Source organism: Heterodontus francisci, unplaced genomic scaffold (assembly GCF_036365525.1).
Source record: "Heterodontus francisci isolate sHetFra1 unplaced genomic scaffold, sHetFra1.hap1 HAP1_SCAFFOLD_894, whole genome shotgun sequence".
NCBI lineage: Eukaryota > Metazoa > Chordata > Chondrichthyes > Heterodontiformes > Heterodontidae > Heterodontus > Heterodontus francisci.
The window spans coordinates 88,919-300,301 of NW_027140446.1; the positions used below are offsets into that span (position 1 = coordinate 88,919).

General features: G+C 51.1%; 1 protein-coding gene across 7 annotated transcripts; it reads right to left on the reverse strand.

The window, feature by feature from the left end:
• Nucleotides 1-48,055: 48,055 nt before the first annotated feature.
• egfl7 (EGF-like-domain, multiple 7) lies at nt 48,056-206,078 on the reverse strand. 7 transcript variants are annotated; one of them, XM_068025526.1, is made up of 10 exons: nt 205,994-206,078; nt 188,213-188,427; nt 93,011-93,162; nt 90,615-90,737; nt 86,992-87,104; nt 84,720-84,815; nt 66,140-66,316; nt 56,983-57,059; nt 49,752-49,932; nt 48,056-48,387 (listed from the first exon to the last, which is right to left on the reverse strand). In XM_068025526.1, the coding sequence occupies exons 3-10, from the start codon at nt 93,085-93,087 to the stop codon at nt 48,365-48,367; spliced, it is 867 nt and encodes a 288-aa protein (XP_067881627.1). In that variant the 5' UTR covers nt 93,088-93,162; nt 188,213-188,427; nt 205,994-206,078; the 3' UTR covers nt 48,056-48,364. The 7 variants fall into 7 exon arrangements, with proteins under 7 accessions (XP_067881627.1, XP_067881628.1, XP_067881622.1 ...); XM_068025527.1 differs by lacking the exons at nt 188,213-188,427; nt 205,994-206,078 and adding an exon at nt 129,826-129,926; XM_068025521.1 differs by lacking the exons at nt 188,213-188,427; nt 205,994-206,078 and adding an exon at nt 114,761-114,995.
• Nucleotides 206,079-211,383: the final 5,305 nt, after the last annotated feature.

Consider the following 211,383-nt stretch of genomic DNA (forward strand, 5'->3'; position numbering starts at 1 on the left):
AGAGAAGTGTAGGGAACAGACTCTACCCCTTTACCTTACTTTCCTTGATCTCACTCAGGCATTCGACACCGTCAGCAGAGCAGGGCTCCACAAGATTTTGGGAAAAATTGCTTGTCCACCAAAGCTCCTCAGCCTGATCTGCTCCTTCCATGACAACAGGCACTGCACTGTACAGTTTGATGTCTGCGTTTCCGACGGTATCAGAGTGAAGAACAGAGTGAAACAGGGTTGTGTTCTAACCCCCACTCTGTTTGGCAGCTTCTTCCCCATGATCCTGACCTTTGCCTTCCCTGCAGATATGGAAGGAGTCTACTTGCACACTAGGTCAGACAGCAAGCTCTACAATCTATCCAGGTTGAAAGCCAAGACAAAAACACATCACATCCTGACCAGAGAGCTCCTCTATGCTGATGCTGTGCTAGTCACTCAAACGGAAACTCAGCTACAAAGACTCATGGACTGTCTCTCCCATGCCTGTAACTTGTTCTCCTTGGCTATAAGCATCAGGAAAACTGGTTATGGGACAAGGTGTTGCCTTGCTGCCCCTGATCACACTAAATAACACCCACTGGAAGAGGTTAACAAATTCTGCTACATTGGCCCACGGTGACAGATAAGCTGTCCCTTGATGCAGAGCTCGATATGCACGTAGGGAAAGCAGCTGTCATGTTTGGCCAACCTGCAAAACACACCTGAGTTAACACCAAGCTGACCCTTAGCACCAAGCTGATGGTTTATAAGGCCTGTGTTCTAAACACCTTGCTGTATGGCTGTGAAACATGGGTGACTTACAGCTACCAGGAAAAGAAGCTGAATAATTTCCATCTTCTCTGTCTGAGGTGCATATTGGGTATAACCTGGAAGGACAAAATCACAAATGTGGCAGCCCTCTCAAAGGCAGAGCTCCCAAGTGTGTTGGCAATAATCAAGCAGAGGCGGCTTTGGTGGATCAGACATGTCCACAGGATGGAAGATGGTCGCATTCCCAAGGATCTTCTTTCTGTATGGTGAGGTAGCCAGGGCCAGATAACCATTGGTGTGCCCAAAGCTCTGCAAGCATGACATGAGGGCCCTAAATGTCGCTGATCACATTTGGGAGTCACTGGATGGTGCAAGAGGGAAATGGCAACACATCCAGTGGACTTGGTTATGGGACAAGGTGTTGCCTTGCTGTGTGCACTACTATGATGACCAGTTGCTACAGCAGCTTGGCAACAGGCACCAACATCAAAAACAACAATTCTCAATGTCACTTGGCAGCTTCACAAACAACATTTGTGGCAGAACCTGCATCTTACGGATTGGCATTCGTAGCCGACAAAGGTGAACCAAGAGAAGACACCCCACCTAAATGGGTTGTTTATTGCATGTCCATCATCTATCATAGATGGAAAGATACTAACCAATCCTACATCTCGCTCCCAAACACAGAAAAACATGCCGTGTCCACAAAGGAGCAACATTTATTTATTTATATTCATTCATGGAATGTGGGCATCACTGGCCAGGCCAGCATTTATTGCCCATCCCTAATTGCCCTTGAGAAGGTGGTGAGCTGCCTTGTTGAACCGCTGCAGTCCATGTGGGGTAGGTACACCCACAGTGCTGTTAGGAAGGGAGTTCCAGGATTTTGACCCAGCGACAGTGAAGGAACGGCAATATAGTTCCGAGTCAGGATGGTGTGTGACTTGGAGGGGAACTTGCAGGTGGTGGTGTTCCCATGTATTTGCTGCCCTTGTCCTTCGAGGTGATGGAGGTCGTGGGTTTGGAAGGTGCTGTCTAAGGAGCCATGGTGCATTGCTGCAGTGCATCTTGTAGATGGTACACACTGCTGCCACTGTGCGTCAGTGGTGGATGCGGTGCCAATCAAGCGGGCTGCTTTGTCCTGGATGGTGTCGAGCTTCCTGAGTGTTGTTGGAGCTGCACCCATCCAGGCAAGTGGAGAGTATTCCATCACACTCCTGACTTGTGCCTTGTATTTGGTGGACAGGCTTTCGGGAGTCAGGAGGTGAGTTACTCGCTGCAGAATTCCTAACCACTGACCTGCTCTTGTAGCCACAGCTTTTATATGGTTCAGTTTCTGGTCAATGGTAGCCCCTCGGATGTCGATACTGAGAGATTCAGCAAAGGTAATGCCATTGAATGCCAAGGGGAGACAGTTAGATTTTCTCTTGTTGGAGATGGTCATTGCCTGGCACTTGTATGTCGCAAATGTTACTTGCCACTTATCAGCCCAAGCCTGGATATTGTCCAGGTCTTGCTGCATTTCTACACAGACTTCAGTATCTGAGGAGTCACGAATGGTGCTGTACATTGTGCAATCATCAGCGAACATCCCCACTTCTGACCTTATGATTGAAGGATGGTCATTGATGAAGCAGCTGAAGATGGTTGGGCCTAGGACACTACCCTGAGGTACTCCTGCAGTGATGTCCTGGAGCTCAGATGATTGACCTCCAACGACCACAACCATCTTCCTTTGCACTATATGTGACTGTAACCAGCAGAGAGTTTTCCCCCTGATTCCCATTGACTCCAGTTTTACTAGGGCTCCTTGATGCCATACTCGGTCAAATGCTGCCTTGATGTCAAGGGCAGTCACTCTCACCTCACCTCTTGAGTTCAGCTCTTTTGTCCATGTTTGAACCAAGGCTGTAATGAGGTCAGGAGCTGAGTGGCCCTGGCAGAACCCAAACTGAGTGTCACTGAGCAGGTTGTTGCTAAGCAAGTGCTGCTTGATGGCACTGTTGATGACACCTTCCATCACTTTACTGATGATTGAGGGTAGACCGATGGGGTGGTAATTGGCCGGGTTGGACTTGTCCTGCTTTTTGTGTACAGGACATACCTGGGCAATTTTCCACATTGCAGGGTAGATGCCAGTGTTGTAGCTGCACTGGAACAGCTTGGCTAGGGGCACGGCAAGTTCTGGAGCACAGGTCTTCAGTACTATTGCCGGAATATTGTCAGGCCCCATAGCTTTTGCAGTATCCAGTGCCTTCAGTCGTTTCTTGATATCACGTGGAGTGAATCGAATTGGTTGAAGTTTGGCATCTGTGATGCTGGGGACTTCAGGAGGAGGCCGAGATGGATCATCAACTTGGCACTTCTGGCTGAAGATTGTTGCAAATGCTTCAGCCTTATCTTTCACACTGATGTGCTGGGCTCCCCCATCATTGAGGATGGGGATATTTGTGGAGCCACCTCCTCCAGTTAGTTGTTTAATTGTCCACCACCATTCACGGCTGGAAGTGGAAGGACTGTGGAGTTGCTAGATCTGTTTGAAACCTATCCCATTCAGCACAGTGATAGTGCCACACAACACAATGGATGGTATCCTCAATGTGAAGACGGGATTTCATCTCCACAAGGACTGTGTGGTGGTCACTCCTACCAATACTGTCATGGACAGATGCATCTTTTTTTTAGAGATACAGCACTGAAACAGGCCCTTCGGCCCACCGACTCTGTGCTGACCAACAACCACCCATTTATACTTATCCTACATTAACCCCATATTCTCTACCACATCCCCACCATTCTCCTACCACCTTCCTATACGAGGGGCAATTTATAATGGCCAATTTACCGATCAACCTGCAAGTTCTTTTGGCTGTGGGAGGAAACCGGAACACCCGGAGGAAACCCACGCAGACACAGGGAGAAGTTGCAAACTCCACACAGGCAGTACCCAGAATTGAACCCGGGTCACTGGAGCTGTGAGGCTGCGGTGCTAATCACTGCGCCACTGTGCCGCCCATGAGGGGTTTTCCCCTCACCGCCTGCAGCTATGTCCTTTAGGACTTGGCCAGCATGGTCAGTAATTGTGCTAACGATTCCCCCCTATCCACTACCCCATCCCGCCCTCCTGCGGGGGAAAGGGGGAATGAGGGGCGGGGGTAAGGGGGAATTGGGGATTGCGGGGTAAGGGGGAATGAGGGATGAGGGTAAGGAGAAATGGGGGATGGGGGTAAGGAGGAATGAGGGATGGGGCAAGGGGTAATGGGGACAGGGGGTAAGGGGAATGGGAACTGGGAGTAAGGGGGAATGAGGGAGGGGGGTAAAGGGGGAATGAAGGATGGGGGTAAGGGAGAATGAGGGATGGGGGTAAGGGAGAATGGGGGACGGGGGTAAGGGGTAATGGGGAATGGGGGTAAGGGGTAATGGGGGACAGGGGGTAAGGGGGAAACTGGAGAATGAGGGGTAATTGGAAAAGAAGGGTTGGAAATATCCTGGTGAAGGAAGGAACCAGCTTTGTCCAGTGGTCGGGAATGTGGTGGAATTCCATTCCCATTCTCGGCTACAGTGTGTGTAAGAACACAGCCTGGTGCTGTTTTACTGCACTCTCTCACTGCCTCACAAACACCACCAAGCTAACACAAAGCAGCTCGCTACAGGCTCGCTACAACTCCCAGTGGCCCAATCTAACTTTTATATTTTGAACTAATGATCTAAAAGATTCATTCAGCCCCAGTGAACTCCCTGACATTTCTCTAATTCTCCCAGGGACAGGGGTCCATGTTAAAGGCAGTCACTGGCTTCTGGCACTCGGAGGGTTAATTACACACACATCTTTGGGAATTTGACCCCCCCCTCCTCCGTGCTGACTCTAAAGGTTGAGAACATGTAGAATTCCACAAAGCGATGCCGGCACAGCTCAAACATTGAAAGATTCCCATTGTTCCCCCCAGAACACAACAACACTTTCAGACGTCAATCCCAAACATCTGAGCCAACCTACAGGTCAGTCCCCTTGGCAGCCGGGAGACCTTTCCCCCCCTTCAGTCAGATACTGTCAGCTGAAGCCAGAGAAATTAAAGTAATGATGAAGAGGTTTACTGTGCAGAGCTGGTATTAGGAAGGCATTAGAATTGGCTAAAGGTTGAGGTCACTGAAATACAGAGCAGTGAGAGTAATGTGTGTGTGGGTGCACCACTCTGAAAAAAAACTCAACCCTTGACCCCGCAGTCTTTGCAGACGACTGTCCCATTGCCAACCTCCCTTTCCTCTGCACAATCCTTGAATGTGTTGTCGCCTCCCAAATCCATTCCCGTCTTTCCCGGAACTCCATGTTTGAATCCTTGCAGTCAGGTTTCCGTCCCTGCCACCGTACCGGAACAACTCTTATCCAAGTCACAAATGACATCCTACGTGACTGTGACAAGGGTAAACTTTCCCTCCCCGTCCTCCTCGACCTATCTGCACCCTTTGACAGGGTTGACCACACCATCCTCCTCCAATGCCTCTCCACTGTCGTCCAGCTGGGTGGGACTGCTCTCACCTGGGGTTCCATTCTGATCTAACCGTAGTCAGAGAATCACCTGCAATGGCTTCTCTTCCTGCTCCCGCACCGTTACCTCTCGTGTCCCCCATTGATCTAGATTGGAGAAGCTGGGACTGTTCTCCCTGGAGAAGAGAAGATTAAGAGGAGATTTGATGGAGCTCATGGGGGTTCTGGACAGAGCAGATAGAGAGAAACTGTTCCCATTGGCTGAAGGGTTGAGAACCAGAGGGAATTGATTTAAGGTGATTACAAAAGGGGCAATGGTGACATGGGGGAAAACATTTTCACACAGTGAGTGGTTAGAATCTGGAATTTTTAAAAATCTTTCATGAGATGTGGGTGTTGCTGGCAAGGCCAGCATTTATTGCCCATCCCGAATTGCCCTTGACAACTGAATTTCAGAGGGCATGTAAGAGTTAACCACATTGCTGTGGGTCTGGAGTCACATGTAGGCCAGACCAGGTAAGGACAGCAGATTTCCTTCCCTAAAGGACATTCGTGAACCAGATGGGTTTTTACAACAATCGATGATAGTTTCATGGTCACCGTTACTGAGACTAGCTTTCAATTCCAGATTTTTTTGAAAAAATAATGATTTGGATTTATCAATGAAGTGAATTTACATTCCACGAGCTGCCATGGTGGGATTTGAACCTGCGATAGCAGGGCATTAGCCTGGGCCTCTGGATTACTCATTCAGTGACATTACCACGACGCCCCGCAGTGCACAGCCTGCCAATGCGGTGGAAGCAGGTTCAATCGGGGCCTTCAAAAGGGAACTGGGTAATTATCTGAAGAGTAAAAATTTGCAGGGCTGCGGGGAAAAGGCGGGGGAGTGGGACTAGCTGAGTTGCTCTTGCAGAGAGCTAGCACAGACATGACGGGCCGAATGGCCTCCTCCTGTGCTATAACCATGGTGTGTTTCATGACTTTGGGACATGTCGAGTGCTACAGCCAATGAAGAACCGTTTGTCGAAGTACTCCCTGTTGTAAGTTAGGAAACGCAGTATTGATGGCTTTATTCCCACCCACATCTGGACGGGTCCATCTTCACATCTGGCTGGTTCCTCTCGGTCATGTCATGGCCCGTAATCACCACTTTAAATGTCTCAGAACAGCAGCTTCAGATGGCGGAGCTCGTGGTAGAGAAGGCCAAGTTACTGGGGTAGATTTTTGACTTTAACACCAGGGCTTGAAAGATTCCCTGGGGGGATCCGAGAGAGGACGGAATGTCTTGTGAGGGGAATCATCTTCCCCACTACAGGCCCTGACTGGTTTTCCTTTGGTTTAAGTAACCGGGAGGGGAACAGGGCCGATTCTGAGACCCTCCCAGTGGGAATACCCTGTGTGCTCCACACAGGAGATGCTCAATGACTCATTATAAAGACGTAAAGTTAACACTCTGTCTTTGACAGCTCAATCATCGAGGCAGTCTCTCACCATCGCTGTGTCAATAGATACTGTGGTAATCCGAATGTCTCAATGAGACAAGACAACGGGTAGGCAAAGTTCTGCGGTCATGGTCTAGATACTTGGCACTAGAACATTTCAGTCACCTGGCTTTTCAAGGAAGGACCTCTTCAAACTTATATATTGACGTCCCATCCTTAGATGACAAGGAGAATGATGTCTATATCAATGATTTGCATTGAATGTAGAGGGGGGAGGGTTTTGTGACTGGAAGACTGTTTCCAGAGGGGTTCTGCAGGGCTCAGTACCAGGTCCCTTGCTTTTTGTGGTATATATCAATGATTTGGATCGAATGTAGGGGGTATGATGAAGAAGTTTTCAGATGGTACAAACATTGTCCATGTAGTTGATAATGGAAATAGCTGCAGATGGCAGGAAGATATCAATGGACTGGTCAGGTGACAGAACAGTGGCAAAGAAAGTTCAAACTGGAGAAATGTGAGGTAATGTATTTGGGGGAGGCTAACAAGGCAAGAGAATACACAATAAATAGTCGGATACTGAGAAGTGTAGAGGAACAGGGTCTCAGCGTGCATGTCCACAGATCCCTGAATGTGGTTAGACAGGTAGATAAGGTGATCAAGAAGGCTTACCAGATACTTGCTTTTATTAGCCGAGGCATAGAATATAAGAGGTGGGGGGTTATGCTGGAACTGTATAAAACACTGGTCGGCCACAGCTGGACTGTGTGCAGTTCTGGTCGCCGCAATATTTGAAAGATGTGATTGCACTGGAGAGGGTACAGAGGAGATTTGCAAGGATGTTGCCTGGACTGGAGAATTTTATGAGGAAAGATGTGTTCTTGTTAATAAAAACATCAAGGGTTACGGAGATATTGCAGGAAAATGGTGTTGATGTAGAAGATCAGCCATGATCTGAATGAATGGCAGAGCAGGCTCGAAGGGCCGAATGGCCTGCTCCTACTTCTTGTGTTCTTGATATGATGAGCGAGGGTTGTTTTCTTTGGAACAGAGGACGCTTAGGGGAGGCCTAACTGAAATGTATAAAATTATGAAGGGCTCAGATAGAGTGGATTGGAAGGCCATATTCCCCTTGGTTGAGGGATCCACAACCATGGTGCATAAATTTAGGGTAAGAGGTAGGAGGTTTAGAGGTGATCTGAGGGGAAATTTTTTCTCCCAGTGGGTGGTGAGAATCTGGAACTCGCTGCCTCAAAGGGTGGTTGAGGCAAAAAATCCTCATAATATTTAAAAGGTACTTTGATAGGCATTTGAAGTACTGGAACCTACAAGGAGACAGACCAAGAGCTGGAAAGTGGGATTAGGCTGGATTGTCGACCAGCTACTTGTCGACCAGCGTGGTCATGATGGGCAGAATGGCCTCGTTCTGTGTTGTAAATTATTCTATATTTTTATCTTTCTACGTGATGACTGTTTCCCTGTTTGGATGGCCGATTACACTCTGAGCACCATTCGTGACTCCTCAGATACTGAAGCAGTCCGTGTAAAAATGCAGCAAGACCTGGACAATATCCAGGTTTGGGCTGATAAGTGGCAAGTAACATTCGCGCCACACAAGTGCCAGGCAATGACCATCTCCAACAAGGGAGAATCTAACCATCTCCCCTTGACATTCAACAGCATTACCATCGCTGAATCCCCCTACTATCAACATCCTAGTGGTTACCATTGACCAGAAACTGAACTGGAGTAGCCATATAAATACCGTGGCGACAAGAGCAGGTCAGAGACTAGGAATCCTGAGGTGAGTAACTCACCTCCTGACTCCCCAAAGCCTGTCCACCATCTACAAGGCACAAGTCAGGAGTGTGATGGAATACCCTCCACTTGCCTGGATGGGTGCAGCTCCAACAACACTCAAGAAGCTCGACACCATCCAGGACAAAGCAGCCTGCTTGATTGGCACCCCATCTACAAACATTCACTCCCTCCACCACCGACGCACAGTGGCAGCAGTGTGTCCCATCTACAAGATGCACTGCAGCAATGCACCAAGGCTCCTTAGACAGCACCTTCCAAACCCGCGACCTCTACCAACTAGAAGGACAAAGGCAGCAAATACATGGGAACACCACCACCTGCAAGTTCCCCTCCAAGCCACACCCCATCCTGACTTGGATCTATATCGCCGTTCCTTCACTGTCACTGGGTCAAAATCCTGGAACTCCCTTCCTAACAGCACTGTGGGTGTACCTACCCCACATGGACTGCAGCGGTTCAAGAAGGCAGCTCACCATCACCTTCTCAAGGGCAGTTAGGGATGGGCAATAAATGCTGCCCGAGCCAGTGACGCCCACAACCCAAGAATGAATTTTAAAAAAAGGTGACACGGTAGTGTTTAGCTATTAACTTCGGAAGGAGTGCCAGCCAACAGTGCAGGCCGCTGGCACAAACATCCGTGTCACGTGTAAGAGAACACTTCAGATCGGGGGAGACACGGGTGTCTTATTGAGGATACAGCCCCGTGCTCTGTGTTTTTTGAGTGTCTGGAGGGAACAATGATAACTGTGAGCATTTTGATAACAGCTTTATGTAATAAAACATCCACAGATGTGTCTCAGGAGTGATATCAAACAGGATTTAACAAGAGGGGTCCAAATACTTGGCCAAAGAGGTAGCTTGTAAGGAGGATAGAGAGATAGAGAGGCGGAGAGGGTCAGGGAGGGAATTCCAGAGCTCGGGGCCCCGGGCAGCTGAAGGCACGGCCGCCAATGATGGAGCGATTAAAATAAGGGATGTTCAAGAGGCCGGAATTAGAGCAGCGCAGAGATCTCAGAGGGTTGTGGGGCTGGAGGAGATTACAGAGACAGGGAGGGGGCGAGGACGGGGAGGAGATTACAGAGACAGGGAGGGGGCGAGGACGGGGAGGAGATTACAGAGACAGGGAGGGGGCGAGGACGGGGAGGAGATTACAGAGATAGGGAGGGGGCGAGGACGGGGAAGAGATTACAGAGATAGGGAGGGGGCGAGGACGGGGAGGAGATTACAGAGACAGGGAGGGGGTGAGGACGGGGAGGAGATTACAGAGATAGGGAGGGGGCGAGGACGGGGAGGAGATTACAGAGACAGGGAGGGGTGAGGACATGGAGGAGATTACAGAGATAGGGAGGGGGTGAGGACATGGAGGAGATTACAGAGATAGGGAGGGGGCGAGGACGGGGAGGAGATTACAGAGACAGGGAGGGGGCGAGGACGGGGAGGAGATTACAGAGATAGGGAGGGGGCGAGGACGGGGAGGAGATTACAGAGACAGGGAGGGGGTGAGGACGGGGAGGAGATTACAGAGATAGGGAGGGGGCGAGGACGGGGAGGAGATTACAGAGATAGGGAGGGGGTGAGGACATGGAGGAGATTACAGAGATAGGGAGGGGGTGAGGACATGGAGGAGATTACAGAGATAGGGAGGGGTGAGGACATGGAGGAGATTACAGAGATAGGGAGGGGTGAGGACACGGAGGAGATTACAGAGATAGGGAGGGGTGAGGACATGGAGGAGATTACAGAGATAGGGAGGGGTGAGGATGGACATCAGTAAGGCGTTTGATAAGGTAGGCTGATGGAGAAAGTGAAGTCGCATGGGGTCCAGGGTGTACTAGCTAGATGGATAAAGAACTGGCTGGGCAACAGGAGACAGAGAGTAGTAGTGGAAGGGAGTTTCTCAAAATGGAGACGTGTGACCAGTGGTGTTCCACAGGGAACCGTGCTGGGACAACTGTTGTTTGTGATATACATAAATGATTTGGAGGAAAGTATAGGTGGTCTGATTAGCAAGTTAGCAGACGACACTAAGATTGGTGGAGTAGCAGATAGTGAAGGGGACTGTCAGAGAATACAGCAGAATATAGATAGATTGGAGAGTTGGGCAGAGAAATGGCAGATGGAGTTCAATCAGGGCAAATGCGAGATGATGCATTTTGGAAGATCCAATTCAAGAGTGAACTATACAGTAAATGGAAAAGTCCTGGGGAAAATTGATGTACAGAGAGATTTGGGTGTTCAGGTCCATTGTTCCCTGAAGGTGGCAACGCAGGTCAATAGAGTGGTCAAGAAGGCATACGGCATGCTTTCCTTCATCGGACGGGGTATTGAGTACAAGAGTTGGCAGGTCATGTTACAGTTGTATAGGACTTTGGTTCGGCCACATTTGGAATACTGCGTGCAGTTCTGGTCGCCACATTACCAAAAGGATGTGGATGCTTTGGAGAGGGTGCAGAGGAGGTTCACCAGGATGTTGCCTGGTATGGAGGGCTCTGGCTATGAAGAGAGGTTGAGTAGATTAGGATTATTTTCATTAGAAAGACGGAGGTTGAGGGGGGACCTGATTGAGGTGTACAAAATCATGAGAGGTCTAGACAGGGTGGATAGCAAGAAGCTTTTTCCCAGAGTGGGGGATTCAAATACTAAGGGTCACGAGTTTAAAGTGAGAGGGGAAAAGTTTAGGGGGGATATGCGTGGAAAGTTCTTTACGCAGAGGGTGGTGGGTGCCTGGAATGCGTTGCCAGCGGAGGTGGTAGACGCGGGCACGATAGCGTCTTTTAAGATGTATCTAGACAGATACATGAATGGGCAGGAAGTAAAGAGATACAGACCCTTAGAAAATAGGCGACATGTTTAGCTAGAGGATCTGGATCGGCGCAGGCTTGGAGGGCCGAAGGGCCTGTTCCTGTGCTGTAATTTTCTTTGTTCTTTTGTTCTTTGACACGGAGGAGATTACAGAGATAGGGAGGGGTGAGGACATGGAGGAAATTACAGAGATAGGGAGGGGGCGAGGACGGGGAGGAGATTTGAAAACAAGAATGAGAATTTTAAGATCGACACATTGCGCAACTGGAAGCCAATGTAGGTCAGTGAGTACAGGGGGTGATAGGGGAACGTAACTTGGTGTGTGTTAATGTAGGTCAGTGAGTACAGGGGGTGATAGGGGAACGTAACTTGGTGTGTGTTAATGTAGATCAGTGAGTACAGGGGGTGATAGGGGAACGTAACTTGGTGTGTGTTAATGTAGGTCAGTGAGTACAGGGGGTGATAGGGGAACGTAACTTGATGTGTGTTAATGTAGGTCAGTGAGTACAGGGGGTGATAGGGGAACAGGACTTGGTGTGTGTTAATGTAGGTCAGTGAGTACAGGGGGTGATAGAGGAACGGGACTTGGTGTGTGTTAATGTAGGTCAGTGAGTACAGGGGGTGATAGGGGAACAGGACTTGGTGTGTGTTAATGTAGGTCAGTGAGTACAGGGGGTGATAGAGGAACGGGACTTGGTGTGTGTTAATGTAGGTCAGTGAGTACAGGGGGTGATAGGGGAACGAGACTTGGTGTGTGTTAATGTAGGTCAGTGAGTACAGGGGGTGATAGGGGAACGTAACTTGGTGTGTGTTAATGTAGATCAGTGAGTACAGGGGGTGATAGGGGAACGTAACTTGGTGTGTGTTAATGTAGGTCAGTGAGTACAGGGGGTGATAGGGGAACGGGACTTGGTGTGTGTTAATGTAAGTCAGTGAGTACAGGGGTGAGAGGGGAATGGGACTTGGTGTGTGATAATGTAAGTCAGTGAGTACAGGGGTGATAGGGGAACGGGACTTGGTGTGTGTTAATGTAGGTCAGTGAGTACAGGGGTGATAGAGGAACGGGACTTGGTGTGTGTTAATGTAAGTCAGTGAGTACAGGGGTGAGAGGGGAATGGGACTTGGTGTGTGATAATGTAAGTCAGTGAGTACAGGGGTGATAGGGGAACGGGACTTGGTGTGTGTTAATGTAGGTCAGTGAGTACAGGGGTGATAGAGGAACGGGACTTGGTGTGTGTTAATGTAGATCAGTGAGTACAGGGGGTGATAGAGGACCGGGACTTGGTGTGTGTTAATGTAGGTCAGTGAGTACAGGGGGTGATAGGGGAACGGGACTTGGTGTGTGTTCATGTAGGTCAGTGAGTACAGGGGCTGATAGAGGAACGGGACTTGGTGTGTGTTAATGTAGGTCAGTGAGTACAGGGGTGATAGAGGAACGGGACTTGGTGTGTGTGAATGTAGATCAGTGAGTACAGGGGGTGATAGAGGAACGGGACTTGGTGTGTGTTAATGTAGGTCAGTGAGTACAGGGGTGATAGAGGAACGGGACTTGGTGTGTGTTAATGTAGGTCAGTGAGTACAGGGGGTGATAGAGGAACGGGACTTGGTGTGTGTTAATGTAGGTCAGTGAGTACAGGGGTGATAGAGGAACGGGACTTGGTGTGTGTGAATGTAGATCAGTGAGTACAGGGGGTGATAGAGGAACGGGACTTGGTGTGTGTTAATGTAGGTCAGTGAGTACAGGGGGTGATAGGGGAACGGGACTTGGTGTGTGTTAATGTAGGTCAGTGAGTACAGGGGTGATAGAGGAACGGGACTTGGTGTGTGTTAATGTAGATCAGTGAGTACAGGGGTGATAGAGGAACGGGACTTGGTGTGTGTTAATGTAGGTCAGTGAGTACAGGGGGTGATAGGGGAACGGGACTTGGTGTGTGTTAATGTAAGTCAGTGAGTACAGGGGGTGATAGAGGAACGGGACTTGGTGTGTGTTAATGTAAGTCAGTGAGTACAGGGGTGATAGGGGAACGGGACTTGGTGTGTGTTAATGTAGGTCAGTGAGTACAGGGGTGATAGGGGAACGGGACTTGGTGTGTGTTCATGTAGGTCAGTGAGTACAGGGGGTGATCGGGGAACAGGACTTGGGGTGTGTTAATGTAGGTCAGTGAGTACAGGGGGTGATCGGGGAACAGGACTTGGGGTGTGTTAATGTAGGTCAGTGAGTACAGGGGTGATAGAGGAACGGGACTTGGTGTGTGTTAATGTAGGTCAGTGAGTACAGGGGGTGATAGGGGAACAGGACTTGGTGTGTGTTAATGTAGGTCAGTGAGTACAGGGGTGATAGGGGAACGGGACTTGGTGTGTGTTAATGTAGGTCAGTGAGTACAGGGGTGATAGGGGAACGGGACTTGGTGTGTGTTAATGTAGGTCAGTGAGTACAGGGGGTGATAGGGGAACGGGACTTGGTGTGTGTTAATGTAGGTCAGTGAGTACAGGGGGTGATAGGGGAATGGGACTTGGTGTGTGTTCATGTAGGTCAGTGAGTACAGGGGCTGATAGAGGAACGGGACTTGGTGTGTGTTAATGTAGGTCAGTGAGTACAGGGGTGATAGGGGAACGGGACTTGGTGTGTGTTAATGTAGGTCAGTGAGTACAGGGGTGATAGAGGAACGGGACTTGGTGTGTGTTAATGTAGATCAGTGAGTACAGGGGTGATAGAGGAACGGGACTTGGTCTGTGTTAATGTAGATCAGTGAGTACAGGGGGTGATAGGGGAACGGGACTTGGTGTGTGTTAATGTAGGTCAGTGAGTACAGGGGGTGATAGGGGAATGGGACTTGGTGTGTGTTAATGTAGGTCAGTGAGTACAGGGGCTGATAGGGGAACGGGACTTGGTGTGTGTTAATGTAGGTCTGTGAATACAGGGATGATAGGGGAACGGGACTTGGTGTGTGTTAATGTAGGTCAGTGAGTACAGGGGGTGATAGGGGAACGGGACTTGGTCTGTGTTAATGTAGGTCAGTGAGTACAGGGGGTGATAGGGGAACGGGACTTGGTGTGTGTTAATGTAGGTCAGTGAGTACAGGGGGTGATAGGGGAATGGGACTTGGTGTGTGTTAATGTAGGTCAGTGAGTACAGGGGCTGATAGGGGAACGGGACTTGGTGTGTGTTAATGTAGGTCTGTGAATACAGGGATGATAGGGGAACGGGACTTGGTGTGTGTTAATGTAGGTCAGTGAGTACAGGGGGTGATAGCGGAATGGGACTTGGTGTGTGTTAATGTAGGTCAGTGAGTACAGGGGCTGATAGAGGAACGGGACTTGGTGTGTGTTAATGTAGATCAGTGAGTACAGGGGTGATAGAGGAACGGGACTTGATGTGTGTTAATGTAGGTCAGTGAGCACAGTGGGTGATAGGGGAAAGGGACTTGGTGTGTGTTCATGTAGGTCAGTGAGTACAGGGGTGATAGAGGAACGGGACTTGATGTGTGTTAATGTAGGTCAGTGAGTACAGGGGTGATAGGGGAACGGGACTTATTGTGTGTTAATGTAGGTCAGTGAGTACTGGGGTGATAAGGGAACAGGACTTGGTGTGTGTTAATGTAGGTCAGTGAGTACAGGGGTGATAGGGTAACGGGACTTGGTGTGTGTTAATGTAGGTCAGTGAGTACAGGGGTGATAGGGTAACGGGACTTGGTGTGTGTTAATGTAGGTCAGTGAGTACAGGGGGTGATAGGGGAATGGGACATGGTGTGTGTTAATGTAGGTCAGTGAGTACAGGGGGTGATAGGGGAATGGGACTTGGTGTGTGTTAATGTAGGTCAGTGAGTACAGGGGTGACAGAGGAACGGGACTTGGTGTGTGTTAATGTAGGTCAGTGAGTACAGGGGTGATAGGGTAACGGGACTTGGTGTGTGTTAATGTAGGTCAGTGAGTACAGGGGGTGATAGCGGAATGGGACTTGGTGTGTGTTAATGTAGGTCAGTGAGTACAGGGGGTGATAGCGGAATGGGACTTGGTGTGTGTTAATGTAGGTCAGTGAGTACAGGGGTGACAGAGGAACGGGACTTGGTGTGTGTTAATGTAGGTCAGTGAGTACAGGGGGTGATAGGGGAATGGGACATGGTGTGTGTTAATGTAGGTCAGTGAGTACAGGGGGTGATAGGGGAATGGGACATGGTGTGTGTTAATGTAGGTCAGTGAGTACAGGGGGTGATAGGGGAATGGGACTTGGTGTGTGTTAATGTAGGTCAGTGAGTACAGGGGTGATAGGGGAACGGGACTTGGTGTGTGTTAATGTAGGTCAGTGAGTACAGGGGGTGATAGGGGAATGGGACTTGGTGTGTGTTAATGTAGGTCAGTGAGTACAGGGGGTGATAGGGGAATGGGACATGGTGTGTGTTAATGTAGGTCAGTGAGTACAGGGGTGATAGGGGAATGGGACTTGGTGTGTGTTAATGTAGGTCAGTGAGTACAGGGGGTGATAGGGGAATGGGACTTGGTGTGTGTTAATGTAGGTCAGTGAGTACAGGGGTGATAGTGGAAGGGGAGTTGGTGTCCCACTGACCCCTCCCCCCACTACACTCCCTCCGACTCCTCCCATCCCCCCCTCCCACTGCCATCCATCCTGAAAATACATCTTTTTTTAAATTCTTTTGTGAGATGTTGGTGTCACTGGCCAGGCCAGCATTTATTGCCCATCCCTAATTGCCCTTGAAATGAGTGGCTTGCTCGGGCATGGAAGAGTTAACCACATTGCTGTGGGTCTGGAGTCACATGTAGGCCAGACCAGGTAAGGGCAGCAGATTTCCTTCCCTAAAGGACATTAGTGAACCTGATGGGTTTTTACATCAATCGACAATGGTTTCATGGCCATCATTAGACTAGTTTTTAATTCCAGATTTTTTAAAATTAAGTTCAAATTCCACCTACTGCTGTGGTGGGATTCGAACCCATGTCCCCAGAGAAATACCCTGGGTCTCTGGGTTACCAGTCCAGTGATAATACCACTACCCCACCGCCTACCCAATCTCTCCTGCACTTGAAGATTGAGTCGGCAATTTGTTGATTTCCGGAATCCTGTGAAGGAACTTGGAAGCTGCTCCCTATTTTCCAGGAATTGTGGCATTCCCAGAAAGGAATTGTCAGGAGTTGAAGTTGGATTCACTTGGGAAGGCTGTTGCCAGGGTTGTGTTTGGAACTGAGGCTGTACCGTGTTGAAATGCAGCGGTTTGATCAGATCTGGGATGTGAGAGGACTCAGTTCTCTTTCTGAAGAACTTGCCGATAGTTTGCCAGAATTACCGAAAGGAGCCAGATATCAGTTTTGCCTTTTTCTGACATTAGATTGATTGGTTGTGTGAGCTTCAGGCTACTTCGGCATTCTGTTCATTTTTCCTGACTGGTGTTGAGTTCACATCTGTCTGACAGTCTTGAGGCTCGATTGCACAGATGTTTAGAGAAAGCCTCATGAGGAGAAAGAGGGGAAGGGGTAGGGAGGGGAAGGAGGGAGGGGAAGAGGAGGAGAGGGTGAGTGGGGAGAGTCTCCGGTCTGTAGTGTGTCAGCCTCACTGCTCCTCCGAGACTTTCTGTGTGTGATTTGTGTGAAATGTGGAGCCAGTCGGACAGGTAATCTGCCTGGAGCGATGTTTCAGTTGGATTTGGGTTTCGATAAATTAGGGATGAAAGAAATTAAACTGGGAATTGAGTGGAGGGTGAAAAGGACCTGAGGTTTAGGGAGAACTGCCTGGGGGAACTTCCATCCCTCACAATGCATTTAATGTGGGTTTGCCTCCCCTACTGACAGTCTAATTCACAGCTTTGTTACCTCCAGACTCAACTATTCCAACACACTCCTGGCTGCTTTCGCACATTCCACAAACACCTGATCATTCCAAAACTCCGAAATCTCTACCCTCAATCGCAACAAGCCCGTTAACTGACTCGCTGACCTACACTGACTTCAAGATCCACAAGATATGGATTCAAAAACCCTCATCCTTCTGTAAAAATCCCTCCGTGTCCTCAGCCCTCCCTATCTCTGTAATCTCCTCCGTGTCCTCACCCCTCCCTATCTCTGTAATCTCCTCCGTGTCCTCACCCCTCCCTATCTCTGTAATCTCCTCCATGTCCTCACCCCTCCCTATCTCTGTAATCTCCTCCCTGTCCTCACCCCTCCCTATCTCTGTAATCTCCTCCCTGTCCTCACCCCTCCCTATCTCTGTAATCTCCTCCCCGTCCTCACCCCTCCCTATCTCTGTAATCTCCTCCCCGTCCTCACCCCTCCCTATCTCTGTAATCTCCTCCATGTCCTCTCCCCTCCCTATCTCTGTAATCTCCTCCCGTCCTCACCCCTCCCTATCTCTGTAATCTCCTCCCCGTCCTCACCCCTCCCTATCTCTGTAATCTCCTCCCCGTCCTCACCCCTCCCTATCTCTGTAATCTCCTCCATGTCCTCTCCCCTCCCTATCTCTGTAATCTCCTACCCGTCCTCACCCCTCCCTATCTTTTTAATCTCCTCCATGTCCTCACCCCTCCCTATCTCTGTAATCTCCTCCCCGTCCTCACCCCTCCCTATCTTTTTAATCTCCTCCATGTCCTCACCCCTCCCTATCTCTGTAATCTCCTCTTTGAGGAAGTGACAAAGTTGATTGATGAGGGAAGGGCTGTCGATGTCATATACATGGACTTCAGTAAGGCGTTTGATAAGGTTCCCCATGGCAGGCTGATGGAGAAAGTGAAGGCGCTTGGGATCCAAGGTGTACTAGCTAGATGGATAAAGAACTGGCTGGGCAACAGGAGACAGAGAGTAGCAGTAGAAGGGAGTTTCTCAAAATGGAGACGTGTGACCAGTGGTGTTCCACAGGGATCCGTGCTGGGACCACTGTTGTTTGTGATATACATTAATGATTTGGAGGAAAGTATAGGTGGACTGATTAGCAAGTTTGCAGACGACACTAAGATTGGTGGAGTAGCAGATAGTGAAGGGGACTGTCAGAGATTACAGCAGAATATAGATAGATTGGAGAGTTGGGCAGAGAAATGGCAGATGGAGTTCAATCAGGGCAAATGCGAGGTGATGCATTTTGGAAGATCCAATTCAAGAGTGAACTATACAGTAAATGGAAAAGTCCTGGGGAAAATTGATGTCCAGAGAGATTTGGGTGTTCAGGTCCATTGTTCCCTGAAGGTGGCAACGCAGGTAAATAGAGTGGTCAAGAAGGCATACGGCATGCTTTCCTTCATCGGACGGGGCATTGAGTACAAGAGTTGGCAGGTCATGTTACAGTTGTATAGGACTTTGGTTCGGCCACATTTGGAATACTGCGTACAGTTCTGGTCGCCACATTATCAAAAGGATGTGGATGCTTTGGAGAGGGTGCAGAGGAGGTTCACCAGGATGTTGCCTGGTATGGAGGGCGCTAGCTATGAAGAGAGGTTGAGCAGATTAGGATTATTTTCATTAGAAAGACGGAGGTTGAGGGGGGACCTGATTGAGGTGTACAAAATCATGAGAGGTCTAGACAGGGTGGATAGCAAGAAGCTTTTTCCCAGAATGGGGGATTCAATTACTAGAGGACACGAGTTCAAAGTGAAAGGGGAAAAGTTTAGGGGGGATATGCGTGGAAAGTTCTTTACGCAGAGGGTGGTGGGCACCTGGAACGCATTGCCAGCGGAGGTGGTAGATGCGGGCACGATGGAGTCTTTTAAGATGTATCTAGACAGATACATGAATGGGCAGGAAGAAAAGAGATACAGAACCTTAGAAAATAGGCGACATGTTTAGAGAGAGGATCTGGATCGGCGCAGGCTTGGAGGGCCGAAGGGCCTGTTCCTGTGCTGTAATTATCTTTGTTCTTTGTTCTTTGTTCTATCTCTGTAATCTCCTCCCTGTCCTCACACCTCCCTATCTCAGTAATCTCCTCCCTGTCCTCACCCCTCCCTATCTCTGTAATCTCCTCCCTGTCCTCACCCCTCCCTATCTCAGTAATCTCCTCCCTGTCCTCACCCCTCCCTATCTCAGTAATCTCCTCCCTGTCCTCACCCCTCCCTATCTCTGTAATCTCCTCCATGTCCTCACCCCTCCCTATCTCAGTAATCTCCTCCATGTCCTCACCCCTCCCTATCTCTGTAATCTCCTACATGTCCTCACCCCTCCCTATCTCTGTAATCTCCTCCCTGTCCTCACCCCTCCCTATCTCTGTAATCTCCTCCATGTCCTCACCCCTCCCTATCTCTGTAATCTCCTCCATGTCCTCACCCCTCCCTATCTCTGTAATCTCCTCCCTGTCCTCACCCCTCCCTATCTCAGTAATCTCCTCCCTGTCCTCACCCCTCCCTATCTCAGTAATCTCCTCCCTGTCCTCACCCCTCCCTATCTCTGTAATCTCCTCCCTGTCCTCACCCCTCCCTATCTCAGTAATCTCCTCCCTGTCCTCACCCCTCCCTATCTCTGTAATCTCCTCCCCGCCCTCACCCCTCCCTATCTCTGTAATCTCCTCCCCGTCCTCGCCCCTCCCTATCTCTGTAATCTCCTCCCTGTCCTCACCCCTCCCTATCTCAGTAATCTCCTCCCTGTCCTCACCCCTCCCTATCTCTGTAATCTCCTCCCTGTCCTCACCCCTCCCTATCTCTGTAATCTCCTCCCCGTCCTCACCCCTCCCTATCTCTGTAATCTCCTCCCCGTCCTCACCCCCTCCCTATCTCAGCAATCTCCTCCCTGTCCTCACCCCTCCCTATCTCTGTAATCTCCTCCCTGTCCTCACCCCTCCCTATCACTGTAATCACCTCCATGTCCTCACCCCTCCCTATCTCTGTAATCTCCTCCCTGTCCTCACCCCTCCCTATCTCAGTAATCTCCTCCCTGTCCTCACCCCTCCCTATCTCTGTAATCTCCTCCCCGTCCTCACCCCTCCCTATCTCTGTAATCTCCTCCCTGTCCTCACCCCCTCCCTATCTCAGCAATCTCCTCCCTGTCCTCGCCCCTCCCTATCTCTGTAATCTCCTCCCTGTCCTCACCCCTCCCTATCTCAGTAATCTCCTCCCTGTCCTCACCCCTCCCTATCTCTGTAATCTCCTCCCTGTCCTCACCCCTCCCTATCTCTGTAATCTCCTCCCTGTCCTCACCCCTCCCTATCTCAGTAATCTCCTCCCTGTCCTCACCCCTCCCTATCTCTGTAATCTCCTCCCCGTCCTCACCCCTCCCGATCTCTGTAATCTCCATGTCCTCACCCCTCCCTATCTCTGTAATCTCCTCCCTGTCCTCACCCCTCCCTATCTCTGTAATCTCCATGTCCTCACCCCTCCCTATCTCTGTAATCTCCATGTCCTTTCCCCTCCCTATCTCTGTAATCTCCTCCCTGTCCTCACCCCTCCCTATCTCTGTAATCTCCTCCATGTCCTCACCCCTCCCTATCTCTGTAATCTCCATGTCCTTTCCCCTCCCTATCTCTGTAATCTCCTCCATGTCCTCAACCCTCCCTATCTCTGTAATCTCCATGTCCTTTCCCCTCCCTATCTCTGTAATCTCCTCCCTGTCCTCACCCCTCCCTATCTCTGTAATCTCCTCCATGTCCTCACCCCTCCCTATCTCTGTAATCTCCATGTCCTCACCCCTCCCTATCTCTGTAATCTCCATGTCCTTTCCCCTCCCTATCTCTGTAATCTCCTCCCTGTCCTCACCCCTCCCTATCTCTGTAATCTCCTCCATGTCCTTTCCCCTCCCTATCTCTGTAATCTCCTCCATGTCCTCACCCCTCCCTTTCTCTGTAATCTCCTCCCCGTCCTCACCCCTCCCTATCTCTGTCATCTCCTCCCTGTCCTCACCCCTCCCTATCTCTGTCATCTCCTCCCTGTCCTCACCCCTCCCTATCTCTGTAATCTCCTCCCTGTCCTCGCCCCCTCCCTATCTCTGTAATCTCCTCCCCGTCCTCACCCCTCCCTATCTCTGTCATCTCCTCCCTGTCCTCACCCCTCCCTATCTCTGTAATCTCCTCCCCGTCCTCACCCCTCCCTTTCTCTATAATCTCCTCCCCGTCCTCACCCCTCCCTATCTCTGTAATCTCCTCCATGTCCTCACCCCTCCCTATCTCTGTAATCTCCATGTCCTTTCCCCTCCCTATCTCTGTAATCTCCTCCCTGTCCTCACCCCTCCCTATCTCTGTAATCTCCGTGTCCTCTCCCCTCCCTATCGCTGTAATCTCCTCCCCGTCCTCACCCCTCCCTTTCTCTATAATCTCCTCCCCGTCCTCACCCCTCCCTATCTCTGTCATCTCCTCCCTGTCCTCACCCCTCCCTATCTCGGTAATCTCCTCCCCGTCCTCACCCCTCCCTATCTCTGTCATCTCCTCCCTGTCCTCACCCCTCCCTATCTCTGTAATCTCCTCCCCGTCCTCACCCCTCCCTATCTCTGTCATCTCCTCCCTGTCCTCACCCCTCCCTATCTCTGTAATCTCCTCCATGTCCTCACCCCTCCCTATCTCTGTAATCTCCTCCATGTCCTCACCCCTCCCTATCTCTGTAATCTCCTCCATGTCCTCACCCCTCCGTATCTCTGTAATCTCCTCCATGTCCTCACCCCTCCCTATCTCTGTAATCTCCTCCATGTCCTCACCCCTCCGTATCTCTGTAATCTCCTCCATGTCCTCACCCCTCCCTATCTCTGTAATCTCCTCCATGTCCTCACCCCTCCCTATCTCTGTAATCTCCTCCCCGTCCTCACCCCTCCCTTTCTCTGTAATCTCCTCCATGTCCTCACCCCTCCCTATCTCTGTAATCTCCATGTCCTTTCCCCTCCCTATCTCTGTAATCTCCTCCCTGTCCTCACCCCTCCCTATCTCTGTAATCTCCGTGTCATCTCCCCTCCCTATCTCTGTAATCTCCTCCCCGTCCTCACCCCTCCCTTTCTCTATAATCTCCTCCCCGTCCTCACCCCTCCCTATCTCTGTCATCTCCTCCCTGTCCTCACCCCTCCCTATCTCTGTAATCTCCTCCCCGTCCTCACCCCTCCCTATCTCTGTAATCTCCTCCCCGTCCTCACCCCTCCCTATCTCTGTCATCTCCTCCCTGTCCTCACCCCTCCCTATCTCTGTAATCTCCTCCCCGTCCTCACCCCTCCCTATCTCTGTCATCTCCTCCCTGTCCTCACCCCTCCCTATCTCTGTAATCTCCTCCCTGTCCTCACCCCTCCCTATCTCTGTAATCTCCTCCCTGTCATCACCCCTCCCTATCTCTGTAATCTCCTCCCTGTCCTCACCCCTCCCTATCTCTGTAATCTCCTCCCTGTCCTCACCCCTCCCTATCTCTGTAATCTCCTCCATGTCCTCACCCCTCCGTATCTCTGTAATCTCCATGTCCTTTCCCCTCCCTATCTCTGTAATCTCCTCCATGTCCTTTCCCCTCCCTATCTCTGTAATCTCCTCCCCGTCCTCAGGGTCTATTGCTTTATCTTTTACTACAACTATTACCACTCCCTTTGCCTTTTTTCCATGACATCTTTGTCAGTTAATCTCTCTGGCCCTCTGTCCTATCACACACCTTCCCTTTTGTTCTCTTCCTCTCCCCCAACCCCACCCCAGCCCCTCTTTACTTGCTGAAAACCTATTACCTTTCTCAGCATTGCCAGTTCTGGTGAAAGGTCACACATAGCTGTAACGTTAACTCTGCTTCTCTCTCCACTGATGCTGCCAGACCTGCTGAGTATTTCCAGCACTTTCTGCTATTACCTCACCTCACTGAATGCCGGGTGTATTTTCCTGATTGACACTTTGGTCCATGAGGGATGGCTGCAGGTGCCAGAATGAGCAAAGCAGAAACTGGCAGAACCAGGACGGCAGCACCTCGAGTGAAAGAATTTGGGAGCCGACTTCGTCATGCCCGCTGGTGGTATCTTGTTTTGTACCAGCTGCCGTGTTTTGCTGGTTCACGCACTCTGGTCAACAGTTCAGTGCCACTTTGAGTCTGAAAAGCATCTCAGCAGAAAGAGAGGATCCGACACTGCACTGCAGGAAAAATGAATGTGTAAAAATACAAGGAACTCTTTCACCTCTTTTTAAGAGGTTGACAGAGATCTGAGAAAATTCATCAGTTGGTTACAGTGGAACTTGTGGATACTTTTGCAAGCAGCAAAATACCATTGGAAAAACGTCATCACCCAAAACTGCAGGTAATCATTCAATGTAATGTGCAAAATGGTGATTGCTTGTCTGGTGCAAATTAACTAAAATAGGACGACCGACTGAAAGTTTTTGCTTAGATTAACACGTGAGTCTCCGTATTCACATTTAAACAGTAACGGCAGTGAGCAAAGGTGATCTGTTTACTGTCAGCTCTTTACAATAGGTTTTTGAGTATAAAATAAATACCGTTTGAAAGCACAAACCTCCCTCGTCGTTTTTGTTTGTTTTAAATAAACCATTTCCATGGTTTGTTTCGGCACCGTGACATTTACGATTTAAATGCGCGATATTGTGAAATTCACGATTTTTCAAATGTCGTGGCCGTGAAATTTGTATCATTTGCCAGGAATTTGGCAGAGCCCTAGTTATCACCCGAAAGAGCTGAGATATTTACTCCGCAATGGCCCTGTTCACTGACACAGCTGGCCGATCAAACTGCCACTACTTCCCCACATCTGGAGGCCAGATGTTTCATTGCATCCATCTCTGATTGGTAATAGATTGTCCACCTCCGGTTTCACTGTGTCTCCTGTTTGGAAAGGTTAATCTTCACGCTTCAGTTCAGTAAATGTTCCAATCAGCCATCTCCTATCCTGCTAACAGGCCTGACCTATTGTAACAATAAACCATGATAGTCATGCTGATACCTGATCACTTTGTCTATTTATTTAATCAGCTCTGACAGACAGACTGGCCATAAGTGAAGTCTCAGGCATGTGAACTCACAACAGGCACAACAGTCATCTGTCCTTTCCTTATCATCACAAGATTCCTCTCTTCACTCTCTCTCTCTCTCTCTCTCTCTCCCTTCTTCTGCCTCCTTTATCTTCCCTCTATCTTCTCTGTTTCGCCTCCTATCCCTCCTCTCACCGTTCTCCATCTCTCTCTCTCGTTCACACTCCACTGTCTCTCTGTCTCTTTCTTTGTCCCTGTCTCTCTCTCTCTCTCTCTCTCTCTCTCTGTTTCTCACTATCTCTTTCTCTGTCTCTCTGCCTATCTCTCTCTCTCTCTCCCGCTCCCCCTCCCTGTCTCTCTCCCTGTCTCTCTCTGTCTCTCTGTCTGTCTCTCTCTGTCCCCCTCTCTCTCTGTCTCTCTCTCTTTCTCTGTCTCCCTCTGTCTCTGCCTCAATCTCCCTGTCTCCCTCTCTATGTCTCTGTCTCTCTCTCTCTTTGTGTCTCTGTCTCCCTCTATCTCTATCTCTGTCTCTCTCTTTGTCTCCCTCTCTCCCTGTGTGTCTATCTTTCTGACTCTCTATCTCTGTGTTTCTCTCTCTGCCTCTCAGTCTCTCTCACTATCTCTATGCCCCTCTCTCTCACTCTCTGTGTCTCCCTCTATCTCTCTCTCTCACTGCCTCTCCGTGTCTCACTGACTCTGTCTCTCTGTCTCTCTCTCTCTCACTGTCTCGCTGGCTCTCTCTCACTGTCTCGCTGGCTCTCTCTGACTGTCTCTCTTTCTCTCTCACTGTCTCACTGGCTCTCTCTCACTGTCTCTCTGTCTCTCACTGTCTCGCTGGCTCTCACTCACTGTCTCTCTGTCTGTCTCTCACTGTCTCTCTGTCTCTCTCACTGTCTCGCTGGCTCTCTCTCACTGTCTCACTGTCTGTCTCTCACTGTCTCTCTGTCTCTCTCACTGTCTCGCTGGCTCTCTCTCACTGTCTCTCTGTCTGTCTCTCACTGTCTCTCTGTCTCTCTCACTGTCTCTCTGTCTCTCTTACTGTCTCGCTGGCTCTCTCTCACTGTCTCTCTGTCTGTCTCTCACTGTCTCTCTGTCTCTCTCACTGGCTCTCTCTCACTGTCTCTCACTGTCTCTCTGTTTCGCTCTGTCTCTCTATCTCTCGCTCTGTCTCGCTGTCTCTCTCTCACTGTCTCTCTGTCTGTCTCTAACTGTCTCTCTGTCTGTCTCTCACTGTCTGTCTCTCTCTCACTGTCTCTCTGTCTCTCTCTGACTGTCTCGCTGGCTCTCTCTCACTGTCTCTCTGTCTGTCTCTAACTGTCTCTCTGTCTGTCTCTCACTGTCTGTCTCTCTCTCACTGTCTCTCTGTCTCTCTCTGACTGTCTCGCTGGCTCTCTCTCACTGTCTCTCTGTCTGTCTCTAACTGTCTCTCTGTCTCTCTCACTGTCACTCTGTCTCTCACTGTCTCTCACTGTCTCTCTGTCTCTCTGTCTCTCTCTGTCTCTCTCTCACTGTCTCTCTGTCTGTCTCTCTGTCTCTCTTTCTCTCTGGCTCTCTCTCACTGTCTCTCTGTCTCTCTCTCTCACTGTCTCTCTGTCTGTCTCTCACTGTCTCTCTGTCTCTCTCTCACTGTCTCTCTGTCTCTCTCTGTCTGTCTCGCTGGCTCTCTCTCACTGTCTCTCTGTCTGTCTCTCACTGTCTCTCTGTCTCTCTCTTTCACTGTCTCTCTGTCTCGCTCTGTCTCGCTGTCTCTCTCTCACTGTCTCTCTGTCTCTCTCTCACTGTCTCTCTGTCTGTCTCTGACTGTCTCGCTGGCTCTCTCTCACTGTCTCTCTGTCTGTCTCTAACTGTCTCTCTGTCTGTCTCTCACTGTCTCTCTCTCACTGTCTCTCTGTCTGTCTCTCACTGTCTCTCTGTCTCTCTCTCACTGTCTCGCTGGCTCTCTCTCACTGTCTCTCTGTCTCTCTCTGACTGTCTCGCTGGCTCTCTCTCACTGTCTCTCTGTCTGTCTCTCACTGTCTCTCTGTCTCTCTCTCACTGTCTCGCTGGATCTCTCTCACTGTCTCTCTGTCTCTCTCTGACTGTCTCGCTGGCTCTCTCACTGTCTCTCTGTCTGTCTCTAACTGTCTCTCTGTCTCTCTCACTGTCTCTCTGTCTGTCTCTCACTGTCTCTCTGTCTCTCTCTCTCACTGTCTCTCTGTCTGTCTCTCACTGTCTCTCTGTCTCTCTCTCACTGTCTCTCTGTCTCGCTCTGTCTCACTGTCTCTCTCTCACTGTCTCTCTGTCTCTCTCTCACTGTCTCTCTGTCTGTCTCTGACTGTCTCGCTGGCTCTCTCTCACTGTCTCTCTCTCTCTCTGTCTCTCTCACTGTCTCTCTGTTTGTCTCTCACTGTCTCTCTGTCTCTCTCTCTCTCACTGTCTCTCTGTCTGTCTCTCACTGTCTCTCTCTCACTGTCTCTCTGTCTGTCTCTCACTGTCTCTCTGTCTCTCTCTCACTGTCTCGCTGGCTCTCTCTCACTGTCTCTCTGTCTCTCTCTGACTGTCTCGCTGGCTCTCTCTCACTGTCTCTCTCTCTGTCTCTCTCTCGGTCTCTCTCTCTCTCTGTCTCTCTCTCTCACTGTCTCTCTGTCTGTCTCTCACTGTCTCTCTGTCTCTCTCTCTGTCTCTCTTTCTCTCTGGCTCTCTCTCACTGTCTCTCTGTCTCTCTCTGACTGTCTCGCTGGCTCTCTCTCACTGTCTCTCTCTCTGTCTCTCTCTCTGTCTCTCTTTCTCTCTGGCTCTCTCTCACTGTCTCTCTGTCTCTCTCTGACTGTCTCGCTGGCTCTCTCTCACTGTCTCTCTCACTGTCTCTCTGTCTGTCTCTCACTGTCTCTCTGTCTCTCTCTGACTGTCTCGCTGGCTCTCTCTCACTGTCTCTCTGTCTCTCTCTCGGTCTCTCTCTCTCTCTGTCTCTCTCTCTCACTGTCTCTCTGTCTCTCTCTCTGTCTCTCTTTATCTCTGGCTCTCTCTCACTGTCTCTCTGTCTCTCTCTGACTGTCTCGCTGGCTCTCTCTCACTGTCTCTCTGTCTCTCTCTCTCACTGTCTCTCTGTCTCTCTCTCTGTCTCTCTTTCTCTCTGGCTCTCTCTCACTGTCTCTCTGTCTCTCTCTGACTGTCTCGCTGGCTCTCTCTCACTGTCTCTCTCACTGTCTGTCTGTCTCTCACTGTCTCTCTGTCTCTCTCTGACTGTCTCGCTGGCTCTCTCTCACTGTCTCTCTCTCTGTCTCTCTCTCTCTCTGTCTCTCTCTCACTGTCTCTCTGTCTCTCTCTCTCACTGTCTCTCTGTCTCTCTCTTTCACTGTCTCTCTGTCTCTCTCTCACTGTCTCTCTGTCTCTCTCTCACTGTCTCTCTGTCCCTCTCTGTGTCATGGAGATTTCCTCTGTGGGCTGTGCAGTCTTGTGTGTGTTAGTCTCTATTGTAAGTGTATATTGGTTTATCATTGACTGTGTGTGTACAATGGGAGGATAGTTTTTTTGCTGCTTTTCCGATCTCCATGCTGCTTAATAATGAGACACATTGATTCAAAGAGGCAAAACAAGGATTGAGGACATGAAAGTAGACTGATGTTCTGAGGAAACAGTTCTAGATTGCAAGGTGACAGTAGGTTCAGTGTTGAGCAGTGTGTAGGTTATGAATGAAGGAAGATGGGTAACTGTAATTGCTTTGATTGGACAAGATGGGTAACTGTCATTGCTTTGATTGGACAAGATGGGTAACTGTAATTGCTTTGATTGGACGAGATGGGTAACTGTCATTGCTCTGATTGGACGAGCAGATAAGCTAGAAAATTGGGAGCCTGGCTTTGTAGTTAAATCCTCGGAATACAAAGAGGAGGAGGAGACGGTGAACCAGTGTTGATGGAAATTATCTCCAGTCAGAGTCTTGGGAAACCTGTTACCAGAAGGTGCAGTGTAGATAGACAGGGAATGGGAAACTCCCTGAATGTTTAGACACGGTATATATCCAGTCCAGCATCCAAATGACCCACACTGGCCTCAGGACCCTTCATTACTCTCTTCCCTCACCTCCCTCCCTCACCTCCTCTATCTCCCTCTCTTCCTCTCTATTCCGCTCTCCCCCATCCCCTCTCCCTCATCCCCTCGCTATCCCCCCTCCCTCACCTCCTCTATCTCCCTCTCTTCCTCTCTATTCCGCTCTCCCCTTCCCTCATCCCCCTCGCTATCCCCCCTCCCTCACCTCCTCTATCTCCCTCTTTATTCCGCTCTCCCCCATCCCCTCTCCCTCATCCCCTCGCTATCCCCCCTTCCTCACCTCCTCTATCTCCCTCTCTATTCCGCTCTCCCCCATCCCCCCTCCCTCATTCCCCTCACTATCCTTCCTCCCTCACCCCCCTCTCTATCTCCCTCTCTATTCCGCTCTCCCCATCCCCCCTCCCTCATCCCCCTCACTATCCTCCCTCCCTCACCCCCCTCTCCATCTCCCTCTCTATTCCGCTCTCCCCATCCCCCCTCCCTCATCCCCCTCACTATCCTCCCTCCCTCACCCCCCTCTCTATCTCCCTCTCTATTCCGCTCTCCCCCATCCCCCCTCCCTCATCCCCCTCACTATCCTCCCTCCCTCACCCCCCTCTCTATCTCCCTCTCTATTCTGCTCTCTCCCATCCCCTCTCCCTCATCCCCCTTGCTATCCTCCCTCCCTCTCCCCCCTCTCTATCTTCCTCTCTATTCCGCTCTAACCCATTCCCCCCTCCCTCACCCCCTCTCAATTCTCCTCCCTCACTCCCCTCACTCATTCGACTTCCCTCACTCCCTCTCTGTCTCCACTCTATCAAAACCTTTCCAAATTTTAAACAGCTGTGTAGATTCCCCCTCAGTCTTTACTTCTGCCAATCCTTTCCTGATATACACACCCACACTATCATCCTTGTAAATCTCCTCTGCACCCTCTGCAGTCTCTGAGTGTGGTGTAACCAAAGCTCGATACAAGTTTAACGTCTCCGCTTTTCAATTCTACCCCTCGAGGGACAAACCCGAGTAATTTTGTTTTATCAACCAGTGTTGCTACATTTAGTGATTTGTCAGTTTGTTCTCCCTTTGCTCCTGGACCCTGTTTAGATTCTTCTTTTCCATTTAATATACAATCTCCTTGTTCACTTTCCAATGATTCTGCAGGTTTATTAATGTCCTCCTGTAATGTGTTGCAGCCCTCCCCGGTATTAACTACCAACCCCCACAATTTGATGTCAGCCTCAACTTTAGAAATTGTGTTTTTGATTCCAAAGTCCAAATCATTCATCTAAATTGTGGACGGCAGTGGACCCAGCACTGATCCTTGTGCAACTCCATATCTCCCAGCTTCTGCCGCTCGTGAGCTCTGCTTGTTACTGATCTCAATGGCAGCCATAGTGGGCAGTCAAACCTTGCTGAGGATTGGGGAGGGAGAAATTATCATTTAGACCAGCGAACTCGCTCTAGACTGTTCAATACTAGGCTGATGACACAAAACTAGGAGGGAATGTGAGTTGTGAGGAAAATGCAAGGAAGCTTCAAGTGGATTTGGACAGGTTAAGTGAATGGGCAAGAACATGGCAGGTGGAATATAATGTGAATAAGTGTGAAGTGATCCACTTTGGTAGAAAAAACAGAAAGACAGAGTTTTTCTTAAATGGTGAGAGGTTGGGAAGTGTTGGTGTACAAAGGGAGCTGGGTGTCCTTGTTCATGAGTCACTATAAGCTAATATTCAGGTGCAGCAAGTAATTAGGAAGGCAAATTATTTTTTATTCGTTCGTACGATGTGGGTGTCACGGGCCAGGCCAGCATTTATTACCCATCCCTAATTGCCCTTGAGAAGGCGGTGGTGAGCTGCCTTCTTGAACCGCTGCAGTCCATGTGGGGTAGGTACACCCACAGTGCTGTTAGGAAGGGAGTTCCAGGATTTTGACTCAGTGACAGTGAAGGAACGGCGATATAGTTCCAAGTCAGGATGGTGTGTGACGTGGAGGGGAACTAGCAGGTGGTGGTGTTCCCATGTATGTTGGCCTTCATTGCAATGGGATTTGAGTACAGGAGTAAAGATGTCTTGTTACAATTGTGTAAAGCCTTGGTGAGACTGCACCTGGAGTATTGTGTAAGTTTTGGTCTCCTTATCTAAGGAAGGATATACTTGCCGTAGAGGGAGTTCAATGGAAGTTCATCAGACTGATCTCTGGGATTGCGGGATTGTTTTATGAGGAGAGATTGAGGAAACTGGGTCTGTATTCTCTCGAGTTTCGAAGAATGAGAGGTGATCTCATTGAAACTTACAAAATTCTTACGTGACATGACAGGATGGATGTGGATGGGATGTTTCCTCTGGCTGCTGAGTCTAGAACCAGGAGACACAGTCTGAGAATAAGGGACAGGTCATTAAGACTGAGAAGAGGAGGAATTTCTTCACTCGGAGGGTGGTAGATCTTTGGAATTCTCTACCCAGAGGCTGTGGAAGCTCAATCATTGAGTGTGTTCAAGACAGAAATTGATAGATATCTGAATACTAATGACATGAAGGAATATGGAGATAGTGGGGAAAGTGGCTTGGAGGTAGATGATCAGTCATGATCTAGAATGTCAGAGCAGACTCGATGGGCTGAATGGCCTACTCCTGCTGCTATATTCCTAATAAATACCTGACTGACGCTGCCACGCAACCTCCTCACGCTCCCAGCCGAGACTCCGAGCGATGACCGGATAATCTGTTTTGAGTGATGCTGCTTCAGGGGCTATTGCTGACCAGGAGATCGGGGGAGAGCCCCCTGCTCTAGTTCATGCAGTGCCCGGGGTCTTGTACACCCACCTGAGTGGGCACTGGCTTTAACATCCCATCAAACCTCCGATCCACACACTGCCTCTGCGCTCGGCCGACCCTACCCAGGGTATAGAGTGGAGTTTGAACCCTCCGACGTTCTGATTTCCAGCTGAGCTATGAACAAACTGAGAATCTCCATTCAGAATCCCTGCACCTGGCCTCCAACCAATGATGGTCCTAGTGACAGCATTGCCTGGAAGAACACAGAATGTGGCCTGGTCAGACAACAAAGTGGGTTATAAATAAACTCCATAGCTGCCAATCAAAGGCTAATTCGTTAGGGTTGGAAAACCAAGCTTAAAATCTCCTGGTAATGTACAAGATTGTGAAGGGTAAACACTGAGAGATTGTTTCCCCTGGTCAGGGAATCTGAAACCCAAGATCAGCCATGATCGCATTCAATGGCAGAGCAGGCTTGAGGGGCCGAATGTCCTCCTTCTGTTCCTATTTCTGATGGTCTTCTGAAAACAAGCTGTTACACATTTTGTTTGTAATCTTTACACAACTCAGGGTTTGTGATGGTGGGGTGTGGTTGAAGATTTAGATTGCTGGGTCCCTCTGCTGTTTTACAAACCCAGAGCCAACCGCAGTTACAAACACTTCAAAGGAAAAGACGAGAGACAGTTTGGTAAGATATGTTAAAAGATCTTTCTCTCCCAGTTCAGTCCAATAAGAGACTTCGGAAGGAGGGAATGGAGATTGGGGCGAGATTAGAAAGATATGATTAAAGCCAGGGGGCTTCAGGGTGAACTGCAAACACGTGTTTTTTCAATCCTTTCTAAACGTGATGTTCCCCTGGTAATTAAATAAACTTTCCAATTGAGCCAGTGGAAAGCTTCAGATTAGATTGGAAACTTTTCACTGCATATGTATGAGAGAAACCACAATGAACATCCCAACCTCATGTGTCTGTGTGTGTGTGCGTCTCTCTGTGTGTGCGTACGTCTGTGTGTGTGTGTGTGTGCGTCTGTGTGTGTGTGTGTCTCTGTGTGTGTGTGTGTCTGTGTGTGTGCGTGTGCGTCTCTGTGTGTGTGTGTCAGTGTGTGTGTCTGTCTGTGTGGGTACGTCTCTCTGTGCGTGCGTACGTCTGTGTGTGTGTGTGCACGTGTGTTTATCTGTGTGTGTGTGTCTGTGTGTGTTTGTGTCTGTGTGTGTGCGTCTCTCTGTGTGTGCGTACGTCTGTGTGTGTGTGTATCTGTGTGTGCGTACGTCTGTGTGTGTGTATCTGTGTGTGTGTGTGTCTGTGTGTGTGTGCGTCTCTCTGTGCATGCGTACGTCTGTGTGTGTGTGTGTGTATCTGTGTGTGTGTATCTGTGTGTGTGTGCGTCTGTGTGTGTGTGTGTGTATCTGTGTGTGTGTATCTGTGTGTGTGTCTGTGTGGGTGCGTCTCTCTGTGCGTGCGTACGTCTGTGTCTGTGTGTGTGTGTGTGTGTGTGTGTGTGTGTGTGTGTGTGTGCGTGTGTTTATCTGTGTGTTTATCTGTGTGTGTGTATCTGTGTGTGTGTATCTGTGTGTGTGTACGTGTGTGCGTCTCTCTGTCTGCATCTGTGTGTGAAAGTGACAGTCCAGACTGCTGCTCTTTTCCACACTGTACTGGTCACTGGTATCTCTTCACTCGTGTGTCCTTTCCGAGGCAGCAGATGCCCCTGCAGCTCGGAATGCTGTGGACCGTGACAGCGAATTCCAATGTGCTCGGGTGGGGCAACCTCGAGTTTCCAAAGGCCTGGAAATGTGCTTTTCCTGAGTACTCCTGAGCTTCCGGCATCGGTCCAGATCTTGGATAAGGAGGACTGACTGAGGCTGGACATCAGCCAAGTTGTCTTTGACATCCACACGATCGAGAGCTCATTGACATTTTCCAGCCTGTGATCGCACTGTGATGTTGTTTTAAAGCAGACTGCAGTGTGTGAGATGTTAACAGACAACAGAGAACCCACTCAACGTCTGAGTACCACTTACCCTACTGAGCAGTGAGTTGCTGAGCTCCCTGCCTCGGCTGTTTAGATGACAGATTCACGGAATGTCGAGCAAAACAAACAGCTTTCTTTAAAATTCCTGCTCTATCAGTGCCTCAGTGCCGGTTGTTGATTGACTCACCCTCTCGATGAGCTTTTCCCCAGGATTTCCCCCATCAACAGGCACAGCACAATCCCACACAACACACTCCCCACACTGTGCCATTAATCACACCCGGTATTCTCCGGGGAAAACTGCTTTCCTGCTGTTTTACTGGGAACACATTCCACTGCTTTGTGTGTTATTTCAGGCAAAACTAAACACCCAGTAATCACTTCCTGAAAGAGCAAGGAGATATATCAGATTCCAGCTCTCTGCTCCGGCCATCAGGAAACCATAGAGAGTCATAGAGTCATTTACAGCACAGAATGAGGCCATTCGGCCCATCGAGTACATGCTGACTCTCCACGGATCTATCCAGCCAGTCTCATTCCCTGGCTCTATTTCCAGTGACCCTGCCAGTTTATTTCTCTCAGCTGTCCATCCAATTCCCTTTTGAAATCATTGATTCTTTCCACTTCCACCACCCTGGTGGGCAGTGAGTTCCAGGTCATTACCACCCACTGTGTAAAAAAGTTCTTCCTCACATTCCCCCCTGCATCTCTCACCTAAAACCTTCAATCTGTGTCTCCTAGTCCTTGTACCATTAGTTAATGGGAAAAGTATTTCCTTGTCTATCTTATCTAAACCTGTCATAATCTTGTACACTTGTATCAAATCTCCCCTCAATCTCCTTTGCTCCAGGGAGAACAACCCCAGCTTTTCCAACCTAACCTTGTAACTAAAATCCCTCATCCCTGGAACCATTCTGGTAAATCTCCTCTGCACCCTTCTCAAGGACCCTCACATCCTTCCTAAAGTGTGGTGACCAGAACTGGACCCAATACTCCAGTTGGGGGCCTAACCAGAGCTTTATAAAGGTTCAGTATATCTTCCCTGCTTTTGGACTCAATGTCTCTATTTATAAAAGCCAAGATCCCATCTGCTTTACTAACCACTCTCTCAATATGTCCTGTCACCCTCGAAGATCGATACACATTCACCCCCAGGTCCCTCTGTTCCTGTACACTCTTTAGAACTGTACCACTTAGTATATATTGCCTCTCCCTATCCCTTCTGCATCACCTCACACAAATTCCATCTGCCACCTCTCTGCCCATTCTGTTAGCCTATCACAGTCCTGTTGCAGGCAGTTCATATCATCCTCTCTGTTTGCCTCACCTCCAAATTTGGTGTCATCGGCACATTTTGTGATTTTACTCTGTAAATCGAGATCAAAGTCATTTATATGCAGCAAAAAAAGCAGTGGTCACAGGACTGACCCTTGGGGAACACAAATATCTACCATCCTCCAGTCTGAAAAACAACCATTTACCATAATTCACTGTTTTGTGTCCTTAGGCCAAGTGCAGCAATCCCTCAGTACTGACTCTCCGACAGTGCAGCACTCCCTCAGTACTGACCCTCTGACAGTGCAGCACTCCCTCAGTACTGACCCTCCGACAGTGCAGCACTCCCTCAGTACTGACCCTCTGACAGTGCTGCACTCCCTCAGTACTGACCCTCCGACAGTGCAGCACTCCCTCAGTACTGACCTTCTGACAGTGCTGCACTCCCTCAGTACTGACCCTCCGACAGTGCAGCACTCCCTCAGTACTGACCCTCTGACAGTGCAGCACTCCCTCAGTACTGACAATCCGACAGTGCAGCACTCCCTCAGTACTGACCCTCTGACAGTGCAGCACTCCCTCAGTACTGACCCTCTGACAGTGCAGCAATCCCTCAGTACTGACCCTCCGACAGTGCAGCACTCCCTCAGTACTGACCCTCTGACAGTGCAGCACTCCCTCAGTACTGACCCTCTGACAGTGCAGCTCTCCCTTAGTACTGACTCTCTGACAGTGCAGCACTCCCTCAGTACTGACCCTCTGAAAGTGCAGCTCTCCCTCAGTACTGACTCTCTGATAGTGCAGCACTCCCTCAGTACTGACCCTCTGACAGTGCAGCACTCCCTCAGTACTGACCCTCTGACAGTGCAGCACTCCCTCAGTACTGACCCTCCGACAGTGCAGCACTCCCTCAGGACTGACCCTCTGACCGTGCAGCTCTCCCTCAGTACTGACTCTCTGACAGTGCAGCACTCCCTCAGTACTGACCCTCTGACAGTGCAGCACTCCCTCAGTACTGACCCTCTGACAGTGCAGCACTCCATCAGTACTGACCCTCTGACAGTGCAGCTCTCCCTCAGTACTGACTCTCTGACAGTGCAGCACTCCCTCAGTACTGACCCTCTGACAGTGCAGCACTCCCTCAGTACTGACCCTCTGACAGTGCAGCACTCCCTCAGTACTGACCCTCTGACAGTGCTGCACTCCCTCAGTGCTGACCCTCTGACAGTGCAGCACTCCCTCAATACTGACCCTCTGACAGTGCAGCACTCCCTCAGTAGTGACAATCCACCAGTGCAGCACTCCCTCAGTACTGACCCTCTGACAGTGCAGCACTCCCTCAGTACTGACCCTCTGACAGTGCAGCACCCCTCAGTACTGACCCTCCGACAGTGCAGCACTCCCTCAGTACTGACCCTCTGACAGTGCAGCACTCCCTCAGTACTGACCATCCGACAGTGCAGCACTCCCTCAGTACTGACCCTCCGACAGTGCAGCACTCCCTCAGTACTGACCCTCTGACAGTGCGGCACTCCCTAAGTACTGACCCTCCAGCAGTGCAGCACTCCCTCAGTACTGACCCTCTGACAGTGCAGCACTCCCTCAGTACTGACCCTCTGACAGTGCAGCACTCCCTCAGTACTCTCCCTCCGACTGTGCAGCACTCCCTCATTACTGTCCCTCCGACTGTGCGGCACTCCCTCAGTACTGACCGTCCGACAGTGCAGCACTCCGTCAGTACTGACCCTCCGACAGTGCAGCTGTCCCTCAGTACTGAGCCTCTGACAGTGCAGCACTCCCTCAGTACTGACCCTCTGACAGTGCAGCTCTCCCTTAGTACTGACTCTCTGACAGTGCAGCACTCCCTCAGTACTGACCCTCTGACAGTGCAGCTCTCCCTCAGTACTGACTCTCTGATAGTGCAGCACTCCCTCAGTACTGACCCTCTGACAGTGCAGCACTCCCTCAGTACTGACCCTCTGACAGTGCAGCACTCCCTCAGTACTGACCCTCCGACAGTGCAGCACTCCCTCAGTACTGACCCTCAGACAGTGCAGCTCTCTCTCAGTACTGACTCTCTGACAGTGCAGCACTCCCTCAGTACTGACCCTCTGACAGTGCAGCACTCCAGTAATCTCGGGATTACTCCCTGTGCCACGTGCCAGTGAGGTGAGAAATAGGAAGATAGTGCAGCTAAACACGTGGCTGAACAGCTGGTGTAGAAGGGAGGGTTTCAGATATCTGGACCATGGGCTCTCTTCAGGGACAGATGGGACCTGTACAAGAAGGACGGGTTGCATCTAAACTGGAGGGGCACAAATATCCTTGCTGCGAGGTTTGCTAGCGTCACTCGGGAGGGTTTAAACTAGTGTGGCAGGGGGGTGGGAACCAGAGCAGTAGGACAGCAAGTGAAGTAAATGAGGAGGACATAGTAAATAAGGCCAGTAAGACTAGGAGGAAGGGCAGGCAGGGAGATGTTGCTGAGCACAGTGGGACTGGTGGTCTGAAGTGCATTTGTTTCAATGTGAGAAGTATAACAGGTAAGGCAGATGAACTTAGAGCTTGGATTAGTACTTGGAACTATGATGTTGTTGCTATTCCAGAGACTTGGTTGAGGGAAGGGCAGGATTGGCAGCTAAATGTTCCAGGATTTAGAAGCTTCAGGCGGGATAGAGGGGGGTGTAAAAGGGGTGGGGGAGTTGCATTACTGGTTAAGGAGAATATCACAGCTGTACTGCGGGAGGACACCTCAGAGGGGTCACGCAGCGAGGCAATATGGGTGGAGGTCCGGAATAGGAAGGGTGCAGTCACGATGTTGGGGGTTTACTACAGGCCTCCCAACAGCCAGCGGGATGTAGAGGAGCAGATATGTAGACAGATTTTGGAAAGATGTAAATGTAACAGGGTTGTAGTGGTGGGTGATTTTAACTTCCCCTATATTGACTGGGACTCACTTAGTGCGAGGGGCTTGGATGGGGCAGAATTTGTAAGGAGCATCCAGGAGGGCTTCATGAAACAGTATGTAGATAGTCCAACTAGGGATGGAGCCGTACTGGACCTGGTATTGGGGAATGAGCCCGGCGAGGTGGTCAAAGTTTCAGTAGGGGAGCAATTTGGGAACAGTGACCATAATTCCATAAATTTTAAGGTACTTTTGGATAAGGATAAGAGTAGTCCTCGGGTGAAGGTGCTAAATTGGGGGAAGGTTAATTATAACAATATTAGGCAGGAACTGAAGAATTTAGATTGGGGGTGGCTGTTTGAGGGTAAATCAACATCTGACATGTGGGAGTCTTTCAAACGTCAGTTGATTAGAATCCAGGACCGGCATGTTCCTGTGAGGAAGAAGGATAAGTTTGGCAAGTTCTGGGAACCTTGGATAATGAGGGATATTGAGAGCCGAGTCAAAAAGAAAAAGGAAGCATTTGTATGGGCTGGAAGGCTAGGAACACATGAATCCCTTGAGGAATATAAAGACAGTAGGACACCTGTGGAAGAGTCTGTCACTCTAGAATTGAAGAAGAAGAAGAAGAAATCTTTGCATCCTCATTGGCTACAGGTGAGGTCCCAGAGGACTGGAGAATAGCCAATGTTGTTCCTTTGTTTAAGAAGGGTAGCAAGGATAATCCAGGAAATTATAGGCCGGTGAGCCTTACGTCAGTGGTAGGGAAATTATTAGAGAGGATTCCTCGGGACAGGATTTACTCCCATTTGGAAACAAATGGATTTATTAGCGAGAGGCAGCATGGTTTTGTGAAGGGGAGGTCGTGTCTCTCTGATTTGATTGAGTTTTTTGAAGAAGTGACGAAGATGATTGATGAAGGAAGGGCAGTGGATATTATCTATATGGACTTCAGTAAAGCCTTTGACAAGGTCCCTCATGGCAGACTGGTACAAAAGGTGAAGTCACACGGGATCAGAGGTGAGCTGGCAAGATGGATACAGAACTGGCTCTGTTATAGAAGACAGAGGGTAGCAGTGGAAGGGTGCTTTTCTGAATGGAGGGCTGTGACTAGTGGTGCTCCGCAGGGATCAGTGCTGGGACCTTTGCTGTTTGCAGTATATATAAATGATTTGGAGGAAAATGTAGCTGGTCTGATTAGTAAGTTTGCGGATGACACAAAGGTTGGTGGAGTTGCAGAGAGTGATGAGGATTGTCAGAGGATACAGCAGGATATAGATCGGTTGGAGACTTGGGCGGAGAAATGGCAGATGGAGTTTAATCCAGACAAATGTGAGGTAATGCATTTTGGAAGGTCTATTGCAGGTGGGAAGAATACAGTAAATGGCAGAACCCTTAGGAGTATTGACAGGCAGAGAGATCTGCGCCACACTTAGAATATTGCGTGCAATTCTGGTCGCCACACTACCAGAAGGACGTGGAGGCTTTGGAGAGGGTACAGAAGAGGTTTACCAGGATGTTGCCTGGTCTGGAGGTCATTAGCTATGAGGAGAGGTTGGATAAACTCGGATTTTTTTCACTGGAATGACGGAGGTGGAGGGGTGACATGATAGAGGTTTACAAAGTTATGAGCGGCATGGACAGAGTGGAGAGTCAGAAGCTTTTTCCCAGGGTGCAAGAGTCAGTTACTAGGGCACATAGTTTCAAGGTGAGAGGGGCAAAGTTTAAAGGGGATGCGCGAGGCAAGTTCTTTACACAGAGGGTGGTGAGTGCCTGGAACTTGCTGCCGGGGGAGGTGGTGGAAGCAGGTACGATAGTGACGTTTAAGAGGCATTTTGACAAATATATGAATAGGAAGGGAATAGAGGGATACGGTCCTCGGAAGTGCAGAAGGTGTTAGTTTAGGCAGGCATCAAGATCAGCACAGGCTTGGAGGGCCGAATGGCCTGTTCCTGTGCTGTACTGTTCTTTGTTCTTCTAGGATCTGGAATGCACGGAGAGTGTGGTGGAGGCAGGTTTAATTGGTCTTTTGAAAGAGAACTGGATAATTATCTGGTGAATAAATTTGCAGGGCTACGGGGGAAAAGGCAGGAGAGTGAGACTGGCTGAATTGCTCTTGCACAGACCTGGCACCGACACGATCGGCTGAATGGACTCTTTCTGTGCTGTAACCATTCTGCGATTCCAAGGGAATGAAGGGATACGGGGATCGTGCGGGAAGGTGGAGTTGAGAATGATCCGCCCTGATCTTATTGAATGGTGGAGCAGGCTCGAGGGGCTGAGTGGCCCAGCCCTGTTCCTATTTCTCCTGTTATACTGATGGGGATTGGGTGTGTGCGTGTTGAGAACAATGGGAAATCGCTGCACTGTGTCTTTGTCACCTTCTGTAATGTGTGCTGTTTGTTACTGGGCGCCAGGCCAACCCAGGTCATGGTTTAGCTATTGTCTTTGCTTCAGAACATGATCTGGCCACTGTGATATCAAAGTGTCATTCTCCCAGGGCCTCTTCGCCATGATGAGTGATGTCAACCAAAAACAAACACTGGCCTTGATACTCCCAGAATGGCGAGGAACGCAAGGCCAAGATTCTGTCTGCTGTTCTCAGCCACTGAATGACCTGGACTGGGAAATCTGCGTGCAGACATCGTGTGACCATTCGGCTTTGAACTCCGTGATGGCACCTCGCGTTCTGGTGCTTACCGGCCCAGCAGGACGGGCTGCTGGAGTGTCGTGGGCAAACTGCCGGCCCTCACGCCATGCACCAACACATCAGGAAGGGGGTGTCAGGTGAATAAACACCTCCCCACAGGGTGTTGTGAACCCAGTTATACACTCTTCTACTGCTGCCCCCTGTGAATTGAAATCTGCTCCCACCCTGTTGCTATTTCTGGCAGGCTCAGAGAACAACATCAACTTGTGTTCAATTCACGCCCTTAACATCACAAAACGTCCCAAGGTGTTTCAGAGGAGCATTATCAAACAATGTAGGACAGTAAGACACAAAGGGAGATATTAGGTCAGGTGACCAAAAGCTTGGTCAAAGCGGTAGGTTTTGAGGAGTGTCATAAAGGAGGAAAGTGAGGAGGAAAGAGAGGCGGAGAGGGTCAGGGAGGGAATTCCAGAGCTCGAGGCCCCGGGCAGCTGAAGGCACGGCCACCAATGGTGGAGCGATTAAAATCAGGGATGTTCAAGAGGCCGGAATTAGAGGAGTGCAGAGATCTCGGAGGGGTGAGGACAGGGAGGAGATTACAGAGATAGGGAGGGGGCGAGGACGGGGAGGAGATTACAGAGATAGGGAGGGGGCGAGGACGGGAAGGAGATTACAGAGATAGGGAGGGGGCGAGGACGGGGAGGAGATTACAGAGATAGGGAGGGGTGAGGACATGGAGGAGATTACAGAGATAGGGAGGGGTGAGGACAGGGAGGAGATTACAGAGATAGGGAGGGGTGAGGACAGGGAGGAGATTACAGAGATAGGGAGGGGGCGAGAACGGGGAGGAGATTACAGAGATAGGGAGGGGGCGAGGACGGGGAGGAGATTACAGAGATAGGGAGGGGGCGAGGACAGGGAGGAGATTACAGAGATAGGGAGGGGTGAGGACGGGGAGGAGATTACAGAGATAGGGAGGGGTGAGGACAGGGAGGAGATTACAGAGATAGGGAGGGGTGAGGACAGGGAGGAGATTACAGAGATAGGGAGGGGTGAGGACGGGGAGGAGATTACAGAGATAGGGAGAGGGCGAGGACGGGGAGGAGATTACAGAGATAGGGAGCGGGCGAGGACGGGGAGGAGATTACAGAGATAGGGAGGGGTGAGGACAGGGAGGAGATTACAGAGATAGGGAGGGGTGAGGACGGGGAGGAGATTACAGAGACAGGGAGGGGGCATGGACGGGGAGGAGATTACAGAGACAGGGAGGGGGCGTGGACGGGGAGGAGATTACAGAGATAGGGAGGGGTGAGGACGGGGAGGAGATTTCAGAGACAGGGAGGGGGCGAGGACGGGGAGGAGATTACAGAGACAGGGAGGGGTGAGGACGGGGAGGAGATTACAGAGACAGGGAGGGGTGAGGACATGGAGGAGATTACAGAGATAGGGAGGGGTGAGGACGGGGAGGAGATTACAGAGATAGGGAGGGGTGAGGACGGGGAGGAGATTACAGAGATAGGGAGGGGTGAGGACAGGGAGGAGATTAGAGATAGGGAGGGGTGAGGATGGGGAGGGATTTGAAAACGAGGATGAGAATTTTAAGATCAAGGTGTTGCTTAACCAGGAGCCAGTGTTGGTCAGTGAGTACAGGAACGGGACTGGGTGTCGAGGAGGAATTCCTGGAGTGCGTACATGATGGTTTTTTGGACCAATACGTTGAGGAACCAACTGGAGGACAGGCCATTCTAGACTGGGTATTGTGTAATGAGAAAGGGTTAGTTAAGGATTGTTGCGCGCGGTCTCCTGGGGAAGAGCGACCATAACATGACAGAATTCTTCATTAAGATGGGGAGTGAGAGTATTGATTCTGAGACTAGGGTCCTCTATCTAAATAAAGTAAACTATGAAGGTATGAGGCACGAGTTGACTATGATAGATTGGGGAACATTTCTTAAAGGGATGACAGTGGATCGGCAATGGCTAGCATTTAAAGAGCACATGGATGAATTACAACAATTGTTCATTCCTGTCTGGCGCAAAACAAAAACAGGAAGGGTGGCTCAACCATGGCTTACAGAAGAAATTAGGGATAGTATTAGATCCAAGGAGGCGAAATATAAAATGGCCAGAACAAGCAGCAAACCTGAAGATTGAGAATAGTTTAGAATTCAACAAAGGAGGACAAAGGGATTGATTAAGAAGGGGAAAATAGAGTATGAGAGTAAGCTTGCAGAGAACATAAAAACTTCTATAGATATGTGAAGAGAAAACGATTAGTGAAGAATGTGGGTCCCTTACAGTCAGAAACAGGGGAATTTATAATGGGGAACAAAGAAATGACAGACCAATTAAATTGAAATCAGTATTAGTAGGGAAATGGTGTTAGGGAAATTGATGGGATTGAAGGCTGATAAATCCCCAGGGCCTGATGGTATGCATCCCAGAGTACTTAAGGAAGTGACCCTTGAAATAATAGATGCATTGGTGGTCATTTTTCAAAATTCTATCGAATGTGAAACAGTTCCTACAGATTGGAGGGTAGCTAATGTAACCCCACTATTTAAAAAGGGAGGTAGAGAGACAACAGGGAATTATAGACCAGTTAGCCTGACATCAGTAGTGGGGAAAATGCTAGAGTCCATTATAAAAGATGTAATAGCAGAGCACTTGGAAAACAATGACATGATTGGACAAAGTCAACACGGATTTCCGAAAGGGAAATCATGCTTCACAAATCTACTGGAGTTGTTTGAGGATGTAACTAGTAGAATAGATCAGGGAGAACCAGTGGATATGGTGTATTTGGACTTTCAGAAGGCTTTCGATAAGATGCCACATAAGAGATTAGCGTGCAAAATTAAAGCACATGGGATTGAGGGCAAGGTACTGAGATGGATAGAGAACTGGTTGGCAGACAGGAAACAAAGAGTAGCAATAAACAGATCTTTTTCCAGGTGGCAGGCAGTGACCAATGGGATACTGCAGGGATCAGTACTGGGACTCCAGCTATTCACAATATATATTAATGATATAGATGAGGGAATTAAATGTAATATATCCAAGTCTGCAGATGACACAAAGCTGGGTGGGAGTGTGAGCTGTGAGGAGGATGCAGAGAAGCTCCAGTGTGATTTGGACAGGTTGAGTGAGTGGGCAAATACATGGCAGATGCAGTCTAATGTGGATAAATGTGAGGTTATCCACTTTGGTGGCAAAAACAAAACAGCAGATTATTATCTGAACGGTGATAGATTGGGAAAGGGGGAGGTGCAACGAGACCTGGGTGCCCTTGTGCACCAGTCACTGAAAGTAAGCATGCAGGTGCAGCAGGCAGTTAAGAAGGCAAATGGTATGTTGGCCTTCATAGCGAGAGGATTCTAGGACAGGAGCAAGGATGTCTTGCTGCAATTATACAAGGCTTTGGTGAGACCACATCTGGAGTATTGTGTGTAGTTTTGGTCTCCTTATCTGAGGAAGGATGTTCTTGCTATGGAGGGAGTACAGTGAAGGTTCACCAGACTGATTCCTGGGATGGCAGGACTGACATATGAAGAGAGTTTGGGTTAATTAGGCTTGTATTTGCGAGAGTTTAGAAGAATGAGAGGGGATCTCATAGAAACCTACAAAATTCTAACAGGATTGGACAGACTAGATGCAGGAAGGTCATTCCTGAAGGCGGGGGAGTCCAGGACAAGGGGTCACAGTCTAAGGATAAGGCATAAGCCATTTAGGACTGAGATAAGGAGAGATTTCTTCACCCAGAGAGTGGTGAACATGTGGAATTCTCCAACTTGGAAAGCTGTTGAGGCCAAATCATGAAATATATTCAAGAAAGAGTTTGATATAATTCTTAGGGCTAAAGGGATCAAGGAGTACGGGGAGAAAGCGGGAACAGGGTACTGAGTTTGGATGATCAGCCATGATCGTATTGAATGGTGGTGCAGGCTCGAAGGGCCGAATGGCCTACTCCTGCTCCTATTTTTCCATGTTTCTAAATCGGACGTTTAAGAAATGAATCTTCTCAGAATAATCTAGAATCCTTATGGAAATGGTCGGGATACGATGAGACCACCTGTAGAAAAGTGTTTTTTCTCTCCATCCCTCTCCAGGGTCCGAAAAACAGCTCTTAGCAATCGGGGACATCACTGCCATAAACAAAGATAGGGGGCCATTCCCGAGGGGACCATATAGAGGTCACGAGACACGATAAACACTCCTAAACTGATAGGGGGGAGTCTTCCGAAATCTCGTGTACCCTCTAATCTGTACAAGTGCCGAGTAAAGGTGAACAAATAGCCCCCAGCGTGAGGCCAACTGAAAGACGAACTTGAGTTAAAGTGATGGAGGAGGGGGGAGGTGACCACTCCGAGTGGTTGGGGACCTGTCCTGTAGTCATTGATTAGGTTTCAAACAGGTGATGAACCTAGGGTGAACTCCCAGCCACAAATGTCATGGATATTATTGGCTGCTCGGAGAGACAGAGGGCAATCCTCGTCGGGCAGAAGAAGATATGGGAAGAATGTCTTGACTCCTCGGACAGCTCGGGAAGACAGAGAAGAAAGGGGAGTAGGCTGTGAACAGAACAGACAGGAGAGTTCTGCCTCTTTACTCTCTGGCCTCAGTAAACTACTCTCTCCTGTCATAGTCGGTGGCTTTTCTCTCTGTTTAACCTGTACAGTGTATTTCAACTATTGTTTCTCAATAAACCACTTTAAAATCACCCTTAGGAGCTCGATCCCCTTCCTGGACACCTCTGACCTTGGAATGTAAATCTGACAATTCACAGTGTGTGTACTGTACTGCTTTGTTCCCTGTGCTAGTGGCAGTTTATCATTGGAGGGGCACAGGCTGAGCTTGGCTGCTATCTTTGTGCAGGAACACGTGAACACACAAAGAGGCCGATCCCACTATTGTGGCGAGACCTTGGGCTTCTATTGTCAGGCTCGGCTGGGAATTTGGTGCCAAAGCCTGGGTCACTTCCCGGCTCAGAGTCTCTTTACAAAGGCTGCAGGCTTATCATATACCGACAGCTGCAGAACACACATCCCTGACCCAAAGGGGTCGGCAGAGGGGGAGGGGAGAGCAAAAGAGCAAGGGATAGAGAGACAGAAATCACACAACACTCAGTCTCCCAGGCTGCATCGATCAGTCTGTGGGAGGGGAGAGCCTGAGGACACTGCAACTGTACACGCTGTCTCGGTCAGTGTGGAGTGACCTCTCAGTCTCGGTCAGTGTAGAGTGACCGCTCTGGTACCGGGCACGGTCCGGGATTCACTGGAACCGGGCATGGTCCGGGATTCACTGGTACCGGGTACAGACCGGGTTTCACTGGTACCGGGTATAGACCAGGAGTCACAGGTACCGGGTATATACCACTACCTCCTCCTGGACCATGACCCCACCACCAAACATCAATTGACTATCCACAGGACTGTCACTGACCTCATCTCCTCTGGAGATCTTCCCTCTACAGCTTCCAACCTCATAGACCCACAACCCCGGACAGCCCACTTCTACCTCCTTCCCAAAATCCACAAACGGGACTGTCCCGGCAGACCCATTGTGTCAGCCTGTTCCTGCCCCACTGAACTTATTTCTTCCTTTCTAGACTCTATCTATTCTCCCCTGGTCCAGTCTCTTCCCACCTACATCCGTGACTCTTCTGACGCCCTACGTCATTTTGACAATTTCCAGTTTCCTGGTCCCAACCGCCTCCTCTTCACTATGGACGTCCAATCGCTCTACACCTCCATCCCCCACCAGGATGGTTTGAGGGCTCTCCGCTTCTTCCTGGAACAGAGGCCCAACCAGTCCCCATCCACCAACACCCTCCTCCGCCTGGCTGAACTTGTTCTCACATTGAACAACTTCTCCTTCAACTCCACGCACTTCCTTCAAGTAAAAGGTGTCGCTATGGGTACCCGCATGGGTCCTAGTTATGCCTGCCATTTTGTGGGATATGTCGAACATTCCTTGTTCCCCCTCCCCCAACTCTTTTTCCGGTACATTGGTGACTGTATCGGTGCTGTTTCTTGCTCCCGTCCCGAACTGGAAAACTTTATCAACTTTGCTTCTAATTTCCACCCTTCTCTCACCTTTACATGGTCCATCTCTGACACTTCCCTTCCCTTCCTCGACTTCTCTGTCTCCATCTCTGGTGATAGGCTATCTACTAATATCCATTATAAGCCCACCGACTCCCACAGCTACCTCGACTACACCTCTTCACACCCTCCCTTCCAGAACTGTGACAGGGTTCCCCTTGTCTTCACTTTCCACCCCACCAGCCTCCATATCCAAAGGATCATCCTCCACCATTTCCGCCACCTCCAGCGTGATGCCACTACCAGTCGCATCTTCCCCTCCCTTCCCCTGTCAGCATTCCGAAGGGATCATTCCCTCCGTGACACCCTGGTCCACTCCTCCATTACCCCCACCACCTCGTCCCCGTCCCAGGGCACCTTCCCCTGCAATCACAGGAGGTGTAATACCTGCCCATTTACCTCCTCTCTCCTCACTATCCCAGGCCCCAAACACTCCTTTCAGGTGAAGCAGTGATTTACTTGTACTTCTTTCAATGTAGTATACTGTATTCGCTGCTCACAATGTGGTCTCCTCTACATTGGGGAGACTAAACGCAGACTGGGTGACCGCTTTGCGGAACATCTCCGCTCAGTCCGCAAGCAGGACCCTGAGCTTCCGGTTGCTTGCCATTTCAACACTCCCCCCTGCTCTCATGCTCACATCTCTGTCCTGGGATTGCTGCAGTGTTCCAGTGAACATCAACGTAAGCTCGAGGAACAGCATCTCATTTACCGATTAGGCACACTACAGCCTGCCGGACTGAACATTGAGTTCAATAATTTCAGAGCATGACGGGCCCCCAATTTATGCTTAGTTATTTTTTCTTTTTTTTCTTGTTTCTCTTTTTCCTTTTTCCTTTTTTTTATTTATTTTTTGGTTTTTCAGTTTGTTTAGTTTCTTTCCACTGTGCTTACCCACTGTTTTATTTTAATGTGTTTTTTTATGTTTGTGATTGGAGTGCTCTGTGCTTTACAGTCATTAACACCCTCTCTGTACTAATGCTTTGTCTTTTCAGCACACCTTAAACACACCGTTTGCCTTTGTTCCAAGGCCTTCTGGTCGGTTATTCTCTGTGACCTTATCCTATCTACACCTTCTCCTTTGTTATCTCTTCCCCACCCCCGCTTTACTTACTTAAAATCTTTCACATTTCTAATATCTGCCAGTTCTGAAGAAGGGTCACTGACCTGAAACGTCAACTCTGCTTCTCTCTCCACAGATGCTGTCAGACCTGCTGAGTTTTTCCAGCATTTCTTATTTTTATTTCAGATTTCCAGCATCTACAGTATTTTGCTTTTATTATAGACCAGGAGTCACTGGCACTGGGTGTCGACCGGGAGTCACTGGCACCAGGAGTCACTGGCACCGGGTGTAGACTGGGTTTCACTGGCACCGGGGGTCACTGGCACCGGGTGTAGACTGGGTTTCACTGGCACCGGGTGTGGACCGGGAGTCACTGGCACCAGGAGTCACTGGCACCGGGTATAGACTGGGTTTCACTGGCACCGGGTATAGACTGGGTTTCACTGGCACCGGGTGTAGTGCTGGAGTCACTGGCACCGGGTGTAGACCGGGAGTCACTGGTACCAGTTGCTCTACTTGGAAAAGAAAAGATTAAGACGAGATTTGATCGAGGTGTTCAAAATAATGAGATGTCCAAACAGAGTAGATCGAGAGAAACTGTACCGATTGGCCGGAGGTATCAGAACCAGAGGGCACTGACTTAATGTGATTGGCCAAAGAAACAATGATGACGTTTTCACAAAGTGATTGGTCGGATCTAAAACCCACTGAGAGTGTGGTGGAGGCAGGTTTAATTGTGGTTAGGATCTGGAATGCACTGAGAGTGTGGTGGAGGCAGGTTTAATTGTGGTTAGGATCTGGAATGCACTGAGAGTGTGGTGGAGGCAGGTTTAATTCTGGTTAGGATCTGGAATGCACTGAGAGTGTGGTGGAGGCAGGTTTAATTGTGGTTAGGATCTGGAATGCACTGAGAGTGTGGTGGAGGCAGGTTTGATCGAGGCTTTCGAAAGAGAGTTGGATAATTCTGTGAAGAGAAATGGTTTGCAGGTCTCCGGTGAAAAGGGGAGGGAGTGGGAATGGGTGAGTTGCTCTTGCAGAGAGCAAACATGGACACGATGGACCGAAAGGCCTCCAGCTGTGCTGTATCCATTCTATGCTTCTCTGACATTTCCGTTAGATCTTATGCTAAAGCAAATCAAGCGAATAACTTCAGGGAATTCACGCTCCCAAACACAATGCATTTATTGACCCGTCTTGCAAATATAAATTAGAAAAATAGAAAAACAATATTTACAATGAACGCCTTGGAGGAGTTTGAAATTACTACTGCCTGTGAGAATATTACACATCCTGAACCGGGCACAAGCTGTGTCTGAGATTCCCGGGCGTGGTTACAGTACATAACAAAGCACCATTGAGAGGGGCAGATCCCCATCGGCAGGTCTCCGAGACACACGTGGAACTGTCCCGGACCCTGGGCAGAGAGAGACACAGAGCAGCTCACTCACTAACCAGGATCTCTAACCATCTCCACTAGTTTTGGTCGTGGCAGGAACCTGCAAGATAAGGGGGAATAGCAGAGTGTCAGATAGTTCTTTCCTCGGCCGTTCTGGAGATAGTATTTTAGTCAGCTGCAAGGCTTGGGCATCAGACTGATGGAGCATTGAGTGCAGTCATGGGCTGATAGGTCAGTCAGCCCTGGGCTTTCTCCAGCCCAGTTCGCTGGTAACTCTGCACAAAAGATCACAGAGTTTACAGGTGCCCATTACTCTCATCCCAAAGGAAGCTTCAGTCACTTTTGGAATTCATTTCAAAAAGCATCACGCTCACTGTAAACCCACATTAAACCAGTTTTCAGCTGTGTAAGTAAAACTGCAAACACCTCCATTCCGAAACACTTCAGGGAACAAACATGCTTTCATGCAAGGATTTATGGATTGACATGGGGTTCTGATGAAGGGTCACTGACCCGAAACATTAACTCTGCTTCTCTCTCCACAGATGCTGCCAGACCTGCTGAGTGATTCCAGTGTTTCTTGTTTTTATTTCAGATTTCCAGCATCCGCAGTATTTTGCTTTTATTTATGGATCGACAATTGCCTTCAGCAAAACGCAGCTGCTGTGCGGAGCGGACTGGAAGGTTTTACATTCTTGAGCTCGGCAAATGGATTCAAGAGGAAAGGAGTAATTTCTCCACGGAGGAAAGAGTGGGATTTCTGGAAAGGCTGCCGAATGTGACCAAAAGTCTTATCCAGAGTGTGAATCTCTCTCTCTTCCTCTCCCCCTCGCTCTCTGTCTCATTCTCGTGTCGCTCTGCTCCGTGTTTGGCAGACGAGTGGGGGCACATTTGGGGCATTCAACAAATGCGGGCTTCACACCTGGGCCTAATCCCACCCACAGCTTCCAGGGAGAGTCACTGGGAAGGATCAGCAGCAGAAACCCAATCAGATTGCTCTGCCTCCAGGCAAACCAGGAGGCAAGACACACCAGCTGAAATTCCACAAGAACCATCCAAGACGGGGAGTGGAGACTGGGACCGGTACAGACGGGGAGTGGAGACTGGGACCGGTACAGAGACAAGAGTGTGGGATTCTGTGAATGAACATTCCTGTGACTGGCATGCATCCAGGTTCAATCTCACCACCCAGAAACACAGCCTCCAATGTCGAGCCCTCAATAGCTGAGTGTAATCCGAGGCTGCTGCAGTGTATACAGCAGATTGACTGTCACCTCTCTCTGCTTACTGATGCCAGCTCTCCCAGCCTGACATTGACCCCAGCACTGCAGTCCTTCTGGAACATTCCCAGTGACTACCCAGCTGTTTGGTGGGCTGGCCACGGGGCAGGAATGGGAACGTTTGAACATGAATTCATACATATACTCACAGACACCGAGTCACACTGGGGTCAGTGTCACTTACAGGAATCTAGTCTCTCCTCCAGGAAAGCAATCTGTTCACTCAGAGACTCAATACGATCGAGCTGCTGGAAATGGCTGATTAGATTCTGGGTATTTTCTAAGCTCATTGGGTCATCCAGATGCATCTGGTCCGATGCTGCCAGGATCAGGTTTTCAAATGTCCTCAGGGTCCACTCCATTTTCTGTAAGGGAACACAGTGGAAGGCAGAAGTCAACGCTGGAGCTCCACACTGGGACTTGTACAGACTGAACCACCTTGCTCTCACCCGCTGGAGCTCCACACTGGGGACAGATATGCAGTGAACCTCCTTACTGTCATCTGCTGGAGCTCCACACTGGGGACAGGTATGCAATGAACCGCCTTACCATCATCTGCTGGAGCTCCACACTGGGGACAGGTATGCAGTGAACCTCCTTACCATCATCTGCTGGAGCTCCACACTTGGGACAGGTATGCAGTCATAGATTCATAGAGTCATACAGCACAGACACAGGCCCTTTGGCCCGTCGTGTCTGTGCTGGCCATCAAGCACCTATCCATTCTAATCCCATTTTCCAGCACTTGGCCCATAGCCTTGTATGCTGTGGCGTTTCAAGTGCACATCTAAATATTTCTTAAATGTTTTGAGGGTTTCTGCCTCTACCACCCCTTCAGGCAGTGCGTTCCAGATTCCAACCACCCGCTGGGTGAAAAAACGTTTCCTCAAATCCCCTCTAAACCTCCTGCACCTTACCTTAAATCTATGCCCCCTGGTAATTGATCCCTCTGCTCAGGGAAAACGTTTCTTCCTATCTATCCTATCAATGTCCCTCATAATTTTGTATACATCAATCCAGTCCCCCCTCAGCCTTCTCTGCTCTAAGGAAAACAACCCGATTCTTTCCAGTCTCTCTTCATAGCTGAAATGCTCCAGCCCAGGCAACATCCTGGTGAATCTCCTCTGCACCCTCTCCAGTGTAATCACATTCTTCCTATAGTGTGGTGCTCAGAACTGTACACAATACTTCAGCTGTGGCCTAACTAGCATTTTATACAGCTCCATCATAACCTCCCTGCTCTTATATTCTATGCCTCGGCTAATAAAGGCAAGTCTCCCATATGCCTTCCTAACCACCTTATCTACCTGTGCTGCTGCCTTCAGTGATCTATGGACAAGTACACCAAGGTCCCTCTGACCCTCTACTTCCTATTGTCCTACCATCCATTGTATATTCCCTTGCCTTGTCAGTCCTCCCAAAATGCATCACCTCACACTTCTCATGATTAAATTCCATTTGCCACTGCTCTGCCCATCTTACCAGCCCATCTCTATCGTCCTGTAATCTAAGGATTTCCTCCTCACTATTTACAACACCACCAACTTTCGTGTCATCTGCGAATTTACTGATCATACCTCCTATATTCATGTCTAAATCATTAATGTAGACTACAAACAGCAAGGGTCCCAGCACCGATCCCTACGGTACACCACTGGTCACAGGCTTCCACTCGCAAAAACAACCCTCGACCAACACCCTCTGCCTCCTGTCACTAAGCCAATTTTGGATCCAATTTGCTAAATTTCCCTGGATCCCAAAGGCTCTTACCTTCTTAACCAATCTCCCATGTGGAATCTTATCAAAAACCTTACTGAGGTCCATGTAGACTACATCAACTGCTTTACCCTCATCTACACATCCAGTCACCTCCTCGAAAAATTCAGTCAAGTTAGTTAGACACTATCTCCCCCTGACAAAGCCATGCTGACTATCCCTGATTAATCTCTGCCTGTCCAAGTGGAGATTAATCCTGTCCCTCAGAATTTTTTCCAATATTTTCCCTACCACTGATGTGAGACTCACCGGCCTGTAATTACCTGGTTTATCCCTGCTACCCTTCTTGAATAATGGTACCACATTCACTGTCCTCCAGTCCTCTGGTACCTCTCTTGTGGCCAGAGAGGATTTGAAAATTTGTGTCAGAGCCCCTGCTATCACCTCCCTTGCCTCACGTAACAGCCTGGCATACATCTCATCTGGGCCTGGGGACTAATCCACTTTTAAGTCAGCTAAAACATCTAATACCTCCTCCCTTTCATTGCTAATATGTTCAAGTATGTCACAATCCCCCTCCCTGATCTCTACACCTACATCATCCTCCATAGTGAACACAGATGAAAAGTAATCATTTAAAACCTCACCTATGTCCTCTGGCTCCACACACAGATTGTCACTGGTCCCTAATGGGCCCTACTCTTTCCTTGGTTATCCTCTTGCCCTTAATATACTTTTAAAATGCCTTAGGATTTTCCTTTATCTTGTCTGCCAGTGTTTTTTCATGTCCCCTCTTCGCTCTCCTAATTTATTTTTTTAAGTACCCCCCCTACACTTTCCATACTCCTCTAGAGCCTCCGCTGTTTTCAGCACTCTGAATCTGCCATCAGCCTCCTTTTTTTCCCTTATCCAATCCTCTATATCCCTTGACATCCAGGGTTTCCTGGACTTGTTGGTCCTACCCTTCACCTTAACTGGTACATGTTGGCTCCGAGTTCTCACTATTTCCTCTTTGAATGACTCCCACTGGTCTGATGTAGACTTTCCTAGAAGTAGCAGCTCCCAGTCCACTTTGGCCAGATCCTGTTTTATCATATTGAAATCGGCCTTCCCCCAATTCAGTACCTTTATTTTCCGTCCATCTTTGTCCTTTTCCATAACTACCTTAAATCTTCCAGAGTTATGGTCACTATCCCCGAAATGCGCCCCCACTGACACTTCTACCACTTGTCCAGCTTCATTTCCTAGGATTATGACCAGTACTGCCCCTTCTCTTGTCGGACTTTCTGCATACTGGCTCAAAAATCTCTCCTGTATGCATTTTAAGAATTCCTTCCCCTTTTACCCTTTTGCACTAAGACTATCCCAGTTGATATTAGGTAAGTTGAAATCCCCTACTATTATTACCCTATTATTTTTACACCTCTCTGAGATTTGCCTACATATCTCTCCTCTATCTCTCCCTGACTGTTTGGAGGCCTGTAGTACACTCCCAGCCAAGTGATTGCCCCGTTTTTGTTTTTAAGTTCTACCCTTATGGCCTCATTTGAGGAACATACTAAGATATCATCCCTCCTTGATCAACAGTGCAATAACACCTCCTCTTTTATCCCCTCCCCTGTCACGCCTGAAGATTCTATAACCTGGAATATTGAACTGCCAGTCCTGCCCTTCCCTCAGCCATGTCTCTGTGATAGCAATAATATCATAATCCCATGTGCTAATCAATGCCCTCAATTCATCAGCCTTATTAGTAAGATTCCTTGCGCTAAAATAGATGCAATCCAGCCAGTGAACCTCCTTACCCTCACCTGCCGGAGCTCTACACTGGGGACTAGCACGGACTGAACCACATTATTGTCACCCGCTGGAGCTCCACACTGGGGCATGTACTTACTGAACCACATTACCATCATCTGTGGGAGCTCCACACTGGGACATGTATGTAGTGAGCCACCTTACTGTCACCTGCTGGAGCTCCACACTGGGGACAGGGTTGCACTGAACCACCTTACTGTCACCTGCTACAGCTCCACACTGGGGACAGGATTGGACTGAACCACTTTATTGTCACCTGCTAGAGATCGACACTGGGGACAGGGTTGTACTGAACCACCTTACTGTCACCTGCTGGAGCTCCACACTGGGGACAGGGTTGAACTGAACCACCTTACTGTCACGTGCTGGAGCTCCACACTGGGGATAGGGTTGAACTGAACCACCTTACTGTCACGTGCTGGAGCTCCACACTGGGGACAGGGTTGAACTGAACCACCTTACTGTCACCTGCTACAGTTCCACACTGGGGACAGGATTGTACTGAACCACCTTACTGTCACCTGCTGGAGCTCCACACTGGGGACAGGGTTGAACTGAACCACCTTACTGTCACCTGCTGGAGCTCCACACTGGGGACAGGGTTGAACTGAACCACCTTACTGTCACCTGCTGGAGCTCCACACTGGGGACAGGGTTGAACTGAACTACTTTATGTTGAGGTTTCTGCAGGTCATAAAGAGACAGGCTGTGGAAAGCACTGAAGCACGAGCATGTCTACACCCAGATAGCACAGAGCTCCTGTTGTGGGACTGGAGCCGTAGAGGTCCTGAGATCAAATTATTCCCACCCCCCTCACTCCCCCTCCCACCCCCCCAATGTCACCAAGGCAAGGAGTGAAATTCAATGTGTTAAATCCAAGAAATGGTTATTACAATCCCAGTGGATTCAGTAATGGCCCCACACAGAGATGGACCTTACCATCCTTTTATTATTCATTCATGGGATGTGGGCATCACTGGCCAGGCCAGCATTTATTGCCCATCCCTAACTGCCCTTGAGAAGGTGATGGTGAGCTGCCTTCTTGAACCGCTGCAGTCCATGTGGGGTAAGTACACCCACAGTGCTGTTAGGAAGGGAGTTCCAGGATTTTGACCCAGTGACAGTGAAGGAACGGCGATATAGTTCCAAGTCAGGATGGTGTGTGACTTGGAGGGGAACTTGCAGGTGGTGGTGTTCCCATGCATCTGCTGCCCTTGTCCTTCTAGTTGGTAGAGGTCGCAGGTTTGGAAGGTGCTGTCGAAGGAGCCTTGGTGCATTGCTGCAGTGCATCTTGTAGATGGTACACACTGCTGCCACTGTGCATCGGTGGTGGAGGGAGTGAATGTTTGTAGATGGGGTGCCAATCAAGCGGGCTGCTTTGTCCTGGATGGTGTTGAGCTTTCTGAGTGTTGTTGGAGCTGCAGCCATCCAGGCAAGTGGAGAGTATTCCATCACACTCCTGACTTGTGCCTTGTAGATGGTGGACAGGCTTTGGGGAGTCAGGAGGTGAGTTACTCGCCTTAGGATTCCTAGCCTCTGACCTGCTCTTGTAGCCACGGTATTTATATGGCTACTCCAGTTCAGTTTCTGTTGATAGTGGGGGATTCAGTGATGGTAATGCCGTTGAATGTCAAGGGGAGATGGTTAGATTCTCTCTTGTTGGAGATGGTCATTGCCTGGTACTTGTGTGGCGCAAATGTTACTTGCCACTTATCAGCCCAAGCCTGGATATTGTCCAGGTCTTGCTGCATTTCTACACAGACTGCTTCAGTATCTGAGGAGTTGCGAATGGTGCTGAACATTGTGCAATCATCAGCGAACATCCCCACTTCTGACCTTATGATTGAAGGAAGGTCATTAATGAAGCAGCTGAAGATGGTTGGGCCTAGGACACTACCCTGAGGAACTCCTGCAGTGATGTCCTGGAGCTCAGATGATTGACCTCCAACAACCACAACCATCTTCCTTTGCGCTAGGTATGACTCCAACCAGCGGAGAGTTTACCCCCTGATTCCCATTGACTTCAGTTTTGCTAGGGCTCCTTGATGCCATACTCGGTCAAATGCTGCCTTGATGTCAAGGGCAGTCACTCTCACCTCTTTTGCTCTTTTGTCCATGTTTGAACCAAGGCTGTAATGAGGTCAGGAGCTGAGTGGCCCTGGTGGAACCCAAACTGAGCATCACTGAGCAGGTTATTGCTAAGCAAGTGCTGCTTGATGGCACTGTTGATGACACCCTCCATCACTTTACTGATGATTGAGAGTAGACTGATGGCGTGGTAATTGGCCGGGTTGGATTTGTCCTGCTTTTTGTGCACAGGACATACCTGGGCAATTTTCCACATTGCAGGGTAGATGCCAGTGTTGTAGCTGTACTGGAACAGCTTGGCTGGGAGCCCTGACCCAGTCTGGGCTACAGGTGACTCCAGTCCCACACCAGCTGCTTCGCTCGAATTGCTCCTTATATTTGCCCAGCAAGATAAACTATTATTCCCAATTTGTGACCTCTGGGGAATTTATATGGCACCTTTCACCACCTCAGGACATTACAATGAGCCTTACAGCCAATGAAGTGCTACTTGAAGTGTAGTCACTGCTGTAATGTAGGAAACACAGCAGCCAATCTGTGCACAGCACAGCCTTGTGATAATGACCCAATCACGGGCTTTACGTGTTGGTTGAGTGGAAATACTGGCCGAGGACACTGGGGAGAACTCTCCTGCCATGGGATCTTTCCCTGTGAGCTTGACCCCGGGCAGTTCAGGAAGGTTCATTTGTTTTCTGTGACTGTACAAGATGGCCAGAAAGTTCCGAGGGAGATTTCTGGAACTCACTCCACGCTGCTGTCCAGTGGGCAGAACCTGTAACTACACCGTGACTGTTGACACAGTAAAATCAACTGGGGAAATGTTACCAATTAATTACCAATGTTAAATGTTGAAACAAGAATGTGAGCAAGCATGGTGACAATAGGGAGGGCTGTACACTCCGAGTGTGAACCCTCCCAAAGATTATTCATAATAATTACAGATCCTTAATACTTAACACCCTCCCACAGATCAGAAACAGAGACATTGAGTGCAAAAGCAGGGAAGTTAAGCTGAACCTTTATAAAGCTCTGGTTAGGCCCCCAACTGGAGTATTGGGTCCAGTTCTGGTCACCACACTTTAGGAAGGATGTGAGGGTCCTTGAGAAGGGTGCAGAGGAGATTTACCAGAATGGTTCCAGGGATGGGGGATTTTAGTTACAAGGTTAGGTTGGAAAAGCTGGGGTTGTTCTCCCTGGAGCAAAGGAGATTGAGGGGAGATTTGATACAAGTGTACAAGGTTATGACAGGTTTAGATAAGTTAGACAAGGAAATACTTTTCCCATTAACTAATGGTACAAGGACTCGGAGACACAGATTGAAGGTTTTAGGTGAGAGATGCAGGGGGGAATGTGAGGAAGAACTTTTTTTACACAGTGGGTGGTAATGACCTGGAACTCACTGCCCACCAGGGTGGTGGAAGTGGAAAGAATCAATGATTTCAAAAGGGAATTGGATGGGCACTTGGAGGAAATAGACTGGCAGGGATTTGGGGGATCAAGTGGGAGAGTGGGACTGACTGAGTAGCTCCGTGGAGAGCCAGCATGGAAATCATGGGCTGAATGGCCCCCCGTCTTTGCTGTAAATGACTCTATGACTCTATGAGATCTGCCATTGTGTCTGATGCTCTTGTACAGATTGTCCCTGTAGGGATTTTGAGATCGGGACTGCCCAGGATGTGTATTTATAGTGCAGGTGGTGTTAGATGTTCCCACTCTCAAATCCCCATCATCTCTAGTGTCTGAGAGTCTTGGTACTGTGGAGGCCCAGGCCATGTATCGAAATATATACCCACCTGCTCGAGTGATTCCAACCTGCTGTGTAACTCGGGCACCTCATTTCCAAGCCCCGTGGAAACTGTTTCCTTGGTACCTGAAAAAGAAAAGAAGGAGGGGCAGGTGTCATTCCAGATACGCGGACAGTGCCAGTGGGTAACCCATCAGACAGAGAGGATAACAGTGAGGTGACACACGCATGGCGGTAGTGACAGAGATCCACGCCTGTCACAACAACATACAGTTCTTTCCTAGCTCTTAACTATTTGTACCAGGCAGGGCTGCACACAAGCAGTCTGTGTTCTCTCCATACCAACGGTCTCCTAATCCCATGTTCCCATCCCGTTCCCTATTCCCGTTCTCCTCCATTCATTCAGGTCCCGATCGATACTATTGTTAAATGTTGTCCTGGTCCCTGCTTCATTCATGAATTTTGGGCAGTCTACAGTCCCGCAGACCTCTGATGGGGAAAATATTTCCCCACTGTCTCTCCTAAATCTCTCCCACTCAATCTTATCTCAATTCCCCTTCATTGTAGATCCCTCAATCATTGGAAATAGTCTACATCTGTCAAACATGTCCAATTTTCTCATGACCTTGCCCACTTTAGGAGCCGCTTTCAATGTACTGTGACCCCCTAACCCCACCAAACCACTCTGCTCCCACACATCACCATTGGCGGCACCCCCATTCATTGGTATTCTGACACCAGCCGGTGTCCGTCTGGTGCTGGTGTCTGTCTGGTGCTAGTGTCTGTCTCTGCACATTATCACCTGGTGTCTGGGTGCTGGTGTCTGTCTCTGGACATTATCACCTGGTGTCTGGGTGCTGGTGTCTGTCTCTGTACATTATCACCTGGTGTCTGTCTCTGTACATTATCACATGGTGTCTGTCTGGGTGCTGGTGTCTGTCTCTGTACATTATCACCTGGTGTCTGGGTGCTGGTGTCTGTCTCTGTACATTATCACCTGGTGTCTGGGTGCTGGTGTCTGTCTCTGTACATTATCACCTGGTGTCTGGGTGCTGGTGTCTGTCTCTGTACATTATCACCTGGTGTCTGGGTGCTGGTGTCTGTCTCTGTACATTATCACCAGGTGTCTGGGTGCTGGTGTCTGTCTCTGTACATTATCACCTGGTGTCTGGTGCTGGTGTCTGTCTCTGTACATTATCACCTGGTGTCTGGGTGCTGGTGTCTGTCTCTGTACATTATCACCAGGTGTCTGGGTGCTGGTGTCTGTCTCTGTACATTATCACCTGGTGTCTGTCTCTGTACATTATCACCTGGTGTCTGTCTGGTGCTGGTGTCTGTCTCTGTACATTATCACCTGGTGTCTGTCTGGTTCTGGTGTCTGTCTCTGTACATTATCACCTGGTGTCTGGTGCTGGTGTCTGTCTCTGTACATTATCACCTGGTGTCTGTCTGGTTCTGGTGTCTGTCTCTGTACATTATCACCTGGTGTCTGGTGCTGGTGTCTGTCTCTGTACATTATCACCTGGTGTCTGTCTGGTGCTGGTGTCTGGCTCTGTACATTATCACCTGGTGTCTGTCTGGGTGCTGGTGTCTGTCTCTGTACATTATCACCTGGTGTCTGGTGCTGGTGTCTGTCTCTGTACATTATCACCTGGTGTCTGTCTGGTGCTGGTGTCTGGCTCTGTACATTATCACCTGGTGTCTGTCTGACGCTGGTGTCTGTCTCTGTACATTATCACCTGGTGTCTGTCTCTGTACATTATCACCTGGTGTCTGTCTGGTGCTGTTGTCTGACTCAGTACATTATCACCTGGTGTCTGTCTGGTGCTGGTGTCTGTCTCTGTACATTATCACCTGGTGTCTGTCTGGTGCTGGTGTCTGTCTCTGTACATTATCACCTGGTGTCTGTCTGGTTCTGGTGTCTGTCTCTGTACATTATCACCTGGTGTCTGTCTGGTGCTGGTGTCTGTCTCTGTACATTATCACCTGGTGTCTGTCTGGTGCTGGTGTCTGTCTCTGTACATTATCACCTGGTGTCTGTCTGGTTCTGGTGTCTGTCTCTGTACATTATCACCTGGTGTCTGTCTCTGTACATTATCACCTGGTGTCTGTCTGGTGCTGGTGTCTGGCTCTGTACATTATCACCTGGTGTCTGTCTGGTGCTGTTGTCTGTCTCTGTACATTATCACCTGGAGTCTGGTGCTGGTGTCTGTCTCTGTACATTATCACCTGGAGTCTGGTTCTGGTGTCTGTCTCTGTACATTATCACCTGGTGTCTGGTGCTGGTGTCTGTCTCTGTACATTATCACCTGGAGTCTGGTTCTGGTGTCTGTCTCTGTACATTATCACCTGGTGTCTGTCTGGTGCTGGTGTCTGGCTCTGTACATTATAACATGGTGTCTGTCTGGTGCTGGTGTCTGTCTCTGTACATTATCACCTGGTGTCTGGTGCTGGTGTCTGTCTCTGTACATTATCACCTGGAGTCTGGTGCTGGTGTCTGTCTCTGTACATTATCACCTGGTGTCTGTCTCTGTACATTATCACCTGGTGTCTGTCTCTGTACATTATCACCTGGTGTCTGTCTCTGTACATTATCACCTGGAGTCTGGTGCTGGTGTCTGTCTCTGTACATTATCACCTGGTGTCTGGTGCTGGTGTCTGTCTCTGTACATTATCACCTGGAGTCTGGTGCTGGTGTCTGTCTCTGTACATTATCACCTGGAGTCTGGTTCTGGTGTCTGTCTCTGTACATTATCACCTGGTGTCTGTCTGGTGCTGGTGTCTGGCTCTGTACATTATAACATGGTGTCTGTCTGGTGCTGGTGTCTGTCTCTGTACATTATCACATGGTGTCTGTCTGGTGCTGGTGTCTGTCTCTGTACATTATCACCTGGTGTCTGTCTGGTGCTGTTGTCTGTCTCTGTACATTATCACCTGGTGTCTGTCTGGTGCTGGTGTCTGTCTCTGTACATTATCACCTGGAGTCTGGTGCTGGTGTCTGTCTCTGTACATTATCACCTGGTGTCTGGGTGCTGGTGTCTGTCTCTGTACATTATCACCTGGTGTCTGGGTGCTGGTGTCTGTCTCTGTACATTATCACCTGGAGTCTGGTGCTGGTGTCTGTCTCTGTACATTATCACCTGGTGTCTGTCTGGTGCTGGTGTCTGTCTCTGTACATTATCACCTGGAGTCTGGTGCTGGTGTCTGTCTCTGTACATTATCACCTGGTGTCTGGTGCTGGTGTCTGTCTCTGTACATTATCACCTGGAGTCTGGTGCTGGTGTCTGTCTCTGTACATTATCACCTGGAGTCTGGTGCTGGTGTCTGTCTCTGTACATTATCACATGGTGTCTGTCTGGTGCTGGTGTCTGTCTCTGTACATTATCACCTGGTGTCTGTCTGGTGCTGGTGTCTGTCTCTGTACATTATCACCTGGAGTCTGGTGCTGGTGTCTGTCTCTGTACATTATCACCTGGAGTCTGGTGCTGGTGTCTGTCTCTGTACATTATCACATGGTGTCTGTCTGGTGCTGGTGTCTGTCTCTGTACATTATCACCTGGTGTCTGTCTGGTGCTGGTGTCTGTCTCTGTACATTATCACCTGGTGTCTGTCTGGTGCTGGTGTCTGTCTCTGTACATTATCACCTGGTGTCTGGTGCTGGTGTCTGTCTCTGTACATTATCACCTGGTGTCTGTCTGGCGCTGGTGTCTGTCTGACGCTGGTGTCTGTCTGACGCTGGTGTCTGTCTGGCGCTGGTGTCTGTCTGGTGCTGGTGTCTGTCTGGTGCTGGTGTCTGTCTCTGTACATAATCACCTGGTGTCTGTCTGGTGCTGGTGTCTGTCTCTGTATATTATCACCTGGTGTCTGTCTGGTGCTGGTGTCTGTCTCTGTACATTATCACCTGGTGTCTGTCTGGTGCTGGTGTCTGTCTGGTGCTGGTGTCTGTCTCTGTACATTATCACCTGGTGTCTGTCTGGTGCTGGTGTCTGTCTGGTGCTGGTGTCTGTCTGGTGCTGGTGTCTGTCTGGTGCTGGTGTCTGTCTGACGCTGGTGTCTGTCTGGTGCTGGTGTCTGTCTGGTGCTGGTGTCTGTCTGACGCTGGTGTCTGTCTGGTGCTGGTGTCTGTCTGGTGCTGGTGTCTGTCTGGTGCTGGTGTCTGTCTGACGCTGGTGTCTGTCTGGTGCTGGTGTCTGTCTGGCGCTGGTGTCTGTCTCTGTACATTATCACCTGCTGTCTGTCTGACGCTGGTGTCTGTCTGGTGCTGGTGTCTGTCTGGTGCTGGTGTCTGTCTGGTGCTGGTGTCTGTCTGACGCTGGTGTCTGTCTGACGCTGGTGTCTGTCTGGTGCTGGTGTCTGTCTGACGCTGGTGTCTGTCTGGTGCTGGTGTCTGTCTGGTGCTGGTGTCTGTCTGGTGCTGGTGTCTGTCTGGTGCTGGTGTCTGTCTGACGCTGGTGTCTGTCTGACGCTGGTGTCTGTCTGGTGCTGGTGTCTGTCTGGTGCTGGTGTCTGTCTGACGCTGGTGTCTGTCTGGTGCTGGTGTCTGTCTCTGTACATTATCACCTGCTGTCTGTCTGACGCTGGTGTCTGTCTGGCGCTGGTGTCTGTCTCTGTACATTATCACTCCCGGTACGTGGATACACTGACACGGCACGGGCCAGGAGTAATAACGAACAGCTGCCGACACACGGTATACATCTGATCCCAATCCCAATGTCGATCCTGCTCCTACTTCAGCCAGCTCTCGACGTCCACAGAATGTTCCAGAAGGCACTTCGGAGAAGAACAATAGTGATGAAACTGCTCCCGGGTGATCTGCGCTCACTCTCAAGACGGAAAAGTTCAGGAGAGGGAGAGAATTAAATCATTCCGACACCGGACCGTTCCCAGGAGACAGCCTACCCTACTCGATGATAACTGGACAGGTCGCTATCTCGGAGATCGACGTGTCCTCGGATGCCCTCCGGAGTTTGGGAATGGGGTTCTGTCCCCTCACTGGGATGGAGGTATGGATCCCACAGCTAACCTGTAATCCGTGTTTCTGGGCTGCACAGCTCGAGTTCCCTATCTTGGCTGTGCCGTTAAGGATAGCGCACAAAACTGGGAAAGGCATTCCCAACATCACATTGAAATGTTGTCTCACTATCGGTGCGATCCCTGACGCTCCAAGCCGGAGAGGGAGCTCGGGGTTTCTACAACGATCTGAGGCGGATAGGGAGTTTGTCTGATACTCCGAGATGGATAGTGAGCTCCATAGTTTTCCTGATGCTCTGAACCAGATAGGGAGTTCTGGGATTTCCCTGACATTGCAAGCCAGATAGGTAGCTCCGGAGTTTCTCTGATGCTCCGACCTGGATAGGTATCCCTGCGGGTTCCCTGATCCTCCGAGTCAGAGACGGAATTCCGGAGTTTCCCTGACACTCAGAGAAAGAGAGGGAGTTCTGAAGATTCCCTGACACTCCGAGACGGAGAGGGAGCTCTGGGGTTTCCCTGACACTCCGAGAGGGAGAGGGAGCTCTGGGGTTTCCCTGACACTCCGAGACGGAGAGGGAGCTCTGGGGTTTCCCTGCCACTCCGAGAGGGAGAGGGAGCTCTGGGGTTTCCCTGACACTCCGAGACGGAGAGGGAGCTCTGGGGTTTCCCTGACACTCCAAGAGGGAGAGGGAGTTCTGGGGTTTCCCTGACACTCCGAGATGGAGAGGGAGCTCTGGGGTTTCCCTGCCACTCCGAGACGGAGAGGGAGCTCTGAAGATTCCCTGACACTCCGAGACGGAGAGGGAGCTCTGGGGTTTCCCTGACACTCCGAGAGGGAGAGGGAGCTCTGGGGTTTCCCTGCCACTCCGAGACGGAGAGGGAGCTCTGGGGTTTCCCTGACACTCCGAGAGGGAGAGGGAGCTCTGGGGTTTCCCTGACACTCCGAGACGGAGAGGGAGCTCTGGGGTTTCCCTGACACTCCGAGACGGAGAGGGAGCTCTGGGGTTTCCCTGACACTCCGAGAGGGAGAGGGAGCTCTGGGGTTTCCCTGACACTCCGAGAGGGAGAGGGAGCTCTGGGGTTTCCCTGACACTCCGAGAGGGAGCTCTGGGGTTTCCCTGACACTCCGAGAGGGAGAGGGAGCTCTGGGGTTTCCCTGACACTCCGAGAGGGAGAGGGAGCTCTGGGGTTTCCCTGACACTCCGAGAGGGAGAGGGAGCTCTGGGGTTTCCCTGACACTCCGAGACGGAGAGGGAGCTCTGGGGTTTCCCTGACACTCCGAGAGGGAGAGGGAGCTCTGGGAATTCCCTGACACTCCGAGCTGGATTGGGAGCTCTGGGGTTTCCTGACACTCCGAGACGGAGAGGGAGTTCTGGGAATTCCCTGACACTCCGAGCTGGATTGGGAGCTCTGGGGTTTCCCTGACACTCCGAGCTGGATTGGGAGCTCTGGGGTTTCCCTGACACTCCGAGACAGAGAGGGAGCTCTGGGGTTTCCCTGACACTCTGAGCTGGATTGGGAGCTCTGGGGTTTCCCTGACACTCCGAGCTGGATTGGGAGCTCTGGGGTTTCCCTGACACTCCGAGACGGAGAGGGAGCTCTGGGGTTTCCCTGACACTCCGAGAGGGAGAGGGAGCTCTGGGGTTTCCCTGACACTCCGAGCTGGATTGGGAGCTCTGGGGTTTCCCTGACACTCCGAGAGGGAGAGGGAGCTCTGGGGTTTCCCTGACACTCCGAGAGGGAGAGGGAGCTCTGGGGTTTCCCTGACACTCCGAGAGGGAGAGGGAGCTCTGGGGTTTCCCTGACACTCCGAGACGGAGAGGGAGCTCTGGGGTTTCCCTGACACTCCGAGAGGGAGAGGGAGCTCTGGGGTTTCCCTGACACTCCGAGAGGGAGAGGGAGCTCTGGGGTTTCCCTGACACTCCGAGACGGAGAGGGAGCTCTGGGGTTTCCCTGACACTCCGAGAGGGAGAGGGAGCTCTGGGGTTTCCCTGACACTCCGAGACGGAGAGGGAGCTCTGGGGTTTCCCTGACACTCCGAGACGGAGAGGGAGCTCTGGGGTTTCCCTGACACTCCGAGAGGGAGAGGGAGCTCTGGGGTTTCCCTGACACTCCGAGAGGGAGAGGGAGCTCTGGGGTTTCCCTGACACTCCGAGAGGGAGAGGGAGCTCTGGGGTTTCCCTGACACTCCGAGAGGGAGAGGGAGCTCTGGGGTTTCCCTGACACTCCGAGAGGGAGAGGGAGCTCTGGGGTTTCCCTGACACTCCGAGAGGGAGAGGGAGCTCTGGGGTTTCCCTGACACTCCGAGAGGGAGCTCTGGGGTTTCCCTGACACTCCGAGACGGAGAGGGAGCTCTGGGGTTTCCTGACACTCCGAGACGGAGAGGGAGTTCTGGGAATTCCCTGACACTCCGAGCTGGATTGGGAGCTCTGGGGTTTCCCTGACACTCCGAGCTGGATTGGGAGCTCTGGGGTTTCCCTGACACTCCGAGACAGAGAGGGAGCTCTGGGGTTTCCCTGACACTCTGAGCTGGATTGGGAGCTCTGGGGTTTCCCTGACACTCCGAGCTGGATTGGGAGCTCTGGGGTTTCCCTGACACTCCGAGACGGATTGGGAGCTCTGGGGTTTCCCTGACACTCTGAGCCGGATTGGGAGCTCTGGGGTTTCCCTGACACTCCGAGCTGGATTGGGAGCTCTGGGGTTTCCCTGACACTCCGAGCTGGATTGGGAGCTCTGGGGTTTCCCTGACACTCTGAGCTGGATTGGGAGCTCTGGGGTTTCCCTGACACTCCGAGCTGGATTGGGAGCTCCGGGGTTTCCCTGACACTCCGAGCTGGATTGGGAGCTCTGGGGTTTCCCTGACACTCCGAGCTGGATTGGGAGCTCTGGGGTTTCCCTGACACTCCGAGCTGGATTGGGAGCTCTGGGGTTTCCCTGACACTCCGAGCTGGATTGGGAGCTCTGGGGTTTCCCTGACACTCCGAGCTGGATTGGGAGCTCTGGGGTTTCCCTGACACTCCGAGACAGAGAGGGAGCTCTGGGGTTTCCCTGACACTCTGAGCTGGATTGGGAGCTCTGGGGTTTCCCTGACACTCCGAGCTGGATTGGGAGCTCTGGGGTTTCCCTGACACTCCGAGACGGATTGGGAGCTCTGGGGTTTCCCTGACACTCTGAGCCGGATTGGGAGCTCTGGGGTTTCCCTGACACTCCGAGCTGGATTGGGAGCTCTGGGGTTTCCCTGACACTCCGAGACGGATTGGGAGCTCTGGGGTTTCCCTGACACTCTGAGCCGGATTGGGAGCTCTGGGGTTTCCCTGACACTCCGAGCTGGATTGGGAGCTCCGGGGTTTCCCTGACACTCCGAGCTGGATTGGGAGCTCCGGGGTTTCCCTGACACTCCGAGCTGGATTGGGAGCTCTGTTGTTTGTCGGATAGGGAACTGCAGAGTTTCTGTGATGTCCGGAGATTTACAATTGGATGCAGGTTGAGATGTCAGGCAGTGCTGTCTGTAGCTAACAATGTGCTGATGTAGGAATTCAGAAACATCGGCCTCTCCTCCATCTATCCACCAGGGTTAGGGTGGGTAATCATTTGTTTTCAACATTCCCGGGAATGTGGGCGTCACTGGCAGAGTTGTCACTTATTGCCCAACCCGAGCTGCCCATGAGAATCATGCAGTCTTAATATGATGCAGCAGAGGAAGAGGCCATTGAGCCCATCGAGTCTGGACTGGCTCTTCAGTGAAACTGTCTAATTAATCCCACTCTCCCTGCTCTCTCCTCATTGCCCTGTAACTTTCCCCTTCCAGTATTTATCCAATTCCCCTTTTGAAAGTTATTATTGAATCTGCTTCCACTGCCCTCTCAGGCAGCACGTTCCACATCACAACAACTCACTGTGTCAAATTCTCCTCATCTCCCCCTCTGGTTCTTTTAACAATCACCTTAAATCCTCTGGTTACTGACCCTCCTGCCACTGGATACTCGATCACATTTGAACATCTCTATTTAATCTCCCCTTAAACCTCTCTGCTCTCAGGAGAAGAATCCCAGATTCTCCAGTCTCTCCACATTAACGGGAAGTCCCTCATCCCTGGTTCCATTCCGGACAATCTCCCTCTACATCCTCTCCAAGACCCTGACATCCTCCCTAAAGTGTGGAGCCCGGGACTGGACACAGTAATCCAGTTGTTTTCCAAACTGCGATTTTTGACCGGGTGTACGGGTCTCACTGACCTGCTGGGAGAGACACAGGGGATGTAAATGATGGTGATGTTGTCATTGCTGATTTCTCACAGCTTCTCCCATCGACATTCAGCGTGTACCCTGGGAGGCACTTGCACCTGTAGCTGCCTGGGGTATTAACACAACGCTGGCCACACAGCTGGACACGAGAGCGACATTCATTAACATCTGGGATGGCAGAAGAGAAGGAGGAAGTGAGAAACAGAGAGAAAGAGAGAGAGAGATGACAAGGTATGCCGAGGGGAAGATCACGAATCTGATTGGAAGGCTCAGGCCTAATGCCAACGACCATTGGCTCATCCCAACCCACTGACCGATAGGGAATGTGGAAACAGCCCAGGGGGCCAGTGTGCTGGCTATATAACAGTTACTTTACTGCATTAGAAACCCATAGGCCTGGATTGATGATCGCAAAACATGAGTTCAAACCCAATCACATTAGTTACTGACTCCATCCCTCTCCCTGGCAACTGTCTGACACTAAACCAGTCAGTGCTGTTTAAACCTTGGTGTCATTGTCCCCCGAGGTGAGCCTCTGACCTCATATATTGTGCCATCACTAACATCGCCTATTTCCACTTCCATAACATCGCCCGACTGCGCCCCTGCCTCAGCTCATCTGCTGAAATCCTCATTAACACCCTCCTTAACTCTAGACTCGATGATTCCAACGCACTCCAGGCGGGTCTCCCACATTCTAAACTCTGTAAAACGTAAGATCATCTGAAACTATGCTGTCCATGTCCTAACTCTCACCAAGTCCCATTCCCCTATCACCCCCCTGTACTCACTGACCTACATTAACACACACCAAGTCCCGTTCATCTATCACCCCCCGTACTCACTGACCTACATTAACACACACCAAGTCCCGTTCCCCTATCACACCTGTACACACTGACCTACATTAACACACACCAAGTCCCGTTCCCCTATCACCCCCCTGTACTCACTGACCTACATTAACACACACCAAGTCCCGTTCATCTATCACCCCCCGTACTCACTGACCTACATTAACACACACCAAGTCCCGTTCCCCTATCACACCTGTACACACTGACCTACATTAACACACACCAAGTCCCGTTCCTCTATCACCCCTGTACTCACTGACCTACATTAACACACACCAAGTCCCGTTCCTCTATCACCCCCTGTACTCACTGACCTACATTAACACACACCAAGTCCCGTTCCCCTATCACACCTGTACACACTGACCTACATTAACACACACCAAGTCCCGTTCCCCTATCACCCCCTTGTACTCACTGACCTACATTAACACACACCAAGTCCCGTTCCTCTATCACCCCCTGTACTCACTGACCTACATTAACACACACCAAGTCCCGTTCCTCTTTCACCCCCTGTACTCACTGACCTACATTAACACACCAAGTCCCGTTCCTCTTTCACCCCCTGTACTCACTGACCTACATTAACACACACCAAGTCCCGTTCATCTATCACCCCCCGTACTCACTGACCTACATTAACACACACCAAGTCCCGTTCCCCTATCACACCTGTACACACTGACCTACATTAACACACACCAAGTCCCGTTCCCCTATCACACCTGTACACACTGACCTACATTAACACACACCAAGTCCCGTTCCTCTATCACCCCTGTACTCACTGACCTACATTAACACACACCAAGTCCCGTTCCTCTATCACCCCCTGTACTCACTGACCTACATTAACACACACCAAGTCCCGTTCCCCTATCACACCTGTACACACTGACCTACATTAACACACACCAAGTCCCGTTCCCCTATCACCCCCTTGTACTCACTGACCTACATTAACACACACCAAGTCCCGTTCCTCTATCACCCCCTGTACTCACTGACCTACATTAACACACACCAAGTCCCGTTCCCCTATCACACCTGTACACACTGACCTACATTAACACACACCAAGTCCCGTTCCTCTATCACCCCTGTACTCACTGACCTACATTAACACACACCAAGTCCCGTTCCCCTATCACCCCCTTGTACTCACTGACCTACATTAACACACACCAAGTCCCGTTCCTCTATCACACCTGTACACACTGACCTACATTAACACACACCAAGTCCCGTTCCTCTATCACCCCTGTACTCACTGACCTACATTAACACACACCAAGTCCCGTTCCCCTATCACCCCCTTGTACTCACTGACCTACATTAACACACACCAAGTCCCGTTCCTCTATCACCCCCTGTACTCACTGACCTACATTAACACACACCAAGTCCCGTTCCTCTATCACCCCCTGTACTCACTGACCTACATTAACACACACCAAGTCCCGTTCCTCTATCACCCCTGTACTCACTGACCTACATTAACACACACCAAGTCCTGTTCCTCTATCACCCCTGTACTCACTGACCTACATTAACACACACCAAGTCCCGTTCCTCTATCACCCCTGTACTCACTGACCAACATTAACACACACCAAGTCCTGTTCCTCTATCACCCCTGTACTCACTGACCGACATTAACACACACCAAGTCCCATTCCCCTATCACCCCCTGTACTCACTGACCTACATTAACACACACCAAGTCCCGTTCCTCTATCACCCCTGTACTCACTGACCTACATTAACACACACCAAGTCCTGTTCCTCTATCACCCCTGTACTCACTGACCTACATTAACACACACCAAGTCCCGTTCCTCTATCACCCCTGTACTCACTGACCAACATTAACACACACCAAGTCCTGTTCCTCTATCACCCCTGTACTCACTGACCGACATTAACACACACCAAGTCCCATTCCCCTATCACCCCTGTACTCACTGACCTACATTAACACACACCAAGTCCCGTTCCTCTATCACCCCCTGTACTCACTGACCTACATTAACACACACCAAGTCCCATTCCCCTATCACCCCTGTACTCACTGACCTACATTAACACACACCAAGTCCCGTTCCTCTATCACCCCTGTACTCACTGACATACGTTATCACACACCAAGTCCCGTTCCTCTATCACCCCCTGTACTCACTGACCTACATTAACACACACCAAGTCCCGTTCCCCTATCACCCCCTGTACTCACTGACCGACATTAACACACACCAAGTCCCGTTCCTCTATCACCCCCTGTACTCACTGACCTACATTAACACACACCAAGTCCCGTTCCCCTATCACCCCCTGTACTCACTGACCTACATTAACACACACCAAGTCCCGTTCCCCTATCACCCCCTGTACTCACTGACCTACATTAACACACACCAAGTCCTGTTCCTCTATCACCCCTGTACTCACTGACCGACATTAACACACACCAAGTCCCATTCCCCTATCACCCCCTGTACTCACTGACCTACATTAACACACACCAAGTCCCGTTCCTCTATCACCCCTGTACTCACTGACATACGTTATCACACACCAAGTCCCGTTCCTCTATCACCCCCTGTACTCACTGACCTACATTAACACACACCAAGTCCCGTTCCCCTATCACCCCCTGTACTCACTGACCTACATTAACACACACCAAGTCCCGTTCCTCTATCACCCCCTGTACTCACTGACCTACATTAACACACACCAAGCCCCGTTCCCCTATCACCCCCTGTACTCACTGACCTACATTAACACACACCAAGTCCCGTTCCCCTATCACCCCCTGTACTCACTGACCTACATTAACACACACCAAGTCCCGTTCCCCTATCACCCCCTGTACTCACTGACCTACGTTAACACACACCAAGTCCCATTCCCCTATCACCCCCTGTACTCACTGACCTACATTAACACACACCAAGTCCCGTTCCCCTATCACCCCCTGTACTCACTGACCTACATTAACACACACCAAGTCCCGTTCCCCTATCACCCCCTGTACTCACTGACCTACGTTAACACACACCAAGTCCCATTCCCCTATCACCCCCTGTACTCACTGACCTACATTAACACACACCAAGTCCCGTTCCCCTATCACCCCTGTACTCACTGACCTACATTAACACACACCAAGTCCCATTCCCCTATCACCCCTGTACTCACTGACCTACATTAACACACACCAAGTCCCGTTCCCCTATCACCCCTGTACTCACTGACCTACATTAACACACACCAAGTCCCGTTCCCCTATCACCCCTGTACTCACTGACCTACATTAACACACACCAAGTCCCGTTCCCCTATCACCCCCTGTACTCACTGACCTACATTAACACACACCAAGTCCCGTTCCTCTATCACCCCCTGTACTCACTGACCTACATTAACACACACAAAGTCCCGTTCCTCTATCACCCCCTGGACTCACTGACCTACATTAACACACACCAAGTCCCGTTCCTCTATCACCCCCTGTACTCACTGACCTACATTAACACACACCAAGTCCCGTTCCCCTATCACCCCCTGTACTCACTGACCTACATTAACACACACCAAGTCCCGTTCCTCTATCACCCCTGTACTCACTGACCTACATTAACACACACCAAGTCCCGTTCCCCTATCACCCCTGTACTCACTGACCTACATTAACACACACCAAGTCCCGTTCCTCTATCACCCCTGTACTCACTGACCTACATTAACACACACCAAGTCCCGTTCCTCTATCACCCCTGTACTCACTGACCTACATTAACACACACCAAGTCCCGTTCCCCTATCACCCCTGTACTCACTGACCTACATTAACACACACCAAGTCCCGTTCCTCTATCACCCCCTGTACTCACTGACCTACATTAACACACACCAAGTCCCGTTCCTCTATCACCCCTGTACTCACTGACCTACATTAACACACACCAAGTCCCGTTCCTCTATCACCCCTGTACTCACTGACCTACATTAACACACACCAAGTCCCGTTCCCCTATCACCCCTGTACTCACTGACCGACATTAACACACACCAAGTCCCGTTCCTCTATCACCCCTGTACTCACTGACCTACATTAACACACACCAAGTCCCGTTCCTCTATCACCCCCTGTACTCACTGACCTACATTAACACACACCAAGTCCCGTTCCTCTATCACCCCCTGTACTCACTGACCTACATTAACACACACCAAGTCCCATTCCCCTATCACCCCCTGTACTCACTGACCGACATTAACACACACCAAGTCCCGTTCCCCTATCACCCCTGTACTCACTGACCTACATTAACACACACCAAGTCCCGTTCCCCTATCACCCCTGTACTCACTGACCTACGTTAACACACACCAAGTCCCGTTCCCCTATCACCCCCTGTACTCACTGACCTACATTAACACACACCAAGTCCTGTTCCCCTATCACCCTCTGGACTCACTGACCAACATTAACACACACCAAGTCCCGTTCCTCTATCACCCCCTGTACTCACTGACCTACATTAACACACACCAAGTCCCGTTCCTCTATCACCCCTGTACTCACTGACCTACATTAACACACACCAAGTCCCGTTCCCCTATCACCCCCTGTACTCACTGACCTACATTAACACACACCAAGTCCCGTTCCCCTATCACCCCCTGTACTCACTGACCTACATTAACACACACCAAGTCCCGTTCCTCTATCACCCCCTGTACTCACTGACCTACATTAACACACACCAAGTCCCGTTCCCCTATCACCCCCTGTACTCACTGACCTACATTAACACACACCAAGTCCCGTTCCCCTATCACCCCCTGTACTCACTGACCTACATTAACACACACCAAGTCCCGTTCCCCTATCACCCCCTGTACTCACTGACCTACATTAACACACACCAAGTCCCGTTCCCCTATCACCCCTGTACTCACTGACCTACAGAAACACACACCAAGTCCCGTTCCTCTATCACCACTGTACTCACTGACCTACATTAACACACACCAAGTCCCATTCCCCTATCACGCCTGTACTCACTGACCTACATTAACACACACCAAGTCCCGTTCCCCTATCACCCCTGTACTCACTGACCTACAATAACACACACCAAGTCCCGTTCCCCTATCACCCCTGTACTCACTGACCTACATTAACACACACCAAGTCCCGTTCCCCTATCACCCCCTGTACTCACTGACCTACATTAACACACACCAAGTCCCGTTCCCCTATCACCCCCTGTACTCACTGACCTACATTAACACACACCAAGTCCCGTTCCCCTATCACCCACTGTACTCACTGACCTACATTAACACACACCAAGTCCCGTTCCCCTATCACCCCTGTACTCACTGACCTACATTAACACACACCAAGCCCCGTTCCTCTATCACCCCTGTACTCACTGACCTACATTAACACACACCAAGTCCCATTCCCCTATCACGCCTGTACTCACTGACCTACATTAACACACACCAAGTCCCGTTCCCCTATCACCCCTGTACTCACTGACCTACAATAACACACACCAAGTCCCGTTCCCCTATCACCCCTGTACTCACTGACCTACATTAACACACACCAAGTCCCGTTCCCCTATCACCCCTGTACTCACTGACCTACAATAACACACACCAAGTCCCGTTCCCCTATCACCCCTGTACTCACTGACCTACATTAACACACCCCAAGTCCCGTTCCCCTATCACCCCTGTACTCACTGACCTACAATAACACACACCAAGTCCCGTTCCTCTATCACCCCCTGTACTCACTGACCTACATTAACACACACCAAGTCCCGTTCCTCTATCACCCCCTGTACTCACTGACCTACATTAACACACACCAAGTCCCGTTCCTCTATCACCCCCTGTACTCACTGACCTACATTAACACACACCAAGTCCCGTTCCCCTATCACCCCTGTACTCACTGACCTACATTAACACACACCATGTCCCGTTCCTCTATCACCCCTGTACTCACTGACCTACAATAACACACACCAAGTCCCGTTCCCCTATCACCCCTGTACTCACTGACCTACATTAACACACACCAAGTCCCGTTCCCCTATCACCCCTGTACTCACTGACCTACATTAACACACCCCAAGTCCCGTTCCCCTATCACCCCTGTACTCACTGACCTACAATAACACACACCAAGTCCCGTTCCCCTATCACCCCTGTACTCACTGACCTACATTAACACACCCCAAGTCCCGTTCCCCTATCACCCCTGTACTCACTGACCTACAATAACACACACCAAGTCCCGTTCCCCTAACACCCCTGTACTCACTGACCTACAATAACACACACCAAGTCCCGTTCCCCTATCACCCCTGTACTCACTGACCTACATTAACACACACCAAGTCCCGTTCCCCTATCAGCCCTGTACTCACTGAACAACATTAACACACACCAAGTCCCATTCCCCTATCACCCCCTGTACTCACTGACCTACAATAACACACACCAAGTCCCGTTCCCCTATCACCCCTGTACTCACTGACCTACATTAACACACACCAAGTCCCGTTCCCCTATCACCCCCTGTACTCACTGACCTACATTAACACACACCAAGTCCCGTTCCCCTATCACCCCTGTACTCACTGACCTACATTAACACACACCAAGTCCCGTTCCCCTATCAGCCCCTGTACTCACTGACCTACATTAACACACACCAAGTCCCGTTCCCCTATCACCCCTGTACTCACTGACCTACATTAACACACACCAAGTCCTGTTCCCCTATCACCCCTGTACTCACTGACCTACATTAACACACACCAAGTCCCGTTCCTCTATCACCCCTGTACTCACTGACCTACATTAACACACACCAAGTCCTGTTCCCCTATCACCCCTGTACTCACTGACCTACATTAACACACATCAAGTCCCGTTCCCCTGTCGCCCTCTGTACTCACTGACCTACATTAACACGCACCAAGTCCCATTCCCCTATCACCCCCTGTACTCACTGACCTACATTAACACACACCAAGTCCCGTTCCCCTATCACCCCCTGTACTCACTGACCTACATTAACACACACCAAGTCCCGTTCCTCTATCACCCCCTGTACTCACTGACCTACATTAACACACACCAAGTCCCATTCCCCTATCACGCCTGTACTCACTGACCTACATTAACTCACACCAAGTCCCGTTCCTCTATCACCCCCTGTACTCACTGACGTACATTAACACACACCAAGTCCCGTTCCTCTATCACCCCCTGTACTCACTGACGTACATTAACACACACCAAGTCCCGTTCCTCTATCACCCCCTATACTCACTGACGTACATTAACACACACCAAGTCCCGTTCCTCTATCACCCCTGTACTCAGTGACCTACATTAACACACACCAAGTCCCGTTCCTCTATCACCACTGTACTCACTGACCTACATTAACTCACACCAAGTCCCGTTCCTCTATCACCCCCTGTACTCACTGACCTACATTAACACACACCAAGTCCCGTTCCTCTATCACCCCTGTACTCACTGACCTACATTAACACACACCAAGTCCTGTTCCCCTATCACCCCTGTACTCACTGACCTACAATAACACACACCAAGTCCCGTTCCCCTATCACCCCTGTACTCACTGACCTACATTAACACACACCAAGTCCCGTTCCCCTATCACCCCTGTACTCACTGACCTACAATAACACACACCAAGTCCCGTTCCCCTATCACCCCTGTACTCACTGACCTACATTAACACACCCCAAGTCCCGTTCCCCTATCACCCCTGTACTCACTGACCTACAATAACACACACCAAGTCCCGTTCCTCTATCACCCCCTGTACTCACTGACCTACATTAACACACACCAAGTCCCGTTCCTCTATCACCCCCTGTACTCACTGACCTACATTAACACACACCAAGTCCCGTTCCTCTATCACCCCCTGTACTCACTGACCTACATTAACACACACCAAGTCCCGTTCCCCTATCACCCCTGTACTCACTGACCTACATTAACACACACCATGTCCCGTTCCTCTATCACCCCTGTACTCACTGACCTACAATAACACACACCAAGTCCCGTTCCCCTATCACCCCTGTACTCACTGACCTACATTAACACACACCAAGTCCCGTTCCCCTATCACCCCTGTACTCACTGACCTACATTAACACACCCCAAGTCCCGTTCCCCTATCACCCCTGTACTCACTGACCTACAATAACACACACCAAGTCCCGTTCCCCTATCACCCCTGTACTCACTGACCTACATTAACACACCCCAAGTCCCGTTCCCCTATCACCCCTGTACTCACTGACCTACAATAACACACACCAAGTCCCGTTCCCCTAACACCCCTGTACTCACTGACCTACAATAACACACACCAAGTCCCGTTCCCCTATCACCCCTGTACTCACTGACCTACATTAACACACACCAAGTCCCGTTCCCCTATCAGCCCTGTACTCACTGAACAACATTAACACACACCAAGTCCCATTCCCCTATCACCCCCTGTACTCACTGACCTACAATAACACACACCAAGTCCCGTTCCCCTATCACCCCTGTACTCACTGACCTACATTAACACACACCAAGTCCCGTTCCCCTATCACCCCCTGTACTCACTGACCTACATTAACACACACCAAGTCCCGTTCCCCTATCACCCCTGTACTCACTGACCTACATTAACACACACCAAGTCCCGTTCCCCTATCAGCCCCTGTACTCACTGACCTACATTAACACACACCAAGTCCCGTTCCCCTATCACCCCTGTACTCACTGACCTACATTAACACACACCAAGTCCTGTTCCCCTATCACCCCTGTACTCACTGACCTACATTAACACACACCAAGTCCCGTTCCTCTATCACCCCTGTACTCACTGACCTACATTAACACACACCAAGTCCTGTTCCCCTATCACCCCTGTACTCACTGACCTACATTAACACACATCAAGTCCCGTTCCCCTGTCGCCCTCTGTACTCACTGACCTACATTAACACGCACCAAGTCCCATTCCCCTATCACCCCCTGTACTCACTGACCTACATTAACACACACCAAGTCCCGTTCCCCTATCACCCCCTGTACTCACTGACCTACATTAACACACACCAAGTCCCGTTCCTCTATCACCCCCTGTACTCACTGACCTACATTAACACACACCAAGTCCCATTCCCCTATCACGCCTGTACTCACTGACCTACATTAACTCACACCAAGTCCCGTTCCTCTATCACCCCCTGTACTCACTGACGTACATTAACACACACCAAGTCCCGTTCCTCTATCACCCCCTGTACTCACTGACGTACATTAACACACACCAAGTCCCGTTCCTCTATCACCCCCTATACTCACTGACGTACATTAACACACACCAAGTCCCGTTCCTCTATCACCCCTGTACTCAGTGACCTACATTAACACACACCAAGTCCCGTTCCTCTATCACCACTGTACTCACTGACCTACATTAACTCACACCAAGTCCCGTTCCTCTATCACCCCCTGTACTCACTGACCTACATTAACACACACCAAGTCCCGTTCCTTTATCACCCCTGTACTCACTGACCTACATTAACACACACCAAGTCCTGTTCCCCTATCACCCCTGTACTCACTGACCTACATTAACACACATCAAGTCCCGTTCCCCTGTCGCCCTCTGTACTCACTGACCTACATTAACACACACCAAGTCCCGTTCCCCTATCACCCCCTGTACTCACTGACCTACATTAACACACACCAAGTCCTGTTCCCCTATCACCCCCTGTACTCACTGACCTACATTAACACACATCAAGTCCCGTTCCTCTATCACCCCTGTACTCACTGACCTGCATTAACACACACCAAGTCCCGTTCCTCTATCACCCCCTGTACTCACTGACCTACATTAACACACCAAGTCCCGTTCCCCTATCACCCCTGTGCTCACTGACCGACATTAACACACACCAAGTCCTGTTCCTCTATCACCCCCTGTACTCACTGATCTACATTAACACTCACCAAGTCCCGTTCCTCTATCACCCCTGTGCTCACTGACCGACATTAACACACACCAAGTCCTGTTCCTCTATCACCCCCTGTACTCACTGATCTACATTAACACTCACCAAGTCCTGTTCCCCTATCACCCCCTGTGCTCACTGACCTACATTAACACACACCAAGTCCTGTTCCCCTATCACCCCTGTATTCACTGACCTACATTAACACACACCAAGTCCTGTTCCTCTTTCACCCCTGTCCTCACTGACCGACATTAACACACACCAAGTCCTGTTCCTCTATCACCCCCTGTATTCACTGACCTACATTAACATACACCAAGTCCCGTTCCCCTATCACCCCCTGTACTCACTGACCTACATTAACACACACCAAGTCCTGTTCCACTATCACCCCCTGTACTCACTGACCTACATTAACACACACCAAGTCCCGTTCCTCTCTCACCCCCTGTTCTCACTGACCTACATTAACACACACCAAGTCTCGTTCCTCTATCACCCCTGTACTCACTGACCTGCATTGACACACACCAAGTCCCGTTCCCCTATCACCCCCTGTACTCACTGACCGACATTAACACACACCAAGTCCCGTTCCTCTATCACCCCTGTACTCACTGACCGACATTAACACACACCAAGTCCCGTTCCTCTATCATCCCTTTACTCATTGACCTACATTTACACACACCAAGTCCCGTTCCCCTATCACCCCTGTACTCACTGACCGACATTAACACACACCAAGTCCCGTTCCTCCATCACCCCTGTACTCACTGACCGACATTAACACACACCAAGTCCTGTTCCTCTATCATCCCTTTACTCACTGACCTACATTAACACACACCAAGTCCCGTTCCCCTATCACCCCCTGTACTCACTGACCTACATTAACACACACCAAGTCCCATTCCCCGATCACCCCTGTACTCACTGACCTACATTAACACACACCAAGTCCCATTCCCCGATCACCCCTGTACTCACTGACCTACATTAACACACACCAAGTCCCGTTCCTCTATCACCACTGTACTCACTGACCTACATTAACACACACCAAGTCCCATTCCCCTATCACGCCTGTACTCACTGACCTACATTAACACACACCAAGTCCCGTTCCCCTATCACCCCTGTACTCACTGACCTACAATAACACACACCAAGTCCCGTTCCTCTATCACCCCCTGTACTCACTGACCTACACTAACACACACCAAGTCCCGTTCCCCTATCACCCCTGTACTCACTGACCTACACTAACACACACCAAGTCCCGTTCCTCTATCACCCCTGTACTCAGTGGCCTACATTAACACACACCAAGTCCCGTTCCTCTATCACCACTGTACTCACTGACCTACATTAACACACACCAAGTCCCATTCCCCTATCACGCCTGTACTCACTGACCTACATTAACACACACCAAGTCCCGTTCCTCTATCACCACTGTACTCACTGACCTACATTAACACACACCAAGTCCCATTCCCCTATCACGCCTGTACTCACTGACCTACATTAACACACACCAAGTCCCGTTCCTCTATCACCCCCTGTACTCACTGACGTACATTAACACACACCAAGTCCCGTTCCTCTATCACCCCCTGTACTCACTGACGTACATTAACACACACCAAGTCCCGTTCCTCTATCACCCCTGTACTCACTGACCTACATTAACACACACCAAGTCCCGTTCCTCTATCACCACTGTACTCACTGACCTACATTAACTCACACCAAGTCCCGTTCCTCTATCACCCCCTGTACTCACTGACCTACATTAACACACACCAAGTCCCGTTCCTCTATCACCCCTGTACTCACTGACCTACATTAACACACACCAAGTCCCGTTCCTCTATCACCACTGTACTCACTGACCTACATTAACTCACACCATGTCCCGTTCCTCTATCACCCCCTGTACTCACTGACCTACATTAACACACACCAAGTCCCGTTCCTCTATCACCCCCTGTACTCACTGACCTACATTAACACACACCAAGTCCTGTTCCCCTATCACCCCTGTACTCACTGACCTACATTAACACACATCAAGTCCCGTTCCCCTGTCGCCCTCTGTACTCACTGACCTACATTAACACACACCAAGTCCCGTTCCTCTATCACCCCTGTACTCACTGACCTACATTAACACACATCAAGTCCCGTTCCCCTGTCGCCCTCTGTACTCACTGACCTACATTAACACACACCAAGTCCCGTTCCCCTATCACCCCCTGTACTCACTGACCTACATTAACACACATCAAGTCCCGTTCCTCTATCACCCCTGTACTCACTGACCTGCATTAACACACACCAAGTCCCGTTCCTCTATCACCCCCTGTACTCACTGACATACATTAACTCACACCAAGTCCCGTTCCTCTATCACCCCTGTGCTCACTGACCGACATTAACACACACCAAGTCCTGTTCCTCTATCACCCCCTGTACTCACTGATCTACATTAACACTCACCAAGTCCTGTTCCTCTATCACCCCCTGTACTCACTGATCTACATTAACACTCACCAAGTCCTGTTCCCCTATCACCCCCTGTGCTCACTGACCTACATTAACACACACCAAGTCCTGTTCCCCTATCACCCCTGTCCTCACTGACCGACATTAACACACACCAAGTCCTGTTCCTCTATCACCCCCTGTATTCACTGACGTACATTAACACACACCAAGTCCTGTTCCTCTATCATCCCTTTACTCACTGACCTACATTAACACACACCAAGTCCCGTTCCCCTATCACCCCCTGTACTCACTGACCTACATTAACACACACCAAGTCCCATTCCCCGATCACCCCTGTACTCACTGACCTACATTAACACACACCAAGTCCCATTCCCCGATCACCCCTGTACTCACTGACCTACATTAACACACACCAAGTCCCGTTCCTCTATCACCCCTGTACTCACTGACCTACATTAACACACACCAAGTCCCGTTCCCCTATCAGCCCCTGTACTCACTGACCTACATTAACACACATCAAGTCCCGTTCCCCTGTCGCCCTCTGTACTCACTGACCTACATTAACACACACCAAGTCCCGTTCCCCTATCACCCCCTGTACTCACTGACCTACATTAACACACATCAAGTCCCGTTCCTCTATCACCCCTGTACTCACTGACCTGCATTAACACACACCAAGTCCTGTTCCTCTATCACCCCCTGTATTCACTGACGTACATTAACACACACCAAGTCCTGTTCCTCTATCACCCCCTGTATTCACTGACCTACATTAACACACACCAAGTCCTGTTCCACTATCACCCCCTGTACTCACTGACCTACATTAACACACACCAAGCCCTGTTCCTCTATCACCCCCTGTGCTCACTGACCTACATTAACACACACCAAGTCCTGTTCCCCTATCACCCCTGTCCTCACTGACCGACATTAACACACACCAAGTCCTGTTCCTCTATCACCCCCTGTATTCACTGACGTACATTAACACACACCAAGTCCTGTTCCTCTATCACCCCCTGTATTCACTGACCTACATTAACACACACCAAGTCCTGTTCCACTATCACCCCCTGTACTCACTGACCTACATTAACACTCACCAAGTCCTGTTCCCCTATCACCCCCTGTGCTCACTGACCTACATTAACACACACCAAGTCCTGTTCCCCTATCACCCCTGTCCTCACTGACCGACATTAACACACACCAAGTCCTGTTCCTCTATCACCCCCTGTATTCACTGACGTACATTAACACACACCAAGTCCTGTTCCTCTATCACCCCCTGTATTCACTGACCTACATTAACACACACCAAGTCCTGTTCCACTATCACCCCCTGTACTCACTGACCTACATTAACACTCACCAAGTCCTGTTCCCCTATCACCCCCTGTGCTCACTGACCTACATTAACACACACCAAGTCCTGTTCCCCTATCACCCCTGTCCTCACTGACCGACATTAACACACACCAAGTCCTGTTCCTCTATCACCCCCTGTATTCACTGACCGACATTAACACACACCAAGTCCTGTTCCTCTATCACCCCCTGTATTCACTGACGTACATTAACACACACCAAGTCCTGTTCCTCTATCACCCCCTGTACTCACTGACCTACATTAACACACACCAAGTCCCGTTCCTCTCTCACCCCCTGTTCTCACTGACCTACATTAACACCCACCAAGTCCCGTTCCCCTATCACCCCCTGTACTCACTGACCTACATTAACACACACCAAGTCCCGTTCCTCTCTCACCCCCTGTTCTCACTGACCTACATTAACACACACCAAGTCTCGTTCCTCTATCATCCCTTTACTCACTGACCTACATTAACACACACCAAGTCCCGTTCCTCTATCACCCCTGTACTCACTGACCTACATTAACACACACCAAGTCCCGTTCCTCTATCATCCCTTTACTCACTGACCTACATTAACACACACCAAGTCCCGTTCCTCTATCACCCCTGTACTCACTGACCTACATTAACACACACCAAGTCCCGTTCCTCTATCACCCCTGTACTCACTGACCTACATTAACACACACCAAGTCCCGTTCCTCTATCATCCCTTTACTCACTGACCTACATTAACACACACCAAGTCCCGTTCCTCTATCACCCCTGTACTCACTGACCTACATTAACACACACCAAGTCCCGTTCCTCTATCACCCCTGTACTCACTGACCTACATTAACACACACCAAGTCCCGTTCCTCTATCACCCCTGTACTCACTGACCTACATTAACACACACCAAGTCCCGTTCCTCTATCACCCCTGTACTCACTGACCTACATTAACACACACCAAGTCCCGTTCCTCTATCACCCCTGTACTCACTGACCTACATTAACACACACCAAGTCCCGTTCCCCTATCACCCCCAGTACTCACTGACCTACATTAACACACACCAAGCCCTGTTCCTCTATCACCCCTGTACTCACTGACCTACATTAACACACACCAAGTCCCGTTCCCCTATCACCCCCAGTACTCACTGACCTACATTAACACACACCAAGCCCTGTTCCTCTATCACCCCCTGTACTCACTGACCTACAATAACACACACCAAGTCCCGTTCCTCTATCACCCCTGTACTCACTGACCTACATTACAACACACCAAGTCCCGTTCCGCTATCACCCCCTGTACTCAGTGGCCTACAATAACACACACCAAGTCCCGTTCCCCTATCACCCCCTGTACAGAGTGGCCTACATTAACACACACCAAGTCCCGTTCCCCTATCACCCCTGTACTCACTGACCTACATTAACACACACCATGTCCCGTTCCCCTATCACCCCTGTACTCACTGACCTACATTAACACACACCAAGTCCCATTCCTCAATCACCCCTGTACTCAGTGGCCTACATTAACACACACCAAGCCCTGTTCCCCTATCACCCCTGTACTCACTGACCTACATCAACACACAGCTAGTCTGCCCCTCTGAGACTCTCTCTCTTTGTGACCGGTCACATGTTTGTGTGTGTCCTGACTCTCTGAGTCTCTCCGTCTCTGTGACCTGTCCCCTGTTTCTGTGTGTCCTGACTCTCCTGAGACTCTCTCTCTCTGTGACCTGTCCCCTGTTTGTGTGTGTCGTGACTCTCTCTCTCTCTCTCTCTCTGTGACCTGTCCCCTGTTTGTGTGTGTCCTGATTTTCTGAGTCTCTCTTTCTCTCTCTCTCTCTCTCTCTGTGACCTGTCCCCTGTTTGTGTGTGTCCTGATTATCTGAGTCTCTCTCTCTCTCTGTGTGACCTGTCCCCTGTTTGTGTGTGTCCTGACTCTGAGACACTCTCTCTCTCTCTGTGACCTGTCCCGTGTTTGTGTGTGTCCTGACTCTGAGACTCTCTCTCTCTCTCTGTGACCTGTCCCCTGTTTGTGTGTGTCCTGACTCTCCGAGACTTTCTCTCTCTCTCTGTGACCTGTCCCCTGTTTGTGTGTGTCCTGACTCTCCGAGACTCTCTCTCTCTCTCTGTGTGACCTGTACCCTGTTTGTGTGTGTCCTGACTCTCCGAGACTCTCTCTCTCTGTGACCTGTCCCCTGTTTGTGTGTGTCCTGACTCTCTGAGACTCTCTCTCTCTCTCTCTCTCTGTGACCTGTCCCCTGTTTGTGTGTGTCCTGACTCTCCGAGACTCTCTCTCTCTCTCTCTGTGACCTGTCCCCTGTTTGTGTGTGTTCAGACTCTCTGAGACACTCTCTCTCTCTCTCTCTCTCTGTGACCTGTCCCCTGTTTGTGTGTGTCCTGACTCTCCGAGACTCTCTCTCTCTGTGACCTGTCCCCTGTTTGTGTGTGTCCTGACTCTCCGAGACTCTCTCTCTCTCTCTCTCTCTGTGTGACCTGTCCCCTGTTTGTGTGTGTCCTGACTCTCCGAGACTCTCTCTCTCTGTGACCTGTCCCCTGTTTGTGTGTGTCCTGACTCTCTGAGACTCTCTCTCTCTCTCTCTGTGACCTGTCCCCTGTTTGTGTGTGTCCTGACTCTCTGAGACTCTCTCTCTCTCTCTCTGTGACCTGTCCCCTGTTTGTGTGTGTCCTGACTCTCCGAGACTCTCTCTCTCTCTCTCTGTGACCTGTCCCCTGTTTGTGTGTGTCCTGTCTCTCTGAGACACTCTCTCTCTCTCTCTCTCTCTGTCTCTGTGTGACCTGTCCCCTGTTTGTGTGTGTCCTGACTCTCTGAGACTCTCTCTCTCTCTCTCTGTGACCTGTCCCCTGTTTGTGTGTGTCCTGTCTCTCTGAGACACTCTCTCTCTCTCTCTCTCTCTGTCTCTGTGTGACCTGTCCCCTGTTTGTGTGTGTCCTGACTCTCTGAGACTCTCTCTCTCTCTCTCTGTGACCTGTCCCCTGTTTGTGTGTGTCCTGTCTCTCTGAGACACTCTCTCTCTCTCTCTCTCTCTGTCTCTGTGTGACCTGTCCCCTGTTTGTGTGTGTCCTGTCTCTCTGAGACACTCTCTCTCTCTCTCTGTGACCTGTCCCCTGTTTGTGTGTGTCCTGTCTCTCTGAGACACTCTCTCTCTCTCTCTCTCTCTGTCTCTGTGTGACCTGTCCCCTGTTTGTGTGTGTCCTGTCTCTCTGAGACACTCTCTCTCTCTCTCTCTCTCTGTCTCTGTGTGACCTGTCCCCTGTTTGTGTGTGTCCTGACTCTCTGAGACTCTCTCTCTCTCTCTCTGTGACCTGTCCCCTGTTTGTGTGTGTCCTGTCTCTCTGAGACACTCTCTCTCTCTCTCTCTCTCTGTCTCTGTGTGACCTGTCCCCTGTTTGTGTGTGTCCTGTCTCTCTGAGACACTCTCTCTCTCTCTCTGTGACCTGTCCCCTGTTTGTGTGTGTCCTGTCTCTCTGAGACACTCTCTCTCTCTCTCTCTCTCTGTCTCTGTGTGACCTGTCCCCTGTTTGTGTGTGTCCTGTCTCTCTGAGACACTCTCTCTCTCTCTCTCTCTCTGTCTCTGTGTGACCTGTCCCCTGTTTGTGTGTGTCCTGACTCTCTGCGGTTCTCTGTCTGTGGCAGGAGTGTTGAAATGACGGTGAGTTACCTATCGAACAGGTCGAACCTGCCCAGCCTGGTCGACAGTTACAGGTGTGCAGGCTGTTACAGGAGCCGCCATTTTCACATGGTTTATCGCAGATTGCTGGGAAAGGAAGAGAGAGAGATTGCGGGGTCAGTGAGTGAATGAACACTGCCTGGGAATCGAAGAGAGTGTCCCTGGAAAACATCAATAGGGTCCTGGGCAAGAGGCAGGGAATCGGAGCAATGATATAGTCCATCCAGGCACTCACCGTCCCCAGTGAACAGAATCCTGTCAAGGACACCCGCAGACTGAGAGGGAAGCCTCCCTCTCCCTCTCCCCCTCCGCTCCCCATCACTCCGTCCCTCTCCTCCCTCTCCCCCTCCGCTCCCCATCACTCCGTCCCTCTCCTCCCTCTCCCCCTCCGCTCCCCATCACTCCATCCCTCTCCCTCTCCCCCTCCGCTCCCCATCACTCCATCCCTCTCCCTCTCCCCCTCCGCTCCCCATCACTCCATTCCTCTCCTCCCACTCCCCCTCCCCTCCCCATCACTCCATCCCTCTACTTCTCCCCCTCCCCTCCCCATCACACCATCCCTCTCCTCCCTCTCCCCCTCCGTTCCCCATCACTCCATCCCTCTCCTCCCTCTCCCCCTCCGCTACCCATCACTCCATCCCTCTCCTCCCTCTCCCCCTCCGCTCCCCATCACTCCATCCCTCTCCTCCCACTCCCCCTCCGCTCCCCATCACTCCGTCCCTCTCCACCCTTTCCCCCTCCGCTCCCCATCACTCCGATCCTCTTCTCCCTCTCCCCCTCCGCTCCCCATCACTCCATCCCTCTCCCTCTCCCCCTCCGCTCCCCATCACTCCATCCCTCTCCTCCCACTCCCCCTCCGCTCACCATCACTCCATCCCTCTCCTCCCACTCCCCCTCCGCTCCCCATCACTCCATCCCTCTCCCTCTCCCCCTCCGCTCCCCATCACTCCATCCCTCTCCCACTCCCCCTCCGCTCCCCATCACTCCATCCCTCTCCTCCCACTCCCCCTCCGCTCCCCATCACTCCATCCCTCTCCCTCTCCCCCTCCGCTCCCCATCACTCCATCCCTCTCCCTCTCCCCCTCCGCTCCCCATCACTCCATCCCTCTCCTCCCACTCCCCCTCCGCTCCCCATCACTCCATCCCTCTCCCTCTCCCCCTCCGCTCCCCATCACTCCATCCCTCTCCTCCCACTCCCCCTCCGCTCCCCATCACTCCATCCCTCTCCTCCCACTCCCCCTCCGCTCCCCATCACTCCATCCCTCTCCTCCCACTCCCCCTCCCCTCCCCATCACTCCATCCCTCTCCCTCTCCCCCTCCACTCCCCATCACTCCAACCCTCTCCCTCTCCCTCTCCCCCTCCGCTCCCCATCACTCCATCCCTCTCCTCCCTCTCCCCCTCCCCTCCCCATCACTCCATCCCTCTCCCCCTCCCCTCCCCATCACTCCATCCCTCTCCTCCCACTCCCCCTCCGCTCCCCATCACTCCATCCCTCTCCCTCTCCCCCTCCGCTCCCCATCACTCCATCCCTCTCCCTCTCCCCCTCCGCTCCCCATCACTCCATCCCTCTCCTCCCTCTCCCCCTCCGCTCCCCTTCACTCCATCCCTCTCCCTCTCCCCCTCCGCTCCACATCACTCCATCCCTCTCCTCCCACTCCCCCTCCCCTCCCCATCACTCCATCCCTCTCCCTCTCCCCCTCCGCTTCCCATCACTCCATCCCTCTCCCTCTCCCCCTCCGCTCCCCATCACTCCATCCCTCTCCCACTCCCCCTCTGCTCCCCATCTCTCCATCCCTCTCCCACACCCCCTCCGCTCCCCATCACTCCATCCCTCTCCTCCCACTCCCCCTCCGCTCCCCATCACTCCATCCCTCTCCTCCCACTCCCCCTCCCCTCCCCATCACTCCATCCCTCTCCCTCTCCCCCTCCGCTCCCCATCACTCCATCCATCTCCCTCTCCCCCTCCGCTCCCCATCACTCCATCCCTCTCCTCCTGCCCCTCCCCTTCCTTCCCTCTTACCCTCCTCTCCCTCTTGCCTTTTCCCTCCCCCTCCCATCTGTCCCTCCCTCTCCCTCCCCTCTCCCTCTCCCCACTCTTCCCCTCCTCTTCCCTCCCTCACCCTCCCCTTCCTCTCCTCCTCTCCTCCTCCCCTCCTCATTCCCCCTCTCCCTCTCCCCCACACTTCCCTCCCTCACCCTCCTCTACCTCTCCACCTCCCCTCCTCGTTCCCCCTCTCCCTCTCCCCCCACCTCCGTCCTCACCTATCTCACAGGTAGTGTCTTGTGAGTGTTTTTTCCTCCAGCCTGGACAGCATTGATACTCTGTCTGATAGGCGACCCTCCTCACCTCTCGCCAGGTGACCTTGTAGATGGTCCTGAGCAGGGTAAAGCAGTGGGGGATTAGAAGATGGCCAAGGGTGAGGGAGCAAAACTATTTCCACTGGTGACGGTGGGGGGGAGGGGGGGAGGGGGGAGCCCAGCCCAGCCCAGAATAAGGGGGCAGAACCTTGAAACAAGAGTCAGGTCACGCGGAGTGATGTCAGGAAAGGTTTCTACACAGAAAGGGGAGTGGCAATCTGGAACCCTGTCCCTCAAAAAGCTGAAGAGGATGGAGGGGAGGGTTAATTGAAAATTTCCTGACCGAGATTGATTGAGGAATTTAAGACACTGTCAGTGGGTCCGTACTGAGGGAGTGCTGCACTGTCAGAGGGTCAGTACTGAGGGAGTGCTGCACTGTCGGAGGGTCAGTACTGATGGAGTGCTGCACTGTCGGAGGGTCAGTACTGATGGAGTGCCGCACTGTCAGTGGGTCCGTACTGAGGGAGTGCTGCACTGTTGGAGGGTCAGTACTGATGGAGTGCTGCACTGTCGGAAGGTCAGTACTGATGGAGTGCTGCACTGTCGGAGGGTCAGTACTGAGGGAGTGCTGCACTGTCAGAGGGTCAGTACTGAGGGAGTGCTGCACTGTCGGAGGGTCAGTACTGATGGAGTGCCGCACTGTCGGAGGGTCAGTACTGATGGAGTGCTGCACTGTCGGAGGGTCAGTACTGAGGGAGTGCTGCACTGTCAGAGGGTCAGTACTGAGGGAGTGCTGCACTGTCGGAGGGTCAGTACTGAGGGAGTGCCGCACTGTCAGTGGGTCAGTACTGAGGGAGTGCCGCACTGTCGGAGGGTCAGTACTGATGGAGTGCCGCACTGTCAGAGGGTCAGTACTGAGGGAGTGCTGCACTGTTGGAGGGTCAGTACTGATGGAGTGCCGCACTGTCAGTGGGTCAGTACTGAGGGAGTGCTGCACTGTCGGAGGGTCAGTACTGATGGAGTGCCGCACTGTCAGAGGGTCAGTACTGAGGGAGTGCTGCACTGTCGGAGGGTCAGTACTGAGGGAGTGCTGCACTGTCAGTGGGTCCGTACTGAGGGAGTGCTGCACTGTCAGAGGGTCAGTACTGATGGAGTGCCGCACTGTCAGTGGGTCCGTACTGAGGGAGTGCTGCACTGTCGGAGGGTCAGTACTGATGGAGTGCTGCACTGTCGGAGGGTCAGTACTGAGGGAGTGCTGCACTGTCGGAGGGTCAGTACTGAGGGAGTGCTGCACTGTCAGAGGGTCAGTACTGAGGGAGTGCTGCACTGTCGGAGGGTCAGTACTGAGGGAGTGCTGCACTGTCGGAGGGTCAGTACTGATGGAGTGCCGCACTGTCAGTGGGTCCGTACTGAGGGAGTGCTGCACTGTCGGAGGGTCAGTACTGAGGGAGCACTGCACTGTCAGTGGGTCAGTACTGAGGGAGTGCTGCACTGTCGGAGGGTCAGTACTGAGGGAGTGCCGCACTGTCAGAGGGTCAGTACTGAGGGAGTGCTGCACTGTCGGAGGGTCAGTACTGAGGGAGTGCTGCACTGTCGGAGGGTCAGTACTGATGGAGTGCTGCACTGTCGGAGGGTCAGTACTGAGGGAGCACTGCACTGTCAGAGGGTCAGTACTGAGGGAGTGCTGCACTGTCGGAGGGTCAGTACTGATGGAGTGCCGCACTGTCAGAGGGTCAGTACTGAGGGAGCACTGCACTGTCAGTGGGTCAGTACTGAGGGAGTGCTGCACTGTCGGAGGGTCAGTACTGATGGAGTGCCGCACTGTCAGAGGGTCAGTACTGAGGGAGTGCTGCACTGTCGGAGGGTCAGTACTGAGGGAGTGCTGCACTGTCGGAGGGTCAGTACTGAGGGAGTGCTGCACTGTCAGTGGGTCAGTACTGAGGGAGTGCTGCACTGTCGGAGGGTCAGTACTGATGGAGTGCCGCACTGTCAGAGGGTCAGTACTGAGGGAGTGCTGCACTGTCGGAGGGTCAGTACTGATGGAGTGCCGCACTGTCAGTGGGTCCGTACTGAGGGAGTGCTGCACTGTTGGAGGGTCAGTACTGATGGAGTGCTGCACTGTCGGAGGGTCAGTACTGATGGAGTGCCGCACTGTCGGAGGGTCAGTACGGATGGAGTGCTGCACTGTCGGAGGGTCAGTACTGATGGAGTGCCGCACTGTCGGAGGGTCAGTACTGCGGGAGTGCTGCACTGTCAGTGGGTCCGTACTGAGGGAGTGCTGCACTGTCGGAGGGTCAGTACTGATGGAGTGCCACACTGTCGGAGGGTCAGTACTGAGGGAGCACTGCACTGTCAGTGGGTCCGTACTGAGGGAGTGCTGCACTGTCGGAGGGTCAGTACTGATGGAGTGCCACACTGTCGGAGGGTCAGTACTGAGGGAGTGCTGCACTGTCAGAGGGTCAGTACTGAGGGAGTGCTGCACTGTCGGAGGGTCAGTACTGAGGGAGTGCCGCACTGTCAGTGGGTCCGTACTGAGGGCGTGCTGCACTGTCAGTGGGTCCGTACTGAGGGAGTGCTGCACTGTCAGTGGGTCCGTACTGAGGGCGTGCTGCACTGTCGGAGGGTCAGTACTGATGGAGTGCTGCACTGTCGGAGGGTCAGTACTGAGGGAGTGCTGCACTGTCGGAGGGTCAGTACTGAGGGACTGCTGCACTGTCGGAGGGTCAGTACTGAGGGAGTGCTGCACTGTCGGAGGGTCAGTACTGAGGGACTGCTGCACTGTCGGAGGGTCAGTACTGAGGGAGTGCTGCACTGTCGGAGGGTCAGTACTGAGGGAGTGCTGCACTGTCGGAGGGTCAGTACTGAGGGAGTGCTGCACTGTCGGAGGGTCAGTACTGAGGGAGTGCTGCACTGTCGGAGGGTCAGTACTGAGGGAGTGCTGCACTGTCGGAGGGTCAGTACTGAGGGAGTGCTGCACTGTCGGAGGGTCAGTACTGAGGGAGTGCTGCACTGTCGGAGGGTCAGTACTGAGGGAGTGCTGCACTGTCGGAGGGTCAGTACTGAGGGAGTGCTGCACCGTCGGAGGGTCAGTACTGAGGGAGTGCTGCACTGTCGGAGAGTCAGTACTGAGGGAGTGCTGCACCGTCGGAGGGTCAGTACTGAGGGAGTGCTGCACTGTCAGAGGTTGTGTGTTTCAGACGAGATCTAAGACGAGGCCCTGTCTGCCCTCTCAGGTGCATGTTAATGGGAGTGTTTGAAGAGCAGGGGAATTTTCCTCTGACATCCCAGGACAATAATTATCAACAATCAACAACAAAAAAATGTATCATCACATTGCTGCTTGTGGGATCTTCCTGTGCATCAATTGGCTGCTGCATTTCCTACGCCACTGACTCCATTACAGAAAAGTATGTCATTGGCTGTAACGTGCTTTGGGACGCCTGAGGATGTGACAGTCACTATATAAATGCAAGGCTTTCCTCTCACTCCATCGAGCAGGTGGGTTTGATTGACTGGGTTGTGGAGTGGGATTCGATTTGCCCCATGTCCCTCCTCACTCAGGGAATGGAGCGAGCTGTCCCTCTCACCTGTAGGTGCTGCACACCCTGCGGCCCTCACACAGTGTGATGTACGGTTTGTATACAGGCTGGATGTAGGATTCGGTGTACACCAACGGCACCCGCTGTATTTGCTTGGAACAGACCCGTCTCCTGGAAGGAATCAAGCAGACAGATGGAAAGGTTGAGTGATATGAGGCCTGCCTCACTGTTGCCTGTCCTAGGTGCGCTGGCAGGGGGGGAGGTGGGGGGGGGCTGGGAAATGGTGGGGGGGGCTGGGAAATGGGTTGGGGGAGATGAAGCCAGGGGCGGAGGTGGCGGGCGGGGGAAGAGAGCCCAGTGTGTGAGCCGATCATCCTGGGAGCTGAAGACCCACAGACAAGCATGGGCCCTCGTGTATGGGAAGGCGGTCTAACTGCAGCTCACACTGTCCATCGCCAAGACAGGTAACAGAACCAACATCTCTGTACATCAGTAAAGGGCCTTCTCCACTCAGTGAGGCCCACACGACATCGAGCTGGACAATGTAACACTTTCTCAAGGGGTGAACAATGAGTGCTGACTTCACAGCGACACCCCCTTCCCCATCCTGAATTCAACTGCAGACAGAGAGACTCTGGTTCAGAGTGAGGCCCTTTCCATCATACCACAGCTAACAGTTTATTCCCAAATCTCTGCCCTCCTCTAATTCCGGCCTCTTGAACATCACTGATTTTAAACGCTCCACCATTGGCAGAGGTGCCCCCAGTTCCCTTGGCTCCGAGCTCTGGAATTCCCTCCCTAAAACACCCCGCCCCTCCCCCCTCGCTTTCCTCCTTCAAACCTCCCTCTTTGACCAAGGTGTCGGTCACCTGACCTAATATCTGCCGATGTAGCTCAGTGTCCTACATTGTTTGATAATCGTGCCTGTGAAGCACCTTAGGCCATTTGATTATTATGTTAAAGGCGCTATATTAATGGAGGTGGTTGTTGTTGGTTTTCACTCGTTGCATCTTCAATTCATTGTCTGAGGGGAACTGGACTGTTACAGAGTGGGGAGGTGAGAGTGAGATCACATCCCATCACCGTGCTCTGTGTCTGTGTCTGTGTGTCTATGTCTGTCTGTGTGTGTGTCTGTGTCTCTGTTGTGCATGTCTGTGTTGTCTGTGTCTCTGTCTGTGTCTCTGTCTGTGTCTCTGTCTGTGTGTCTGTCTGTGTGTCTGTGTCTCTGTCTGTGTTGTGTGTGTCTGTCTGTGTGTGTCTGTGTGTGAGGATGTCTATCTGTGTGTGTGTGTCTCTGTGTGTGAGGGTGTCTGTGAGTATCTGTCTGTGAGTATCTGTGTGTGTCTGTCTGTGTGGATATCTATCTGTGTGTGAGTGTCTGTCTGTGTGTGAGGATGTCTGGCTGTGTGTGTGTCTGTGAGTATCTGTGTGTGTGTGTCTGTGAGTATCTGTGTGTGAGTGTCTGTGTGTGTGAGGATGTCTGTCTGTGTGTGTGAGGATGTCTGTCTGTGTGTGAGTGTCTGTGTGTGAAGATGTCTGTCTGTGTGTGAGTGTCTGTGAGTATCTGTGTGTGTGTGTCTGTCTCTGTGTTGTGTGTGTCTATCTGTGTGTGAGGATGTCTATCTGTGTGTGAGTGTCTGTCTGTGTGTGAGGATGTCTGTCTGTGTGTGTGTCTGTGAGTATCTGTGTGTGTGTGTCTGTGTGTGTGTCTGTCTCTGTCTGTGTGTGTCTGTCTGTGTGTGTCTGAGTGTCTGTAAGTGTCTGTGTGTGTGAGGATGTCTATCTGTGTGTGAGTGTCTGTGTGTATGAGGACGTCTGTCTGTGTGTGTGAAGATGTCTGTCTGTGTGTGTGTCTGTCTCTGTCTGTGTTGTGTGTGTCTGTCTTTGAGTGTCTGTGTGTGTGTCTGTGAGTGTCTGTATCTGTGTGTGTCTGTGTGTGTGAGGATCTCTGTCTGTGAGCGTCTGTGTGTTTCTGGGCGAGTGTGTGTGCGTATGTGTCTGGCTCTGTCTGTGTGTCTTCATCTGTATGGGTATGTCTGCGTGTGCGTCTGTCTCTGTGCATGTCTTTCTCTGTGTGGATGTCTGTGTATGTGCGTCTGTTTGTGTGTGTTTCTGTGTGTCTGTGTGAGTGTGTGCATGAATGTGTCTGTCTGTCTCTGTGTGTCTGTCTGTGTGTGTGTCTGTCTGTCAGTGTGTGTTTCTGTGTGTGCGCCTGTCTCTGTCTGTCTCTGTCTGTCTCTGTCTGTGTCTGTCTGTGTCTGTCTCTGTCTGTGCCTGTCTCTGTCTGTACACAGATGACCCCCCTGCTGCAGCACCCAATGCCTCAGTCTCAAAGTGCAGGCTCACTAACTGTGAGTTGAGCCTTGTGTGTCTGCCTGTGAGTAGACAGTTGGTGAGGGTTCAGTGCAGCTCGGGTTAGCGGGTTTAAGATGCTCGGTACTCACCTGCCTTGCAGATGCTGGCAGCTCACCCTCAGGCTGCTGGAAAGGACAAGGCCCAGTGCCAAGCAGAGTGCCCACATCTTGGTGATAGCTCCTCGCCACACTCCTTCACTCCTTCCCCAGTCCACACCCTCCTCAGCCTTGCCTGCAATACCCTGTGCCATGAGAAAGAGGCTTTAAAATGTTGCTCTGAATCGGCTGCATATTCTCAGCTGTCGTGTTGTGCATTGGTCTGGGAATGAAAATAGTTTCTCCGTTCATTACACTTTAAGGCAGCAGTTACTCCAATCTGAAAACAATGTATTTAACATAAAAATATAATCATGGATGATCAAAAACTATAACCAGAGGGGGAAGTTTCCCTCTGGTCTGTGTGTGTGTTAGTGACACTGTAATCACAGTGGGAAGGTTCCCTCTGGTCTGTGTGTGTGTGTGTTAGTGACACTGTAATCACAGTGGGAAGATTCCCTCTGGTCTGTGTGTGTGTGTTAGTGACACTGTAATCACAGTGGGAAGGTTCCCTCTGGTCTGTGTGTGTGTGTGTGTGTGTTAGTGACACTGTAATCACAGTGGGAAGGTTCCCTCTGGTCTGTGTGTGTGTGTGTTAGTGACACTGTAATCACAGTGGGAAGATTCCCTCTGGTCTGTGTGTGTGTGTTAGTGACACTGTAATCACAGTGGGAAGGTTCCCTCTGGTCTGTGTGTGTGTGTGTGTGTGTTAGTGACACTGTAATCACAGTGGGAAGGTTCCCTCTGGTGTGTGTGTGTGTGTTAGTGACACTGTAATCACAGTGGGAAGGTTCCCTCTGGTCTGTGTGTGTGTGTGTTAGTGACACTGCAATCACAGTGGGAAGGTTCCCTCTGGTCTGTGTGTGTGTGTGTGTGTGAGTGACACTGTAATCACAGTGGGAAGGTTCCCTCTGGTCTGTGTGTGTGTGTGTTAGTGACACTGTAATCACAGTGGGAAGATTCCCTCCGGTCTGTCTGTGTGTGTTAGTGACACTGTAATCACAGTGGGAAGGTTCCCTCTGGTCTGTGTGTGTGTGTGTGTGTTAGTGACACTGTAATCACAGTGGGAAGATTCCCTCTGGTCTGTGTGTGCGTGTTAGTGACACTGTAATCACAGTGGGAAGGTTCCCTCTGGTCTGTGTGTGTGTGTGTGTGTGAGTGACACTGTAATCACAGTGGGAAGGTTCCCTCTGGTCTGTGTGTGTGTGTGTTAGTGACACTGTAATCACAGTGGGAAGATTCCCTCCGGTCTGTCTGTGTGTGTTAGTGACACTGTAATCACAGTGGGAAGGTTCCCTCTGGTCTGTGTGTGTGTGTGTGTGTTAGTGACACTGTAATCACAGTGGGAAGATTCCCTCTGGTCTGTGTGTGCGTGTTAGTGACACTGTAATCACAGTGGGAAGATTCCCTCTGGTCTGTGTGTGTGTTAGTGACACTGTAATCACAGTGGGAAGATTCCCTCTGGTCTGTGTGTGTGTGTAAGTGACACTGTAATCACAGTGGGAAGATTCCCTCTGGTCTGTGTGTGTGTGTTGGTGACACTGTAATCAAAGTGGGAAGATTCCCTCTGGTATGTGTGTGTGTGTGTTAGTGACACTGTACTCACAGTGGGAAGGTTCCCTCTGGTCTGTGTGTGTGTGTGTTAATGACACTGTAATCACAGTGGGAAGGTTCCCTCTGGTATCCGTGTGTGTGTGTGTGTTAGTGACACTGTAATCACAGTGGGAAGATTCCCTACGGTCTGTGTGTGTGTGTGTTAGTGACACTGTAATCACAGTGGGAAGATTCCCTCTGGTCTGTGTGTGTGTTAGTGACACTGTAATCACAGTGGGAAGATTCCCTCTGGTCTGTGTGTGTGTGTGTTAGTGACACTAATCACAGGGGGAAGATTCCCTCTGGTCTGTGTGTGTGCGTGTTAGTGACACTGCAATGACAGTGGGAAGATTTCCTCTGGTCTGTGTGTGTGTGTGTGTTAGTGACACTGTAATCAAAGTGGGAAGATTCCCTCTGGTCTGTGTGTGTGTGTTGGTGACACTGTAATCACAGTGGGATGTTTCCCTCTGGTCTGTGTGTGTGTGTTGGTGACACTGTAATCAAAGTGGGAAGATTCCCTCTGGTCTGTGTGTGTGTGTTAGTGACACTCTAATCACAGTGGGAAGATTCCCTCTGGTCTGTGTGTGTGTTAGTGACACTGTAATCACAGTGGGAAGATTCCTTCTGGTCTGTGTGTGCGTGTTAGTGACACTGTAATCAAAGTGGGAAGATTCCCTCTGGTCTGTGTGTGTGTGTTAGTGACACTCTAATCACAGTGGGAAGATTCCCTCTGGTCTGTGTGTGTGTTAGTGACACTGTAATCACAGTGGGAAGATTCCCTCCGGTCTGTGTGTGTGTGTGTTAGTGACACTGTAATCACAGTGGGAAGATTCCCTCTAGTCTGTGTGTGTGTGTTAGTGACACTGTAATCACAGTGGGAAGATTCCCTCTGGTCTGTGTGTGTGTGTTGGTGACACTCTAATCACAGTGGGAAGATTCCCTCTGGTCTGTGTGTGTGTTAGTGACACTGTAATCACAGTGGGAAGATTCTCTCTGGTCTGTGTGTGTGTGTTAGTGACACAGTAATCACAGTGGGAAGATTCCCTCTGGTCTGTGTGTGTGTGTTAGTGACATTGTAATCACAGTGGGAAGATTCCCTCTGGTCTGTGTGTGTGTGTTAGTGACATTGTAATCACAGTGGGAAGATTCCCTCTGGTCTGTGTGTGTGTTAGTGACACTGTAATCACAGTGGGAAGATTCCCTCTGGTCTGTGTGTGTGTTAGTGACACTGTAATCACAGTGGGAAGATTCCCTCTGGTCTGTCTGTGTGTGTGTTAGTGACACTCTAATCACAGTGGGAAGATTCCCTCTGGTCTGTGGTGTGTGTGTGTCAGTGACACTGTAATCACAGTGGGAAGATTCCCTCCGGTCTGTGTGTGTGTGTGATAGTGACACTGTAATCACAGTGGGAAGATTACCTCCGGTCTGTGTGTGTGTGTGTGTGTCAGTGACACTGTAATCACAGTGGGAAGATTCCCTCCGGTCTGTGTGTGTGTGTGTTAGTGACACTGTAATCACAGTGGGAAGGTTCCCTCTGGTCTGTGTGTGTGTGTTGGTGACACTGTAATCACAGTGGGAAGGTTCCCTCCGGTCTGTGTGTGTGTGTGTTAGTGACACTGTAATCACAGTGGGAAGGTTCCCTCTGGTCTGTGTGTGTGTGTTAGTGACACTGCAATCACAGTGGGAAGGTTCCCTCCGGTCTGTCTGTGTGTGTGAGTGACACTGTAATCACAGTGGGAAGGTTCCCTCCGGTCTGTGTGTGTGTGTGTTAGTGACACTGTAATCACAGTGGGAAGATTCCCTCTGGTCTGTGTGTGTGTGTGTGTGTGTTAGTGACACTGTAATGACAGTGGGAAGACTCCCTCTGGTCTGTGTGTGTGTGTTAGTGACACTGTAATCACAGTGGGAAGATTCCCTCTGGTCTGTGTGTGTGTTAGTGACACTGTAATCACAGTGGGAAGGTTCCCTCTGGTCTGTGTGTGTGTGTGTTAGTGACACTGTAATCACAGTGGGAAGATTCCCTCTGGTCTGTGTGTGTGTGTTAGTGACACTGTAATCACAGTGGGAAGGTTCCCTCTGGTCTGTGTGTGTGTGTGTGTGTGTTAGTGACACTGTAATCACAGTGGGAAGGTTCCCTCTGGTGTGTGTGTGTGTGTTAGTGACACTGTAATCACAGTGGGAAGGTTCCCTCTGGTCTGTGTGTGTGTGTGTTAGTGACACTGCAATCACAGTGGGAAGGTTCCCTCTGGTCTGTGTGTGTGTGTGTGTGTGAGTGACACTGTAATCACAGTGGGAAGGTTCCCTCTGGTCTGTGTGTGTGTGTGTTAGTGACACTGTAATCACAGTGGGAAGATTCCCTCCGGTCTGTCTGTGTGTGTTAGTGACACTGTAATCACAGTGGGAAGGTTCCCTCTGGTCTGTGTGTGTGTGTGTGTGTTAGTGACACTGTAATCACAGTGGGAAGATTCCCTCTGGTCTGTGTGTGCGTGTTAGTGACACTGTAATCACAGTGGGAAGGTTCCCTCTGGTCTGTGTGTGTGTGTGTGTGTGAGTGACACTGTAATCACAGTGGGAAGGTTCCCTCTGGTCTGTGTGTGTGTGTGTTAGTGACACTGTAATCACAGTGGGAAGATTCCCTCCGGTCTGTCTGTGTGTGTTAGTGACACTGTAATCACAGTGGGAAGGTTCCCTCTGGTCTGTGTGTGTGTGTGTGTGTTAGTGACACTGTAATCACAGTGGGAAGATTCCCTCTGGTCTGTGTGTGCGTGTTAGTGACACTGTAATCACAGTGGGAAGATTCCCTCTGGTCTGTGTGTGCGTGTTAGTGACACTGTAATCACAGTGGGAAGATTCCCTCCGGTCTGTGTGTGTGTGTGATAGTGACACTGTAATCACAGTGGGAAGATTACCTCCGGTCTGTGTGTGTGTGTGTGTGTCAGTGACACTGTAATCACAGTGGGAAGATTCCCTCCGGTCTGTGTGTGTGTGTGTTAGTGACACTGTAATCACAGTGGGAAGGTTCCCTCTGGTCTGTGTGTGTGTGTTGGTGACACTGTAATCACAGTGGGAAGGTTCCCTCCGGTCTGTGTGTGTGTGTGTTAGTGACACTGTAATCACAGTGGGAAGGTTCCCTCTGGTCTGTGTGTGTGTGTTAGTGACACTGCAATCACAGTGGGAAGGTTCCCTCCGGTCTGTCTGTGTGTGTGAGTGACACTGTAATCACAGTGGGAAGGTTCCCTCCGGTCTGTGTGTGTGTGTGTTAGTGACACTGTAATCACAGTGGGAAGATTCCCTCTGGTCTGTGTGTGTGTGTGTGTGTGTTAGTGACACTGTAATGACAGTGGGAAGACTCCCTCTGGTCTGTGTGTGTGTGTTAGTGACACTGTAATCACAGTGGGAAGATTCCCTCTGGTCTGTGTGTGTGTTAGTGACACTGTAATCACAGTGGGAAGGTTCCCTCTGGTCTGTGTGTGTGTGTGTTAGTGACACTGTAATCACAGTGGGAAGATTCCCTCTGGTCTGTGTGTGTGTGTTAGTGACACTGTAATCACAGTGGGAAGGTTCCCTCTGGTCTGTGTGTGTGTGTGTGTGTGTTAGTGACACTGTAATCACAGTGGGAAGGTTCCCTCTGGTGTGTGTGTGTGTGTTAGTGACACTGTAATCACAGTGGGAAGGTTCCCTCTGGTCTGTGTGTGTGTGTGTTAGTGACACTGCAATCACAGTGGGAAGGTTCCCTCTGGTCTGTGTGTGTGTGTGTGTGTGAGTGACACTGTAATCACAGTGGGAAGGTTCCCTCTGGTCTGTGTGTGTGTGTGTTAGTGACACTGTAATCACAGTGGGAAGATTCCCTCCGGTCTGTCTGTGTGTGTTAGTGACACTGTAATCACAGTGGGAAGGTTCCCTCTGGTCTGTGTGTGTGTGTGTGTGTTAGTGACACTGTAATCACAGTGGGAAGATTCCCTCTGGTCTGTGTGTGCGTGTTAGTGACACTGTAATCACAGTGGGAAGGTTCCCTCTGGTCTGTGTGTGTGTGTGTGTGTGAGTGACACTGTAATCACAGTGGGAAGGTTCCCTCTGGTCTGTGTGTGTGTGTGTTAGTGACACTGTAATCACAGTGGGAAGATTCCCTCCGGTCTGTCTGTGTGTGTTAGTGACACTGTAATCACAGTGGGAAGGTTCCCTCTGGTCTGTGTGTGTGTGTGTGTGTTAGTGACACTGTAATCACAGTGGGAAGATTCCCTCTGGTCTGTGTGTGCGTGTTAGTGACACTGTAATCACAGTGGGAAGATTCCCTCTGGTCTGTGTGTGCGTGTTAGTGACACTGTAATCACAGTGGGAAGATTCCCTCTGGTCTGTGTGTGCGTGTTAGTGACACTGTAATCACAGTGGGAAGATTCCCTCTGGTCTGTGTGTGTGTGTAAGTGACACTGTAATCACAGTGGGAAGATTCCCTCTGGTCTGTGTGTGTGTGTTGGTGACACTGTAATCAAAGTGGGAAGATTCCCTCTGGTATGTGTGTGTGTGTGTTAGTGACACTGTACTCACAGTGGGAAGGTTCCCTCTGGTCTGTGTGTGTGTGTGTTAATGACACTGTAATCACAGTGGGAAGGTTCCCTCTGGTATCCGTGTGTGTGTGTGTGTTAGTGACACTGTAATCACAGTGGGAAGATTCCCTACGGTCTGTGTGTGTGTGTGTTAGTGACACTGTAATCACAGTGGGAAGATTCCCTCTGGTCTGTGTGTGTGCTGGTGACACTGTAATCACAGTGGGAAGATTCCCTCTGGTCTGTGTGTGTGTGTGTTAGTGACACTAATCACAGGGGGAAGATTCCCTCTGGTCTGTGTGTGTGCGTGTTAGTGACACTGCAATGACAGTGGGAAGATTTCCTCTGGTCTGTGTGTGTGTGTGTGTTAGTGACACTGTAATCAAAGTGGGAAGATTCCCTCTGGTCTGTGTGTGTGTGTTGGTGACACTGTAATCACAGTGGGATGTTTCCCTCTGGTCTGTGTGTGTGTGTTGGTGACACTGTAATCAAAGTGGGAAGATTCCCTCTGGTCTGTGTGTGTGTGTTAGTGACACTCTAATCACAGTGGGAAGATTCCCTCTGGTCTGTGTGTGTGTTAGTGACACTGTAATCACAGTGGGAAGATTCCTTCTGGTCTGTGTGTGCGTGTTAGTGACACTGTAATCAAAGTGGGAAGATTCCCTCTGGTCTGTGTGTGTGTGTTAGTGACACTCTAATCACAGTGGGAAGATTCCCTCTGGTCTGTGTGTGTGTTAGTGACACTGTAATCACAGTGGGAAGATTCCCTCCGGTCTGTGTGTGTGTGTGTTAGTGACACTGTAATCACAGTGGGAAGATTCCCTCTAGTCTGTGTGTGTGTGTTAGTGACACTGTAATCACAGTGGGAAGATTCCCTCTGGTCTGTGTGTGTGTGTTGGTGACACTCTAATCACAGTGGGAAGATTCCCTCTGGTCTGTGTGTGTGTTAGTGACACTGTAATCACAGTGGGAAGATTCTCTCTGGTCTGTGTGTGTGTGTTAGTGACACAGTAATCACAGTGGGAAGATTCCCTCTGGTCTGTGTGTGTGTGTTAGTGACATTGTAATCACAGTGGGAAGATTCCCTCTGGTCTGTGTGTGTGTGTTAGTGACATTGTAATCACAGTGGGAAGATTCCCTCTGGTCTGTGTGTGTGTTAGTGACACTGTAATCACAGTGGGAAGATTCCCTCTGGTCTGTGTGTGTGTTAGTGACACTGTAATCACAGTGGGAAGATTCCCTCTGGTCTGTCTGTGTGTGTGTTAGTGACACTCTAATCACAGTGGGAAGATTCCCTCTGGTCTGTGGTGTGTGTGTGTCAGTGACACTGTAATCACAGTGGGAAGATTCCCTCCGGTCTGTGTGTGTGTGTGATAGTGACACTGTAATCACAGTGGGAAGATTACCTCCGGTCTGTGTGTGTGTGTGTGTGTCAGTGACACTGTAATCACAGTGGGAAGATTCCCTCCGGTCTGTGTGTGTGTGTGTTAGTGACACTGTAATCACAGTGGGAAGGTTCCCTCTGGTCTGTGTGTGTGTGTTGGTGACACTGTAATCACAGTGGGAAGGTTCCCTCCGGTCTGTGTGTGTGTGTGTTAGTGACACTGTAATCACAGTGGGAAGGTTCCCTCTGGTCTGTGTGTGTGTGTTAGTGACACTGCAATCACAGTGGGAAGGTTCCCTCCGGTCTGTCTGTGTGTGTGAGTGACACTGTAATCACAGTGGGAAGGTTCCCTCCGGTCTGTGTGTGTGTGTGTGTTAGTGACACTGTAATCACAGTGGGAAGATTCCCTCTGGTCTGTGTGTGTGTGTGTGTGTGTTAGTGACACTGTAATGACAGTGGGAAGACTCCCTCTGGTCTGTGTGTGTGTGTTAGTGACACTGTAATCACAGTGGGAAGATTCCCTCTGGTCTGTGTGTGTGTTAGTGACACTGTAATCACAGTGGGAAGATTCCCTCTGGTCTGTGTGTGTGTTAGTGACACTGTAATCACAGTGGGAAGGTTCCCTCTGGTCTGTGTGTGTGTGTGTTAGTGACACTGTAATCACAGTGGGAAGATTCCCTCTGGTCTGTGTGTGTGTGTTAGTGACACTGTAATCACAGTGGGAAGATTCCCTCCGGTCTGCGTCTGTGTGTGTGTCAGTGACACTGTAATCACAGTGGGAAGATTACCTCCGGTCTGTGTGTGTGTGTGTTAGTGACACTGTAATCACAGTGAGAAGATTCCCTCTGGTCTGTGTGTGTGTGTTGGTGACACTGTAATCACAGTGGGAAGGTTCCATCCGGTCTGTGTGTGTGTGTTGGTGACACTGTAATCACAGTGGGAAGGTTCCCTCTGGTCTGTGTGTGTGTTAGTGACACTGTAATCACAGTGGGAAGATTCCCTCTGGTCTGTGTGTGTGTTAGTGACACTGTAATCAAAGTGGGAAGATTCCCTCTGGTCTCTGTGTGTGTGTTAGTGACACTGTAATCACAGTGGGAAGATTCCCTCTGGTCTGTGTGTGTGTTAGTGACACTGTAATCACAGTGGGAAGATTCCCTCTGGTCTGTGTGTGTGTTAGTGACACTGTAATCACAGTTGGAAGATTCCCTCTGGTCTGTGTGTGTGTGTTAGTGACACTGTAATCACAGTGGGAAGATTCCCTCTGGTCTGTGTGTGTGTGTGTGTGTTAGTGACACTGTAATCACAGTGGGAAGATTCCCTCTGGTCTGTGTGTGTGTTGGTGACACTGTAATCACAGTGGGAAGATTCTCTCTGGTCTGTGTGTGTGTGTTAGTGACACTGTAATCACAGTGGGAAGATTCCCTCTGGTCTGTGTGTGTGTGTTAGTGACACTGCAATCACAGTGGGAAGATTCCCTCCGGTCTGCGTCTGTGTGTGTGTCAGTGACACTGTAATCACAGTGGGAAGATTCCCTCCGGTCTGTCTGTGTGTGTGTTAGTGACACTCTAATTACAGTGGGAAGATTTCCTCTGGTCTGTCTGTCTGTGTGTGTTGGTGACACTGTAATCACAGTGGGAAGATTCCCTCTGGTCTGTGTGTTTGTGTTAGTGACACTCTAATCACAGTGGGAAGATTCCCTCTGGTCTGTGTGTGTGTGTGTGTTGGTGACACTGTAATCACAGTGGGAAGATTCCCTCTGGTCTGTGTGTGTGTTAGTGACATTGTAATCACAGTGGGAAGATTCCCTCTGGTCTGTGTGTATGTTAGTGACACTGTAATCACAGTTGGAAGATTCCCTCTGGTCTGTGTGTGTGTTAGTGACACTGTAATCACAGTGGGAACATTCCCTCTGGTCTGTGTGTATGTTAGTGACACTGTAATCACAGTGGGAAGATTCTCTCTGGTCTGTGTGTGTGTGTTGGTGACACTGCAATCACAGTGGGAAGATTCCCTCCGGTCTGTGTGTGTGTGTGTTAGTGACACTGTAATCACAGTGGGAAGATTCCCTCTGGTCTGTCTGTGTGTGTTAGTGACACTGTAATCACAGTTGGAAGATTCCCTCTGGTCTGTGTGTGTGTTAGTGACACTGTCATCACAGTGGGAAGATTCCCTCTGGTCTGTGTGTGTGTTAGTGACACTGTAATCACAGTGGGAAGATTCCCTCTGGTCTGTGTGTGTGTTAGTGACACTGTAATCACAGTGGGAAGATTCCATTTTTGATCTTGGTTTAAATTGATTGTATATAAATTATATTTCACTGTCTTCTGATTTGTCTGGAAATGAGAAGCTTATTTCTTTGAAAAATGCAATCCATACATTGGATGATAATCAGACTGGGAGCTGGAATTTAAATTTTTCTGTAAATCTGTCACCGTTACTTCTCCCTCAGAACCTCCACTGCTATCGGAATTTGGCTGTTTTTCTTGAGATACCGGGTTTCACCAGGCTGGGTCTCACATCCTAGAACTAAATATTTACACAGCTAGTGATGTTCTGGTACCCTCAGTGTCAGTAAGCTTTATCAGTCCTGTTTTCCAGGCATGTTCCCCATTGATCATTGCTTGTCCTTGTTCTCGACAGCACCTATTGACACAGAGTGATAAGGTAGACACCTTCGGAGAAACCTCCCCTGTGTCACAGAAAGGTCTTTGTGTGAGTTCAGTGTCAGAAATCTTCCCCTTCCAGTCTTTGCAAAGTTTCAGGAGATGCAGAGCTCCTGGTAAACCTGGGAGCTCTGACAGATAACTTCCCTCTTCCACCCAACCCTCTCGCTGCCTCGGTCCTGAAGGTTGTCACTCAGTTTTACGGATGTTACTTCCGGAAGGTGCATTCCGTTCTGTATCCTAGGCTCTGTATTTCTGGGAAAGCTTCCTTCTCTGCTTGGCACACAGACAGTCAGGTGTGAGTCTCCTCTCTCAATTCACATCTTCCACCTATCCCCGAAACATATTCAAACACAACAGTTGCCCAATGTCTTTTCATTTGGCACAATCTCTCCACTCCTGAGCAATCCCCAGCTCCAATGAGAGACACAGACAGGCATTCCCGCAGTGGGATAGTCCTTTAACCCTTCTTCATTCCGAGCCTGTTTTCTCCATTACTGCCCTCACACTCCAATCTAAATCACCTTCCTCTTCCACAAACTCTAAACTCAAATCTGCTTCACTCAAATGATCAGACTGTCTGAAACAACAAAGAGCTGCATTTCGATAGCAGCTTTCACTGCCGCCAGACATCTCAAAGCAATTTACAGCCAATGAAGTACTTTTTGCAATGTTGTAAAGTGGGAAATGCAGCAACTAATTTGCACACAGCAAGATCCCACAAACAGCAATGTGCTCTTCACCAGATCATTTGTGATGTTGTTTACATAATAAATATTGACCAGGACACCAGGGACAACTGCCCATATTCATCGGAATCATGGCCATGCGATCCTTTACATCCAACTGAGAGGGCCGTGCTTTAACGTCTCATCTGAAAGTCGGCACCTCTGACAGTGCGGCACTCCCTCAGTACTGACCCTCTGACAGTGCGGCACTCCCTCAGTACTGACCCTCCGACAGTGCGGCACTCCCTCAGTACTGACCATCCGACAGAGCGGCACTCCCTCAGTACTGACCCTCTGTCAGTGCGGCACTCCCTCAGTACTGACCCTCCGACAGTGCGGCACTCCCTCAGTACTGACCCTCCGACAGTGCGGCACTCCCTCAGTACTGACCCTCCGACAGTGCGGCACTCCCTCAGTACTGACCCTCCGACAGTGCGGCACTCCCTCAGTACTGACCCTCCGACAGTGCGGCACTCCTTCAGTACTGACCCTCCGACAGAGCGGCACTCCCTCAGTACTGACCCTCTGACAGTGCGGCACTCCCTCAGTACTGACCCTCCGACAGTGCGGCACTCCCTCAGTACTGACCATCCGACAGAGCGGCACTCCCTCAGTACTGACCCTCTGTCAGTGCGGCACTCCCTCAGTACTGACCCTCCGACAGTGCGGCACTCCCTCAGTACTGACCCTCCGACAGTGCGGCACTCCCTCAGTACTGACCCTCCGACAGTGCGGCACTCCCTCAGTACTGACAGTGCGGCACTCCCTCAGTACTGACCCTCCGACAGTGCGGCACTCCCTCAGTACTGACCCTCCGACAGTGCGGCACTCCTTCAGTACTGACCCTCCGACAGTGCGGCACTCCCTCAGTACTGACCCTCCGACAGTGCGGCACTCCCTCAGTACTGACCCTCCGACAGTGCGGCACTCCCTCAGTACTGACCCTCCGACAGTGCGGCACTCCCTCAGTACTGACTCTCCGACAGTGCGGCACTCCCTCAGTACTGACCCTCCGACAGTGCGGCACTCCCTCAGTACTGACCCTCCGACAGTGCGGCACTCCCTCAGTACTGACCCTCCGACAGTGCGGCACTCCCTCAGTACTGACCCTCCGACAGTGCGGCACTCCCTCAGTACTGACCCTCTGACAGTGCGGCACTCCCTCAGTACTGACCCTCTGACAGTGCAGCACTCCCTCAGTACTACAGTGGGACTATCAGCCCTGGTTTTGTGTTGCAGTCTCTGAAATGGGTGTTGAACCTTTGCCACCCACTGGGACATGACAGACACTCCGGCAGGGATGAGTTCCCTTGTGCACATTCCCCACATTTATTCATTTTCCACCCACAGCCCCCTCGAAGGTTGGCTCGGTATACTGACTCGCCCCACCCCCGATGCTGTATTAAGGGTGATCAGGCTACAGGGGCTGAATGGCCTCCTCCACTTACTGTCTTTCTTATTTAATGTAACAGCTCCGGAAATTACCAGGACAAAACGTCATATTCCCCACATTCCCCATCGCTGAGAGAACACCTTCTGCACTGTGACTCTCTCGAGGTCACCTCCAGTCCTCCGTGTTGTAAACCCCAGTGTCACTCTTGCCTCGATACAACCCCTTTAAACTCTGGTTCGGAACCATTGGCAGGGTTTAAACTGCAGTCTAGATAATGATCTTGGAAATCATTGCTCTCAGTCACGACACCAGCACTCACTAATCCATTCTGCTTTTATATTCCACTATATTTATCAAGCACATTGTTGTTCCCTGTTTGCACATTCAGAGTATCAGCCACGTATCAAACACAAAATCTGCAACCAAAGTGACATCACCCATCAACAACAGACACTCCCTGTTTCCTGTACCTTCAGTATCACTCCCTGTATCCTGTACCTTCAGCATCACTCCCTGTTTCCTGTACCTTCAGCATCACTCCCTGTATCCTGTACCTTCAGCATCACTCCCTGTTTCCTGTACCTTCAGCATCACTCCCTGTATCCTGTACCTTCAGCATCACTCCCTGTTTCCTGTACCTTCGGTGTCACTCCCTGTATCCTGTACCTTCAGCATCACTCCCTGTTTCCTGTACCTTCGGTGTCACTCCCTGTATCCTGTACCTTCAGCATCACTCCCTGTTTCCTGTACCTTCAGCATCACTCCCTGTTTCCTGTACCTTCGGCGTCACTCCCTGTATCCTGTACCTTCAGCATCACTCCCTGTATCCTGTACCTTCGGCATCACTCCCTGTTTCCTGTACCTTTGGCGTCACTCCCTGTTTCCTGTACCTTCGGCATCACTCCCTGTTTCCTGTACCTTCAGCATCGCTCCCTGTATCCTGTACCTTCAGCATCACTCCCTGTTTCCTGTACCTTCGGCGTCACTCCCTGTTTCCTGTACCTTCGGCGTCACTCCCTGTATCCTGTACCTTCGGCGTCACTCCCTGTTTCCTCTACCTTCGGCGTCACTCCCTTTTTCCTCTACCTTCAGCGTCACTCCCTGTTTCGATCTGGGTTACATTCCATCTGATAATGCCCATTACATCACCTGGTAAATAAACTCCTGGCAAAAATTGCTGGCACATTCAGAAATCAGTTTATCATTCGGTTAATGTGAACTGGTGACCGACACAATGAATTCCACAGATGGAGCCCATTCACTTCTATTGTCTCTCTGCTTGTTTTGAGTGGAAGCAGTTCCAAACTAATCCAGCTCTCTCCCCATACCCCTGTATCATTCCCAAATTTATCTCACTGCCCCGCTCCCTCCCCATACCCCTGTATCATTCCCAAATTTATCCCACTGCCCCGCTCCCTCCCCATATCCCTGTATCATTCCCAAATTTAACCCACAGCCCCACTCTCTCCCCATACCCCTGTATCATTCCCAAACTAATCCCACTGCCCCACTCTCTCCCCATAGCCCTGTATCAATCCCAAACTAATCCCACTGCCCCACTCTCCCCATAGCTATGTTAGTGGGTTCACTGTATGTTACTGACTAGTTTGATTGTGTTACACAGGTACTGTACGACAACACATCACCCTAGCACCTTGAAACAATCTTCGCCACATCTTATGTCGGGTAAACTCCCACCTGCCAAGACTGAGACACACGATTTCACCACATCAACATTAAAACTTTAAAAATTGCAATCTCCGACTGGAAAGTTATTACCATGGTAACAGACCATGTTAAAACAATGGAGACTCTGCATCTGTAGAAAGAGAAGCAGAGTTAACGTTTCGGGTCAGTGACCCTTCTTCAGAACTCTCCGAAGCAGTTCCGAAGAAGGGTCACTGACCCGAAACGTTAACTCTGCTTCTCTTTCCACAGATGCTGCCAGACCTGCTGAGTGATTCCAGCATTTCTTGTTTTTATTACGACTTCAGAGCATGATTGGCATTTTATTTTATTATTTTTTGACCATGTGCCTGTCTTAAACTTATTTTTCATGTTTGTGCTTTTGGACAGAGCTGTTCACTATTCTGCCATTAACACACTCCCTGGACTAATGCTTTGTCTTTCAATAAAACTATTAGCACTTCCTTAATAAAAGGTCACAGACCTGAAATGTTAACTCTGTTTCTTTCTCCACAGATGCTGCCAGACCTGCTGAGTGATTCCAGCATTTCTTGTTTTTGTTTCAGATTTCCAGCATCCGCAGTATTTTGCTTTTATATTATTATGGAGACTCTGCAGTTGCTCTCCAATACACAGAAGTGGTCAGCCTAGTTTTTGTCACATGACTAGCTGGCTGGGGCAGAGAAGTTTGATCCTCTGACAAGGGCTGTGAAGAGACTGTTCCATATGAGGAACTAGTCACATGACTAACCCGCTGAGCACCCTGGGAACTTTTTGAATTTGAACTCCCAAACACAGGAATTGCCAGGTGGAACGCCGTGTGCCCTCCTGGAACTAAGAATACCTCCTGCCTGCCTGCTTGCTGCCTGTCTGTCTGCCTGCCTGTCTATCTGTTGCCTGTCTGACTGTCTATCTGTTGCCTGCCTGCTGCCTGCCTGTCTGCTTGCCTGCCTGTCCTTCTGTCTGCTGTCTGCCTGCCTGCTTACCAGTCTGTGCCTGCCTGCCTGCCCGCCTGTCTGTCCTGTCTGCCTGTCCGTCCTTCTGTCTGCCTGCCTGCCTGTCCTTCTGTCTGTCTGCTGCTTACCTGTCTGCCTGTCCTTCTGTCTGTCAGCCTGCCAGCTGCCTGTCTGTCTGCCTGCCTGTCCATCTGTCTGCCTGCCTGTCCATCTGTCTGTCTGCCTATCCATCTGTCTGTCTGCCTGTCCATCTGTTTGTCTGCCTGCCTGCTGCTTGTCCATCTGTGTCTGTCTGCCTGTCCATCTGTCTGTCTGCCTGTCCATCTGTTTGTTTGCCTGCCTGCTGCCTGTCCATCTGTGTCTGTCTGCCTGTCCATCTGTCTGTCTGTCCATCCTGCTGCCTGCCTGCCTGTCCGTCTGTCTGTCTGCCTGTCCATCTGTCTGTCTGTCCATCTGTTTGTCTGCCTGTCCATCTGTTTGTCTGCCTGCCTGCTGCCTGTCCATCTGTGTCTGTCTGCCTGTCCATCTGTTTGTCTGCCTGTCCATCTGTTTGTCTGCCTGTCCATCTGTCTATCTGTCTGTCTGCCTGTCTGTCCTTCTGTCTGTCTGCCCTTCTGCCTGCCTGCCTGCCTGCTGCCTATCTTTCAGGGAACTGAAAACATTGAAGACACGTGAAACTCCACGTGGCAAATCTTTCTCTCTTTAACAAAGTTTTAAGAAGATTACTGGGCCCCAACAAAATGCAAGAATATATCTTCAATCAAGGACTACAGTGAGCTCGAGAAATAGTAACAAGATATTGCCTCAAACTGTTCCACTTATCTTTTCCTCTATCTTTTCTACCCCTAACTGCATGTTTATATCACGTGTACATGCTAGGGTGAGCACATCGTATATCTACAGGCGTGAACCGGATTAGGGTGTAAGTTTCAGGGTTAATACATTTCATCTTTCTGCTTTAAACCAAAGAAAGCCTGCTTGTGTTCAGTTCTTTGCCTTATAATTGGAAACTGTGAACAAGGAGTCACAAAAAGGGGAGCTCAAAACACAGTGTGTTTAAAATTAAACCCTGTTACAATCTGACCAGGTGAAGACAGCAAGAGACCCCTAGACATTGCTCACCGGGTCGAAACACTTAGTTAATACACTTGTGTTTTACATCGGAGTTCACACACATGACGTGACAGGAGGTCTCACTGAGTTGGGATCACCCTGTGCACCTTCACAATGTCATCCCCTTCTCTTAGTACCGGTCCGTCAGTGACTGTGTCACCTCCTTGTTCCCGACTGTGTGGCAGATAACATCCTCTGAGATAAACACAGCCCATGCACAGCGACAGAAGGTCACGATGAAACCACACTGCTGCACATTCTGGCATGTCCGACCTCTGACCTCTGTGAATTCCCGGAAGCTAGTTGTCATAATTGTGTTCACTGGGCCACAGACAGCAACCGCCAGCTTCCCAAGGAATATTCTTCAGAACCCATCTGCTCCTCAACTCAAAGCCACAACAAATTCCACCCTTATCTTTCGTGTCGACTTATTGTCCCACTTCTTGGCAATCTAAGTGGGAGTTTTTTTACTGAAAGTCTGAATGTTTGTTCCAGATCTGGGGACCTACTCGCCTCCTGCCTCCTGCCTCCTCAGTCCCAATGCTCCTTGTAACAATCTAATACGATCACTGTCACGATAATCTCCGTCTACGTTCCAAATATTCCACACATTCTTGCACCTGTGGATCCTGTTGGGATTGACACCAGACTCTTTGTTCCACTTGAAATTCCAGTGTCCGTCTTTTTAAGGTGAATTTCTAGCCTGCCATCATCGCAGGAGCTGAAATCTGCAGACAGTCATTACCCTGGCTGGTGCTGCTCACACAGTCGAATAGCCTGCAGACTATCACATCCCAGACTGATGTAGAAAGGCCGGGGTTTTCCAACCAGGGAATGAAGTTCTGCTGTTCATTGTGAAACTGTACCATGGCATGACACAATCCCATGAGGAGAGGGGAGAGGGGGAAGGAGGGGACGAGAGGCAAAGGGGAGGAGGAAGAGGAGGTGAGGGGGAGGAGTTGAGAGGGTGAAGGGAGGTAAGGGGGAGAAGGGGTGGTGAGGGGGAAGGATAGGTGTGGGGAGAGGAGGTGGTGACTGAGGGGGAGGAGGAGAGGGGAGTTCAGGAGCAAATAAGGGGAAAGGAAGAGGTAGAGAAGGAGCGATGAGGGGAGGAGAGGAGGTAAGGGGGAGGTGAGGTGAGGAGACGAGGTGAGGGGGAGGAAATGGGAGGAGGGAGGAAAGGCAGAGGTGAGGGGGAGGTAAGGGGAGGAGGGAGATGAGGTAGAGGTGATGGAAGATGAGGTGGAGGTGAGGGAGAGGAGAGCAGGTGAGGGAAAGGCGGGGCGAGGAGAAGATGTGAGGGGGTGATGAGGCAGAGGTGAGGGGGGCAGAGGAGGTGAAGTGAGGTGAGGGGAGTGAGGGGTGAGGAGCACTCACTCCATCCCGCTCTCCCCACTCACTCCATCCCGCTCTCCCCACTCACTCCAGCCCGCTCTCCCCACTCACCCCATCCCGCTCTCCCCACTCACTCCATCCCGCTCTCCCCACTCACCCCATCCCGCTCTCCCCACTCACTCCATCCCGCTCTCCCTACTCATCCCATCCCGCTCTCCCCACTCACTCCATCCCGCTCTCCCTACTCATCCCATCCCGCTCTCCCCACTCACTCCATCCCGCTCTCCCCACTCACCCCATCCCGCTCTCCCCACTCACTCCATCCCGCTCTCCCTACTCACCCCATCCCGCTCTCCCCACTCACTCCATCCCGCTCTCCCCACTCACTCCAGCCCGCTCTCCCCACTCACCCCATCCCGCTCTCCCCACTCACTCCATCCCGCTCTCCCCACTCAGCCCATCCCACTCTCCTCACACACATACACACACAGACACACACACAGAGACAAACACACACAAACACACAAATAGACGCACAACTACACACAAACAAACACACACACACAGACACAAACACAGACACAGACACACACACACGGAGACACACACACACGGAGACACACACACACACACACAGAAACACACAGACACACACCCACACACACAGACATAGACACACACACAGCCACACACAGACACCACACTCACTAATATACGGAAGCTGTGGTAGGCCGTGGTGTAGTGGTCTTGTCACCTGACTAGGGACCCAGGGTATTTCTCTGGGGACATGGGTTCGAATCCCACCACAGCAGAAGGTGGAATTTGAATTTAATTAATAAATCTGGAATTAAAAGCTAGTCTAATGATGGCCATGAAACCATTGTCGATTGTTGTAAAAATCCATCTGGTTCACTAATGTCCTTTAGGGAAGGAAATCTGCTGTCCTTACCTGGTCTGGCCTACATGTGACTCCAGACCCACAGCAATGTGGTTAACTCTTACATGCCCTCTGAAATGGCCTAGCAAGCCACTCAGTTGTACCTAACCACTACAAAGTCAATAAAAAAAAGGAATGAAACCGGACGGACCACCCGGCATCGACCGAGGCACCAGAAACGACAACGGCAAACCCAGCCCTGTCGACCCTGCAAAGTCCTCCTTACTAACATCTGGGGGCTTGTGCCAAAGTTGGGAGAGCTGTCCCACAGACTAGTCAAGCAACAGCCTGACATAGTCATACTCACGGAATCATACCTAACAGACAATGTCCCAGACACTGCCATCACCATCCCCGGGTATGTCCTGTCTCACCGGCAGGACAGACCCACCAGGGGTGGCGGGACAGTGGTATACAGTAGGGAGGGAGTTGCCCTGGGAGTCCTCAACATCGAATCTGGACCCCATGAAGTCTCATGGCATCAGGTCAAACATGGGCAAGGTAACCTCCTACTGATTACCACCTACCGCCCTCCCTCAGCTGATGACTCAGTACTCCACCATGTTGAACACCACTTGGAGGAAGCACTGAGGGTGGCAAGGGCACAAAATGTACTCTGGGTGGGGGACTTCAATGTCCATCACCAAGAGTGACTCGGTAGCACCACTACAGACCGAGCTGGCCGAGTCCTAAAGGACATGGCTGCTAGACTGGGTCTGCGGCAGGTGGTGGGGGAACCAACACGAGGGAAAAACATACTTGACCTCGTCCTCACCAATCTGCCTGCTGCAGATGCAACTGTCCATGACAGTATTGGTAGGAGTGACCACCGCACAGTCCTTGTGGAGACGAAGTCCCGCCTTCACATTGAGGATACCGTCCATCATGTTGTGTGGCACTATCACCGTGCTGAATGGGATAGATTTGGAACGGATCTAGCAATGCAAAACTAGGCATCCATGAGGCGCTGTGGGCCATCAGCAGCAGCAGAATTGTACTCAACTACAATCTGTAACCTCATGGCCCGGCATATCCCCCACTCTACCATTAACATCAAGCCAGGAGACCAACCCTGGTTCAATGAAGAGTGCAGGAGGGCATGCCAGGAGCAGCACCAGACATACCTCAAAATGAGGTGTCAACCTGGTGAAGCTACAACCCAGGACTATCTGCGTGCCAAACTGCGTAAGCAGCATGCGATAGACAGAGCTAAGCGATCCCATAACCAACGGATCAGATCTAAGCTCTGCAGTCCTGCCACATCCAGCAGTGAATGGTGGTGGACAATTAAACAACTAACTGGAGGAGGTGGCTCCACAAATATCCCCATCCTCAATGATGGGGGAGCCCAGCACATCAGTGCGAAAGATAAGGCTGAAGCATTTGCAACAATCTTCAGCCAGAAGTGCCGAGTTGATAATCCATCTCGGCCTCAGTGGCGCAGTGGTTAGCACTGCAGCCTCACAGCTCCAGTGACCCGGGTTCAGTTCTGGGTACTGCCTGTGCAGAGTTTGCAAGTTCTCCCTGTGACTGCGTGGGTTTTCTCCGGGTGCTCCGATTTCCTCCCACAGCCAAAGACTTGCAGGTTGATAGGTAAATTGGCCATTGTAAATTGCCCCTAGTGTAGGTAGGTGGTAGGGAATATGGGATTACTGTAGGGTTAGTATAAATGGGTGGTTGTTGGTCGGCACAGACTCGGTGGGCCGAAGGGCCTGTTTCAGTGCTGTATCTCTAAATAAATAAAATAAAGTCCCCAGCCAGACTTCAGCCAATTCGATTCACTCCACGTGATATCAAGAAACGTCTGAAGGCACTGGATACTGCAAAAGCTATGGGCCCTGACAATATTCCGGCAATAGTACAGAAGACCTGTGCTCCAGAACTTGCCGCGCCCCTAGCCAAGCTGTTCCAGTACAGCTACAACACTGGCATCTACCCTGCAATGTGGAAAATTGCCCAGGTATGTCCTGTACACAAAAAGCAGGACAAATCCAACCCGGCCAATTACCACCCCATCAGTCTACTCTCAATCATCAGTAAAGTGATGGAAGGTGTCATCGACAGTGCCATCAAGCGTCACTTGCTTAGCAACAACCTGCTCAGTGATGTTCAGTTTGGGTTCCGCCAGGGCCACTCAGCTCCTGACCTCATTACAACCTTGGTTCAAACACGGACAAAAGAGCTGAACTCAAGAGGTGAGGTGAGAGTGACTGCCCTTGACATCAAGGCAGCATTTGACCGAGTTTGGCATCAAGGAGCCCTAGCAAAACTGAAGTCAATGAGAATCAGGGGGAAAACCCTCCGCTGGCTGGAGTCATACCTAGCGCAAAGGAAGATGGTTGTGGTTGTTGGAGGTCAATCATCTGAGCTCCAGGGCATCACTGCAGGAGTTCCTCAGGGTAGTGTCCGAGGCCCAACCATCTTCAGCTGCTTCATCAATGACCTTCCTTCAATCATAAGGTCAGAAGTGGGGATGTTCGCTGATGATTGCACAATGTTCAGCACCATTCGTGACTCCTCAGATACTGAAGCAGTCTGTGTAGAAATGCAGCAAGACCTGGACAATATCCAGGCTTGGGCTGATAAGTGTCAAGTAACATTCACGCCACACAAGTGCCAGGCAATGACCATTTCCAACAAAAGAGAATCTAACCATCTCCCCTTGACATTCAACGGCATTACCATCACTGAATCCCCCACTATCAACATCCTAGGGGCTGCCATTTACCAGAAACTGAACTGGAGTAGTCATATAAATACCGTGGCTACAAGAGCAGGTCAGAGGCTAGGAATCCTGAGGCGAGTAACTCACCTCATGACTCCCCAAAGCCTGTCTATCATCTACAAGGCACAAGTCAGGAGTGTGATGGAATACCCTCCACTTGCCTGGATGGGTGCAGCTCCAACAACACTCAAGAAGCTCGAAACCATCCAGGACAAAGCAGCCCGCTTGATTGGCACCCCATCTACAAACATTCACTCCCTCCACCACCGATACACAGTGGCAGCAGTGTGTACCATCTACAAGATGCACTGCAGCAATGCACCAAGGCTCCTTAGACAGCACCTTCCAAACCCGTGACCTCTACCAACCAGAACGACAAGGGCAGCAGATTCACGGGAACACCACCACCTGCAAGTTCCCCTCCAAGTCACACACCATCCTGACTTGGAACTATATCACCGTTCCTTCACTGTCACTGGGTCAAAATCCTGGAACTCCCTTCCTAACAGCACTGTGGGTGTACCTACCCCACATGGACTGCAGCGGTTCAAGAAGGCAGCTCACCACCACCTTCTCAAGGGCAATTAGGAATGGGCAATAAATGCTGGCCTGGCCAGTGATGCCCACATTCCGTGAATGAATGAAAGAAAACCCTCACTGATATGCACCACACTTACCGTTACACACCTTGTCTGCACCTTCTGATCTTCGGAAACTCACAGGCAGCAATCCCTCAGATGGCGAAGGGTTTCGGAATAGTCTGTCCATGATTCAGACCTCCCTGGCTCGCATGTTACTGCACGTGGCAGCTGCCGGAGTGCACACTGCTATTCCCAGACAGTTCACTCACCGAAACACTCTGAATCCCAGTAGCAACAGCTGCAGCAGCATCGCCCAAACTGTGAAAGTGTTTCACCAGGGCAGGCGGTGGTCTCTCTGCAGGCTTCCTGATACAGGAAAGATCAGTCACATCCGTTTCTCAGGAGTTTCCATTGCCGTGAGTCTAGGAAGTCTCCCAGCCAATATTCCCACAGGTTCACAGGACAGAGGTCACAGATCTGGGTGACACCAACCTGTCAAGAGTATAAAGCTTCCTGTGCAGAACACGACTGCAAAACTCCCAAATCGGGGGCAGTGAACAAACAATCCAAGTTCAGGGAAACTGTCAAACCAGCACGAGCTCGACTGCTGTTAATTCCGTCAATTCTTCCACCAGAACATCACTCAACATTCCAGTAAAGCAACAACTATTAAGTGACAACCTAGTGCTGAAAGATTTGAAAGCTGAGAAATTTCAGAGTCATTTATGACACAGAAGGAAACCATTCGGTCCATCGAGTACATGCTGGCTCTCCACGGATCGATCCAGCCAGTCTCACTCCCCGGCTCTATTTCCAGTAACCCTGCCAGTTTATTTCTCTCAGCTGTCCATCCAATTCCCTTTTGAAATCATTGATTCTTTCCACTTCCACCACCCGGGTGGGCAGTGAGTTCCAGGTCATTACCACCCACTGTGTAAAAAAAGTTCTTCCTCACATTCCCCCCTGCATCTCTCACCTAAAACCTTCAATCTGTGTCTCCTAGTCCTTGTACCAATAGTGAATGGGAAAAGTATTTAGAACATAGAACATACAACAGTACACCACAGTACAGGCCCTTCGGCCCACAATGTTGTGCCGACCCTTTAACCTACTCTAAGATCAAACTAACTACCTACCCTTCATTCTACTATCATCCATGTACCTATCCAAGAGTCGCTTAAATGTCCCTAATGTATCTGCTTCTACTCCCACCGCTGGCTGTGCATTCCACGCACCCACCACTCTCTGTGTAAAGAACCTACCTCTGACATCTCCCCGAAACCTTCCTCCAATCACCTTAAAATTATGCCCCCTGGTGATAGCCCTTTCTGCCCTGGGAAAAAGTCTCTGACTATCCACTCTATCTATGCCTCTCATCATCTTGTACCCCTCTATCAAGTCACCTCTCATCCTTCTTCGCTCCAATGAGAAAAGCCCTAGCTCCCTCAATCTTTCTTCGTAAGACATGCCCTCCAGTCCAGGCAGCATCCTGGTAAATCTCCTCTGCACCCTCTCTAAAGCTTCCACATCCTTCCTATAATGAGGCGACCAGAATTGAACACAATATTCCAAGTGTGGTCGAACCAGGGCTTTATAGAGCTGCAGCATAACCTCGCGGCTCTTAAACTCAATCCCCCATTAATGAAAGCCAACACCCCATACGCCTTCTCAACAACCCTATCAACTTGGGTGGCAACTTTGAGCGATCTATGGACATGAACCCCAAGATCCCTCTGTTCCTCCACACTGCCAAGAATCCTGTCTTTAAGCATTCTGCATTCAAATTCGACCTTCCGAAATGAATCACTTCACACTTTTCCAGGTTGAACTCCATCTGCCACTTCTCAGCCCAGCTCTGCATCCTGTCAATGTCCCGTTGCAACCTACAACAGCCTTCCACACTATCCACAACTCCAGCAACCTTCGTGTCATCGGCAAACTTGCTAACCCAGCCTTCCACTTCCTCATCCAAGTCATTTATAAAAATCACAAAGAGTAGAGGTCCCAGAATAGATCCCTGCGGAATACCACTGGTCACTGAGCTCCAGGCTGAATACTTTCCATCTACTACCACCCTCTGTCTTCTATGGGCCAGCCAATTTTGTATCCAGACAGCCACCTTTCCTGTATCCCATGCCTCCTTACTTTCTGAATGAGCCTACCATGGGGAACCTTATCAAACGCCTTGCTAAAATGCATATACACCACATCCACTGCTCTTCCTTCATCAATGTGTTTTGTCACATCCGCAAAGAATTCAATAAGGCTTGTGAGGCATGACCTGCCCCTCACAAAGGGTCACTGACCCGAAACGTTAACTCTGCTTCTCTTTTCACAGATGCTGCCAGACCTGCTGAGTGGTTCCAGCATTTCTTGTTTTTATCTCACAAAGCCATGCTGACTGTCTCTAATCAAACCATGCTTTTCCAAATAATCATAAATCCTGTCTCTCAGAATCCTCTCCAATAATTTGCCCACCACCGACGTAAGACTGACTGGTCTATAATTCCCAGGGTTATCCCTATTCCCTTTCTTGAACAAGGGAATAACATTTGCCACCCTCCAATCATCTGGTACTACTCCAGTGGACAGTGAGGACGCAAAGAGCATCGCCAAAGGCGCAGCAATCTCTTCCCTCGCTTCCCGTAATAACCTTGGATATATCCCGTCTGGCCCCGGGGACTTATCTATCCTCGTATCATTCAAAATTTCCAGCACATCCTCCCTCTTAACATCAACCTGTTCGAGCATATCAGCCTGTTCCACGCTGTCCTCACAAACGACAAGGTCCCTCTCACAAGTGAATACTGAAGCAAAGTATTCATTTAGGACCTCCCCTACCTCCTCCGACTCCAGGCACAAGTTCCCTCCACTATCCCTGATCGGCCCTACCCTCACTCTGGCCATCCTCTTGTTCCTCACATAAGTGTAGAACGCCTTGGGATTTTCCTTAATCCTACCCACCAAGACTTTTTCATGTCCCCTTCTAGCTCTCCGAAGTCCATTCTTCAGTTCCTTCCTGGCTACCTTGTAACCCTCTAGTGCCCTTTCTGATCCTTGCTTCCTCAACCTTAAGTAAGCTTCCTTCTTCCTCTTGACTAGCTGTTCCACATCTCTTGTCATCCAAGGTTCCTTCACCCTCCCATCCCTTCCTTGCCTCATCGGGACAAACCTATCCAGCAGTCGCGGAAAGTGCTCCCTAAACAACCTCCGCATTTCTGTCGTGCATTTCCCTGAGAACATCTGTTCCCAATTTATGCTCCCCAGTTCCTGCCTAATAGCATTGTAATTCCCCCTCCCCCAATTAAATATTTTCCCATCCCGTCTGCTCCTGTCCCTCTCCATGACTATAGTAAAGGTCAGGGAGTTGTGATTACTATCACCGAAATGCTCTCCCACCGAGAGATCTGCCACCTGGCCTGGTTCGTTGCCAAGCACCAAGTCCAACATAGTCTCCCCTCTAGTCGGCCTATCTACATATTGAGTCAGGAAACCTTCCTGGACACACCTGACAAAATCCGCTCCATCCAAACTATTTGCACTAAGGAGGTTCCAATCAATATTAGGGAAGTTGAAGTCACCCATGACAACAACCCTGTTACTTCTGCACCTTTCCAAAATCTGCCTCCCAATCTGTTCCTCCGTGTCTCTGTTGCTATTGGGGGGTCTATAGAAAACTCCCATTGAAGTGACTGCTCCTTTCCTGTTTCTGACTTCCACCCATAATGACTCAGTAGACAAACCCTCCTCGACGACCTCCCTTTCTGCAGCTGTGATACTATCCCTGATTAGCAATGCCACTCTCCCACCTCTTTTACCTCCCTCCCTATTCCTTTTGAAACATCTAAACCCCGGAACATCCAACATCCATTCCTGCCGCTGTGATATCCACGTCTCCGTAATGGCCACAACATCGTAGCTCCAAGTACTGATCCATGCTCTAAGTTCATCACCCTTATTCCTGACACTTCTTGCGTTAAAATAGACACACTTCAACCCATCATACTGGCTGCAACTTTGCCCTGTCAACTGTCTAACCTTCCTCACAGACTCTCTGCACTCTGTATCTTCCTGTTCAACAGCTACCCCATCCACTGATCCGTAGCTCCGGTTCCCATCCCCCTGCCAAACTAGTTTAAACCCTCCCGAAGAGCTCTAGCAAACCTCCCGCCCAGGATATTGGTGCCCCTCCAGTTCAGATGCAACCCATCCTTCTCGTACAGCTCCCACCTTCCCCAGAAGGTATCCTTGTCTAATTTCTCTAAACCTGTCATAATCTTGTACACTTGTATCAAATCTCCCCTCAATCTCCTTTGCTCCAGGGAGAACAACCCCAGTTTTTCCAACCTAACCTTGTAACTAAAATCCCTCATCCCTGGAACCATTCTGGTAAATCTCCTCTGCACCCTTCTCAAGGACCCTCACATCCTTCCTAAAGTGTGGTGACCAGAACTGGACCCAATACTCCAGTTGGGGGCCTAACCAGAGCTTTATAAAGGTTCAGTATATCTTCCCTGCTTTTGTACTCAATGTCTCTATTTATAAAAGCCAAGATCCCATCTGTTTTACTAACCACTCTCTCAATATGTCCTGTCACCCTCGAAGAGGGCAACTGAGAGTCAGCCACATGGCTGGTGATTTTAAGGCACAAATTGAGGTAAATGGGTATGATTTAATTACCATAACAGAAACATGGCTACAGGGTGACCAAGATTGGGAACTGAATATTCAAGGATATTCATCATTTAGGAAGGATAGGCAAAAAGGAAAAGGAGGTGGGGTAGCGCTTTTAATAAGGGACAAGATCAGTACACTAGTGAGAGAGGATCTTAGATCGAAGGAACAAGATGTCGAATCAGTTTGGGGTGGAGCTAAGAAACAGCAAGGGGCAGCAAACATTGGTGGGAGTTGTTTATAGGCCACCAAATTGTCGTGGTAATGTTGGGCACTGTATAAATCAGGAAATTAGAGATGCATGTAACATAGGTAATACGGTGATAATGGGCGAGTTCAACTGACATATAGACTGGGTAATCAGCACTAATGCTGTGGAGGATGAATTCCTGGATTGTATACGAGATGGGTTTCTGGAACAGTATGTTGAAGAATCAACTAGGGATCGGGCTATTTTAGATTTAGTATCATGTAATGAGAAAGGGTTAATTAATAACCTTGCTGTAAAGGAGCCATTAGGAAATAGTGACCATAATATGATAGAATTTTACATGAAGTTTGAATGTGATAGAGTGCATTCTGAAACTAGGGCGTTAAATCTGAACAAAAGAAACTATGAAGGTATGAGGGGCAGGTTGGTTATGGTGGATTGGGAAAATACACTAGAAGATTTCATGGTAGACAGGAAATGACGAGTATTTAAAGAAGTAATACATGATCTACAACAAATATACATTCCTCTAAGATACAAAAACCAATGGGAAAGATGAATCAGCATGGCTAACAAAAGAATTAAAGATTATTTAGATCAAAGGAAGTGGCTTAGAAGATCACTGTAAAGTGGTAAACCCAAGGATTGGAATCCAGCAAAGGAGGACCAAGAAACTAATAAAGAAAGGGAAAAGAGAATATGAATGCAAGCTAGCGAGAAACAAAGGCAGACTATAAAAGCTTCGTTAGGTATGCGAAAAGGAAAAGATTAGCAAAGACAAATGTGGGTCCGTTACAGGTGGAGACAGGAGAATTTACAATGGAGAATAGGGAAATGGCAGAGAAACGAAACAATTTCTTTGTGTCTGTCTTCACGGAAGAAGATTCAGAAAATCTCCCAGAAATACTGGGGAACCCAAGGGACTTGTGAAAATGAGGAACTGAAAGGAATTAGTATTAATAAAGAGGTCGTACTCGAAAAATTAACAGGATTGAAGGTTGATCAATCCCCTGGACCATGTGAGCTACATCCCAGAGTGTTGAAAGAGGTTGCTATAGAGATAGTGGATGCATTGGTGGTTATCTTTCACAATTCTATAGATTCTGGAAAGGTTCCTGTAGACTGGAAAGTAGCAAATGTAACCCCCACTATTAAAGAAGGGAGCGAGAGAGAAAACGGGGAACTACAGAACAGTTAGTTTGACATCAATAGTAGGGAAAATGTTAGAATCTATTATAAAGGATGTGATAACTGGACACTTAGAAAATAATGATATGATTGGGCAGAATCAACATGGATTTATGAAAAGGAAATAATGTTTGGCAAACTTGTTAGAGTTTTTTGAGGTTAGAGTTACTTGTAGCATAGATAAAGGAGAACCAGCGGATCTGGTGTATTTAGATATTCAGGCCTTTGATAAGGTCCCACACAGGAGGTTAGTAAACAAAAATAGAGCAGATTGGATTGGGGGTAATATACTGGTATGGATTGAGAATTTGTTAACAGACAGAAAACAGAGAGTAGGAATAAACAGGTCATTCTCAGGTTGACAGGCTGTTACTAGTGGGGTACCACAAGGATCAGTGCTGGGGCCCCAGCTGTTCACAATCTATATAAATGATTGGGATGTGGGGACCAAATGTAATAATTCCAAATTTGCTGATGACACAGAACGAGGTGGGAATGTGAGGAAAATGTGAGGAAAATGCAAGGAAGCTTCAAGTGGATTTAGACAGGTTAAGTGAATGGGCAAGAACATGGCAGGTGGAATATAATGTGAATAAGTGTGAAGTGATCCACTTTGGTAGAAAAAACAGAAAGACAGAGTATTTCTTAAATGGTGAGAGGTTGGGAAGTGTTGGTGTACAAAGGGAGCTGGGTGTCCTTGTTCATGAGTCACTATAAGCTGTATTCAAGTGCAGCAAGTGATTAGGAAGGTAAGTGGTATGTTGGCCTTCATTGCAATGGGATTTGAGTACAGGAGTAAAGATGTCTTGTTACAATTGTGTAAAGCCTTGGTGTGACTGCACCTGGAGTATTGTGTACAGTTTTGGTCTCCTTATCTAAGGAAGGATATACTTGCCGTAGAGGGAGTTCAATGGAAGTTCATCAGACTGATCTCTGGGATTGCGGGATTGTTTTATGAGGAGAGATTGAGGAAACTGGGTCTGTATTCTCTCGAGTTTCGAAGAATGAGAGGTGATCTCATTGAAACTTACAAAATTCTTACGTGACATGACAGGATGGATGTGGATGGGATGTTTCCTCTGGCTGCTGAGTCTAGAACCAGGAGACACAGTCTCAGAATAAGGGACAGGTCATTCAGACTGAGAAGAGGAGGAATTTCTTCACTCGCAGGGTGGTAGATCTTTGGAATTCTCTACCCAGAGGCTGTGGAAGCTCAATCATTGAGTGTGTTCAAGACAGAAATTGATAGATATCTGAATACTAATGACATGAAGGAATATGGAGATAGTGGGGAAAGTGGCTTGGAGGTAGATGATCAGTCATGATCTAGAATGGTGGAGCAGGCTCGATGGGCTGAATGGCCTACTCCTGTTCCTATGATCCTACGACTGGAGTCACCTATAAGGAAGGAGTGGGTTTGTATGTCAGCTTTCACCCTCTAGTAATCCAATTGGCTTTTTAATTCTGACAATGTGACAGCTTTGAGGTCACTGTGACCAATATAAGATTGATATTCCCAGAGTTTTTAAACTGAATGCAGGATCTGAAAGCTGTGTTCCACTTTCTGATTTCCTTCTCCAAACCTCTAGATTTGCTCCTACTAGCTAGTTCTCGACACCAGCACATCAATGTCACTACAACAGGCTAGAGAGCCAGGCTGTGGAATAACACAGTGTTCAGCAAGACAACGTAGTCTCTGAGAAATATCACCTCACCATCACTTACACTAATATTAACACGTGTCTACAGAGTTATCTCAAACATTGAGATCATTCAACACCAGCGATGTGTCCATGTGAGTACACTGCACATCCTGCTATACTCTGACCATCCCTCACTCTGACCCTCCCTCACTCTGACCCTCCCTCACTCCGACCCTCCCTCACTCCGACCCTCCCTCACTCCGACCCTCCCTCACTCTGACCGTAACTCACTCTGACCATCCCTCACTCTGACCCTCCCTCACTCCGACCCTCCCTCACTCCGACCCTCCCTCACTCTGACCGTAACTCACTCTGACCATCCCTCACTCTGACCCTCCCTCACTCCGACCCTCCCTCACTCCGACCCTCCCTCACTCTGACCCTCCCTCACTCCGGCCCTCCCTCACTCCGACCCTCCCTCACTCTGACCCTCCCTCACTCCGACCCTCCCTCACTCTGACCCTCCCTCACTCCGGCCCGCACTCACTCCGACCGTAACTCACTCTGACCATCCCTCACTCTGACCCTCCCTCACTCCGACCGTAACTCACTCTGACCATCCCTCACTCTGACCCGCCCTCACTCCGACCGTAACTCACTCTGACCATCCCTCACTCTGACCCTCCCTCACTCCGACCGTAACTCACTCCGGCCCTCCCTCACTCTGACCCTCCCTCACTCCGACCGTAACTCACTCCTGCCCTCCCTCACTCTGACCCTCCCTCACTCTGACCCTCCCTCACTCCGACCGTAACTCACTCCGGCCCTCCCTCACTCTGACCCTCCCTCACTCTGACCGTAACTCACTCCGGCCCTCCCTCACTCTGACCCTCCCTCACTCCGACCGTAACTCACTCTGACCCTCCCTCACTCCGGCCCGCCCTCACTCCGACCCTCCCTCACTCTGACCCTCCCTCACTCTGACCCTCCCTCACTCCGACCGTAACACACTCTGACCCATCTCACTCCGACCCTCCCTCACTCCGGCCCTCCCTCACTCTGACCCTCCCTCACTCCGACCATCCCTCACTCTGACCCTCCCTCACTCCGGCCCTCCCTCACTCTGACCCTCCCTCACTCTGACCCTCCCTCACTCTGACCCTCCCTCACTCCGACCGTAACTCACTCTGACCATCCCTCACTCTGACCCTCCCTCACTCCGACCCTCCCTCACTCCGAACGTAACTCACTCTGACCATCCCTCACTCTGACCCTCCCTCACTCCGACCCTCCCTCACTCTGACCCTCCCTCACTCCGAACGTAACTCACTCTGACCCTCCCTCACTCCGAACGTAACTCACTCTGACCATCCCTCACTCCGACCCTCCCTCACTCCGGCCCTCCCTCACTCTGACCCTCCCTCACTCCGAACGTAACTCACTCTGACCCTCCCTCACTCTGACCCTCCCTCACTCCGACCCTCCCTCACTCCGAACGTAACTCACTCTGACCATCCCTCACTCTGACCCTCCCTCACTCCGACCCTCCCTCACTCCGGCCCTCCCTCACTCTGGCCCTCCCTCACTCCGACCCTCCCTCACTCTGACCCTCCCTCACTCCGACCGTAACTCACTCTGACCATCCCTCACTCTGACCCTCCCTCACTCCGACCCTCCCTCACTCCGACTCTCCCTCACTCCGGCCATCCCTCACTCTGACCCTCCCTCACTCCGACCGTAACTCACTCTGACCATCCCTCACTCTGACCCTCCCTCACTCCGACCCTCCCTCACTCCGACTCTCCCTCACTCTGACCCTCCCTCACTCCGACCCTCCCTCACTCCGACTCTCCCTCACTCTGACCCTCCCTCACTCTGACCCTCCCTCACTCCGACCGTAACTCACTCTGACCCTCCCTCAACCAACCCTCCCTCACTCCGACTCTTCCTCACTCCGGCCCTCCCTCACTCTGACCCTCCCTCACTCTGACCATCCTTCACTCTGACGTTCCCTCACTCGGACTGTAACTCACTCTGACCCTCCCTCACTCTGACCATCCCTCACTCCGACCCTCCCTCACTCCGACCGTAACTCACTCTGACCCTCCCTCACTCCGACCGTAACTCACTCTGACCCTCCCTCACTCTGACCCTCCCTCACTCCGACCCTCCCTCACTCCGACTCTCCCTCACTCTGACCCTCCCTCACTCTGACCTTCCCTCACTCCGACCGTAACTCACTCTGACCCTCCCTCAACCAACCCTCCCTCACTCCGACTCTCCCTCACTCCGGCCCTCCCTCACTCTGACCCTCCCTCACTCTGACCATCCTTCACTCTGACGTTCCCTCACTCGGACTGTAACTCACTCTGACCCTCCCTCACTCTGACCATCCCTCACTCTGACCCTCCCTCACTCCGACCGTAACTCACTCTGACCCTCCCTCACTCTGACCCTCCCTCACTCTGACCATCCCTCACTCCGACCGTAACTCACTCTGACCCTCCCTCACTCCGACCCTCCCTCACTCTGACCGTCCCTCACTCCGACCGTAACACACTCTGACCCTCCCTCACTCCGACCCTCCCTCACTCTGAGCCTCCCTCACTCTGACCATCCCTCACTCCGACCCTCCCTCACTCTGACCATCCCTCACTCCGACCCTCCCTCACTCCGACCCTCCCTCACTCTGACCCTCCCTCACTCCGACTGTAACTCACTCTGAGCCTCCCTCACTCCGACCCTCCCTCACTCCGACCCTCCCTCACTCTGACCCTCCCTCACTCCGACTGTAACTCACTCTGAGCCTCCCTCACTCCGACTGTAACTCACTCTGAGCCTCCCTCACTCCGACCATCCCTCACTCCGACCCTCCCTCACTCTGACCATCCCTCACACCGACCCTCCCTCACTCCGACCCTCCCTCACTCTGACCCTCCCTCACTCCGACCCTCCCTCACTCTGAGCCTCCCTCACTCCGACCCTCCCTCACTCCGACCCTCCCTCACTCTGACCCTCCCTCACTCCGACTGTAACTCACTCTGAGCCTCCCTCACTCCGACCCTCCCTCACTCCGACCCTCCCTCACTCCGACCCTCCCTCACTCTGACCCTCCCTCATTCCGACTGTAACTCACTCTGAGCCTCCCTCACTCCGACCATCCCTCACTCTGACCGTCCCTCACTCTGACCATCCCTCACTCCGACCGCAACTCACTCTGAGCCTCCCTCACTCCGACCATCCCTCACTCTGACCGTCCCTCACTCTGACCATCCCTCACTCCGACCGCAACTCACTCTGACCATCCCTCACTCCGACCATCCCTCACTCTGACCCTCCCTCACTCCGACCATCCCTCACTCCGACCCTCCCTCACTCTGACCCTCCCTCACTCCGACCGCAACTCACTCCGACCATCCCTCACTCCGACCCTCCCTCACTCTGACCCTCCCTCACTCCGACCGCTACTCACTCTGACCATCCCTCACTCCAGCCCTCCCTCACTCTGACCCTCCCTCACTCTGACCGTAACTCACTCTGACTCTCCCTCACTCCGACCGGAACTCACTCTGTCCCTCCCTCACCCCGACCATCCCTCACTCTGACCCTCCCTCACTCCGACCCTGACTCACTCCAACCGTAACTCACTCTGACCCTCCCTCACTCTGACCCTCCCTCACTCCGACCCTAACTCACTCTGACCCTCCCTCACCCCGACCATCCCTCACTCTGACCATTCCTCACTCTGACCATCCCTCACTCTGACCCTCCCTCACTCCGACCCTCCCTCACTCTGACCGTAATTCACTCTGACCCTCCCTCACTCTGACCCTCCCTCACTCCGACCGTAACTCACTCCGACCCTCCCTCACTCTGACCCTCCCTCACTCTGACCCTGTCCCGGGTCTGCCTCTGTCTCGGGTCTGTCCCTGTCCTGAGTCTGTCACTGTCCCTGTCCCTGGTCTGTCACTGTCCCGGGTCTGTTCCTGTCCTGAGTCTGTCACTGTCCCTGTCCCCGGTCTGTCACTGTCCCGGGTCTGTTCCTGTCTCGGGTCTGTCCCTGTCCCGTGTCTGTCTCTGCCCTGTCCCAGGTCTGTCCCTATGCTGGGTCTGCCTCTGGCCCAAGTCAGTCCCTGCCCTGTCCCGGGTCTGTTCCAATCCTGGGTCTGACTCTGTCACAGGTCTGTCCCTGTTCCTGTCTGTCCCTGCCCTGTCCTGGGTCTGTCCCTATGCTGGGTCAGTCCCTGCCCTGTCCCAGGTCTGTCCCTGTCCCTGTATGTCCCTGACCTGTCCCAGGTCTGTCCCTGTCCCTGTCTGTCCCTGCCCTGTCCCAGGTCTGTCCCTGTCCCTGCCCTGTCCCAGGTCTGTCCCTGTCCCTACCCTGTCCCAGGTCTGTCCCTATCCTGGGTCTGTCCCTGTCCTGGGTCTGTCTCTGTCCCAGGTCTGTCCCTGCCCTGTCCCAGGTCTGTCCCTGTCCTGCCCTGTCCCAGGTCTGTCCCTATCCTGGGTCTGTCCCTGTCCTGGGTCTGTCTCTGTCCCAGGTCTGTCCCTGCCCTGTCCCAGGTCTGTCCCTGTCCTGTCCCTGTCTGTCCCTGCCCTGTCCCGGGTCTGTCCCTATCCTAGGTCTGTCCCTGCCCGGGTCTGTCCCTGTCTGTTCCTGTCCCAGTCTGTCCCTGCCCAGTGTCTGTCTCTGTCCCAGGTCTGTCCCTGCCCTTTCTCAGGTCTGTCCCTGTCCTGTCCCTGTCTGTCCCTGCCCTGTCTCAGGTCTGTCCCTGTCCCAGGTCTGTCCCTGTCCCTGTCCCAGGTCTGTCCTTGTCCCTGTCTGTCCCTGCCCTGTCACAGGTCTGTCCCAGGTCTGTCCCTGTCCCTGTCTGTCCCTGCCCTATCCCAGGTCTGTCCCTGTCTGTCCCTGTCCCTGTCTGTCCCTGCCCTGTCCCAGTCCCTGTCCCTGCCCTGTCCCAGGTCTGTCCATGTCTGTCCCTGTCCCAGGTCTGTCCCTGTCTGGCCCTGCCCTGTCCCAGGTCTGTCCCTGTCCCTGTCCCAGGTCTGTCCCTGTCAGTCCCTGTCCAGGGTCTGTCCCTGTCCCAGGTCTGTCCCTGTCTGTCCCTGTCCCAGGTCTGTCCCTGTCCCTGTCTGTCCCTGTCCCAGGTCTGTCCCTGTCTGTCCCTGTCCCTGTCTGTCCCTGCCCCGTCTGTCCCTGCCCTATCCCAGGTCTGTCCCTGTCCTAGGTCTGTCCCTGTCCCTGTCTGTCCCTGCCCTGTCCCAGGTCTGTCCCTGTCCCTGTCCCAGGTCTGTCCCTGTCCCTGTCCCTGTCTGTCCCTGTCCCTGTCCCAGGTCTGTCCCTGTCTGTCCCTGCCCCTGTCTGTCCCTGCCCCTGTCTGTCCCTGTCCCTGTCTGTCCCTGCCCTGTCCCAGTCTGTCACTGTCCCAGGTCTGTCCCTGCCCCTGTCTGTCCCTGTCCCTGTCTGTCCCTGTCTGTCCCTGTCCCTGTCCCAGGTTTGTCCCTGTCCCTGTCTGTCCCTGTCCCAGGTCTGTCCCTGTCCCTGTCTGTCCCTGTCCCAGGTCTGTCCCTGTCTGTCCCTGTCCCTGTCTGTCCCAGGTCTGTCCCTGTCTGTCCCTGCCCTGTCCCAGGTCTGTCCCTGCCCCTGTCTGTCCCTGTCCCTGTCTGTCCCTGCCCTGTCCCAGGTCTGTCCCTGTCTGTCCCTGCCCTGTCCCAGGTCTGTCCCTGCCCCTGTCTGTCCCTGTCCCTGTCTGTCCCTGCCCTGTCCCAGTCTGTCACTGTCCCAGGTCTGTCCCTGTCCCTGTCTGTCCCTGTCCCAGGTCTGTCTCTGTCCCTGCCCTGTCCCAGGACTGACCCTGTCCCAGGTCTGTCCCTGTCCCTGCCCTGTCCCGGGTCTGTCCCTATCCTGGGTCTGTCCCTATCCTAGGTCTGTCCCTGTCCCGGGTCAGTCCCTGCCCTGTCCCGGGTCTGTTACTATCCTGGGTCTGTCCCTATCCCTGTCTGTCCCTGCCCTGTCCCGGGTCTGTTCCTATCCTGGGTCTGTTCCTATCCTGGGTCTGTCCCTGTCCCTGCCCGGGTCTGTCCCTGCCCTGTCCCGGGTCTGTTCCTATCCTGGGTCTGTCTCTGTCCCAGGTCTGTCCCTGCCCTGTCCCGGGTCTGTTCCTATCCTGGGTCTGTCTCTGTCCCAGGTCTGTCCCTGCCCTGTCCCGGGTCTGTTCCTATCCCGGGTCTGTTCCTATCCTGGGTCTGTCTCTGTCCCAGGTCTGTCCCTGTCCCTGTCCCGGGTCTGTCCCTGCCCTGTCCCGGGTCTGTTCCTATCCTGGGTCTGTCTCTGTCCCAGGTCTGTCCCTGCCCCGGATCTGTCCTGTCCAGGGTCTGTCCCTGTCCCGGATTTGCTCCTGTCCCGGGACTGTGTGTCTCTCCCTCCACTGTTACACTCTCTCTTCGTTGTTTCTCTCTGTCCGCTGTTACACACACTCTATCTCTCTGCTGCTACACTCTCTCTAGCTCTCCACTGTTACTCTCTCTCCCTATATCTCCGCTGTTACATGCTCTCTCTATCTCTCCGCTGTTACACACTCTCTCTCTCCCCGATGTCACACTCTCTCTATCTCTCTGCTGTTACACTCTCTCTCTCTATCCCTCCGTTGTTACATTCTCTCTCTCTCCCCCAGATGTTACACTCTCTCCCCCCGATGTTACACACTCTCTCTCTATCTCTCCGTTGTTACATTCTCTCTCTCTCCCCCCAGATGTTACACTCTCCCTATCTCTCCGCTGTTACACACTCTCTCTCTATCTCTCCGTTGTTACATTCTCTCTCTCTCCCCCAGATGTTACACTCTCTGCCCCCGATGTTACACACACTCTCTCTCTCCGCTGTTACACTCTCTCTCTCTATCTCTCCGTTGTTACATTCTCTCTCTCTCCCCCCAGATGTTACACTCTCTCCCCCCGATGTTACACACACTCTCTCTCTCCGCTGTTACACTCTCTCTCTATCTCTCCGTTGTTACATTCTCTCTCTCTCCCCCCGATGTTACACACACTCTCTCTCTCCGCTGTTACACTCTCTCTCTATCTCTCCGTTGTTACATTCTCTCTCTCTCCCCCCGATGTTACACACACTCTATCTCTCCGCTGTTACACTCTCTCTCCCTATCTCTCCGTTGTTACATTCTCTCTCTCTCCCCCCAGATGTCACACACACTCTCTCTCTCCGCTGTTACACTCTCTCTCTCTATCTCTCCGTTGTTACATTCTCTCTCTCTCCCCCCAGATGTTACACTCTCTCCCCCCGATGTTACACACACTCTCTCTCTCCGCTGTTACACTCTCTCTCTATCTCTCCGTTGTTACATTCTCTCTCTCTCCCCCCAGATGTCACACACACTCGATCTCTCCGCTGTTACACTCTCTCTCTCTATCTCTCCGCTGTCACACTCTCTCTCTCACCTCTTACTCTTTGACGCCGCTGTTCCGCTCTCCACTCAAGTTTTCTGGCCTCCTGCCGCCTCTTCGCTCCGGGAGACTGTGCCGACAGACAAACGGTTTCTCTGCAGACGCACAGGAACAGACAGACGGGCAAACACAGAGTTTCTTTGCAGACAGAGACACACAGACAGACACAGACAATGTCTCTGTGCAGACACAGATACACAGACACAGAGTCTCTATGCAGACAGACAGAAACACAGACACAGTGTCTTTGTGCAGACACAGCCAGGCAGACACAGACAGAGTATGCAGACAGACACAGACAGGCAGACACAGACAGAGTCTCTATGCAGGCAGACACAGAGTATGCAGACAGACACAGACAGATGGACACAGACAGATGGACACAGACAGAGTCTCTATGCAGACAGACACTGACAGGTAGACACAGAATCTACGCAGACAGACACAGACAGACAGAGACAGACAGGCAGACACAGAGTCTCTATGCTGACAGTCACAGGCAGGCAGACACAGACAGAGTATGCAGACAGACACAGACAGGCAGACACAGACAGAGTCTCTATGCCAGCAGACACAGACAGATGGACACAGACAGGGTCTCTATGCAGACAGACACAGACAGATGGACACAGACAGGGTCGCTACGCAGACAGACACAGACAGGCAGACACAGACAGAGCCTCTGTTCCTTGCCTGGCAGCTCGGAGCCCAGCCTGCCAAAATCTAGCTCCAAGTGGGAAAGGTTTCTTCTCTGGGAATAAGCAGGAGCAGTGTGGAAACTTTCCCTTTGCCTGCTTGCTGAGTCTTGTATGGTCACTAATGGAGAGACTGTTTAACTCGGCAGAGCAAAGCCGGGAATTAATTATCCCAAATTCAGGACAAGTCAAAGTTGGCCTGTGAAAAGTTTGGGGACAGAGGATAGGACTGAGAGAGGAGGAGGGGCTGACCCTGCCAGTATTAATCACCTCTTAGTGCGGCTCTCTCTCTCTCTCTCTCTCTCACACATGCACACACATACACACACTGAGCTCTCAGACAATCAGCATCTGTGTGTGTGTGTTTCTGAAATTCAGAGACAGTCTGTTCAACAGCAAACTAATCCCTCACACCCACACTGCTGCACAGCTGAATCTCTCAACTCTCAAAGCTTCCAATTCAAACTGAGACCTGAGGATTACCGAAGGATATTACAGGAGTGGCTAGGTAGATAAATTTCACATGCAGACCAGCCATGATCTAATGGAATGGGCCAACAGACTGGAGGACCTGAATGGCCTCCTCGTGTTCCGATGAGCCTTTCCCTCTGCATGGCTCGCTGGGCAGCACACTCCGACCCCTTGTGTCAGAAGGACGAGGGAGCAGGGCACACTCCAGAGAATTGACCCAAAATCCAGGCTGATGATCACACTGCAGTACTGAGGGAGTGCCACACTGTCAGAGGGTCAGTACTGAGGGAGTGCGGAACTGTCGGAGGGTCAGTACTGAGGGAGTGCTGCACTGTCAGAGGGTCAGTACTGAGAGAGTGCCACACTGTCAGAGGGTCAGTACTGAGGGAGTGCTGCACTGTCAGAGGGTCAGTACTGAGAGAGTGCCACACTGTCGGAGGGTCAGTACTGAGGGAGTGCTGCACTGTCGGAGGGTCAGTACTGAGGGAGTGCTGCACTGTCAGAGGGTCAGTACTGAGAGAGTGCCACACTGTCGGAGGGTCAGTACTGAGGGAGTGCTGCACTGTCAGAGGGTCAGTACTGAGAGAGTGCCACACTGTCAGAGGGTCAGTACTGAGAGAGTGCCACACTGTCGGAGGGTCAGTACTGAGGGAGTGCTGCACTGTCAGAGGGTCAGTACTGAGAGAGTGCCACACTGTCGGAGGGTCAGTACTGAGGGAGTGCTGCACTGTCAGAGGGTCAGTACTGAGGGAGTGCGGAACTGTCAGAGGGTCAGTACTGAGGGAGTGCTGCACTGTCAGAGGGTCAGTACTGAGAGAGTGCCACACTGTCAGAGGGTCAGTACTGAAGGAGTACTGCACAGGGTCAGGACTGAGGGAATGCTGCACTGTCAGAGGGTCAGTACTGAGGGAGTGCCGCACTGTCAGAGGGTCAGTACTGAGGGAGTGCGGAACTGTCGGAGGGTCAGTACTGAGGGAGTGCGGAACTGTCGGAGGGTCAGTACTGAGGGAGTGCTGCACTGTCAGAGGGTCAGTACTGAGAGAGTGCCACACTGTCAGAGGGTCAGTACTGAGGGAGTGCTGCACTGTCAGAGGGTCAGTACTGAGGGAGTGCGGAACTGTCAGAGGGTCAGTACTGAGGGAGTGCTGCACTGTCAGAGGGTCAGTACTGAGAGAGTGCCACACTGTCAGAGGGTCAGTACTGAAGGAGTACTGCACAGGGTCAGGACTGAGGGAATGCTGCACTGTCAGAGGGTCAGTACTGAGGGAGTGCTGCACTGTCAGAGGGTCAGTACTGAGGGAGTGCCGCACTGTCAGAGGGTCAGTACTGAGGGAGTGCTGCACTGTTGGAGGGTCAGTACTGAGGGAGTGCTGCACTGTTGGAGGGTCAGTACTGAGGGAGTGCTGCACTGTCGGAGGGTCAGTACTGAGGGAGTGCTGCACTGTTGGAGGGTCAGTACTGAGGGAGTACTGCACTGTCGGAGGGTTAGTACTGAGGGAGTGCCGCACTGTCGGAAGGTATGTACTGAGGGAGTGCCGCACTATCGGAGGGTCAGTACTGAGGGAGTGCTGCACTGTTGGAGGGTCAGTACTGAGGGAGTGCCTCACTGTCGGAGGGTCTGTACTGAGGGAGTCCTGCACTGTCGGAGGGTCAGTACTGAGGGAGTGCCTCACTGTTGGAGGGTCAGTACTGAGGGAGTGCTGCACTGTCAGAGGGTCAGTACTGAGGGAGTGCCGCACTGTCAGAGGGTCAGTACTGAGGGAGTGCGGAACTGTCGGAGGGTCAGTACTGAGGGAGTGCGGAACTGTCGGAGGGTCAGTACTGAGGGAGTGCTGCACTGTCAGAGGGTCAGTACTGAGAGAGTGCCACACTGTCAGAGGGTCAGTACTGAGGGAGTGCTGCACTGTCAGAGGGTCAGTACTGAGGGAGTGCGGAACTGTCAGAGGGTCAGTACTGAGGGAGTGCTGCACTGTCAGAGGGTCAGTACTGAGAGAGTGCCACACTGTCAGAGGGTCAGTACTGAAGGAGTACTGCACAGGGTCAGGACTGAGGGAATGCTGCACTGTCAGAGGGTCAGTACTGAGGGAGTGCTGCACTGTCAGAGGGTCAGTACTGAGGGAGTGCCGCACTGTCAGAGGGTCAGTACTGAGGGAGTGCTGCACTGTTGGAGGGTCAGTACTGAGGGAGTGCTGCACTGTTGGAGGGTCAGTACTGAGGGAGTGCTGCACTGTCGGAGGGTCAGTACTGAGGGAGTGCTGCACTGTTGGAGGGTCAGTACTGAGGGAGTACTGCACTGTCGGAGGGTTAGTACTGAGGGAGTGCCGCACTGTCGGAAGGTATGTACTGAGGGAGTGCCGCACTATCGGAGGGTCAGTACTGAGGGAGTGCTGCACTGTTGGAGGGTCAGTACTGAGGGAGTGCCTCACTGTCGGAGGGTCTGTACTGAGGGAGTCCTGCACTGTCGGAGGGTCAGTACTGAGGGAGTGCCTCACTGTTGGAGGGTCAGTACTGAGGGAGTCCTGCACTGTCGGAGGGTCAGTACTGAGGGAGTGCTCTTATATTCTATGCCTCAGCTAATAAAGGCAAGTCTCCCATATGCCTTCCTAACCACCTTATCTACCTGTGCTGCTGCCTTCAGTGATATATGGACAAGTACACCAAGGTCCCTCTGACCCTCTGTACTTCCTAGGGTCCTACCATCCATTGTATATTCCCTTGGCTTGTTAGTCCTCCCAAAATGCATTACCTCACACTTCTCAGGATTAAATTCCATTTTCCACTGCTCCCCCATCTTACCAGCCCATCTATATCGTCCTGTAATCTAAGGATTTCCTCCTCACTATTTACAACACCACCAATTTTCGTGTCATCTGCGAATTTACTGATCATACCTCCTATGTTCATGTCTAAATCATTAATGTAGACTACAAACAGCAAGGGTCCTAGCACCGATCCCTGTTACACCACTGGTCACAGGCTTCCACTCGCAAAAACAACCCTCGACCAACACTCTCTGCCTCCTGTCACTAAGCCAATTTGGATCCAATTTGCCAAATTGCCCTGGATCCCATGGGCTCTTACCTTAACCAATCTCCCATGCAGGACCTTATCAAAAGACTTACTGAAGTCCATGTAGACTACATCAACTGTTTTACCCTCATCTACACATCTAGTCACCTCCTTGAAAAATTCAATCAAGTTAGTTAGACACTATCTCCCCCTGACAAAGCCATGCTGACTATCCCTGATTAATCCCTGCCTCTCCAAGTGGAGATTAATCTTCTCTCAGAATTTTTTCCAATATTTTCCCGACCACTGATATTAGACTCACCGGCCTGTAATTCCCTGGTTTATCCCTGCTACCCTTCTTGAATAATGGTACCACATTCACTGTCCTCCAGTCCTCTGGTACCTCTCCTGTGGCCAGAGAGGATTTGAAAATTTGTGTCAGAGCCCCTGCTATCTCCTCCCTTGCCTCACGTAACAGCCTGGGATACATCTCATCTGGGCCTGGGGATTTATCCACTTTTAAGCCCACTAAAACAGCTAATACTTCTTCCTTTCCAATGTTAATATGTTCAAGTATATCACAATCCCCCTCCCTGATCTCTACACCTACATCATCCTCCATAGTGAACACAGATGAAAAGTAATCATTTAAAACCTCACCTATGTCCTCCGGCTCCACACACAGATTGCCACTTTGGTCCGTAATGTGCCCTACTCTTTCCCTGGTTATCCTCTTGCCCGTAATATACTATAAAATGCCTTAGATTTTCATTTCTCTTGCTCGCCAGTGTTTTCTTATCTCCCCTCTTCACTCTCCTAATTACTTTTTTAAGTACCCCTCGACACTTTCCATACTCCTCTAGTGCCTCCGCTGTTTTCAGCACTCTGAATCTGCCATCAGCCTCCTTTTTTTCCCTTATCCAATCCTCTATATCCCTTGACATCCAGGGTTTCCTGGACTTGTTGGTCCTACCCTTCACCTTAACTGGTACATGTTGGCTCCGAATTCTCACTATTTCCTCTTTGAATGACTCCCACTGGTCTGATGTCGACTTTCCTAGAAGTAGCAGCTCCCAGTCCACTTTGGCCAGATCCTGTTTTATCAAATGGAAATCAGCTTTCCCCCAATTCAGTACCTTTATTTCCAGTCTCTCTTTGTCCTTTTCCATAACTACCTTAAATCTGAGTGTTATGGTCACTATCCCCGAAATGCTCCCCCACTGACACTTCTACCACTTGTCCGGCTTCATTTCCTAGGATTATGTCCAGTACTGCCCCTTCTCTTGTCGGACTTTCTGCATACTGGCTCAAAAATCTCTCCTGTATGCATTTTAAGAATTCCTTCCCCTTTTACCCTTTTGCACTAAGACTATCCCAGTTGATATTAGGTAAGTTGAAATCCCCTACAATTATTACCCTATTATTTTTACACCTCTCTGAGATTTGCCTACATATCTGCTCCTCTATCTCTCCCTGACTGTTTGGAGGCCTGTAGTACACTCCCAGCCAAGTGATTGCCCCGTTTTGTCTTTTTATGTTCTGCCCATATGGCCTCATTTGAAGAACGTTCTGAGATATCATCCCTCCTTACTGCAGTAATTGACTCCTTAATCAACAATGCAATACCACCTCCTCTTTTATCCCCTCCCCTATCACAGCTGAAGATTCTGTACCCTGGAATACTGAGTTGCTTGTCCTATCCCTTCCTCAGCCATGTCTCTGTGATAGCAATAATATCAGGGAGACAGTTAAACATCCGAGCATCTGGTCAGAGTAACTCAAATTAACTTGAAACAGCTAGTTGGTCAACGAAAATAAAATCATTTCACTGTATTTATATAGCGCCTTGAAGGTAATAAAACAGCCCAAAGCATTTCACACAAGTGGTATGAAAGAAAATTTGACACCAAGCCCCATAAGATGTTCGGACAAAAAGGTAGGTTTTAAGGAGGAAAGTGAGGTGGAGAGATGGAGAGGTGGAGAGGTGGAGAGGTGGAGAGGTGGAGAGATGGAGAGGTGGAGAGGTGGAGAGACGGAGAGGTGGAGAGTTGGAGAGGTGGAGAGGTGGAGAGATGGAGAGGTGGAGAGTTGGAGAGGTGGAGAGGTGGAGAGGTGGCGAGATGGAGAGATGGAGAGACGGAGAGACGGAGAGGTGGAGAGGTGGAGAGGTGGAGAGGTGGAGAGGTGGAGAGACGGAGAGGTGGAGAGGTGGAGAGACGGAGAGGTGGAGAGGTGGAGAGGTGGAGAGATAGAGAGGTGGAGAGACAGAGTGGGGGAGAGGTGGAGAGACGGAGAGGTGGAGAGACGGAGAGGTGGAGAGACAGAGTGGGGGAAAGGTGGAGAGGTGGAGAGGTGGAGAGACGGAGAGGTGGAGAGATGGAGAGGTGGAGAGGCGGAGAGGCAGAGAGGCGGGGAGGCGGAGAGACGGAGAGGTGGAGAGGGGGCGAGGCGGAGAGGTGGAGAGACAGAGAGGCGGAAAGGCGGAGAGGTGGAGAGGTGGAGAGACGGAGAGGTGGAGAGACGGAGAGGTGGAGAGGTGGAGATGCGGAGAGGTGGAGAGACGGAGAGGAAGAGAGGAAGAGAGGCGGAGAGGAAGAGAGGCGGAGAGGCGGAGAGGTGGAGAGGCGGAGAGGTGGCGAGGCGGAGAGGTGGAGAGGCGGAAAGGTGGAGAGGCGGAGAGTCGGAGAGGCGGAGAGGCGGCGAGGTTGAGAGGCGGATAGGCGGAGAGGCGGAGAGGTGGAGAGGCGGAGAGGCAGCGAGGCGGAAAGGTGGAGAGGCGGAGAGGTGGAGAGGCGGCGAGGTGGAGAGGCGGACAGGTGGAGAGGTGGAGAGGCGGAGAGGCGGAGAGGTTGAGAGGCGGATAGGTGGAGAGGCGGAGAGGCGGCGATGTGGAGAGGCGGAGAGGCGGAGAGTCGGAGAGGTTGAGAGGCGGATAGGCGGAGAGGAAGAGAGGTGGACAGGCAGAGAGGAAGAGAGGTGGAGCGGCGGAGAGGAAGAGAGGTGGAGAGGCGGAGAGGTTGAGAGGCGGAGAGGTTGAGAGGCGGAGATACGGAGAGGTGGAGGGAGGGGTTTCCAGAGCTTGGGGCTGATACAGGGGTGATAGGGGAACGAGACTTGGTGTGTGTTAATGTAGGTCACTGAGTACAGAGGTGATAGAGGAACGGGACTTGGTGTGTGTTAATGTAGGTCATTGAGTACAGGGTTGTTAGGGGAATAGGACTTGGTGTGTGTTAATGTAGGCCACTGAGTACAGAGGTGATAGGGGAACGGGACTTGGTGTGTGTTAATGTAGGTCATTGAATACAGGGGTGATAGGGGAATGGGACTTGGTGTGTGTTAATGTAGGTCACTGAGTACAGAGGTGATAGAGGAACGGGACTTGGTGTGTGTTAATGTAGGTCATTGAGTACAGGGTTGTTAGGGGAATGGGACTTGGTGTGTGTTAATGTAGGTCACTGAGTACAGAGGGTGATAGGGGAACGGGACTTGGTGTGTGTTAATGTAGGTCATTGGGTACAGGGGGTGATAGGGGAACAGGACTTGGTGTGTGTTAATGTAGGTCAGTGAATACAGGGGTGATAGGGGAACGGGACTTGGTGTGTATTAATGTAGGTCAGTGGGTACAGGGGGTGATAGGGGAACAGGACTTGGTGTGTGTTAATGTAGGTCAGTGAATACAGGGGTGATAGGGGAATGGGACTTGGTGTGTGTTAATGTAGGTCACTGAGTACAGAGGTGATAGGGAACGGGACTTGGTGTGTGTTAATGTAGGTCAGTGGGTACAGGGGGTGATAGGGGAACAGGACTTGATGTGTGTTAATGTAGGTCAGTGAGTACAGGGGTGATAGGGGAACGGGACTTGGTGTGTGTGAATGTAGGTCAGTGAGTACAGGGGTGAAAGGGGAACGGGACTTGGTGTGTGTTAATGTAGGTCAGTGAGTACAGGGGGTGATAGGGGAACGGGACTTGGTGTGTGTTAATGTAGGTCAGGGAGTACAGGGGGTGATAGGGGAACGGGACTTGGTGTGTGTTAATGTAGGTCAGTGAGTACAGGGGGTGATAGGGGAACGGGACTTGGTGTGTGTTAATGTCGGTCAGTGAGTACAGGGGTGATAGGGGAATGGGACTTTAGATTAGAGATACAGCACTGAAACAGGCCCTTCGGCCCACCGAGTCTGTGCCGACCATCAACCACCCATTTATACTAATCCTACACTAATCCCATATTCCTACCAAACATCCCCATCTGTCCCTATATTTCCCTACCACCTACCTATACTAGTGACAATTTATAACGGCCAATTTACCTACCAACCTTCAAGTCTTTTGGCTTGTGGGAGGAAACCGGAGCACCCGGAGAAAACCCACGCAGACACAGGGAGAACTTGCAAACTCCACACAGGCAGTACCCAGAATCGAACCCGGGTCCCTGGAGCTGTGAGGCTGCAGTGCTAACCACTTCGCCACTGTGCCGCCCTTGGTAGGGGAACAGGGGGTGATAGGGGAACAGCACTTGGTGTGTGTCAATGTAGGTCAGTGAGTACAGGGGTGATAGAGGAACGGGACTTGGTGTGTGTTAATGTAGGTCAGTGAGTACAGGGGTGATAGAGGAACGGGACTTGGTGTGTGTTAATGTAGGTCAGTGAGTACAGGGGTGATAGAGGAACGGGACTTGGTGTGTGTTAATGTAGATCAGTGAGTACAGGGGGTGATAGGGGAACGGGACTTGGTGTGTGTTAATGTAGGTCAGTGAGTACAGGGGGTGATAGGGGAACGGCACTTGGTGTATGTTAATGTAGGTCAGTGAGTACAGGGGGTGATAGGGGAACAGGACTTGGTGTGTGTTAATGTAGGTCAGTGAGTACAGGGGTGATAGGGGAACGGGACTTGGTGTGTGTTAATGTAGGTCAGTGAGTACAGGGGTGATAGAGGAACGGGACTTGGTGTGTGTTAATGTAGATCAGTGAGTACAGGGGGTGATAGGGGAACGGGACTTGGTGTGTGTTAATGTAGGTCAGTGAGTACAGGGGGTGATAGGGGAACGGCACTTGGTGTATGTTAATGTAGGTCAGTGAGTACAGGGGGTGATAGGGGAACAGGACTTGGTGTGTGTTAATGTAGGTCAGTGAGTACAGGGGTGATAGGGGAACGGGACTTGGTGTGTGTTAATGTAGGTCAGTGAGTACAGGGGTGATAGGGGAACGGGACTTGGTGTGTGTTAATGTAGGTCAGTGAGTACAGGGGTGATAGGGGAATGGGACTTGGTGTTTGTTAATGTAGGTCAGTGAGTACAGGGGTTATAGGGGAACGGGACTTGGTGTGTGTTAATGTAGGTCAGTGAGTACAGGGGTGATAAGGGAATGGGACTTGGTGTTTGTTAATGTAGGTCAGTGAGTACAGGGGGTGATAGGGGAACAGGACTTGGTGTGTGTTAATGTAGGTCAGTGAGTACAGGGGTGATAGGGGAATGGGACTTGGTGTGTGTTAATGTAGGTCAGTGAGTACAGGGGTGATAGGGGAACAGGACTTGGTGTGTGTTAATGTAGGTCAGTGAGTACAGGGGTGATAGGGGAATGGGACTTGGTGTGTGTTAATGTAGGTCAGTGAGTACAGGGGGTTATAGGGGAACAGGACTTGATGTGTGTTAATGTAGGTCAGTGAGTACAGGGGTGATAGGGGAACAGGACTTGGTGTGTGTTAATGTAGGTCAGTGAGTACAGGGGTGATAGGAGAATGGGACTTGGTGTGTGTTAATGTAGGTCAGTGAGTACAGGGGTGATAGAGGAACAGGACTTGGTGTGTGTTAATGTAGGTCAGTGAGTACAGGGGTGATAGGAGAATGGGACTTGGTGTGTGTTAATGTAGATCAGTGAGTACAGGGGTGATAGGAGAATGGGACTTGGTGTGTGTTAATGTAGGTCAGTGAGTACAGGAGGTTATAGGGGAACGGGACTTGGTGTGTGTTGATGTCGGTCAGTGAGTACAGGGGTGATAGAGGAACAGGACTTGGTGTGTGTTAATGTAGGTCAGTGAGTACAGGGGTGATAGAGGAACGGGACTTGGTGTGTGTTAATGTAGGTCAGTGAGTACAGGGGTGATAGGGAATGGGACTTGGTGTGTGTTAATGTAGGTCAGTGAGTACAGGGGTGATAGGGGAATGGGACTTGGTGTGTGTTAATGTAGGTCAGTGAGTACAGGGGGTGATAGAGGAACAGGACATGGTGTGTGTTAATGTAAGTCAGTGAGTACAGGGGTGATAGGGGAATGGGACTTGGTGTGTGTTAATGTAGGTCAGTGAGTACAGGGGTGATTGGGGAACGGGACTTTAGATTAGAGATACAGCACTGAAACAGGCCCTTCGGCCCACCGAGTCTGTGCCGACCATCAACCACCCATTTATACTAATCCTACACTAATCCCATATTCCTACCAAACATCCCCATCTGTCCCTATATTTCCCTACCACCTACCTATACTAGTGACAATTTACAACGGCCAATTTACCTACCAACCTTCAAGTCTTTTGGCTTGTGGGAGGAAACCCACGCAGACACAGGGAGAACTTGCAAACTCCACACAGGCAGTACCCAGAATCGAACCCGGGTCCCTGGAGCTGTGAGGCTGCAGTGCTAACCACTGCGCCACTGTGCCGCCCTTGGTAGGGGAACAGGGGGTGATAGGGGAACAGGACTTGGTGTGTGTCAATGTAGGTCAGTGAGTACAGGGGTGATAGAGGAACGGGACTTGGTGTGTGTTAATGTAGGTCATTGAGTAGAGGGGGTGATAGAGGAACGGGACTTGGTGTGTGTTAATGTAGGTCAGTGAGTACAGGGGGTGATAGGGGAATGGGACTTGGTGTGTGTCAATGTAGGTCAGTGAGTACAGGGGTGATAGAGGAACGGGACTTGGTGTGTGTTAATGTAGGTCAGTGAGTACAGGGGGTGATAGAGGAACGGGACTTGGTGTGTGTTAATGTAGGTCAGTGAGTACAGGGGGTGATAGGGGAACGGGACTTGGTGTGTGTTAATGTAGGTCAGTGAGGACAGGGGGTGATCGGGGAACGGGACTTGGTGTATGTTAATGTAGGTCAGTGAGTACAGGGGTGATAGGGGCACGGGACTTGGTGTGTGTTAATGTAGGTCAGTGAGTACAGGGGTGATAGGGGAATGGGACTTAGTGTGTGTTAATGTAGGTCAGTGAGTACAGGGGCGATAGGGGAAGAGGACTTGGTGTGTGTTAATGTAGGTCAGTGAGTACAGGGGCGATAGGGGAACAGGACTTGGTGTGTGTTAATGTAGGTCAGTGAGTACAGGGGTGATAGGGGAATGGGACTTAGTGTGTGTTAATGTAGGTCAGTGAGTACAGGGGGTTATAGGGGAACGGGACTTGGTGTGTGTTAATGTCGGTCAGTGAGTACAGGGGGTGATCGGGGAACAGGACTTGGTGTGTGTTAATGTAGGTCAGTGAGTACAGGGGGTTATAGGGGAACGGGACTTGGTGTGTGTTAATGTCGGTCAGTGAGTACAGGGGGTGATCGGGGAACAGGACTTGGTGTGTGTTAATGTAGGTCAGTGAGTACAGGGGTGATAGGGGAACAGGACTTGGTGTGTGTTAATGTAGGTCAGTGAGTACAGGGGTGATAGGGGAATGGGACTTGGTGTGTGTTAATGTAGGTCAGTGAGTACAGGGGGTGATAGAGGAACAGGACTTGGTGTGTGTTAATGTAGGTCAGTGAGTACAGGGGTGATAGGGGAACAGGACTTGGTGTGTGTTAATGTAGGTCAGTGAGTACAGGGGTGATAGGGGAACAGGACTTGGTGTGTGTTAATGTAGGTCAGTGAGTACAGGGGGTGATAGGGGAATGGGACTTGGTGTGTGTTAATGTAGGTCAGTGAGTACAGGGGTGATAGGGGAATGGGACTTGGTGTGTGTTAATGTAGGTCAGTGAGTACAGGGGTGATAGGGGAACAGGACTTGGTGTGTGTTAATGTAGGTCAGTGAGTACAGGGGGTGATAGGGGAATGGGACTTGGTGTGAGTTAACGTATGTCAGTGAGTACAGGGGTGATAGGGGAACAGGACTTGGTGTGTGTTAATGTAGGTCAGTGAGTACAGGGGTGATAGGGGAATGGGACTTGGTGTGTGTTAATGTAGGTCAGTGAGTACAGGGGTGATAGGGGAACAGGACTTGGTGTGTGTTAATGTAGGTCAGTGAGTACAGGGGTGATAGGGGAATGGGACGTGGTGTGTGTTAATGTAGGTCAGTGAGTACAGGGGGTGATAGGGGAACAGGACTTGATGTGTGTTAATGTAGGTCAGTGAGTACAGGGGTGATAGCGGAACGGGACATGGTGTGTGTTAATGTAGGTCAGTGAGCACAGGGGTGATAGGGGAACAGGACTTGGTGTGTGTTAATGTAGGTCAGTGAGTACAGGGGTGATAGGGGAATGGGACTTGGTGTGTGTTAATGTAGGTCAGTGAGTACAGGGGTGATAGGGGAACGGGACTTGGTGTGTGTTAATGTAGGTCAGTGAGTACAGGGGTGATAGGGGAATGGGACTTGGTGTGTGTTAATGTAGGTCAGTGAGTACAGGGGTGATAGGGGAATGGGACTTGGTGTGTGTTAATGTAGGTCAGTGAGTACAGGGGGTGATAGGGGAATGGGACTTGGTGTGTGTTAATGTAGGTCAGTGAGTACAGGGGGTGATAGAGGAACGGGACTTGGTGTGTGTTAATGTCGGTCAGTGAGTACAGGGGGTGATAGAGGAACGGGACTTGGTGTGTGTTAATGTAGGTCAGTGAGTACAGGGGGTGATAGGGGAATGGGACTTGGTGTGTGTTAATGTAGGTCAGTGAGTACAGGGGGTGATAGAGGAACGGGACTTGGTGTGTGTTGATGTCGGTCAGTGAGTACAGGGGTGATAGAGGAACGGGACTTGGTGTGTGTTAATGTAGGTCAGTGAGTACAGGGGGTGATAGAGGAACGGGACTTGGTGTGTGTTAATGTAGGTCAGTGAGTACAGGGGGTGATAGGGGAACGGGACTTGGTGTGTGTTACTGTAGGTCAGTGAGTACAGGGGGTGATAGGGGAACGGGACTTGATGTGTGTTAATGTAGGTCAGTGAGTACAGGGGGTGATAGGGGAACGGGACTTGGTGTGTGTTAATGTAGGTCAGTGAGTACAGGGGGTGATAGGGGAACGGGACTTGGTGTGTGTTACTGTAGGTCAGTGAGTACAGGGGGTGATAGAGGAACGGGACTTGGTGTGTGTTAATGTAGGTCAGTGAGTACAGGGGTGATAGAGGAACGGGACTTGGTGTGTGTTGATGTCAGTCAGTGAGTACAGGGGTGATAGAGGAACGGGACTTGGTGTGTGTTAATGTACGTCAGTGAGTACAGGGGGTGATAGGGGAACGGGACTTGGTGTGTGTTACTGTAGGTCAGTGAGTACAGGGGGTGATAGGGGAATGGGACTTGATGTGTGTTAATGTAGGTCAGTGAGTACAGGGGGTGATAGGGGAACGGGACTTGGTGTGTGTTAATGTAGGTCAGTGAGTACAGGGGGTGATAGGGGAACGGGACTTGGTGTGTGTTACTGTAGGTCAGTGAGTACAGGGGGTGATAGGGGAACAGGACTTGGTGTGTGTTAATGTAGGTCAGTGAGTACAGGGGGTGATAGAGGAACGGGACTTGGTGTGTGTTAATGTAGGTCAGTGAGTACAGGGGTGATAGGGGAACGGGACTTGGTGTGTGTTAATGTAGGTCAGTGAGTACAGGGGTGATAGGGGAATGGGACTTGGTGTGTGTTAATGTAGGTCAGTGAGTACAGGGGGTGATCGGGGAACGGGACTTGGTGTGTGTTAATGTAGGTCAGTGAGTACAGGGGGTGATAGGGGAACAGAACTTGGTGTGTGTTAATGTAAGTCAGTGAGTACAGGGGTGATAGAGGAATGGGACTTGGTGTGTGTTAATGTAGGTCAGTGAGTAAAGGGGGTGATAGGGGAATGGGACTTTGTGTGTGTTAATGTAGGTCAGTGAGTAGAGGGGGTGACAGTGGAACGGGACTTGGTGTGTGTTAATGTAGGTCAGTGAGTGCAGGGGGTGATAGAGGAACGGGACTTGGTGTGTGTTAATGTAGGTCAGTGAGTAGAGGGGGTGACAGTGGAACGGGACTTGGTGTGTGTGAATGCAGGTCAGTGAGTACAGGGGGTGATAGAGGAACGGGACTTGGTGTGTGTTATTGTAGGTCAGTGAGTAGAGGGGGTGACAGTGGAACGGGACTTGGTGTGTGTGAATGTAGGTCAGTGAGTACAGGGGGTGATAGAGGAACAGGACTTGGTGTGTGTTAATGAAGGTCAGTGAGTACAGGGGTGATAGGGGAATGGGACTTGGTGTGTGTTAATGTAGGTCAGTGAGTACAGGGGTGATAGGGGAATGGGACTTGGTGTGTGTGAATGTAGGTCAGTGAGTACAGGGGGTGATAGGGGAACAGGACTTGGTGTGTGTTAATGTAGGTCAGTGAGTACAGGGGTGATAGGGGAATGGGACTTGGTGTGTGTTAATGTAGGTCAGTGAGTACAGGGGGTTATAGGGGAACGGGACTTGGTGTGTGTTAATGTCGGTCAGTGAGTACAGGGGTGATAGGGGAATGGGACTTGGTGTGTGTTAATGTAGGTCAGTGAGTACAGGGGGTGATCGTGGAACAGGACCTGGTGTGTGTTAATGTCGGTCAGTGAGTACAGGGGGTGATCGGGGAACAGGACTTGGTGTGTGTTAATGTAGGTCAGTGAGTACAGGGGTGATAGGGGAACAGGACTTGGTGTGTGTTAATGTTGGTCAGTGAGTACAGGGGTGATAGGGGAATGGGACTTGGTGTGAGTTAACGTATGTCAGTGAGTACAGGGGTGATAGGGGAACAGGACTTGGTGTGTGTTAATGTAGGTCAGTGAGTACAGGGGTGAAAGGGGAATGGGACTTGGTGTGTGTTAATGTAGGACAGTGAGTACAGGGGTGATAGGGGAACAGGACTTGGTGTGTGTTAATGTAGGTCAGTGAGTACAGGGGGTGATAGGGGAACAGGACTTGATGTGTGTTAATGTAGGTCAGTGAGTACAGGGGTGATAGGGGAACGGGACATGGTGTGTGTTAATGTAGGTCAGTGAGTACAGGGGGTGATAGGGGAACGGGACTTGGTGTGTGTTAATGTAGGTCAGTGAGTACAGGGGGTGATAGGGGAACGGGACTTGGTGTGTGTTAATCTCGGTCAGTGAGTACAGGGGTGACAGGGGAATGGGACTTGGTGTGTGTTAATGTAGGTCAGTGAGTACAGGGGTGACAGGGGAATGGGACTTGGTGTGTGTTAATGTAGGTCAGTGAGTAGAGGGGGTGATAGGGGAACGGGACTTGGTGTGTGTTAATGTAGGTCAGTGAGAACAGGGGTGATAGGGGAATGGGACTTGGTGTGTGTTAATGTAGGTCAGTGAGTACAGGGGGTGATCGGGGAACGGGACTTGGTGTGTGTTAATGTAGGTCAGTGAGTACAGGGGTGATAGGGGAACGGGACTTGGTGTGTGTTAATGTAGGTCAGTGAGTACAGGGGTGATAGGGGAACGGGACTTGGTGTGTGTTAATGTAGGTCAGTGAGTACAGGGGTGATAGGGGAATGGGACTTGGTGTGTGTTAATGTAGGTCAGTGAGTGCAGGGGGTGATAGAGGAACGGGACTTGGTGTGTGTTAATGTAGGTCAGTGAGTAGAGGGGGTGACAGTGGAACGGGACTTGGTGTGTGTGAATGTAGGTCAGTGAGTACAGGGGGTGATAGAGGAACGGGACTTGGTGTGTGTTAATGTAGGTCAGTGAGTAGAGGGGGTGACAGTGGAACGGGACTTGGTGTGTGTGAATGTAGGTCAGTGAGTACAGGGGGTGATAGAGGAACGGGACTTGGTGTGTGTTAATGTAGGTCAGTGAGTACAGGGGTGATAGGGGAACGGGACTTGGTGTGTGTTAATGTAGGTCAGTGAGTACAGGGGGTGATAGAGGAACGGGACTTGGTGTGTGTTAATGTAGGTCAGTGAGTACAGGGGTGATAGGGGAATGGGACTTGGTGTGTGTTATTGTAGGTCAGTGAGTACAGGGGTGATAGGGGAACGGGACATGGTGTGTGTTAATGTAGGTCAGTGAGTACAGGGGGTGATAGGGGAACAGGACTTGGTGTGTGTTAATGTAGGTCAGTGAGTACAGGGGTGATAGGGGAACGGGACTTGGTGTGTGTTAATGTAGGTCAGTGAGTACAGGGGTGATAGGGGAATGGGACTTGGTGTGTGTTAACGTATGTCAGTGAGTACAGGGGTGATAGGGGAACAGGACTTGGTGTGTGTTAATGTAGGTCAGTGAGTACAGGGGTGATAGGGGAATGGGACTTGGTGTGTGTTAATGTAGGTCAGTGAGTACAGGGGTGATAGGGGAACGGGACTTGGTGTGTGTTAATGTAGGTCAGTGAGTACAGGGGTGATAGGGGAATGGGACTTGGTGTGTGTTAATGTAGGTCAGTGAGTACAGGGGGTGATAGGGGAACGGGACTTGGTGTGTGTTAATGTAGGTCAGTGAGTACAGGGGTGATAGGGGAACGGGACTTGGTGTGTGTTAATGTCGGTCAGTGAGTACAGGGGTGACAGGGGAATGGGACTTGGTGTGTGTTAATGTCGGTCAGTGAGTACAGGGGTGACAGGGGAATGGGACTTGGTGTGTGTTAATGTAGGTCAGTGAGTACAGGGGGTGATAGGGGAACGGGACTGGGTGTGTGTTAATGTAGGTCAGTGAGTACAGGGGTGATAGGGGAACAGAACGTGGTGTGTGTTAATGTAAGTCAGTGAGTACAGGGGGTGATCGGGGAACGGGACTTGGTGTGTGTTAATGTAGGTCAGTGAGTACAGGGGGTGATAGGGGAACGGGACTTGGTGTGTGTTAATGTAGGTCAGTGAGTACAGGGGGTGATAGGGGAACAGAACGTGGTGTGTGTTAATGTAAGTCAGTGAGTACAGGGGTGATAGAGGAATGGGACTTGGTGTGTGTTAATGTAGGTCAGTGAGTGCAGGGGGTGATTGAGGAACGGGACTTGGTGTGTGTTAATGTAGGTCAGTGAGTAGAGGGGGTGACAGTGGAACGGGACTTGGTGTGTGTGAATGTAGGTCAGTGAGTACAGGGGGTGATAGAGGAACGGGACTTGGTGTGTGTTAATGTAGGTCAGTGAGTAGAGGGGGTGATAGGGGAACGGGACTTGGTGTGTGTTAATGTAGGTCAGTGAGTACAGGGGGTGATAGAGGAACGGGACTTGGTGTGTGTTAATGTAGGTCAGTGAGTACAGGGGGTTATAGGGGCACGGGACTTGGTGTGTGTTAATGTAGGTCAGTGAGTACAGGGGGTTATAGGGGCACGGGACTTGGTGTGTGTTAATGTAGGTCAGTGAGTACAGGGGGTGATCGGGGAACAGGACTTGGTGTGTGTTAATGTAGGTCAGTGAGTACAGGGGGTTATAGGGGAACGGGACTTGGTGTGTGTTAATGTAGGTCAGTGAGTACAGGGGTGATAGGGGAACGGGACTTGGTGTGTGTTAATGTAGGTCAGTGAGTACAGGGGTGATAGGGGAATGGGACTTGGTGTGTGTTAATGTAGGTCAGTGAGTACAGGGGTGATAGGGGAACAGGACTTGGTGTGTGTTAATGTAGGTCAGTGAGTACAGGGGTGATAGGGGAATGGGACTTGGTGTGTGTTAATGTAGGTCAGTGAGTACAGGGGTGATAGGGGAATGGGACTTGGTGTGTGTTAATGTAGGTCAGTGAGTACAGGGGTGATAGGGGAACAGGACTTGGTGTGTGTTAATGTAGGTCAGTGAGTACAGGGGGTGATAGGGGAACGGGACTTGGTGTGTGTTAATGTAGGTCAGTGAGTACAGGGGGTGATAGAGGAACGGGACTTGGTGTGTGTTAATGTAGGTCAGTGAGTACAGGGGGTGATAGAGGAACGGGACTTGGTGTGTGTTAATGTAGGTCAGTGAGTACAGGGGGTGATAGAGGAACGGGACTTGGTGTGTGTTAATGTAGGTCAGTGAGTACAGGGGGTGATAGGGGAACGGGACTTGGTGTGTGTTAATGTAGGTCAGTGAGTACAGGGGGTGATAGGGGAACAGGACTTGGTGTGTGTTAATGTAGGTCAGTGAGTACAGGGGTGATAGGGGAACGGGACTTGGTGTGTGTTAATGTAGGTCAGTGAGTACAGGGGTGATAGGGGAATGGGACTTGGTGTGTGTTAATGTAGGTCAGTGAGTACAGGGGTGATAGGGGAATGGGACTTGGTGTGTGTTAATGTAGGTCAGTGAGTACAGGGGTGATAGGGGAACAGGACTTGGTGTGTGTTAATGTAGGTCAGTGAGTACAGGGGTGATAGGGGAATGGGACTTGGTGTGTGTTAATGTAGGTCAGTGAGTACAGGGGGTGATAGGGGAACAGGACTTGGTGTGTGTTAATGTAGGTCAGTGAGTACAGGGGCTGATAGGGGAATGGGACTTGGTGTGTGTTAATGTCGGTCAGTGAGTACAGGGGTGACAGGGGAATGGGACTTGGTGTGTGTTAATGTAGGTCAGTGAGTACAGGGGGTGATAGGGGAACGGGACTTGGTGTGTGTTAATGTAGGTCAGTGAGTACAGGGGTGATAGGGGAACGGGACTTGGTGTGTGTTAATGTAGGTCAGTGAGTACAGGGGCTGATAGGGGAATGGGACTTGGTGTGTGTTAATGTCGGTCAGTGAGTACAGGGGTGACAGGGGAATGGGACTTGGTGTGTGTTAATGTAGGTCAGTGAGTACAGGGGGTGATAGGGGAACGGGACTTGGTGTGTGTTAATGTAGGTCAGTGAGTACAGGGGTGATAGGGGAACGGGACTTGGTGTGTGTTAATGTAGGTCAGTGAGTACAGGGGTGATAGGGGAACGGGACTTGGTGTGTGTTAATGTAGGTCAGTGAGTACAGGGGTGATAGGGGAACGGGACTTGGTGTGTGTTAATGTAGGTCAGTGAGTACAGGGGTGATAGGGGAATGGGACTTGGTGTGTGTTAACGTATGTCAGTGAGTACAGGGGTGATAGGGGAATGGGACTTGGTGTGTGTTAATGTAGGTCAGTGAGTACAGGGGTGATAGGGGAACAGGACTTGGTGTGTGTTAATGTAGGTCAGTGAGTACAGGGGTGATAGGGGAATGGGACTTGGTGTGTGTTAATGTAGGTCAGTGAGTACAGGGGTGATAGGGGAACAGGACTTGGTGTGTGTTAATGTAGGTCAGTGAGTACAGGGGCTGATAGGGGAATGGGACTTGGTGTGTGTTAATGTCGGTCAGTGAGTACAGGGGTGACAGGGGAATGGGACTTGGTGTGTGTTAATGTAGGTCAGTGAGTACAGGGGGTGATAGGGGAACGGGACTTGGTGTGTGTTAATGTAGGTCAGTGAGTACAGGGGTGATAGGGGAATGGGACTTGGTGTGTGTTAATGTAGGTCAGTGAGTACAGGGGGTGATCGGGGAACGGGACTTGGTGTGTGTTAATGTAGGTCAGTGAGTACAGGGGGTGATAGGGGAACGGGACTTGGTGTGTGTTAATGTAGGTCAGTGAGTACAGGGGTGATAGGGGAACGGGACTTGGTGTGTGTTAATGTAGGTCAGTGAGTACAGGGGGTGATAGGGGAACGGGACTTGGTGTGTGTTAATGTAGGTCAGTGAGTACAGGGGGTGATAGGGGAACAGAACTTGGTGTGTGTTAATGTAAGTCAGTGAGTACAGGGGTGATAGAGGAATGGGACTTGGTGTGTGTTAATGTAGGTCAGTGAGTAAAGGGGGTGATAGGGGAATGGGACTTTGTGTGTGTTAATGTAGTTCAGTGAGTAGAGGGGGTGACAGTGGAACGGGACTTGGTGTGTGTTAATGTAGGTCAGTGAGTGCAGGGGGTGATAGAGGAACGGGACTTGGTGTGTGTTAATGTAGGTCAGTGAGTAGAGGGGGTGACAGTGGAACGGGACTTGGTGTGTGTTAATGTAGGTCAGTGAGTACAGGGGGTGATAGAGGAACGGGACTTGGTGTGTGTTATTGTAGGTCAGTGAGTAGAGGGGGTGACAGTGGAACGGGACTTGGTGTGTGTGAATGTAGGTCAGTGAGTACAGGGGGTGATAGAGAAACAGGACTTGGTGTGTGTTAATGTAGGTCAGTGAGTACAGGGGCGATAGGGGAACAGGACTTGGTGTGTGTTAATGTAGGTCAGTGAGTACAGGGGTGATAGGGGAATGGGACTTGGTGTGTGTTAATGTAGGTCAGTGAGTACAGGGGGTGATAGGGGAACAGGACTTGGTGTGTGTTAATGTCGGTCAGTGAGTACAGGGGGTGATCGGGGAACAGGACTTGGTGTGTGTTAATGTAGGTCAGTGAGTACAGGGGTGATAGGGGAACGGGACTTGGTGTGTGTTAATGTAGGTCAGTGAGTACAGGGGTGATAGGGGAACAGGACTTGGTGTGTGTTAATGTTGGTCAGTGAGTACAGGGGTGATAGGGGAATGGGACTTGGTGTGAGTTAACGTATGTCAGTGAGTACAGGGGTGATAGGGGAACAGGACTTGGTGTGTGTTAATGTAGGTCAGTGAGTACAGGGGTGATAGGGGAATGGGACTTGGTGTGTGTTAATGTAGGTCAGTGAGTACAGGGGTGAAAGGGGAATGGGACTTGGTGTGTGTTAATGTAGGACAGTGAGTACAGGGGTGATAGGGGAACAGGACTTGGTGTGTGTTAATGTAGGTCAGTGAGTACAGGGGGTGATAGGGGAACGGGACTTGGTGTGTGTTAATGTAGGTCAGTGAGTACAGGGGTGAAAGGGGAATGGGACTTGGTGTGTGTTAATGTAGGACAGTGAGTACAGGGGTGATAGGGGAACAGGACTTGGTGTGTGTTAATGTAGGTCAGTGAGTACAGGGGGTGATAGGGGAACGGGACTTGATGTGTGTTAATGTAGGTCAGTGAGTACAGGGGTGATAGGGGAACGGGACATGGTGTGTGTTAATGTAGGTCAGTGAGTACAGGGGGTGATCGGGGAACAGGACTTGGTGTGTGTTAATGTAGGTCAGTGAGTACAGGGGTGATAGGGGAATGGGACTTGGTGTGTGTTAATGTAGGTCAGTGAGTACAGGGGTGATAGAGGAACGGGACTTGGTGTGTGTTAATGTAGGTCAGTGAGTACAGGGGTGATAGGGGAATGGGACTTGGTGTGTGTTAATGTAGGTCAGTGAGTACAGGGGTGATAGAGGAACGGGACTTGGTGTGTGTTAATGTAGGTCAGTGAGTACAGGGGGTGATAGGGGAACAGGACTTGGTGTGTGTTAATGTAGGTCAGTGAGTACAGGGGTGATAGGGGAATGGGACTTGGTGTGTGTTAACGTATGTCAGTGAGTACAGGGGTGATAGGGGAACAGGACTTGGTGTGTGTTAATGTAGGTGAGTGAGTACAGGGGTGATAGGGGAATGGGACTTGGTGTGTGTTAATGTAGGTCAGTGAGTACAGGGGGTGATAGGGGAACGGGACTTGGTGTGTGTTAATGTAGGTCAGTGAGTACAGGGGGTGATAGGGGAACGGGACTTGGTGTGTGTTAATCTCGGTCAGTGAGTACAGGGGTGACAGGGGAATGGGACTTGGTGTGTGTTAATGTAGGTCAGTGAGTACAGGGGTGACAGGGGAATGGGACTTGGTGTGTGTTAATGTAGGTCAGTGAGTAGAGGGGGTGATAGGGGAACGGGACTTGGTGTGTGTTAATGTAGGTCAGTGAGAACAGGGGTGATAGGGGAATGGGACTTGGTGTGTGTTAATGTAGGTCAGTGAGTACAGGGGGTGATCGGGGAACGGGACTTGGTGTGTGTTAATGTAGGTCAGTGAGTACAGGGGTGATAGGGGAACGGGACTTGGTGTGTGTTAATGTAGGTCAGTGAGTACAGGGGGTGATAGGGGAACAGAACGTGGAGTGTGTTAATGTAAGTCAGTGAGTACAGGGGTGATAGAGGAATGGGACTTGGTGTGTGTTAATGTCGGTCAGTGAGTAGACGGGGTGATCGGGGAACAGGACTTGGTGTGTGTTAATGTCGGTCAGTGAGTACAGGGGTGATAGGGGAATGGGACTTGGTGTGTGTTAATGTCGGTCAGTGAGTAGACGGGGTGATCGGGGAACAGGACTTGGTGTGTGTTAATGTCGGTCAGTGAGTACAGGGGGTGATAGAGGAACGGGACTTGGTGTGTGTTATTGTAGGTCAGTGAGTACAGGGGTGATAGGGGAACAGGACTTGGTGTGTGTTAATGTAGGTCAGTGAGTACAGGGGTGATAGGGGAACGGGACTTGGTGTGTGTTAATGTAGGTCAGTGAGTACAGGGGGTGATAGGGGAACAGAACGTGGTGTGTGTTAATGTAAGTCAGTGAGTACAGGGGTGATAGAGGAATGGGACTTGGTGTGTGTTAATGTCGGTCAGTGAGTAGAGGGGGTGATCGGGGAACAGGACTTGGTGTGTGTTAATGTAGGTCAGTGAGTACAGGGGTGATAGGGGAATGGGACTTGGTGTGTGTTAATGTAGGTCAGTGAGTACAGGGCTGATAGGGGAATGGGACTTGGTGTGTGTTAATGTAGGTCAGTGAGTACAGGGGTGATAGGGGAACAGGACTTGGTGTGTGTTAATGTAGGTCAGTGAGTACAGGGGTGATCGGGGAACGGGACTTGGTGTGTGTTAATGTAGGTCAGTGAGTCCAGGGGGTGATAGAGGAACGGGACTTGGTGTGTGTTAATGTAGGTCAGTGAGTACATGGGGTGATAGGGGAACGGGACTTGGTGTGTGTTAATGTAGGTCAGTGAGTACAGGGGGTGATAGAGGAACGGGACTTGGTGTGTGTTAATGTAGGTCAGTGAGTACAGGGGGTGATAGAGGAACGGGACTTGGTGTGTGTTAATGTAGGTCATTGAGTACAGGGGTGATAGGGGAATGGGACTTGGTGTGTGTTATTGTAGGTCAGTGAGTACAGGGGGTGATAGGGGAACGGGACTTGGTGTGTGTTAATGTAGGTCAGTGAGTCCAGGGGGTGATAGAGGAACGGGACTTGGTGTGTGTTAAACTAGGTCAGTGAGTCCAGAGGGTGATAGAGGAATGGGACTTGGTGTGTGTTAATGTAGGTCAGTGAGTACAGGGGGTGATAGAGGAACGGGACTTGGTGTGTGTTAATGTAGGTCAGTGAGTACAGGGGGTGATGGGGGAACGGGACTTGGTGTGTGTTAATGTAGGTCAGTGAGTACAGGGGTTGATGGGGGAATGGGACTTGGTGTGTGTTAATGTAGGTCAGTGAGTAGAGGGGGTGACAGTGGAACGGGACTTGGTGTGTGTGAATGTAGGTCAGTGAGTACAGGGGGTGATAGAGGAACGGGACTTGGTGTGTGTTATTGTAGGTCAGTGAGTAGAGGGGGTGACAGTGGAACGGGACTTGGTGTGTGTGAATGTAGGTCAGTGAGTACAGGGGGTGATAGAGGAACAGGACTTGGTGTGTGTTAATGTAGGTCAGTGAGTACAGGGGCGATAGGGGAACAGGACTTGGTGTGTGTTAATGTAGGTCAGTGAGTACAGGGGTGATAGAGGAATGGGACTTGGTGTGTGTTAATGTCGGTCAGTGAGTACAGGGGTGATAGGGGAATGGGACTTGGTGTGTGTTAATGTAGGTCAGTGAGAACAGGGGGTGATAGGGGAACGGGACTTGGTGTGCGTTAACGTAGGTCAGTGAGTACAAGGGGTGATAGAGGAACGGGACTTGGTGTGTGTTAATGTAGGTCAGTGAGTACAGGGGGTGATAGGGGAACGGGACTTGGTGTGTGTTAATGTAGGTCAGTGAGTACAGGGGGTGATAGGGGAACGGGACTTGGTGTGTGTTAATGTAGGTCAGTGATTACAGGGGGTGATAGGGGAACGGGACTTGGTGTGTGTTAATGTTGGTCAGTGAGTACAGGGGGTGATAGGGGAATGGGACTTGGTGTGTGTTAATGTAGGTCAGTGAGTACAGGGGTGATAGAGGAATGGGACTTGGTGTGTGTTAATGTAGGTCAGTGAGTACAGGGGTGATAGAGGAATGGGACTTGGTGTGTGTTAATGTAGGTCAGTGAGTACAGGGGGTGATAGGGGAATGGGACTTGGTGTGTGTTCATGTAGGTCAGTGAGTACAGGGGGTGACAGTGGAACGGGACTTGTTGTGTGTTAATGTAAGTCAGTGAGTGCAGGGGGTGATAGGGGAACGGGACTTGGTGTGTGTTATTGTAGGTCAGTGAGTACAGGAGGTGATAGGGGAACGGGACTTGGTGTGTGTTAATGTAGGTCAGTGAGTGCAGGGGGTGATAGAGGAACGGGACTTGGTGTGTGTTAAACTAGGTCAGTGAGTCCAGGGGGTGATAGAGGAACGGGACTTGGTGTGTGTTAATGTAGGTCAGTGAGTCCAGGGGGTGATAGGGGAACGGGACTTGGTGTGTGTTATTGTAGGTCAGTGAGTACAGGAGGTGATAGGGGAACGGGACTTGGTGTGTGTTAATGTAGGTCAGTGAGTACAGGGGTGATAGGGGAACGGGACTTGGTGTGTGTTAAACTAGGTCAGTGAGTCCAGGGGATGATAGAGGAACGGGACTTGGTGTGTGTTAATGTAGGTCAGTGAGTACAGGGGGTGATAGAGGAACGGGCTTGGTGTGTGTTAATGTAGGTCATTGAGTACAGGGGGTGATAGGGGAATGGGTCTTGGTGTGTGTTAATGTAGGTCAGTGAGTACAGGGTACATAGAGGGAATTGGAGTTGGTGTGTGTTAATCTAGGTCAGTGAGTGCAGGGGGTGATAGAGGAATGGGACTTGGTGTGTGTTAATGTAGGTCAGTGAGGACAGGGGTGATCGGGGAATGGGACTTGGTGTGTGTTAATGTAGGTCAGTGAGTACAGGGGGTGATAGAGGAACGGGACTTGGTGTGTGTTAATGTAGGTCAGTGAGTACAGGGGGTGATAGAGGAACGGGCTTGGTGTGTGTTAATGTAGGTCATTGAGTACAGGGGGTGATAGGGGAATGGGTCTTGGTGTGTGTTAATGTAGGTCAGTGAGTACAGGGGGTGATAGGGGAACGGGACTTGGTGTGTGTTAATGTAGGTCAGTGAGTACAGGGTACATAGGGGAATTGGAGTTGGTGTGTGTTAATCTAGGTCAGTGAGTACAGGGGTGATAGGGGAACAGGACTTGGTGTGTGTTAATGTAGGTCAGTGAGTACAGGGGTGATAGGGGAACAGGACTTGGTGTGTGTTAATGTAGGTCAGTGAGTACAGGGGTGATAGAGGAACGGGACTTGGTGTGTGTTAATGTAGGTCAGTGAGTACAGGGGGTGATAGGGGAACAGGACTTGGTGTGTGTTAATGTAGGTCAGTGAGTACAGGGGTGATAGGGGAACAGGACTTGGTGTGTGTTAATGTAGGTCAGTGAGTACAGGGGTGATAGAGGAACGGGACTTGGTGTGTGTTAATGTAGGTCAGTGAGTACAGGGGTGATAGGGGAACAGGACTTGGTGTGTGTTAATGTAGGTCAGTGAGTACAGGGGTGATAGAGGAACGGGACTTGGTGTGTGTTAATGTAGGTCAGTGAGTACAGGGGTGATAGGGGAACAGGACTTGGTGTGTGTTAATGTAGGTCAGTGAGTACAGGGGTGATAGGGGAACAGGACTTGGTGTGTGTTAATGTAGGTCAGTGAGTACAGGGGTGATAGAGGAACGGGACTTGGTGTGTGTTAATGTAGGTCAGTGAGTACAGGGGTGATAGGGGAACAGGACTTGGTGTGTGTTAATGTAGGTCAGTGAGTACAGGGGTGATAGGGGAACAGGACTTGGTGTGTGTTAATGTAGGTCAGTGAGTACAGGGGTGATAGAGGAACGGGACTTGGTGTGTGTTAATGTAGGTCAGTGAGTACAGGGGGTGATAGAGGAACGGGACTTGGTGTGTGTTAATGTCGGTCAGTGAGTACAGGGGTGATAGAGGAACGGGACTTGGTGTGTGTTAATGTAGGTCAGTGAGTACAGGGGGTGATAGGGGAACAGGACTTGGTGTGTGTTAATGTAGGTCAGTGAGTACAGGGGGTGATAGGGGAACAGGACTTGGTGTGTGTTAATGTAGGTCAGTGAGTACAGGGGTGATAGAGGAACGGGACTTGGTGTGTGTTAATGTAGGTCAGTGAGTACAGGGGGTGATAGGGGAATGGGACTTGGTGTGTGTTGATGTCGGTCAGTGAGTACAGGGGTGATAGAGGAACAGGACTTGGTGTGTGTTAATGTAGGTCAGTGAGTACAGAGGTGATAGAGGAACGGGACTTGGTGTGTGTTGATGTCGGTCAGTGAGTACAGGGGTGATAGAGGAACAGGACTTGGTGTGTGTTAATGTAGGTCAGTGAGTACAGGGGTGATAGAGGAACAGGACTTGGTGTGTGTTAATGTAGGTCAGTGAGTACAGGGGGTGATAGGGGAACAGGACTTGGTGTGTGTTAATGTAGGTCAGTGAGTACAGGGGTGATAGAGGAACGGGACTTGGTGTGTGTTGATGTCGGTCAGTGAGTACAGGGGTGATAGAGGAACGGGACTTGGTGTGTGTTAATGTAGGTCAGTGAGTACAGGGGTGATAGAGGAACGGGACTTGGTGTGTGTTAATGTAGGTCAGTGAGTACAGGGGGTGAGAGGGGAACAGGACTTGGTGTGTGTTAATGTAGGTCAGTGAGTACAGGGGTGATAGAGGAACGGGACTTGGTGTGTGTTAATGTAGGTCAGTGAGTACAGGGGTGATAGAGGAACGGGACTTGGTGTGTGTTAATGTAGGTCAGTGAGTACAGGGGGTGATAGGGGAACAGGACTTGGTGTGTGTTAATGTAGGTCAGTGAGTACAGGGGTGATAGAGGAACGGGACTTGGTGTGTGTTAATGTAGGTCAGTGAGTACAGGGGGTGATAGAGGAACGGGACTTGGTGTGTGTTAATGTAGGTCAGTGAGTACAGGGGGTGATAGGGGAACAGGACTTGGTGTGTGTTAATGTAGGTCAGTGAGTACAGGGGTGATAGAGGAACGGGACTTGGTGTGTGTTAATGTAGGTCAGTGAGTACAGGGGGTGATAGGGGAACAGGACTTGGTGTGTGTTAATGTAGGTCAGTGAGTACAGGGGTGATAGAGGAACGGGACTTGGTGTGTGTTAATGTAGGTCAGTGAGTACAGGGGGTGATAGGGGAACGGGACTTGGTGTGTGTTAATGTAGGTCAGTGAGTACAGGGGGTGATAGGGGAACGGTACTTGGTGTGTGTTAATGTAGGTCAGTGAGTACAGGGGTGATAGAGGAACGGGACTTGGTGTGTGTTAATGTAGGTCAGTGAGTACAGGGGGTGATAGGGGAACGGGACTTGGTGTGTGTTAATGTAGGTCAGTGAGTACAGGGGTGATAGAGGAACGGGACTTGGTGTGTGTTAATGTAGGTCAGTGAGTACAGGGGGTGATGGGGGAACGGGACTTGGTGGGTGTTAATGTAGGTCATTGAGTACAGGGGGTGATAGGGGAACAGGACTTGGTGTGTGTTAATGTAGGTCAGTGAGTACAGGGGTGATAGAGGAACGGGACTTGGTGTGTGTTAATGTAGGTCAGTGAGTACAGGGGGTGATAGGGGAACAGGACTTGGTGTGTGTTAATGTAGGTCAGTGAGTACAGGGGGTGATAGAGGAATGGGACTTGGGGTGTGTTAATGTAGGTCAGTGAGTACAGGGGTGATAGGGGAACGGGACTTGGTGTGTGTTAATGTAGGTCAGTGAGTACAGGGGGTGATAGGGGAACAGGACTTGGTGTGTGTTAATGTAGGTCAGTGAGTACAGGGGTGATAGGGGAACAGGACTTGGTGTGTGTTAATGTCGGTCAGTGAGTACAGGGGTGATAGGGGAACGGGACTTGGTGTGTGTTAATGTAGGTCAGTGAGTACAGGGGTGATAGGGGAACAGGACTTGGTGTGTGTTAATGTAGGTCAGTGAGTACAGGGGTGATAGGGGAACAGGACTTGGTGTGTGTTAATGTCGGTCAGTGAGTACAGGGGTGATAGGGGAACGGGACTTGGTGTGTGTTAATGTCGGTCAGTGAGTACAGGGGTGATAGGGGAACGGGACTTGGTGTGTGTTAATGTCGGTCAGTGAGTACAGGGGTGATAGGGGAACAGGACTTGGTGTGTGTTAATGTCGGTCAGTGAGTACAGGGGTGATAGGGGAACGGGACTTGGTGTGTGTTAATGTAGGTCAGTGAGTACAGGGGTGATAGGGGAACAGGACTTGGTGTGTGTTAATGTAGGTCAGTGAGTACAGGGGTGATAGGGGAACAGGACTTGGTGTGTGTTAATGTCGGTCAGTGAGTACAGGGGTGATAGGGGAACGGGACTTGGTGTGTGTTAATGTAGGTCAGTGAGTACAGGGGTGATAGGGGAACAGGACTTGGTGTGTGTTAATGTCGGTCAGTGAGTACAGGGGTGATAGGGGAACGGGACTTGGTGTGTGTTAATGTAGGTCAGTGAGTACAGGGGTGATAGGGGAACAGGACTTGGTGTGTGTTAATGTCGGTCAGTGAGTACAGGGGTGATAGGGGAACAGGACTTGGTGTGTGTTAATGTCGGTCAGTGAGTACAGGGGTGATAGGGGAACGGGACTTGGTGTGTGTTAATGTAGGTCAGTGAGTACAGGGGTGATAGGGGAACAGGACTTGGTGTGTGTTAATGTAGGTCAGTGAGTACAGGGGTGATAGGGGAACAGGACTTGGTGTGTGTTAATGTCGGTCAGTGAGTACAGGGGTGATAGGGGAACGGGACTTGGTGTGTGTTAATGTAGGTCAGTGAGTACAGGGGTGATAGGGGAACAGGACTTGGTGTGTGTTAATGTCGGTCAGTGAGTACAGGGGTGATAGGGGAACGGGACTTGGTGTGTGTTAATGTAGGTCAGTGAGTACAGGGGTGATAGGGGAACAGGACTTGGTGTGTGTTAATGTCGGTCAGTGAGTACAGGGGTGATAGGGGAACAGGACTTGGTGTGTGTTAATGTCGGTCAGTGAGTACAGGGGTGATAGGGGAACGGGACTTGGTGTGTGTTAATGTAGGTCAGTGAGTACAGGGGTGATAGGGGAACAGGACTTGGTGTGTGTTAATGTAGGTCAGTGAGTACAGGGGTGATAGGGGAACAGGACTTGGTGTGTGTTAATGTAGGTCAGTGAGTACAGGGGTGATAGGGGAACAGGACTTGGTGTGTGTTAATGTAGGTCAGTGAGTACAGGGGTGATAGGGGAACAGGACTTGGTGTGTGTTAATGTAGGTCAGTGAGTACAGGGGTGATAGGGGAACGGGACTTGGTGTGTGTTAATGTAGGTCAGTGAGTACAGGGGTGATAGGGGAATGGGACTTGGTGTGTGTTAACGTATGTCAGTGAGTACAGGGGTGATAGGGGAACAGGACTTGGTGTGTGTTAATGTAGGTCAGTGAGTACAGGGGGTGATAGGGGAACGGGACTTGGTGTGTGTTAATGTAGGTCAGTGAGTACAGGGGGTGTTAGGGGAACGGGACTTGGTGTGTGTTAATGTAGGTCAGTGAGTACAGGCGGTGATAGGGGAACGGGACTTGGTGTGTGTTAATGTAGGTCAGTGAGTACAGGCGGTGATAGGGGAACGGGACTTGGTGTGTGTTAATGTCAGTCAGTGAGTACAGGGGTGATAGGGGAATGGGACTTGGTGTGTGTTAATGTAGGTCAGTGAGTACAGGGGTGATAGAGGAATGGGACTTGGTGTGTGTTAATGTAGGTCAGTGAGTACAGGGGTGATAGAGGAATGGGACTTGGTGTGTGTTAAAGTAGGTCAGTGAGTACAGGGGGTGATAGGGGAATTGGACTTGGTGTGTGTTAATGTAGGTCAGTGAGTACAGGGGGTGACAGTGGAACGGGACTTGGTGTGTGTTAATGTAAGTCAGTGAGTGCAGGGGGTGATAGAGGAACGGGACTTGGTGTGTGTTAATGTAGGTCAGTGAGTCCAGGGGGTGATAGGGGAACGGGACTTGGTGTGTGTTAATGTAGGTCAGTGAGTCCAGGGGGTGATAGGGGAACGGGACTTGGTGTGTGTTATTGTAGGTCAGTGAGTACAGGAGGTGATAGGGGAACGGGACTTGGTGTGTGTTAATGTAGGTCAGTGAGTCCAGGGGGTGATAGAGGAACGGGACTTGGTGTGTGTTAAACTAGGTCAGTGAGTCCAGGGGGTGATAGAGGAACGGGACTTGGTGTGTGTTAATGTAGGTCAGTGAGTACAGGGGGTGATAGAGGAACGGGCTTGGTGTGTGTTAATGTAGGTCATTGAGTACAGGGGGTGATAGGGGAATGGGTCTTGGTGTGTGTTAATGTAGGTCAGTGAGTACAGGGTACATAGAGGGAATTGGAGTTGGTGTGTGTTAATCTAGGTCAGTGAGTACAGGGGGTGATAGAGGAATGGGACTTGGTGTGTGTTAATGTAGGTCAGTGAGGACAGGGGTGATCGGGGAATGGGACTTGGTGTGTGTTAATGTAGGTCAGTGAGTACAGGGGTGATAGGGGAACAGGACTTGGTGTGTGTTAATGTAGGTCAGTGAGTACAGGGGAGATAGGGGAATGGGACTTGGTGTGTGTTAACGTATGTCAGTGAGTACAGGGGTGATAGGGGAACAGGACTTGGTGTGTGTTAATGTAGGTCAGTGAGTACAGGGGTGATAGGGGAATGGGACTTGGTGTGTGTTAATGTAGGTCAGTGAGTCCAGGGGGTGATAGAGGAACGGGACTTGGTGTGTGTTAAACTAGGTCAGTGAGTCCAGGGGTGATAGAGGAACGGGACCTGGTGTGTGTTAATGTAGGTCAGTGAGTACAGGGGTGATAGGGGAACGGGACTTGGTGTGTGTTAATGTAGGTCAGTGAGTACAGGGGTGATAGGGGAACAGGACTTGGTGTGTGTTAATGTCGGTCAGTGAGTACAGGGGTGATAGGGGAACAGGACTTGGTGTGTGTTAATGTAGGTCAGTGAGTACAGGGGGTGATAGGGGAACAGGACTTGGTGTGTGTTAATGTAGGTCAGTGAGTACAGGGGTGATAGGGGAACAGGACTTGGTGTGTGTTAATGTCGGTCAGTGAGTACAGGGGTGATAGGGGAACGGGACTTGGTGTGTGTTAATGTAGGTCAGTGAGTACAGGGGTGATAGGGGAACAGGACTTGGTGTGTGTTAATGTAGGTCAGTGAGTACAGGGGTGATAGGGGAATGGGACTTGGTGTGTGTTAATGTCGGTCAGTGAGTACAGGGGTGATAGGGGAACAGGACTTGGTGTGTGTTAATGTCGGTCAGTGAGTACAGGGGTGATAGGGGAACGGGACTTGGTGTGTGTTAATGTAGGTCAGTGAGTACAGGGGTGATAGGGGAACAGGACTTGGTGTGTGTTAATGTAGGTCAGTGAGTACAGGGGTGATAGGGGAACAGGACTTGGTGTGTGTTAATGTCGGTCAGTGAGTACAGGGGTGATAGGGGAACGGGACTTGGTGTGTGTTAATGTAGGTCAGTGAGTACAGGGGTGATAGGGGAACAGGACTTGGTGTGTGTTAATGTCGGTCAGTGAGTACAGGGGTGATAGGGGAACGGGACTTGGTGTGTGTTAATGTAGGTCAGTGAGTACAGGGGTGATAGGGGAACAGGACTTGGTGTGTGTTAATGTCGGTCAGTGAGTACAGGGGTGATAGGGGAACAGGACTTGGTGTGTGTTAATGTCGGTCAGTGAGTACAGGGGTGATAGGGGAACGGGACTTGGTGTGTGTTAATGTAGGTCAGTGAGTACAGGGGTGATAGGGGAACAGGACTTGGTGTGTGTTAATGTAGGTCAGTGAGTACAGGGGTGATAGGGGAACAGGACTTGGTGTGTGTTAATGTCGGTCAGTGAGTACAGGGGTGATAGGGGAACGGGACTTGGTGTGTGTTAATGTAGGTCAGTGAGTACAGGGGTGATAGGGGAACAGGACTTGGTGTGTGTTAATGTCGGTCAGTGAGTACAGGGGTGATAGGGGAACGGGACTTGGTGTGTGTTAATGTAGGTCAGTGAGTACAGGGGTGATAGGGGAACAGGACTTGGTGTGTGTTAATGTCGGTCAGTGAGTACAGGGGTGATAGGGGAACAGGACTTGGTGTGTGTTAATGTCGGTCAGTGAGTACAGGGGTGATAGGGGAACGGGACTTGGTGTGTGTTAATGTAGGTCAGTGAGTACAGGGGTGATAGGGGAACAGGACTTGGTGTGTGTTAATGTAGGTCAGTGAGTACAGGGGTGATAGGGGAACAGGACTTGGTGTGTGTTAATGTAGGTCAGTGAGTACAGGGGTGATAGGGGAACAGGACTTGGTGTGTGTTAATGTAGGTCAGTGAGTACAGGGGTGATAGGGGAACAGGACTTGGTGTGTGTTAATGTAGGTCAGTGAGTACAGGGGTGATAGGGGAACGGGACTTGGTGTGTGTTAATGTAGGTCAGTGAGTACAGGGGTGATAGGGGAATGGGACTTGGTGTGTGTTAACGTATGTCAGTGAGTACAGGGGTGATAGGGGAACAGGACTTGGTGTGTGTTAATGTAGGTCAGTGAGTACAGGGGGTGATAGGGGAACGGGACTTGGTGTGTGTTAATGTAGGTCAGTGAGTACAGGGGGTGTTAGGGGAACGGGACTTGGTGTGTGTTAATGTAGGTCAGTGAGTACAGGCGGTGATAGGGGAACGGGACTTGGTGTGTGTTAATGTAGGTCAGTGAGTACAGGCGGTGATAGGGGAACGGGACTTGGTGTGTGTTAATGTCAGTCAGTGAGTACAGGGGTGATAGGGGAATGGGACTTGGTGTGTGTTAATGTAGGTCAGTGAGTACAGGGGTGATAGAGGAATGGGACTTGGTGTGTGTTAATGTAGGTCAGTGAGTACAGGGGTGATAGAGGAATGGGACTTGGTGTGTGTTAAAGTAGGTCAGTGAGTACAGGGGGTGATAGGGGAATTGGACTTGGTGTGTGTTAATGTAGGTCAGTGAGTACAGGGGGTGACAGTGGAACGGGACTTGGTGTGTGTTAATGTAAGTCAGTGAGTGCAGGGGGTGATAGAGGAACGGGACTTGGTGTGTGTTAATGTAGGTCAGTGAGTCCAGGGGGTGATAGGGGAACGGGACTTGGTGTGTGTTAATGTAGGTCAGTGAGTCCAGGGGGTGATAGGGGAACGGGACTTGGTGTGTGTTATTGTAGGTCAGTGAGTACAGGAGGTGATAGGGGAACGGGACTTGGTGTGTGTTAATGTAGGTCAGTGAGTCCAGGGGGTGATAGAGGAACGGGACTTGGTGTGTGTTAAACTAGGTCAGTGAGTCCAGGGGGTGATAGAGGAACGGGACTTGGTGTGTGTTAATGTAGGTCAGTGAGTACAGGGGGTGATAGAGGAACGGGCTTGGTGTGTGTTAATGTAGGTCATTGAGTACAGGGGGTGATAGGGGAATGGGTCTTGGTGTGTGTTAATGTAGGTCAGTGAGTACAGGGTACATAGAGGGAATTGGAGTTGGTGTGTGTTAATCTAGGTCAGTGAGTACAGGGGGTGATAGAGGAATGGGAATTGGTGTGTGTTAATGTAGGTCAGTGAGGACAGGGGTGATCGGGGAATGGGACTTGGTGTGTGTTAATGTAGGTCAGTGAGTACAGGGGTGATAGGGGAACAGGACTTGGTGTGTGTTAATGTAGGTCAGTGAGTACAGGGGTGATAGGGGAATGGGACTTGGTGTGTGTTAACGTATGTCAGTGAGTACAGGGGTGATAGGGGAACAGGACTTGGTGTGTGTTAATGTAGGTCAGTGAGTACAGGGGTGATAGGGGAATGGGACTTGGTGTGTGTTAATGTAGGTCAGTGAGTCCAGGGGGTGATAGAGGAACGGGACTTGGTGTGTGTTAAACTAGGTCAGTGAGTCCAGGGGTGATAGAGGAACGGGACCTGGTGTGTGTTAATGTAGGTCAGTGAGTACAGGGGTGATAGGGGAACGGGACTTGGTGTGTGTTAATGTAGGTCAGTGAGTACAGGGGTGATAGGGGAACAGGACTTGGTGTGTGTTAATGTCGGTCAGTGAGTACAGGGGTGATAGGGGAACAGGACTTGGTGTGTGTTAATGTCGGTCAGTGAGTACAGGGGTGATAGGGGAACGGGACTTGGTGTGTGTTAATGTAGGTCAGTGAGTACAGGGGTGATAGGGGAACAGGACTTGGTGTGTGTTAATGTAGGTCAGTGAGTACAGGGGTGATAGGGGAACAGGACTTGGTGTGTGTTAATGTAGGTCAGTGAGTACAGGGGTGATAGGGGAACAGGACTTGGTGTGTGTTAATGTAGGTCAGTGAGTACAGGGGTGATAGGGGAACAGGACTTGGTGTGTGTTAATGTAGGTCAGTGAGTACAGGGGTGATAGGGGAACGGGACTTGGTGTGTGTTAATGTAGGTCAGTGAGTACAGGGGTGATAGGGGAATGGGACTTGGTGTGTGTTAACGTATGTCAGTGAGTACAGGGGTGATAGGGGAACAGGACTTGGTGTGTGTTAATGTCAGTCAGTGAGTACAGGGGTGATAGGGGAATGGGACTTGGTGTGTGTTAATGTAGGTCAGTGAGTACAGGGGTGATAGAGGAATGGGACTTGGTGTGTGTTAATGTAGGTCAGTGAGGACAGGGGTGATCGGGGAACAGGACTTGGTGTGTGTTAATGTAGGTCAGTGAGTACAGGGGTGATAGAGGAACGGGACTTGGTGTGTGTTAATGTAGGTCAGTGAGTACAGGGGGTGATAGGGGAACGGGACTTGGTGTGTGTTAATGTAGGTCAGTGAGTACAGGGGTGATCGGGGAATGGGACTTGGTGTGTGTTAATGTAGGTCAGTGAGTACAGGGGGTGATAGAGGAACGGGACTTGGTGTGTGTTAATGTAGGGCATTGAGTACAGGGGGTGATAGGGGAATGGGTCTTGGTGTGTGTTAATGTAGGTCAGTGAGTACAGGGTAGATAGGGGAATTGGAGTTGGTGTGTGTTAATCTAGGTCAGTGAGTACAGGGGTGATAGGGGAACAGGACTTGGTGTGTGTTAATGTAGGTCAGTGAGTACAGGGGTGATAGGGGAACAGGACTTGGTGTGTGTTAATGTAGGTCAGTGAGTACAGGGGTGATAGGGGAATGGGACTTGGTGTGTGTTAACGTATGTCAGTGAGTACAGGGGTGATAGGGGAACAGGACTTGGTGTGTGTTAATGTAGGTCAGTGAGTACAGGGGTGATAGGGGAATGGGACTTGGTGTGTGTTAATGTAGGTCAGTGAGTCCAGGGGGTGATAGAGGAACGGGACTTGGTGTGTGTTAAACTAGGTCAGTGAGTCCAGGGGTGATAGAGGAACGGGACCTGGTGTGTGTTAATGTAGGTCAGTGAGTACAGGGTACATAGGGGAATTGGAGTTGGTGTGTGTTAATCTAGGTCAGTGAGTACAGGGGGTGATAGAGGAATGGGACTTGGTGTGTGTTAATGTAGGTCAGTGAGTACAGGGGGTGATAGAGGAACGGGACTTGGTGTGTGTTAATGTAGGTCAGTGAGTACAGGGGGTGATAGGGGAACAGGACCTGGTGTGTGTTAATGTAGGTCAGTGAGTACAGGGGTGATAGAGGAACGGGACTTGGTGTGTGTTAATGTAGGTCAGTGAGTACAGGGGGTGATAGGGGAACGGGACTTGGTGTGTGTTAATGTAGGTCAGTGAGTACAGGGGGTGATAGGGGAACGGGACTTGGTGTGTGTTAATGTAGGTCAGTGAGTACAGGGGTGATAGAGGAACGGGACTTGGTGTGTGTTAATGTAGGTCAGTGAGTACAGGGGGTGATAGGGGAACGGGACTTGGTGTGTGTTAATGTAGGTCAGTGAGTACAGGGGTGATAGAGGAACGGGACTTGGTGTGTGTTAATGTAGGTCAGTGAGTACAGGGGGTGATGGGGGAACGGGACTTGGTGGGAGTTAATGTAGGTCATTGAGTACAGGGGGTGATAGGGGAACAGGACTTGGTGTGTGTTAATGTAGGTCAGTGAGTACAGGGGTGATAGAGGAACGGGACTTGGTGTGTGTTAATGTAGGTCAGTGAGTACAGGGGGTGATAGGGGAACAGGACTTGGTGTGTGTTAATGTAGGTCAGTGAGTACAGGGGGTGATAGAGGAATGGGACTTGGTGTGTGTTGATGTCGGTCAGTGAGTACAGGGGTGATAGGGGAACGGGACTTGGTGTGTGTTAATGTCGGTCAGTGAGTACAGGGGTGATAGGGGAACAGGACTTGGTGTGTGTTAATGTCGGTCAGTGAGTACAGGGGTGATAGGGGAACGGGACTTGGTGTGTGTTAATGTAGGTCAGTGAGTACAGGGGTGATAGGGGAACAGGACATGGTGTGTGTTAATGTAGGTCAGTGAGTACAGGGGTGATAGGGGAACAGGACTTGGTGTGTGTTAATGTCGGTCAGTGAGTACAGGGGTGATAGGGGAACGGGACTTGGTGTGTGTTAATGTCGGTCAGTGAGTACAGGGGTGATAGGGGAACGGGACTTGGTGTGTGTTAATGTCGGTCAGTGAGTACAGGGGTGATAGGGGAACAGGACTTGGTGTGTGTTAATGTCGGTCAGTGAGTACAGGGGTGATAGGGGAACGGGACTTGGTGTGTGTTAATGTAGGTCAGTGAGTACAGGGGTGATAGGGGAACAGGACTTGGTGTGTGTTAATGTAGGTCAGTGAGTACAGGGGTGATAGGGGAACAGGAATGGGTGTGTGTTAATGTCGGTCAGTGAGTACAGGGGTGATAGGGGAACGGGACTTGGTGTGTGTTAATGTAGGTCAGTGAGTACAGGGGTGATAGGGGAACAGGACTTGGTGTGTGTTAATGTCGGTCAGTGAGTACAGGGGTGATAGGGGAACGGGACTTGGTGTGTGTTAATGTAGGTCAGTGAGTACAGGGGTGATAGGGGAACAGGACTTGGTGTGTGTTAATGTCGGTCAGTGAGTACAGGGGTGATAGGGGAACAGGACTTGGTGTGTGTTAATGTCGGTCAGTGAGTACAGGGGTGATAGGGGAACGGGACTTGGTGTGTGTTAATGTAGGTCAGTGAGTACAGGGGTGATAGGGGAACAGGACTTGGTGTGTGTTAATGTAGGTCAGTGAGTACAGGGGTGATAGGGGAACAGGACTTGGTGTGTGTTAATGTCGGTCAGTGAGTACAGGGGTGATAGGGGAACGGGACTTGGTGTGTGTTAATGTAGGTCAGTGAGTACAGGGGTGATAGGGGAACAGGACTTGGTGTGTGTTAATGTCGGTCAGTGAGTACAGGGGTGATAGGGGAACGGGACTTGGTGTGTGTTAATGTAGGTCAGTGAGTACAGGGGTGATAGGGGAACAGGACTTGGTGTGTGTTAATGTCGGTCAGTGAGTACAGGGGTGATAGGGGAACAGGACTTGGTGTGTGTTAATGTCGGTCAGTGAGTACAAGGGGTGATGGAGGAACGGGACTTGGTGTGTGTTAATGTAGGTCAGTGAGTACAGGGGTGATAGGGGAACAGGACTTGGTGTGTGTTAATGTAGGTCAGTGAGTACAGGGGTGATAGGGGAACAGGACTTGGTGTGTGTTAATGTAGGTCAGTGAGTACAGGGGTGATAGGGGAACAGGACTTGGTGTGTGTTAATGTAGGTCAGTGAGTACAGGGGTGATAGGGGAACGGGACTTGGTGTGTGTTAATGTAGGTCAGTGAGTACAGGGGTGATAGGGGAATGGGACTTGGTGTGTGTTAACGTATGTCAGTGAGTACAGGGGTGATAGGGGAACAGGACTTGGTGTGTGTTAATGTAGGTCAGTGAGTACAGGGGGTGATAGGGGAACGGGACTTGGTGTGTGTTAATGTAGGTCAGTGAGTACAGGGGGTGTTAGGGGAACGGGACTTGGTGTGTGTTAATGTAGGTCAGTGAGTACAGGCGGTGATAGGGGAACGGGACTTGGTGTGTGTTAATGTAGGTCAGTGAGTACAGGCGGTGATAGGGGAACGGGACTTGGTGTGTGTTAATGTCAGTCAGTGAGTACAGGGGTGATAGGGGAATGGGACTTGGTGTGTGTTAATGTAGGTCAGTGAGTACAGGGGTGATAGAGGAATGGGACTTGGTGTGTGTTAATGTAGGTCAGTGAGTACAGGGGTGATAGAGGAATGGGACTTGGTGTGTGTTAAAGTAGGTCAGTGAGTACAGGGGGTGATAGGGGAATTGGACTTGGTGTGTGTTAATGTAGGTCAGTGAGTACAGGGGGTGACAGTGGAACGGGACTTGGTGTGTGTTAATGTAAGTCAGTGAGTGCAGGCGGTGATAGAGGAACGGGACTTGGTGTGTGTTAATGTAGGTCAGTGAGTCCAGGGGGTGATAGGGGAACGGGACTTGGTGTGTGTTAATGTAGGTCAGTGAGTCCAGGGGGTGATAGGGGAACGGGACTTGGTGTGTGTTATTGTAGGTCAGTGAGTACAGGAGGTGATAGGGGAACGGGACTTGGTGTGTGTTAATGTAGGTCAGTGAGTCCAGGGGGTGATAGAGGAACGGGACTTGGTGTGTGTTAATGTAGGTCAGTGAGTACAGGGGGTGATAGAGGAACGGGCTTGGTGTGTGTTAATGTAGGTCATTGAGTACAGGGGGTGATAGGGGAATGGGTCTTGGTGTGTGTTAATGTAGGTCAGTGAGTACAGGGTACATAGAGGGAATTGGAGTTGGTGTGTGTTAATCTAGGTCAGTGAGTACAGGGGGTGATAGAGGAATGGGACTTGGTGTGTGTTAATGTAGGTCAGTGAGGACAGGGGTGATCGGGGAATGGGACTTGGTGTGTGTTAATGTAGGTCAGTGAGTACAGGGGGTGATAGAGGAACGGGACTTGGTGTGTGTTAATGTAGGGCATTGAGTACAGGGGGTGATAGGGGAATGGGTCTTGGTGTGTGTTAATGTAGGTCAGTGAGTACAGGGTAGATAGGGGAATTGGAGTTGGTGTGTGTTAATCTAGGTCAGTGAGTACAGGGGTGATAGGGGAACAGGACTTGGTGTGTGTTAATGTAGGTCAGTGAGTACAGGGGTGATAGGGGAACAGGACTTGGTGTGTGTTAATGTAGGTCAGTGAGTACAGGGGTGATAGGGGAATGGGACTTGGTGTGTGTTAACGTATGTCAGTGAGTACAGGGGTGATAGGGGAACAGGACTTGGTGTGTGTTAATGTAGGTCAGTGAGTACAGGGGTGATAGGGGAATGGGACTTGGTGTGTGTTAATGTAGGTCAGTGAGTCCAGGGGGTGATAGAGGAACGGGACTTGGTGTGTGTTAAACTAGGTCAGTGAGTCCAGGGGTGATAGAGGAACGGGACCTGGTGTGTGTTAATGTAGGTCAGTGAGTACAGGGTACATAGGGGAATTGGAGTTGGTGTGTGTTAATCTAGGTCAGTGAGTACAGGGGGTGATAGAGGAATGGGACTTGGTGTGTGTTAATGTAGGTCAGTGAGTACAGGGGGTGATAGAGGAACGGGACTTGGTGTGTGTTAATGTAGGTCAGTGAGTACAGGGGGTGATAGGGGAATGGGACTTGGTGTGTGTTAATGTAGGTCAGTGAGTACAGGGGGTGATAGAGGAACGGGACTTGGTGTGTGTTAATGTAGGTCAGTGAGTACAGGGGGTGATAGGGGAATGGGACTTGGTGTGTGTTAATGTAGGTCAGTGAGTAAGGGGGTGATAGGGGAACGGGAGTTGGTGTGTGTTATTGTAGGTCAGTGAGTACAGGGGGTGATAGGGGAACGGGACTTGGTGTGTGTTAATGTAGGTCAGTGAGTACAGGGGGTGATAGGGGAATGGGACTTGGTGTGTGTTAATGTAGGTCAGTGAGTACAGGGGGTGATAGGGGAATGGGACTTGGTGTGTGTTAATGTAGGTCAGTGAGTAAGGGGGTGATAGGGGAACGGGACTTGGTGTGTGTTATTGTAGGTCAGTGAGTACAGGGGGTGATAGGGGAACGGGACTTGGTGTGTGTTAATGTCGATCAGTGAGTACAGGGGTGACAGGGGAATGGGACTTGGTGTGTGTTAATGTCGGTCAGTGAGTACAGGGGTGACAGGGGAATGGGACTTGGTGTGTGTTAATGTAGGTCAGTGAGTACAGGGGGTGATAGGGGAACGGGACTTGGTGTGTGTTAATGTAGGTCAGTGAGTACAGGGGTGAGAGGGGAATGGGACTTGGTGTGTGTTAATGTAGGTCAGTGAGTACAGGAGGTGATCGGGGAACGGGACTTGGTGTGTGTTAATGTAGGTCAGTGAGTACAGGAGGTGATCGGGGAACGGGACTTGGTGTGTGTTAATGTAGGTCAGTGAGTACAGGGGGTGATAGAGGAACGGGACTTGGTGTGTGTTAATGTAGGTCAGTGAGTACAGGGGGTGATAGGGGAATGGGACTTGGTGTGTGTTAATGTAGGTCAGTGAGTAAGGGGGTGATAGGGGAACGGGACTTGGTGTGTGTTATTGTAGGTCAGTGAGTACAGGGGGTGATAGGGGAACGGGACTTGGTGTGTGTTAATGTAGGTCAGTGAGTACAGGGGGTGATAGGGGAATGGGACTTGGTGTGTGTTAATGTAGGTCAGTGAGTACAGGGGGTGATAGGGGAATGGGACTTGGTGTGTGTTAATGTAGGTCAGTGAGTAAGGGGGTGATAGGGGAACGGGACTTGGTGTGTGTTATTGTAGGTCAGTGAGTACAGGGGGTGATAGGGGAACGGGACTTGGTGTGTGTTAATGTCGATCAGTGAGTACAGGGGTGACAGGGGAATGGGACTTGGTGTGTGTTAATGTCGGTCAGTGAGTACAGGGGTGACAGGGGAATGGGACTTGGTGTGTGTTAATGTAGGTCAGTGAGTACAGGGGGTGATAGGGGAACGGGACTTGGTGTGTGTTAATGTAGGTCAGTGAGTACAGGGGTGAGAGGGGAATGGGACTTGGTGTGTGTTAATGTAGGTCAGTGAGTACAGGAGGTGATCGGGGAACGGGACTTGGTGTGTGTTAATGTAGGTCAGTGAGTACAGGGGGTGATAGGGGAACGGGACTTGGTGTGTGTTAATGTAGGTCAGTGAGTACAGGGGGTGATAGGGGAAAAGAACTTGGTGTGTGTGAATGTAGGTCAGTGAGTACAGGGGTGATAGAGGAATGGGACTTGGTGTGTGTTAATGTAGGTCAGTGAGTACAGGGGGTGATAGGGGAATGGGACTTGGTGTGTGTTAATGTAGGTCAGTGAGTAGAGGGGGTGATAGGGGAATGGGACTTGGTGTGTGTTAATGTAAGTCAGTGAGTGCAGGGGGTGATAGAGGAATGGGACTTGGTGTGTGTTAATGTAGGTCAGTGAGTACAGGGGGTGATAGGGGAATGGGACTTGGTGTGTGTTAATGTAAGTCAGTGAGTGCAGGGGGTGATAGAGGAACGGGACTTGGTGTGTGTTAATGTAGGTCAGTGAGTACAGGGGGTGATAGGGGAATGGGTCTTGGTGTGTGTTAATGTAGGTCAGTGAGTACAGGGGGTGATAGAGGAATGGGACTTGGTGTGTGTTAATGTAGGTCAGTGAGTACAGGGGGTGATAGAGGAACGGGACTTGGTGTGTGTTAATGTAGGTCAGTGAGTACAGGGGGTGATGGGGGAACGGGACTTGGTGTGTGTTAATGTAGGTCAGTGAGTACAGGGGGTGATGGGGGAACGGGACTTGGTGTGTGTTAATGTAGGTCAGTGAGTACAGGGGGTGATGGAGGAACGGGACTTGGTGTGAGTTAATGTAGGTCACCGAGTACAGGGGTGATAGGGGAACGGGACTTGGTGTGTGTTAATGTCGGTCAGTGAGTACAGGGGTGATAGAGGAACAGGACTTGGTGTGTGTTAATGTAGGTCAGTGAGTACAGGGGGTGATAGGGGAACAGAACTTGGTGTGTGTTAATGTAAGTCAGTGAGTACAGGGGTGATAGAGGAATGGGACTTGGTGTGTGTTAATGTAGGTCAGTGAGTAAAGGGGGTGATAGGGGAATGGGACTTTGTGTGTGTTAATGTAGGTCAGTGAGTAGACGGGGTGACAGTGGAACGGGACTTGGTGTGTGTTAATGTAGGTCAGTGAGTGCAGGGGGTGATAGAGGAACGGGACTTGGTGTGTGTTAATGTAGGTCAGTGAGTAGAGGGGGTGACAGTGGAACGGGACTTGGTGTGTGTGAATGTAGGTCAGTGAGTACAGGGGGTGATAGAGGAACGGGACTTGGTGTGTGTTATTGTAGGTCAGTGAGTAGAGGGGGTGACAGTGGAACGGGACTTGGTGTGTGTGAATGTAGGTCAGTGAGTACAGGGGGTGATAGAGGAACAGGACTTGGTGTGTGTTAATGTAGGTCAGTGAGTACAGGGGCGATAGGGGAACAGGACTTGGTGTGTGTTAATGTAGGTCAGTGAGTACAGGGGTGATAGGGGAATGGGACTTGGTGTGTGTTAATGTAGGTCAGTGAGTACAGGGGGTTATAGGGGAACGGGACTTGGTGTGTGTTAATGTAGGTCAGTGACTACAGGGGTGATAGGGGAACAGGACTTGGTGTGTGTTAATGTAGGTCAGTGAGTACAGGGGTGATAGGGGAATGGGACTTGGTGTGAGTTAACGTATGTCAGTGAGTACAGGGGTGATAGGGGAACAGGACTTGGTGTGTGTTAATGTAGGTCAGTGAGTACAGGGGTGATAGGGGAATGGGACTTGGTGTGTGTTAATGTAGGTCAGTGAGTACAGGGGTGAAAGGGGAATGGGACTTGGTGTGTGTTTATGTAGGACAGTGAGTACAGGGGTGATAGGGGAACAGGACTTGGTGTGTGTTAATGTAGGTCAGTGAGTACAGGGGTGATAGGGGAATGGGACGTGGTGTGTGTTAATGTAGGTCAGTGAGTACAGGGGGTGATAGGGGAACAGGACTTGATGTGTGTTAATGTAGGTCAGTGAGTACAGGGGTGATAGGGGAACGGGACATGGTGTGTGTTAATGTAGGTCAGTGAGTACAGGGGGTGATCGGGGAACAGGACTTGGTGTGTGTTAATGTAGGTCAGTGAGTACAGGGGTGATAGGGGAATGGGACTTGGTGTGTGTTAATGTAGGTCAGTGAGTACAGGGGTTATAGGGGAACGGGACTTGGTGTGTGTTGATGTCGGTCAGTGAGTACAGGGGTGATAGAGGAACGGGACTTGGTGTGTGTTAATGTAGGTCAGTGAGTACAGGGGGTGATAGGGGAACAGGACTTGGTGTGTGTTAATGTAGGTCAGTGAGTACAGGGGTGATAGGGGAACAGGACTTGGTGTGTGTTAATGTAGGTCAGTGAGTACAGGGGGTGATAGAGGAACGGGACTTGGTGTGTGTTAATGTAGGTCAGTGAGTACAGGGGTGATAGGGGAACGGGACTTGGTGTGTGTTAATGTAGGTCAGTGAGTACAGGGGGTGATAGGGGAACGGGACTTGGTGGGTGTTAATGTAGGTCAGTGAGTACAGGGGGTGATAGAGGAACGGGACTTGGTGTGTGTTAATGTAGGTCAGTGAGTACAGGGGGTGATAGAGGAACGGGACTTGGTGTGTGTTAATGTAGGTCATTGAGTACAGGGGTGATAGGGGATAGGGACTTGGTGTGTGTTATTGTAGGTCAGTGAGTACAGGGGGTGATAGGGGAACGGGACTTGGTGTGTGTTAATGTAGGTCAGTGAGTCCAGGGGGTGATAGAGGAACGGGACTTGGTGTGTGTTAATGTAGGTCAGTGAGTACAGGGTACATAGGGGAATTGGAGTTGGTGTGTGTTAATCTAGGTCAGTGAGTACAGGGGGTGATAGAGGAATGGGACTTGGTGTGTGTGAATGTAGGTCAGTGAGTACAGGGGGTGATAGAGGAACGGGACTTGGTGTGTGTTAATGTAGGTCAGTGAGTACAGGGGGTGATGGGGGAACGGGACTTGGTGTGTGTTAATGTAGGTCAGTGAGTACAGGGGGTGATGGGGGAATGGGACTTGGTGTGTGTTAATGTAGGTCAGTGAGTAGAGGGGGTGACAGTGGAACGGGACTTGGTGTGTGTGAATGTAGGTCAGTGAGTACAGGGGGTGATAGAGGAACGGGACTTGGTGTGTGTTATTGTAGGTCAGTGAGTAGAGGGGGTGACAGTGGAACGGGACTTGGTGTGTGTGAATGTAGGTCAGTGAGTACAGGGGGTGATAGAGGAACAGGACTTGGTGTGTGTTAATGTAGGTCAGTGAGTACAGGGGCGATAGGGGAACAGGACTTGGTGTGTGTTAATGTAGGTCAGTGAGTACAGGGGGTGATGGGGGAACGGGACTTGGTGTGTGTTAATGTAGGTCAGTGAGTACAGGGGGTGATGGAGGAACGGGACTTGGTGTGAGTTAATGTAGGTCACCGAGTACAGGGGTGATAGGGGAACGGGACTTGGTGTGTGTTAATGTCGGTCAGTGAGTACAGGGGTGATAGAGGAACAGGACTTGGTGTGTGTTAATGTAGGTCAGTGAGTACAGGGGGTGATAGGGGAACAGAACTTGGTGTGTGTTAATGTAAGTCAGTGAGTACAGGGGTGATAGAGGAATGGGACTTGGTGTGTGTTAATGTAGGTCAGTGAGTAAAGGGGGTGATAGGGGAATGGGACTTTGTGTGTGTTAATGTAGGTCAGTGAGTAGACGGGGTGACAGTGGAACGGGACTTGGTGTGTGTTAATGTAGGTCAGTGAGTGCAGGGGGTGATAGAGGAACGGGACTTGGTGTGTGTTAATGTAGGTCAGTGAGTAGAGGGGGTGACAGTGGAACGGGACTTGGTGTGTGTGAATGTAGGTCAGTGAGTACAGGGGGTGATAGAGGAACGGGACTTGGTGTGTGTTATTGTAGGTCAGTGAGTAGAGGGGGTGACAGTGGAACGGGACTTGGTGTGTGTGAATGTAGGTCAGTGAGTACAGGGGGTGATAGAGGAACAGGATTTGGTGTGTGTTAATGTAGGTCAGTGAGTACAGGGGCGATAGGGGAACAGGACTTGGTGTGTGTTAATGTAGGTCAGTGAGTACAGGGGTGATAGGGGAATGGGACTTGGTGTGTGTTAATGTAGGTCAGTGAGTACAGGGGGTTATAGGGGAACGGGACTTGGTGTGTGTTAATGTAGGTCAGTGACTACAGGGGTGATAGGGGAACAGGACTTGGTGTGTGTTAATGTAGGTCAGTGAGTACAGGGGTGATAGGGGAATGGGACTTGGTGTGAGTTAACGTATGTCAGTGAGTACAGGGGTGATAGGGGAACAGGACTTGGTGTGTGTTAATGTAGGTCAGTGAGTACAGGGGTGATAGGGGAATGGGACTTGGTGTGTGTTAATGTAGGTCAGTGAGTACAGGGGTGAAAGGGGAATGGGACTTGGTGTGTGTTTATGTAGGACAGTGAGTACAGGGGTGATAGGGGAACAGGACTTGGTGTGTGTTAATGTAGGTCAGTGAGTACAGGGGTGATAGGGGAATGGGACGTGGTGTGTGTTAATGTAGGTCAGTGAGTACAGGGGGTGATAGGGGAACAGGACTTGATGTGTGTTAATGTAGGTCAGTGAGTACAGGGGTGATAGGGGAACGGGACATGGTGTGTGTTAATGTAGGTCAGTGAGTACAGGGGGTGATCGGGGAACAGGACTTGGTGTGTGTTAATGTAGGTCAGTGAGTACAGGGGTGATAGGGGAACGGGACTTGGTGTGTGTTAATGTAGGTCAGTGAGTACAGGGGTGATAGGGGAACAGGACTTGGTGTGTGTTAATGTAGGTCAGTGAGTACAGGGGTGATAGAGGAACGGGACTTGGTGTGTGTTAATGTAGGTCAGTGAGTACAGGGGGTGATAGAGGAACGGGACTTGGTGTGTGTTAATGTAGGTCATTGAGTACAGGGGTGATAGGGGATAGGGACTTGGTGTGTGTTATTGTAGGTCAGTGAGTACAGGGGGTGATAGGGGAACGGGACTTGGTGTGTGTTAATGTAGGTCAGTGAGTCCAGGGGGTGATAGAGGAACGGGACTTGGTGTGTGTTAATGTAGGTCAGTGAGTACAGGGGTGATAGGGGAACGGGACTTGGTGTGTGTTAATGTAGGTCAGTGAGTACAGGGGGTGATAGGGGAACGGGACTTGGTGGGTGTTAATGTAGGTCAGTGAGTACAGGGGTGATAGGGGAACGGGACTTGGTGTGTGTTAATGTAGGTCAGTGAGTACAGGGGGTGATAGGGGAACGGGACTTGGTGGGTGTTAATGTAGGTCAGTGAGTACAGGGGGTGATAGAGGAACGGGACTTGGTGTGTGTTAATGTAGGTCAGTGAGTACAGGGGGTGATAGAGGAACGGGACTTGGTGTGTGTTAATGTAGGTCATTGAGTACAGGGGTGATAGGGGATAGGGACTTGGTGTGTGTTATTGTAGGTCAGTGAGTACAGGGGGTGATAGGGGAACGGGACTTGGTGTGTGTTAATGTAGGTCAGTGAGTCCAGGGGGTGATAGAGGAACGGGACTTGGTGTGTGTTAATGTAGGTCAGTGAGTACAGGGTACATAGGGGAATTGGAGTTGGTGTGTGTTAATCTAGGTCAGTGAGTACAGGGGGTGATAGAGGAATGGGACTTGGTGTGTGTGAATGTAGGTCAGTGAGTACAGGGGGTGATAGAGGAACGGGACTTGGTGTGTGTTAATGTAGGTCAGTGAGTACAGGGGGTGATGGGGGAACGGGACTTGGTGTGTGTTAATGTAGGTCAGTGAGTACAGGGGGTGATGGGGGAATGGGACTTGGTGTGTGTTAATGTAGGTCAGTGAGTAGAGGGGGTGACAGTGGAACGGGACTTGGTGTGTGTGAATGTAGGTCAGTGAGTACAGGGGGTGATAGAGGAACGGGACTTGGTGTGTGTTATTGTAGGTCAGTGAGTAGAGGGGGTGATAGAGGAACAGGACTTGGTGTGTGTTAATGTAGGTCAGTGAGTACAGGGGCGATAGGGGAACAGGACTTGGTGTGTGTTAATGTAGGTCAGTGAGTACAGGGGTGATAGGGGAATGGGACTTGGTGTGTGTTAATGTAGGTCAGTGAGTACAGGGGGTTATAGGGGAACGGGACTTGGTGTGTGTTAATGTCGGTCAGTGAGTACAGGGGTGATAGGGGAACAGGACTTGGTGTGTGTTAATGTAGGTCAGTGAGTACAGGGGTGATAGGGGAATGGGACTTGGTGTGAGTTAACGTATGTCAGTGAGTACAGGGGTGATAGGGGAACAGGACTTGGTGTGTGTTAATGTAGGTCAGTGAGTACAGGGGTGAAAGGGGAATGGGACTTGGTGTGTGTTTATGTAGGACAGTGAGTACAGGGGTGATAGGGGAACAGGACTTGGTGTGTGTTAATGTAGGTCAGTGAGTACAGGGTTGATAGGGGAATGGGACGTGGTGTGTGTTAATGTAGGTCAGTGAGTACAGGGGTGATAGGGGAACGGGACATGGTGTGTGTTAATGTAGGTCAGTGAGTACAGGGGGTGATCGGGGAACAGGACTTGGTGTGTGTTAATGTAGGTCAGTGAGTACAGGGGTGATAGGGGAACAGGACTTGGTGTGTGTTAATGTAGGTCAGTGAGTACAGGGGTGATAGGGGAATGGGACTTGGTGTGTGTTAACGTATGTCAGTGAGTACAGGGGTGATAGGGAAATGGGACTTGGTGTGTGTTAATGTAGGTCAGTGAGTACAGGGGTGATAGGGGAACAGGACTTGGTGTGTGTTAATGTAGGTCAGTGAGTACAGGGGTGATAGGGGAACAGGACTTGGTGTGTGTTAATGTAGGTCAGTGAGTACAGGGGGTGATAGAGGAACGGGACTTGGTGTGTGTTAATGTAGGTCAGTGAGTCCAGGGGGTGATAGAGGAACGGGACTTGGTGTGTGTTAATGTAGGTCAGTGAGTACAGGGGGTGATAGGGGAACGGGACTTGGTGTGTGTTAATGTAGGTCAGTGAGTACAGGGGGTGATAGAGGAACGGGACTTGGTGTGTGTTAATGTAGGTCAGTGAGTACAGGGGGTGATAGAGGAACGGGACTTGGTGTGTGTTAATGTAGGTCATTGAGTACAGGGGTGATAGGGGAATGGGACTTGGTGTGTGTTAATCTAGGTCAGTGAGTACAGGGGGTGATAGAGGAACGGGACTTGGTGTGTGTTAATGTAGGTCAGTGAGTACAGGGTACATAGGGGAATTGGAGTTGGTGTGTGTTAATCTAGGTCAGTGAGTACAGGGGGTGATAGAGGAATGGGACTTGGTGTGTGTGAATGTAGGTCAGTGAGTACAGGGGGTGATAGAGGAACGGGACTTGGTGTGTGTTAATGTAGGTCAGTGAGTACAGGGGGTGATGGGGGAACGGGACTTGGTGTGTGTTAATGTAGGTCAGTGAGTACAGGGGTGATAGGGGAATGGGACTTGGTGTGTGTTAATGTAGGTCAGTGAGTACAGGGGGTGATAGGGGAACGGGACTTGGTGTGTGTTAATGTAGGTCAGTGAGTACAGGGGGTGATAGGGGAACGGGACTTGGTGTGTGTTAATGTCGGTCAGTGAGTAGAGGGGGTGACAGTGGAACGGGACTTGGTGTGTGTTAATGTAGGTCAGTGAGTACAGGGGGTGATCGGGGAACGGGACTTGGTGTGTGTGAATGTAGGTCAGTGAGTACAGGGGGTGATAGAGGAACGGGACTTGGTGTGTGTGAATGTAGGTCAGTGAGTACAGGGGGTGATAGAGGAACGGGACTTGGTGTGTGTTAATGTAGGTCAGTGAGTACAGGGGGTGATCGGGGAACGGGACTTGGTGTGTGTTAATGTCGGTCAGTGAGTACAGGGGGTGATAGGGGAACAGAACTTGGTGTGTGTTAATATAAGTCAGTGAGTACAGGGGTGATAGAGGAATGGGACTTGGTGTGTGTTAATGTAGGTCAGTGAGTACAGGGGGTGATATGGGAATGGGACTTGGTGTGTGTTAATGTAGGTCAGTGAGTAGAGGGGGTGACAGTGGAACGGGACTTGGTGTGTGTTAATGTAGGTCAGTGAGTCCAGGGGGTGATAGGGGAACGGGACTTGGTGTGTGTGAATGTAGGTCAGTGAGTACAGGGGGTGATAGAGGAACGGGACTTGGTGTGTGTTAATGTAGGTCAGTGAGTACAGGGGGTGATAGGGGAACGGGACTTGGTGTGAGTTAATGTAGGTCAGTGAGTACAGGGGGTGATAGGGGAACGGGACTTGGTGTGAGTTAATGTAGGTCAGTGAGTACAGGGGTGATAGGGGAACGGGACTTGGTGTGTGTTAATGTAGGTCAGTGAGTACAGGGGTGATAGAGGAACGGGACTTGGTGTGTGTTAATGTAGGTCAGTGAGTACAGGGGTGATAGGGGAATGGGACATGGTGTGTGTAAATGTAGGTCAGTGAGTACAGGGGGTGATAGAGGAACGGGCTTGGTGTGTGTTAATGTAGGTCATTGAGTACAGGGGGTGATAGGGGAACGGGACTTGGTGTGTGTTAATGTAGGTCAGTGAGTACAGGGGGTGATAGAGGAACGGGCTTGGTGTGTGTTAATGTAGGTCATTGAGTACAGGGGGTGATAGGGGAATGGGTCTTGGTGTGTGTTAATGTAGGTCAGTGAGTACAGGGTACATAGGGGAATTGGAGTTGGTGTCTGTGATCCTAGGTCAGTGAGTACAGGGGGTGATAGAGGAATGGGACTTGGTGTGTGTTAATGTAGGTCAGTGAGTACAGGGGGTGATAGAGGAACGGGACTTGGTGTGTGTTAATGTAGGTCAGTGAGTACAGGGGGTGATGGGGGAACGGGACTTGGTGTGTGTTAATGTAGGTCAGTGAGTCCAGGGGGTGATGGGGGAACGGGAATTGGTGTGTGTTAATGTAGGTCAGTGAGTACAGGGGTGATAGAGGAACGGGACTTGGTGTGTGATAATGTAGGTCAGTGAGTACAGGGGGTGATGGAGGAACGGGACTTGGTGTGAGTTAATGTAGGTCACCGAGTACAGGGGTTATAGGGGAACGGGACTTGTTGTGTGTTAATGTCGGTCAGTGAGTACAGGGGTGATAGAGGAACAGGACTTGGTGTGTGTTAATGTAGGTCAGTGAGTACAGGGGTGATCGAGGAACGGGACTTGGTGTGTGTTAATGTAGGTCAGTGAGTACAGGGGGTGATGGGGGAAAGGGACTTGGTGTGTGTTAATGTAGGTCAGTGAGTACAGGGGTGATAGAGGAACAGGACTTGCTGTGTGTTATTGTAGGTCAGTGAGTACAGGGGGTGATAGGGGAACGGGACTTGGTGTGTGTTAATGTCGGTCAGTGAGTACAGGGGTGATAGGGGAATGGGACTTGGTGTGTGTTAATGTAGGTCAGTGAGTACAGGGGTGATAGGGGAATGGGACTTGGTGTGTGTTAATGTAGGTCAGTGAGTAGAGGGGTGATAGTGGAACAGGACTTGGTGTGTGTTAATGTAGGTCAGTGAATAGAGGGGTTGATAGAGGAACGGGACTTGGTGTGTGTTAATGTGGGTCAGTGAGTAGAGGGGTTGATAGAGGAACGGGACTTGGTGTGTGTTAATGTAGGTCAGTGAGTACAGGGGTGATAGGGGAATGGGACTTGGTGTGTGTTAATGTAGGTCAGTGAGTACAGGGGTGATAGGGGAATGGGACTTGGTGTGTGTTAATGTAGGTCAGTGAGTACAGGGGGTGATAGAGGAACGGGACTTGGTGTGTGTTAATGTAGGTCAGTGAGTACAGGGGTGATAGGGGAATGGGACTTGGTGTGTGTTAATGTAGGTCAGTGAGTAGAGGGGTTGATAGAGGAACGGGACTTGGTGTGTGTTAATGTAGGTCAGTGAGTACAGGGGTGATAGGGGAATGGGACTTGGTGTGTGTTAATGTAGGTCAGTGAGTAGAGGGGTGACAGGGGAACGGCACTTGGTGTGTGTTAATGTAGGTCAGTGAGTACAGGGGGTGATAGGGGAACGGGACTTGGTGTGTGTTAATGTAGGTCACTGAGTACAGGGGTGATAGGGGAACGGGACTTGGTGTGAGTTAATGTAGGTCACTGAGTACAGGGGTGATCGGGGAACGGGACTTGGTGTGTGTTAATGTAGGTCAGTGAAAACAGGGGTGATAGGGGAACGGGACTTGGTGTGTGTTAATGTCGGTCAGTGAGTACAGGGGTGATAGGGGAACGGGACTTGGTGTGTGTTAATGTAGGCCAGTGAGTACAGGGGGTGATAGAGGAACGGGACTTGGTGTGTGTTAATGTAGGTCAGTGAGTACAGGGGTGATAGGGGAATGGGACTTGGTGTGTGTTAATGTAGGTCAGTGAGTCCAGGGGGTGATAGAGGAACGGGACTTGGTGTGTGTTAATGTAGGTCAGTGAGTCCAGGGGGTGATAGAGGAACGGGACTTGGTGTGTGTTAATGTAGGTCAGTGAGTACAGGGGGTGATAGAGGAACGGGACTTGGTGTGAGTTAATGTAGGTCCCTGAGTACAGGGGTGATCGGGGAACGGGACTTGGTGTGTGTTAATGTAGGGCAGTGAGTACAGGGGTGATAGGGGAACGGGACTTGGTGTGTGTTAATGTCGATCAGTGAGTACAGGGGTGATAGGGGAACGGGACTTGGTGTGTGTTAATGTAGGTCAGTGAGTACAGGGGGTGATAGAGGAACGGGACTTGGTGTGTGTTAATGTAGGTCAGTGAGTACAGGGGTGATAGGGGAATGGGACTTGGTGTGTGTTAATGTAGGTCAGTGAGTACAGGGGGTGATAGGGGAACGGGACTTGGTGTATGTTAATGTAGGTCAGTGAGTACAGGGGTGATAGGGGAATGGGACTTGGTGTGTGTTAATGTAGGTCAGTGAGTACAGGGGGTGATCGGGGAACGGGACTTGGTGTGTGTTAATGTAGGTCAGTGAGTACAGGGGTGATAGGGGAATGGGACTTGGTGTGTGTTAATGTAGGTCAGTGAGTACAGGGGGTGATAGGGGAACGGGACTTGGTGTGTGTTAATGTCGGTCAGTGAGTAGAGGGGGTGACAGTGGAACGGGACTTGGTGTGTGTTAATGTAGGTCAGTGAGTCCAGGGGGTGATAGGGGAACGGGACTTTGTGTGTGTGAATGTAGGTCAGTGAGTACAGGGGGTGATAGAGGAACGGGACTTGGTGTGTGTTAATGTAGGTCAGTGAGTACAGGGGGTGATCGGGGAACGGGACTTGGTGTGTGTTAATGTCGGTCAGTGAGTACAGGGGGTGATAGGGGAACAGAACTTGGTGTGTGTTAATATAAGTCAGTGAGTACAGGGGTGATAGAGGAATGGGACTTGGTGTGTGTTAATGTAGGTCAGTGAGTACAGGGGGTGATAGGGGAATGGGACTTGGTGTGTGTTAATGTAGGTCAGTGAGTAGAGGGGGTGACAGTGGAACGGGACTTGGTGTGTGTTAATGTAGGTCAGTGAGTAGAGGGGGTGACAGTGGAACGGGACTTGGTGTGTGTTAATGTAGGTCAGTGAGTCCAGGGGGTGATAGGGGAACGGGACTTGGTGTGTGTGAATGTAGGTCAGTGAGTACAGGGGGTGATAGAGGAACGGGACTTGGTGTGTGTTAATGTAGGTCAGTGAGTACAGGGGGTGATAGGGGAACGGGACTTGGTGTGAGTTAATGTAGGTCAGTGAGTACAGGGGGTGATAGGGGAACGGGTCTTGGTGTGTGTTAATGTAGGTCAGTGAGTACAGGGGTGATAGGGGAACGGGACTTGGTGTGTGTTAATGTAGGTCAGTGAGTACAGGGGTGATAGAGGAACGGGACTTGGTGTGTGTTAATGTAGGTCAGTGAGTACAGGGGTGATAGGGGAATGGGACTTGGTGTGTGTTAATGTAGGTCATTGAGTACAGGGGGTGATAGAGGAACGGGACTTGGTGTGTGTTAATGTAGGTCAGTGAGTACAGGGGGTGATAGAGGAACGGGCTTGGTGTGTGTTAATGTAGGTCAGTGAGTACAGGGGGTGATAGAGGAACGGGCTTGGTGTGTGTTAATGTAGGTCATTGAGTACAGGGGGTGATAGGAGAATGGGTCTTGGTGTGTGTTAATGTAGGTCAGTGAGTACAGGGTACATAGGGGAATTGGAGTTGGTGTCTGTGATCCTAGGTCAGTGAGTACAGGGGGTGATAGAGGAATGGGACTTGGTGTGTGTTAATGTAGGTCAGTGAGTACAGGGGGTGATAGAGGAACGGGACTTGGTGTGTGTTAATGTAGGTCAGTGAGTACAGGGGGTGATGGGGGAACGGGAATTGGTGTGTGTTAATGTAGGTCAGTGAGTACAGGGGTGATAGAGGAACGGGACTTGGTGTGTGATAATGTAGGTCAGTGAGTACAGGGGGTGATGGGGGAACGGGACTTGGTGTGTGTTAATGTAGGTCAGTGAGTACAGGGGGTGATGGGGGAACGGGAATTGGTGTGTGTTAATGTAGGTCAGTGAGTACAGGGGTGATAGAGGAACGGGACTTGGTGTGTGATAATGTAGGTCAGTGAGTACAGGGGGTGATGGAGGAACGGGACTTGGTGTGAGTTAATGTAGGTCACCGAGTGCAGGGGTGATAGGGGAACGGGACTTGGTGTGTGTTAATGTCGGTCAGTGAGTACAGGGGTGATAGAGGAACAGGACTTGGTGTGTGTTAATGTAGGTCAGTGAGTACAGGGGTGATCGAGGAACGGGACTTGGTGTGTGTTAATGTAGGTCAGTGAGTACAGGGGGTGATAGGGGAACGGGACTTGGTGTGTGTTAATGTCGGTCAGTGAGTACAGGGGTGATAGGGGAATGGGACTTGGTGTGTGTTAATGTAGGTCAGTGAGTACAGGGGTGATAGGGGAATGGGACTTGGTGTGTGTTAATGTAGGTCAGTGAGTAGAGGGGTGATAGGGGAATGGGACTTGGTGTGTGTTAATGTAGGTCAGTGAGTACAGGGGTGATAGAGGAACAGGACTTGGTGTGTGTTAATGTAGGTCAGTGAATAGAGGGGTTGATAGAGGAACGGGACTTGGTGTGTGTTAATGTAGGTCAGTGAGTAGAGGGGTGATAGGGGAATGGGACTTGGTGTGTGTGAATGTAGGTCAGTGAGTAGAGGGGTTGATAGAGGAACGGGACTTGGTGTGTGTTAATGTAGGTCAGTGAGTACAGGGGTGATAGGGGAATGGGACTTGGTGTGTGTTAATGTAGGTCAGTGAGTACAGGGGGTGATAGGGGAACGGGACTTGGTGTGAGTTAATGTAGGTCACTGAGTACAGGGGTGATCGGGGAACGGGACTTGGTGTGTGTTAATGTAGGTCAGTGAGTACAGGGGTGATAGGGGAACGGGACTTGGTGTGTGTTAATGTAGGTCAGTGAGTACAGGGGGTGATAGAGGAACGGGACTTGGTGTGTGTTAATGTAGGTCAGTGAGTACAGGGGTGATAGGGGAATGGGACTTGGTGTGTGTTAATGTTGGTCAGTGAGTCCAGGGGGTGATAGAGGAACGGGACTTGGTGTGTGTTAATGTAGGTCAGTGAGTACAGGGGTGATTGAGGAACGGGACTTGGTGTGAGTTAATGTAGGTCACTGAGTACAGGGGTGATAGGGGAACAGAACTTGGTGTGTGTTAATGTAAGTCAGTGAGTACAGGGGTGATAGAGGAATGGGACTTGGTGTGTGTTAATGTAGGTCAGTGAGTACAGGGGTGATAGGGGAACAGAACTTGGTGTGTGTTAATGTAAGTCAGTGAGTACAGGGGTGATAGAGGAATGGGACTTGGTGTGTGTTAATGTAGGTCAGTAAGTAGAGGGGGTGAAAGTGGAACGGGACTTGGTGTGTGTTAATGTAGGTCAGTGAGTGCAGGGGGTGATAGAGGAACGGGACTTGGTGTGTGTTAATGTAGGTCAGTGAGTAGAGGGGATGACAGTGGAACGGGACTTGGTGTGTGTTAATGTAGGTCAGTGAGTACAGGGGGTGATAGAGGAACGGGACTTGGTGTGTGTTCATGTTGGTCAGTGAGTACAGGGGGTGATAGAGGAACGGGACTTGGTGTGTGTTAATGTTGGTCAGTGAGTACAGGGGGTGATAGAGGAACGGGACTTGGTGTGTGTTAATGTTGGTCAGTGAGTACAGGGGGTGATGGGGGAACGGGACTTGGTGTGTGTTAATGTAGGTCAGTGAGTACAGGGGTGATAGGGGAACGGGACTTGGTGTATGTTAATGTAGGTCAGTGAGTACAGGGGTGATAGGGGAATGGGACTTGGTGTGTGTTAATGTAGGTCAGTGAGTACAGGGGTGATAGGGGAACGGGACTTGGTGTATGTTAATGTAGGTCAGTGAGTACAGGGGTGATAGGGGAATGGGACTTGGTGTGTGTTAATGTAGGTCAGTGAGTACAGGAGGTGATAGGGGAACGGGACTTGGTGTGTGTTAATGTAGGTCAGTGAGTAAAGGGGGTGATAGGGGAACGGGACTTGGTGTGTGTTAATGTCGGTCAGTGAGTACAGGGGGTGATAGGGGAACAGAACTTGGTGTGTGTTAATGTAAGTCAGTGAGTACAGGGGTGATAGAGGAATGGGACTTGGTGTGTGTTAATGTAGGTCAGTGAGTACAGGGGGTGATAGGGGAATGGGACTTGGTGTGTGTTAATCTAGGTCAGTGAGTCCAGGGGGTGATAGAGGAACGGGACTTGGTGTGTGTTAATGTAGGTCAGTGAGTACAGGGGGTGATAGGGGAACGGGACTTGGTGTGTGTTAATGTAGGTCATTGAGTACAGGGGGTGATAGGGGAATGGGTCTTGGTGTGTGTTAATGTAGGTCAGTGAGTACAGGGTACATAGGGGAATTGGAGTTGGTGTGTGTTAATCTAGGTCAGTGAGTACAGGGGGTGATAGAGGAATGGGACTTGGTGTGTGTTAATGTAGGTCAGTGAGTACAGGGGGTGATAGAGGAACGGGACTTGGTGTGTGTTAATGTAGGTCATTGAGTACAGGGGGTGATAGGGGAATGGGTCTTGGTGTGTGTTAATGTAGGTCAGTGAGTACAGGGGGTGATAGAGGAACGGGACTTGGTGTGTGTTAATGTAGGTCATTGAGTACAGGGGGTGATAGGGGAATGGGTCTTGGTGTGTGTTAATGTAGGTCAGTGAGTACAGGGTACATAGGGGAATTGGAGTTGGTGTGTGTTAATCTAGGTCAGTGAGTACAGGGGGTGATAGAGGAATGGGACTTGGTGTGTGTTAATGTAGGTCAGTGAGTACAGGGGGTGATAGAGGAACGGGACTTGGTGTGTGTTAATGTAGGTCAGTGAGTACAGGGGGTGATGGGGGAACGGGACTTGGTGTGTGTTAATGTAGGTCAGTGAGTACAGGGGGTGATGGGGGAACGGGACTTGGTGTGTGTTAATGTAGGTCAGTGAGTACAGGGGTGATAGAGGAACGGGACTTTGTGTGTGTTAATGTAGGTCAGTGAGTACAGGGGGTGATGGGGGAACGGGACTTGGTGTGAGTTAATGTAGGTCACCGAGTACAGGGGTGATAGGGGAATGGGACTTGGTGTGTGTTAATGTAGATCAGTGAGTACAGGGGTGATAGGGGAATGGGACTTGGTGTGTGTTAATGTAGGTCAGTGAGTACAGAGGTGATAGGGGAACGGGACTTGGTGTGTGTTAATGTAGGTCAGTGATTACAGGGGTGATAGAGGAACAGGACTTGGTGTGTGTTAATGTCGGTTAGTGAGTACAGGGGTGATAGAGGAACGGGACTTGGTGTGTGTTAATGTAGGTCAGTGAGTACAGGGGGTGATAGGGGAACGGGACTTGGTGTGTGTTAATGTAGGTCAGTGAATAGAGGGGTTGATAGAGGAACGGGACTTGGTGTGTGTTAATGTATGTCAGTGAGTACAGGGAGTGATAGGGGAACGGGACTTGGTGTGTGTTAATGTAGGTCAGTGAATAGAGGGGTTGATAGAGGAACGGGACTTGGTGTGTGTTAATGTAGGTCAGTGAGTAGAGGGGTGATAGGGGAACAGGACTTGGTGTGTGTTAATGTAGGTCACTGAGTACAGGGGTGATAGGGGAACGGCACTTGGTGTGTGTTAATGTAGGTCAGTGAGTACAGGGGGTGATAGGGGAACGGGACTTGGTGTGAGTTAATGTAGGTCACTGAGTACAGGGGTGATAGGGGAACGGGACTTGGTGTGTGTTAATGTAGGTCAGTGAGTAGAGGGGGTGATAGGGGAACGGGACTTGGTGTGTGTTAATGTCGGTCAGTGAGTACAGGGGGTGATAGGGGAACGGGACTTGGTGTGAGTTAATGTAGGTCACTGAGTACAGGGGGTGATAGGGGAACGGGACTTGGTGTGTGTTAATGTAGGTCAGTGAGTACAGGGCGTGATAGGGGAACGGGACTTGGTGTGTGTTAATGTAGGTCAGTGAGTAGAGGGGGTGATAGGGGAACGGGACTTGGTGTGTGTTAATGTCGGTCAGTGAGTACAGGGGGTGATAGGGGAACGGGACTTGGTGTGAGTTAATGTAGGTCACTGAGTACAGAGGTGATAGGGGAACGGGACTTGGTGTGTGTTAATGTAGGTCAGTGAGTACAGGGGGTGATAGGGGAACGGGACTTGGTGTGTGTTAATGTAGGTCAGTGAGTACAGGGGGTGATAGGGGAACGGGACTTGGTGTGTGTTAATGTAGGTCAGTGAGTACAGGGGTGATAGAGGAACGGGACTTGGTGTGTGTTAATGTCGGTCAGTGAGTACAGGGGGTGATGGGGGAACGGGACTGGGTGCGAGTTAAGAATCGGGGCTGCAGGCATGGATGACTTCCTGTTTACTGACAGCAGAATGTGGGAGACTAGCCAGGAGTGTGTTGGAATCTTCAAGTCTGGAGGTTAGGCAGTTCATGTTAAACATCCTCCCAGATGGCTGGGGAAATGACAGTGGTTAACCTTGGTCAAAGAGTTTACCTTCAGTCTCGATGAAGATATATCATCGTGCACTCATTCAGCACCACCCATTCGTCGCTGTGAAACGTTGGAATTGGCACATTTGTGTGAGATGGTGATTGGATCCCTGCTGGCTGTCACTGACTTGAATTCTCCACCGGTCTGTCCGCCTCATCAGCTGGGATTGGCAAGCTCTCGCCCGCTTACTCGGGTCTGTCAGACATCTCAGAGCTACTCTGGAAACAAGAGAAGAATTCTTTGATAGATGGGAGGCTTTTGCTGTGTGACCAGAGAGACAGATGATGAAGGTGAGAAAGGAAGAGGGTGTCGAGTTGGAATGAAAATGTGCAAAGAGAATAATGAGAGAGGTTTGGATAGAAATCAGCAGGTAGGATGGAGAATGAAGAGGGGTCTTGAGAGAGAGAGGGATAGGACACATCTGTTAAATAGGGGAAGGAGAGAGAGAGAGAGAGAGATTGGACACATCTGTTAAATAGGGGAAGGAGAGAGAGAGAGATAGGACACATCAGTTAAAGAGGGGATGGAGAGAGAGAGAGAGAGAGAGATTGGACACATCTGTTAAATAGGGGAAGGAGAGAGAGAGAGATAGAACACATCAGTTAAAGAGGGGATGGAGAGAGAGAGAGAGAGAGAGAGATTGGACACATCTGTTAAATAGGGGAAGGAGAGAGTGAGAGATAGGACACATCAGTTAAAGAGGGGATGGAGAGAGAGAGAGAGAGAGATTGGACACATCTGTTAAAGAGGGGATGGAGAGAGAGAGAGAGAGATTGGACACATCTGTTAAATAGGGGAAGGAGAGAGAGAGAGATTGGACACATCAGTTAAAGAGGGGATGGAGAGAGAGAGAGAGAGAGATTGGACACATCTGTTAAATAGGGGAAGGAGAGAGAGAGAGATAGGACACATCAGTTAAAGAGGGGATGGAGAGAGAGAGAGAGAGAGAGAGAGATTGGACACATCAGTTAAATAGGGGAAGGAGAGAGAGAGAGATAGGACACATCAGTTAAAGAGGGGATGGAGAGAGAGAGAGAGAGATTGGACACATCTGTTAAAGAGGGGAAGGAGAGAGAGAGAGATAGGACACATCAGTTAAAGAGGGGATGGAGAGAGAGAGAGAGATTGGACACATCTGTTAAAGAGGGGATGGAGAGAGAGAGAGAGAGAGATTGGACACATCAGTTAAAGAGGGGATGGAGAGAGAGAGAGAGAGAGAGAGATTGGACACATCAGTTAAATAGGGGAAGGAGAGAGAGAGATAGGACACATCAGTTAAAGAGGGGATGGAGAGAGAGAGAGAGAGAGATTGGACACATCTGTTAAAGAGGGGAAGGAGAGAGAGAGAGATAGGACACATCAGTTAAAGAGGGGATGGAGAGAGAGAGAGAGATTGGACACATCTGTTAAAGAGGGGAAGGAGAGAGAGAGAGAGAGATTGGACACATCTGTTAAAGAGGGGAAGGAGAGAGAGAAATAGGACACATCTGTTAAAGAGGGGAAGGAGAGAGAGAGAGAGAGAGAGATAGGACACCTCTGTTTCAGAGGGGAAGGAGAGAGAGAGAGAGAGATTGGACACATCTGTTAAAGAGGAGAAGGAGAGAGAGAAATAGGACACCTCTGTTTCAGAGGGGAAGGAGAGAGAGAGAGAGAGAGAGATTGGACACATCTGTTAAAGAGGGGAAGGAGAGAGAGAGAGATAGGACACATCTGTTGAAGAGGGGAAGGAGAGAGAGAGAGAGAGATAGGACACCTCTGTTTCAGAGGGGAAGGAGAGAGAGAGAGAGAGATTGGACACATCTGTTAAAGAGGGGAAGGAGAGAGAGAAATAGGACACATCTGTTAAAGAGGGGAAGGAGAGAGAGAGAGAGAGAGAGATAGGACACCTCTGTTTCAGAGGGGAAGGAGAGAGAGAGAGAGAGATTGGACACATCTGTTAAAGAGGAGAAGGAGAGAGAGAAATAGGACACCTCTGTTTCAGAGGGGAAGGAGAGAGAGAGAGAGAGAGAGATTGGACACATCTGTTAAAGAGGGGAAGGAGAGAAATAGGACACATCTGTTAAAGAGGGGAAGGAGAGAGAGAGAGAGAGGACACATCTGTTAAAGAGGGGAAGGAGAGAGAGAGAGATAGGACACATCTGTTAAAGAGGGGAAGGAGAGAGAGACATAGGACACATCTATTAAAGAGGGGAAGGATAGAGCGATATAGAGAAACATGAGGGAGAGAATGAGACATAGAGATTTACATAGAATTACATCAAACGTAAAACACATTAAAAGGCCATTCACACAACTGATCCATCAGCAAAGGTGAACCAAGAGAAGACACTCCATCTAAATGCATTGTTTACTGCATGTCCATCATCTTTTGTTGATGGAAGAGTACTAACCAATGTCCCCTTGCAGCTTACTTTTCGACCTATCGTTGGGTCACCAGTAAATTTAGCTACGATGCATTTGGTCCCTTCATCCAAGTCATTGATATAGATTGTAAATAGTTGAGGCCCCAGCACTGATCCCTGTGACACTGCACCCTTGCCAACCCGTAAATGACCCATTTATCCCTATTCTCCACTTCCTGTTAGCTAACCAATCCTCTATCCATACTAATATGTTTCCCCCAGACCATGAGCTCTTAATTTGTATAATAACCTTTTATATGGCACTTTATGGAATGCCTTTTGGAAATCCAAGTACACTACTTCTACAGGTTCCTCTTTATCACACCCTCCTCAAAGAACTCCAATAAATTAGTCAAACACGATTTCCCTTTCACAAAACCATGTTGACTCTGCCTGATTGTATTATGATTTTCTAGATGCCCTGCTATAACCTCTTTAATTATGGATTCTAGCATTTTCCCAATGACAGATATTCGGCTAACTGGCCTGTAGTTTCCAACTTTCCCTCTCCCTCCTTTTTTGAATAGAGGTGTTGCATTTGTGATTTTCCAATCCATTGGGACCTTTCCAGAATGTAAGGAATTGTGAAAGATTATAATGAAAGCCTCTACTATCTCTGCAGCCACATATTTTAAGACACTAGGATCCTATGGATAGGATGGTGGAGCAGGCACGATGGGCTGAATGGCCTACTCCTGTCCCTATGTTTCTAGGATGCAGGCCTTCCGGTCCTGGGGACTTATCAGCCTTTAAGTCTAATAGTTTTCCCAGCACCTAGCAATGGTTGTTGTTTTAAATTCCTCCCTCCCTTTCACCTCTTGATTTTTAAACATCTTTGGGAAGTTTTCCCAGTCGTCTACAATGAAAACAGACACAAAATACCTGTTCAAAGCTTCCGCTATTTCCTTGTTTTCCATTATTAATTCACCAGCACTCACTTTAATTATTCTTTTCCTATTTAAATACTCCTAGAGTCTTTTTACTATCTGTTTTTATATTACTAGCTAGTTTTCTCATATAATTACTTTCTCTGTCTTTATTTTGTTCGTTATTCTTTGCTGGTTCTTAAAATCTGTCCAATCTTCTGATCTACCACTAGGCTTTGCAGATTTGTACAGTGTTTCTTTCAATTTGATACTATCCTTAACTTCCTTATTTAGCCAGAGATGATGCATCCTTCTCAAAGAATCTTTCTTTCTCACTGGGAAAAATCTTTGCTGAGAGTTATTAAATATCTCCTTAAAAGTTTGCTACTGCATCTCTACTCTCCTACCTTTAACCTAGTTTCCCAGTTTACTTTAGCTAGCTCTGCCTTCATACCCTTGTAATTACCTTTATTTAGGTTTAAAACAGTAGTCTTAGACCCACACTTCTCCCTTTAAAACTGAATGTGAAATTCTGTCATGTTGTGATCGCTGTTGCCTAGAAGCTCCTTTACCATCAGATTATTGATCCTGACTCATTGCACATTACCAGGTCTATAATAGGCTGCTCCATGGTTGGCTCTAGAGTGTACTGCTCTAAGAAATTGTCCTATGATACACTCTGTGAACACATTTTCCAGGCTACCTTTGCCAATCTAATTTGCCCAACCTACATGTAGATTAAAGTCACCCGTGACTATTTCAGTACCTGTCATACAAGCCTCATTTATTTCTTCCTGTATATGATTTCCTACAGCGCAGCAACTGTTAGGGGGCCTATAAACTACTCCCACAAGTACCCTCTTACATTTCCTATTTATCATCTGTACCCAAACTGATTCTACATCTTCCTCTTCTGAACTAAGGTCATCTCTCATTACTGTACTAATGACATAATTAATTAACAGAGCTACCCCAAAAGCTTTTCCTAGCTTCCTGTCTTTTCCAGATGTCAAATATTTTTCAATATTTTGGTCCAAGCCTTTGTCACCTTGCAACCATGTCTCTGTAATGGCTATCAGGTCATGCATATGTATTTCTATTTGTGCTCTCAATTCATCCATTTTGTTACAAATGTTGCACTCATTCAGGTACAGAGCCTTTAATTCCATCTTCTTGCAAACTCTGGCCTTATCTGCTGATGCATTCTTCAGTTTATTCACTCTGTCCCTTCCTACTAAACTCTGGTCATTATTTCCCATATCGCTACCCTGTTCTATTGCCTTGTCCTTTCTCTTTAATTTACCACATCTCCTCTCACATGATCCCTTCCCCCAGTCATTTAGTTAAAAGGCTCTCGCTACTGCCCTAGTTATACGACTCACCAGAACACTGGTCCCAGTACGGTTCAGGTGAAGACCGCCCCAATGGTACAGCTTCCACTTTCCCCAGTACTGGTGCCAGTGCCCCAGGAATTGAAACTCATTTCTCCCACACCAATCTTTGAGCCACATATTCAACTCTCTAATCTTATTTTCCCTATGCCAATTTTCTCATGGTTCAGGTAATAATCCAAAGATTACCTGATTGGACCACAACAACTGGATCCTCCCCCTCCCACTGCAAGTTCCTCTCCAGCCCCAAGCAGATGTCCCAAACCCTGGCACCGGACAGACAACACAGCCGTCTGGACTCTCTCTGTTGGCCATAGAGAACTGTGCCTATCCCTCTGACTGTACTATCTCCTACTACCACTATGTTCCTATTCTCTATTTGAATGGCTTCCTGTACCACAGTGCCATTGTCAGTCTGCTCATCCACCCTGCAGCCCTCGCTCTCATCCATACAAGATGACAGAATCTCAAAACTGTTGTACAACTACAGGGGCTGAGGTTCCTCTACTTCTGCCTTCTCGATCCCCTGACCTACCTCATCCGCAGTCACACCCTCCTGTCCCTGACCACTGATCCAATCAGACAACCTGATCCAAAGGGGTGTGAACAAAGTGTCCAGGTAACTTGCACCCCCACCCCACCCCACCCCGATACAGCACAGTGTCTGTAACTCGGTCTCTAGCTCAATGACTCTGAGCTGAAGCTCCTCGAGCTTCAAACACTTACTGCAGACGTGTTTGCCATCGATCACACTGGCATCCACCAGATCTCATATACCTCAGCTACAACACTGTCCTGCCATCCCTGCTGTACGTGAACAGTTTGAGAGTGTGTGCAGGGCTGTGTGTGAGAGAGAAAGAACAGACTGTTGTGAGACAGACGGACGGCCAACCTCTCTATATAACCAGCCTTGACAGTATAGCTACATATCAGACAGGGTGAGTCATCTCATCATTATAAGTGATTAGAGATTTGCGATTGGGAGCGACTGGTGACATGGAATCTAAGGAGGCAGCTGCTGAAAGGTGATAGTTTGGAACACTAAGTGTTGAGAGTTGATGCGGTTGAGCAAGTTATAACTTCTGACAAACCTCAACTTGTTAAAAGGAAAACTCAGTAATGGTAGAAGTTTAATTTTATTTGTGCATGGGATGTGGGCGTCACTGGCCAGGCCAGCATTTATTGCCCATCCCTAATTGCCCTTGAGAAGGTGGTGGTGAGCTGCCTTCTTGAACCGCTGCAGTCCATGTGGGGTAGGTACACCCACAGTGCTGTTAGGAAGGGAGTTCCAGGATTTTGACCCAGTGACAGTGAAGGAACGGCGATATAGTTCCAAGTCAGGATGGTGTATGACTTGGAGGGGAACTTGCAGGTGGTGGTGTTCCCATGCTTAGTTTAGTTTAGTTTAGTTTAGAGATACAGCACTGAAACAGGCCCTTCGGCCCACCGAGTCTGTGCCGACCATCAACCACCCATTTATACTAATCCTACACTAATTCCATATTCCTACCACATCCCCACCTGTCCCTATATTTCCCTACCACCTACCTATACTAGGGGCAATTGCGAATGGCCAATTTACCTATCAAAATGCAAGTCTTTGGCATGTGGGAGGAAACCGGAGTACCCGGAGGAAACCCACGCAGACACAGGGAGAACTTGCAAACTCCACACAGGCAGTACCCAGAATTGAACCCAGGTCGCTGGAGCTGTGAGGCTGCAGTGCTAACCACTGCGCCACTGTGCCACCCTTTAAAATGGATATGCATCTGCTGCCCTTGTCCTTCTAGTTGGTAGAGGTCGCGGGTTTGGAAGATGCTGTCTAAGGAGCCTGGGGGAATTCATGCAGTGCATCTTGTAGATGGGACACACTGCTGCCACTGTGCGTCGGTGGTGGAGGGAGTGAATGTTTGTAGATGGGATGCCAATCAAGCGGGCTGCTTTGTCCTGGATGGTATCGAACTTCTTGAGTGTTGTTGGAGCTGCAGCCATCCAGGCAAGTGGAGAGTATTCCATCACACTCCTGACTTGTGCCTTGTAGATGGTGGACAGGCTTTGGGGAGTCAAGAGGTGAGTTACTCGCCTCAGGATTCCTAGTCTCTGACCTGCTCTTGTCGCCACGGTATTTATATGACTACTCCAGTTCAGTTTCTGGTCAATGGTAACCACTAGGATGTTGATAGTGGGGGATTCAGCGATGGTAATGCTGTTGAATGTCAAGGGGAGATGGTTAGATTCTCTCTTGTTGGAGATGGTCATTGTCTGGCACTTGTGTGGCGCGAATATCACTTGCCACTTATCAGCCCAAGCCTGGATTTTGTCCAGATCTTGCTGCATTTCTACACAGACTGCTTCAGTATCTGAGGAGTTGCGAATGGTGCTGAACATTGTGCAATCATCAGCGAACATCCCCACTTCTGACCTTATGATTGAAGGAAGGTCATTGATGAAGCAGCTGAAGATGGTTGGGCCTAGAACACTACCCTGAGGAACTCCTGCAGTGATGTCCTGGAGCTCAGATGATTGACCTCCAACAACCACAACCGTCTTCCTTTGTCTTCCTTTGAGATGAGGAAATCTAGGAGCGACGTTGGGAGAGAAATGGGTTTGATATTGATATCAATAAGGAGCTAGATTCCTGCCAGTTGATGCTGTGGAAACCTCATCCAGTGGCACATTCACCCTGGGCTGGAAAAGCAGCCATTGCAATTTGTACAATTCCTGGGGTTGGTCATTACTTTAATGGATCAAAGGGACTGAAGAACATTGGTTAGTTCCTCTGTGGACAGCTGTGCTTTAATTATCAGCACTGTTCCATCTGAATCATCAGGTTTCATGTTCAATCCCACTCCAGGATTTGAACACAAAAATCCAGACTAACACTCCAGTGCAGCACTGGGGGAATACTGCATTGTCAGAGGTGCCATCTTTCAGATAAGATGTTAAACCGAGGCCCCATCTGCTTGCTCAGGTGGATGGTAAAGATCCCATGGCACTTTAGAACATTAGAACATTAGAATATTACAGCGCAGTACAGGCCCTTCAGCCCTCGATGTTGCGCCGACCTGTGAAACCATCTGACCTACACTATTCCATTTTCATCCATATGTCTATCCAATGACCACTTAAATGCCCTTAAAGTTGACGAGTCTACTACTGTTGCAGGCAGGGCGATCCACGCCCCTACTACTCTCTGAGTAAAGAAACTACCTCTGACATCTGTCCATTATCTATCACCCCTCAACTTAAAGCTATGTCCCCTCGTGTTTGCCATCACCATCCAAGGAAAAAGACTCTCACTATCCACCCTATCTAACCCTCTGATTATCTTATATGTCTCTATTAAGTCACCTCTTCTCCTCCTTCTCTCTAACGAAAACAACCTCAAGTCCCTCAGCCTTTCCTCGTAAGACCTTCCCTCCATACCAGGCAACATCCTAGTAAATCTCCTCTGCACCTTTTCCAAAGCTTCCACATCCTTCCTATAATGCGGTGACCAGAACTGCACGCAATACTCCAGGTGCGGCCTCACCAGAGTTTTTTACAGCTGCAGCATGACCTCATGGCTCCGAAACTCGATCCCCCTACTAATAAAAGCTAACACACCATATGCCTTCTTAACAGCTCTATTAACCTGGGTGGCAACTTTCAGGGATTTATGTACCTGGACACCAAGATCTCTCTGTTCATCTACACTATCAAGAATCTTCCCATTAGCCCAGTACTCTGCAATCCTGTTACTCCTTCCAAAGTGAATCACCTCACACTTTTCCGCATTAAACTCCATTTGCCATCTCTCAGCACAGCTCTGCAGCCTATCTATGTCCCTCTGTACCCTACAACATCCTTCGGCACTATCCACAACTCCACCGACCTTCGTGTCATCCGCAAATTTACTAACCTGGGTCCTGGGTCACTCTCCCAGTGCAGTTTCCTGGGTCACTCTCCCAGTGCAGTGTCCTGGCTCACTCTCCCATTGCAGCGTCCTGGGTCACTCTCCCAGTGCAGTGTCCTGGGTCACTCTCACAGTGCAGCGTCCTGGGTCACTCTCCCAGTGCAGTTTCCTGGGTCACTCTCCCAGTGCAGCGTCCTGGGTCACTCTCACAGTGCAGCGTCCTGGGTCACTCTCGCAGTGCAGTTTCCTGGGTCACTCTCCCAGTGCAGTGTCCTGGGTCACTCTCCCAGTGCAGCGTCCTGGGTCACTCTCCCAATGCAGCGTTCTGGGTCAGTCTCCCAGTGCAGTGTCCTGGGTCACTCTCCCAGTGCAGTTTCCTGGGTCACTCTCGCAGTGCAGTGTCCTGGGTCACTCTCCCAATGCAGCGTCCTGGGTCAAACTCCCAATGCAGCGTCCTGGGTCACTCTCCCAGTGCAGTTTCCTGGGTCACTCTCCCAGTGCAGTGTCCTGGGTCACTCTCCCTTTGCAGTGTCCTGGGTCACTCTCCCAATGCAGCATCCTGGGTCACTCTCCCAACGCAGCGTCCTGGGTCACTCTCACAGTGCAGCGTCCTGGGTCACTCTCCCAATGCAGCGTCCTGGGTCACTCTCCCAATGCAGTGTCCTGGGTCACTCTACCATTGCAGCGTCCTGGGTCACTCTCACAGTGCAGCGTCCTGGGTCACTCTCCCAATGCAGCGTCCTGGGTCACTATCCCAGTGCAGTGTCCTGGGTCACTCTCCCAATGCAGCGTCCTGGGTCACTCTCCCAATGCAGCATCCTGGGTCAATCTCCCAATGCAGCATCCTGGGTCACTCTCCCAGTGCAGTGTCCTGGGTCACTCTCCCAATGCAGCATCCTGGGTCACTCTCCCAGTGCAGTGTCCTGGGTCACTCTCCCAATACAGCATTCTGGGTCACTCTCCCAGTGCAGTGTCCTGGGTCACTCTCCCAATGCAGCATTCTGGGTCACTCTCCCAATGCAGCATTCTGGGTCACTAGCCCAGTGCAGTGTCCTGGGTCACTCTACCATTGCAGCGTCCTGGGTCACTGTCCCAATGCAGCATCCTGGGTCAATCTCCCAATGCAGCATCCTGGGTCACTCTCCCAGTGCAGTGTCCTGGGTCACTCTCCCAATGCAGCATTCTGGGTCAATCACCCAGTGCAGTTTCCTGGGTCAATCTCCCAGTGCAGCGTCCTGGGTCACTCTCCTAATGCAGTGTCCTGGGTCACTCTCCCAGTACAGCATCCTGGGTCACTCTCCTAATGCAGTGTCCTGGGTCCCTCTCCCAGTGCAGTCTCCAGGATCACACTCCCAGTGCAGTGTCCTGGGACCCTCTCACTGTGCAGTGTCCTGGGTCCCTCTTCCAGTGCAGTGTCCTGGGTCAATCTCCCAGTGCAGTGTCCTGGGTCAATCTCCCTGTGCAGCGTCCTGGGTCACTCTACCAGTGCAGCGTCCTGGGTCACTCTCCCAGTGCCGTGTCCTGGGTCACTCGCCCAGTACAGCGTCCTGGGTCACTCTCCCTGTGCAGTGTCCTGGGTCAATATCCCAGTGCAGCGTCCTGGGTCACTCTCCCAGTGCAGTGCAGTGTCCTGGATCACTCTCCCAGTGCAGTGTCCTGGGTAACTCTCCCAGTGCAGTGACTCGGTCACACTCCCAGTGCAGTGTCCTGGGTCAATGTCCCAGAACAGCGTCATGGCTCACTCTCCCAGTGCAGTGTCCTGGGTCACTCTCCCAGTGCAGTGTCCTGGGTAACTCTCCCAGTGCAGTGTCTCGGTCACACAACCAGTGCAGTGTCCTGGGTCACTCTCCCAGTGCAGTGCAGTGCAGTCTCCTGGGTCACTCTCCCAGTGCAGTGTCTCGGTCACACTCCCAGTGCAGTGTCCTGGATCACTCTCCCAGTGCAGTGCAGTGTCCTGGATCACTCTCCCAGTGCAGTGTCTCGGTCACTCTCCCAGTGCAGTGCCCTGGGCCCCTCTCCCAGTGCAGTGTCCTGGGTAACTCTCCCAGTGCAGTGTCTCGGTCACACACCCAGTGCAGTGTCCTGGGTCACTCTCCCTGTGCAGTGTCCTGGGTCAATATCCCAGTGCAGTGTCCTGGGTCACTCTCCCAGTGCAGTGCAGTGTCCTGGATCACTCTCCCAGTGCAGTGTCCTGGGTAACTCTCCCAGTGCAGTGTCTCGGTCACACTCCCAGTGCAGTGTCCTGGGTCAATGTCCCAGAGCAGCGTCATGGCTCACTCTCCCAGTGCAGTGTCCTGGGTCACTCTCCCAGTGCAGTGTCCTGGGTCACTCTCCCAGTGCAGTGTCTCGGTCACACAACCAGTGCAGTGTCCTGGATCACTCTCCCAGTGCAGTGCAGTGCAGTCTCCTGGGTCACTCTCCCAGTGCAGTGTCTCGGTCACACTCCCAGTGCAGTGTCCTGGATCACTCTCCCAGTGCAGTGCAGTGTCCTGGATCACTCTCCCAGTGCAGTGTCTCGGTCACTCTCCCAGTGCAGTGTCCTGGGCCCCTCTCCCAACGCAGCGTCCTGGGTCACTCTCACAGTGCAGCGTCCTGGGTCACTCTCCCAATGCAGCATCCTGGGTCACTCTCCCAATGCAGCGTCCTGGGTCACTCTACCATTGCAGCGTCCTGGGTCACTCTCACAGTGCAGCGTCCTGGGTCACTCTCCCAATGCAGCGTCCTGGGTCACTATCCCAGTGCAGTGTCCTGGGTCACTCTCCCAATGCAGCATTCTGGGTCAATCACCCAGTGCAGTGTCCTGGGTCACTCTCCCAACGCAGTGTCCTGGGTCACTCTACCATTGCAGCGTCCTGGGTCACTCTCACAGTGCAGCGTCCTGGGTCACTCTCCCAGTGCAGTGTCCTGGGTCACTCTCCCAATACAGCATTCTGGGTCAATCACCCAGTGCAGTTTCCTGGGTCAATCTCCCAGTGCAGCGTCCTGGGTCACTCTCCCAGTACAGCATCCTGGGTCACTCTCCTAATGTAGTGTCCTGGGTCCCTCTCCCAGTGCAGTCTCCAGGGTCACACTCCCAGTGCAGTGTCCTGGGACCCTCTCACTGTGCAGTGTCCTGGGTCCCTCTTCCAGTGCAGTGTCCTGGGTCACTCTCCCAGTGCAGTGTCCTGGGTCAATCTCCCTGTGCAGCGTCCTGGGTCACTCTACCAGTGCAGCGTCCTGGGTCACTCTCCCATTGCCGTGTCCTGGGTCACTCGCCCAGTACAGCGTCCTGGGTCACTCTCCCTGTGCAGTGTCCTGGGTCAATATCCCAGTGCAGTGTCCTGGGTCACTCCCCCAGTGCAGTGCAGTGTCCTGGATCACTCTCCCAGTGCAGTGTCCTAGGTAACTCTCCCAGTGCAGTGTCTCGGTCACACTCCCAGTGCAGTGTCCTGGGTCAATGTCCCAGAGCAGCGTCATGGGTCACTCTCCCAGTGCAGTGTCCTGGGTAACTCTCCCAGTGCAGTGTCTCGGTCACACAACCAGTGCAGTGTCCTGGATCACTCTCCCAGTGCAGTGCAATGCAGTCTCCTGGGTCACTCTCCCAGTGCAGTGTCTCGGTCACACTCCCAGTGCAGTGTCCTGGATCACTCTCCCAGTGCAGTGCAGTGTCCTGGATCACTCTCCCAGTGCAGTGTCTCGGTCACTCTCCCAGTGCAGTGCCCTGGGCCCCTCTCCCAGTGCAGTGTCCTGGGTAACTCTCCCAGTGCAGTGTCTAGTCACACACCCAGTGCAGTGTCCTAGGTCACTCTCCCTGTGCAGTGTCCTGGGTCAATATCCCAGTGCAGTGTCCTGGGTAACTCTCCCAGTGCAGTGTCTCGGTCACTCACCCAGTGCAGTGTCCTGGGTCACTCTCCCAGTGCAGTGTCCTGGGTAACTCTCCCAGTGCAGTGTCTCGGTCACACAACCAGTGCAGTGTCCTGGATCACTCTCCCAGTGCAGTGCAGTGCAGTCTCCTGGGTCACTCTCCCAGTGCAGTGTCCTGGGTCAATCTCCCAGTGCAGTGTCCTGGGTCACACTCCCAGTGCAGTGTCCTGGGTAACTCTCCCAGTGCAGTGTCTCGGTCACATTCCCAGTGCAGTGTCCTGGGACAATGTCCCAGTGCAGCGTCATGGCTCACTCTCCCAGTGCAGTGTCCTGGGTAACTCTCCCAGTGCAGTGTCCTGGGTAACTCTCCCAGTGCAGTGTCCTGGGTCACTCTCCCAGTGCAGTGTCCTGGGTAACTCTCCCAGTGCAGTGTCTCGGTCAGACTCATGGTGCAGTGTCCTGGATCACTCTCCCAGTGCAGTGTCTTGGTCACTCTCCCAGTGCAGTGTCCTCGGACCCTTTCACCGTGAAGTGTCCTCGGTCACTCTCCCAATGCAGCGTTCTGGATCAGTCTCCCAGTGCAGTGTCCTGGGTCACTCTCCCAGTGCATTGTCTCGGTCACACTCCCAGTGCAGTATCCTGGGTCACTCTCCCAGTACAGTGCAGTGACTCGGTCACACTCACAGTGCAGTGTCCTGGATCAATCTCCCAGTGCAATGTCCTGGGTCCCTCTCCCAGTGCAGTGTCCTGGGTCCCTCTTCCAGTGCAGTGTCCTGTGTCACTCTCCCATTGCAGACTCCTGGATCACACTCCCAGTGCAGTGTCCTGGATCACTCTCCCAGTGCAGTGCAGTGCAGTTTCCTGGGTCACACTCCCAGTGCAGTGTCTCGGTCACACTCCCAGTGCAGTGTCCTGGATCACTCTCCCAGTGCAGTGTCCTGGGTCCCTCTCCCAGTGCAGTGTCCTGGGTCCCTCTTCCAGTGCAGTGTCCTGTGTCACTCTCCCATTGCAGACTCCTGGATCACACTCCCAGTGCAGTGTCCTGGATCGCTCTCCCAGTGCAGTGCAGTGCAGTTTCCTGGGTCACACTCCCAGTGCAGTGTCCTGGATCACTCTCCCAGTGCCGTGCAGTGTCCTGGATCACTCTCCCAGTGCAGTGTCCTCAGTCCCTCTCACTGTGCAGTGTCCTGGGTCACTCTCGCAGTGCAGTGTCCTGGGTCACTCTCCCAATGCAGCGTTCTGGTTCAGTCTCCCAGTGCAGTGTCCTGGGTCACTATCCCAGTGCAGTGTCTCGGTCACACTCCCAGTGCAGTATCCTGGGTCAATCTCCCAGTGCAGTGTCCTGGGTCACTCTACCAGTGCAGTGCAGTGTCTCGATCACACTCACAGTGCAGTGTCCTGGATCACTCTCCCAGTGCAGTGTTCTGGGTCAGTCACCCAGTGCAGTGTCCTGGGTCACTCTCCCACTGCAGTTTCCTGGGTCACTCTCCCAGTGCAGTGTCCTGGGTCACTCTCCCAGTGCAGTTTCCTGGATCACTCTCCCAGTGCAGCGTCCTGGTTCACTCTACCATTGCAGCGTCCTGGGTCACTCTCCCAGTGCAGTGTCCTGGGTCACTCTCCCAATGCAGCATTCTGGGTCAGTCTCCCAGTGCAGCGTCCTGGGTCAATCTCCCAGTGCAGCGTCCTGGGTCAATCTCCCAGTGCAGTGTCCTGGGTCACTCTCACAATGCAGCGTCCTGGGTCACTCTACCATTGCAGTGTCCTGGGTCACTCTCCCAGTGCAGTGTCCTGGGTCACTCTCCCAATGCAGCATTCTGGGTCAGTCTCCCAGTGCAGTGTCCTGGGTCACTCTCCCACTGCAGTTTCCTGGGTCACTCTCCCAGTGCAGTGTCCTGGGTCACTCTCATAATGCAGCGTCCTGGGTCAATCTCCCAGTGCAGTGTCCTGGGTCACTGTCCCAGTGCAGTGTCCTGGGTCACTCTCCCAATGCATCGTCCTGGGTCAATCTCCCAGTGCAGTGTCCTGGGTCACTCTCCCAATGCAGCGTTCTGTGTCAATCTCCCAGTGCAGTGTCCTGGCTCACTCTCCCTTTGCAGCGTCCTGGGTCACTCTCCCAGTGCAGCGTCCTGGGTCAATCTGCCAGTGCAGTGTCCTGGGTCACTCTCCCAGTGCAGTATCCTGGGTCAATCTCCCAGTGCAGTGTCCTGGGTCCCTCTCCCAGTGCAGTGTCCTGGGTCCCTCTTCCAGTGCAGTGTCCTGTGTCGCTCTCCCATTGCAGCGTCCTGGGTCCCTCTCACAGTGCAGACTCCTGGATCACACTCCCAGTGCAGTGTCCTGGATCACTCTCCCAGTGCAGTGCAGTGCAGTGTCCTGGGTCACTCTCCCAGTGCAGTGTCTCGGTCACACTCCCAGTGCAGTGTCCTGGATCACTCTCCCAGTGCCGTGCAGTGTCCTGGATCACTCTCCCAGTGCAGTGTCCTCAGTCCCTCTCACTGTGCAGTGTCCTGGGTCACTCTCGCCGTGCAGTGTCCTGGGTCACTCTCCCAATGCAGCGTTCTGGGTCAGTCACCCAGTGCAGTGTCCTGGGTCACTCTCCCAGTGCAGTGTCCTGGGTCACTCTACCAGTGCAGTGCAGTGTCTCGATCACACACAGTGCAGTGTCCTGGATCACTCTCCCAGTGCAGTATCCTCAGTCCCTCTCACTGTGCAGTGTCCTGGGTCCCTCTCCAAATGCAGCGTTCTGGGTCAGTCTCCCAGTGCAGTGTCCTGGGTCACTCTCCCAGTGCAGCGTCCTGGGTCACTCTCCCAGTGCAGCGTCCTGGGTCACTCTACCATTGCAGCGTCCTGGGTCACTCTCCCAGTGCAGTATCCTGGGTCACTCTCCCAATGCAGCATTCTGGGTCAGTCTCCCAGTGCAGTGTCCTGGGTCACTCTCCCAGTGCAGTTTCCTGGGTCACGCTCCATGTGCAGCATCCTGGGTCACTCTCACAATACAGCGTCCTGGGTCACTCTACCATTGCAGTGTCCTGGGTAACTCTCCCAGTGCAGTGTCTCGGTCACACACCCAGTGCAGTGTCCTGGGCCACTCTCCCAGTGCAGTGTCCTGGGTAACTCTCCCAGTGCAGTGTCTCGGTCACACACCCAGTGCAGTGTCCTGGGCCACTCTCCCAGTGCAGTGTCCTGGGTCAATCTCCCAGTGCAGCGTCCTGGGTCACTCTCCCTGTGCAGTGTCCTGGGTCACTCTCCCAGTGCAGTGTCCTGGGTCAATCTCCCAGTGCAGTGTCCTGGGTCACTCTCCCAGTGCAGTATCCTGGGTCACTCTCCCAGTGCAGCGTCCTGGGTCACTCTCCCAGTGCAGCGTCCTGGGTCACTCTACCATTGCAGTGTCCTGGGTCACTCTCCCAGTGCAGTGTCCTGGGTAACTCTCCCAGTGCAGTGTCTCGGTCACACTCCCAGTGCAGTGTCCTGGGACAATGTCCCAGTGCAGAGTCATGGCTCACTCTCCCAGTGCAGTGTCCTGGGTCACTCTCCCAGTGCAGTGTCCTGGGTCACTCTCCCATTGCAGTGTCCTGGGTCACTCTCCCAGTGCAGCGTCCTGGGTCACTCTCCCAGTGCAGCATCCTGGGTCAGTCTCCCAGTGCAGTGTCCTGGGTCACTCTCCCAGTGCAGTTTCCTGGGTCACTCTCCCAGTGCAGCATCCTGGGTCACTCTCACAATGCAGCGACCTGGGTCACTCTACCATTGCAGCGTCCTGGGTCACTCTCCCAGTGCAGTGTCCTGGGTCACTCTCCCAATGCAGCGTTCTGTGTCAATCTCCCAGTGCAGTGTCCTGGGTCACTCTCCCAATGCATCGTCCTGGGTCAATCTCCCAGTGCAGTGTCCTGGGTCACTCTCCCAATGCAGCGTTCTGTGTCAATCTCCCAGTGCAGTGTCCTGGGTCACTCTCCCAGTGCAGTGCAGTGACTTGGTCACACTCACAGTGCAATGTCCCAGAGCACACTCCTGGTGCAATGTCCCGGAGCACACGCCAGGTGCAATGTCCCGGAGCACACGCCAGGTGCAATGTCCCGGAGCATACTCCTGGTGCAATGTCCCAGTGCTCACTCCTGGTGCAATGTCCCAGAGCACACTCCTGGTGCAATGTCCCAGAGCACACTCCTGGTGTATTGTCCCAGCGCACACTCCTGCTGCAATGTCCCGGAGCACACTCCTGCTGCAATGTCCCAGTGCACACTCCTGCTGCAATGTCCCAGTGCACACTCCTGGTGCAATGTCCCAGAGCACACTCCTGCTGCAATGTCCCAGTGCACACGCCAGGTGCAATGTCCCGGAGCACACTCCTGCTGCAATGTCCCAGTGCACACTCCTGCTGCAATGTCCCAGAGCACACTCCTGGTGCAATGTCCCAGAGCACACTCCTGGTGCAATGTCCCAGAGCACACTCCTGCTGCAATGTCCCGGAGCACACTCCTGCTGCAATGTCCCAGTGCACACTCCTGCTGCAATGTCCCAGTGCACACTCCTGCTGCAATGTCCCAGTGCACACTCCTGGTGCAATGTTCCAGAGCACACTCCTGCTGCAATGTCCCAGAGCACACTCCTGCTGCAATGTCCCAGTGCACACTCCTGCTGCAATGTCCCAGTGCACACACCTGGTGCAATGTCCCAGAGCACACTCCTGGTGCAATGTCCCAGAGCACACTCCTGCTGCAATGTCCCAGAGCACACTCCTGCTGCAATGTCCCAGTGCACACTCCTGGTGCAATGTCCCAGAGCACACTCCTGCTGCAATGTCCCAGTGCACACTCCTGGTGCAATGTCCCAGAGCACACTCCTGCTGCAATGTCCCAGTGCACACTCCTGGTGCAATGTCCCAGAGCACACTCCTGGTGCAATGTCCCAGAGCACACTCCTGCTGCAATGTCCCAGTGCACACTCCTGGTGCAATGTCCCAGTGCACACTCCTGGTGCAATGTCCCAGAGCACACTCCTGCTGCAATGTCCCTGTGCACACTCCCGGTTTATCGCCATGAACACCGAACTGAAAATTCTGACACAGCCAGACACTGCTTGGTTGTACTGTGTAACTGGGATCCTGGTGATCCCATACTCAGTAACTGTCAGCTGTGTGTTACAGTGCCATGGTTAAGTCAAAATGGAAACTGAGCAATGCCCACGAGTCAGCAGAGATTTAACAATTAATTTTGCATTAATAACTAACGTTGACCTCGTCTGACGAGGCCCATAACTGACACTGGCACTCAGACAGACTCTGGGTGCTGTCATTTATTGTACACCAGCTGTCTTTACATTTCCAACTTGCTAACTGCTGTGTTAATGCATGCGGTTTCAAAGAAATATTTGTAAAGACTAGGAGATTCACGCACTTGCCCTGTGCTTCCTGTAACGACTTCCTGGCCCCTCAGTCTCTGATTGACTGAAGTTTTGAGCTTGCAGCCTATTTTAAATCATTCCTCCTTATCTCTGCTTACAATTAACATGACTTGCTCTTGACCAGGGGAATGCCTGCAGATTGGACGAACCAATTTCTTATCGACTCGTCAGATTGTGCGGATGCAATTTTTTCTTTAGAGGAAATGTGTTTTGGAGATTTAACTTCTGCATCTCAGAGTTTTTTGCTGACAGAGAGGTTTATCGTTGCTGAACAGATCTGACATCTTCCTGTGCCCTGCCCTGCCCCCAACACCAGAGGCTGAGCTTTAACAACATGGGGAATAACTTTGAACATTGTCAAAAAACTTTTCAAACAGCAAACATCAAAAGTTTGCCCCCCCCGCCCCCCGCCCCCCCCATCGTCCCCCTGCTCCCACACTCGCGTGCACTCTCTCACTGATTGACAACTAGTGCCAGTGGGCACAGAGCCTGTGTGTGAAATGCCCTTTGCCCGGTATGTTGGTGTCTGGCAGTGCTGCAATTTTAACCCAGGGCGGGCCTCCCCCGAGGGAGGAAGGGTGTCATTTACCCGATTCTAAACAGGAAATGCTTCCGAGGAGTCAGAGCTTTGGGGAATGTTTGACATTCCCTCCCTGCTCCGGACTGAGAGTGCCAGCTGATATTGCAGGAGGTGAGCAGGAGCCAGAGTTAGTTCAAAGGCAGCAGATTCCCGGGGACTATCCCAGGGAACCTGGCTGGATATTCCCAGGCTGTGGGATCTGCTGGGTTCAGACAGTGGGAATTACCGCCTGCTGCAAAGTACTGGATAAACTGCATGGAGTCCGCAGCCCATCATCTTCACCAGGATTTCCCCCCCCCCCCCCCCCATCATCTTCACCAGGACTTCCCCCACCCCCCCACCATCATCTTCACCAGGATTTCCCCCCCCCCCATCATCATCTTCACCAGGATTTCCCCCCCCCCCCCATCATCTTCACCAGGACTTCCCCCACCCCCCACCATCATCTTCACCAGGATTTCCCCCCCCCATCATCTTCACCAGGACTTCCCCCACCCCCCACCAGCATCTTCACCAGGACTTCCCCCCCTCCCCCACCATCATCTTCACCAGGACTCCCCCCCCCACCATCATCTTCACCAGGATTTCCCCCCCCCCATCATCTTCACCAGGACTTCCCCCACCCCCCACCATCATCTTCACCAGGACTTCCCCCACCCCCCACCATCATCTTCACCAGGATTTCCCCCCCCCCCCATCATCTTCACCAGGACTTCCCCCACCCCCCCACCATCATCTTCACCAGGATTTCCCCCCCCCCCCCATCATCTTCACCAGGACTCCCCCCCCCACCATCATCTTCACCAGGACTTCCCCCACCCCCCACCATCATCTTCACCAGGACTTCCCCCACCCCCCACCATCATCTTCACCAAGACTTCCCCCACCCCCCACCATCATCTTCACCAGGACTTCCCCCACCCCCCACCATCATCTTCACCAGGACTTCCCCCACCCCCCACCATCATCTTCACCAGGACTTCCCCCACCCCCCACCATCATCTTCACCAGGATTCCCCCCCCCCCATCATCTTCACCAGGATTTCCCCCCCCCAACCATCATCTTCACCAGGATTTCCCCCCCCACCATCATCTTCACCAGGACTTCCCCCACCCCCCACCATCATCTTCACCAGGACTTCCCCCACCCCCCACCATCATCTTCACCAGGATTTCCCCCCCCCAACCATCATCTTCACCAGGATTTCCCCCCCCCCCCCCATCATCTTCACCAGGACTTCCCCCACCCCCCCACCATCATCTTCACCAGGATTTCCCCCCCCCCATCATCTTCACCAGGACTTCCCCCACCCCCCACCATCATCTTCACCAGGACTTCCCCCACCCCCCACCATCATCTTCACCAGGACTTCCCCCACCCCCCACCATCATCTTCACCAGGATTTCCCCCCCCCAACCATCATCTTCACCAGGATTTCCCCCCCCCCCCCCATCATCTTCACCAGGACTTCCCCCACCCCCCCCATCATCTTCACCAGGATTTCCCCCCCCCCCATCATCATCACCAGGACTTCCCCCACCATCATCTTCACCAGGATTTCCCCCCCCCCCCCATGATCTTCACCAGGACTTCCCCCACCCCCCACCATCATCTTCACCAGGACTTCCCCCCCCCCCCCCCCACCATCATCTTCACCAGGACTTCCCCCACCCCCCACCATCATCTTCACCAGGATTTCCCCCACCCCCCCCCCCCCCATCATCTTCACCAGGACTTCCCCCTCCCCCCACCAGCATCTTCACTAGGATTTTCCCCCCCCCACCCCCCCCACCATCATCTTCACCAGGATTTCCCCCCCCCATCATCTTCACCAGGACTTCCCCCCCACCCCCCACCAGCATCTTCACCAGGACTTCCCCCCCTCCCCCACCATCATCTTCACCAGGATTCCCCCCCCCCCACCAGCATCTTCACCAGGATTTCCCCCCCCCCCATCATCTTCACCAGGATTTCCCCCCCCCCACCAGCATCTTCACCAGGATTTCCCCCCCCCCACCAGCATCTTCACCAGGATTTCCCCCCCACCCACCCCCACCAGCATCTTCACCAGGATTTCCCCCCCACTCCCCCCACCAGCATCTTCACCAGGATTTCCCCCCCCCACCACCAGCATCTTCACCAGGATTTCCCCCCCCCACCACCATCATCTTCACCAGGATTTCCACCCCCCCACCAGCACCTTCACCAGGATTTCCCCCTCCCACCAGCATCTTCACCAGGATTCCCCCCCCCACCATCATCTTCACCAGGATTTCCCCCCCCCCACCAGCATCTTCACCAGGATTTCCCCCCCCCCCACCATCATCTTCACCAGGATTTCCCCCCCCCCACCAGCATCTTGACCAGGATTCCCCCCCCCCCACCAGCATCTTGACCAGGATTTCCCCCCCCCCCCCACCAGCATCTTCACCAGGATTTCCCCCCCCATCATCTTCACCAGGATTTCCCCCCCCCCACCATCATCTTCACCAGGATTTCCCCCCCCCCACCAGCATCTTCACCAGGATTTCCCCCCCGCCACCATCATCTTCACCAGGATTTCCCCCCCCCCACCAGCATCTTCACCAGGATTTCCCCCCCCACCAGCATCTTCACCAGGATTTCCCCCCCCCATCATCTTCACCAGGATTCCCCCCCCCCACCATCATCTTCACCAGGATTTCCCCCCCCCCCACCAGCATCTTCACCAGGATTTCCCCCCCCCCACCAGCATCTGCATCAGGATTTCACCCCCCCCCCCCCACCAGCATCTTCACCAGGATTTCCCTCCCCCCCCCACCAACATCTTCACCAGGATTTCCACCCCCCCCACCATCATCTTCACCAGGATTCCCCCCCCCCCACCAGCATCTTCACCAGGATTCCCCCCCCCCATCATCTTCACCAGGATTTCCTCCCCCATCATCTTCACCAGGATTTCCCCCCCCCCACCAGCATCTTCACCAGGATTTCCCCCCCCCCCCCCAATCATCTACACCAGGACTTCCCACCCCCCATCATTTTCACCAGGATTCCCCCCCACCAGCATCTTCACCAGGACTTCCCCCCCCATAATCTTCACCAGGATTTCCCCCCCCCATCATCTTCACCAGAATTTCCCCCCCCCCACCAGCATCTTCACCAGGACTTCCCCCCCCCCCCATCATCTTCACCAGGATTCCCCCCCCACCAGCATCTTCACCAGGATTTCCCCCCTCCAATCATCTACACCAGGACTTTCCCCCCCCCCCCATCATCTTCACCAGGATTTCCCCCCCCCCCCCACCAGCATCTTCACCAGGATTTCCCCCCCCCCCCCCATCATCCTCACCAGGATTTCCCCCCCCCCCCCACCAGCATCTTCACCAGGATTTCCCCCCCCCCAGCATCACCAGGATTTCACCCCCATCACCTTCACCAAGATTTCCCCCCCCATCATCTTCACCAGGATTCCCCCCCCCCAGCATCACAGAATTTCCCCCCCCCATCATCTTCACCAGGATTTCCCCCCCACCAGCATCACCAGGATTTCCCCCACCCATCATCTTCACCAGGATTCCGCCCCCCCCACCACCAGCATCTTCACCAGGACTTCCCCCCCATCATCTTCACCAGGATTTCCCCCCCCCCCATCATCTTCACCAGACTTCCCCCCCCCCCCCCCAATCATCTTCACCAGGACTTCCCCCCCCATCATCTTCACCAGGATTTCCCCCCCCCCCATCATCTTCACCAGGATTTCCCCCCCCCTCCCATCATCTTCACCAGGATTTCCCCTCCCCCCACCAGCATCTTCACCAGGACTTCCCCCCCCCCCCATCATCTTCACCAGGATTTCCCCCCCATCATCTTCACCAGGATTTCCCCCCCCATCATCTTCACCAGGACTTCCCCCACCCCCCACCATCATCGTCACCAGGATTTCCCCCCCCCCATCATCTTCACCAGGATTTCCCCCCCCCCACCAGCATCTTCACCAGGATTTCCCCCCACCCCCCATCATCTTCTCCAGGATTCCCCCCCCCCCCCCATCATCTTCACCAGGACTTCCCCCCCCATCATCTTCACCAGGACTTCCCCCCCATCATCTTCACCAGGATTTCCCCCCCCCCCTTCATCGTCACCAGGATTTCCCCCCCCCATCATCTTCACCAGGACTTCCCCCACCCCCCCCCATCATCTTCACCAGGATTTCCCCCCCCCCACCAGCATCTTCACCAGGATATCCCCCACCCCCCATCATCTTCTCCAGGATTCCCCCCCCCCCCATCATCTTCACCAGGATTTCCCCCCCCCCCACCAGCATCTTCACCAGGACTTCCCCCCCCCCCCATCATCTTCACCAGGATTTCCCCCCCCATCATCTTCACCAGGATTTTCCCCCCCCTCCATCATCTTCACCAGGACTTCCCCCCCATCATCTTCACCAGGATTCCCCCCCCCATCATCTTCACCAGGATTTTCCCCCCCCTCCATCATCTCACCAGGACTTCCCCCCCATCATCTTCACCAGGATTTCCCCCCCCCCCCTTCATCGTCACCAGGATTTCCCCCCCCCCCCCATCATCTTCACCAGGATTTCCCCCCCCCCCCATCATCTTCACCAGGACTTCCCCACCCCCCACCATCATCGTCACCAGGATTTCCCCCCCCCCATCATCTTCACCAGGATTTCCCCCCCCCCCCACCAGCATCTTCACCAGGATTTCCCCCCCCCCCCCAATCATCTACACCAGGACTTCCCACCCCCATCATTTTCACCAGGATTCCCCCCCCACCAGCATCTTCACCAGGACTTCCCA

Coding starts and splice junctions, on each gene's coding strand:
- egfl7 (XM_068025521.1), bottom strand. CDS start 114,841: ATGGACAGACTATTCCGAAACCCTTCGCCATCTGAGGGATTGCTGCCT. Junction 66,317..84,719: donor AGGTTCGACCTGTTCGATAG/GTAACTCACCGT, acceptor CTGCCATCCCAG/ATGTTAATGAATGTCGCTCT. Junction 57,060..66,139: donor CCCTGTGTCTCTCCCAGCAG/GTCAGTGAGACC, acceptor TTTCTTTTTCAG/GTACCAAGGAAACAGTTTCC.